This window comes from Macaca mulatta, chromosome 1 (assembly GCF_049350105.2).
Source record: "Macaca mulatta isolate MMU2019108-1 chromosome 1, T2T-MMU8v2.0, whole genome shotgun sequence".
NCBI lineage: Eukaryota > Metazoa > Chordata > Mammalia > Primates > Cercopithecidae > Macaca > Macaca mulatta.
This window is the reverse complement of record NC_133406.1, coordinates 42,247,577-42,503,329: the sequence shown is the minus strand read 5'-3', so window position 1 is coordinate 42,503,329 and position 255,753 is coordinate 42,247,577. Positions and strand designations below refer to the sequence as shown.

The 255,753-nt window shown below is 40.0% G+C and overlaps 1 protein-coding gene and 1 non-coding gene across 2 annotated transcripts; both read left to right on the top strand.

The window, feature by feature from the left end:
• Positions 1-63,453: 63,453 nt before the first annotated feature.
• On the top strand, positions 63,454-236,551 carry NIBAN1 (niban apoptosis regulator 1). Its single transcript, XM_015121955.3, has 14 exons — positions 63,454-64,015; positions 135,560-135,690; positions 140,998-141,129; positions 144,944-145,058; positions 150,346-150,513; positions 197,513-197,628; positions 205,767-205,871; positions 206,180-206,342; positions 210,695-210,882; positions 221,266-221,427; positions 223,447-223,557; positions 225,477-225,584; positions 229,267-229,378; positions 231,366-236,551. Exons 1-14 carry the CDS (start codon positions 63,961-63,963, stop codon positions 232,484-232,486), a joined length of 2,787 nt encoding a protein of 928 aa, XP_014977441.3. The 5' UTR covers positions 63,454-63,960; the 3' UTR covers positions 232,487-236,551.
• LOC114675003 (U7 small nuclear RNA) lies at positions 208,018-208,080 on the top strand. The gene has a single exon (XR_003726091.1). It is a non-coding gene; the product is annotated as a U7 small nuclear RNA (small nuclear RNA).
• Positions 236,552-255,753: the final 19,202 nt, after the last annotated feature.

Below are 255,753 nucleotides of genomic sequence, written 5' to 3'. Positions count from 1 at the left end.
ATCATTTGTAGAAAGCGCAGGAACTTTATGGATGAAAGTTAAATATAGTGCTTAAAAAAGACTCACAGGAGAATTAGTGGAAAAATGGAAAACTTATGGGATATCTGGATTAAATGTGATTAAAAAGCTAGACCGCAGGCTAACATCCTTAATATGAAAAACACTCCTGACAAATTAATGGAACTCATTTTATCTATTTTATCTCTTACTCAGAAACTTGGTACGGGATCTTCCCTGACTATATTAATCAGGAAAGGTTATGTTATGGTATAGTAACGAACATCTCCAAAATCTACATGCCTTAACACAATAAAAGTATATTGCTTAGTTATGCTTCATGCTTCATGTGGATCCAACTCACTGTGTTCCCGTCACTCCAGGAACTAGACTGATAGAGACGCCACCATCTTGTAGCTGTATCACCCTGGAACACAGAAACTTATTCTCTGCAGCAGAGGAAGAAAATGGCTAAAGAATCCCCGTGAATTTTTCATAGCCTTAGCTTGGAAAAGAGAGCAGTGATCACATTTCATTGCCCAGAACTAGTTGTACAGCCCCACACATCTGCAAGGGGACTGAGTCCTTGAACTGAGTTCAGAAAGGGAAGCGGGGACATTGGTGAACAATACTAACGTCAGCCACCCTGACCTCACCACTCGGTTCCTAGATGCCATGGGAAAACTCTAAGAGGTTTTATTCTGTAACATTGGTTCTCTTGAGTGACCCCAAGAAAGTTATGCTTTCAAAAGTAAACTCTCTTACTTATTAAGAGTTGACTGTCATGTAAATAGAGTGGACCTTCCATTTTCTTCCCTGTTGTTTTAATCGTATATTGTATCCATGTAAACTCCATAGTAAATGTATCAGTAGTGATTCACATATCCAGACCACATTCTTTTTGCTAATGTTTTGACCTGACATAACGGATATCGTTCTAAAAAGCATTTTCTAGTAACACTCTATCTGCATGTTAAATGTACTGATTGGAAGTGATATTTGTATTTTAAGTAGAAGAACATTAAATTAACACTACCTAATAGAAGTATATTATGGGTGATGACTAGATGAATTCTAGTTAAAAAACAATTGTCTTCCTTTAACACTTCAGAAGTAGTATCAGGATAATTACATGGTGAATTGGGTAGGTATCTCTAAGTGAACACAAAAATTACCTCTTGGCTGGGCACGGTGGCTCATGCCTGTAATCCCAGCACTTTGGGAGGCCGAGGCTGGTGGATCACCTGAGGTCAGGAGTTTGAGACCAGCCTGGCTAACATGGCGAAACCCTCTCTCTACTAAAAATATAAAAATTAGCCAGGCATGGTGGCACACGCCTGTAATCCCAGCTACTTGGGAGGCTAAGGCAGGAAAATTGCTTGAACCTGGGAGGCTGAGGTTGCGGTGAGCTGAGATCATGCCACTGCACTCTAGCCTGGGTGACACCACCAGACTCCTTATCAAAAAAAAAAAATTATATATATATATATGTGTGTGTGTGTGTGTGTATATATATAAAACCTCTTAACTGGCATTCTGCTATAGTCAGGCTACAAAATTAAAACTAATTCAGCTCAACCAGCTTTTATTGAGCATCTAGTATGTGCCAAGCACTTTGTTAAGTACTTGGAATAAAACCATTAATATAACTAGGATATGAGTTCCTTGAAAGCAAAATTCTTGTTCACCAGCAGATACCTAGAGACTAGCACAGTGCTGGCACTTAGTAGATGCTCAATAAATAGGTGTTAAGCGAAGGACAGAATGGGATTCTTTGGCTCCAGAGTGTATATGAAATAGAATAGCACATATGAGCTTGGTTTGCTTCACTTTCATTACTTAACAGAGGAAGTTTCTGTCAAGAGTTTGTTTAGTCTCTCCAGAGGCTTTCTCTACTTAGGCAGTGTGTCTTAAATGGAAATTCACACTTGCCTATTCTATGTCTACCATATAAATTTATTTTCAGCCATGCTCCAAGCATTTAATGGTTAATACTCATCTGAGATGAAGACTGCAGGCCACCAACAATCTGTTAATGCTAAGCTATGTAAGCATCACAGTTTATAAAGAACCTTTAGATCTGTTATTTCATGAATTTTCAGAACAGTTTTCCAAGATATTATTCCTACTTTATGGAGGAGGGAAATGTGACTTCTGCAGCTCAATAACTCTCCCAAACATTGAGTTAGTAACTGGAAGAGCTGAGGCTCAGATCTTGGTCATTTGACTCCAAGTGCTGGATATATTCCATTCTGCCACATCTGCCTTGCCACTCTGTGCTGCACACACAACTACAGTATCTTTCTTCTTTCTAGTAAGTGGTATATGAGTCAAACATCTCTGGAGTTTCCCCTCAACATTATTATTTATCCCAATCCTCTGATTCTCAGTGTAGTATCTTTCTTTCTTTTTTTTTTTTTTTTTTTTTTTGAGATGGAGTTTCACTCTTGTCCCCCAGGCTGGAGTGCAATGGCGCGATCTCGGCTCACTGCAACCTCTGCCTCCCTGGTTCAAGTAATTCTGCTTTCTCAGCCTCCCGAGTAGCTGAGATTACAGGCATGTGCCACCACACCCACGTAATTTTTATACTTTCAGTGGGGGTTTTGCCATGTTGGCCAGGTTGGTCTTGAATTCCTGACCTCAAGTGATCCGCCGGCCTCAGCCTCCCAAAGTGCTGGGATTAGAGGCATGAGCTACCATGCCCAGCCAATATGATTTTCAGGAAGCTGATCCAGTAATAGGAAACTAGCAGGTGTTGGTTTTATCTTCTTAGAAAACTTACTTTTAGAGAACAAAACAAAAATAAAAGTAAAAGGTAAGCTAAAAGACTGGAGGAGCTTGGGATTTAACCACTATGTATAGATACTATTGTTGAAATATATCCTCTACCAAAATCTTTATTTGCCATCTTTTAGATGTATTGTGCTTTCTTTGAAAGAGCCAAGTTAAGTGGGGACATTGTAGAAAGGCCTAGAGAGGCCTGTAATTCAAGGTGGCTCCAGGAAGCAGGCAACTCGAGATTTACAACCTTTTCAGCTGAAAAAATATAGCTCTAGCCACAAGCTCTAGTGAAGTTTTATTTGTATTTCAGCACAGTGCATTTCTGTTTGTGATACTTCCCTTGGCACTTTAATTCCTTTTTCTATTCCCCAAACAACGAAAATAATTGGTGCTACTTTTATTTGCTAACTGTTCAACTTAAAGGAGTTAAACAGGTTAAATGAGATGGGCTAGTTAGAAAGACTTTTGAGGAAAACTAAACAATATTGCTATTTCCCTCCCATGGAGATTTGGAATGGTATTTTATATGTCCCAGATGTGGCCACATTCTGCCTAACATCTGTTAGTGCATTTTATTAAAATAATGAACTAACATGTGTTTGAAAAGCCAAAAGAGTGAATTAAAGTTTTCATTGTGATGCAGCATAGATTGCTGTTTCTTTATAGTTCGTAATGGAAGTGTATACTATTGTGATATCCATTTTCAAATATAAAATAAAGTATGATTTAATAATTACCGGCTTTCAGTAATTACTGGCTTCTAGTACGAAGAAAATTCAATCCATTTGAACAAACCTTTGCAGATTTTTTTTTCTTTCAAAATGGTTACTGTGAGAGATGAGGTTTGTGCTTTGGCATTGATCTAGGAACATCAACAATCATCCTGGAAGCTAACAAGGAATAGATGATTCAGATTGAAACTCAGAACTAAAGTGGAAATTCCTCTAGTAAAGAAGGATAGAAGATCCCAATGGGAAAAATATTTCAATCAAATTACAGTTCGTTCAAACTGCCTTTGTGGGCATTTTAGTTTTTCCTGCTTAACAGAAGCATGGTGCCAGAATGATTTTTTTGTGAGGTGAGAGAATGGAGGGTAAAGACATCTCCTATCTAACACAGTTCATAGAAATATTTTTTAGTAAATAATTTAAAAGAACTGCCAAATCCCACCCATATAAGATAAGTTAATTTTATTTTAGACTATATCAAGATTTGGAAACTCTTGTAGTATCCATCTGCTGAGACATTAGCATTTCATACTCCACAAAAGCAAACCACTTAAATGTATATTGAAAAACATGCTAAAGTAGGTTATAATGTAGGTAAATTTGAAAAACCATTCTGGTCAACCTATAATACTAAGGGTTTTTTTTTTGTGTGTGTTATATTTCTAGTCTTTCCATAGAAAATTTTTGTTTTATCAGTTTTTTAAAAATAAACACATTTTATAGGTCATGCTTATAAGATCAGAATTGACTGTGGTTCTGTATGTATTATGAAGACTACCACATAAGGAGTAAGATGGCATAAAGCTAGCTGTAAGTGTCTCCTCTTGTCATAGTGTCCTGTTAGGGATATATGGGGGCCTAACGCACCACCTTATGTCCCTCTCTAATGCTTCTCCTCTGATGTAACTATAATTAATCCTTGTTCTGTAACAGCGTTATATTCAGTTAGTGGATTTCCAATTCCATGACTTCTTGGCAGGTACACATCCTTAGCTATCATTCTTCGTTCTTGGACTTTATCACATTAGCTGCCCTGGTTGGACCCTTTCCTAAAATTTGAAAGACTGCTGTGGGCCTGTTCTTAGTGCAGCTGTCTCTTCTTCCACATGGTCAGGTCTTAGCTAGTTGCCAACCCATTCGCTTCCTGACTTGGCCCTTTAATTTGATTTGGCTATATCTTCAACCCAGCCTTTAGCTTGGGGTTTGACACATAGTATATGTAAACTGCAGTACAAGCGTGTGTCATAAACATAATTCATGGTACTCCCATTCATGGCACAGAAAAAAACCCTTCTTCTCTATGCCATTCATAGCACAGAAAAAAACACCTTCTTCTCTATCAACAAATGCAGAAAGAAGTGGGAAAAAACTGAGAAGCAATGAGGTTGTCATCGTTGGTATTGAATACTAAAGGAGTGATTTTAGCTCAGGATTTTGGGTCACTATGTGATAATGTTGCAACTACCTAAAGAAAAATAATGACCAACAGGAAAGTTTATTCTTGGTGAACTATCAACATGTAGAACTGTATTTGGATGTTGATTTTAAAGAATCCTGTCAAAATACACTATCATTTAAAAGTACAAGTTTAAAATGCTATACATTAATCCTTATATTCCAATTGAAACTTGAAATTTGACCAGTTCTGTTCTTAAACCACATTTAGCATCTCTCTTTTTCCCCTGTTCATTCACTTGGATTAGTAGTAGGCAAATACATCCCTGCCCTACCACATACTACTAATCCAAGCAAACATATACTAGTAGTATATCACTAATCCTAGCATGAGGATACCATGTCATTATTCATCTTTCAACGCCAGTCATTATTCATCTTTATATGTGCCCCAGCAGTTGACACAATGCAATATATATTTACATAATATATGTATATATGTGCCTGTCTGTGTGTGTGCATATACGTGTGTATACACACACACACACACAAATATCTTGTTCCCAAGATACTTTTGGTATGGTTTTGAGTAATAATAACAACTACAATTTGTAAAAAGCAGTCACTAAAAATACCTGCTTTATATTAAACATTACAATAACATTTAGAAAATGCAAATTTAAATAGGAACAATTTTCTACTTAACCTTTTTTTTTTTTTTTTTTTTGGAAACGGAGTCTCACTCTGTCACCCAGGCTGGAGTGCAGTGGTGTGACCTCGGCTCACTGCAACCTCTGCCTCCCGGGTTCAAGTGATTCTCCTGCCTCAGCTTCCCTAGTAGCTGGGATTACAGGCGCCCACTACCATGCCCCTGTAATTTTTGTATTTTTAGTAGAGACGAGGTTTCACCATGTTGGTCAAGCTGGTCTTGAACTCCTGACCTCAGGTGATCTGCCCGGCTAGGCCTACCAAAGTGCTGGGATCACAGGCGTAAGCCACCACGCCCAGCCTTTACTTAACCATATTAAAGGAATCATAATACTCAATGTTTATAAACACAAATATTGCTTACATTACTGATGTTCACAAAAATGATACAACCTTTTAAGAGGACAATTTTGTGGTTATCTCTCAAAAATTTTTAAAAGCTTTAAATTCGTCTTTTAAAAATATTTTTAAAAAGAAGTATTTGTAGAGACAGGGTCTCACTATGTTGTCCAGTCTGGTCTTGAATTCCTGGGCTCGAGCAATCCTCTCACTTCAGCCTTCCAGAGTGCTGGGATTACAGGCATGAGCCACCATGCTTGTCCTCTCAAAATTTTAAATGTGTATATCTTCTAGCCTAAGAAATGTCCAATTCTAGAACTCTTTCCCATAGAAGTACCCACACAAGTGTGCAAAGAAATGTGTACATGGATGTTAATTTTTGTGTTGCTTGTATTTGTAAAACATTGAAAATAACCCACTTTTTTGGCTAAGTAAATTTTGGTATATCCATAAAGTACTACATCATATAGCTGTCAAAAAGAACAAGATGGAGCCACAAGCACTAACATAGAAAGATATTAAAGATATATTAATAAGTAAAAAATCAAGTTAGCAATATGTTCCATATAATCCTGTTTTTATAATACAAAAAAAGTCTAAAGAATGTGCACGAAACTATGAAAAGGGACTGCATTTGAGTAGAGGAGAATTTCTGAACACTTTCATTTTCTAAATTATTTCTTCATTTCTGCATTGGTTTGAATGCTTCCCAATGAAATAAAAAATTGTATTTTATTACAAAATTGGTAAAGATGCAATTATATATAAAAAGCAAACTGGTCTAATAAAAGTGAGTGAACATTTTAGCATATATCTACCTATTATTAACTGCGAGAGTGCGGTAAAGAAAACAGCTGTTCTAGATCAAGCATCATCAGCCAAAACAAACAGAAAAGGTAGAACTTCAAAAGTCCTTGTTTCTACAGGTCTAGTTGTGTAGTGTCCTTGAAAATCAGGCATTCAAATGGCTTATTATTAGACCTTAATCTCTACTCCCTTGAACATTCCTTACCCTATTTAGTAAGAATTTAGGCTAAACAGAGACCAACCAATGACTATAGATCCCTCAAATAGCAGCAAAGAGTTCTAGGACCTATATAATTATCTTGGGACTCAATTCTTCTCCTACTAATTTATATCTCACAATCTCTAGGGAAAATATCAGGTGTTTTTTGCTAATTAGTCTCCTTAGCACTCCCTCAAGAAATTCCTACTGATTTAACACATGATTGCTGGAAGCAACTACACATGGTAGGTTGAGAATTTACTATTTGAATTTCCCATCTTATACACCTCTATTTCAGGGGATTTTAATTTTTCAGATGTTTTGAGATCACCATATGGTGAAAAGTTTCAACGATGTATCAGGCTTGTTTCAGAAGACTTGACGTCCCTCCAAATCTGGTGCAAATGGCTCGAGCGGTCACAGCAAGAGCACTGGCCACTACAGTTAGGATAGAGTGGGGTAAGGGTCACACAGAAATAGAGGGACCCCAGGACTGGCTGAAAAGGACAGGAGATTTGTCCAAAGTGGCCAAATGCCCAGAGCTGGAGCAAGAACCGAATACACAGGCAAGCAGGAAGTACGGGAAAGTAGGGCTTAGTATAAGTTTAAGGGGGTGCAAGGGACTCACCTGAAAATTTAATTGGGGGTCTGAAGCCAAGAACATAAAGAACAGCTATACCTCCTCCTCCAGTGGAGAGGATAGCAAGTGTAGTGGGGAATAAGAGAGAGGTGCAATATGGCTGATGTGAGCGGAGGCTGGCAAAGGGATACCCCTGACCTAGACTCTAGGTCCTAAAGTTATAAGTGGGCCAAGTCTAAAGACACATGCAAAACCCAAAGTTATTGGTGAGGGTCATGAAAATAGAGGGTCAGTTAGGAAAATTAGAGATGCAGATGCAAACAGCTCATGAAAATTTGAAACAAAAGCTTTGAGATAGATGTGAGGAATCAATGAGTGAGATGAAAAGAGCCAGGGACAGTGAGATCTGGACATAAAATGACTGCACTTTATCTGGGTTCTCCTAATTTCTCTGACCCTCTGACCCACTCCAGCTCAGTCTCTTTTGTGGCATCTCATCATTCACCCCAAACCCTAAAGTTTTGGGATGTCCCAGGATTTAGTCTTAGGACCTTTTTTCCATCTTACTTTATACTCTCTTTCTGGGTAATCCTATTCAGTCACATGGTTCTAAGTACCGTCCATATGTTGACAACTTTCAATTTTCTCCAAACTTAAAGATCCCAGAAGTTTCTCCAGACTTACAGTCCTCTCCTCTACTTATTCGCCCCTCCTTTAGATGTCTGGTAGGTATCTCAAATATCAAATGCCCAAACCAGACTTCCTTTTCGAAATATAAACAAAGAGTAATATATGAAGTTAACTGTCCTTTTATTTGTAGCTATAATATCTATGTTGCTTTACTAGTCTCAGGGGAATTAAAAGAAATTATTCTTTATAATTACTTAAAACCACAAAATAATTCAAATGTAAAATTAATGTTTTAAGTGTATTTACATGCATTTCATTTATACATTATTCCCTTATTAAGAGTCTATAAATCATCAGACTAATTTTGAGAGATGTAAGATATAAACCCTATCCTCAAAGAACCCAGCATCTAATGGGGTGAAGAGGCACATACCAAATGTTATGAGGCCAATACAAGTAAAGGCAATAGGAATAACTCCCCCTTATAGCTCATTATTAATTACACACTATGGAATAGCATCTCTCATAGGACTCTAGTCACAGCAATATTAGTTTTAATCCTGGAAATTAGAAGAATTATAGGCAAATTCACAACTGTGCTAATAGCAAACAACCTCATAAACTCTGTGTCAGGTACAGTGCTAAATATTTTGTAAGTGTCATTTCCCTGAATCTTCACAACCCTGTGAGGAAATTACCATCAGTATTACCACATTATGCATTAGAAAATAAAGGTTTAAAGCATCTTAATACTTACCTGAGTCAACTCAAAATAACAGGGTGGGCAAATCCACACCCTTAACTACTATTCTTTTTTTTCTTTTCTTTTTTTTTTTGAGACAGAGTCTCGCTCTATCCCCCAAGCTGAAGTGCAGTGGTGTGATCTCAGCTCACTGCAACCTCCGCCTCCTGGGTTCAAGTGATTCTCCTGCCTCAGCTTCCCGAGTAGTTGGAACTACAGGCATCTGCCACCACACCTGGCTAATTTTTGTATTTTTAGTAGAGACGCAGTTTCACCATGTTGGCCAGGCTGATCTCAAACGCCTGGCCTCAGGTGATCCGCCAGCGTTGGCCTTCCAAAGTGCTGGGATTACAGGTGTGAGCCACCACGCCTGGCCCCATCCTTAACCACTATTCTAAACTGCCTTTTCATAATTGATGGGTCTGCTTTAACTAAAAAAATACTGCTTAAGTTTGGTTTTTTTTTTTTTTTGGAATATTTGTACTAAAATAAAAGAATAAATTTCTGAATAAACCAAATAGCTAATATTCCTATTATACTCCAGTAATCAACCTCTATTACTAAACATATTTGGGTAAAAAGGACTATAGGGCAAGGAGCCTAGCTCCATGAAATGGTGGGGTCAGTTTTCCAAAGGTCATAAAGACACAGTAGCAGAGATTGGTCTTTTCAAGTTTCCTGCTGATGAATTGCCTTTGAATATAAGCTTTTCATTCCAAAGGACATTCTGACATTTGGGGCCCTCTGTTAGTAGTTATCCATAGATAAATTAAGATGGAGAAATCATCAAATTTGCAGAGGCTAGGTGAATAGAAGCCAAAGCCTATAGGAATACAACCTTCCAAATTTATTATCTGTTTTGCATTGATTTACCACATATGGCAGAAACTTAAACCAGATGTATTTTAATGGAGGGGGCCATCTCATGACGAGAGCACAGGAATGTGGCCTCAACTTGAAAGTAGAGAATCAATACTTCTAGGTAGTTCAGAAGTTTCCTTTTATGCTGATTGTACACTAGAATAAAACTTTTCTAATCATCTTTTCAAATTAAGTGGGATTCCACTTCTTAATCTGGAAGTTGTTGAAACTTCTGGCTTTTGAAATTCAATTATTTTCATTTTCTGAAAGACCCATGATTTTCTGAGTAGTTTTTCCTTAATCTAAAACAAAACATTCTTGGAAAATGTAGCTTCAATATATAAATATTCACATCTACACATCCCATTTTGTTCCATTCTCGTCTGGAATTTAGACATCACATTTTCATAGCTAGAATTCAATAACACATCTTTGTCTGTCATCTGCTTTATTTTAATTAAACCAGTGTCTTAAAAATTCTATTATTTGAAGTCACATTTAAGTATTGAAAAAAATTTCATTTTAATGATGTATGTTTAAGGAAAAAAATTTTCCACATTAGCCCAAAATGAATTTTGGATGCACAGTTATAAAACCTTTTTAGTTTTCAAAAATTTCAAAAGTATTCGTGGCGAAAAAAATATTATAAATGCTTTAGTTTAGGAATAGTCTTGGAAATTAAAAATATACAATATGGGCCAGGCCAATGGCCTATAATCCTAGAACTTTGGTAGGTTAAGGCAAGAGGACTGCTTGAACCCAGGAGTTACAGTTAGTAAGACATTGTCACTACAATAATAATAGTAATAATAATAATAATAATATGCAACAGAGAATAAATGTGCAGTCCTTTCTCTCTGAGAGAAAATTATATTGAAAATCATTAACTGAGCCATGATATTACAAGTACCTGTGATTTAGTTTTCACTATGGTTTCACAATACATTTACATGGTAAAACACATTTTTAAAAATAATTAGGCAGAGCGTAGGTGGCTCATGCCTTTAGTCCTTTCGCTTTGGGAGGTCGACGCTGGCAGATCCCTTGAGTCCAGGAGTTCGAGACCAGCCTAGGCAACATGGCGAAACACCGTGTTTACAAAAATTACAAAATAGCCAGATGTGGTTGCATGTGCCCGGAGTCCCAGTCACTCAGGAGGCTGAGGTGGAAGGATGACTTAAGCACGGTATGCAGAAGTTTCAGTGAGCTGAGATCGTGCCACTGCACTCCAGCCTGGGTTAGGGAGGCCACACCCTGTCTAGAAAAAAAAAAAAAGAAGAAGAAGTCAATTTAGACAGTTTCTTCTATAGGTGAACAATCAAAGACCATCAGTCATACTGCTGATATGTACACATGTCCACACATACATGTGATTGAGTGCCAAAGAAAGTTAATTTACTCAAAACCAGAAGAAAAATCCCTCACTCTGTAAGGAGTTATCTGCAGGAAACTAAACACACACCTAATAGAAGCTATCTGAATACCTCATTGCATTGTCTATAAATTGCCAAAGCAATTGGTTCCTTTTTTATAACTTTATTTGATCGTGTGTTGAGCATTCATTGTATCCCGGACTCCCTTCTAGGCACGGGGGTGGGGGCACCAGAAAAGATGCATAAGTAATATATCTTGTTTGGCCAGTTTAGAGTAACCACAAGGTCATATTTCTTTCTTATGAAGGTAAAATTTACATATAGTAAAATGTGCATCTATTAAGTATACAAATGAAAGAATTTTAACAAATATATGTATCCATGTAATCAATACCCCAGCCAAGACATAGCACATTTCCGTTCCCCCTAGAAGGCTCTTTCATGCCCTCCTTCAATCAGTCTCCCTTTCCCCATACATGATCTCGTTCTGAATTCTTTTTATCACCATAGGTTAGTTTATCTGCTCTTGAAAGTCACATAAATGGAATTTTATAATATCTATTGTTTTTAATCTGTTTTTAATCCCATTTAATGTTTTAGAGATTCATGGTGTTGTATTAGTAGTTCATTCCATTTAATCACTGTATAATATTTCGTTGTACAAACATACCGCAATTATTTTTAATTCATAATCTTTTTGAGAGATATTTGAGTTTGCTTCAAGTTTTTGACTATTAGGAGTAAAGCTATTAACACCATTGGTCAAGTCTTTTTGTGTGTGTCTCAGGCTCTTGTTCTGTTGCCCAGGCTGAAGTGGTGCAGTGGTGCGATCACTGCTCAACACAGCTTCAACCTCCTGGACTCGATCCTCCCCTCAATCCTCCCGCCCTAGCCTCCTGAGTAGCTGGGACTACAGGCATACACCATCGTGCCCAGCTAACTTTTTTTTTTTTTTTTTTCCTAGAGATGGGCAGTCTCACCATGTTGCTTGAGATGGTCTCAAACTCCTGGACTCAAGCGATCCTCCTGCCTCAGCCTCCCAGAGTGCTGGGATTACAGAAATGAGCCACTGTGCCTGTCAAGTCTTTTTGAGAACACATGTTTTCACTATTTGGGTAAATACCTAGGAGTTGAACTGCTGGGTCATTAGGTAGGTGTATAATTTTGTAAGAAGCTCTCAGTTTTCCAAAGTGGCTGTATTATCTCATATTCCCACCAGCAGTGTATGAGAGTTTCATTTGTACCACACCCTTGTCAACATTTGATAATTGTCAATTTGTTTAGTTTTCACCATTTCTGTAGGTGTAAAGTTGAAGTTTGCTGGGGTTTTAATTAGCATTTCTTTGATGTCTCATGATATTGAACACCTTTTCATGTGTGTATTGACCATTTTTATGTCTTCTTTTGTGAAATGTCTTTTTGTCTTTTGCCTATTTTTTAATTGGATTGTCAATTTTTGATTTGTAGAAATCTTTTATATGGTACAAGTTCCTTATCAGATATATGTATTAAGAATATTTTCTCACAGTTTCTAGCTTGCATTTTTTAAGACTTTACTTTTTAGAGCAGTTTTAGGTTCACAGTAAAAAATACAAAGATTTTCCGTATACCGTCTGCCTCACAAATGCACATCTCCCACTTTCAACATCCTGCATGAGAGTTTTACATTTGTCACAGCTGAATGCTTCTACACTGACACATTACCAAAGCCCATACTTCACATTAAGCTTCACTCTTGGTATTGTACATTCTATGGGTTTTGACAAATATATAATGGCATATATATATATATACCATTATAGTATCATACAAAATAGTTTCCCTGCCATAAAAATCTTCAGTGCTCTGACTATGCATCCTCCCACTCAATAATCCCTATAAACCACTGATCCTTTTACTGTCTCTATAGTTTTACCCTTTCCAGAATGCCATATAGTTGTCATCATACAATATGTGGCCATTTCAGATAATTTTTTTCCTGCTATGTACCACCCATTTAAGGTTCATCCATACCATGTCTTTTCATAGCTTGACAGCTCATTTCTTTTTAATGCTGAATAAGATTTCATTGTCTGGATGTACTACAGTTTATTCATACATTTATCTACTGAAGGACATCTTTGTTGCTTCCAAGTTTTGGTTATTTTTAATAACTCTGCCATAAACATTTGTGTGCAGGTTTTTGTGTGGACATAAATTTTAAACTCATTTTTGTAAATACCAAGGAGAGCAATTGCTGGATCAGATGGTAAGAATATGTTTAGTTTTGTAAGAAATGGTCAAACTATCTTCCGAAGTGGCTACACCATTTTACATGAATGAGAGTTTCTTTTGCTCCATATGCTCACCACAGCATTTTATGATGTTAGTGTTTGGATTTTGGCTATTCTTTTTTCTTTTTTTTTTTTTTTTTTGAGATACAGTCTCGCCCTGTGACCCAGGCTGGAGTGCAGTGGTGTGAACTGGGCTCACTGCAACCTCCACCTCCCAGGTTCAAGCAATTCTCCTGCCTGAACCTCCTGATTAGCTAGAATTACAGGCTTATGCCACCACGTCCAGTTAATTTTTGTATTTTTAATAGAGTTAGGGTTTCACCATGTTGGCCAGACTGATCTCCAACTCCTGACCTCAAGTGATCTGCCCACCTAAGCCTCCCAAAGTGCTGGGATTACAGGCATGAACCACCCAGCCTGGCCTGAATTTTAGCTACTCTAACAGGTGTGCAAAGGTATTTCATTGTTGTTTTAATTTGCAATGCCCTAATGACATACAATATTGAGCATCTTTTCATATGCTTATTTGCCATCTATATATCTTCTTTTATGAGGTGTCTGTTCAGGTTTTTTGCCTATTTTTAATTGGGTTGTTTATTTTCTTATTGTTGAGTTTTAATGGTTCTTTATATATTTTAGATAATAGTCCTTTATCAGATATGTCTTTTGCAAAGAAGTCTTTTGCAAAGAAAACCCAGTCTCTGGCTTATCTTCTCATTCTCCTGATAATGTCTTTCACAGAACATGAGTTTTTAATTTTAATAAAGTTTAGCTTATCAATTCATGGATCATGCCCTTGGTGTTGTATCTAAAAAGTCATCACCATACCAAGGTCATTTAGGATTTCTCTTGTTATCTTCTAAGAGTTCTATTGTTTTGTGTTTTAAATGTAGGTTTGTGATCCATTTGGACTTATGTGTTGTGAAGGGTGTAAGATCTGTGTTTAGATTTCTTTTCTTTATGTGGATGTCCAGTGTTCCAGCAACATTTGTTAAACAGACTGTCTTTGCTCTGTTGTATTGCCTTTGCTCCTTTGTCAAAGATCAGCTGAATCTACTTATGGGGGTGAATTTCTGGGATCTCTATTCTGTTCCATTGATTGTCCATGAGATCTGTAGTGATGTCCCCTCTTTCATTTCTGATATTATTAATTTGTGTCCTCTCTTTTTTTTCTTAGTTACCTAGGCTAGAGGATTATTAATTTTATTGATATTTTCAAAGAACCAGCTTTTAGTTTTGTTAATTCTCTGTATTGATTTCCTGTTTTCAAGTTTATTGATTTCTGCTTTAATTTTTATGATTTATTTTCTTCTTCTTACTTTGGATTTAATTTGCTCTCCTTTCTCTAGTTTCCTAAAGTGAAAGCTTAGATTATTGACTTTGGATCTTTCTTTTCTCTTTCTTTTTTAAAACATATTTTCTTTTTTTCTTTTTATTTTTAGTAGAGATTGAATTTCATTAATAATATGGTTTGGCTCTGTGTCCCCACCCAAATCTCATGTTGAATTGTAATCCCCAGAGTTGGAGGTGGGGTCTAGTGAGAAGTGATTGGATCATGGGGGCAGATTTCCCCCTTGCCTTTCTCATGATAATGAGTGAGTTCTTATGAGATCAGGTTGTTTAAAAGTGCCTAGCACCCTCCCTGCTGCTCTCTCTTCCTCTTGCTCCAGACATGTAGGACATGCCTGCTTCCCCTTCGCCTTCTGCCATGATTGTAAGTTTCCCAAGGCTTCCCCAGCCATGCTTCCTGTGCAGCCTGTGGAACTGTGAGCCAATTAAACCTCTTTTCTTCATAAATTACCCAGTCTCATGTAGTTCTTTATAGCAGTGTGAGAACAGACTAATACAGAAAATTGGCACCAGGAGTGGAGAATTGCTTGAAAATGAAGAAGTAGCTTTGGAACTGGGTAACAGGCACAGGCTGAAACAGTTTGGAGGGATCAAAATAAGCCAAGAAGATGCGGGAAAGTTTGGAGCTTCCTAGAGACTTGTTAAATTGTTGTAACCAAAATGCGATAGTGATATAGACAATGAAGTCCAGGCTGAGGTGGTCTCAGATGGAGATAAGGAGCTTGTTAAAAACTGGAGTAAAAGCCATTCTTGCTATGCTTGAGAAAAGAGACTGGCAGCGTTGTGCCCCTGCCCTAGAGATCTGTGGAACTTTGAACTTGAGAGAGATGATTTGGGGTATCTGGCAGAAAAAATTTCTAAGAAGCAAAGCATTCAAGATGTGGCCTGGCTGCTTCTAACAGCATATACTTATATTGATGGGCAAAGAGATGATCTGAAACTGGAACTTATATTTAAAAGAGAAGCAGACCATAAAAGTTTGGAAAATTTGGCCTGGCCGTGTGGTAGGAAGGAAAAGACAATTTTTAGGGGAAGAATTCAAGCTGGCTGCAGAAATTTACAAGAGTGAAGAGGAGCCAAATGTTAATAGTCATGACAATGGGGAAAAATGCCTGGAAGGCATTTCAGAGAACTTCACAGCAGACCCTCCCATCACAGGCCCAGTGGCCTAGGAGGGAAGAATGGTTTTGTGAGCTTGGCCCAAGGCCCCACTACCCTGCACAACCTTGGAACACTGCTCCCTTTATCCCAGCCTCTCCAGCTCCAGCTGTGGCTAAAAGAGCCCCAGATACATCTCAGGACACTGCTCCAGAGGGTGCAAGCCCCAAGCTTTGGTGGCTTCCATGTGGCATTGGGTCTGCAGGTGGGCAGAAGGCAAGAGTTGAGGTTTGGGAGCCTCCACCTAGATTTCAGAGGATGTATGAAAATGCCTGAATGTCCAGGCATAAGTCTGCTGCAGGGGTAGAGCCCTCTTGGAGAACTTCTACTAGGGAAGTGCAAAGGGGTAATGTGGAATTGGAGCGTCCACACAGAGTCCCCATTGGGGCACAGCCTAGTGGAGCTATGAGGAGAAAGCCACTGTCCTACAGCCCCCAGAATGGTGGATCCACTGACAGCTTGCACTATGCACCTGGAAAAGCCACAGGCACTCAATGCCAGCCAGCCCATGAAAGCAGTCAAGGGGGTTATACCCTGCAGAGCCACAGTGGTGGAGATGTCCAAGGCCTTGGGAGCCCATTCCTTGCATCAGTGTGGTCTGAATGTGAGACATGGAGTCAAAGGAGATTATTTTAGAACTTCAAAACTTGGCTGGGCATGGTGGTTCATGCCTGTAATCCCGGCATTTTGGGAGGCTGAGGTGGGCGGATCACCTGAGGTCAGGAGTTTGAGACCTGCCTGGCCAACATGGCAGAACCCTGTTTCTACTAAAAAATACAAAAATTAACCAGGCCTGGTGGCACATGCCTGTAATCCCAGCTACTCAGGAGGCTGAAGAAGCAGAACCACTTGAACCCAGGAGGTGGAGGTTGCAGTGAGCCAAGATTGTGGCACTACACTCCAGCTTGGGTGACAGAGTAAGACTCTGTCTCAAAAAAAAAAAAAAAAAAAAAATTCAATGACTGCCCTGCTGGGTTTTGGACTTGCATGGGGCCTGTAGCCCCTTTGTTTTAGCCAATTTTTCCCTTTTGGAACAAGAGCATTTTCCTAATTCCTGTACCTCCATTGTGTCTCTGAAGTGACTTTTTAATTTTGCAGGCTCATAGACAGAAGGGACTTGCCTTGTCTAATATGGGACTTTGAACTTGGACTTTTAAGTTAATTCCGAAACGAGTTAAGACTTTGGGAGACTGTTGCAAAGGCATGATTGTGTTTTGGCATGTGAGAAAGACATGAGATTTGGAAGTGGTTGGGGCAGAATGATATGCTGTGGCTCTGTGTCCCTGCCCAAATCTCATGTTGAATTGTAATCCCCAGTGTTGGAGGTGGGACCTGCTGGGAGGTGATTAGATCATGGGGGCAGTTTCTAATGGTTTAGCACCATCCTCCAAGTGCTGTCTTGTGAGAGAGTTCTCACAAGATCTGGTTTGTTTAAAAGTGTGTGGCATCTCCCCCTGCTCTCTCTTTCTCCTGCTTGGCCATGTGAAGATGTGCCTTCTTCTTCTTTGCTTTCTGCCATGATTAGAAGTTTCCTGAGGCCTCCCCAGAAGCAGAAGCCCATAGAACCCACAGAACCCTGAGCCAACTAAACCTCTTTCTTTATAAATTACCCAGTCTTGCTGGGCATGGTGGCTCATGCCTGTAATCCCAACACTTTGGGAGGCCAAGGCAGGTGGATCACCTGAGGTCAGGAGTTCGAGACCAGCCTGGCCAACACGATGAAACCCTGTGTCTACTAAAAGTACAAAAATTAGCTGGGCGTGGTGGCATGTGCCTATAGTCTCAGCTACTCAGGAGGCTGAGGCAGGAGAATCGCTTGAACCTGGGAGGTGAAGGTTGCAGTAAGCAGAGATCACACCATTGCACTTCAGTCTGAGGGATACAGTGAGACTCTGTCTCAAAAAAAAAAAAAAAAAAAAAGCAAATAAAAATAAAAATAAATAAATTACCCAGTCTTAGGTATGTCTTTATAGGAGTGTGGGAACAGATTAATACAGCTATGTTGCCCAGGCTGGTCTCAAACTCCTAGCCTCAAGTAATCCTTCCACCTCAGCCTCCTAAAGTACTGGGATTAAAGCATGAGCCACCATGGCCAGACAGATATTTCTTCTTTTCTACCATATGCTATAAATTTCCCTCTAAGTACTGCTTTCTCTTCACTTTTCCCCCAAATTTTGATAAGTTGTATTTTCATTTTCATTTAGTTCAAAATATTTCGAAATTTCTATTGAGATTTCTTCTTTGACCCACGTGTTGTTTAGAAGTTTGTTGTTTAATCTCCAAGTATTTTTAAATTTTCCATATATTTTTTCTGTTTTCAATTTCTAGTTTACTTTCATTGTGGCCTAAAAGCAGACACTGTATGTGTTCTATTCTTTTAAATTTGTTTACATGGGTTTTATTAGGCCAGAATATGGCCTGTCTTGGTAAATGTTTCCAGTGAACTTGAGAACAATGTGTATTCTGCTGTTGTTGGATAAGCTATAGATGTCAATCATGTCCAGTTGATTGATGGTGTTGAGTTCAACTGTGTCCTTACTGATTTTCTGCCTGCTGCCATTATAAAGTACTTGTACTACCCGTGAAGTGGTATAGTGTTATTTGGAAGTAGACTTGGATTACTTGTAAATGTATTTGCAAACTCTAGGGCAACCACTTAAAAAAGCGATAAAAGGCCAGGTGCAATAGCTCACACCTGTAATCCCAGCACTTTGGGCAGCCAAGGTGGGAAGATCATGAGGTCAGGAGATCAAGATCATCCTGGCCAACGTGGTGAAACCCCGTCTCTACTAAAAATACAAAAATTAGCTAGGCGTGGCGGTGCATGCTTGTAGTTCCAGCTACTCAGGAGGCTGAGGCAGGAGAATGGCTTGAACCAGGGAGTTGGAGGTTGCAGTGAGCTGACATCGCACCACTGCACTCCAGCCTGGTGACAGGGCAAGACTCCGTATCAAAAAAAAAAAAAAAAAAATGATAAAAGAGGCCAGCCATGGTGACTCATGCCTGTAATCCCAGCACTTTGGGTGGCCAAGGCAAGTGAGTTACTTGAGGTCAGGAGTTCAAGACCAGCCTGGCCAACAGGGCGAAACCCTGTCTCTACTAAAAATACAAAAACATTAGCCAGGTGTGGTGGCACATGCCTGCAATCCCAGCTACTCTGGAGGCTGAGGCATGAGAATTGCTTGAACCTGAGAGGCAGAGGTTGCAGTTAGCCAAGATTGCACCACTGCACTCCAGTCTGGGTGACACAGTGAGACTCTGTCTCAAAAAATAAAAAAATTTTAAAAAAAGAAATATAACTAATATGCTAATATGCTAATAGAGTAGAGAAAATGGCATATAAACTGCTCAGTTAAAATCACAATAGGCAGAAAAAGGGTGGAAGACAAAAAAATAGGAAGAAAACAAGCAAAACAAATAGAAACCAGTAACAAATATCAAGATAGTAATCCAACTGTATAAAAAATCACTTTGAACATCAATGGTCCGAATAAACCAATTAAAAGACAGAAATTATCTGAGTGGATCAAAAAACAAGAGCCAACTATATGCTCTATACAAGAAACCCACTTAAAATATAAAGAAGAATATTGAATAAAAGAAAATGTAAGAAGAAAGATATACTATATTTTCTCTCATTCCTGTATCATGCTAGTCACTCATTTGACCTACACATAAGCATAAGTATATATATATATATATCCAAATAGATTATTGCTATTATTATTTTGAAAAAACTGTTATCTGTTAGATCATTTGAGAGTAAAAAAATAAGTTTTTGTTTCCCCTTCATGTATTCTTCCATGCTCTCCCTTTCCTGATTGTTCTATATCACTTTTCTTCTCTCTCGAGAACTTGTTTTAAAAAAAAATATTTCTTGCAAAGAAGGTTTACTGGTAACAAATTCCCTCAATTTTTCTTTGACAGAGTTTTTATTTCTCCTTAATTTTGAAAGATAATTTTACAGGGTACAGAATTCTAGGTGAAAGTTTTTTGTTTTTGTTTTGTTCTTTTTTTCAATACTTCAAATATTTCACTCCATCTGTTCTTGCTTGCTTGATTTCTGAAGATAAGTCAGATTAATTCTTATTTTTACTCCTGTGTAAGTAAGGCGTTTTATTCCTCTGACTTCCTTCAAGATTTTTTCTGTATCTTTGATTTTCTGCAGTTAGAATATGATATGCCTAGGTATAGCTTTTTTAGTATTTATGCTTTTTGGTGTTCTCTGAGCTTCCCAAATCTGTGGTTTGGTGCCTGACATTAATTTTGAAAAGCTCTCAGTCATTGGTTCAAATATTGCTTCTGTTCCTTTCTCTCTTTCTTTTCCTTCTGGTATTCCCGTTACACATATGTTATACCTTTTACAGTTGTCCCACAGTTCTTGGATATTCTGGGTTTTTGTTTTCAGACTTTTTCTTATTGTTTTCAGTTTTGGAAGTTTCTACTGAGATATGCCAAAGTTCAAAGATTCTTTCCTTAGCCATGTCCAGTATGCTAGTGAGCCCATCAAAGGCATTCTTCATTTCTGTTAGTGTTTTTGATCTCTAGCTTTTCTTTTTGATTCTTTCTGAGAATTTCCACCTCTCTGCTTACATTACCTACCTGTTCTTGCATGCTGTCAACTTTATTCACTAGAGCTCTGAGCACATTAATCATAGTTGTTTTGAATTCCTGGTCTGATAATTCCAACATCCTTCCGTATATGAGTTCTGTTCTGATGCTTGTTCTGTTTCTTCAAACTGTGTTTCTTGCCTTTTAGAATGTGCTATGGCTTGAATATGTTCCTGAAAAAACATGTGTTGGAAACTTGATCCCTGATGCAACAGTATTGGGAAGTGGGGCCTAATGAAATGTGATTAGGCCATGAGTCTCTGCCATCATGAATGGATTAATGCCATTATCACAGGAGTGGGTTCCTTATAAAGGGAGGAGTTCAGTCCCCCTTTTCATTCTGTCTCTCTTGACCTCTTGCCTTCTGCCAGGGGATGATGCAGCAAGTAAGCCCTAATTAGATGCTAGTCCCTCAATGTTGGACCTCCTACCCTCCAGAACCATAAATCAGTACATTTTTGTATACTATAAATTAGCCAGTTTCAGGTATTCTATTGTAGCAGCACAAAACAGACCAAGACACTGTGCCTTGTAGTTTTTTACTTTCTTTCTTTCTTTTTAGAGATGGGGTGTGGTTAGGTTGCCTAGGCTGGACTCAAACTCCTGGGCTCAAATGATTCTCTCACCTCAGCCTCCCAAGTAACTGGGACTGTAGGCATGCACCACTGGGCCCAGCTATTATCTTTTTCTTGGCAGATGGACTGGATATATTGGGTAAAAGGAACTGAGGTAAATAGGCCTTTAGGAATGTAGTGTCAAGTTGTGGGGGAAGGAGAAGCATCCAATAGTCCTGTGATTAGGTCTCAATCTTTTAATGAGCCTGTGCCTTGGACTGTGAATTGCACAGTAATAATTTTTTCTCTCCCTTTAGTGGGACAGAATTGTTAGAGTGGCTGGAGTTGAGTATTTTCCTTTCCCAGGTTGGCTAGCCTCTGAAAAAAGTCCTAATTGTTTAGGCTCTTTAAAATAGTTTCTCTTGAGGTCAGGCCTTGTTAAGAACAGAATGCTCTGGTATATTTCAAATTATACTTTCCTTATTCCCCTTCTAAAAGCAGGTGGGGATTTTTCTCCAATATGCATTGTGAAGATCTGGTAGAGCTCTTGGAGGTAAAACTCACAAAAGTATGGGGATCCCCTCCATGATTGGGTCCCCCTTGAATTTTTAACTCTCAGGATTGTCCACACTGGGCCTCCATTGATTTGTCAATTACAATTCAGATTTTCCTATCTCAGACTGGTTTCTGTGGCAATTTCTGCTTCTAGGTTTCTGTCCCAGGAACTTGTAATTCCCTATATTCATCTGTCCGTTTCTCTAAGCTTGGGCAAGCAGTTTGCCCCGTGACCTCACTTTTCTGATGGGTTTAAGAAGAGTTATTAATTTTTCAATTTGTTCAGCTTTTTACTTGTTAGAATGGAGCAATGACTTCAAAGGTGCTTATCTACAGGACTGAAAACTTAATTTGCCTTTTTAATTATCTTAATGGTGTCTTTTGATGATCAGAAGTCTTAAATTTTGATAAAGTCTAATTTATCCTTTTTTTTCTTTTATGGTTCTTTCAGTGTTCTAAGAAGTCTTTGCCTATCGCAAGGTTGCAAAGATATTCTCCTGTTTTCTTCTAGGATCTTTGTAGTTTTACATTTTATATTTCATCTATGATTCATGTCAAACCAATGTTTGTCTATGCTGTGAGGTAGGGTCAAGCTTTATTTTTTTCCATACATTTTTATAGCTATTTCAACCTCAACTGTTTAGAAGAGTTCCCTTTCCCACTGAATTGACTTGGTGCCTTTGTAAATATTCAACTGACTCTATATGTTTGGGTCTATTTTTGGACTCACTATTCTGCTCCATTAATCTGTTTGCCTATTTTTATGCCACAATCATGTTTCTCTTTAATATATAAATTAAATCATTATGATCTCAGTTTCACCTTTTCATAGATTACCCTTTAAAGTTTACCCTACCCTCTGCCTTAAAACTCAGGATACACCTCATTCTTGAGGTCAGTCTTGTTTTCATGTAACTAGTTCAGAGAGAAGCAGAGACTGTAATCAGCCCACCAACTAGTGTCTTTTGTTGCTGGCCTGGCTGTAGTCTGTTGTTGCTGGAAACACAAAGTCTCACACCCCCAGAGATCATCACTGTCCACTGCTGGAATGATCGCAGTCCCTGACCACTGCTTGTTGGAATTGCAGTTTTTCAGAGTATAAAGAGGAAAAAGCAGATATCGCCTTTACTATTATGATCACCATGCCACCGATGAGTCCTCCCCTTTAATATACACCCTTCTGCACAGCTGTTTTGACCAAGCATGCCCCCAGTGCTATGGTGACCGAATCAAGAGAGTCTCTGGCCTCAGGTTACTCCTCTGGAGCCTTATAATATGCCCAGGTGCTCCAGCTTCTTAGGGGGCTGGGTCTCCTTTCCTTCCAGGTGAATTCAAGTGATACTATATATCTATATCTCTCTAAGATGTTCTCATAACCTAGAGTCTCGAAAGAGAAGAGGTTGATATCTGTATCCATTTTTCTCCCAGGAGACTTCTAAGGTCTACATTGGAAAAAATGTCATCTCCTTCCCAGAACACAAAACAAGCTCCCCAAAGTATCATCATACTACAGCTAGTGAACTGATCACCACAGGCCACATCTAGCCTGCAGCTGTGATTTGTTTTCCTGTCAGTGTCTTCTGGATTTGAGCCAATATTCTAAAATGGAGAGATTTTTAGTTAACAACATAGATAACCTAGCTTCCACACGACTTGGTGAAACTGGATCTGCATGCTGCATGGCCTCTGTTCATTGGAACTGAGTTGGGTTTACTCACTTGAGATCTCACTTAGAGCCCTAGTCACTTATATCTAGCTTTCCTCAGTATCAGCCTGGCTCCTAAAGCATTGTGTTTGTGAATTCTCTATCAAACCTGAGAACAAGTGTTCACTCCGTCACACATGCACGTAACTAAAAAGAACAGGTCACATCATTGATCTCTGAACAAAGCTCACCACCACAATAGATTCTAAATAGCTACCGCTAGGCTTAGAAGTAGCTGACAACTTTAATAATATCTGTTTTTGTTAACAACAAAAAGTTTAGATTTCCACTTCATCCTCCTACATTTATTCATCCAACAAATACTTATTTAGCACCTACTTTGTGACAGACACTTTTTTTCTAGGCGCTTGACATACGTCAGAGCACAAAGTAACAAAAGTGCCTACCTTTGTGGCACTTGTAGTGGTTTTGGAAAGATAAAAATAAACAACTGTCATAGTAAATGTGTTAGCTATCTAAAATATTACAAAGTGTGGCAGAGTATACAGGGAATGCTTGCCAAATGATCCATGTACTTTCTTATATTTCTTAGCCAGGAAGAACTGAGCCCTGGAGTATTCCAACATTAGGATGCTGGGAAAGAGGTCAGCAAGGGAGCCTGTGAAGGCACAGGGAGTAAGGAAAGTGAAAAAGAGGAGAGTGGGGCATCCTGGAAATCAAGTGAAGAAAGGATGTTAGAAAGACAGAGTGGTCTATTATCAAATGTTGCTGACAGGCCAGATGATTAGACCATTAGATTTAACTATGTGGAGGTCATTGGTGACCTTGACAAAAGCTTTTGGTTGGGACAAATGCCTGATTGAAGTCAGTTTAAGACAGAATGGGTGAACAGAAATAGGAGTGAACCACAATCTAGACTGGCAAAAGGAAGCAGGTAAATCCTACCAGGGAAGGAGTCGTGAGATGGAAACATTGTTTTTTTGTTTCATTGGTGTTAGTGGGTGTTTATGTTTTTGTTTTTGGTTTTGGTTTTTTTGTTTTTTGGGTTTTTTTGAGATGGAGTCTCACTGTGTCGCACAGGCTGGAGTGCAATGGCACAATCTCCACTCACTGCACCTCTGCCTCCCAGGTTCAAGCAATTCTCCTGCCCCAGCCTCCCGAGTAGCTGGGATTACAGGTGGGTGCCACCATGCCCAGCTAATTTTTGTATTTTCCATGGAGATGAGGTTTCACCATGTTGGCCAGGCTGGTCTCAAACTCCTGACCTCAAGTGATCCATCTGCCTTGGCCTCCCAAAGTGCTGGGATTACAGGTGTGAGCCACCATGCCCGGCCAACTCACTGCCTCTTTATATGGGCCCCAGCAGTTGACACAATGCAATATACATTTACATAATATATGTATATATGTGCCTCTCTGTGTGTGTGCATATATGTGTGTATACACACACACACACACAAATATCTTGTTCCCAAGATACTTTTGGTATGGTTTTGAGTAATAATAATAACTACAATTTGTAAAAAGCAGTCACTAAAAATACCAGCTTTATATTAAACGTTACAATAGCATTTAGAAAATGCAAATTCAAATAGGAACAGTTTCCTACTTAACCATTTTTTTTTTTTTTTTTTTTTTTGGAAACGGAGTCTCACTCTGTCACCCAGGCTGGAGTGCAGTGGTGTGACCTCAGCTCACTGCAACCTCCGCCTCCCGGGTTCAAGTGATTCTCCTTCCTCAGCTTCCCTAGTAGCTGGGATTACAGGCACCCGCCACCATGCCCGGCTGATTTTTGTATTTTTAGTAGAGACGAGGTTTCACCATCTTGGTCAAGCTGGTCTTGAACTCCTGACCTCAGGTGATCTGCCCATCTCTGCCTCCCAAAGTGCTAGGATTATAGGCATAAGCCACCGCGCCTGGCCTGTTTTTTTTTTTTTTCTTGACATGGTGTCTTGCTCTGTCGCCCAGGCATGGTGATCATAATGGCAAAGGTGATATATTCTTTTTCATTCTTATTTATTTATTTTTTTTTGAGACAGAATCTTGCTCTGTCACCCAGGCTGGAGTGCAGTGGCGCGATGTTGGCTTATTGCAACGTCCAGCTCCTGGGTTCAAGCAATTCTTGTGCCTCAGCCTCCTGAATAGCTGGGATTACAGGCATGCACCACCACGACCGGCTAATTTTTATATTTTAAGTAGAGATGGGGTTTCACCATGTTGGCCAGGCTGGTCTTGAACTCCTGACCTCAAGTGATCCACCTGCCTTGGCCTCTCAAAGTGTTGGGGTTACAGGGGTGAGCCACCATGCCTGGCCAATGTTGGTGTTTTTTAAGAAGGCAGACCAATGAGCAAATTTGTATGCTGCTGGGAACAAGTCTAATAGAGGAAAAACCTGAGAGTGTTGAAAGAGAGAAGAGAGAATTACTGGAATGATACCCTTGAGTAGGTGGCAAGGGGTGAGCGCCAGTGTACAGATGAAAGAATAGCTTTAGATAAGAGTGTGGGTAATTCTGCTACAGAAACAGGAAGGCAGAGTGTGAGGACAGATGCTGGTAGGTGGATAATGATGGCAGCAATTGTCTCTGTGTGTTTCTCATTTCTACAACTTGACACTAAGACTCTGACATCTTAATGGAGATCTTGAGGAACTGTGGACCACTAAAGTAACAATATTCTATAAATTTAAAATAGAGAGCTTTATTCTTAAAGGTACCAAAACCTGTAGGTGGGAAGCGGAGCTTCCAGTGGACATGAAGAAACAGTGCTTCAAGGAAGGGGTAAAAGGAACAGGAATTTATGCTGGATGGGGTACCCAAATAGATATATTTAATAAGCTATAGGGGACATCATGAATATTTATGAAAGAGAAACATGCACATGCACAACTGAGCTTTAGGCCTCTTCGTGGATCGCAGGTTCAAAAAATAGCAGTGTTGCCACAAGCTGAGGGTGGAGTTTTTAGCCCTCTGATGTCAATGTGTGAAGCAGAGGACAGGAAACCCTCACTGTGCATCTTCCATAGATCAACCAGTACCACCCCATGGTTGAAGGTCTCTTATTAAGAAGGAATGCTGGTCAGTTGTGGTAGAGCAACTACGCAACATCCGGTCATGGCCTGCAATGACTGGCTAACAGCAATAAAGAAATGAGTCATTCATTTCTTGTTTTCCAGAGCTGGTTTCTGCTTACTCCTTAGGAAAGAATTCTGGTCAAAGGTTAATAAGGAAGGGGTATACTGAGGCGTAACCATCTTCCATTCTGCATGGCCAGTAACTCAGTGAACTTTTTCTTAGCTTTTAGGATCTCCGAGGACAAGGGGGACTGATTTAATCCAGTGAGGGAATGAGTGTTGGGATTATTTCTCAGAATCACAGCTGTAAAGGCTAATGTATTCTGTGTAGGAATAAAAAACTGATGCAGGTAAAGCTGCATTTCTGTAGACTGTGTTTCCTTTGGAAGAATGATCCTTGAGTAGTAATGGATTCAAACTATGCCCTGCCAATAAACAGCTGCTTGTCCTTGTGGAGATGTGCATATTCTGTCCAAGTAGTTACTTCAGGAAGCAGACCTTGAAAACAGGAGGAATGCTGGTGACATGATTTGGCTGTGTCTCCACCCAGATCTCATCTTGAATTGTAACTCCCACAGTTCCCACTTGTCGTGGGAGGAGCCCAGTGGGAGATGATTGAATCACAGATTTAGGTCTTTCCTGTGCTCTTCTCGTGATAGTGAATGAGTCTTACAAGATTCAACAGTTTTAAAAATGGGAGTTTCCCTGTGCAAGCTCTCTTTTTTTTTTTTTTTTTTTTTTGCCTGCCACCATCCATATAAGATGTGACTTGCCCCTCCTTGCCTTCCGCCATGATTTCTTCAGACTCATATCTCACCACAGAAAGGAATACAGGCATATGAGAGACATAGAAAGAAAAATCTGAGTTGGGATCAGACTGAATATGAGAAGTAAGAGTGAGAGAGAACTCAGATCACCGAGGTTTTGTTTGAGTGTACCAGAATCTCTACTCTGGGTAGCTACGGTCTCTCGGATGTTAGTGTTTCTGATAGGAAAAACACTTCAGATTTGTTTTATTAAAATGGCTTTTTTCTTCTTTAGAGACAGGATCTTGCTCCGTCGCCTAGGCTGGAGTGCAGTGGTGTGATCTCAGCTCACTGCAACCTCCACCTCTCGGGTTCAAGTGATTCTCCTGCCTCAGCCTCCTGAGTAGCTGGGATTACAGGCACACACCACCATGCCCAGCAAATTTTTGTATTTTAGTAGAAACTGGGTTTCACCATGTTGGCCAGGCTGGTCTCGAACTCCTGACCTTAGGTGATCCACCCACCTCGGCCTCCCAAAGGGAGGTCGCTTGGGATTATAGGTGTGTAATCCCACGCTTGGGATTACAGGCGTGAGCCACCAAGCTTGGCCTAAAATGTATATACATATTTTTAACTATTGGGAAGAGCTTCAGACACCAGGAAGCTGGTTGCTCCCTGACAGATAAAGTTACAGAGCTTTAATTTGGTCTGGGAAAACTTTGCTCCTTAGCAATTAAGCCACACATTGGGAATGTGTTGGGAGAAAAACTTTTTCTCCACCAACTTGCTGAGGGACTGTGAGTTAACAGTTAACTGACAATAGACAGATTAACAGAAGAAAAGACAAAATTTATTCGCATGCTTGCAGGAACACACAAGCAAGTGGCTATCTGAATAGCGGGAGCAATGGTTTTATATGGCTGAATAATGGTAATGGCTGAATAAAAAAAAGAGGGATGGGGCAGAAGATAGATTTTCTAGGGAAACAAATGAGACAGTTGGTAATAAAGTTTGTTCATACAATTTTCATCCCTGGAGGTAATGGTCAGTGTCCTTGCTGGCTGAAAGGTCTCTGAGACAGGAGATTTATGACAACTTCATTCTAAAAGCTCTGCCTTTATCAGATAAGGGAAGCTCAAAAAAGGCTTCTTTCTGCATCGCGTTGGCTGTGTTCCAAATGACTTTAATTTAAGTCGTCTTTATGCCATGTTGGTGGAACATGAGCCCTGTCAAATGCAACCTGTAAGCTCTAGTGTTTTGGAGCTTTTGTCGCGATGCATTAATTTAGTTCCATCATTCCAGCTACTCCTTTGACCCTAAAATTGTACTTATCTCTTTTTATAAGGCCAATGCTTTTCAAGTGTTGGGCCTCACAAAATGCTGGTATTCATAAGGGAGTTTATGAGGGGTTGCTAGTTTGTGGAAAAAATAAATAATTTTATTTTAGATGAATTGAGTTTCAATTAAAGGTAAGAACTCTAAGTGCAAATGTCCACTTCTGTAAGTAGAAAACAAAGACCTGAGCTTAGGAAAGAAACTGGAAATACAGATACGGATTGGAAGGTCATGGTCATAAGCTGAAAGGTGAAGGAGGTGAAGATCCCGAGAGAGGAGATGGAACTAGAAGGCTCTGCACTGAACCTTAGAGGAAGTTTACTTTTATACTGTGTGGGAAGGAAGAATCAGTGAGAGGATCAGAGAATGAAAGATGCAGTGAAGTCACATAAGAGGAAGCCTATGAGACTGTAGCCTCAAGAAAGCTGGGGAAATAGTTTTTAAATAGGAGAAGCCATGTTTACAGTCATACCAATCTGAATGTGGCCATCTCATCTGATCTCAGAAGCTAACCAGGGTCAGGCCTGGTTAGTACTGGATGGGAGACCACCTGGGATTACCTGGTGCTATAGGTCTTTTTTTTTTTTTAATTATTTTTTTAATTTAAAAAGGAGAGGATAGTCAATGATAGTCTAAGCTGTCTTAAACTGAAGGGGTCTGTCAATAAAAAGAAGGCCAAAGGGCCAGGTGTGCTGGCTCACACCCATAATCTCAGCACTTTGGGAGGCCAAGGTAGGCGGATCACCTGAGGTCAGGAGTTCAAGACCAGCCTGGCCAACATGGCAAACCCCCTCTCTACTAAAAATATAAAAAATTAGCCAGGTGTGGTGGCAGGCGCCTGTAATCCCAGTTACTTGGGAGGCTGAGGCAGGAGAATCGCTTGAACCCAGGAGGCAGAGGTTTCAGTGAGCCGAGATTGAACCATTGCACTCCAGCCTGGGTGACAGAGGAAAAAAAAAAAAGAGGCCAAAGAAAGACAAAGAAAATGGTACAGAACCTGGTCAGTTGAGCAGAAAGGAGCCAGAGTTACAATAGGCAATTAAGGTTGTAAAACAGGTTGCTTTTTTTTTTTTTTTTAATGGGTAAGAGGGCATTTGATATACCAGGTTGCAAGAAAATGGGCAAATAACAGAAGGCCCATTACTGTAAGAAGGGGCTCAGGAACTGGCCCCAGGTTCAGAATCCCTGACAGAACCCAAATCTGTGGCACTCCTGCAGCTCCAAATTTTAGCTGAATAAGATGGAAAGCCTGCTACTCTTGTTGAATAAGTGATTCTGAAACCATGGAAATGTATATAAGGTAATAGTGTGGCTCATGTTTATAGAATGTTTATTTTTCATCTGTTTGAGAGATATGTTTTGTAATTATTGTGAAAATCTGTGTGTGTGTTGGTTATTTAAATGTTTAGGTAGATTGTGTTTTTTAGGTTTGAAAATTTATTCTGTCATATATTTGAAATATTTGAATAAAATATGTAAAATGCAAAAACATAGTTTAAAATATTTTAGGGGAATTTAGTCTTTTATTACTAATAACAAATTGCATATTAACCTAAGAACAAATCAAATCGTTCTTTATTTTTTAAAATAATTGGATTTATAAATAGAAGAAGTTGAACTTAATAATGAAGTTTTATTTTAGAAGGGGCCATGCGCGGTGGCTTATGCCTGTAATCCCAGCACTTTGGGAGGCCGAGGCGGGCAGCTACTGGGGAGGCTGAGGCAAGAGAATTGCTTGAACCCAGGAGGCGGAGGTTTCAGTGAACCGAGATCACATCACTGCACTCCAGCCAGGGAGTGAGTTGAGACAGCAAGACTCTGTCTCAAAAAAAAGAAGAAAACATATGGGAAAAATTCTATGACATTGAATTTAACAAAGATTTCTTAAATATGACATCCAAAACACAAGCAACAAAAGAAAATAAATAGAACTTCATCAAAATTAAGAACTTCCGTGAATCAAAGAACATCATCAAGAGAATGAAAAGACAACCCATAGAATGGGAGAAAATATTTGCAAATCATATATCTGATAAGGGATTAATATCTAGAATATATAAAGGACTCCTACAACTCAACAACCAAAAAGCAAGCAACCCAATTAAAACATGTAAAAATGTTCAGAAATGAAACAGACTTGAATAGAGTTTTCTACAAAGAACTATACAATGGCCAACAAGCACATGAAAAGATGCTCAACATTACTAGTCATTAGGGAAATGCAAACCCAAACTACAGTGAAATACCACTTCACACCCATTAGGATGGCTATTATGAAGAAAGAAAAATAACAAGTGCTCATGAGGATGTGGAGAAATTAGAACCTTTGTGCATTGCTGGTGAGAATTTAACGTAGTACAGCTGCTTCGGGAAACAGTTTGGCTGCTCCTCCCAAACTCAGGCAATCCTCCTGCCTCAGCCTCCCAAAGTGCTGGGATTACAGGCATGAGGCACTGTGTCTGGCCTTATTCTGCTTTGTTTGTTTGTTTGTTTGTTTCTTTTTAGATGGAGTCTCTGTCGCCAGGCTGGAGAACAGTGGCATGATCTCAGCTCACTGCAATCTCAGCCTCCTGGGTTCAAGTGACTCTCCTGCCTCAGCCTCCAGAGTAGCTGGGACTACAGGTGAGCACCACCTCACCTGACTAATTTTTTGTATTTTAGCAGAGATGGGGTTTCACCATATTGGCCAGGCTGGTCTCGATCTTCTGACCTCATGATCCACCTTGGCCTCCCAAAGTGCTGGGATTACAGGCATGAGTCACCGTGCCAGGCCCTTATTCTGCTTTTATGAGGTACCTAGAATAGTCGAGTTCATAAAGACAGAAAGTAGAATAGTGATTACCAGGGGCGAGGGGGAAGGGTAGAATGGAGAGTTATTGTTTAATGAACACAGAGATTCTGTATGGAATTATAAAAAAGGCTAAGGAGAAGGTGTGTGATGAGGAAGTTGAAGGCTTTGATTTTGATTGGCAGAAGTAGGCTATAATTGCAAGAAACATTTAGGGTGAGTGGTAGTGTTTTAAATTTAACTTAATATCAAGGCCGGGCATGGTGCCTCACACCTGTAATCCCAGCCCTTTGGGAGGTTGAGGCAGGAGGATCACTTAAGGTCAATAGTTCAAGATCAGCCTGGCCAACATGGTGAGACCCCTTATCTCCACTAAAAATACAAAAAATAGCCAGATGTGGTGGCTCATGCCTGTAGTCCCACCTACTTGGGAGGTCAAGGCCGGAGAATCGCTTGAATCTGGGAGACAGAGGTTGTAGTGAACGGAGATCGTACAACTGCACTCCAATCTGGGTGATAGGAGTGAAACTGTCTCAAAAACAAAACAAAACAAAACAAAAACAAAAACAAAAACTTAGTATCTAAAGAGACAGAATGAGAAGAGATTGTAGATGGTGGAAAGGGGAGTGAGTGAGAGGAAGAAGTCCTAGGAGAAAGTAAGGGAAAACAGACGTTGGAATGAGGGATGCCTATTTCTCCAAGATGCCAAGGAGAAGAGAAAAAATATAAAGATATTTTAGAAGTAGAAAGGAGGAAAAACTGAAGGGATTACTTACAAATAACTTTGATCTCTATAAAGAAGGAAGTTGGATGTTAAATCGTCTTTGGATGAGGAGGAGTCCCTAGAACATAAGCGTGTGCATGGCCTGTTTCCTCTGTCTCAAATGCTTTGCCCCCAGTCACCCATGCAGCTCATCTCTCATTTCCTTCAAGTCCTCTTCTCAGTGAGGCCAACTCTAGCACCATATCTTAACCTGCTCTCTGCAGTCTGGAACCCCTTTAGCTTCTTCTTTTTCTCTTTTTCCATAGCTCTTATTACTGTCAAATATACTATATAATTTACCTACTGCATTTGTTTTCTGTCACCCCTCACCAGAATGTAAGGCCACAAGAACAGGGAGTTTTTGTCTTTTTTGTTTACTTAGAACGGTGCCTGCTGTTCAACAAATATTTGTTAACAAATAAAAAGAAAAGTAGATGTTGAATGGAGGCAAGAAAAAAAGGAAGGATCATTTTTGGAAAACTTGTAGTAAAGCTGATATTTACTTGTTTCAAATCATACAGCTGTACTAGTTGTTAAAATATTGACACACTTCTCTATCAGTTGGCAAGTATCTGCCGCTCAGGTAACCTCCGCTTCTCCCCCAGGCCTCAGTCAGCAATGAAAGAGTAAATGCAAAATGTACCTAGGTCCTCTCTCAGACCCTGCTCTAAAACCATATCAATTTAAGGTTGATGCCTCTGTCATACTAGTTGTTTAAAATTTTGAATATTATCCATGACATAGATGATTTTAAGGAATCAGTAAAAAATAAACAAATTACTGGGCATTACTGGGCAGATTATTGGGCAGCAGCATGGGCCCCATTGAAGTGAAAAGCGTGAATTTATGGAAAGCCATGTCAACCAAGTTCGCTGACTTCCTCCATCAAGTCATCAGCACGCAGAAAGTGACAATAAAGATGATTAAGATAGAGCAGAGATGGGCGTGAGAGTGGGGGTGGGAGATGGGCTAGAGATTTTAGTTGATAAGAAGAAGCTACTTTGAGTTGGCTGATAATGGGATCTGGCTGAGGGTTCAATGTCATTTTCCTGATGACATTTAACCAGACAAATGGATTAGATGACTTGGGAGGGCTTCAGTGATGACAGAATCCAGAGTGGTGGTCCCCTTACAACTGCCAGGGAGGACAAATTTTTCTTTACCCTCTTAGATTCAATTTTTGGAGGCTTTCAAGTGAAACTGACAACAGATTAGCAAGAAAATAGATTTAATCATTTATGTACAGGACACACATAAATTGGGACCTATATACCATTTCAACAGGGAAGGGGAGGAGAAGAGTATTTATGGGAAAACAAATGACTTTCTGGAAAGACTTACGGACTTTTAGGAGAATAGATGGGACACATAATAGTTTTGTGACAATGCCCATTTAAGAGTGGTGTGGAGACTTGTGGCTCACACCTGTAATCCCAGCAGTTTGGGAGGCTAAGGTGAATAGATTGCTTGAGCTGTGGAGTTCGAGACCAGCCTGGGCAACATGGTGAAACCCCGTCTCTACAAAAAATACAAAAATTAGCCAGCCATGGTAGCACATGGCTGTAGTCCTATCCTAGCTACTGGGGAGGCTGAGGTGGGAGGATCGCTTGAACCTGGAGAGGTCAGGCTGCAGTGGGCCGTGATCATGCCACTATACTCCAGCCTGGGAGACAGAGTGAGACCCTGTCTCACACACACATACACACACAATTCTAGAGTAGTGAATTTTGGAGCCCTTCACTACACAACTCATTTGAGCTTTGGGACAAAAAAACAAAAAGAGTCAACTTCAATTATTTTTGTTCCTGTTGTCATATGTCTGAGGACCTTATCATTTCAATATTGAATTGAGACAGTAACTCTTTATCATAGATTGTCCTGAGTGTTATAGAAAATAGCATAATGATACGAGACACACTGCCTGCCCTCAAGATGCTTATCATCTAGTGGGAGAGGCAACATTGATATTCTTCAAGCATGTCACTTGTAAGGTTGTGTATTATAGATTATAAATATGATTCGATTTTAAATTCTAGGAAACCAGTGTAAAATAGTGGGTCATGGGCAGAATCTGATAGACATCCACTGTTCTCTTGGATTTGATCACCTGTGTAATCCTGCAGTTTCAGCTCTCCTAGAGAATTCTGCTTGCCAGTGAAAGTGCTACTTTGAGACTGTGTTGTAAAATGTTCAAGTCCATTTCAAATTTAAAGTATCTTACCATTGTTGTGATGAGTCAAATTATACCAGCTCTTGGCCACACCATTCTAAGTATCCTCTTTGGAAAGAGAAGCTCTGGAAATATATATCTTTTGGCCAAGTGGCAATTTTTATACCTTCTCTTTTACTTTTAAAGAGGTTTTTGTTTATTTTTTTTTTTTTTTGGATGTTATTAGCAGTCTACACAGGATCTGTGTAACAAACAGATCCTATTTTGACTTCTACTCTAAATTATGTCTGTGTGATTTTAATTCAACCAGTGCCTACTTTTCAGTCTAGACACACATTTGCCTGACAGTAACAGGTGATATCATCTCTATATGGGAATATGCTCTTATTAAACACATTTGTGGTTGAAAGCACCATTTTTTATGTGAGATACCATGTAGAGAGAGCTCTGCTTGTATTATGGGGGGAAGTCGGGGAGGGATGATATATTTCTTCCTTAGCTTATCATAATTAGAGATATTTGTGTGAAAATAGAATCTCTGTTGCTTAAGTGTTGCTCAGCTCCTGCTGATCTGTTCTCACTCACTGGCATAGTCCTTTGTAATATAATAGTTAGTTGCTGTGGAGATGATTATCCTGTCATGGAGAAGAGACTTATGAATTTAAATGAAGAATGAGCAGCAGGAGCAAAAGAACTATGCCAAAAGCCAAGCACTTCATCCAATTTAATTTTATCTTGCCTTTTTAATATATGTTATGTCATAAAGTTGGATGTATCCACTTAAATAATATAGTTTCGGGGTTAATGATGAATAATGACAAAAGGCAAATTTGAAAGGAAAAGCAAAATATAATACTGACATCCTATATAGAGGCAAGAATGAGTTCAAGTTGTAGAAAATTCAACAAGAATAAACATATACTATTGGACCATGCCCTATGGTTTAAATAAACAACTAAGTATTTAGACACTTCTACTGCAGTCTTGATGAATTGTTCGGGTAATTTAGGCATCATTCAACAAGTAGGAAGCAGAATGTTGAGACAGAAAGAGAATGGTCTATGTATCAAACAGCTGATTTGAATTCCTACTCTGCCATTTACAAGTCATTGTCTTAGAATTCTGTTTCATCAATTATAAAACTGGGAAAAATTTGTAGAGTTGTTTTCATGGCTGTTCAACTGGTATGGACTCATATGGCCATGTCAGTCATTTACAGCCAATGACATTCATTCATTGGTCATTGCATTCATTCTAATGGGTTAGTGCCTGTTCTGTACTAGTTATTACATATTCCAAATATTATCTATGTTTGTCAGGACAAGATAGGCTATGCGGTTATAACAGACAAATTCTGAAATCTTAGTGGTTTAACACAATGAAATTATATTTTTCGCTCTTGTAGATTCCAGTGTGGATTTGTCAGCTCACCTTCCTCTTGTGGCTGGTGGCTTCCAAGCCAAGATCATTATTGCAGGAGAAAAGAGGGATGGAGGAGGCACGTCAGCTTTTAACTTCTTTGGCCCCAGACACATGCTATTTCTACTCATAGTTCTCTGTTGGGAACTAGTCCCGTGGTCCCAATCTATCTGCAAGTGAAGCTGGGAGATGTGGACATTTTGCAGTCATTAGTGAGCACTGTAACTATCTCTGCCATATCACCCTTTGTTTTTGTGAGTATTAGATAAAATAAGGTAGACGAAGGATTTACAATTGTCTCTGATGAGCAACATTAGATGGCAAAGCTTGATCCAGGTTTAAGGCTTGGCATGAATAATGACATGGTTGAGATTTTCATTTTTACCTGAAACAAGCAAATAAGCAGAAGAAAGAATATTCATGAAGTGATAAAAAATACAGGGTAATACATGTTGAATGCAGTGCCCCAGTGCCTCCACCTGCCTTGTTCCTTATGGAGGCACATCTCAGATCAGCAGCCTCAGCAGCCTGTGGAGGGGAGGAATATACCAGCTCTGAGGAGCCCAGATCAGAGGCTTGTTGCCTTTCAATTATTTTAGGGCTGGATGGTGGTAGTATGGTGAGTGAAAGGGATATGTCGACATGCAAGAGTGTGCCCTATTAACATAAAGAAATTTCTTTGCCTTGATACCTCAGTTAGGAAAAAAGAAAGAAAGAAAGAAAGAAATTTCTTGCTGAGTTATAGTTCTCCATTACACAATTTATTCCTCAGTGCATCTTTGAGACTGTATGAAAAAGAATGTCCTGAGTTTATACTTTGTGTCTATGGTAGAATTATGCTGGATATTGTAGGGTGTAACATAGGCTAAAGAAAAATAAAACCTAATCTCCTCTCCTAAATAGTTTATCATCTAATTAAGGAGATGGAAGTCTCTTTCAGTAAATACATCAATAAATAAATGGCAAAACTGTATGTATGAAATAAAGACAATTTTAAAATAGGGTAGGATAAAATAAGGTGTTGATTCTGAGGTACAAATGGCCAAAACAAAAGGAATGAAAGAAGAGGAGAAGTACTAGGAAAGTTAGTATCAGTCAGGCAGCATTAATTTCCCATGGACGGTTAAAGAATATTGTAGTTTAGGTTCCGGTACCACAGCCAAGAAATGCAGACATCACATTTAACAACAGGACTAGTGTTGGAGGCTGAGAAAATTTCAGCTCAGTTGCTGTGGACAAGGTAACACCAGCAGTAGCCTGGGTGCTGTGGAAATGAAATGTGGATGAGATATGACCCTGGGGCATCTCAGAAATGTCAGAGGAAAACTGGGAAGGCACATTAAAAAGTGGGCAAAGGACATGAACACACGCTTTTTAAAAGAAGGCATAAATGAGGCCAACAGTCATATAAAAAACCCCCTCAGCATCGCTGATCATTGGAGACATGCTAATCAAAACCACAATGAGATTTCATCTCACACCAGTCAGAACGGCCATTATTAAAAAGTCAAAACATAACAGTTGCTAGTGAGATTGTGGAGAAAAAGGAACGTGCATACACTGTTGGTGGCAGTGTAAATTCAACCATTTAGTTCAACTATTGTGGAAGACAGTGTGGCAATTCTTCAAAGACCTAAAAATAGAAATACCATTCGACCTAGCAATCCCATTACTGGGTATATACCCAAAGGAATATACATTGTTCTGTCATAAAGACACATGCATGCATATGTTCGTTGCAGCACCATTCACAATAGCAAAGACATAGATCAACCTAAATGCCCATCAGTGATAGACTGGATAAAGAAAATGTGGTACATATACACCATGGAATACTATGCAGCCATAAAAAAGAACAAGATCATGTTCTTTGCAGGAACATGAATGGAGCTGGAGGCCATTACCCTAAGTGAATTAACACAGGAACAGAAAACCAAATACCGCATGTTCTCACTTATAAGTGGGAGCTAAATGATGAGAACACATGGACACATACAGGGGAACCACACACAATGAGGTCTATTGGAGGGTGGAGCCTGGGAGGAGGGAGAGGATTGGGAAAAATAACTAATGAGTACTATGCTTATTACCCGGGTGATGAAATAATCTGTCTAACAATCCCCCAAGGTGCACATTTACCTATTTAACAAACCTGTACACGTCTCCCTGAACTTAAAATAAAAGTTAAATTAAAAAAGAAAAGAAAAACTGGGAAGACAGAGCTAAGGGCTTGCCATTAACCAGCAAGGGTAAAATGAGAAAGAAAAATTGTGCAATGTTGAATTCATACCAACAGGTTACAGAAATATTTAAATTATCTCTATAATTGTAATTGCTATCTGTATATAAAATAAGTCTTTATATTGTATATTATAAGCATTTTCCCATATTACGGAGTCATATTTAAAACATAATTCATAACAAACAGAAAATAATACCTCTCAAGTATTAGATTATATGCTAAATGTTTAGAAATATACATTTTTCATTTAATTTTTATAATATTTATATGAAGTAGGTAAATTATCACCACCTTACAGATAAAAACATATGAGGCTAGGAGATGTTAAAGTCATGCGGCCAGTATTTGACTGAGTCAGGTGAAACCTTAGAGTGTCTGATTGGAAAGCCTGTTCTCTGACCGTACTGCCTTTCATATTGTATATCATCATGTCAAGGTGCCACCACCTAATCAACTGCTTTCCCTACTGTTGAATATTTAAGTCGTTTTGAAGTTTTAAAAAAAATCATCAATAGTCTGTGAACACTTAAGTAGATCACTTAAGAACATTTAAGTAGATCTAAGGGTTTTCACCTTTTACATACATGAAAATGGTAACTGCCATTAACTGGTGTGGTAACCATTTCACAATGTAGATAAATATCTATATCAAATCACAGTGTATACATCACATATGTACAATTTTGATGTGTCAATTATTTCTCAATAAAGCTGGAGGGATATAATCTAAGGTGAACATTCTTGCACATGCATTTTGCCATATTGCATATATAAGATTTACATGTATACTTACACATGAATCTCTTTAACATTGATGCTTTATTAAAAAATAAAATTTTTAGGTTGAGGGGTACATGTACAGGTTTGTTATACAGGTAACTTGTGTGTCATGGGGGTCTGGTGTACTCATTATGTTGTTATCCAGTTAATAAACATAGTACTGGATAAGTAGTGTTTCTTTCTTTTCCTTCCTTCTTTCTTTCTTTCTTTCCTTCCTTCCTTCCTTCCTTCCTTCCTTCCTTGCTTCCTTCCTTCCTTCCTTCCTTGCTTCCTTCCTTCCTTCTTTCCTTCCTTCCTTCCTTCCTTTCTCTCTCTTTCTTTCTTCTTTCCTTTCTTTCTTTTTTTTTGAGACAGGGTCTTGCTCTGTTGCTCAGGCTGGGGTGTGGTGGCACTATCTCAGCTCACTGCAACCTTTGCCTCCTGGGCTCAAGTAATCCTCCCATCTCAGTTTCCCAAGTAGCTGGGACTACAGGTGCTCACCACTACACCCAGCTAATTTTTTGTATTTTTTGTAGATGTGGGGTTTCACCATGTTGCCCAGGCTGATCTTGAACCCCTGGATGCAAGCGATCCACCCGCCTTGGCCTCCCAAAGTGTTGGGATTACAGGTGTGAGCCACTGTACCTGGTCCGATAGATAGTTTTTCCATCCTCTCCCTCCTTGCACCCTCCACCCTCCGGTAGGCCCCAGTGTCTGTTGTTCCCCTCCATGTGTCCATGTGCTCTCAGTGTTTAGCTCCCACTTATAAATGAGAACATGTGGTATTTGGTTTCCTGTTCCTGTGTTAGTTCGCTAAGGGTGATAGCCTCCAGCTCCATCCATGTTGCTGCAAAGGGTGTCATCTCATTCTTTTTATGGCTGCATAGTACTTTATGGTATATATTTACCACATTTTCTTTATCCAGTCCACCGTTGATGGACATTTGGATTTATTCCATGTCTTTGCTAGTGTAAATAGCGCTGTGATGAGCATACATGTGCGTATGTCATTATGGTAGAATAATTCCTGGGAGTGAAAATACTGGACATCAAACAGTTTAAACATTTTAAAGTTTTTGATAACATTAAACTTGCCAACTGAAAAGTTGTATCAACTACACTACAACCAATAGTATATAAAAATGATGATTTCCCTGAAACCTCCAGCACAGTGGGTATGTAATTTTAAATTTTTTTGGTCCATCTAATGACAAAGCATCCCAAGCTCAGAACACCAATATTTGACTAGATTTGTGGCATTCTAGCAGCGCTTGGTGTTCCTCGCTTGGCATTAGTCTTTAATACAGTAACAAATGTCATATTAATTAACTGTAATTCATTTGCATACTTAACATTAGCCCCTCTTGAACCATGAATGCAAACCTATATTATAAAAATTAAGTCCCTGAAATTTATTTAATTCAGGTCAGCAACATTGCTCAGCCAAAGATGATTACTCTGTCTATTGGGAGACTTTTGACTAAACCATATTGGAAATTCCTTCTATAGAAGAGAGAGAAAAAAATCACTATCCTTTAATATCTTTGTAGACAGGAAGTCATCAGGTATTCTTGTGTTTTTGATCCTCGGGATGGGTTTATGTGTGGAAGGACAGGGTAGAAGACTGGAGTGCTATTGTATAGTATAAATGAGATTTCAGGAAATGAAGGAGTGTGATGAAAACTGAAATTTTTCTTAAAAATAATAATTGCTAAGAAATGAGTTTTAAAAATATTTTGTATACTGTTTTATGTTTTAGGAGAAATAAAAACCTTCCAGGACTCAGTAAATAATGTCCAGAAAATATGTATAGCTCACTATCTAACACATAAATAAGATTATTATCTGAAAAATAAGGATTTTCGTGAAAGTATTAAAATTACTAGTGGCATGTTCTTTATAAAAAGTCTAAAATGCTACCTAATTTGTGTCTGGTCAGCTGACTAAACCACATTGCCAACAAGGAGGCTGCCTTAATTTCCAGTTTCCGATAAAACATACCTGGAGTGTAAACACGTATAGTAAAATGGAAAGCAGTAGTGCATAACAAAATCTCAGTATTAAGAGGATAGGCTTTTGAGTCAGAAAAAAATAGAGTTTATATCAAGTTCTGTCACTTCCTAGCTGTTTAATTTGGGGGCAAGGGACAGTTGTTTAACCATTTCTGCATCGTTTCCCAAACTATAAAATAGGGATGCTTACACTCACTTTGTGCCCAAGTTGGAAGGGTGAAAGGAGAATATGTACTTGAAATGACATGTAGATGACTATTAAGTGTTACTTATTTCATTATTCAGCATGTTTCTTGGTAGATAGACTAGTGACCCAGATCTGTAATTATTTAGCTACTATGGACTCATACTAATTTCACCTTATAGTAATTTAATTTGCTTAGTTATAATAAGCTGTCATTCTCGCTGTGGGTACCATTAGGTGTGAAGTAAACAATCTGTAGCTCATTATTTTCAATTAACAGTAATCCAAGTCAGGCTCCAGGAGATGAATAAAAAAGATGAAGAGCAAAAGGTCCAAGGGCACCAGAATATAAAATAACTCTTGAAGAATCTTGAGAAAATAAATTGTTTCAAGGTCGACATTTATTTGAAAATGAGATATAGCATTAAACATGTGCAGGAAATTTTATGCTTTGAGTGGACATGGGTTAGTGCTAAAGTCTTTAATATAATTCATTTAACAGCCCCATAATCTGTTAAATAGCCAAGTGATTTTATTTTTGTGTATTTTAGGCAGCAAAATGAATAGCTCTTTAAGTGCTTTTTGATGTGTGAAGTAATACACTTTTTAATTGACACTAGTTAAGTATCCTTAATTTAGTAAAGTCTTCCCCGTCCGTTGATGGTATTTTTCTCTGACAAAGCAGAACATGTTTGTGAGTTGGTATCCATAGATATTATAATGACCTTTTATAAGTGTGATGACAAAGGATTTGATAATAATATGTGAACAGGTAAATATGAAGATTTACATGAAACGTAGCAAGGCAAAAAGTTATCTTTGTAAGTGGCACCAGAATGTATCTTAGAGAGGGAATTGTGTTACTTCAGAAAGGCATACTTTAATAGACTGCTTGGAGTGGAAGATGAGACTCTCAGTCGGGCCAGCAGGAGACGCGGGCAAAAAACTTAGCATAGATGAGAGGATTCTGAAAAGATGGTAGAGTAGGGAGCACCAGAAATCTGTCTCTCCATGTAGAGAACAATTGCATTGGCAGTCTGTCTGATGTAACTATTTTGGAAATCTGGAGTTTATTAAAGAACTGCAACATCTAGGGGAAGGCTCGATGGTAAATTGTGGTTAATTTGATTGGGTTTTTCGTTTGTTTGTTTTTGAGACGGAGTTTCGCTCTTTTGCCCAGGCCAGAGTAAAGTGGCGCGATCTCGGCTCACTGCAACCTCCGCCCCTCCGGGTTCAAGCAATTCTCCAGTCTCAGCCTCCTGAGTAGCTGGGATTACAGGCGTTCGCCACAATGCCTGGCTAATTTTTGTATTTTTAGTAGAGACGGGGTTTCGCCATGTTGGCCAGGTTCGTCTCAAACTCCTCACTTGGTGTGATCCACCCGCCTTGGCCTCCGGAAGTGTTAGGTTTACAGGCATGAGACACTGCGCCCAGCCAGTTAGGGTTAACATTAGCTCTTAGCATAGTAGCAGCTACCCATTCCCCACCCTTCAGCCCTGTGGCGGGCAACCGTGCTTGTGTATACAACCGTGCTTGTGTATACAACTTGTAGGAGCCAAAGTGAGCAAAACAGAACCTGACCTCCAAATATTTGGAATCTGTGCTCTGATCACTGATTGCTGCTTCTCAACACAGGGATGCTGACAAAGAAGTGGGGGCCGTTGTTTTGCACTTCTCCCTGTATTGCAAGCCCCTCCTGCTGTGGCTGAAGTGATTTCCAGGGAATTTAAAGAGATGACACCTTTTTACCCCCCTTCTTTTTTTTTTCTTTTTTTCTTTTTTTCTTTTTTTTTTTTTTTTTTTTTGTCCCTTTTGGGAGCCAGACATTGAAGAGTAGGACACTTGAAAGCAACTGCATATAAAAGGAGAAATTAGAAAGTCACCACAGATACCCAGGGGAAGGTGCAGGCTCAGAAAAGACCTGAGAAGACCTTAAGTTTACACCTTAGGCTGATTCTTGGCAAAGAAACCACCTACAATAATAAATACAAAAACAAAACCCAGCAAACTCTGGGAAGAAGAATCTAATTTCCAGAGTTCCCACATGAATAAATTCAAGCCTTCAATTTCCAACAAAAACAATACAAAGAAACAGGAAAGTATGGCACATAAAAGGAAAAAATAAGTAAATCAATAGAAACTATCCCTGGAAAAGACTTGATAATGGATCTACTAGACAAAGACTTTAAAAACAACTGTCTTAAAGGTACTGAAAGAACTAAAGGAAGATGTGGAGAAGGTGATGGAAATGATGTATGAACAAAGTAGAAATATCAGTAAATTGATAGAAAACTTAAAAAGAAACCAAAAAGAAATTCTGGAGCTAAAAAGTACAATGACTAAAATGAGAAATTTACTAGAGAGATTCAAAGGCAGATTTGAGCAGGCAGAAGGAAGAATGAGTGAGTTTGAAGACAGGACAATGGAAATTATCAAGTATGAAAAACAGAAAAGATTGAAGAAAAGTAGAACAGGGTCTAAGGAACATGTGGGACACCATTAGGCAGACCAACATATGCCTTGTAGAAAGAGTGAAGGGCAGAGAGGATATTTGAAGAAATAATGGCTGAAACTGTCCCAAATTTGATGAAAGACATGAATATAAACACGTAGCGAACTCAACAAACTTCAAGTAGGATGAACTCACAGACTCACATTGAAACACAGTTTGATCAAACTGTTGAAAGATAAAGACAGAGAATTTTGAAAGCAGCAAGAGGGAAGTGACTCATTACACTTGAGTGATCCTCAAAAAGATTATCAGCAGATTTCTCTTCAGAAATGTTAGAGGCTAGAAGGCCGTGGGCTGACACATTCAAAATGCTAAACAAACAAAAATAAAAAACCAAAACTGTTAATCAAGAATCCTATATTTCTGAGTCAAGCAGATGGTTTGAGCCCTCCTAGGAGTTTGAGACCAACCTGGCAACATGACAAAACCCCATTTCTACAAAAAATACAAAAAACTAGCCAGGAATGGTGGCACATGCCTGTAGTCTCAGCTACTCGGGAAGTTGAGGCAGGAGGATCTCTTAAGCCCAGGAGGTTAAGGCTGTAGTGAGCTGTGAGTATGCCACTGCATTCTAGCCTGGACAACAGAGCGAGACCCTGTCTCAAAAAAAAAAAAAAAATACTAGTTGGAGACTTCAGTACCCTACTCAGAATAGTGGATAGAAAAATCAGACAGAAGATTACGTTAGGAATTAGAGGACATAAAAAATAATAATAAAGCAACTAGAACTCACAGTCATGTGTAGAACCCAATGACAACAGAATACACATTCTTCTCAAGCACATGTGGGACATTTTCCAGGATAGACCATTTGTTAGGCCACAAATTAAGCCTCAGTAGAATTTTAAAAGATAGATGTCATATAAAATATCTTCTGTAGCCTTCTGTATTTTCTTTGGCTTTTATTTAGCAAAATTGATAAATTTATATTAAATTCAGAAGCTTACTGAGCACATTTCCTATAAGGCAAAATTACATTATTTAAGATAGATGCTGTATAATGAGACGCTTAACTTCTCCATCAACAATTGAATCATTTGGGTGAAGGGATATGCATACTGCTCATCCGTAAGAATTGAAAGCATTTGGAATACTTTTCTCCTTTAGAAGTTACACTAATATCTTCTAAACTTTTGGGGCAAAAATATTAACATAAGAGCAATCAGAAATAATAGGCAGGTGCCCTATCTGGCATAAATATTTGGGGACCTGAGTCCTGTACATCCTGGCTCCTTTTGCTCCAATTGCTTATTTCTCTTGGAGTCACTTCTGTCATCTCTCTGGTCCCAGTACCTCTCAATGGAACTGTCTTACTCACACAAAACTTGAGTTAATAGAATCTAGCTTTTTTTTTTTTTTTTTTTTTTTTGAGACGGAGTCTTGCTGTGTCGCCCAGGCTGGGGTGCAGTGGCGCAATCTCGGCTCACTGCAAGCTCCGCCTCCAGGGTTCACGCCATTCTCCTGCCTCAGCCTCCCGAGTAGCTGGGACTACAGGCGCCGGCCACCACGCCCGGCTAGTTTTTTGTATTTTTAGTAGAGACGGGGTTTCACCATGTTAGCCAGGGATGGTCTCGATCTCCTGACCTCGTGATCCACCCGCCTCGGCCTCCCAAAGTGCTGGGATTACAGGCTTGAGCCACCGCGCCCGGCCTAGAATCTAGCTTTTGACGTAGGTTTCTGAGTATTTCACTCATTCCCTCTGGATGTTCCTCTCTCTGTCATCTGAGTTGAGCTGCCTTTCAGCTCCTCTGTCCTCTTTAGCTTCATAATCTATTTTTGATGTGCTTCTCTGGCTCATGCTCTTTATTCTCCTTCAGGTAGTAACTGTGTGTACAGGTACACCTGCATCTGGATGCTAGAACCAAGGAACTGTTCATTCAGACCTGTTTCCCACCTGACCTTCCCACCCATCTTGTATTGAGTTCATTCATCAGTCTGAATTCAGTCTTCTATCTGGTTCTCAGAGGAAGATTTGTTCAGTGACCTCCAACTTCCCTATGCCTTTCTGCTCTACACAGAGATCTTGGCTAACTGATTATGGCTTCTGCGCTCAGCTTTCAGTTCTGGCCTTCCAACTGATGTTTCTCCTCCCCTCCTTACCCCCGGAACCTAATTAACTAGTCCTGATATATCCATGATTGCTATTCTCTCTGCTTTTGTTTCCTAACTGCAAAAGGCACAATACATAAAAAGGACTGAGGTTCTGACACATGTCCCAACATGTATGAACATTGAAGACATTATGCTAAGTGAAATAAGTTGGACATAGAAGGACAAATATCCGAGACTGGTGGATCACGAGGTCAGGAGATCGAGACTATCCTGGCTAACACGGTGAAACCCCGTCTCTACTAAAAATAAAAAAAATTAGCCGGGCGAGGTGGCGGGCGCCTGTAGTCCCAGCTACACGGGAGGCTGAGGCAGGAGAATGGCGTAAACCCGGGAGGCGGAGCTTGCAGTGAGCTGAGATCCGGCCACTGCACTCCAGCCCGGGCGACAGAGCGAGACTCCGTCTCAAAACAACAACAACAACAACAACAAAAACTAGCCGGGTGAGTTGGCGGGCGCCTGTAATCCCAGCTACTCGGGAGGCTGAGGCAGGAGAATGGCGTAAACCCGGGAGGCGGAGCTTGCAGTGAGCTGAGATCCGGCCACTGCACTCCAGCCCGGGCGACAGAGCGAGACTCCGTCTCAAAAAAAAAAAAAGAAGGACAACTATATGATTCTGCTTGTATGAGATACCTAGCGTAGACAAATTCATAAAGACAGAAAGTAGATGAGAAGTTAGTAGGTGCAGCCAGGTGCGATGGCTCATACCTGTAATCTCAGCACTTTGGGAGGCTGAGGTGGGCAGATCACTTGACGTCAGGAGTTCCACACTAGCCTGGCCAGCATGGTGAAATCCTGTCTCTATCTCTACTAGAACAAAACCAAAACCAAACCAAACCAAAACAAAACAAAACACAAAAATTAGCTGGGCATGGTGGCACATGCCTGTAATCCCAGCTACACGGGAGGCTTAGGCACGAGAGTTGCTTCAACCCAGGAGGTGGAGGTTGCTGTGAACCGAGATTACACTACTGGGCTCCAGCCTGGGTGACACAGCAAAACTGTCTCAGAAAAAGTTACCAGAAGCCCGGCAGGGCCCGGTGGCTCATGCCTGTAATCCCAGCACTTTGGGAGGCTGAGGAGGGCAGATCACTTGAGCTCAGGAGTTCGAGACCAGCCTGGGCAACGTAGTGACAGCCCTGTGTCTACAAAAAAAAAAAAAAAAAAAAATTAGCCAGGCATGATGGCCCATGCCTGTAGTCCCAGATACTCAGGAGGCTGAGGTGGGAGGATTGCTTTAACCCGGGGAGCTGAGATTGCACCTCTGCACTCCAGACTGGGTGACAGAGCGAGACTGTCTCAATGAAAAAGTTTACCAGGGACTGTGGGGAGAGAGGAATGAGGAACTATTGCTTAATGGTTGCAGAATTTCTGTTTGGGATAATGAAATGGTTTTGGAAATAGTGGTAATGGATGTACAACATGGTGAATGTAATTAATACCACTAAATTGTACACTTAAAAATGATTGAAATGGTAAGTTTTGTGTCATGTATATAATTAGCATAATAAAACAAAACAAACATATACAATAATAACTCCTTGACTTTTTTAGTTTTTTATGGGGCTTTTCTCTTTTCTCCTGCCTCTTAAACATTAGGGTCCAGCAATGTTTGCTCCTTGGTTATCTTCTTTCCTTGTCTTGCTTCTTCCTCTGGGCATTCTCATCCAGTTTGCTAATGACGACGAAATCTATATTTTTGACCTAAACTTCTCCTGGGGGGCAGACCCAGGTTATTAAGTGGTTACTTGACATCTCTACCTGGACGCTCCACTGGCTCTTCAGTCTCAACATCCCCCAACAGAACACATCCTCTTTCTCCCAAAGCAGTATTTTCTTCTGTAAATCTTTAACTTTCTGTTCTCTACCAGTCATCATTTCTCAGATCAAGCACTCAGGAGTGTTTCTCCCTCCTTTTCCCACATCCAGTCTCTCACTAAATCTTACCTTTCCCGCTGCATGTTGGCAAGCCCAGTTCGTATACCCAATAGCAAAGCCAAGTGGCTGGCCTGGTCCTAAATTTGCCTCTGTGCCTCTGAAAGTCTCCTCTGTCTGCCTGGACTGTTGGAGAATGACCCCTTGCTCTTGGTCTCTTTTCTTTTTACCTTCAGAGTCTTTGCTCCCTTAACTTCAAGAGCTGGCTAGAAGGTCACCTTCTCCATAAGGATATTTGTTACCTTCCCTCTGCAATTCCCTTCTCTCTAGCAGAGTAATGTTTCTGTCTTTCTTACCTAAGATGTCTTAATCCATTCAGGCTGCTATAACAAAGTAACACAGAATGGATGGCTTATAAACAACAGATATTTCTTTCTCTCAGTTTCTGGAGGCTGAGAGTCTGTGATCAGGGTGCCAGCATGGGCACGTTCTGGTGAGGGACTTCTTTCGGGTTGCAGACTGCTAACTTCTCATGATATTCTCACATGGTGGAAAAAGGGAAAGAAGACTCTCGGAGGCCTCTTTAAGAAGGACACTAATCCCATTCATGAGGGCTCCACCTTCATGACCTAATCACCTCCCAAAGGTCCCACCTCCTAATATCATCATCTTGGGAGTTAGATTTCAACATACGAGTTTTAGGCTGATGCAAACCTTCAGTTCATTGCAGGAGGTGTTCCTGTAAATCATTGTAAATCGAATCGTTTTATGAATCAGTTTAGTATGGCACTGAACATGTTACAAATTATTCTTACTGCTTGTTATCTTATCTGTTGGTCTCCATCATCAGACCCTCATCTTCTCAGGAGGGGAAAGCTATGTCCAGTTCCTGAAAAACACCCTGGGTCCATGGGAGGTGCTCCTTAAAGAACTGAAATGTTTACTTATATAATCTTTCAGAGAACTAGACATGTTTTCAACACTTGAGGTTCATATACTTTTCAGACACTTCAATTTATCTTATGTTTCATTCTCCTTTGCTGCCAGATATTGCTAAATGGCTGTCACCTGGCTACGCAGTGAACTGTAGTTGTACTTCCCTCCAGCTTTTTGTGGTGGATACAGATGCTTTTCTGATAGTTCCAATGTCATATTTTAGTGGTTGTAAACTTATTGTGGCACATCTAAAGAGAGATATTACAACACAATCTGGATATAAGTAAGGACTGAAAGAAAATCCTAGGGGGATCTCTGAAATTAGTGCTTCAGAGTGTTTAAAGATGCCACACTTTCTCAACGTCTGGCTTAATGATGACCTTAGCACTTTCTCAAAGCTAAAAATCACATGTATTTTAAAAATAAAAATGACAGACTATTTTATTTTTTAAAGTATTCTATCTGTAGTATAATTAGAGATGGCAGGATTCCAAAGCCTTTGGAACTTATGTTTCTGAATAAATGCTATCAAAGAGAGAAAGACTGCTAATTGCTTTTATCTTTTATCTTTTAATTTTTTATTTTTTGAGACTTAGTTTCACTCGTCGCCCAGGCTGGAGTGCAGTGGTGCAATCTCGGCTCACTGCAACGTCCGCCTCCTAGATTCTAGCGATTCTCCTGCCTCAGCCTCCTGAGTAGCTGAGATTACAGGTGCCCACCACCACACCTGGCTGATTTTTGTATTTTTAGTAGAGAAGGGGTTTCACCATGTTGGCCAGGTTGGTCTTGAACTCCTGACCTCAGGTGATCCACCTGCCTTGGTCTCCCAAAGTGCTGGGATTACAGGCATGAGCCACTGCGCCCGACCTGCTTTTATCTTCTTAATACTAGTTTATTTTTATCTGTTGCAAATAGTATAGCTGTTGTATCAGCAAATGTTCTCTAGAGAAACAGAACTAATAGTATATATACATAAATATATATATATACACGCACACAGTAATACCCACACACACAGTAATACACACACACACACACACACACACACACACACACACACATGTTTTGTGTGAGCAGGGCAACTTCATTTAGAAGTTCTGAGACTGGAGAGACAACAGGAGTGAATCCATAGAGATTAGTAATCGGAGCCAAAGGAATCAGGTTATATAGGACCAAGGTTCTAAATATTTATGCCAGATAGGGCACCTGCCTATTATTCCTGATTTCCCTCTTGCTAATATTTTTTAAAGGAACTGGCTCATGCAATTGTGGGGCTGGCAAGTTTGAGATGTGTAGGGCAAGCCTGCAGCCTGGGAAATCTGGCAGGATTTCGATGTTACAGTCTCGAGGCAGAATTCCTTCCTTTCCAGGAGTCCTCAGTTCTGCAATTATGTCTTTCACCTGACTGAACAAGGAAACCCCCCAAGGAGATTGGGGGCAATCTCCTTTACTTAAACTCGACTGATTGTAGATGTTGATCACATCTACAAAGTATCTTCACAGCAATAGCTGGACTAGTGTTTGAACAAACAGCGGGGCACCACAGCCTAGCCAAATTGGTACATAAAATTTAACCATCACAGACACTCTAGTGGATATATTCATTAGCCTAGGATAATGAAAAACAATAGAATAATTCATCCATTGTGTCTATAAATTTCCCTACAAAAGATTTGGATGGTAAACTAAAAAGAAGTCTAACAAGGTAAATCTTAGTGGAATTCCTATGTTGTTGCAAGTACATTTTGAGTAGCTACAATGGGAGTTTTTCAATGTATTTACTTAGGAAGAGATCAGAAATATGTATAAAACTACTGCTGTTATTTTTGCCTTGCTCTGCAACTTGACTTCCAAGTTAGAGCGCTTGCTTGAGGAAGATAATTAATTTTGAACTTAGATAGGCAGAGTTCAGCCTATTGAGCTATAGATTGAATGCTCTAGGATTTGCAAATTCTCCCAGTTGAATAGATTGTGTACCTCCCTTAGAAGACAACCCCTATCTTATTTATAAAATAAATAGAAATAGAGGATACAATAATGTATTAAAGTGTCTAGGACAGTGCCCAGCATCCAGTAGACAATAAATGTTTTCTTCACTCCTCCTACAATAGTTCTCAGAACTGCAACCAGGAAGAACCCTTGAGCAATGCTCCTGAGAGTTCATGAACTGGATAAGAAGATGAATCTTCTTTCTTTGTGAGCTTTCCATGAACCTTCAGCAACTTGTTCTCTTTCTTCTGACCATGCAAGTGAGCAGAAACAGGAAAAGTATCACCTTCCCTCCATTTTCTCACACACATGTGTGCATGCATTCATTCATCTGTCCACTTAACAAAACTTCACTGAATGCCTTCATGTTCCAGACATGGTGGTTGGTACTGGGGGTACAACACTACTGTCACTGTCTGTCATCTTTTTTCTCAAGGGCTCAACGAAGATGATAGAAGTGACTAGGATACTCACACATAGAACCAGATAGAAGGAAAAGAGGTAGACTTACGGTTCTCCTGATAGTTTCATGTTTAATTATGGAAAGGATATGATGTTATCTGCAAGCATCCAGTAAATAATATTTTATAGTTCAAGAAAAATACAACATACTAAAACGGGAAAAGAGAGCAATAAAGGATGAAAAGTGTCTTAATGACAAAATATTTGTCAGTTGTTGCTGGCATTTGTATTATTCACTATTATGTTCCATTTGTTACTATAGATAGCCCAATTTAAATGGCTTACATATCATTTAGAATAATTAAGTTAAAACATAAAAGAACAGCTTTTACTTTAAAGCTTCTGCTGCTTTTGTGCAAAATTAGGAATGGTGATAGTTAAACTTTAGTTTTTATTATATTTTGATCTGTCTGGAATGTATTTTTGTGTAAGGTTTGAGCTTTATTTTTTTCCAGATGGCTACCAGTTATTCTAGTAAAATACCATGCTTGTTAAACTGCTTTCAGCTATAAGTGGCAATAATCAACAAAAAATGGCTCAAACAATCAGTACATTTATTAACTCACATAACAAGAAATCTGGGATAAGGCCATTCCAGAGCTGCTTAATTCAGTAGTCCAATGATGATTTTAAGGACCTAGGTTTTTTCCACTTTCTTAGTTTGTTGACTTCATTCCTTTGAATAACTAAAAACTAAGGACGATGTCTCTTTTACATTGTATTGAAAATAAGCTTGGTGCTATAGTAATTTCATTTGATTAAGTAATGACACTTTTGCACCACTAAACTTAGATGATTACATTTGTAGAATAATTTCACACAGCAAGTTAGAAGTAGGAATTACATCTTTCAAAACTTTCAGCTATTGTGTCCAATACAACAAATATGACTTTATAATTCCAATGGTGGCTATGTGGTTACAATCTGAAGTAGGATTTGGAAAAATTGGGTTCAACTTTGATGGAATTAGTCAAGAATTCACCAAATCCTGCAGCCCACCTGCACCTGAGCCCCAGCAACTAACTGCTCTCAAGTCACAGTGGAAGAAGCATCCCTGCTGTATCCAAGGCCAAAGGCGAATCGTCCTACATTGCTTTGTACATCATCCTCTGTTGCCCTCTTCAGGACTTCCTAACTCCATGGAAACATTTCTGAAAGCCATGTTTAACTTGCTGCTGCTTTGTCCTCACTCCCCGTTCTTACCTCACTACATGTCAATTAGGCTTTCCTTCCTCCATTCTCCCATTTCCATATTAAGAACAGTCCTTATCAAGGTCACCCATGAGACATGCGGGAAGCCAGATTCTTCTGTGTTCTTTCTCAGCCCTTTTGTTCTGGCTCCTCATCCTCCAGAAGATCTCTCACAGTGCTCCAGACTGTCTCAGTCCTCCTTTCTTCTCTAACCACAGGGTTTCCCTAGAGCCATGGCTTTGAATATCATCTCTTTATTGATGATGTCCAAATCCATGTCACCTCTCCTGACCTCTGTTTTGAAGTCCAGACTTATCTATCCAACTATGTTTTAGCATTTCCATTTGAATGTTTAATAAAAATTTCAGGCTTACTAAACCTGAGAAAGTTGATTTAAAAAAATTTCAGACTTGACATGTCCAAAGCCAAACTAATCATTTCCCCATTCTCCCAAGTCATTCTTCCAGAGTCCTCTCTATCACTGTAAATGGCATCTTCATTTGCCCAAATGCATCTAGCAGTAAGTCCTATAGGTACTTACAAATGTCTTGAGTCCAGCTACTGCTCACCCTCTCTACTGTCAATCCTAGTCCAAGTGAACACCATGCAGCCTGGATTACTGGGGCAGTATTCTAATTAGTCTTACAGCATCATCTCTTGCCTTATCCCAGTCCATTCTCCACACGGTAGCCTGAGTGATTTTTCTGAAATGAAAATTAGATAATACGACTCCTTTCCTCAAAACCTTTTGAATGCTGTCTCATCAGACCCTGTAAAAACCCACAACTACTTTTCCTGATACACAGTGCTCTACAGGGTTTGGTGTTGGCTCAGCTAACCTTGTCTCTATTCATTTTCTCTCCTCCTCATTCTGGTTGAAACACTATGGCCGTTTTATTTTCATGAAACACATCAAGCTTGTTTCCATCTCAGACCCTTTGTACTTGCATTTCTAATACCCTTCCTCCATACTTTTGCTTGGCTGTCTCCTCGTCATTCAGGCCTCAGCCCCCATGAAAGTCTTCACAGCATCCAGTTCTGAGTAATCTAAGTCAACTGTGTTTCTCTCCACCCTCCATCATTCTCCATCCAAATGTTCTGTATCATTATTTTTGTAGCACCATTTTATCAAGGCCTGAAATTATCTTATTCATTTACATGTTCATCACTTTTCCCACTGGAATATAAACTCCTTGAAGGCAGAGACTTTAACTGCCTTATGCTCTGCTGTGTCTTCATTATCTGAAATAGTGTACACTACTTGATAAATGCTTGTTAATTGATTTACTACTCCTTTCTCTGTTTTGGGCAGTCACTTTACCTTTTCTGGTCTCAGTTCATTTACTATTAGGATGAGGAAGCTTGAAAAAGGGACACCTGAAAATTCCTTCTGGTTTAGTTCACAATGGGCATGTTTTATTACCTACAGCAATAACAGAAAAACTCATGTTGCACCAGATTTGCATCTATTACAGAACACTCATTCATTCAATAAACCTTAATTGAGCACTGACCGTAAGCCTGGTGCTGTTCCAGTCAGTGGATACCAAGCCATCACAATAAAGATCACAGTGCGTCTGTCTCAAAAAACCAAAACTAAATAAACACACAAACAAAAACTTCCTGACAAACAACAAAACCAAAAAAAAATCCCATTGAAAACCCAGAAGGTTGATGAGGCTATCCTTGTTCTCTAGCTGGTTTTCTACTGATACTTTCATGATAGCTGTCTCAATATTGCTTAATTTATCTGCACTGGGTTCTCTCTAAATTAAAGTTATTATAAATTAACAGTAGTTAATTTCCAAGAATTCTAAGATTAAATTATATAATTTATATGGCTGTAACTTCAATAACAGTATGTAAAACATGGCCATTAAGGTTGCAAAATTTCTGCCAATCTGATTTAGTTCTAACCCAAAGTCTGCCATGTTTCCCAATTTAATTTCAGCATAACTTGAGCTAGAAGTTAGAATTTTACGAATCTAATTTTTAAAAAAATGAATAAAATGGGAGTACGATCGGACTATATTTATATATATTCAGATCATGATGTGTGGAATCACTGCTAATTCTCTTGCCAAGATTTGAGCCAGCTGCTTTTAAATATAAATTGGAATTAGTGTATATGTATAGTCAATAATTAATGAAATGTCTAGGATGAAAATAAATCATTTTCGAAACTGACTATAGAGAATAACAAATGAATGAGAAAAGTAAATTTTTATATATTGTGGCAACTGCCATTTGTTGGCATGTGCTGCAAATCACTCATAGAAAATGATCTGCTTATATTTGCTTTAATCAATTATATAAAAGGATATAGTATAACTATAGAATATTTTAATCTTGCACACAAGCACTATATTTAAAGCCTTCTATTTGTCAAAATGCTTTTGTTGGAAGACAGAAATCCAGTTCAAACTTGCTTAACAAACGCAAATGAGAGGATTTGTTTCATGTAACTGGGCAAGCCAGGGCTCAACTAATGAGATGTCATCAAAGAATTCTTTTCTTTCAATCAGGGTCTGTCCTTCTGGTAGACAAATGTCCACTTGGTGGCTCGAGATTCCTATTTTACCAACTTATTGACCCCAGGGGAAAGAAAGAGTTTTCTTCAATAACTACAGTAGAAAAATCCTGGGCAAGATCCTGATTAACCTAGTTTGGATATAGACTCCCATGATGTGTTTTGAGGGCCCCATACTCCTAGATTACTCTTTCCTTCTTCTGCTTCAATACTGTTACTCTGGCAGTGAGCTGATTTTAGCTAAATTTTACAAGGCATGCAATCTGATTATATGAATTCACCTTAAGATATTTAATATGATAGCTTTATAATTTGTAACCTAAATGAGTTGATAATTGGCACAATGTCAAAATAGGAAAAAGATTTTAAGGCAGCATGGATGCAGATAGTTTTAATTAGGTACAATAAGTCATGCCAATGTAGAAGAGAGTATATTCCTTCCATACATAAGGCATATAAATCTGGGCATTTCTGCCTCACTCCCTACACCATTTGTGAGTGAAAATATTTAGAGGTCTATCAGAAGGAATGCTGTGGGAGTGGTCTGTCCTTGGTTTGGCAAAAAGGGGTACACTCTGTGTAGAGCATTGAAAAGCAATAATAAAACTAACTCAGCTTGCATTTTTAAAAATCACCATGTGCAGGAATTCTAAACAATGTTAGTGACATAATACCCTACCTACCCCACTTTAATGAATCAGTCCCACTGTTCCTACATGCCCTTGTGGTTCCACTACCAATACTTCTTCCTGGCTGGGCGTGATGGCTCACACCTGTAATCCCAGCATTTTGGGAGGCCAAGGCAGGTGAATCACTTAAGGTCAGGATTTCAAGACTGGCCTAGCCAACATAGTGAAACCCCATCTCTACTAAAAATACAAAAATTAGCTGGGTATGGTGGTGTGCATTTGTAGTCCCAGCTACTCGGGAGGCTGAGGCAGGAGAATTGCTTGAACCCAGGAGGAGGTTGTAATGAGCCGAGATCGTGCCACTGCACTCCAGCCTGGGTGACAGAGCGAGACCCTGTCTCAAAAAATAAATAAATAAAAACTTCTTCCCATCTCCCCATTCAAGCACAATAGAATAGAAATCAGAGCCCTGGCCTATTCTCAGCAACTACTGACACCTGACTAAGAGAATTACTGTGCTGGCATTTTGCACTGTAAAGAGAAGAGGGAACGATGACTCTAAGTCAAAAGAATGAAAAAAAACATGTGCTTTACAAAATATAATGTCAAAAATGTGTGTTATGTGCACATTTTGTGGGTACAAAGCTTACACATGTGTGCAAGTTTGCATGTTGAAATACTAGAATTGGCCCCTAAAATAAATTTAGCCGGAAAAGTTCTGTTCTCAGAGTCATTCATTTGTTAGCTGAGGAGAAAGAAGCTTGGATATTAATATTTGTAGGAAGTGGCTGAATAATTCCAAATGACTGTTAAACTAATCTAGGTGTAGCAAAATGAATTTGATTTGGACCAGAGTCAGTGTTCTTTCCCACCCTGCCCGGGTAGCTGTGGCCCCACGAGGAGTATCACCGGTGGCCCAGCAGGTGGCACTCTTCCCTTTGTGCACTAACACTAAACTAACTTCCCCAAATACAAGGTCCTTCAGAACCTTGACTTCAGAAGAACCCATATAATCTGTTTATCTTTGGCAGTAATATGGCTACAGTTTTCACAAGGGCAACTGTGCTGGTCTGGTATTTGTCAGATTTGAAGATTGGTGCCTACACATCTAAACGTTTCCTTGGTTCTAGAGTTGTCATCCTTAGTTCCAAACCTTTACTGGTTTCTGTTAAAATACTTGAACTTCTATTCTGTGTCTATGGTCTTATGCAAATACTAGAGGTCTATATATAATTGTGATGACTTACATTTGAAAAGCACATTGAGCAAGTGTTTCTCAACTTAAAGAATATCTTTTTCCAATAAAAATGCCACACAGTCCTGGAGTTCCCGCAACTTCAAGAGTCATTGATAAGCAGAAGTTGGATTTCATCTTCAACATGTTACCTCTAGAAAAGATTTTATTCAGCTTAGCTTTCTATAGTTTGTATTATGAAGACAGTTATTTTTTGTTGTTCACATATATAATTAAAATATAGTAATACACATTTTCTCTTTCAAAATTGGTATTAATACCTGCCCCTGGGGAGTTCGATATACTGGCCACAAAAGGATTATAACAAGCATATGAATAAAAAGGACTAGCATTGATAAAACAGTTAAAGTACTTTTTTGTTTATCACTAGTTATATACTAGCTTCATTTAGAGAATGCTAAATATGTAGGTATAGTTATATGTATTAAGTATATTATACATATGATCTCATCTAATTTTTGCAGATACCTATTTTGAAGATAAGGAATATGAAGCTTAGAAAATTTAAGTTATTTCCCAAGATCATGAGGCAAGCCAGTATCAGAATGAGGATTAAAGCCCAGTCTTTAAACTTTGAGCCCCTAAGACAGATTGTATTAGATTATTATAACCATCTTTTGAGGCAGCTAGTAAGTAAACAAACACATATGTTTTAAAAATTCATAAAATGACTTCCAAGTTAATCTATTTTGTGTAAAAACCCTAGGTACAACATATATTATTGATATAAGATATATTATTGATTAGGCTAGGCATTCTTTAGACATTATGTAAGGATAAGAGGGAATGAGGAAAGATGAGAAGGTGGCAGAGACAAATTTGATTTTTAAATTTGCCTGTGGTTAGGTCAATATTCAGAAAAGAAAATTCAATATAGAGCACAGAGAAGTATGTTTCAGTAATTTAATTTGCAATGTGTTTTACAGTAAAAGGGTTAATGTCTCTAATATAGATATAAAACTTTTCAATAACAATAAGGATAAGAAATCAATAGAAAAATGGAGAAGTACAAGCATAGGCAATTCACAAAGAAGGAACACATATGGCCAGAAAGTCCATGGAAAAAATATTCTTCCTCATTAAAAATTTCAAAATTGAACAACAGAATGTGACCCCTATTTAGACTCCCAAATTGACAAATATTAAAAGGAATAATAATTATTATAATAATGATAGGCTAATTTTAAAAGATATTAAAAAGTCCAGTGTAATCTAGGGGTAGGGAAATGGGAATTACACATTGTTAGTAGGTGGATGAATTAAGCTACATTACAGTGAAATACCATTGACTAGAAATAAATATTTAGTTAAGTGGAAATATTCCAAATGAAAAATTATGACACAGATTAAATAATATATAGAGCATAACGTCTCATTTTGGTGAATAAGTAATTCTAGTAAGTTTATATGTAATTATAAACTATAATTATGCATGTATTCATAATTACACGTGAATCTGTAGGAATTTACACCAAACTGGTAATTGGGGCTATCTAAAGATATCGATGTTGGGATTTGGACATTTTTATCCATTTTTCTTATTATTTATCTATATTTTCTAATTTTTTATAGTACAACTTGGATTACTTATGTAAATAAACAAAATCAAGATTTAAGATAAAAGCATTATTACAGTTAAGAGGATGAACTCTGGAGTCAGACAAGCCCATATCACAGGTGACCTTAGATAAATTCTTAAAACTTCTTAACCTGGGCTTCCTCATCTGTGAAGTGGTGATAATAATAGGGCTTGCCTTAGTGGGTTTTTGTGAAGATCAAATTAGTAATGATGTAAACTACCATATGCATTTATCAATTAATGAATTACAGAACTTCTACTCCCATATCACAAGGCAGTATAAGTTTCTTGGAGAAGTACAAAGAAGTTTGGAGTAATCTCTGCTCTGCAGGAGGTTAAGTAGATAGATTCTACTAACTCACATGAGACCATGGCAAATAAGGGCTTTGTAGTTCTATGATGTGCAAGGGAATCCACACACACACACACTTTAAAGATGTTAAATGACTACTGAACTAATTCGAGCCTTTGGAAAAAAGGGTGAATTTTATGGTATATGAATTATATCTCAATGAAGATGTTAAAAAAGTAATCATTTTAGTATGTGATGTTTACCTGAAAGAAATGGTCCTAAGAGTATTTTAATACAAAATACAGATACAGTACAGAAACTAACATTGCAAAGGAAATTTTCTAAAGTAGCTGATTTGAATCATGTGAAATTGAATCTGGTTCATAAAGTTATTGAATTGCTTGGAGACTCATTTTTAGTGTGTGATTAATAAAATGATGCCCACATAGGATTTGCAAATATTAAATACTATGACTAAAATAATGAATTCCTTAATTTTTCCTGTAAACCATTGGGGGAAAAAGAACTTTATTTGTTTGGGGGAAGAAAGGAAGCTGCAGCTCTTTCTTAATGTAACGTCCATAAGTTTCAAGGTCCAATTAAAATTTCACTTTCTCTAGAAAATTGCTTTCCTTCCTCACTCTTGCCCTTTCTAATAATATTAGTCCTAGCTTCCCTTTACTGAACACTTACTATGCTCTTGGGAATATGTCAAGTCATTCATAAACCTGATCAAACTTCATTTTGACAACAGTTCATGAGGTAAATGTAATTAGCTCCACTTAACAGATGAGACTGAGACAGGTAAGTTAGGCAACTTGACCAGATCACATGGCTATTAATTAAATCAAAGCTGGAACTGCCAGGTTACAAACCTGCTAACCTGTAATCCTCTACTATATGAATCCATCTTTAAAAATATTTTATTCTATTTTTTTGACTTTTATTTTAATTTCAGGGGTACACGCACAGGTTTATTCTATGGAGAAATTACCTGTTGTGGGGCTTTGGTGTACATATTATTTTGTCACCTAGGTAAATAGTATAGTGCTCAACTGGTAGTTTTTTTGTTTTGTTTGTTTGAGACAGGGTCTTGCTCTGTTGCCCAGGCTGGAATGCAGTGGCGCAATCTCAGCTCACTGCAACCTCTGCCTCCTGGGGTCAAGTGATTCTCCCACCTCAGCCTCCAGAGTAGCTGGGACAACAGACACATGCCACCTTGTCTGGCTATTTGTTTTTGGTATTTTTTGTAGAGATGTGGTTTTGTCTTTTTGCCCAGGCTGGTCTTGAACTCCCAGACTTAAGTGATCCATCTCCCTTGGCCTCCCAAAGTGCTAGGATTACAGACATGAGCCACTGTGCTCGGCTGACAGATAGTTTTTTGATCCTTGCCCTTTTTCCATCCTCCACCCTCAAATAGGCCCTGATGTCTATTGTTCCCTTCTTATGTCCATGTGTACTCAAAGTTTAGCTCCCATTTATAAGTGAGAACATGTGGCATTTGGTTTTCTGTTCCTGTGTTAATTCACTTAGGATAATGGCCTCCAGCTCCATCCACTTTGCTGCAAAGGACATGATCTCATTCTTTTTCATAGCTGTGTAGTATTCCATGGTGTATATGTACTGCATTTTCTTTATCTAGTCTACTGTTGATGGGCATTTGGGTTGATTCCATGGCTTTGGTATTATGAGTAGCACTGCAATGAACATATGTATGTATATGTCTTTATGGTATAGTGATTTACATTCCTTTGGGTAAATATCCAATAATGGGATTGTTGGGTTAAATGGTAGTTCTAAATTCTTTGAGAAATTGACAAACTGCTTTCCGCAGTGGCTAAACTAATTTACATTCCCACCAACAGTGGGAGCTTTTTAATAACAGCTCTCTGACTGATATGAGATGGTATCTTACTGTGGTTTTGATTCATATTTATCTAATGATTAGTAATGTTGAATATTTTTTCATATGCTTGTTGACTGTGCATATGTCTTCTTTAGAAAAGTGCTTATGTCCTTTGCCCACTTTTTAATGGAATTGTCTGTTTATTACTTGCTACTTTAAATTTCTTATGGATTCTGGATATTAGATCTTTGTTAGATGCATAGTTCACAAATATATTCTCCCATTCTGTGAGTTGTCTATTTACTCTGCTGATAGTTTCTTTTGCTGTGCAGAAGCTGTTTAGTCTAATCAGGTTCCATTTGTCAATTTTTGTTCTTGTTGCAACTGCTTTTCGTGTCTTTGTCATGAAATCTTTGCCAGGGCCTATGTCTAGAATGGTATTCCTAAGTTTCTTCAAGAGTTTTTGTGGTTTTGGGTTTTACACTTAAGTCTTTAATCCATCTTAAGTTGATTTTTGTGTATGGTATAATATAAAGTAGGGGTCCAGCTGGGCATGGTGGCTCACGCCTGTAACCCCAGCACTTTGAGAGGCTGAGGCAGGCGGATCATGAGGTCAGGAGATCAAGACCATCCTGGCCAAAATAGTGAAACCCTATCTCTATTAAAAATACAAAATTAGCTGGGTGTGGTGGCACATGCCTGTAGTCCCAGCTACTCAGGAGGCTGAGGCAGGAGAATTGCTTGAACCTGAGAGGTGGAGGTTGCAGTGAGCCGAGATCGCGCCACTGCACTCCAGCCTGGTGACAGAGCAAGACTCCGTCTCAAAAAAAAAAAAAAAAAGAAAAAGAAAAAAAGAAGGGGTTCAGTTTCAATCATCTGCATATGACTGGCCAGTTATCTCAGCACCATTTATTGAATAGGGAGAGTCCTTTCCCGTTGCTTTTGTCAACTTTGTTGAAGATCAGATGGTATGCAGCTTTATTTCTGGGTTTACTTCTCTATTCTGTTCCATTGGTCTAAGTATCTGTTTTTGTCCAGTATTTCTGGCATACTGTTTTTGTACCAGTATTATTCTGTTTTGGTTACTGTACCCTTCCAGTATAGTTTGAAGTCAGTTCATGCCATGCCAACAACTTTGTTCTTTTTGCTTAGGATTGCTTTGGCTATTCAGGCTCTTTTTTGATTTCATATGAATTTTAGAATAGTTTTTTTCTAATTCTGTGAGGCATGTCTTTGGTAGTTTGATAGGAATAGCTTTGAATCTGTACATTGTTCTAGGCAGTATGACTATTTTAACAATATTGATTCTTCTTATCCATGAGCATTTAATGTTTTTCCATTTGTTTGTGTGAGTCCATCTTTGCACTCTGTTTCATCTGTGAATGTTTACAAATGAGTAGATAATGATAGATGAGGATAATCAGTCCTTTCTCAGAATATTCCTGAACAAGAGGTGACAAGCTAAAACTACACTTCTGACAGGAGATCCAAGCTAGTTTTCTTCAATAACAACAACAACAATAACAGTATTCTGAGGCACAATTATAGCTATTTATATAGTCAAAGAAATTCCTTCTTCAAGGAGATACACTTAATTCTAGGAGCCAACTAGAGTATTGAGAGAAGAGTTCAACATTAAATAATTCAATCATTGAGTTGTTATCTGGAAATGCTTGAGATCATAGTTTTTGTTGAGTACAGATTTTTACATTTTATTTTTCATTCATTCACTTATTCAGTGGTTATCTACTTATCTAGTGGACACTTATCTAGTGGACACCTACTACATGCTAGGCACTCTTCCAGGCATTTGAAATATAGCAGAGGACATAGTAGACAAAAAAAATCCCTGCTCTAAGAGGGAAAATAATAATAAAAAAGAAAACAGAAATTTTGAGGGAAAAAGCCCCAAGAAACAACAATAAGAAAATCCCTGACCTTATAGAGTTTACAGTGCAGTGGAGGAAGATAGACAAATAAATATATGTTAGGCCGGGCATGGTGGCTCATGCCTGTAATCCTAGCACTCTGGGAGGCTGAGGCAGGTGGATCACGAGGTCAGGAGATTGAGACCATCCTGGCTAACACGGTGAAACCCTGTCTCTACCAAAAATACAAAAAATTAGGTGGATGTGGTGGTGGGTGCCTGTAGCCCCAGCTACTCGGGAGGCTGAGGCAGGAGAATGGCGTGAACCTGGGAGGCGGAGCTTGCAGTGAGCCGAGATAGTGCCACTGCATTCCAGCCTGGGCGACAGAGTGAGACTCCATCTCAAAGAAAAAAAAAAAAGAAATATATGCTAGATGATGCTAAGTGATATGAAATAGAAATAATGAAGGGCAAGTGGCAGAGAGAGGTGATGGTTTGTGTTCCTGGGTCAAGGAGAACCTCTCTGAGTTACTAGCATTAAAGTGGAGGCTTGAATGAATGACTGAGGGAGTAACCTATGTGACTATCTGAGGGAAGAGCATCCTACAGAAATGGAAAACAAGTGCAAAGGCCCTGAGCTTGATGTGTCTTAGAAAGAGTAAAAAAAAAAAAAAGGCTAGTAGGACTGGAGCAGAAAGAACAAGGAGTGGTGGTAGAGAAGGTCACAGAGGAAACTCCACCTACGCCCGATGGACTTCGTGGCTTTTCTCTGAAGAAGGTAGATCAGTTAGGCAGCTAGTATAATGACTGAGGTGAGGAATGATATGGGATGGCAGTAGAGGGGATGAGAATTGGTTGGCTATTGGACATATTTAAAAGCTGAATTGACAGGATTTACTGATAGATTGGAATGTAGAGTGTGAGAGATTGGGTGTGAGTATGATGAAATAGTTGTGTTAAAGTGCAAGTTAACTAATAGGGAAGGCGGGGGTGTGTGGGAAAGCCTTCAAAGTCCTCCTCAGGCCTGATTCTAGTGTATACAGACCATTTGACCTTGAGGTTACGTCAATAGGAGTCGCAAAATAACTGACTACTAAGAATAGGATGAAATCAGTGGTGACCCCTCTGCCCAGTGGGTCTTGTTCTGAGAGGTTGCCAAGCTAAATAGTGGTTGTGGGAAAAGAACAAATATCTGTTCTAATGATTGATTTCCAGTTAAGGAGAGGAATGGAAAGTAAAGGGGTAAGGACAGACGTTCATCAAGTCTTAGGGAGTTTCAGGGCTGGGAGTATATTGTAGGGCCAAGCCATAGTTTTTCCCTGGCTTTCCATTTTTTTCTGTCTTTCCTTTTTTCCTAATTTCCCCACTCCCTCCTTGGTCCAAGTTCTTGCCTGCAGAAAGGTACAGTTTACCTCTAGTTCTCAAACTTCAGCGGGCATCCGAATTCCCTGGAGGGTCTGTGAAAATACAGATTGCTAGGCCCCACTCCCAGAGATTCTAAGTGTGTGTGTGTGTGTGTGTGTGTGTGCGTGTGTGTGTGTAGAGGGATGGTGGACGAAGGCGCTGAGATTTTGTATTTCTAACAGGCTCCCAGGTAATGCTTGGGAAGAACTGTTTCTTCTTGGACAGGCACACTTACAAGGCAACGGGATCTTGAGCTCCACCTTGAAGGATGTGAGCTGGGAAAGTTTCAGCTCACAGAGATTTACAGTCACTTGAGAAATGGCCCACTTCCTCCAAGGTGTTTCTTGGATGCCCCAAACGGATGAAAACAAGAAGCGACCGTGGGCGAGGAGGAGGAGCTGGCCGTCCTCCTCGGTTGGGCAGCCCGTCGGAGCTCACCAGCGAGGCGAGGGCGGGAAGACAGCCCCCAGGCCGGCCCACGGATCCTCAGAAGGCGCGGACCTGGAGGAGGCGCCCCAGAAGGCGACGCCTCTTGCCTCTCGCCACTCGAAGGAAGTTTGCTCTTAATTTCAGAGCCGGGTTCGCCGTCGGCTCAACTCCAGGAGCAAGCAGCGGGCGCGGACCAGAGCGGCCAGTTCCCCGGGGGCGGGCCGGGCAGTTGCCGAGCTCAGCAGCGGCGGCTCGCGGCCATGGGCGGCTCAGCCTCCAGCCAGCTGGACGAGGGCAAGTGCGCTTACATCCGAGGTACGCCCTCCCCGCCCGGGGGCCTGGGGAGCCCCCTGACCCCTGCAACAGGCTGGCTGCCGCTGTCGGGGCCCCAAGGGGCGCGCCCGGGGCCCTCTCCCTGCAGCGCGCGGGGATCCCCGACCGCAGCCCGCCCGCGCGAGCGAGGTTTCCTGCCCCAGCCGGCGCGCTCCGGCGCAGGTGTGGACCCGGGACCCGGAGGGCTTGGGAGCGAGGCAGGTGCAGGATGCGGGTGGGGACGCCGGCGCCTCCGCCGCTCCCTCCGCCTCGGGGTCAGTGACGCCCCCGCCCGGCGCACTTCGCCCTCAGGTACCTGCTCTGGACCGAGTTCTGAGCGGTTTCTGAACTGGCCGCCAAGAGAGCAACGGGGATATCCCGCGTTTCTAGAGATACCCCTGGGGATTCCCGGCCGCTAAAGCAGAATTTCCCTCTTAGTAATGTTGGTCTGGCTTTGGAAAGCACGGCGTCTGCCGCAGCTTCGCTCGCGCTTCACCGTAGCACTAGCAGCCTGATTTCATCAGCGGCAGAAAGGACAATATCATGCCGTTCCCTTCCCGCCCCGGAGAGGGGGAAGCAAAAGAGGAACACTGGCGTGCTTTGTAACTGTCGCGAAAGTTACAGATGGGGAGAAACTCATTTAGGGAGACCCTCAGAGATGTGGGGACTCAATAGAGAGCGTGAGGCAGAAACAAAACAAAACAAAACCCAAACCGAACTGAAACTGCAGGAAGTCCTGACTGTTATCTCCTTTATTTCCTGGGTGTATTTGGCCTCCCCTCTTCTCACCCCCCACCCCAACATTGCCTTCAACCGCTACCTAACATTTGGTTATCTTACCAATTGACTGTTCTTCCCCCGCCCCGCCGCCCTATCCCCCACCCTCGGCTTCAGAAATATCTTCCAGACTAGGTATTAAACTCTAGGTCTGTTTGGCCCTTGAATCCTTTCCTAAGAGGAAATCATTTATTTGTTGTTCTTATTCCATATTTGTTTTCAGTCACCACATTTAAGACCATTTAAAAAGGATATCAAATCAGGGCACTTGAAGAGCAACGGAGTTGATTTTACAGATTCCTGCTCTGGTGCTTTTCGAGATAAAAGATAACAATGGGGATAACACTCTGTCAAGTATCTCTTTGCTTTTGTTTGTTAAAAGGGGAAAAGATGGATGATTTATTTATATTAGTAAAACAGCTGAACTAAGCTTAAAAGAAATAAATGAAGCCTGCCTTAGTCTTAAAAGTGTGGTTACATGCTTGTGTTACCAGTGCATAGGGACTGAAAGGGCAATCTAGCAGAACTTAGAAAGGGCTTGCATTTGGATGTTAGCAAAATTGTGTTTAAGGCATTTATATAAGACTTTATTTCACTGGAAAGCCTAGGCGCACCTAACCTGGAAGCATGGCCGTGTGTACACTAATCATTTGAAGTCAAGAAATGTGAAGGATTAACTTGCTTAAAGAAGACTTCCTGGCCATGCCATTTGTTGCTATTGATGCAAACATTGTACTCAGATAATAAGAAAATTTATTACCTTCTTTATTCTGAAAGCTATTAAATTATTACACATACAAAAGTGTGAGGGAGTTAGGGCAAGTGAAGAACTTGTAATGCATGTGTTTGAATGAGTAAACCTATAGCATATGGTGTGACAGTCATTACGTCCCCCAGTCTTGTTCAGCTTTCTCTCTTCATTCTATATTCAGGAGGGCACTTGCAAGGTATGTGTAGTGGGAGAGGGAAGAGAAGAGTTAAAGTTAGAATACCTCCAGAGAAGAAGACTCATCGCTTCATGTGAGAATGCTAGTCTTGCCAAAAGAGAAAAGAACCTTGGAAAAATGCATGGTGTTGTACATTGTTAGTGCGTGAGCAAATGAGGGTCACGGGGCTGTGATTTCCTGATGGTTTTGAAGCCCAGGTTCCTGAGTAAAATCATAGCCTTATCTTTACCTCTTTGCCCATTTTTTAACCTATAGATATTCTCAAGCTTTGATTCAATTGTAAGCAAAACGATTGAAAGTATGACAGTAAAGTTTAAATATACTTTTATGACCTGTTTCTCATAAAGTAGCCATCAGGGAAATACAGATTTGAAAGCTCCTGAAGCTGAGACAATAACTTTCTTTTAAGCTTGATAAACTTTGCTAACAAGGAGAGTAGCTAGTCAATATATTTTGAGTGACTTTTGTTAACTTTGGTTTGTATGCATTATAAGCAGCTGTATGCTGCTGACGCTGAATCAGCCTTTACCTCAAGACAAATCATTTAATAGCTGCCATTCCTTGGGTGCCTGAAAACACCTGCGTCATATGGATGTTTTGATAATACATTGTTTCTTAGGATTTAGTTAATCTCCAGGTAAAGATATATCAGCTATTCTAAGGAGTGACTTCATTTCCAAAGACGTTAGTTTTAGAACAATGCTCATGTTTCTTACAACAGAATAAATTTTTAGGATTGTTTCTAGAGGCCTTTCAGTAATGTCCCTTGATAAGATGTTTCTATTAATAAATAATACCGAGACCAACTTGTGATCACATGAGCCGTGTCATATGTTCGTCTTAAGTGATGCTTTTAGCACTGACCTAAAATGATCTGTTTTTTTTTTTTTTTTTTTTTTTTTTTTGAGACAGAGGCTCGCTCTGTTGCCAGGCTGGAGTGCAATGGCGCGATCTCGGATCACTGCAACCTCCGACTCCCTGGTTCAAGCGATTCTCCTGTCTCAGCCTCCCGAGTAGCTGGGATTACAGGAACGCGCCACCATGCCCAGCTAATTTTTGTGTTTTTAATAGAGATGGGGTTTCACCATGTGGGTCAGGATGGTCTCGATCTCCTGAACTCATGATCCGCCCACCTCGGCCTCCCAGAGTGCTGGGATTATAGGCGTGAACCACCGCGCCCAGCCTATCTTTTTTTTTTAAAAATGAGGAAGAAAGCTCATAGATTCCAGGCATCAGTGGTCAGTTTGGGTGCTCTTCTCTCTTTATGCCATGTTTTCTTTTCTTTTTTTAGTTTTCTGAGACAGGGTCTCACTCTGTTACCCAGGCTGAAGTGCAGTGGTGCAATCACTGTGAGCCTTGACCTCCCCTGGCTCAGGTGATCCTCCCACCTCAGCCTCCTGAGTAGCTGAACTACAAGTGTGTGCCACCATGCGCAGCTAATTGTTGTATTTTTTGTAGAGATGGGGTTTTTGCCATGTTGCCCAGGCTGGTCTCAAACTCCTGGGCTCAAGCAATCTTCCCACCTTGGCCTCCCAAAGTGCTGGGATTACAGGTGTGAGTCACCGTGCCTGGCCTCTTTTTCTTTAAAGCTTTTGGTAGGCCTGAAATTAAACTATCGTTTAAAAAATTTACCCAAACCAAACCAAAACCAAAAAAAAAAAAAAAAAAAAAAAAAAAAACCCAAAACCCAAAACCCCACAAAGTGTTTTCCTGTTTAAGCAATAATTTTATTTCCTTCTAAAAATTACCCTTGAATTTTTAATGAATCAAAAAGAAAACAAACTTGAAAGCTCTCCCATATAAGAAGTCCTGTGGAGGGTCGGAAAAGTACTGGACAGTCAGTGCTTCAGCTGAGAGCTATGGGATACAGAGATCCTGGTGGGCGCTTGCAGGCCTGCCAGCAGCGGATACCAGTTAGAAAAACGGTTTCTCCCCCACTGGATTTATTATTGCATAGTCAGTTACACAATATATAAAGGGCCCAGTGGCTTCCTCCGAATGCTCCTCAATGATCTGATGCTTATAAAGTAAGAAATGAGTTTCAGCTTTAAAATAGCACATATTTTACTCAGAGGAGTTCTCTCTTATTTATACAAGGGTTAACTTAGGTGGCTAGATATAAAGTTTAAAGTGATGTGTCTAGAATGAAGTCTCCATGGGCAAGGTGGAGGATGCGGAGAGCTGTACATATCTGCTGTCTACTTCGTGTAGATGTGTCGCACTAGTCTACGCATTTGCTGCTTCGGTTATAATTTGTTGGTGGGAGATGGGCATAAGAACTGGTCTGATTTAACCTGAATATTTTTCGTAGTGTAATCTTAGAGTCCAAGTTGGCTAGTAATGGCAATATACTGTGATGAGAAAGTTAGGAAATGCATTATGGTAGACACTGTTGTATGTCAACCCAACATCCTTTTCCCATTCCTCCATTTTTTAATTTAATTTTATTTTTTTGGGACAGGGTTTCACTCTGTCACCCAGACTACAGTGCAGTGGGGCAATGATGGCTCACTGCAACCTCGACCTCCGTGGGCTCGAGCGATCCTCCCACCTCGCTGTCCTAAGTAGCTGGGAGTACAGGCATGTGCCACCATGCCCAGGTAGTTTTTTTGTGTTTTTTTTGTAGAGACGGGGTTTTGCCATATTTCCCAGGCTAATCTCAAACTCCTGAGCTCAAGTGAGCCACCTGCCTTGGCCTCCCAAAGTGCTGGGATTACAGGTATGAGCCTCTGTGCCCAGCCCCCATTCCTTTTTCTAACAGAACTCCAGTTTTGTTCAGGTATTAAAACTCCTGGCCAGGTTTGGTGGCTCATGCCTGAAATCCCAGCACTTTGGGAGGCTGAGGCAGGAGGATGGCCCAAACCCAGAAGTTTGAGACCAACCTGGGCAACATGACAAGACCTCGTCTCTCTCTAAAAAAAAAAAAGCAACTCCCGATATTGCCCTCTGTTTCAGAGACGCTAGCCCCATTTAAGGCCCCTGAAAGGTGGCTATACCTGTCATGGTGGTGTGGTCTCCTTGCCAGTGATTATAGTAGGCATGGGATTATGTTGCCAACTGGTCAGTGATGCTTGAGGGGAAGTCTGCCAGCTGCTTCTAGGCGAGTTTTCTTCCCTTTTAAAAAGGAGGCAAAGTGAAGGGCACTTCCTCTCCTTCTTTTGACTTTGTTGCATCTGAATGTGATGCCTGCAACTGCTGTTTTTATCTTGATGAGCAGGAGGGGAGCTAGCTTAAAGATAAAGCCAATACTTGGAGCACTGCAAAGCTGAAGTGTCTTAGAGAAAAGAAGCTAGAGCCCTGACAAACTTTGCTGATAGCCACCATATACTAACCCTGCGTACTTCATATTATGACAGCCACTAAATCCGCTTTGAATTGGAATAGTGAAGATTGCTGGTTATCCCCAATAGCATTCTCCCCTGTTATGTTTAATGATAGAATCTCCAAATTTTAGCTGTCCACATGAACTCCCATAATAAAGATATTTCCCAAACCCCTTCGCAACTAAATGGGTTATGTAGCTGAGTTATGGCCAATGGGATGTAGACAGAAGTGCTGTTCTAGAAAGTGACATTAAAGGGGAAGGGTATGACCATCTTCATCCTAGTCTCCACACTGCTGGCTGGATTGTAACCATGGCTGGGGCAGCCATCATGGACCATGAGGTGTCCTTTCAAGAAGGAGCACATGTAGGACAGAGTAACTGGACAAAAGGAGGCTAAGTTCCCGTGGTTTCATAGAGAAGAACCTCCATACCAGCCCTGGATCGTTTACCTCTGGACCTTAACAAGAAGGAAAGAAACTTCCATCTCTTTAAGCCAGTGTTATTGTGGTTTTATTGTTATGCACAGACAAACCTTATTCTAACTAATATAATTATCTTCTTTTAACTTGTGGCCCAAAGCATCCTAACCAGTACACTAAATGCTGCCTTATTGGGTCCCCTTTAAGAAAAAGTAAGCCAAAGAAAGTAGAAAGTGTGTAAAGATTATAGTATTTGTCTCAGCTCTTAATTTGTAGACAGGAATAGGCTTTTGTAAGACGTGAGAAATTGCAGCTCCTCCAGAGTAGTGGGGATGGAGGAAACAGGAGAAAGTGGGCCCACTATGAATAACGCACAAGTGCGTATTGATCACTTTATATTTTAAGTGAAAAAATTGCCTTCAGGCATGCCAGATTACCAAGGAAGCCAGCAGGAGTTTCAAATAAGGAAAACTACTGCAAATTAGGAATTGCTAGTATCAATAATTACTTTCTATTTCCTTTGGTCTTTGTGAATTGAAAGCAATACTTTAGAAATGGGAAGCTCTTTAGGAAACCAAATCTCATGTTGCAAAACCATAAAGGATTTTGTGAGTTGTGAGTTTCATAGAGTCAACCACAAAGACAGAAAGACAGTAGACTGAGACAGATTAACATTTTCTCCTGTACTTGTGGAACAAAGAGTGACTTTCCCTCTTGTGGCTTCTAATACAAGCCTTGAACCCCATAGAGTTAGATGATGATTTCAAGCCCTCGTCTTGATGAAAAACTTCTTTTTGCTATGGACATCGGCTGTAAGAGGGCCACGTCATCAAAGGTGCTCTAGTAATAGTAACTACTAGGATGACAATAGTAATTTGTATTATCTTTTACTGTGAACTACTGAGCTCATTGTAGTTTTACTCTGTTGTAATCTCTGGGAAGGTCTGAACTGGGTTCACAGGTAGAAAGTGCAATAGCAGGAGCCCAATTTGTAAAGGTAGTTTCTAATTTCATTAAAATAAATGTACTGTGAACGTTTTACAAAATATGTAGTGTGAATCGTGGTAGTGAATTTTAATCTCTTAATCAGAAATTGTAATTTTTTTGTTAGTATGGCCGGGTAACATCACTCTAAGAAATAAGGTACATTTAACAATTTGCACTGTGAAATGGGAAATGAAGTCAGAAGTAAAGATAAAAGCATAATGGAAAGGAAGACAGGAGAATAAAAGCACAATTCATCTGCTATAGTCTATTTAAGGCACTTTACCAACAGTTCAAAACTAACACACATATGTACACACACACACACAAGGAGAGAGAGAGAGAGAGAGAGGGAGGAAAAGAGAGAGAGAGAGAAAGAGATTTAACAGAACCCTAAATGCAGTACAGATTTTCTCCTTTGAAACTGGAAAATTCATTTTAAAAACAAGACTAGCAAGTTGCTGCCAATGTGAAAATGCATGCCAGCTTTTAAAAAGTGCCCCCTGCTTTTGGTACTGTATGTTTTTTTATCACTTAGAGAAGAGAATAAACGCTTTAGAGATATGAAAGCAATTAATTCACTTGTGCAAATTGCAGGTTTTAGGACCTAAGGAAGTTTGTATCTCTATGCTTGATATTGTATGGAATGAGTCTATAGGATTAAAATAAATTAATAGTTTTTACTAGGAGCCCCAAAGTGACTTTTAAAAGGTCCACAGTCTCAAGGAATTTTGGAAGAAGGGTAAATGTCTCTATGCCAAACCATGTGGATTTTTTTTTCTTTTTCCTTTTTAAAAACGATTTTTATTTTAAAAGAAAACATAGGCCCAGACAGCCACACAGAACAAATGCATAGCTTAGTGAATCATTATAAGGCAAATACTTAGTAGCCACTACCCAGGTCAAGACATAGAAAGAACTTCACTAGCCATCAAAGAAGGCTTCTGTGTGCCCCGTCCCAGTTGACCTCTTTGTTTCTCCAAAAATGCCGACTATGTTCAGTTATCTATTTATAACTACCCCAAAGATCCTGGCTCTTAAAACAGGTATTTATTTGCTCACAATTCTGCTGAACTGGGCCCAGGCTGGGTGGTTCTACTTTTTATTTTTGCTGGTGGTCATTCCTGTGGATGCGTGCATCTGGTGGATCAGCTGGTGGCTGGACTTAGCTGACAAGGCTTTCTTGCACTCCAGGTGGCCTTTCTGCATGACCTCTCCAATAGGATACTGACCTGTTTAAATGGTGGGTCGGATCTTACATTGCTAGAGTGTAAAAGCATGTAGAAGCTTCTAGGACTTCTTGTGGCTTAGGCCTGGAATGGCGCCGCATTACTCTGCCACATTTTGTTGGTTAAAGCTGGTCTCAGAGCCAGCCCAGATTCAAGAGAGGACTACACACAGGCATTAACACCTGTGTAGGGGCCACCCGGGTAACAGAGTACCACCTCACTAATCCTAGCTTTTATAATAATGTCTCCCTCTATTTCCTTATGGTTTCATCACCCAACTATGTATTTTTAAACATTGTAGTCTTCCTCACTTAAAAAGATGCCTCTTTTAACCTATACGTTTTCTCTGCATCTTTTACTTGCAGCTGATCTGTTGAAAGACTTGAGCTGTTTGATATGTAGAGTTGTCCACAGTCTGGAGTTTTCTCATGGTGCAGTTCCATGCATTTCTCCTGTATTTTCTACAAATTGACAGAGATGGTGAGACTTGATCAGTCTCACAATCAATCCTTTTTTTTAAAACTTTTAAGTTCAGGGGAAGATGTGCAGTGTGTGCAGGTTTGTTACATAGGTAAACAAAGCACCATGGAGGCTTGTTGTATAGATTATTTCATCACCCAGGTATTAAGCCTAGTATTCATTAGTTATGTTTCCTGATCCTCTCCCTCCCCCCACCCCCTTCACCCTCTGATAGGGCTCAGTGTCTATTGTTTCCTTCTACGTGTCCATGTGTACTTAGCATTTAGCTCTCACTCATCAGTGAGAATAAATGGCACTTGGTTTTCTGTTCCTGTGTTACTTTGCTAAAAATAATGACCTCCAGCTCCAACCATGTTCCTGCACAGGACTGCATGCATGTGTTCATTGCAGTACTATTCACAATAGCAAAGATATGGAATCAACACAAATGCCCATCAGTAAAGAAAATGTGGTGCATATACACCTTGGAATACTATGCTGCCACAGAAAAGAATCAGTCCTTTTGTTAAGACTATAGGTGGTGGTGTGTATTCTTCATCTGGAGGCACATAATAGCTGGCTGCCTCTGTTTTTGTGATGTTAGTCGCTGTTCTGTTGATGCTTATTGCTGAGACCCATAATTTATTGGGGGTTGAAAAATGGTGATATTCTAATATGTCATTTTGTTTTCATTTATTAGCTGGGATAATTTTATAGAGCAATACTTCCCATATCTGTCATTTGGTTACCTAGTATGATAGTTCAAAAGCAGGAAAAAAAGTTATCTTTTCCTTTTATTTACCAGTGTTCAGTATAATCTACTGGTTTCTTGTCATCCCTTAAAGATGATCAATTGTCCTATAAAAATCATGAACTCACGAATCCCATTGTAATCCTTATTTTATTGAAGCTCCAATTTCCCATCATTGGCCAATGAAAAACTCTTCAAGTTGGCTCCTGAGTCTTTTGGAAATTACCCCGTAGTATTTGATAGCTTCCTTGCCATCTGGTATGTCAAGGTATTTTAGGTTCATCCTGTTTCTTTCCTGTCCCACACCAGGAGTAAGCAAAATCTATAAGAACCTCTGATTTCTTTTAGTGGGAAATAGTATTTCAATATTACAATTTGAGTCTAGCTGTATGTTCATTGCTACAACTGGGTTGGCCGTTATTTCTGGACATTTTTTAGTTTACAGAACTAGGGAAAATGTATCTTTTTAATATTATATTTATACATATCCTGTTTCGCCCTGAGAATCATGGTTCTCAAAGACACTAGGCAATGATAGAATTAAATATGCTCAAATTCTCATTTGCTTTATCATACTAAATACACACAACGCTCTCAGAATAATAATACAAATACTGCCATCATCAATTATGATTATGGAAAGCTGTTGAACAAACTGTTTTTAAAATCAGAGACAAAATTTGTATATGCTAATCTAATTCTTCCCCAACTTTATGATTTTACTATGTTAAAACATATAATCATTATATTCTATTCTCTTTCCTCATTCACTCTTTGTTTCACAATTAAGTGTTATTTAACACATCAGTCCTTATGTTGATGTCTCTCTGGTGTTTAGAGTTCATTATCTAGTAGATTCCTCAAGAAGAGCTCATGGGAACATAACAAAGAAGTATGAAGATAGGATTAATTAAGTGGTTCAGTGATATCACCAAAAGCCAGCTTATTTCTTTCTACTATCTGTGGCCCAGCTCTCTTATGGTTGAAAGGTGGCTGCAGCAGCAAATAGTATTAAATTCTTAGGCACAGCAATGTCCCAGAGGCTAAAAAGAGATCTGTTTATTCTTTGAGTCTCCTTATAAGAGCAAGGAAGCCTTTCCCAGATGCCTTACTAGCAGACTTTCCCTTACATCCCACTGATCAAAATTGGGTCACACATTCCTTCCTAAGCCATCACTGGCAAGAGTATGGAATTATCATGGTTTGGTTAGAACAATCAAGATTCACCCCTGAACTGGGGTTAGGGCCATTTCTCTGAAGCACATGGTTATAGGGAGGGTCATGGATACCCAAACAGAATCAGGTTCAGTTTAGCAAGAAGGAAGCATGATGGCTATTAAGTAGGTAACCAACATTACAGATTTTGATAAGTGTGATGAAGGGATTAAAAATAGTACTGAGATAGAAAACTGATGGTGGCAATTGGGCATGGAGATGAGATATACTTGGCTGTGGTATTCAGAAGGACAATAAGTTGCTATCTGTGTGAAGAACAAGGGGGAGTACATTCTGGTTAGAAAGAACAGCATATAGAAGGGGGAGGAGGGGGAAGTACTTGAAGAAACTGAAGAAAGGGTGTTATGTTGGGAGTGTGGTGAGCAAGAGGGAGGTTTGATGGGACGGGATGCCTATTAATATTTTGTTGCCTGGCCGGGCGTGGTGGCTCACGCCTGTAATCCCAGCACTTTGGGAGTCCCAGGCAGGTGGACCACCTGAGGTCAGGAGTTCAAGACCAGCCTGGTCAACATGGTGAAACCCTGTGTCTATTAGAAATACAAAATTAGCCAGGTGTGGTGGCACATGCCTATAGTCCCAGCTACTTGGGAGGCTGAGACAGGAGAATTGCTTGAACCCACGGGGCTGAGGCTGCAGTGAGCTGAGACTGCACCACTGCACTCCAGCCTGGGCAAGATAGAGTGAGACTCCGTCTCAAAAAAAAAAAAAATTTTTTTTTTCTTTGTTGCCTGTCTGTCACCACTAGAATGTAAGGTGTATGAAAGCAGGGTCTTTGTCTTGATTCATTGCTATGAAATTAATAGCACTCTCAGCAAATAGATCAGTGGCTGGTCCACAGTTCCTGACTGATAAATATTTGCTTAATGCATGAATGAAAGGAGAACAAAAAATTTTAAACTGTAGTGAATATCTTAGAAAGTAAGAGAAGTATTGCATTTGTAAAACAGGTTCAGGATATGATGAAGAAACAATAATAGAATAAGAAAGAGCTCTTGGAAATTAAAAATCTGATGATCAATATTTTAGAAAATCCAATTGTTGCTTTGGAAAATAAAGTTGAGGAGATCTTGCATCTAAATTCCGAAATCTAAAATTCTTATTTAAATTTAAACAGTATATTTCAATTATTGTTATAACTTAATTTTTCTCTTTAAAAATAATTTTAAGTATGTATATGTCAGATATTACACATTTGCCACAGTTGCTGATAAAACTTGTCTTTATTTTAACTTTAAGCATCTGTCTGCTTTGCTTAGACAGTAGAGCACAAACATTAAAAGATGGAAAATAGAAGAGGCAATGTAAAAAAAAATTAAAGGATCAATCCAAAAATTTCAATATCTGACTAACAGAAGTCCCAGAAAACAGAGAACAAAGAAAATGAAGGGGAGAAAATTATTAAACAAGTAAAAGCTTATTTTCTAGAACAGAAGATCATGTGTCTCTGGATTTATAGGGCCAAAGAATTCCCGGACTTCACTCTGAGCTGGAAATAGTTCATGCTCCCATCATCCAAATTAGAAAGGCCTTATAATATATAGGTATGGGTTAGAGTCTTCAGCAGTAGTGAGCAGAAATTAGCCCTAGACTAGAAGGCTGCTCTGGACCTGCTCTAATAAAAATTTAAGAGCAAACCTCAAACAGATCAAGCTGATCCCAAGTAACTTAACTGCCTGCTTGAATAAAGTGCAGATTCTTTATAGGAATACAACAAAATACCCATTCAACAATGTAAAATTCACGATATCTAATATCCAGCATCCAGTTAAAAACTATCATAGTAGACAGAAGAAGAAGCAGGAAAATATCCACAAGTATAAAGAAAATAAATCAATAGAAATAGACTCAGGAATTATAGACATGGTGAAATTAGCAGACAAAGATGGTAAAGCAGTCCGTATATGCTCCATGTGCTAACACAGAGGCAAACGTGAACATGATGAGAAAAATGGAAAATATAAAAAAATCTTTCTGGTCTCCAGTTCAGGAAAGAGCAATATGACTACTGTGTTTCTGTAGCCTCCTGGAGTATCTAGGCGGAATGTAGCCGTACTGACCTGCTACCAACATTCTCCATGGAGCTGGGAGAGGAACGAAGCAGCCTGCAGAGAACTGAATGTACACGGGGAGCTGCTGAGATGGGGCTGGTCTGGGGCCAGAGCAGCTGAGCAGGATCAATTCAGAAATGAAGGAAAATTGTGGATGTTCCTTTAAAAAGCACATCATTATTGGTGGCCTTGTGCCCTTAATTCTGGTTTGCACACAGAACAAGTGACAATTTCCATGATTAGCTAAAAAGAATTCAGAGATTTTCCAAATTTGGATTGAATGTGTTTGTTTAAAGGATTATTTCCTGTGTAACTCATTCAGCACGAGTTACACAGGAAAAAATGCCTAAGCAAAGCAGATGCAGGCTTAGAGCTAAAATAAAGTCAAATTTTATGAGCAACAATGGCAAATGTGTAATATCTGGAATATAAATATTTAAAATGGTTTTGTTAGAGAGGAGAGTTAAATTAGTAACAATAATTGAAAGATATGGTTTACATTTAAAGTAAGAATTTTAGAGCATGACTAACACCTGAGCGTGTCAAGTGATATGTAAGTTCCTAGCTAAAAATGCTAACTCCTAGTCTGAGAAATGATAATCATTGTAGTAAAAGCTAACATTTATTGAGTGCCTACTATGTGCCAGGCAAGTGAATATCTCAGACAAAAGGTAACAGGATATCAAATGCTCTTCCAGAAATTCTAAGTGTTTCTTCTAGAAATTCCAAGTATGCATAGCTTTTTCTTTAATGAAAAGGAGTATCAGCTTGATAGAATTTGAACACTCAGCTGCTTTAGCTACCTTAAATGAGCTAAATGGAAACATTTAGTAAACTTTTGATTCCAAATCTTAATTCTAAAGTATTTGGCTATGTGTGTGTGTGTGTGTGTGTGTGTGTGTGTGACTCCTCTGTCATACAAGCTGGAGTGCAGTGGTGTGATCTTGGCTCACTGCAACCTCTGCCTTCTAGGTTCAAGCGATTCTCCTGCCTTAGCCTCCTGAGTGGCTGGGACTACAGGCTCGTACCACCACAGTTGGCTATTTTTTCTTGTTTTGCATTTTTAGTAGAGACAGGGTTTCACCATGTTGGCCAGGCTAGTCTTGAACTCCTGACCTCAAGTGATCCACCTGCCTTGGCCTCCCAAAGTGCTGGGATTACAGGTGTGAGCCGCTGTGCCAGGCTTGGCTACTTTTTGAAGTGGATATTTTCAATGGGTGAGATGGTAGATTATAAATAGCTTAATCCAGAAATTAAAATTCATCTAAATGTTAGCAACATATAATATGGAATTTATGAATAGGCCAAAACAGCCATTGCAACCACGTTAAGCTAACTTTACATAAAATGATACTTTTATGCAACTTCTTCATTATCAAATAAAATATTTATATTTGGGAAGTAAGGCATACAATAAAAAAATAAAAATAAATGGAGCTTTCACCTTTGTAAAACAGGCACGACAATTTCCTGAGGACTCGCTGAATCTGAAGTTGGATTCTCTGGAGATTTTGGACTTGTCGACTGGCTGCCTTCAGTTTCTCCTATGAAAATGAGGACAGTAGTAATGCCCAGTGAGAAAAGGAGAGTCAGAAATGAATAATATGATGTAATAAATGTGATATAATTCTCACATAAACAAGTCCTACCATTATGTTAATCAATTTGTTTTACTATCAGTAATGGCATCAGGCCTTCGCGGAGTAAATAATTGGCTTTCACATACTGCTGAATAATACCTAGCTCACACATTTGTTCTGCAGACTAATTAATGTTTCACAGTGTTTAAACACAATGCCTCTACAGAAGCAATGGCATTATAATGTGTTGGGACACTCTAGTATTGTAATTAGTGCTAATTAGGTTCTTTTCAACAGCTTGTGGAATTTACAAATTACTGCCTGTAAGATATTCTGCTTTATTTATTCCTTATGAAAGAGTCAGATGCAAGGGTTTAAATAGGCAACTTTAAACAACTATTCTCAAGGTCCTACACATACTCCTCCCCTCAAACCAGGGAAGGGCAATAGGAAGACTCCCTTCTCGGGATGGTTGTGAGGGAGAGCAACCTCAGTGGTATGCTAGGAGTCAGCTCACACTGACTGGCAACAGCTGAATCCAGGCATCTTTTCCTAACTCAGAGCTCAGTGACATCACATTGGTAGCTTCAAGTCAGCCATGGTGGGAGTCTTTTTGTGTTGTTGTTGTTTTTTGAGACCCAGTTTAGCAGCACATCACTGCTGGTGTCCTTCTCTTCAATGTAGGGAAGCTTGTGGCAATGTTAACCAGTGGGCAGTGGCCTGAAGCCATGTTTCAGTTGTACATTAATTAGAAGGGACTAACTGCTGAAACAGATATCCCTCAAAGCTCAGTGGCTTATGATGGTTTGTATCTCACTCATCACACTATCCAAGGTGATTTGGTGGGGGGCTAATGAAGGGCAGTGGGCTTGTGTGTGGACCCAGACTCTTTTCATCTAGTGCATGGTACCATGGACACCTTTGGTGATTTGTTGAAGCCTATGGACCCCTTTTTAGAGTAACTTTTTTTTAATGAAAAAAAATATATAGAGGATGATAAAAGAAACCAATTTTATTGAACTGTAGTTATCAAAATATTTTAAAAATCTGTGATATGATAATATATGTGCTCTTTATTAATGCATTCAATGACAAGTTCTCATGGAGGGTTTAATAACTACTGTCGTTTTGAAGAAGTGCTATTCTAAGATATGCAGCACCTTAAATGTGCTAGGAAAACATCTGTGAGCTCCATTGGTGACAAAGTCACAAGTACTGCTGAATTCCATTGTGTTTTGTTGCCTACATTCAGAATTGGAGGAAGTGCTGAATTTGAGTTGAAGGTTAATGAAACACAGGTGTTCTTTTCCTCCATTCAATGTTTGGATGGCCTGAATCCTATCCACAGAGCCCATGAGGGGCTACAGGCCCCAGATTAATAATCCCTGACTTGGCTGGGCATATCCCAGCACCTTAGAAGGCCCAAGGCAAGAGGATCACTTGAGACCAGTAGTCTGAGGCCGGCCTGGGCAACATAGTGAGACCTCATCTCTACAAAAAACAAAAATGAGCCAAATGTAGTGGCGCATGCTTGTAGTCCCAGCTACTTAAGAGGCTGAGGTAGGAAGATTGCTGGAACCCAGGATCAAGTGATGCTGCGGTGAGCTGTGATTGCACGACTGCATTCCGGCCTGGGCAAGAGTGAGAATCTGACTCTTAAAAAAAAAGAAAAGAAAAGATAAAAAGAATCCCTGACCTAGTGACTAGTGGCTTCATGATCCTTAGGGCCGCAAAGACTCTAAGCAGACGCTGTGCATACATCTGCAGATAAGGACAGATAGACAGTGGAGGATTATGTGGGTAGATTTTGTGCTCCAGGCCTGGAGGTGGCTTACATTATTTCTGCCCAACTTTCTCATCTCCACATGACACACCTTACCTTTGTATCTTTCAATTGGCAATTCCTGTCAAAAGTCCTATCCCTTGTTTTTATTGTCACTTTTTCCTTTATATCACCTCAACATATTGAACCTAACATTTCAATGAATACATTTTCTACTTGAAGTGGATTCTAATTTTGAAGGTAGGGTATATGCTTCTTATTCTTTATGTAAGAAAAGTTGAGGCTGGGCTCGGTGGCTCATGCCTGTAATCCCAGCACTTTGGGAGGCTGAGGCAGGCAGATCACGAGGTCAGGAGATCGAGACCATCCTGGCCAACAGGGTGAAACCCTGTCTCTACTAAAATACAAAAAATTAGCCGGGCGTGGTGGTATGCACCTGTAGTCCCAGCTACTCAGGAGGCTGAGGCAGGGGAATGGCTTGATCCTGGGAGGTGGAGGTTGCACACTCCAGCCTGGTGACAGAGCAAGGCTCCATCTCAAAAACAAAACAAAAAAGAAAAGAAAAGAAAAGATTGAAACCTTCTAAACCTATTTGTCCAGTGCGGAAGCCATTAGGGACATATAACTAATGAGCACTTGAAATGTGGCTAGTCCCAGTTAAGGTATGATGCAAGTTTAAAATTCTACACACCAATTTTGAAGTTTTAGTAGAAAGAAAATAATGTAAAATATTTAATTAATATTATTTAATACAAAACTATTAATAGCAATTACACATTGAAGTAATACAATTTTGGCCCTATGATTGGCCTAAATAACATAAATTAAAACTAATGTAATCAGTTTTTTAAAAATTTTAATGTGGCTACTGGAAGACAAAATAATATTTGAAGCTTACATCTATGGTTCACATGGTATTTCTTTTAGACAGCTGCTCTTGAATAAAGATTCATAGAAGATTGGCCGGGCGCGGTGGCTCAAGCCTGTAATCCCAGTACTTTGGGAGGCCGAGGCGGGTGGATCACGAAGTCAGGAGATCGAGACCATCCTGGCTAACACGGTGAAACCCCGTCTCTACTAAAAATACAAAAAACTAGCCGGGCGTGGTGGCGGGCGCCTGTAGTCCCAGCTACTTGGAGGCTGAGCCAGGAGAATGGCGTAAACCCGGGAGGCGGAGCTTGCAGTGAGCCGAGATCAGGCCACTGCACTCCAGCCTGGGTGACACAGCGAGACTCCGTCTCAAAAAAAAAAAAAAAAAAAAAAAAAAGATTCATAGAAGATTCATAGAGCTACAAGGAAACTTAGAGATAAGCATCTAATCCAACTCTTTTGTTGTAATCTCAGAAGCTGAATGAGCTATTCCCATTTGCCTAGCTAGTAAAGCACACATAGGCTTGGAATTCAGGTCTCTATGCTCCTGGTGCAGAGCTCTTTTCATAGTCCATGGTATCCAACCAAACCAAACCAAACGAAACATTTCCAAGATTTAAGTTTCCAGTTCAAACCAGAATATACTCTGATTCTGAGTTACACATAAGCACCCTGAAAATGACAAGCCTTTTTTCCAATTTGATGTATTATTCAACCCTCAACTTAAAACTTAAGGATATTTTCCCCTGCCCCTGAAGAACTGCAGGCACAAGCAGCCAGCCAGACAGGCTGGTGCTTGACTCCCTCATTAACCCAGATATAAGAGGCCCTGAGGTCATTTGCCTTTGCCCTGGTCTTCTGCATTTCCCTTAGCTGAATGGTTAAACTCACAAAGAAATGCTAAAATATTCTTATCTCTTCTGAATTTTGTCTTAAAGGGATGGAAAGACGTGAAAACCTAGTATTTCACATGACTACCCCTTTTTCCTAGCCAGAAGGTGGCACCCTGGATAGCATTTAAGGGAAATAATGGATGAGTTTCATTTTCTTTTGTCTCATTTTCTGTTCTTGGCTTCCACTCTAGATCTATAGCCAAATTCCCAAGGTCTGGAATATTTTCTGACCTTTTCGTCCTAGAATATTCCGAGGTTTTCCCCACCCACTCACTCCCCCTCTGTAACTCACCGATTTCCATAAAATCACATTTGAGCCATTGTGTATGTAGATAATGTTTCAGATAAGGGCTTAGATTTTTAAACAGTTTCTTATCTTAAACAACGTAGTGCCAATACATAATCTTTCCCTCTTTGGAATTTTAAGTAATGAAGTGCTCCTTGAATCATATAATTTGTAGTTGAAATTGAAATAACATCATTACTTTATTCAGTGTTCTTTGGGAAACATCGTCACTAGGCTCTAAGGTTGTCTCATTTTCTCTGAACTTTCTCACCATTTTCAGTGGTTTCTGGAATGTTAAGTTCTGAGAAGCCATAAGATATGTCTCCTGATCCATGGCAACTTTAGTGACTAACCCACTTACTGACACATTTCATGTTTTAGCATTTCCTCCCTTCAGTATCATTATTTGGCACTTTCACAAGAAACTCCTGAGGTGTACTATAGCTAACTACTTTGTTTATTTCAAATCATCACTGCTATTGACATCAGTGGATGCCTGAGAAAGGGAGCACAAACCTTCATGTCTCCATATGTTTTTAATGAAAATATTTGAGGCCTTAAGGTGTGCTGATAACCAAACTCAGCGTTTTTCCAGGAATATGTTTAAATTTTTGCATTGTTCCTTCTAAGGAGAAATATATACATATGATGTATTTTGCAAAAGAGCATAAGTTTCACTAAGATATGTAAACGACGCTTTCAAAATGATATTTGTAATATGTCTCATTTTTAGAAGAGTGGACAAAATAAAATGAACTTACAGAGCAACTAAACCCTTAAAAAACATTTACCATAAAATGTTAACTGTGCAGCTTTCTTGATTCAGTAGGGCACTGGCTGTCGAGGTAGAGTACCCAAGTACAGATAATGGCCCCATCTCTTGCTAGCTGTGCTACCTTCTGCAAGTTACCTAACCTTCTCTAACCTTGGTTTCTTCCACTACAAAGTGGGGATAATAGTACCTCAGAAGGCTGTTGTAAAGACTCATTGCACTAATCCTCGTAAAGCACTTAACACTGTGATAGGGACATGGACTCTCAACAACTGGTAGATGTTTTATCATTTATAATAGTATACCTTCTGCAGTCTAAAGTCAAAGATTTTAAATAAACCGTAGATCAAATAAAATACTTTTCTTCAAAATCCTTAGTCAACCAGTCCTGGAGCCAGTTGGAATCAGAACTTAATTTCTATACATTTTCTATAATTTATGGAGTTGAGACTACAGCATGCTTCAGACTTAATAGACAGCATAAACTTGAGGGGCAAGTACATGAACTTGGTGCGGAAGAACTTGTTTGAATCCTGGTTCTGGCACATACCATGTGACTTTGGGCTTGTCTTTAGGCCTCGGTTTTCTCATTAGTGAAACAAGTTGTTTAATTGATTAACTCTTTTCAAAAAAACTTACTTAGGATGAACTTATAAACCTTAATTTGGAGCATTTAGTTCAAGCTTGTGCAACCCATGGCCCGTGGGCTGCATGTGGCCCGGAAAGGCTTTGAATGTGGCCCAACACAAATTCGTAAACTTTCCTAAAACATTATGAGATTTTTTTGTGCGTGATTTTCTTTTTTAGCTCATTAGCTATCCTTAGTGTTAGCGTATTTTATGTATGGCCCAATACAATTCTTCTTCTTCCAGTGTGGCCCGGGGAAGTCTAAAGACCGGACACCCCTGATTTAGTCCTTAAAACCTCAAACGTCATGGAACACATCTATTTCTTTTTTTTCTTTTTTTGAGACAGGGTCTTGCTCTGTCACCCAGGCTGGAGCATAGTGGCGCGATGGCTCACCGTAACCTCAGTCTGCTGGACTCAAGCTATCCTCTCACTTCAGCCTCCTGAGTAGCTGGGACTGTAGGCATGTGCCACCACACCTGGCTTATTTTTTCAATTTTATTTTGTAGATATGAGGTCTTGCTATGTTGCCCAGGCTGATCTTGAACTCCTGGACTCAAGCAATTGCCCACCTTGGCTCCCCAAAGTGCTGAGATTACAGGCATAAGCCATCACGCCTGGGCCTATCTATTTCTTATCATAATGAAGCATTCATTGTGTGTCTTTCCTTCTAGTCATCAAATAGAAATATGCCCTGTTCTGTGAAACAGGATGAACAAAACAGACTAAATCCCTGCTGTCATGGCACTTACATCATGGAGGTGGTGGTAGGGAGAAATAAAATTAAGAAATAATAAGATGGTATCGTTGCCAAGGATGATGAAGCAGGGAGGTCAGTGTGGTTACAGAGGAATGAGCAATGGGAACTGTGAGCAGAGACAGGGCAGCAAGGTAGGTGGGAATCACATCTTAGGGGGATTTATAGGCCATTGGAAGGACTTGGGTTTTTACTCTGTGTAAGAAGAGACACCATGGGGAGTTTCGAGGAGAGGAATGCTGTTGTCTAAATTACCTGACTGTTGTGTAGAGAATAGACTGTAGGGGAGACAAGGGAGGAAGCAAGTCAGACAGGAAGAAGCTAGAGCTGTGATCCAGGCCAGGGATTATGGTGGTGTGGACTAGGGGGTAGCTGGAGGTAATGAGACGTGGTTGAGTTATAAATACATTTTGGAGGTAGAACTGACAAGATTTGTTGATGAAGTATGTGGAATATGAGGGGAAAAAAGTGGCTTCAAGGATGACTCCATGATTTCTGACCTGAACAAAAGAAAGAATGGAGTTGCTGCTTACTGAAAGAGGGAAGACTGGGGGAACACATTTGAGGGAGATAATGAAGAGTTCTCTTTTGGACAGGCTAAGATTGAGATGCAAGTGGAGGTGTCAGCTAAGTTGATGGATGTCTCATCTGATAATCACTGTCATTTGTTAAGTGGCGTCTTTAATTACCTGCCAGGCACTAGGGTAAGAACATTATACATGTTACCTCATCTAAATTCTCATAATAACCCTCCAAGATAGGTACTGTTATCATTTGCAGATGGTGAGACTGAAGCCCAGGGAGACTGTGGCAAAGGCCACGTAGCTATTATTTAGTGCGCATGGTCCTTCTTGAAGCCAAAGCCCCACTCTTGCATACAATGTCACTCACTACACATCCACTAGAGGAGGCGGCTGGGTGTCAGAAAAATTGAGCTGAGTTCATGCTCCCATAAGGAGTTTGCTGTATGGCTTATATCCATTGCCTCAACCTGTTTCTGTATCCATTGCCTCAACCTCTTTCTGTCTTAATTCTCATGGATACCTTGAAGGTTATTGAATTCAGGTCAGAAATATCATTTACTATTTAAGAGCAGAAAGATGCTGATGATATATGCTTACAATATATTTTACTTCTGATGATTACAAGTAATTTTCAGCACCAAATACTATAATTCAAGGAAGCAGTACAAACTGTCATGTAATGAAATTATTGTTTCCCAAGGAAATAAGGTTGGATGCTGATCTATGTCGATTATTGTCTTCTTTTATAGCTGAATTAGGCATTTGGCCACGAATTTTCATTTCTAGCATAACCTAATCGAAAATCAGCTTCTTATTTGTGACGCTACTGAGCAAGTGAAGTTTTTCAATCTATATTTCACGATAGTCTTTAGATGAACAAGCAGAAGTATTATCATGATGTTCTCATTTGCATAAGCATCTTCTTGACAGGTCATCAGTTATCTTTATCGTTCTTGGGTACATTTCATGGGCTGCTGAAAGCATTTCATGATCTCTAGCAATTCATCTTTTTACCTAGTTTAATGGCCCTTGTTACATATCAGGAGAATGATGGAGTGAAAAGGCAATGTGTCCAGGGCCTGCCTGCCTAAGAATGTGGAGAAAATTACATTGGGGAATAAATTATATTAACTCCTTCTCATCATTCAGTTACCTTTTGTAAATTTCATCTCACTATGCTAAACAATCTTGGATGGCCTGGGAAAAATGTCGTGCACCTTCTCACCAACAGGTTCAGATTCCTTGTTCATCGTCAAGATAATAGAGACCAATTATATTATCTCATGAGATTATCTGCATCTAAATTAACAGACTACTCTGCACTAGTGAACAGGGTGAATGTATTCATTTAGGTTGGGGTTGGGTGGGGTTCTTACCTTTATAACTCTTGTTTTTTTAAAATGATTTTGGAGATAAAGCAAATAAAAAATCATTATCTTGATGGAGTAGTTTTAAATAAACATTTGATGGAATTATCTTTTTATTGTTTCATTCTTGGCCTCCATTCAACAATAATGATGGTGGTAGTGATGGTGATGACTGTTGACTGCCTGGGGGTGTAAGAGCCTTACCTGCGGCTGGTCTGTGACAGAGCAGGGACCCAAACCCAGTATTGCATAATTTTCTGTGGATATTGTCATACCCAATTTCCCGATTAGAAACTGAGACTTAAATTCTAGTCCGAGATTCTTCACTTGATTATGTGCCCCTTAGCATAATCCTAGTTCAATTTTAAGAGTTACTCTGAAGGAAAACTTTTTCACAGAACTAATGACTCCTCTGCTTTCAGAGGGAAGTGCAGTGTGCTATCTCTTACCCTTACTTAAACTTATAGTTGGTTGGACAAGCAGGAGAAAAACTTGGGTGGCTGTGTGACTATGGAAAGAGTGGAAGAAGGATTCAGGGCAGCCCATGTTTGGGTCCTCTTTGTGCAACTTATATAGCTGAGTTTCGGTTCCTTTGTATGTGAAATGGGATAATAACAATTAATTTACATTTTGTCGTGAGAATTAGGTTATGCATGTACTGTGTTCTATTCATAAGGGCTCAATAAGTGGTGGTTATTCTTTTTTTTTTTTTTTTTTGAGACGGAGTCTCGCTCTGTCGCCAAGGCTGGAGTGCAATGGCACATCTTGGCTCACTGCAAGCTCCGCCTCCCAGGTTCACACCATTCTCTTGCCTCAGCCTCCCGAGTAGCTGGGACTAGAGGTGCTCACCACCACACCCAGCTAATTTTTCATATATTTTTTTTTAGTAGAGACAGGGTTTCACTGTGTTAGCCAGGATGGTCTGGCTCTCCTGACCTCATGATCTGCTCACCTTGGCCTCCGAAAGTGCTGAATATTCCACTTTTAAAGAAAAGAAAATCTCTCACCAACTGTCAGAGTACAATAAATCCAAAAGATCCAAAATATTTTAGAACAAGAATTAGGGAAAAATATTAAAAGCCATTACTTTTATTTAAATATTTTAAGTAACAATTAGTTCTGACTCTAAATTACTACATAAAACACAAAGAAAAATAGAAAAAAAGTAAATTATCCATGATCCTTCAATTTGTTGTTAAGTAATATTAGTATCTATTTCCTTTCTCTTCTTTCTCTTTTCAATATTTCATATAAGCATATCCACACACATAAAAAACAAAATTTGGATCATATTTTGTACAAATCTTTATACTGCTGCTCCACATTATATTGCAAACATTTCCCTTATCATTAAATAGTCTCCAAACTCTTAAGTTTTACTGGCTGTGGAGGATACTAGCTGTCATATGTCCTGTAATTTATTTAACCATTCTCTTCTTGTTGGAAATTTAGGTCATTTTAAATTTTCATTACTATAAATAATATTTTAGTGAACATCCTAATGCATACATATTTATATGAATCTCTGATTACTTTCTTAGAATTACTTTTTAGGTGTCAAAATGTGAATAATTTTTAAAAATTATAGTTTTAAGAAGAAAGGCCATCATAGATGCATAATATATCAGCCACACTGAATTTCTCACCTCTTGGAACACAGGAACTGGTCTGGACTCTCGGTAGCAGAAGTTTTATCTTATTCATTTTCCTACCCCTTTTGTGTTCCATGATATCTGCCCTATTAAGGTCAACTTGTTTGTTGAATGAATGAATAAATGAATACATGTATGCTTTGAACAGAAGTTAATTGAGTCTAGACCTGTTTCAGATAGAAATGTGCTGGAATTAGCTCTTTCTAAGTACCATATATATCTAAAAACTCTTGAAAACAAATTCATAAGCTTATATAATGGACCATTATGATAGTTCTTATTCCTAAGGATTATTTTATTTTTATTTTCTATTTTTGAATATCCCAATATGCTTATCTGGGACTAGGTTGAATAAATAATTTGAGAGTTCTTTTTCTCCATTATTTTTCCACTTTGCTGGAAGTGGAACATTTGGGGGACATTTCTGTATATCTTATAGTTTAAGGAGATTACGGTAAAGGAATAAACATCACGTGCTTGCTCTTTTGGAAGGGAATTTAAAGGTCATTAAAGATAATTTCATGCTTGAATGCCCTTACCAAGGGGGTAAGCAGCTTTCAATACCTCCAGTAATAAGAAACTCACTATCTCCTGAAGCCAATCAATTCATATTTGGACAGTTATTTTGTTAGTGAGTTGTGCCAGGACTGAATTCTTCCTAGTTTCTGCACCGCCTCTTGGCTCACACTTAGCCCCTGCGCCAAGTCCTCTGCCATTTCCTCTTGCCTAGGCCCAGCCAGCTGTCTCTGGTCTTTGGCCTCTGGCCCTTGATCAGCACAAGGCTCCTGTCTATATAGGAAGGGGGTTCGATGTACAGGAATCTGGGATTCAAACCCAGGATTATTTGGTTAAAGCCAGGCCTTTTAAAAAATTATTGTTGGAAAATATACATATTTATGATGTTAAACATTGGTAAGTGTGCAGTTCATCAGCATTAAGTATATTCACAATATTGTATAACCATCACCACTATCTATTCCCAAAACATTTTCATCATTGCCAACATAAACTTTGTACTCATTAAATAATAACTCCCCATTCCTTCTCCCCCCAGACCCTGGTAACGTCTATTTCACTTTCCATCTATGAATTTGCCTGCTCTATGTACCTCATATAGTTAAATAACACAATATTTGTTCTTCTGTGTCTGAAGCCAAACTCTTTTTTACTACACCCTACCTTCATAGCATCGCTTTCTATCACTAATGCAATTTGTCTACTTAACCTTTTTAAAGTCATTTGAGTACAAGAACTGTCACACTTTTACAAAGATCTCAAAGACTTGGACTACATGTCATTTGATCCAACAGAAGGCAAGGTAGGAGAAACAATGCACTTTTTTTTGGACAAAGTTTTGCTCTTGTTGCCCAGGCTGGAGTACAATGGCACGATCTTGGCTCACTGCAGACTCTGCGATTCTCTTGCCTCAGCCTCCTAAGTAGCTGGGATTACAGGCATGCGCTGCCACACCCAACTAATTTTGTATTTTTAGTAGAGACAAGGTTTCTCCATGTTGGTCAGGCTGGCTCAAACTCCCGACCTCAGGTGATCCATCTGCCTTGGCCTCCCGAAACAATGCATTTCTTTGTTTTGAACTATATACTCCTTTTAAGGCAGCTTTTTCTTCCTGTTGTTCCAGATTTCTTTTTATGAAAATATGAAGAGTGGAGAATGTGGCCCTCCCCTCCCAATAGCAGTTATTCTAGTTTTTATTCTGCTTTTTAAAAGAAATATCTCTTATTTCTCCAACAAATTTGATAGAAACTTTTAGTTTAGAAACAGTTACTATTTGCGATCTATTTTTTTATCATGAAATTTCAAACCTTCCCACTAATATCAACTCCATAATCTTTCCTGGTGTTACAATTAAGCGCCAAGGCTTAAATAAATCTGCATACATTTCCATTCATCCTTCCTCTTTCCTCTTTTTGAAAATCAGATCTACATTTGTCCAACTCTTCCAGCACTCCCACAGGTTGACAACAGTTTAGCATTCTTATTTGTAAATTTTCTCAGCATGCTGGATTGTTATTTTATAGAATCTCACTGTTCACTTTAAATCTCTTTACTAATCTTCAGCTTCCTTTTTCTGTAACCATATTTAGTCTACTATTTTAAGTCTGAAAATCACTATTCTTGGAAAAGAAGTAATTATGAAAGTAATAGGGGAGCAGTTCTCCTTTCACTTTGTTATTCCAGCAACATGATGTCATTGGTGCCAAACATCTGGCTTACTTCTCCCTTGTATTCCTTTTGTTCGTAACATAACCATGAGAATGCTTCTTGTTGTTTTTATGAATTATAGGTCTTAATCTATCTGTCTCTATTTTTGGAGAGACCCAAAACTCTCTTGCATTTGTCCTTGAGGAGCCCTTCTTTCTTTTTTTTAATCCTAGCACTTTGAAATCAGCAGTCATAATAGAACTATGTAGGAAACTCCATCCTTTCTTCCTTGGTGGAATCACCATCTGTGACTATACAGACAAAATTGTCCATAGTCTGTGGACAGATGGATGCTATTTGACTCTCGTTCAGAAGGCTCTTCCCACAGAGTCATGATTCTGTTTCTGCTGAGGCTTTTGAAATCTGCCTTCTTGAAGTCCAGGCTTTCTTGTCATATTTTCAGTGACTCTCTATCTGGCTATAAGAAATGTCAGGGTAAATGTCTTTTATCTATTGCTGCGGGAATGGAGTTGGACAATTAACCAAAAGACAGTTAAAGTAGCAAATCATTAAAAGATACACATATCTTGAATCTTTTAACTTAAAATATATTAATGAAACAAATATATTCACTCACTACTCTTTGACATAGGGCTAAGGTCTTTTTTTAAAGATTGCTTGCAGTCCCACATTGTCATTTTTGCATCATCTGTAATTTTCAGTCTTAATTTCTTTTAAGTTGGGCAAGACCTTGTAAAGAAATCTGATGACAAATCCATCTAGATCTGTATTTATAGTTGTTTTACCTACGTGTAATTTAACAGTAATTATTTTTAGAAACTCTTTAAAAAAAATTTCTAAAGCATATTTTACAAAGAGAGTGAAAAGCTTGGATGAGTAGAGGGTGGTTAAGAGGGTTTCTGCCATGTTCTGTCATGACATCATTGATTTCAACCAAGGTTCGTTATTTCACTTCACTAGCTGGTATCTCTCCAAGTAGCAGTTCCCCTGGTTACTTCCTCTCTCTATAAAGAAAAATTCAGTACAGGCAGTAACTTGCCAGACTTTCTGCTTTTAGTTTAGAGTCTCCAATCAAATGTAGTGGAAGTTTCCCATCATAACTGTTTCATGCCTCTATGCCAGCATTGTAAACTAAATTAGGAACATATCTCTCATTTCTTCCATTTGGATAGACAGTTTGTTAATATCTATTTCATTAATATTATGATTTCTTTTCCTCTTATTTAATTCTTTTTCAAATGCCTCTGCATCCTCATTACCATCTAGGTGCATGGATTTTCACACAGGTGAGGGGTATTTGTTTACCTCCTTTCCTTACAGATATTTCTCTGGAATACTACTAAATCCTAGTAATTATTATGAGATTGTATTTACCACCTTATTCTCAAGTTCCCATGCTCTGGCCTGGACCTATAGAGCTATAAGACCCTTGAGAGTATTACTTTGGGAACGTTTTCCAGTTGTTTTCCTGCAGGAATCTCATGGCTCCTCTCCCACTATTCTTTTCCCCATGACATTACTGCAGGCCTTTATGGTAACTGATTTCATGGTTTTATGTAAGTATTGCTCTCTTTACTCTCCTATACTAAGTTTAGAGACAGCTTAATAGTCTCCAAGACGTTCTTGTCCTCATGCCATGTACTCCAACCCTACCCAAAGTCCATTCCTGCATTACCTAAAGGCCACCAAACAGAAAATATCCTAGTCACCACGTACCTCTTCATAGTTAGCTGTTCACTTTCCCAATATTCTCTCTTTTTCAAAGTCCTAACTATTGAGAGGAAGAAGCTATAACAACCCCACCTGTGTGCCTGGGTCTTCTAGTCTTCAGCTGTGACTTCTTAGATGCCAATGCTGTTTCTCTGTCTTCTAGCAGTGTGGTCATTCCCATAAAGACCCAAGTATGGAATTATGGATTAGTGGGCTTAGTATGTCTCAGCAGACTGTTATAATCTAGAACTAGTCACCAGAAAGATAGACAGCAAGCTTGACTGACCATATCTTATCTGCATAGAGCCTTTCATTATCACCAATAAGGAATAGTGACCATCATCCACCCTCTACCCTTCTACTAGTAAAAGGGTTTCCTTTTCCTCCATGTATACAAAGACAGCAATCAGCAACGTTCGTAGAGGTAACTGTAAAACTGTTGCTGTACAATGTGTCAGGGACAAATGTAGTGTATGATTTTTCCACGTTTTTTTGCAAGATCACCTTATCCATCTCACCCTGTTTTTGTGATAAGCTTAAAATCCTGAGCTTTATTTTTTCCCTTTGGGTTGTATTCTTCCATAGTGAACTATATACTCTGATATCACCTCAGTGTCTAGTGTAGTGTGTTAGAAAACTAAGAACTTAATAAAGATTTTTAAGTTAATTCACATAAGCTAAAATTCCACTTATATGAGCAAAGATTTTGGGAGTAATTTTTAAAAATATTATTTATTATTATTATTTGCTTCTCTTTGATAGCCTTGGTACTAAGATTTTTGGGGGTCATTTTTGAACAATAATTTGCAGTTGCTGAGTTATTAGTCTATGACTTGATACACTGCATTTCCTTAGCACGTTGCATATACTCAAGCAGCAAGATATGTGGTCAACTTCTAAATACTATGGTTGTTGTTGTTGTTGTTTTCTGTGTCATTCAGCATTAACATTATCCTCTGAACCCCAAATACAATCTCTTTGCCTCTATCAGGAAAATAGAAATTCTTCTCTAAGAAATGGCTTTGGTGCATTGGGAGACTAGAGTTGCAGTGATCGGGTGCCTATATTAATCCCAAAGAGTCATCATTTGAAAAATTGAATTTAAGTCTGAAATAAAACATCCATAAGATTGAAATGTAATCTCTTTTCTTTACTTTCTCAGCCTAAACCCCTGTTTTTCCATTTGTTGGTCAATGCAGGCTTCCCGTGGAACTCATTCTGATCAAATTTTGTAACTGAGAATATTAGCCTTGCTAGTTTCAGAAGGGTTCTTCACAGACATCTAAATCAAAGTGTCTTGACTCCAGGTCAGGGAATTGGAAGGAGCAGAATTTTATGTCTACTATGTTTTTCTTTCTGGTATCCAAAGCTTTCAGCAGATTGTTAAAGGGTTTTATGACCCAAACGTAATCATTTTTATAGACATCTTAGATTATAAGAAGAGATACCACTTTCCAAAACAGCAAAATGCTAAGCTCTCATTCCCCCACTGATGTTCTTCTGTTTTTCTCTTTGTCTATTACTTTTTCCTCTTCTTGGAAAGAATAATTGAGGATTTTTCTGAAACATCCTGATTTTCGAGTCGCATGGAGGTGCCTTTTCTCATATTCGATGTGAGAAACCACAGGGCTGGCTGCGTTGTCAGTGCAGACTTACAAGGTGAGTGTGAGAGTGCTCCTATCAGCCACTGCCTCAGAGCTGAATGTGGCCGGTTAGGTAGGCACATCAGCAGGCAGCGTCCAGGAGGAACCTGATTCTTTTTTTTTTTTTTTTTTTGAGACGGAGTCTCACTCTGTCGCCCAGGCTGGAGTGCAGTGGCGTGATCTGGGCTCACTGCAAGCTCCGCCTCCCGGGTTTACGCCATTCTCCTGTCTCAGCCTCCCGAGTAGCTGGGACTACAGGCGCCCGCCACCTCGCCCGGCTAGTTTTTTGTATTTTTTAGTAGAGACGGGGTTTCACCGTGTTAGCCAGGATGGTCTCCATCTCCTGACCTCGTGATCTGCCCACCTCGGCCTCCCAAAGTGCTGGGATTATAGGCATGCGCCACCGCGCCCAGCCGGCTTCTGTCAGTTTCGTCTGTGTTCTTCCTACTATACTAGAGATGTGGTCCAAAGCGGTTTTTGTATTTTATAACCCACAAATTGTATCTCTTTTAAATTGAAAACAACTAAATGGACTAAAAAAAGTATAACTTTAGTGCACACAGGAAGTGGAAAGATACAGTACTTACCAAGTTCTTTTTCTGATAGTTTATTATTGTGTTTCTTGGTCTGTATAACTTTCATTATGACCTATCAGCTCCCTGAGAAATTATTCTGCAGATCAATAATTTGTGTGTATTTGAGTAAATGATAACTCAAAGACTTCAGTAAACTTTAAATTGTCTACTCAATTTGTTTTTTAAAAAACTGTAGGCACAATTATGATACTATGCATTGTCTTAAGGTAGTTTCTGTTATTGGGCTATTAGCTATGGGAGGTTGAGTCAAGATTAGTCAGAGAGCCGCAGAATGAGTGGTTGAAAAACTTATTGCAAGTTAGGGCAAATATGGTCTCCTCTGTCTCTGAGCAGCTGATCTGTTACTGAACCCCGGCTGTAGCTGCATCTCTGAGAATATTGCCGAAACATGACCACAGACATCAATCTGTGTTATTACTTGGCATGGGACACAGGGAAACACTTCTCACTGGCATTTACTAAACAAAGTAAAACAACTGTCATTGTAAGATACATGTGTTATGCTCCTCCATCTCACGCCCCCAGGGATCTAAATTCAGGAGATCTAGGGGATCTTTCCCACTTTTTTTTTTTTTTTTTTTTTTTTGAGACAGGGTCTTGGTTTGTATAAGCCCAGGCTGGAGTGCAGTGGTGCGATCTCGGCTAACTGCAGCCTTGACTCCCCAGGCTCAAGTGACCTTCCCACCTGAGCCTCCTGAGCAGCTGGGACTATCGGCAGGTGCCACCATGCCCGGCTAGTTTTTGTATGTTTTGTAGAGACTGGGTTTTGCCATGTGACTCAGGCTGGTCTCAAATTCATGAGCTCGAGCGATCTACCTGCCTCTGCCTCCTAAAGTGCTGGGATGATAGGTATGAACCACTGCGCCCGGCTCTCTCACATTCTTTAAATGAAAGTGTTGACATTTTAGGTGTTTAACTTTCCTAATTTAGAATAGGACTTAGAGTTGAGAGGGAAAGGATTGCCAAATAGCTTCAATTGCTTTAGTTTACTTTCCTTAATTTCTTCTCTCTTCAAACTCTTCTCCTTTCTTTTTCCTCCTTCCATTTGTTAAAACTGGAAGTGCTTTGGGTACTGTCCTAAGTGATGTTCAGAGTCAATACAATGTATATCAAATTTTCCCATAATGTGAACTGGAAAATAATTGGACTATAAGAAAGGATAGACTGACGTGTGTCCGGATGCCTTCTCTGTTGTCCCTGTTTGTGGCACATTGCCCCCTTAACCCGCTGGGAGATGTAGGGAGTCAACCTGTTCAACACGTCTCAAGCAGATCGAGTGACGAAATGTTGATGATTTCACCATACCTTTCCCGCTAAGAAATAGAATGGTCCTCCTCATATTTTTGCAGCGGTTATCTATTTCATCTATTAACTGAGAATGCAGAGTGTGCCTGAGCATTTTTACTCACAGAACTAATGAGAAAAGTTAAAAAAAAATTTATTATGCAAGTGGTTTGCTTGACTTTCTTGTGAAATGCTCATAGGAAGTTAATAGGAATTGTATTATTATCAGAAGGCTTTAAGACAACACTAGTTTTCCCCCTAGCCCACTACCAAAATACATTGTGGTATACTAATTTACACAAATTAGGGTACTATATACTTGTTACTATGCTTTCATCAGAAAAAAATTTAAAATCAACACATCGTAGATTGTTTTCTTTCCTATATTTTAAAGCCACTCAAAGCTGAGTGGTATGGGAGAAGTCTGTGGTATTATACAATTTGAGGAATTAAAAAAGTTCCACATTACTGCCAGGCCTGCTAAAATAATTTGAAGGAATTTATTTACTATCATGCTTCCTTGCTACCATTTATAATCACTGATTTGTTAAAACTAGATGTTTTGAAGTGGAAGTGGAGATTGTATTTAGCCTCTGAGGTCCAGCCACGGTTCTGCTGGTGCCGGCAATCTAGAGGCTTTGGCTCCTGAGGTCTCTTGTCAATATGGTCTCTGGGAAGCTAGTTACCCACAGTGTCCTTTTTCAGGGCACAGGGTGTCTGGCCAGAATCCCCACTTAGCCCAGGACCTGACCCCTTCATCTATTCCCTCTTATTCTGTATCTGGAGACTTTGCCTCTTCACTGGTTTTGTCTCATCCCAGAAATAGTCTAAAGTCTTTCAAATTCAAAATCACCATCTGCTTATTGGATATTTTCTCCTGAAGATATTCTGAGACACACCCGGAACCAGATATTTGTCACTGAAAATTTTAATTTATTCCACATTTTCCAAATGCCATAATGGAGCGTGGAGATACAGAGATGAATAGGATTTATCCCTACCCACCAGAGGTATGCAATCTAGTATGGGACACAGAGCTCTAAGTATGGAATAATGATAGCAGCTAGCATCTATAGAGCCCTGACCTTGGTAGGTACAGTGGTAAGCCCTTGACATAACTTACTCATGTAATCCTAGCCAGTTCTTTAGGTATCAATATCTCCATTTCCTAAATGAGGAAAGCAAAGCACAGGAAAGTTCAATAACTTGCCTACAGTTTTTCTGGTGACAAGTGGCAAAGCAGAGACTTTAAACCAGGCAATCCAGGGGCTTTAAGTGATTCTTAAATATTATGTGATAAATGCATTTAAAATGTGTCCGGAATGGGCTTTGTGAATTCCAGAAAGGGAACTAAAATTCTATCTAAAAAGAGGATGCTTCTCAGAGGGAGTAATGTTTGACTTGAGACCTGCAGAAGGAAAAAGGAAGGAACTTGCAGAGGAACCTTGGTGACAAGGAGCATGCTGTATTGTGGGGACAGTAGGAATAGGGGAGAGCCTTGGCCTCGTCACTTTCTGCCTTTTTGGTTTATGCAGTTGTCTCTGCCTAAGATTTTTTTCTACCTTTGTTTCTGCCTCCAGTTACTCCCCCTGGAAGTGTCACTCTCTTAAACTCAGAGAGCCTTGTTTATGGCACTGATGTGGTGCCCAGTGCATTCTGCTTTGTACTAAATATGCTGTATCTCACCTTTGTGTCAGTACCAAACTGTGTTCTTTGTAATTCTGCAGCTTCTAGTACATTTGTGCGTAGTAGCAACTCAGTGCACATTTGTTGAATGTTGAATGAATGCTAATCAAGGCAAGACAAGCAAAATTCTCAAATAAGTCAAAATAATCCCTCATTCTTTCCAGATGGAATGGTAGTCAATTTGCTTCAGGAATAAATTAGCCAATGGATGTTTCATAACATAACCGACCCCAAGTAACTCAATTTAGCTGCTGAAGCCAGCTTTTAAAGATGTAGTTTATCCACTGGCCATGGGATATTGGCTATGATTACTGGAGCAAGCCCTAGTAATACAGTCTTTATATAATAAATACAATCTTACTAATGTCAATGAGAATTATCTTTATATAATAAATACAATCTTTAAAATTGTATTTATATTTGGCATTTATGCCTCTCAGCACTCTGTAGTTTCTTATTAGAAGTATACTTTAACTTGAGAATTCCACTAGAATCATTAAATTTTCTGAATAGAAAGCGTAACAGTGTTTAAAAATAAATTTTTAGTGGCTTCATGATGTCAAAACAACCACTTGAAAGCTGAAAAATATGGTAAACATACTTTTGTATTTATGTCCCAGTTTGCTTTTTTTGATTCACAGAAAAAGATTTGACTTGATTACAAAGAAGAAAACACAGAGAGACAAAGCGAAAAAGAAAAGAAAGACGAAAGGAAGGAAGAAAGGAAGACAAAAAAAGAAAGAAAAAGGAAAAAAGAGAAAGACTGAGAATCTTAGTTGTTTTGTGATTAGGTAGACATAACTCGAGAATCTTGGAGACATCCTTATCTCTTCCCTCTCCATTAGCTGCCACAAACAACCCACCACTAAATAGTAAATCTAACTCCAAAATGTCTTTGATATTCCTTCTTTCCTATTCATTTCCATGTCACTGCCTGACTTCAAGCTTCATATCAAATTGTAATTGATCTCTTAACTTTCATTTTGTGTGTGTTCCCCAAATCATTCTTGACATACCTGTGCAAATATGAGCATGTCACTTCCCCAGTAGTAGGTATCCATTGGCTCCCTGTTAATCTCCATGACCAGAGATTCTGTCCACCTCTCCAGCCTCATCTTGTGAGTTTCTTTCTAATCACCTCATCCTTTTAGCCTTTGTCTCGACTGGCCTGATAAACCTCTACCTGCCTGCTAAGTTTCAGTTCAAGCCTTAGCTCTCTGTCAAGCTCCCCCTCCCTCACCCGGACTCAGATGCTCCTTGCGCCTGCAGTGGGTCAGCTGCTTTGCATATATTGTACTCTTCAGTTCTCACATAACTGTTTAAGGTGGGTGGTCTTCATCTCCACTTTGCAGGTGAGAAGAGTGAAGCTCAGAGAGCTGAAGTAATTTACTGACAGTCACACAGTAAGAAAATCAGTGGCACGCTGGGATTTGAAACTGGTTCTTTGTATTTCAAGAACCTGAGCTCACTCCTCAATGTGTTGCTCCTTGGCTTTAGCTTTGCCCACACCTGCTTTCATTTTGTTATGATCTTCATCACATTTACTGTGTTTGCAATTCTCCATTTCTGCTACACTCGTTGAAAGCATCAGCCCCACCCTTCATCTTTATGTCTCCAAAGAGCTGCACAGTGTCTGGCTCATGAGAGGTAGTTAAGAAGTATTTATTAAGGTGATGAATGAACCAAGCAATATGCAAACAATATACATATTCTTTTCTTTGCGGTGGTGTGGAGAAGAAAGGGAGAAGTAATAAGTTCCACTTTCTGGAGTGGAAGGGTTCTAGTGGGACAATAGAAGGTTGTATGACTTCCAGAACCATCTGAAGAGTGTATTTAGGATTAGCTACTAAGGGCCAGGCACAATGGGACACACCTGTAGTGCCAGCTAGTCAGGGGCTGAGGCAGGAGCATTGCTTGAGCCCAGAAGTTAAAGGTTGTAGTACACTGTGATTGCATCTATGAATAGTCACTGCACTCCAGCCTGGGCAACATAGCAAGACCCCGTCTCTCAAAAAAAAAAAAAAAAAAAAGAATCCGGCTATTAACAGAGGTCAGCAATGAATACCAAGGTGTCATCAGTATTACCTAATATTTATTGCTTCCTTGGATGAACTTATTAATTTCTTATAAGGAAATGTGCCTGTATAAGAAAGAAAGGAGGAAAGGAGGAAAGGGATAGGATGGAGAAGAGTCTTGGAGTGTGACTTCATATAAGTCCCTCAGTTTCTTTACTTGAAAACACTTATATTAATCATGGGGATGAATTGTATTAATGTGGGGTAGTGGGCTGAAGAATGTTCCCCAAAGATGTCAGGTCCTAATCCATGGAACTTGTAATATATGCTTTTATTACTAGCCTTCTTCCAATAACTTTATACATTTTCTTAAACCAAGAAATGACCATTTGAAGTTGACATTGAATAACAACCCAAACATTAAATCTAACATTAAGCTTTAAACTAGATTACTTCTCCATAACACACTCTCTCTCTCTCTCTCTCTCTCTGAAGGAAATGGCCCTGCCAGAGGGCAGGTGGGCCTGCTAACACCTTGATTTCATCCCAGTAATACTGACTTAGACTTCTAGCCTCCAGGACTGCAGAGTAAGTTTCTGTTCTTTTAAGCAATGAAGTTTATGGTAATATGTTATAGCAGCTACAGAAAACTCACCAGGAGGCAACAATACAGGAACATGAGAAATATGAGGCCTGACAGAGAGCTCCTTTGGATGGCTCTTCCTCCCCACTTCCCTTGGAAAGCTCGCTCTTTCACTCTCCAGGGGATCAAAACCAGGGAGACTGTCTGCTGCTAATGCTACACTCCCGGAATCTGTGAGTTCTCCTGTTGTTCTTTTCTCCCTCAGGATCCTCCGATTCCAGAATCTATCATAGTCCAAGCAGAGCACATATGCACTCCTTTTGAGTACATATGGCTTTCATGGTCTGGTGATGGAATCTGGGAACACAGTTATATTTGGATGAGGTCAGTTCTGAGTGGCAAGCTCATGTTACTTAATTAGTTTAGCATAAGTGTAAACCTTTCAATAGACGCTAGTTTTCCCCTGTTTTTTGCATCTATCATAAGAAAAGGTTGGATTAGATAATAGCTGTGGTTCCTGTCAGCTCTGAAATCCTGCAACTCTCTCACTAGTCTTCATTTGCCTTCATCTGTGAGCCTGTCACCCGTTTGTCCTAGGGAAACTCTTCTAACATGAGATTCAAGTTGAGCTCTCTCAGCTATGTAAGTTCCTGGAAAAGGATTGTTTTTCTTTCTGGATTTTAGGCCAAGCTAAAAAAAAAGAAAAGAAAAAAAAAAAAAGAAAAAAGAAAAAAGAAAAAAACCCATGACTTTTGACTTAGTTGGTGTCCCTAGATTCAGTCCTTGAAATTTACCCAACTAGGCTTTCTTTTTCCCAGGTACCTAGGACTGTGAGCAAAGTTGATCAAGCCAGTCTGAATTTTTGCAGATTTTCATCCCTGTTTTCTTTTCACATGTTTTTTAATAAAAATATATTTCTATGTATTAAATATTGCTTGCTTTAGACCTTCCAAACTCAATGAGATCAACATTAGATTATTTCCCCTTCCTATTTTTTGCTGGATCTTATTATTATGTTTAAGACAGGGTCTCACTCTATCACCCTGGCTGGAGGACAGTGGCACAATCATGGCCCACCACAGCCTTGACTTCCTGGGCTCAAGTGATCTTCCCACCTCAGCCTTCTGAGTAGCTGGGACTAGGTGCATGCCACTGTACCCAGCTTTTTAATTTCTTTTTGTATAGACAGGGTCTCACTGTGTTGCCCAGGCTGGTCTCAAACTGCTGGACTCAAGTGATCCTCCCACCTCAGCCTCCCAAAGTGCTGGGATGACAGCCTCCCAAAGTGCTGGGTGAGCCACCATTCCCTGTCTCAGACCTTATTTTTTATTTCCCTCTGAAAATCTCTACCTCAAAGACAGAACCTTTGATTGTACGACAGCCATAGTATATGACATTTGCTAAAATTAAAAAAAAAAAATTTCTCTGCTATTAAATGATGGTCTAAAAATAAATTTCAACTTGATTTTCCTTTTTTTGAGACAGGTTCTTGCTCTGTTACCCAAGCTGGAGTGCAGTGGTATGACCACGGCTCACTGAAGCCTTGAGCTCCCAGGCTCAAGTCATCCTCCTGTCTCAGCCTCCTGGGTAGCTGGCACTGCAGGCACATGCCACCATGCCCGGCTATTTATTTACTTATTGAGATGAGTCTCACTATCTCCCAGGCTGGTGGTGATCTTGGCTCACTGCAACCCCGCCTCCCAGGTTCAAGCGATTCTCCTGCCTCAGCTTTCTGAGTAGCTGGGACTACAGGCATGTGCCACCACGTCCGGGTAATTTTTGTATTTTTAGTAGAGACAGGGTTTCACCATATTGGCCAGGCTGGTCTCAAACTCATGATCTCATGATCCACCTGCCTTAGCCTCCCAAAGTGCTGGGATTACAGGCGTAAGCCACTGCTCCTGGCCATTTATTTATTTTTGTAGAGATGGAGTCTCACTGTGTTGTCCAGGCTGGTCTTGAACTCCTGGCTTCAAGTGATCCTCCTACCTTGGCCTCCCAAAGTGCTGGGGTTACAGGTGTAAGCCACTGAACCAGGTCAATTTCAACTCTTATTTTGGATTCAAGGGGTAGATGTGCAGATTTGTTACATGGTATATTGCATAATACTGAGATTTGGGGTACAATTGATCCCATCACCCAGATAGCGAGCATAGTATCCAGTAGTTTTTTAACACTTGCCCCCTTCCCTCCCTTCTCTAGTAGTTTCCAATATCAATTGTTGTCATCTTTATGTCCATGAGTACTCAATGTTTACCTCCCACTTATAAGTAAGAATATGTGGTATTTGGTTTTCTGTTCCTGCATTAATTCGCTTAGGATAATGGCCTCTAGCTGCAACTATGTTGCTGCAAAGGACATAATTTTGTTATTTTTTATAGCTGTGTAGTATTCCATAGTGTATATGGACCACATTTTATCCAATCCAATGTTGATGGGCACCTAGGTTGATTCCATTCTTTTATTGCCTCTTTCTTGAACCCATGATTTCCCATATGCATTCTGAGATCCCTCACAGCTTTCGTCTTCCTCTTCCAACTTCCAGTAAAGGTTCGATATGTTCCTGCTTCACACAATGTCAGGGAGGTCAGTTGGTTCTCAGACCCCCATCATTGTGAACCAGCATTGGCATTCACCAGAATACTTGGAAAACAACTTTCTTATGAAACATTATTTGAGTACCTGCTACAAACCAGACGTTTCTACAGCAAGTGTTGAAACTGTATGTTAGACTGTGTAAGATTCAATTCTTGTTTTAAAATGTCATTGTAATAGAGAAAGTAAGATAACCACACAAATAATAATAAGATGAAGTGGGTGCTGCTGTGATATTGATGGAAATAGCCCCAGATGCAAAAGTTGATAGAACTACATTTCTTTTCCTAACAAGGCATTTGCCATGGATATGAATTTATGAGCATCAGTTTTCTTACATGCCCAGGGGTCTATGGAGGCCCTATTTGTGTATGAAGATGTGGTGTGGAGTAAATGATATAAATGTATGTGGAAGTGCCCAGCATTATCCCTGGTTCATAGCAGGGGATTGGTTGGAGATTCTTAAATACCAGAGAAGGGGTTTCAAGGGAAGGAGAGATCACAGGTGGTTTGGCGGATCCAAAAGGGCTTTGTGGAAAATGTAGCAATTAAGATAGGTCAGACTGGTGGCTTCTCAGGGCAGGGCCCTTTTGAATTACTTTTCCTGTCCTTAGTATTTTATAGACTGTGCTGGATAAGATCAGGGCTTCCACTAATTGTACATTATGGTGAGTTGTAAAATTACTTCATTATATAATACAATGTAATAATAATAGAAATAAAGTACACAATAAGTGTAATACACTTGAATCGTCCCAAAACCATCTGCCACCCCAACCCTGGTCCATGGAAAAATTGTCTTCCACGAAACCTGTTCCTGGTGCCAAGAGGTTGGGGACTGCTGTTCTAGATCATCTCAAGGAATAATGCAAAACATTTTTACGGCTTGAACCAGCCTTGTACATAACTTGTTTTATAATTAGATGCTATGTTTCAAATATTAGTAGCCCTGGGAGGAGTAACACTAATGTGCAGAAATAGCTGGGTCATATATGAGACATCTGGAGGAAGGGAGAACCATGGAGAGGGTCCTAAAGACAAACTTGACTCTAGTATTTGATGTGAACATGACCTCAATTGTAAGTACACCACTATTTTATGTACCTTTAAGAAAAAAGTGCTGTCAATTATGTTTAATGATTGTGCTGTGCTACACATGAGTTGATCATACTGGCTTCTTACTGCTTTGACATTTCCTGCATTTCTTCTGGGATATTTGGCACTTTTGCGTGCTTTCTTGTATGGCTTGGCATAAGGTAGACAATTCTTTGCACATGTCTGTGTAGCAAAATGCGATTCAACTTCATTTACCTTTTGTTATAGATCCTGTAAGACAACTGATTGCTGCTTTGCAATAAAATATGGAATTGTGGTCATTCTTCTAGAGAAAAATATGTATTTCACTAATATCAAATTTATCCTCCAACTTCATTTCTATGCTTTTCTACTTATACAATAATTTTTTGTTTCCATGGTGGGTTACATGTAAAGACATATAAAATGGAAATTAAATTTAAATGACCAAGATTGTATACATGCAACTACATCATGATAGCAACTAGTAGAAGGCAGTTATAAGACCCCAATGATTAAAGACATACTCACAATATAGAGAGGTTAAAATGAAGGCTTGGTGCGGTGGCTCACACCTGTAATCCCAGCACTTTGGGAGGCCGAGGTGGGTGGATCACCTGAGGTCAGGAGTTCAAGACCAGCCTGGCCAACATGGTGAAGCCCCGTCTCTACTAAAATTGTAAAAACTAGCTGGGTATGGTAATGGGTGCCTATAATCCTAGCTACTTGGGAGACTGAGACAGGAGAATTACTTGAACCCAGGAGACGGAAGTTGCAGTGAGCTGACACAGTACCACTGCATTCCAGCCTGGGTGACAGAGTGAGACTCGGTCTCCAAAAAAAAAAATAAAAAAGAAAAAGTGCACTTAGAAACAATGAAACATGCTCTCTTTAAAATGTGCCTGCAGACTCATCTGCCTCATGCTGAAGTATTTTATCTAGCACTTAAGACTAATTGGTTGAACTACATCCCTTTATGGCTCTGGTTTTACGATGTACACTAATATGTGTCATAAAACCATAATGTACATTTGGTGACCACAATCATCTTATCAAAGGGCTCTGCCAGAAGGGAGGCTGACGCAGGAGTATCCATGCCCTAAGCTCTGTTTTCCAAGTTGGTGGTTGTATGATTATATATAGAAGCGTCATGGTCATATTCGCCCTTGCTCCCTTCTACCCACTACATGTACCAGTTAGGAGTTCATTTAATGGGTGTCTTATGATTTTCTTGTCTGGTTTACCTCTCGATGGTCCACATTTCATAAATCATATCTCCTCGTATATACAGGAAAGCATATGTTGAAATCAATGAAATTACATAACTTGCCCCCTTTGAATCAGTTTCCTTCTTAACACTTTGAATATGCTCATTTCAGGCATCCCTGTGCTACAGAGTGTGCCCTACAAATAGAGACGTGGGAAACCTGCCAGGAGAAATTAAACTGTCAGTCTCCTCATCTTCCAGAAGAGGGTTGATAGATACATCTCTCTATGTTGTGGCAGCCTTCAATCTGAATTGAGCAGATTTCAAACATTTCTCACAGCTGTGTACCTAGAGTTTAATCTCTGAAGACTTATTTAATTGCTGATCATTTGCAAGATGGAGAGATTTGAGTCATACCTTATCTGTTTTTCTCCTGTCACTTATTGGTAAAAGAAACAATGAGCAGGAAGTTGTGAAAGAGGATAAAGGAAAGTTTGGCAAACTGGATGGTCCTGAAAAGTCTGGGAGAGACACATGGAAGGTAAACATGACGGTTGCTTTTGTTTCTGCCAGTGAGGTCATTGGAGCATGAACAGGGCAACTTCAACTCGGAGCTGATGTGCTGATCCTTTGGAAGCTCTCTTAGGATGGAAGGGTTCTCCATTCCTGTTGTTGGTCTTACTGTTGTTACTAAGAGGGTTGTCTCTGTTCTAATCTGCTAGTTGCAGGCTTACAGTTGGTTAGATGATGAAATGTGATGTTTACAGCATCAAGCACACTGTTCAGTAGAAGTTTTAACAAATCCTCCTACTAACACTTCATGATAATTTAATCTATCAGATACACTTTAACAACACTTTTGACCACACGTTAGTGGAGCTGATATAATTAGCTGGTTCTTGTTTTATTGTTACATTAAGAAAAAAACCCCAAAATTTGAATACAACTCATGTGGTGGAGGAAAAAAAGACATACTTTCAGAGGAAAAATCTTACAAGTGAGTTTTATGGCTTAAAAACTGAATACCTTAAAATTTATATATCTTCTTTTTTTTTGAGGTGAAAAGAATCTTCTAGGAAGTTGCTATTTATATAAAAAAAAAAAGTGGCATAGACCTTACTTTCAAACTTTAGAAAAAACTAGACTTACTAAATCTCACATAGTCATAGGACAACACTGTTTAGAAGCATTTAAAACATTATGATTTTGGGGTACTTGAATATTTGAATATGAATGAAAGCAATTTTTTTTAGATGGCCTGAATTGTTTTTTTAAGATTGGGTGTTTGGTGTGATGAAAATATTTTATTTCATGATTGTGTGGTAGTTGTACAGTTATAAATATGTGTCAAACTCATTGAATTTTACTCTTAAACTTGGTGAAATTTTTGTATGCAAATTATACTTTAATAACACTGACAAGAAAAAGTATTTTGGGATTTAGAAAAGGACTGGCTGGAATTTCAAGGAAGGGATTTTCTGTGGACATGCAATATGACACCAAAATCATGGATAGGAACAGAAATTATTTTAGTCAAAAGCCAAATGTAATGAAACTGTTAAGAAAAATGATTTAGTGACTGTATTTTACATGTTTATTATACTTCTCATTACATTTGGGTTATTTCCCCACTTACATTCCCCACTTACATTCATTTGTATGTGTGCAGGTAGAATAGGGTGGGGACAAGGGGATGGGAGGGTGGGTGTGCATCATGTGAAAATGAAGAGGACTTAGGGCAGAGCAAGATCGCCTCATAGAAGCCTCCAGCGATTGTCCTCCCTGCAGGAACACCAAATTGTACAACTATTCACACAGAAAATCACGTTTATAAGAACCAAAAATCAGGTGATTACAGTACCTGTTTTTAACTTCCTATCACTGAAAGAGGCAACAAAAAGGGTAGGAGAGGCAGTCTTGAATTGCCTATACCACCTGGTCTTCCATCCCCTGGCAGTGGTCGCATGGCACAGAGACAGATCTGGACGCTTGGGGGAGGGAGAGCACAGGAACTTTGCATTGGAACTCAGTGCTGCCCTGTTACAGTGGAAAGCAATGTCAGGAAGAACTCAGCTGACACCCATGGAGGGAGCATTTAAACAAGCCCTAGCCAGGGGAGAATCACCCACCCAGTGGTCAGAACCTGAGTGCTGGCAAGCTAAAGTACTTTAGGGTCCTAAATAAACTTGAAAGGCAGTCTAGACCACAAGGACTGCAATTCCTAGGCAAGTCCTGGTGCTGTGCTGGCCTTGGAGCCAGTGGACTTGGGGGACATGTGACCCAATAACACACCAGCTGGGGTGGCCAAGGGAGTGCTTGCATCACCACTCCCCTAACCCCAGGCAGCACAGCTTGCATCTCCTGGAAAGACTCCTTCCTTCTGCTTCAGAAGAGGGAAGAGTAAAGAGGACTTTGTCTTGCAACTTGGAAACCAGCTCAGCCACAGTAGAATAGGGGACCAGGCAAAGTCCTGAGGCCCCTATTCCAGCCTCTAGTTCCCAAAGGATATTTCTAAAGACATCCTGGGCCAGAAGGGAACTTGCTACCTTGAAGGGAAGGCCCCAGTCCTGGCAGGATTCATCACCTGCTGGCTAAAGAGCCCTTGGGCCTTGAATAAACATCAACAGTGCCCAGGCAGTACTTGCCATGGGCATTGAGTGAGACTCAGAGCTGTGCTGGATTCAGGTATGATCCAGCACATTCCCAACTGTGGCGGCCACAGAGAGAGACTCTTCTGCTTGCGTAAAGGAGAGGGAAGAGTGTAAAAGATTTTGTCTTGTGGCTTGGGTGCCAGCTCAGCTGCAGTAGAATAGAGCACCAGGTAGATTCCTAAGGTTTCTGACTCTAGGTCCTGGCTCCAGGATGGCATCTCTAGACCTGCTCAGAGCCTGGGGGAACTCACCACTCTGAAAATAAGGACACAAGCCAAGCTCATCTTGCTATCTGCGAATTGTAGGGCCCTAAGGCCTTGAGCAAACATAGGTTGTAGGCAGGCAGTGGTTATCACAGGCCTTGGGTGAGTCCTAGTGCTGTGCCTGGCTTCAGGTCTGACCAAGTATAGTCCCAGTGGTGATGGCCACTGGGTGCTTGTGTCACCCCTCCTCCAGCTCCAGGCAGCTCAGCACAGAGAAAGAGACTCCATTTGTTTTTGAGAAAGCAAGGGACGAGAACAAGACTCTACTCGGTAATCCAGGAATTTTTTCTGGATCTTATCCAAGACCACCAAGGTGGTATCTCTATGAATCCATAAGAGCCACAGCATTACTTAATGCAGATATGGCAGAAGTGACCAAAAACTTAGATGATAACACCTAAGTCCCTTTGAATACCTGGAAAGCCTTCCTAAGAAGGAGGAGTACAAACAAGCCCAGACTGAGAACACTACAATAAATACCTAACTCTTCAATGCCCAGACACTGATGAACATCCACAAGCATCAAGACCATCCAGGAAAACATGACCTCACCAGAACTAAATAAGGCACCAGGGACCAATCTTGGAGAGACAGAGATATTTGACCTTTCAGGCAGAGAATTCAAAATAGCTGTTGTGAGGAAATTCACCAAAATTCAAGATAACAGAGAGGAGGAATTCAAAATCCTATCAGATAAATTTAACAAACATATTTAAATAAGTAAAAAGAATTAAGCAGAAATTCTGGAGTTGAAAAATGTAATTGACATACTGAAGAATGCATCAAAGTCCCTTAATAACAGAACTGATCAAGCAGGAGAAAGAATTAGTGAGCTTGAAGACAGGCTGTTTGAAAATACACAATCAGAGGAGATTAAAGAAAAAAGAATGAAGCATGCCTAGAAGATCTAGAAAATAGTCTCAAAAGGGCGAGTCTGAGTTACTGGCCTTAAAGAGGAGGTAGACAGACAGATAGGGGTAGAAAGTTCATTCAAAGGAATAATAAAAAGGCTTTCCAAACCTCAATAAATATATAAATATTCAAGTACAAGAAGGTTATAGAACACCTTACTTGGGTTATAGGTTTAACCCAAATAAGACTATCTTAAGACATCCAGTAATTAAACTCTGATGGTCAAGGATAAAGAAAGTATCCTAAAAGAAGCAAGAGAAAAGAAATAAATAACATACTACTGAGGCTGGGTGTGGTGGCTCATGTCTGTAATTCCAGCACTTTTGGAGGCCAAGGTGGACAGATTACTTGAGGTCAGGAGTTCGAGACCAGCCTGGCCAACATGGTGAAACTTTGTCTTTACAAAACACACAAAAATTAGCTGGGCATGGTAGTGCATGCCTGTAATCCCAGCTACTCAGGAGTCTGAGACAGGAGAATCACTTGAACCCAGGAGGTGGAGGTTGCAGTAAGCAGAGATTGCACCACTGCACTCCAGCCTGTGCGATACAGTAACTGAGACTCGTCTTAAAAACAAAAACAAACAGACAAATAAAAAACATACAATGAAGCTCCAATATGTCTGGCAGCAGACTTCTTAGTGGAAACCTTGCAGGCCAGAAGAAAGTAGCATGACATATTTCAAGTACCGAAGGGAAAAAAAATACCTCGTATCCTAGAATAGTATATCCGGCAAAAATACCCTTCAAACATGAAAGATAAATAGGGACTTTCTTAGACAAGCTAAGGGATTTCATCAATGCCAGACCTGTCCTACAAGAAATGCTACAGGGAGTCCTTCAGTCTGAAAGTAAAGGACAATAATGAGCAATAGGAAAGCATTTGAAGGTTCAAACTCACTAGTAACAGTAAGTACACAGAAAAAGCCAGAATATTATAAAACACTGTAATTGTGGTGTGTAAACTACTCACATCTTGAGTAGAAAGACTAAAAGATGGACTGATCAAAAATAATAACTATAAGTTTTCAAGGCATAGACAATACAATAAGCTATAAATATAACAACAGAAAATTTAAAAGTAGATTAACAGAAAGTTAAAAGGATGAAGTTAACGTATAGAGTTTTTATTAGTTTTCTCTTTGCTTGTTTGTTTATGCAATCAGTGTTAAGTTGTCATCAGTTTAAGGGGTTATAAGAGACTATTTGCAAGCCTCATGGTAGCCTCAAAAAATCATATAACAAACAAAAAATAAAAATCAAGAAATTAAAAACACCACCAGAGAAAGATCCTCTTCACCAATAAAATGACAGAAAGGAAGAAAAGAAGGAAGAGAAGACCAAAAAGCAATCAGAAAACTAATAACAAAATAGCAGGAGTAAGCCCTTACTTATCAATAATAACATTGAATGTAAGTGAACTAAACTCTCCAATCAAAATACATAGAATGGCTGAATGGATAAAACACAAGACTCAATGATTAGTTGCCTATATGAAATACACTTCACCTATAATGACTCACATAGACTGAAAATAAAGGGATGGAAAAAGATGTTCCATACAAATGAAAACCAAAAAAGAGCAGGAGTAACTGTACTTAGATAAAATAGATTTCAAAATAAAAACTATAAAAAGAGACAAAGAGAGTCATTTTAGAATGATAAAGGGGTCAATTCAGTAAGAGGTTGTAACAATTGTAAATATACATGCACCCAACACTAGAGTACCCAGATATTATAATAAGCAGCCAATAACAAGCAAATTAATAATAAAGATTAGAGCAGAAATAAGTGAAATGGAAATGAAAAAACAACACAAAAGATCAATGAAACAAAAAGTTGGGTTTTTGAAAAGATGAGTAAAATTGACAAACCTTTAGTCAGACTAAGAAAAAAAGAGAAGACACAAATAAAATTAGACCTGAAAACTGAAACATTACAACCAATGCTGCAGAAATTCAAAGGATCATTAGCAGCTACTATGGGCAACTATATGTCAATAAATTTGAAAACCTAGAAGAAATGGATAATTCCTGGATACCTACAACCTACCAATATTGAACCATGAAGTAATTCAAAACTTGAACAGACTGATAACAAGTAATGAGATCAAAGCTGTAATAAATATATAGCAAAGAAAAGCCCAGGGCCTGATAGCTTCACTGCTGGATTTTACCAAACATTTAAAGAACTAATACCAATCCTACCCAAACTATTCTGAAAAACAGAAGAGAAGCAAATACTTCCAAATTCATTCCATGAGGCCAGTATTACCTGATACTAAACCCAGACAAAGACACATCAAAAAAAGAAAACTACAGGCCAATATTGTTGATGGATATTGATGCAAAAATCCTCAACAAAATACTAGTAAATGGAATTCAACAAAACATTAAAAAGATCATTTATCATGATGAAGTGGGATTTATCCCAGAGATGCAAGGATGATTCTATATATGCAAATCAATCAATGTTATACATCATATCAACAGAATTAAGGACAAAAACCATATGATCATTTCAATTGATACTGAAAAGCATTTGATAAAATTCAACATCCCTTTGTGATAAAAGCCCGCAAAACTGCGTATAGAAGAGACATACCTCAACACAATAAAAGCCATATATGACAGGTCCACGGCTAGTATCATACTGAATAGGGAAAAACCGAAATCCTTTCCTCTAAGATCTGAAACACAACAGGGACACCCGCTTCATCACTGTTATTCAGCATAGTACTGGACATCCCAGCTAGAGCAACCAGACAAGAGAAAGAAATAAAAGGCATCTAAATTGGACAGGAAGACATCAAATTATTCTTGTTTGCAGATGATATGATCTTATCTTAGGAAAAATATGAAGACTCTACCAAAAAAAAAAAAAAAAAACTATTAGAACTGATAAACAAATTCAGTAAAGTTGCAGGATACAAAATCAATATACAAAAATCAGTAGCATTTCTATATGCCAGCAGTGAACAATCTGAAAATGAAATCAAGAAAGTAATCCCACTTACAGTAGATGCTAATAAAATTAAATACCTAGAAATTAACCAAAGAAGTGAAAGATCTCTACAATGATAACTATAAAACATTGATGAAAGAAATTGCAGATGGCACACACAAAAAGGAAAGATATTCCATGTTCATGGGTTGGAATTATCAATATTGTTAAAATGTCCATTCCACCCAACCCAAAGCAATCTACCAATGCAATCCTTATCAAAATACCAATGACATTGTTCACAGAAATAGAAAAGACAATCCTAAAATTTATATGGAACCACAAAAGACCCAGGAGAGCCAAAGTTATCATGAGCAAAAAGAACAAAACTGGAGGAATCAGATTACCTGACTTCAAATTGTAGTACAGAGTTATAGTAACCAAAACAGCATGGTATTGGCATAAAACCAAACACATGGAACACCAGTGGAACAGAATAGAGAACCCAGAAATAAATCCATATATCTACAGTGCACTTATATCCCACAAAGGTACCAAGAGCATACTTTGGAGAAGGGACAGTCTCTTCAGTAAATGGTGCTAGGAAAACTGGAGGTCCATATGCAGAAGAATGAAACTAGACCCCCATCTCTTGCCATATACAAAAACCAAATCAAAATAGATTAAAGACTTAAATCTAAGATGTCAAAGTATGAAACTACTAAAATAAAACATTAGGGAAACTCACTAGGACATTGGACTGAGCAAAGGTTTCTTGAGTAATGTCCCATAAGCATGGGCAACCAAAGCAAAAATGGACAAATGGGATTCCATCAAGTTAAAAGGCTTCTGCACAGCAAATGAAACAATCACAAAGTGAAGAGATAACTGACAGAATGGGAGAAAATATTTGCAAACTATCCATCTGACAGGGGCTAATAACCAGAATGTATAAGAAGCTTAAACAACTCTGTAAGAAACAATCTAATAATCTGATTTAACTCACGCTTGTAATCCCAGCACTTTGGGAGGCCGAAACACGTGGATCACCTGAAGTCAGGAGTTCGAGACCAGCCAGACCCACATGGTGAAATGCCGTCTCTACTAAAAATACAAAAATCAGCTGGGTGTGGTGGCAGGCGCCTGTAATCCCAGCTACTCATGAGACTGAGGCAGGAGAATCACGTGAACCTAGGAGGCGGATGTTGCAGTGAACCAAGACTGCACCATTGCACTTCAGCCTGGGTGAAAGAGTGAGATTCCATCTCAAAACAACAAAACAAACAAACAACAACAACAACAACAAAAAACAAACAAAAGGGACAAAAGATCTGAATAGATATTTCTCAAAAGAAGACAAACAAATGGCAGACAGCTACATGAAAAGGTGCCCAAAGTGAGAACTTGGCATGTTCTCACTTGTTTGTGGGAGCTAAAAATTAAAACAATTGAGCTCATGGAGATCGGGAGTAGAACAGTAGTTACCAGAGGCTGGAAAGAGTAGTGGGTGAGGTGAAGGGGGTTGGTTAATAGGTAAAAACATGTAGTTAGATAGAATGAATAAGATCTAGTATTTGATAGTATAACAGGGTGACTAGAGTCAACAATAATTTATTGTACATTTAATAATAACTAAAAGTATAATTGGATTGTTTGTAACACAAAGAAAGGATAAATGCTTGATGTGATGGCTGCCCCATTTATACTGATGTGATTATTACACATTATATGCCTTATCAAAATATGTCATGTATCCCATAAATATGTATACCTACTATGGACCCACAAACATTAAAAATTAAAAAAAAATGAAGGAGATGTGAAAGGTAATTGGTGAGGGTATAGTTGTGGGGAGAGTAATTCCTTCTACTCTCAATTATGTGCGTATAATTAACATTTGTATTTCAGAGGACTTGTGTGTTATAATACAAAAAGCATTTGCTTTTATAGGGAAACAGATAAGCCCCAATTGGCATTATTGGTGTTATTGTACAATTATTGCTTCTTTAAAATTGAGCCTACATGCTGAAAATAACCAAAGCACAGAATCATAGTTTAGCTAAATTGCCTTATTATAACCATTTGAATGTTCCTGAAAATAATGGCAGAATTGATGCTAATTTGGAGATTGCTATTGATTGACTACTCCTCTTGAAATTATTGAATTGATAATGCTGTGCTTTGGCAGCTGATGGCCACCCATTTGCCTTGATTTTTACACACTGACTTAATGATATGTACTAGTTTTAGTTGGGCAAATATTGTATGCTTTCTAAGCAGGCTATTACTTTGTACTGTTTCTTTGGAGAAAATTTCTTTCTTTTCCACTCAAAAATGAAATATGTCTTGAAAGCACAGCCCTTTGTAAAGACAGAAGGAAAAATTTTTATCTATGGGCCTATTACCCAATGATAATCACTTATCATTTTGGTATATTTTCTTCCAGTCTTTCTTCTCTGCTCAGCTGGTTCTTTCTTTTACTTTTATGTGATTGCTCTCTCTATAAAAGTCTGTATTCACTTTTTTGTTGTTTTTGCTTACCTTATGATGCTTTTTTATGTGTTAGATATGTTTTGCAAATTTTTTTTTTGAGACAGAGTTTCACCCTTGTTGCCCAGGCTGGAGTGCAATGGCGCAATCTCAGCTCACTGCAACCTCCGCCTCCCAGGTTCAAGTGATTCTCCTGCCTCAGCCTCTCAAGTAGTTGGGATTACAGGCATGTGCCACCATGCCAGGCTAATTTATTTTATTTTATTTGTTTATTTATTTTTTGAGACAGAGCCTTGCTCTGTCACCCAGGCTGGAGTGCTGTAGTGCAATATTGGCTCACTGCAACCTCTGCCTCCTGAATTCAAGCGATTCTCCTACCTCAGCCTCCTGAGTAGCTGGGACTACAGGTGCCCGCCACCACACCCGGCTAATTTTGTATTTTTAGTAGAGACGGGGTTTCACCATGCTGGTCAGGCTGGTCTTGAACTCCTGACCTCAGGTGATCCACCTGCCTTGGCCTCCCAAAGTGCTGGGATTACAGGCGTGAGCCACCACGCCTGCCTACAAATATATTTTTAATAGTTGCATTCATTTTAAAATATAGAATGCCTTACTTCCCTGAGGTTACCACTCTCTTATATTTTATTATACATAATTAGATCAGAAAATGCATTTCTTTTTGGTGGGAGAAAATTATTGTTTGCTTTGACTTTTATAATTTTAAAGTAGTTGATAAACTACCAAATTTAATAATAATTAAGATATCTAATAAATACTGCACGTTCTTACTCATGTGGAAGCTAAAAAAAGTTCATCTCATAGAAGTGGAGAGTAGAGTAGTGGTTACTAATAGTGGTTAGAAGCTGGGAAGGGTGGCGGGAATATGGAGAGGATGGTTAAAGGATGTAAAATTATAACTAGAAAGAATAAATTCTGGTGTTCTATAGCACTGTAGAGTGAGTATAGTTAACAATAATTTGTTATTTATTTTCAAATAGCTAGAAGAGAGGATTTTTTGATGTTCCCAACACAAAGAAATGATAAATGTTTGAGGTGATGAGTATGCTAATTACCCTGATTTGATCATTACACATTGCAAGTATCAAAATATCACACTCTGTATCCCATAAATCTGTACAATCATTATGTGTCAATTATTATGTCTTATGGTGTCTTCAAATAGCCATAAAATGTTAATTGGTTGTATTTCATATCTTTCTGATAATTTAGTCATGGGCTCTGAGTTTCTTAAGATGAGAGCCTTGATTTTCCATTTTTACACATTTTGTAGGTTTCCTCCTCTCAATGTCCTCCAGTTGAAGGCTCGAACCCACTTCCTCTTTAAAGTTTGCTGCATTTCCTGTCCATTCATTTCCCTGACTTTGGTGACAGGTCTTATTTATTTAAAATTGCAACAACTATAAATTTTTTCTTTCTATTCCTAGGTAAAGAATTGAGACAAGACTTTTCATCCCCAACACCTTCCCCTCCCCCAGCCCCCCACAAAAGGAAATTTCTTTTGCTTGAAGGTACTTTTGAGTGCCTGTGATTAAAAACAATTTTTTTTTTGTTATCTGGAGATTATTAAAGAGCCAATGACTCATAGAAGGCATTGTATATTTACATATATATTATACTCATTACCTAGGATGTTTACAGAATTTCCCCCTTGGGAGTTAATATGCAGCTGCGTTTTATTCCTCACCTGTTACCATTACCCTAATAGAGACAAGTCCAAAGTACCGTGGAAACCCTTCCGGAGAAACAGCAAAACAGATGACAAAGCAGCTCATTTCTTTTCTTCTTAATGGTCTCTCTTTTAAAATTATTTCCAAAGCAGATTTGAATGTGTTTTGGTTTTCCAGGAAGTAAATAACTTCTGATATTCAGACTGTTTTAAATGTGGTTATTGTCCTCTTTGCACTGAATCGGATTAAGTCAACCAAGTATTTTGTGCCCCATAAACATGGTCTTAATCTAAATATTCACCTCAAAACTTTCTTTGTTAACATGTAGTTTTGATGCCTTGCTTCCAACAGAACAGTAAGCTTCACGTAGGATTTGGAGAAAAGGAATCAAACACTCCAGTGCTACCTTTGGGAACTCTTTCCCTGGAATCCAAGGCTGCTGCTTCAAGCAGGTCACCTTGATTCACCTATAGGTCAGGACAGACCAGTTTGTACCAGCTATTTAAATGCTGAACTTACTGGTCTTTTTTTGTTTGTTTGTTTTCAATATGTCTCACACTAAATCACTGCATAGCTAAACATATTACTTTAGGATGAGTCTTTCTGACAACTTAATATTTATTTGTAGTCTTTCTGGTTCTCTAATGAAGGAATAATAAACTCACAGTATGTAAGAAAAAGAATAGTTTTGAAATGGAGTTTTCTAAAGAATTTTAGAGGTTTTTTTTTAAAAAAAGTTTAAATGTTGGTATAAATGTTCCAGTTGTGTGGCAAATTAATTTTCCATGTGCATTCCCTTTATTCTGATGGTGGAGGATGTTGGGAGGGTGGACAGGGAAAATGCACTCACTATACAGCTAATATCAATTCTGTGCCTGCTACTGACCACTCTAGGCTCTCAGGAACAAAGATGAGCAATGCACTTTCAATACACTGCTATACTGGAGAGAGAGGGCATGTAAACAAATCACTATATTACATTATGGTGTAGACATTGGAAAAATGGGGGTTCAGGTAAAGGACTCCATAAACATAGAAAAGGGAATTAATTCTGACCAAGGCATTAGATAAGGAGCATTCAGGAGAAGCTTCAAGGTAGACTTGCAATTTGACTTTGCAGAGGAATAGGAATTTATCTGGATCTATAGGTTCCAGGAAGGGTGAACAGTACAGGCAGGTATGATGTGCTATGCTTAACCACTGTGGGGAATGTGCCATAGCCAGCACATAAGAGGCTCTGTGGATAGAGGAGAAGCTGGACAGGTGGGTTGGGACCAACTTGAGAAGAGCCTGGAAGAACCCAACGTGGCTTTTACCGGGGGAAGGACCTGATCAGTCATGTGTTTTCCAATGTTACCTTTGCCATGATGTGAAGAGTAGGTTTGAAAGGGGAGCAGTTAGAGGCAAAGTTAGGATCTCATTGCAGTCATTATATTTGTAAGAGGCAAGGGCCTGAACCAGTCATTGGTGGCAAGGTTGCTTTTGAGAGAGATCCCCAAGGCCCAAAGGGCAGGGTTTGCTGACTGTGGCACCTAAAGGAGGAGATCCAAAAGGAAGATTCTGAGGTTTCTATGGCAGGCACCCCGGTGATGGTGAATCTGTTAACTGAGACAGGGGAGCAAGTTCGAAGTGCCTGTCAGGACTTTCACAAGGAGTTATTCAGCAGGAGACGTTTGGAAATATATGGCAGGGATCCAGGAGAGGTTGGGACAGCAAACACACGTGTAGGAGTCATTGGGTTGTACAGGCAGTTCAGTGGGGTTGCGTTTTTAAGGGAGAGAGTGACTGATTAAGAAGTGGATAGAGGTGATGAATCTGAGAACAATGGATTCAGGATATTGTTTCAAGAGGTTTGATGGTGAAGGGTAAAAAAGAGGGCAGTTGCCTGAGAGGTAGATGAGTAATTTTCTTTTCCCGGACTTGAATGCATGTGCGGGTGAAAACTAGTGGTGAGGAAGACAATGGCAATCCGAGAAAAAGGAGATAATTGTTGTAGTGAGAGTTTGGAAGAAAAATATTGGGGAGGTCTTCCTTTTGAGGTAGGCAGAAGGAGGAAACTATAGTAGATGATGAGATGAACTTAGAGGTGGATAGAAAAGAAATGAAACTTATTATACCTCCATTTTCTTAAAAGAGGAAGTCTGAGTAAAAGGAGGGTGGAGAAGGGAGTTTAAGGGTACGTTTGAAGATGTGAGAGCTGCTTTGAAAAGTGGAAGAGACAGGCCGCATGCGGTGGCTCACGCTTTTAATCCCAGCACTTTGGGAGGCCGGGCGGGCGGATCACGAGGTCAGGAGATCGAGACCATCCTGGCTAACATGGTGAAACCCCGTCTCCACTAAAAATACAAAAAAATTAGCCAGGCATGGTGGCAGGTGCCTGTAATCCCAGCTGCTTGGGAGGCTGAGACAGAATGGAACCTGGGAGGCAGAGCTTGCAGTAGGCTAAGATCGCGCCACTGCACTCTAGCCTGGGCGACAGAGGGAGACTCCATCTCAAAACAAAACAAAACAAAACAAAACAAACAAAAAAAAAACACAAAACAAAACAGTGGAAGAGATAGTCATGGGGATAAGAAAAAGTTTGCTGAACAGCAATGGGTCCAGCCCAGGCTGGGGCTCATTTGTCTGCAGTGGAGCCAAGCGCACAGCTTTGCAGTGTTTTCTGTACTGCTGGGAAGCCTGCCATAAGCAGCCAGGAAAATGGGCAGGTGGGTTGATCCGTGGCTAGATATTGGCTGGGCAGATTTTGAAGAAAGATTTTCTTAGGGATAAGAAAATCAGATATTCTTGACTGGTGTTAGTGAATCAACTATGAGTCCTGGAGATCAAGGATAACTAGTGAAGGAAGTAAAACTTGGAGGGGTTATAGGGGCTAGGGAAATCGGGAGGGGCAAGAGCTTGGAAGGCTGAAAGAGATGAATAGTAGAATAAGCAGGTTTAAAAGAGAAAAGAAAAAGGAAATAATGTTATGGACCAGGCATAGTATTTTCATGCATATCTAGTTTATCAATTCATAAGTCATTCCATTAATAATAAAAATATTTATTTTATCATATTATACATATAAAATATTTTTATTTTGTTAAATGGAACAAACACTTTTCAGTCTTTATCCTGGAAATTGAAAATTTTACTTAAAAAAACCCGCTCATTTTAAAACTTTGGCCAAGTTGTATACAGTTTATTTGGAGACACACACGCACACACAAACACACAGACACACACACACATAATTATTCAAGGGGAATAAAGGGAAGTTAATGAATTGAATTTTTTTGCTTGTAGCTAATTTACTCCCCATCTACTGTGGTAGTAAAATAAAAATTAAATATTTACAGTTAGCCTAAAATTATCATGTACCTGTTGCAATTAAATAAAATGAAAATTTAAAATGTAAGCTCAAGTGAAGTTTCCAACCTAAGCTTCTTTTAGCATTACATGTAAATAATGTATTTACCTGTTGCAACTTTCTCCTTCCCCTCATTACCATTTTTTCGTTTCCCTACATCGATATCTCTGTTACAAAGCAATAGTATCTATTTATACTATGCAGATCAGCTTCAATGATGTGAAGAGCTCACAGAAATCATAATAGACACATTTATTTGCATATTATCTTTCTGCTTCTGCAAGTAATATTCTTTCTTATAAGGCTCGTATCTTTTATTTGGAGAGCTTCAAGTGATCTGGAAGAATCCCATTGTATTCCATAAAGGAGAGTAGATAAGCAGATGGTTTCCACATCTGCAAAATGGGAATGTTCATGGATTTCTGAAACTATATTGAAATTTCAAAATTCTCTGTGGCGGTTATATAATATGCTCCTTGAAACAACAGCATAGTCAGGAATGGACTAGAATCCAGGCCTTTTGCCAACAAGCCATTCTTTAATGCTATTGAGGTCATTATTTTCTCTATTTCATAAAGTCAACAACCTGACATTAAGGAAGCCTTTGCTATGCAGGTTTCTTTCAACCTGTGTCTGTCTGTCTGTCTCTTTCTCTCTCCCTTCTACATCTTTTATTCAAATTACGTTTATATGTAGTTACACATTAGTTGTTCTCTCTTACCTCCATTCTAAGTTCCTTCACTAGATTTTAAAAACCTCTTACCATATCAAATAGAGCCAAGGCCATCCATCCTTCAAGCTACCCATCATCAGAGCCATACCTTATATATTATTCTATTCCTCTCCATAACAACAAAACAAAGGAAGACTGATCGAGTGCCCTCAGCATTCTGGAATACAGTCTCCCCCATCACCCCAGAAGTACTACAGCATCTTACTATTCTTTAGAGAGCTTTGAAGTGGGTACTTTGATACTAGTGAGCACGTATGTTGGCGCAATTAACTTCTCCAGAACAAGAGCCTTCTCCCTCTGTGATTGTATGGATCCACGCATCCTGCTAATGCTTACAAATGTCAGATTTATTCTTCGCTACAATCCTATTGAATATAACAAACTGGCCTCACCATAAGCATCTCCTGGAGGAACGTATTGAAAACACAGTTTCTCTGGCTTCCCTCATGTGGATTCTGAGTCAGTAGGTCTGAGGTAGGGAATGGAATTTTCTACTTTTTATCAGGCAACTCAGGAGAATCTTATGACCACTAAGACAAAGGAAACACTGAGATTGGTATTTTTACCCCTATTTTAAGATGAAGACATGAAAGGTTTTCTGGAGACATACTGCTCAATATGATAACCATTAGCCATATGTGGCTATTAAAATGAAAGTTAACAGGCTGGGCGTGGTGGCTCACGCCTGTAATCCCAGCGCTTGGGGAGGCCGAGGCAGGTGGATCACAAGGTCAGGAGATCGAGACCATCCTGGCTAACACGGTGAAACCTCATCTCTACTAAAAATACAAAAAATTAGCTGGGCATGGTGGCGGGTGCCTGTAGTCCCAACTACTCGAGAGGCTGAGGCAGGAGAATGGCGTGAACCTGGGAGGTGGAGGTTGCAGTGAGCTGAGATTGCGCCACTGCACTCCAGCCTGGGTGACAGAGTGAGATTCCGTCTCAAAACAAAACAAAAAAAAAACAAAAAAAAAAAAGAAAAGAAAAGAAAAGAAAGAAAAAGAAAAGAAAAAAAAAAGAAAGCTAACTAAATTATTAATTTTGTAAAAGTATGTGAGATGAGAAATATGTTAATCTTCTTCACTACAGTAACCATTTTGCTACCCATATGTATCTCATAGCATCATGTTGTAATCGTCAATTATATATAATAAAATTTATTTTAAAAACTAGAGAGAAAAGAAAAATAAGTATTACGTTTTTCAGTCACACTAGCCACATTTCAAGTGTTCAGTAGCCCTATGTTACCAGTGACTGTTGTACTGACAGAACAGATATAGAACATATCTGTCATCCCCAAAATTTCTATTAGACAACACTTCTAGTAGAGACCACATTTGTTAGCATGTGATGTTTCTGCTTCTGTGAGTAATAACCTTTCTTGGAATGTTTATCTTTTATTTGGAGAGCTTCGTGTACTCTGAAGGAATCCCGTTATATTCCCTTAAGGAAAGCAGACGAGCAGATGGCTTCCACATCTGCAAAATGTGTTCTAGAGACAAAGTGACTTGCCTAAAGTCATCTAATTTATACATAGTGGAACCAACTTAATGAGGATTTAGACCTGCACCTTTCTGAAGTAGAACTTTGTGCCACTCTAAGTCCAGCTTTGCTCAGTGGAGACTGAGTTAGCTTGAGGGAAAGGATTGAAAGTTTCCTCTATGCTGAGATTGAAGCAGCTCTCTTCAGATGTTTCTGAAAGCCTAGATGTCTTCCTTTTTGGGTGGTAGGACTGAAACAGAATGGGCCCTTTGAGAATGGCTTAGTATAAACCACTAATGGTACCATATTTGGGGGAATGCAGACAGATGACAGCCATTAATCTGACTGCACAATAAGCCAGATTTTCATCCATGGCAGCAATCCACCTCTTACCTACATCCAATCAACAGGAAGTTCACCTGGTTCAAGAGAGCATCTACTTTTAAAATGTTTCCTTTTCGAAATGTGGAAATAACATTTGCTCTTACATCTAGGCAGTCCTTCAGGTACTCGCAATGTTTCAGATTTAAATCAGTGGTTTGGATGCTGGAGTACTTGTATCTTGCAGAACCAATATTGTTGAATGTTGGTTTGGTTTTCACCTATAAAAATCTGCAATGTACATAAAAGAAATAATATACCTGAATTATAATACAGAACTATAAGTACAATATCAATTATATGTAACTGCCATTTACAGCTTGTCTTTTATGAGACTATACAATAAACATTCCAACTGTATGCTGGGAATAATTCTTCCCATTCTGTTAACCCGTAATAGTTTTAATAGAGTGCATGAGCTCAGGTATGTGGGCTGATATGTCTTGGGCTCTTACTAGCTTTCTACACCCATATAAATGATGCATCTCTCACTGGCAAAGACACAAAAGTTTGAGAACATGCTGATGAACCTGTGTGTAAATGACAATCTCCTGTGATAAAGGTGGCAGTGCAAAACGGTGTAATTCCTGTGGAGGTCAATGTGTCCATTTTTATTAAAATTACAAATGCATTTCCTCTTTGACTTAGCATTTTCATGTCTGCAAATTTTTCATATATATATGTGTGTATGTGTGTGTGTGTGTGTGTATATGTACCTGCACTGTGTGAAAGGCATATATGAAACAATTCATTAGAGTATTGTGTATACTAGACAAAGGAAACTGCCCAAGTATCCATCGATAGGGGACTGATTAATCCAGTGGTTCTAAACTTCAGTGTGGGTCATAATCACTTGGAGGGCTTGCTAAAACACAGATTGCTGGATTGTACCTCCAGAATTTGTGATTCAGTAGGCCTGAAGCCAATGGGCAAGCAGAGCTAAAATCCAGCCCATGTTGCATTCTCCATTCATGTGGGGCTGGCTGCATCTGCCCTGAAGACGTGGCACCTTTCCATAGTTTGCACGTAAATGCTATACAGCTAGCCGTAGTCTGAGACTCTATGAAAAAGCTGTCAATCTCATAAAAATCATAAATTTATTGTTATTCTGATAAAAATGCCAGCATTGTTTTTCCATAGGACTTGACATAATTCACCCTAAATTTATAAACAATTCCTATGTGTCAGTAAGAAGAAGATATACGGGGAGAGGATATGGAGTCACAGAATAAGAAATCTCAATGGCCAGTAAATATATGAAAGGTTGCTTACCCTCACTAGTAAGTGCAAATGAAGGCACCATTTTTCACCTGTTGAAACAGGCAAAAATGTGGAAGTGGGACAGTACCAAGAATTCCTGAGGATGTGGGAGGAGGTAACTCTTATACCCTCCTAGTGGGATGTGAATTGTGCAGCCACTTTGGAGGGCAATTTGGCTATATGAAGTGCACGTGAAGATACTCACACTTTGCCCTAATATTCTTAACACACACTGTAGAGAAACTTGTATATATGCACCAGGAGATTCATGCACCAATGTTCACATCAGCATTGATTGTAAGAGCAAAAAGATAGGAAATACGTGAGAGGTCCATCAACAAGGAAACAAATTGTAGTATATGTTAGAATTATAAATAACAGTTAAAATAAGTCAACTAGAATTAAATAGGCCATGTACATGTGTGTGTATATATATTTACATATATATGAGATATATATCATAATGCGAGTAAAAAAAAGCTACAGAATGATAGGTGGAGTTAAGCTTGAACACATGGATAATAATATTGTATGGATACATACATATGTTGTAAGAGTCTAAAATGATTGACAGGAGTAAACACCAGTTTTAGCATAGTGGTGCCTGGTGATGTTGTGGGGCAGGGTCGAGGGGATTGCAAATGTAGCTGTAGTATTTTGTTTAAAACTTTTTGAGGCAAATGTGGCATAATATTACCATTTTATTTAGCTGGGTAGTAGGTATATATATTATTCACTTTATTATTCTGTCTGAAATGTTTCATGATTAAAGAAAACATGCACATACACCAAACTCTTGTTATAGTGGTCTATAACTCAGTGTATTTCATCTCTTGGCCCATATAAAGTTGGATACAGAGCAGAGACCAGAGAAGCTTTGTTATAGACTTTTTAAATACCATGCAGATGATGGGACTGGTTCATAGCAGTACCTTTTAACCTTGATTTTGTGCAAAACAGATTCTTAATCAGTAGATAAGAAAGTCTACCTAATTAGTGCATTTTCCCAGGGAGCCTTATGGTATTAGCCAGCAAAGACTGCAGCTTTAATTGAGACAGTGATGCAACTTAATTGGAACACCTGAATGAGATTAAAGGGGGGTGAGTACTCACATAAGGTCAGCTGGTTTCCCTGGTGCCTAGAGCTCTGCTGGGTCTATGCCTTTTTGCTGACAACCTCTGCCAACTGGGATGAAGCTGAGCCAAATGTTTTTACTGTCTTTCTTAGATCACTTAATGAAATGTTTTAAATACAGATTCCATGTATTTCAGCACATATTGTGAAACACTTTGGCATGCTGATTCTACTGGTAAACTTTAGAACTTATTACATAGAAGCACTAGATATTTACATTGCTTTTAACTTGTTATTGATGCAGGAGTTTAATATATATTAAGTGAAATAAATTGATAATTGTATTGAGATTCAATAATGTATTTTAATTGATTACATCTTTATTTGGGTTCTCCAGAGAAACATAACTAATGGGATGTGTGTGTGTGTGTGTGTGTGTATGTGTATGTGTATATGTATTATATATATTTATTATAAAGAATTAGCCCACACAATTATGGAGGCTGACAAGTCCAAGGTCTGCAGCTGGTAAGCTGGAGGCCCAGGAAAGCTGATGATGCAGTTCTAGTCTGAAAGCTAGCAGGTTGGAGACCCAGGAAGAACTCATGCTCCAGTCCATGTCCAAAGACTGGAAAAGACCAATGTCCAAACTCAAGGGATTCAGGCAGGAGAAAATTTCTTCTTACTCAGGCTTTTTGTTCTATTCAGGCCTTCAACTGATTGGATGAGGGCCACCCACATTGCCCAATCGGCTTTACTCAGTCCACCCATTCAAAAGTTAATCTCATCCTGAAACACCCTCACCAACACACTCAGAATAATGTCTAGGCATCCCGTGGCTCAAACTGACATATAAAATTAATCATCAAAACATCTTTTTACCCAAGCCTTTCACAAGGCTTCTGAACAAAGAGTACTTATGTTCCTTTATTAATTTAAAAAAGTGCTTGAATTCCTCCATAAAAATTAGTGTAGTACTAACAGAGAAGAAAACTCTTTAAAAATTGTCACTAATCTTTAACAAAGTTTTTTTTCGTAAATGTTCTATTACTAGTTTTGTGACCTTGGATCAATTAATTTCTTCATCTGAAAATAGGGGAACATTGGAAAGGACCACTGTGATCCCATCCAGCTCTAGAGGTCTGTAATCTTTGATCTTTTCATCAGTACATGGATGTTGGAATGTGATTGGCATTGGTATGTCTATGCTACCTGCTACCATCCAGATGAACTCAAGTTGCTTTCTTAGGTGGATTGTGGACTATAGTGGAATGTAGTCTCAGTTATTTACAGTTCTACTTCATACTTCATCTCCTTGGTGCATATAATGACTGGTTAGAAGTAAGTGAATTTCACCTATGAGGCTTAGATCCAAGCAGAGCTGATGTCATGAGATTCCAGCACATTTATTAAGTGCTAGGTGAACTCACTTTATGGAAGAGCAATTTCCATAGGAAAAAGCAGTGACTTTAAAGAACGTACTATCTACATAGTCAATACTATTGGATTTTCAGGTGGAGTTTTTTGCCTCTATTTTTAAGAGCATCATGTACCATAGCTTTGGGGTAAATTTTCACTAACATACATTACTTAGGCATGTTAAATTTAGTGATTAACTGATCCAGTGACTGGCAATCATTAGATTGCCAAACACATAAAATTTGACTTTGTGATGAGCTATATTTTCAACTGTTCTAGGTCAGATTTTATTGTTGGAGATGTTTGAGTTTTTCTCAGAAAAACTATATCCAGAGACATAGTGCTTGACCAAATCATGTGGACAGTGGGTCAAAACCATTTTGGCATTTCACAAAATCTTGTAAGGATAAGTTAGAACATGCTAAAGTAATTTTCATTAATGAGTATTCTGTCAACCTTGTGAATAGTTTCAGAAAATGTTAGCTGGCTACAGAAATGTTGAATGGTTTATAGACTTTTTCCTGGACCCTCCCAAGCCTAGCAATACCACCTTCCATTTTCTAGCCAAGTTCACTCCTTACTGTTACACATATCCCCAGACTCACAAAATGCAAGCATATCTGGGCCCCAAACACAGTTATCTAGAAAAGCATTTTTTTTTCACATTAATGGCATAGATTCTTGAGAAAGAAAAAATGTAAAATATAAAGCAAGCATTTCAAACAAATGTATGTCTGTGTGGAGAGCAGAAAAATGAAATGAAATAAGAAAAAGGAAAAAACATAGGAAAATAAGAGAGAAACCTAGAGGAGACACCACAGAACCTGATGTGTTGGAAGGGGAAATCATTGAAATTCCCAGGCTCATTGCCTGGCTTATTTTATGTCTGGCCTGATTTCTTTTAATGTGCATGTTGTGTTCATTTGCATGGTTGCAATCTTTAAGCGAAGAATATTTTCAGGATTTTGGAATAATCTGAGAACCTCTGATAAAATGTGTGCAGAAAAAATTTAATGACTATGATTAGTCACGAAAAGAGCAAAGGGAATCTCATTATTTCAGTTTCTGAATTTCAGTTGTATGTTTTCCTTAAAACCAAGAAACGTTGTCTAATGGGCAAAAACATTGTTCTTCTTCATAAATTCATAGTTCCTGTGATGCTGTCTGAAAAAGCAGCTGTATCAGATTAATTTTCTTTTTCACACTCTGCCTTCTCATTTTTGTAAAGAAAAAGACAGTTGATCTGTAGCTTCCTTGGGGGACATTAGACAGCTTAGAAAAATGGCAAAATAAACAAGATTTATTCTCATCAGATGTGTCATGAGAAAATTGGAGGCGTGCTGTGAGGTAATGACAAAATAATCTTGAAAATTTCCAAGCACTTCTTCCAAGTGGAATGGAAGGAAATTTAAAGTCAGCTTTCATCTATTTACAGCTGAAGCAAGATGTGGGCATATATATTTTTCTAACAATACAATTGGTTTCCTCCCCTAAAAAAGAGGAAACCGGACTTAAGGTCTCAGAGTTCTAGAAAGGTGTCCTCTGGAAAAATTGACCACAGTGGGATTTTAGTTTTTCTGTGGAATAAGGTACTGGGAATTGTAACATGAAATGGTAGTGTGGTTTTCCTCTCTGTCCATCTTCTCCCATTTCTCTTACTTACATTAACCTGTGAAGGTATTGTTCTAGTAAATGCATAGTGCTGATGGGACCTTAATTTATTTCCGTGGTCATTTGCAGAAAACATTGTTTTTGCCTCTGCTTACCCACTGGAGCTGGTGTATACTCTCTTATGTAGCATCTGTAAGTATATGAAGATTCATTGAATGCCTTTGATAGGCTAAGCTTTCTGTGGCCATATTAGAGATACTGGGCTTGCTTTTAGAACAGGACTTGGGAAGAACTTAGGGTCTCTCACAGTTCACTGCAGGTTTTGCTCACAGAATTTGGGACCTCTATGAGGGTAAGTGCTGGAAAGCAGGAAACAATGCTTTATTGTTTGTTCTTAAGCATGCCTCCTTTCCATCCAGTTGCCGGCTGAGCCCTAGGAGGGTCCTGACTTGGCTTTGGTATATTTCATATAAGCTCTTGGGAGCATAAGTGTTTGTTTGTTTCTTTTTGCGGATTAATATCCAAAGTAAATCACAGAGAACTTAAGTTGGTTTTTATGTCTTTTATTGTTAACTCAAGGTGGGATTTCTACAGGGTAGGCTGCAGAATCAGGCTCCCTGTGAATCATTTTGCCTTTTCCTAGGAGAGACTGTTCAAAAACCTGACTCTCAGGCACCAATAATAAATGTGCTTTAAAAACACACATGCACCCCCTTCAGTTCAATTATGGAGAATCCAATTTATCCCCATTCTCTAAGGCATTTACCAGAAGAAAAAGAGAGTCCTTGGGCATTATTCTGTGTAATTAGATTTTTACACCCCTGTATTGTGAATTGGGATTTCCAATTTCTCCATCCTAAGGTGTGAAGTGGTGGTGCTTAGCAACCTAAGACCGTAGCTGATGCTATAATTCATCAGGACTTTTAAACTGTTATCATTTGAGAAACACTGGTGAAAATAAACAATAGTGGATATTGTAATTTATTTTATAAATATTAAATCTATTTTATTTTTTAGAACCATTTGTCTTGTTTCTCAAAATTAATCTTCACCTGAAACCTCAACAGTTTTTAAGAAACTGTGCCAGTGGCCTGAACAATCTTCTCATATGTGGATTTTCCTCAGTTGCCAGGAACTAACCACCTTGTTAAAACAAACTTATTTTTATTTGTTTCTGTATGTTTCTCCTTCATAGTAACAATAAAAATGTAATATCTGAAAATTATGATTTTTCTTTTTTTTTTTTTGAGACAGAGTTTCACTCTTGTTGCCCAGGCTGGAGTGCAATGGCAGGATCTCAGCTCACCACAGCCTCCGCCTCCCAGGTTCAAGCAATTCTCCTGCCTCAGCCTCCTGAGTAGCTGGGATTGCAGGCATGCACCACCACGCCCGGCTAATTTTGTATTTTTAGTAGAGACAGGGTTTCTCCATGTTGAGGCCGGTCTCGAGCTCCTGACCTCAGGTGATCCGCCCGCCTCAGCCTCCCAAAGTGCTGGGATTACAGGAGTGAGACACCGCACCCGGCCTAAATCATGATTTTTCTGGCAATGTTATAGGAAAAACCAAAGCTAAAATGTGAATATAAAACATAACAGTCTCAACTATTTTTAAAAAGAATTGAAAAAAGATTAGCAGAATATGTAGTAAAAACAGTGTTTGGATTTTTGTATCTTTTTACACTTAATGAGTACATGTTTGTGCTTTTCTAAAAGTAATTGAAATAGGAAGCTGCATATTTCAGAGAAGATTGTAGAATGTATCATTGTTGTGATGACACTGAGAATGTTGGGGAAACGAGGCATAATCTGCCATAAATGGTATCTTCCAAGAAAGACTACTGGTAAAGAGTAGATTTGAGTTGATCTGCTTCAGGACTGGGAACTGGTTTTAAAAGAACCTTCTAGAATGAGAAAATATATGAATTTGTCAGGTTCTTCGGACTTCATAAAAGTTTTACCCAGAGCCTTATATTTGCTGTAGTTTCAGACTGGTTAAGGAAAACAGACAAGCCAAGAAAGGATTTTGTTTGTAAATTATTTCCCACAAATAATTTCGCGGACAAAACTCATTTAAAAGCTCGAAAGGAATTAACTTGTAAGAGTCTGATTTATTAATATTATTATTGTTATTATTTTCTTTTTTGAGATGGACTTTCACTCTTGCTGCCCAGGCTAGAGTGCAATGGCACAATCTCAACTTACTGCAACCTCCACCTCCCTGATTCAAGCAATTCTCTGTCCTCAGCCTCCCGAGTAGCTGGGATTACATGCATGCGCCACCATGTCCGGCTAATTTTGTATTTTTAGTAGGGATGGGGTTTCTGCATGTTGATCAGGCTAGTCTAGAACTTCTGACCTCGGGTGATCCGCCTGCCTCGACCTCCCAAAGTGCTAGGATTACAGGTGTGAGCCACCGCGCCCAGCCAAGAGTCTGATTTTTTTATAAACAGATATGAATTGAATTTCAAATGTGTGTGTGCGTGTATATGTGTGTGTGTGTGTGTGTGTGTATATATATTTATTTATTTGAGACAGGGTTCTTGTTCTGTCACCCAAGATGGAGTGCAGTGGTGTGATCATAGCTCACTACAGCCTCAAATTCCTGGGCTCAAACAATCCTCTGCTTCACCCTCACCCCATCCCCACCACTGCCGAGCAACTGCAACTACAGGTGTGTATCACCACACCTGGCTAATTTTTATTTTTATTTTTTTGTAGAGTCAGGGTCTTGCTATGTTGTCCAGGCTAGTTTCAAACTCCTACACTCAAGTGATCCTCCCGCCTTGGCCTCCCCAAGTGCTGGGATTACAGGCATGAGCCACCATGTCTGGCCAAGAGTGTGTATTTTTGGTAATTAATATTCAAGCTGAAAACTGTACCTTTCTCGTTTCCTGGGGCATTGGCATGGGTTTTGTTGATAGAATGCATTGTAACTTGTTCTTGAATATTTACGCAGCCATTCTTTCATTCATTCAACAAATAATTGCTGAGTATATAAACACAATATACCCTTGGAGGAGAGAGAAGCTATATTTGAACAGCTGTAGTAGAAGTGGTACACAATTTTGGGAGAATGCCAAAGAAGGTGTGATTGCTTCCAGCTGGGGAGATCCAAAGAGGCTTCTACTCGGGTTGGGACTGTCATGTGGGCTTGAAGGGTCTGAAAGTGGCTAGCAGGGAACTTAGGGGGAGAAAGGAAGAGAGGAAGCACAGGTATGCACGGGGCAAGAAGGCTTAAGTTGAGAGAAAGAAGTGGAAAATAAAGACAGTTGAGGCGAGATCCCAGGCCTTTGGTACTACGATGAGGGGTTACTACCCTAGGCAATAGGGAAACACTGAAGATTTTTTTTTTTACAAAGAGAGTGATATGATCTTGCAGCAGCATGTTAAATGAAAGCTGCCAGTCCAGGACAACTGAGAAGGTTGTGCCTCTATGACTAATGAGGTGTGCCCCTTCTGACTTTCAAAAGAGTGTCTTAGTAGCATCAGTGCCAAGATTTGGTTCTGAAATACAGTTCCCCATTGTAACATCTGGACCTTTGTGTAACTCATGCTACCTTTGAGTGGGACCAAGGTGGCCAGCTTTGATTTAGCCTTTCCTGTTCTGCCCCATCAGCCCTGGACTCCGGCCACTTCTCAAAACCCGCCTCTGCCACACACACCTAGCTTTGGCTCATTCCCCATAATCCTCCAGGAACAGCTGTGGTACTCCCCCTCCCACTCTGGTTTTCACTTTTTTGTTCCTGTTTAAGAGCTGAGAGTTGCTGTTTTTGTTTTTCTCCTCTGTCTCCGCTGTGATGCTGAAATAGGGTAGATTCAGAGACTTTTTTTTTTTTTTGAGATGGAGTCTCGCTCTGTCACCTAGGGTGCAGTAGCACGATCCCTGCTCGCTGCAACTTCCGCCTCCCAGGCTCAAGCAATTCTCCTGCCTCAGCCTCCCAAGTAGCTGGGATTACAGGTGTGCACCACCATGCCCGGCTAATTTTTGTATTTTTGGTAGAGACAGGGTTTCACCATGTTGGTCAGGCTGGTCTTGAACTCCTGACCTCAAGTGATCCATCCACCTCAGCCTCCCAAAATGCTGGGATTGCGTGAGCTACTGCGCCCAGCCCAAGAGACTTCTATAATGTCGCTGAGAGACAGTAGAGGCTTCATTGAACGTGTGGTGGTTGGGATGGGGAAAAGGAAATGGGCTCAAGAAATTTCTGGAAATAAAAGTGGCAAAATCTGATGATTGGATCTGAGAATGGGGGAGAAGGAGTCAAATGAATGCTGAGTTTTTGAGTCTGCATAGAGTTAATGGCTTCAAAGGGGCCAGCAGAGATTTTTCTTAATTTTGCAAAGGTGAACTGAAGCTAAGTTATATGGACAGAGTAGTCAAAGAGGTGTGTTAGTTTGCTTCCATTGCTATAAAGAAATATCTGAGGCTGGGTAATTTATGAAGGAAAAAAGTGTAGGGTGAGCGTGATGGCTCATGCCTGTAATCCCAGCACTATGGGAGTCAAGGCGGGTAAGTCATTTGAATCCAGGGATTTGAAACCAGCCTGGGCAACATGGTGAAACCCTGTCTCTACAAAAAATACAAAAATTGGCTGGGTGCAGTGATTCACACCTGCAATCCCAGCACTTTGGGAGGCCGAGGCGGGTGGATCACTTGAGGTCAGGAGTTCAAGACCCCCGACTAACATGGTGAAACCCTGTCTCTACTAAAAATACAAAATTAGCCAGGTGTGGTGGCGCATGCCTGTAATCTCAGCTACTTGGGAGGCTGAGGCAGGAGAATCACTAGAACCCGGGAGGTGGAGGTTACAGTGAGCTGAGATGGCGCCACTGCACTCCAGCCTGGGGGATAAGAGTGAAACTCTGTCTGGAAAAAAAAAAAAAAAATTAGCCAGGTGTGGCAGCACGCTCCTATGGTCCCAACTACTCAGGAGGCTGAGATGGGAGGATTGCTTAAGCCTGGGAGGTCAAGCCTGCAGTGAGCTGTGATTGTACCACTGCACTCCAAGCCTGGGTGACAGATTGAGACTATCCCAAAAAAAAAAAAAAAAAAAAAAAAAAAAGAGAGAAAAGAGGTTTTATCGGCTCATGGTTCTTGGTTCTACATCCTGTAGGAAGCATAGTGCTGACATCTGCTTCTGGTGAGGGCCTCAGGAAGCTTACAATCATAGCGGAAGGCAAAGGGGGAGCAGGTGCATCACATGGCAAGAGCTGAGCAAGAGAGAGGAGAAGGTGCCAGGCTCCCTTCAAACAACCAGCTCTCAAGTGAACTAAGGGAACAAGAACTCACCTCTCCCCAAGCGGATGGCACTAAGCCATTAATGAGGGATCTGCCCCCATGACCCAAACACCTCCCACCAGGCCCCGCCTCCGACACTGGGGATTACATTTCAACATGAGATTTGCAGGGGACAAAAGATCCAAACTATGTCAAGTGGCTTCTTTCAGTGTCAGTGATGATTACCTTGAAGGGTGTTATGAGCAGCTTAGGGTCAAGTGAATTGTACTAACGCAATGCCTAGCTCAAGCTGAAACAAACAAGTAGGATTAGAAATATGTGCCTGTGCCAAAAATACTGGTATATCAAAATGTGGAAGAATCCCTTCCATTGCTTTTAGTCCTTCCATTATTGAGTAATCTCCTTTCAGTATAAGACCTGGCACTGTGTTTTATAAACAATTTAGGAAAGAGAATGTGATACTAAATTTGGTGGCAGGGATATGAAAGGAATTCAGTGCTCAAGAATCTGAAAACTGTGATGAACAATGTCGTTTCAGCTGAGGTTATTTTTTGTAGCCCCTGTGGGCTGATCATTTGTTTGAATGTTTTCATTGTGGAATATTAAATAGTAGTCAACATTGATTGATCAACTAATATGTGTCAGGCACTGTCCTAGACAGTTTTCAATATACAGAATATTTTGTTTGCTCCTCGTGAAACCCTGTGATATGGGCATCTTATTATCCTCATTTTGGAGGTGAGAAAATTGAGGTCAGAGAGAGCTCAATGAAACACAGCCCCTAACTTACGCTTTTTGCTTCAGTTCATGAATGTTGTTGTTTTATGTAGTTAGTTTTAATTCAGGAATGCACGGAGGGTCTTCTATGCCAAACCTTTGTGAAAATGTAGGTTGAATTTGTTTGGAGCCTGTGATGGGTGGGATAGCTCTTCTGTATATAGCAGGGCAGGATGGCCCTAGTGCAAGTCACAGTAAGCAACCTGCTTTTTTTTTCTCCTTAATCCCTTAGTTCAGCTTGAGGACTTTATCCTGGTGCTTGCCTAAGGGACACCCTCGTCACCATTTTAATTATGATCAATTATGGAACATTTTCTATGTGCCAGCTATCATGCTGAGCACTTTACAGAATTAGTTCATGGAATCATTAGAATAACCTTATGAGGCTGCTACTCTTGTTTTCTTCATTTAACATGTGAGCAGAAAGAAATAACTCACATGAGATCTCACAGCTGGCAAGTAGTTGAGAAGGGATTTGAACCTGTCTGACTCCAGAGTCCATCTTCCTAACCACAGTGGTATTTTGCTCCAACATCAGACTGTTTGTTTTTTTTTTAAAATTAGAGATAGGGTCTTGCTCTTTTTCCCAGGCTGGAGTACAGTGGTGCAATCATAGCTCATCACAACCTCAAACTCCCAATGCTCCTGCCTCAGCTTCCCAAAGTGCTGGCTTACAAGCATGAGCCACCAAGCCAGACTGTCCCCTGCCTCAACACCAGACTTTGCTCTCAGTCTTAGGATCCCTACATTGGGTACTAATTTATTTGGATGTAGATAGGTTTAATCTAAAATCCAGATACACTTGCCAAATAACTTTAGGTTTCCCCCCAGAACATATGGTATTGTTAGCTATATCATACGTAGTTTGAACTAGTTTTTAGATTAATTACCTAAAGAAGCTGCAATTGCTTCTTTGTAAACGCTACCTGGTGGATGATGTGTTACTGGGACAGTATGCAGATATTCAAATCACAGAAGCATTTTTCTCATATATCAGAAGAGAGCATTATGACACCTCACCAGAAGCAGGGCATCCCTGGGGGAGGCTTGGTGATGTGGCAGAAAATCAACTTTCAAAGCTTTATAGAGTTTATCATAAAGTGACATCCACCTCCTTTCATTTCAATCCAAGTGCTTTCAAGAGTACAAAAATAAACATTAGAAATTAACAGGCTGCTTTTCTGATAGACCAAACAGTAGCTACTTGGACCTAAAGGGCAAATTTTATTCATCATGTATATGTTTTAGTAAAGTGAGATTTGTTCTCATTGTGGGAATTCCCACACTGCCCCACTCCTATGTAAGAAAATTATAGACAAGCATAGAGAATGATGCTGCATAAAAGCTGATAGCATAATAACCAATTAGAGGATTATAAAGCCTGAGTATATTAAAGTGTTATGCAAATACTGATTAATAGTAATACCATAAACTCACACAGCAAGCAAAAGCATGCCTGATTCAAATTATAGGAGCTTTTATTTGCATTTCTACAGAATCTATTATTAGTGGGTCTCAAAGCACCTTACAAGTAATAATTATTAAAGCGCATAAACCTGACCAGTAAATTTCATGTTATGAAGTAAATATGAAAGAATTCCTCTTTACCTCACATATATTATAAGACCTAAATTCCCAAACAAAAATAGGATTCTCTGCATATGGAGAATATTCATACACTATGGTGTCTTTGGCTATGGTTCTATAGGCTTAGAAATGGGTTGCTATGGATTCAAGGCTTTCCTATTGAGTACCTCAATTTATGTAGTTAGAACTCTTCACTTATTTTTGAAATTTTGCCTACGTGATAGCTCTAAACAAATCTTGCTAGTATATTTTAATATCTCTCAATTGACTATAATATCAAATTTTAAAAGCAAAAATGATGTCAAGTTCACGTGCAAGTACTTTAAAATATTTTGGAATATTACATGGAGTTTATTTTTCCTCAAGCTGTACCCTGTTCTGCGGACTCATCGCTTATGAAAATCAGTGAAGCCTGTGTTTCTTTCTATACCCTGCAGCAAGCAGTTGAAATGTTGTAAGGGTTTCTAATCTGCGTGAGAATGCTCCTACACCCTTTCTCCTCTACTCCTCCTCCTCTCTTCCCTCCTTTGCAATTCCCGTACTCTCTAAAGCTAGCACAGATTGGAAAGGCAAGAATGTTTCAGGTGTCTGACTCTCCCTGTCCCTCCATCTCAAGTCCTCAAGCTTCCCCCACATTCATACTCAGTTTGATTTACTTCTGGTGCTGAGAGTCTGTTTAATATATTGCAGTTTCTAGTCACTGTTGTGAGGCAGCTGGACTTTCGTACTGTACTTATACTTCAATGGCACGCAGATCCAAAGAAATGTGTGGACTAGTGAGCACCTTCCTTTATAATTAGGATGCTGGAGCCTCGAGAGTCGAATGACTTGACTGAGGTTGTGCAGCTGGTTTCTGCCTCACAGAATCAGGGCCAGAGCTCAGGTCTCTAGGCTCTTAAACCAAAGTTTCCCCTTCTGTCTCGTGGTAGTTATATACTGCTTTGAATCACACACACAAATTTTGAACCAGAGACATTGGAGCAGAGTGAGAGGAAATACTTTGCTGATTTTATCCAGGACCGTGAGTCACAAGGCTAGAGGTGGAGCCTCAGGGATCTGAAGAAAAAGGCAGTGATGCCCAGATGTGGTGGCTCACGCCTGTAATCCCAGCAGTTTGGGAGGCCGAGGTGGGCAGATTACCTGAGGTTGGGAGTTCTAGACCAGCCTGACCAACATGGATAAACCCCTCTACTAAAAACACAAAATTAGCCGAGCATGGTGGCACATACCTGTAATTCCAGCTACTCGGGAGGCTGAGGCAGGAGAATCGGTTGAACCCAGGAGGTGCACGTTGTGGTGAGCCGAGATTGCGCCACTGCACTCTAGCCTGGGCAACGAGAGGGAAACTCCGTCTCAAAAAAAAAGGGAGGAAGTGATGTTCTTGCAGAATTGAAGGGGTAGACCTGGGATTATCATTTGGAGGAAGGAGCTGAATGACTGCACGTCAAGGGGAATAAAGAGCGAGTTGAAGTGGAGACAGGGCAAGGTAGAAGAGCAGTCTTAGGAGGATTAGAAGGATGGTTGAGTTTATGGCCATGGCGATAGGTTATTGATGGAAAATAAAGCAAAACTCAATAGGTTATGGGATGGATGGTCCTTAGGGTCTGTGAAGTCTCTCAGGATGATGCCGGAAGGAGAGGGAGAGATGGGGCATGTGCAGCAGGTAGCATAGTTCTCCAGGAACACAGACTACTGGCAAATCCCTGGGAGACAGGGGTGACTGGAGGGATGGAAACAGAGAGACTGGAGGGATAGATTTTGGAACTCTGTAGCTAAGTGTAAATTCCGTGCTATACTTCAGAATTCTAATTTTCATATTTTTCTAGGGAAAACCGAGGCTGCCATCAAAAACTTCAGTCCCTACTACAGTCGTCAGTACTCTGTGGCTTTCTGTAATCATGTGCGCAGTGAAGTAGAACAGCAAAGAGATTTAACGTCACAGTTTTTGAAGACCAAGGTAAGCCATGGATATTTGGTTTACATGGTTTTCCCCTTGAAGAAGGCTATATAGCGCACAATATTTCTGAAATAAACAATAATTTGAATGGCAGTTTTAAAAACTCTGCTCTAAAGTCGTTTCATACTCAAAAAACTCTATTTGCCTGGAAGTTGGAATGTATGATTTCTTTTTGCTGATAACAATCCATATAAAAAGGAAATTAGCATGAATCCAATATTGTTATGTATTTTTCCCACATGGATGCTTTGTTTATATCAGAAAATTTGACTTGCTGTCATGAAGTTTTGGTCATTGATCAAATATGAGTTTCTCTTTGAACCCCCTAATTTATTCTTACTCCTTTGCTCCGTTATAATAAGTAACACCACCTCAACAAATGTTTGTTAGCACCTACTATGTGCTAGGCTATAGTCCAAGAACTGGGGAATTAAGACAAGTTTTCTGCCTTCCTGGAGTTTATATTCACATGCAGGAAACAGACAACAAACAAGCTAATATCAGATGACATCAGATAATAATAAATGCTAAAAAGAAAAATAAAGCAAGAGACTTATTTTATTTTTGGGATGGAGTCTCGCTCTGTGGTTCAGGCTGGAGTGCAGTGGTGCAGTCGCAGCTCACTGCAACCTCTGCTTCCCGGGTTCGAGTGATTCTCCTGCCTCAGCCACTCGACTAGCTGGGATTACAAGTGTGTACCACCACACCCAGCTAATTTTTGTATTTTTAATAGAGACAGGATATTCACCATATTGGCCAGGCTGGTCTTGAACTCCTGACCTCAAGTGATTCATCTGCCTCGGCCTCTGAAAGTGCTGGGATTACAGGTGTGAGCCACCGCGCCCAGCCTAGAGCCGTGTTTTAGAGAAGGTGGTTAGGGGAACCCTCTGTGGAGATAACATTTAAGCAGAAACTGGAGTATAATGAGAGTAGACTCTGTGAATATTCATGGGAAGAGTATTCCAGGCCTATGGAACAGCAAGTGTGAAGACCTTGCCACACAGAGGGAAGGTTGGTCTGCTGGGAGTACTGTGAGTGAGGGAGGAGGGGCGAACAATGACAGCATAGAGATAGGTCAGGACCACATCATGTCAACCTGTGGATCACAATAGGGTTTTGATTTTGTTTTGTGTTGGGAAGTCCCACTGGAGGGTTTTGAATACAGAGTGACATATAATTTTAGGTGATCTGTCTGGCTTCTCTGTAGAGAATAGACTATGGGGCAAGAGGGGAGAATGGAAACTGGCAAGCAGGATACTGTAGCACCCAAGGGAAGAATGATGCCAAATTGGACTGGGGTGATGATGGCCATGGTTGTGAGGAGAGGTGTTTATGATCGAGCTGACAGAACATACTGTTGGGTTGGGTGTGAGATAATAGAAGAAGAGAGAAATCAGTGATGACTTTTTGGTTTTTAACCAGAGCAAATAAGTGGATGGAGTTGCCTTTTACTTAGAAGGAAGAGTCGGAGTGAATGGGATCACAAGTTCCCTTTTGACCATGTTAAGTTTGAGATGCTAGTTTGACATATGCCTGTGGAAATGTTGAATAGGCCATTGGATGTTTTCATTTGGAGCTCAGCAGAGTGATTGAGGCTGGAAAATAGAAATGTGGAAGTTGTTAGCTTATAACTGGTATTAAGGCCATGGGCCATAAAAGAGGGAAAGAATATAGACAGAGAAAAGAAACAGTACACTGGCCCCTTCAGCATTATGAAATCAGAAAAAGGAAAAGGATCCAGCAAAATGGACTAAGAAGAAACAGTCTATGGAGTAGGAGAAAAATCAGAAAAGTATAATGTCCCAGAAGGCAAATAAAAAAGGGATTTCAGAATTAAGAACTCAATCCCATTTATAATAGCCACCCCCACCCAACACACACACCCACACCCACACCCACACACACACACACCCACACACACACACCTCTAGGAGTACATTTAACCAAGGAGATGAAAGATCTCTACAAGGACTACAAAACCTGGATGAAAGAAATTGTAGACAACACAAACTAATGGAAACACATCCCATGCTGACAGATTGGAAGAATCACTATCATTAAAATGACCATATTCACCAGAGCAATATACAGCTCCAATTCAATTGACAATTACCAATGTCATTTTTCACAAAATTAGAAAAATTAATCCTAAAGTTCATATGGAACAAATAAAAGCCCGAATAGCCAAAGCACGCCCAAGCAAGGGAACAAATCTGGAGGCATCACATTGCCTGACTTCAAATTATACTACGAGGCTATACTAACTTAATCAACAGGCACTGAGACAAAAATAGACACGTAAACCAATGGAACAGAATAGAGAACCCAGAAATAAAGCCACATACCTACAACCAACTGATCTTTGATAAAATCAACAAAAATAAATAATGAAGAAAGGATACCCCATTCAATAAAAGGTGCTGGAAAAACTGACTAGCCATATGTAGAAGAAGGAAACTGGACCCCTATCTCTCACCATGTACAAAAGTTAACTTGAGACGGATTAAAAACCTAAATGTAAGACGTGAAACTATAGAAATCTTAAAATAAATCTTAGGAAAAACTCTTCTGGACATTTTAGGCAAAGAATTTGTGGTGAAGACCCCAAAAACAAATGCAACAAAAATAGACAAATGAGACTTAGTTATACTAAAAAGCCTATATACAAAAAAAGAAATAGTCAATGAAATCAACAGGTAACCTACAAAATGGGAGAAATATTTGCAAATTATGCCTCTAACAAAGGACTAATGTCCAGAATCTACAAGAAACTCAACAAGAAAAAATAGCCCCATTAAAAACTGGGCAAAGGACATGAACAGACATTTCTCAAAAGAAGACATACAAGTGGACAACAAACACATGAAAACATACTCAGCATCACTAATCATCAGATAAGTGTGTATTAAAATCACACCGGCCGGGCGCGGTGGCTCATGCCTGTAATCCCAGCACTTTGGGAGGCCGAGGTGGGTGGATCACCTGAGGTCAGGAGTTCAAGACCAGCCTGGCCAACATGGCGAAACCTTGTCTCTACTAAAAATACAAAAATTAGCCAGGCGTGGTGTCACATGCTTGTAATCCCAGCTACTCAGGAGGCTGAGGCAGGAGAATCACTTGAACCCGGGAGGTTGCAGTGAGCTGAGATCACGCCACTGCACTCCAGCCTGGATGACAGAGTGAGACTCTGTCTCAAAACAAAAGAAAACAAACATAAAGCAACAACAAACCACACCAAGATATCATCTTACACCAGTAAGAATTGCTGTCATTAAAAAGTCAAAAAATAACGAATGATGTGGATGTGGAGAAAAGGAAATGCTCATACACTGTTAGTAGGAATGTAAATTAGTTCAACCCCTAGGGAAAACAGTATGGAGATACCACAAATAACTAAAAAAGAACTATCATTCGACTCAGCAATCCTACTACTGGGTATCTACCCAAAGGAAAAGAAATCATTATATAAAAAAGACTCCTGTACGTGTATGTTTATCACAGCACTGTTTTTAATAGCAAAGTCATGGAACCAACCTAAGTATGCACCAGTGGTTGACTGGATAAAGAAAATGTGGTATATATTCACCACAGGATGCTACACAGTCATAGAAAAGAACAAAATCATATCCTTTGCAACAACATGGATGGAGCTGGAGGCAATTATCCTAAGTGAACTAACTCAGAAACAGAAAATCAAATACCACATGTTTTCACTTATAAGCAGGAGCTAAGTAATGGGTACACATGGACATAAAGATGGAGAGAATAGACTCTGGAGACTCCAAAAGTGGAGAAGGTGGGAGGGGAATGAGGATTGAAAAATTACCTGTTGGGTACAATGTTCAAGATTTGGGTGATGGGTACACTAGGAGCCCAATCCCCACCCTTACACTTAATTCCCATGTAAGAAACACACGTACCCCTTGAATATAAAATTTAAAAAACTAAAAATGAAAAAGAAGGGGTTTCAAGAGAGAATAAGTGATAAGTGAGTCACATAATGCTGAGAAGTTAACTAATATATTTAGCAGCATGAGTACATAGGGATAAGTGATTGCTTTCCCTCATAAAACAGTGATCTCAAAATGTGGGGAGCTTGTTAAAATGCATATTCTGGCCCACAGCCCCAGAGATTCTGATGTAGTAAGTCTATGGTGAGGCCCCATTTTTAACAAGCTTATCAGTTGATTGAGTGGCCCAGATTTTAAGAAAAGTTGCACATAAGAACTACGAAGTTCATCTTATACCATGGTTTCAGTTTCATTTAAAGAGAAGAGATTCTCTCTTACCTTTTAATGAGGCAAGATAGGAGACTGCCGCATCATCTGTCAGGTTAGAATATTAAGCGCTGGAATTTGGAAGGGAATTTGTTTCATCCCTTAGATGATTCTTAAAAGAGATTGGCATATCTATTTTTTTTTCTGTATAGTTCATTTAAAATTTTACTTGAAAGTAGAGGGGTAAGTTTCTGAAGGCACTATGATTTTTTAGTAAAGGGAAAATAGATGTAAATTCAGTGACACGTAAAAGACAAGAGGCCCATTTGTATATTTTGAAATAATTTGAGAATTACACAATGAAGCAGGATGGGAATTATCCTTACACAGTTAACCCAATGGAAGACCTAACTAGGAATCTAATGGAAATGCCTGTACAGTACATATATCACCATGGTTAATGAAAAATCCTCAAACTTTTAAGTAGAAGAGGTAGAACTGAGGTGTTCTGACTTGATACCTGCTTATTCTTTAACCAAATAGCAAACACAATCTCCTTGAGTAGCACGGAGAGGGGTCCCCATGGCTTTGGGTTTAAGAAAACCATTGAGCATTAGAGGCTGCATCGGCAGGTGTATTGAATAGGAGAACGGTCTGTTAATTCTCCTGCTTTGCGGGGATCAACCCTGAGACATGTTCAGACATGTCCTTGTGGATATCCACACTTACACTTTCCTGCCTCACTCCCTCTCTCCCATAGAGTTTATCAAGCATTTATTGAGTGCCACATGTATGCAAGGCATAATAACCTTAAGTAATAACTATAATTCCTTCTACCATATGCTTCTGTTCCTACAGCATAATAGAGGGAAATGAAAATCATAAAAATACCAATAAGACAAATATTTACGTTGGGTCAAGCAGAGCAGGAAAGGGAAATTGTGGAGGGAGAGGAGGAAGCAACAGTTTCCCCAGGATCTCAGTGGAAGATAGTTTCCTCAACTATTCCTTGAAATACCATGGATAACTTAGTGGTAACAAGGAGTGTTATCATTTGTTGTGATAGTTAATTGTGTTCATCTTCTTTAAGCCACCATTGATGCCTGGAACTATTTTGTATGAAGCAGAGCTATCACAATTTTCTGAAGACATAAAGAAGTGGAAGGAGAGATACGTTGTAGTTAAAAATGATTATGCCGTGGAGAGCTATGAGAATAAAGAGGTAAGACACTTCTTTGTTACTACTGGTTCTTGCACTATTCTTAAAAGTTTAGCTGGGTTCATTGGTGTGCCCTCTCCTTGGAGACTGATTTATTCAGTAAGCACTCATTCATGTCAGTACCAGTTTCAGCTAACAGATACTGATTGAATGCCTACTGCATATCAAGTGTTATACAAGGTTCTGGGTATACAGCAGTTGGTAAGACAGATGCTTGCTGTCTCGTGGCAAGGTAGACTTTGAACAGGTGATTACAAGTGAGTATGAAGATAGAAGGACCAGTATTTGGCATAGGAGCCTTTCCTATGATCATTCAGCCTCGAGATCTTTCTCAGCCACTGTCCTGATGTCTCTGCTCTATGTCCCTGTCTTCCCACTCTGAAGCCCTGTGCGTGACAGGTGGCTGAGGAGTTATTTCATAGGTTGTTATTGAATTTGAATCTGCCTGGGTTTGCCTGGGTTCCTAGGAATTCAGAATGCCTCACATACTTTATTCCCATGGAGGTATTTTTTTTTTCATTTAACTTTTTTTCTGGTTATTTCATTATTTTCCTTATCTGTAAAATGTGAAGATGAGATAATGGGTGTAAAGCATTCAGCACTTGGGAGGACTTCAGTTTTTATTGGTTCCCATTTCTTTCCTTATGTAGGGAGGTAGTGTGGTACAGGGGAAAAAATATCAGGCAGTGAATTTGGCAAACTAAAGGTTAGGTCGAGTTGTGCCATTAACTAGAAGTGAACTCATTGACAAGTGACTTCCTGTCTTCAGGCCTCAACTAAGCTAAACAGTTACGTCAAATGATCCCACTGTCCTCCCAGATCTCATACTGTGCACATTTTTTAGTCTACATAGACCCTCAAGCTCCCTTTGAAATGAACAGGTACTATTTATCAGTGAAGGATAGTGACAGATTTAAAACTCTGCTCTCTGGCCTCTGAGCTCAAGAATAGTCAAGACGGCTGGGTGCAGTGGCTCATGCCTGTAATCTCAGCACTTTGGGAGGCCGAGACAGGCAGGTCAACTGAGGTCAGGAGTTCGTGATCAGCCTGGCCAACATTTTGAAACCCCATCTCTACTAAAAATACAAAAATTAACTGGGCGTGCTAGCACATACCTGTAGTCCCAGATACTCAGGTGGGTGAGGCAGGAGAATCACTTGAACTCGGGAAGTGGAGGTTGCAGTGAGCCGAGATCACCCTACTGTACTCCAGTCTGGGTGACGGAGCGAGGCTCCATCTCAAAAAAAAAAAGAGTAGTCAAGATAGTCTTCATAGAGAACTGTGAGGAGTACTCCTGATGCTAGACCATTAGGAAGAGGCTTCAGACTGACAGACCAATCTGTTTCCTTCCCGTTTCTCATGGAAAATAGAAATAAAATATACTACAAATTTATTTCACAAGATACCAGGCAAAGCTCAAGTGCTCTCGGGTAGACTTACTCTTTTCAACATTTATTAAGCTAATATTTTCTCTGCTTATCAATATTAGGATTTTATTCAACACTTGATGTGTACTCAGCAACAAAGTATCAATACGCTACAAATAATAATAACAAGTCACCTTATGTTTTGTATGACCCATTACAATGTCCTTTCAGAAGAGCTTGAGGAGGGACAGTGTAGCGTAATATGGCCCATATTTAGGGCTTTGACTCATACCTTTACCTCTTACTTACTAGATACAGCGCCCTTGCCTAAGTTAGAAATCTTGAGTCTCAGTTTTCTCATCTATGAAATGAGATCCGCGTGATTTCTTTGCCATGGTGTTGAGCACAGTAAGTGAATGAATGTACTGAAGCATTTAGCATACGGCTGGGCCTGTGGTCAAGCTAGAGCTGGGTGTGGAGCAGTTGTTGGTATGATTACTACTAACCCATTGGGAGGAAACAGCCCTAGATCTTGTTCTTGGATTTATTAAAGTTTTTCACTGCATTTAACACTAACTGAAGTTTCATTTTGAATCAAATGTTGGTGTTTTTCCTCTTTTCACTTATTTCAGCTTGCTCTCTCAGCTTGCAGTTTGTACATTGCACTGCTTTTTCTTTGTTCATCATTTTTAACTGAACCTGTTCACATTGTTAAGATATGGTGACTGAAGTTGGTAATAACCAAGTATTTTTTAAAACTTGGAATTTTTTAAAGTTCATGCAGTTTGTCATAATTTCTCAAAGTTTTAATAATATATATTTTTTTAGTTTATGGAAGTATCTTATAAAATTATGTCTAAGAATTACACATTAAGTACCTGTAAATTGTCTACTATTTTATTTAGAGTCCAATTTTGGCTGGCAATTAAACAGGAAAAGTAAAACATTCTCACTTGATAATCAGTATCTATTTTGTGTGCACTGGGCCTGGACAGACATGAATATGAATCCTGGATGTGTCATCTACTCACTGCTGGGCCATGGGCAAGTTATTCAGTTTCTTTGCGCTTCACATTTCCCGTTTGAAAAATGGAGATAACATCTAATGCATAGTACCGTTTTGAGGATTAAATGGTATAATGCTTATAAAAGCCAATATTGGAGCCTGTTATAACTAATAATACAATTCACTTTTGAGTCCAGTCTAAATAAAATTGCTTCTAAATCGTCTTAATATCATATAAGTTTAGATTCTTCTCTCAATATTATTGTTTCACTATAATGTAGCTCTGTGAGAGTGCTTAGAGTTTTTTAAGGTATTATTTCATGAGGAACCCTCAATTATGTAGAGATCCTCCTTCCTGGGTTAATCATTCATTCAGAAGAGTCCTCCAGTCTTCCTTATTAAGATGAATAGGTCAGACTGCCAGAATTCTGTGATAGTGAGTATATTCTGCTCCCTGACATGCTTAAGCAGTTGATTAATGGTTGTTACAAGTATGAAGACAAGCCTTTTAGATATCTGAGAGTTTGTTTTATTTGGATCTCTTCACTATCTTATTGCTGCAGAATATGTTACCGTTACTCTGATTATGTTGGTCAGATCAACATTATTTAGTTATTTCCAAGAGTACATTCTAGATTTTGGGTTTCAAAGTTTCTTAGTTTCAATTCTCAATGTGCCTTTAGATTACTAGTTGCAGAATTTTGCCTTGACTTTAGCCCTCCCGTCAGATGCGCATACTTAAATTTTATCTTACCTGTATGTCCTTGTGGGCATATGTGCTTACCAAACTGCTTTAGCAATGCCCTGTGCCTCTTTTCTGTGTCTCAAATAGCAGAGCTTCTTGTCTGCTGGCCAGAATTTTTTCTGATGTCACAATGCTGTACTTTCATCTCAACCATTTTGCTGCAAAACAGTTTCACATCTGAGGGCAAAGTAGTGGCATATTTTATGCCAACATTTTAATGTTTTGATGAAAATCCATGGTAACTATCATTGCCGCTACGTGTTCCACAGTCTCATGAGTCATCATATGTGGCCCACGTCAGTCACCAAGCATTCTGTGCAGTATTTCTGTGATCGTCACCTTTGTGGTTATTATCAGAATGATTTAGGTGTTAGCATCTGAAATGACAAATGTGGTAGGGACTTTCTGAGTTACTGAGATTATGTTTTCCACGTTCGAGAACATACTTAGGGTGAATCTCCCTGAGATTAGGGACTCTTATTTACCATGTTGTGACCGTCACATGAAAGTATTAAAATATTACCTTGCCATTAGCAGGTATTCAAAACATATTTTTTGAATAAATGACTGTAACTCAATCACATAGTATGGGGATTGCTATCTCTGAAAGTCTGAATCTGTCTATTTGTTTTATTCCTGGTATTTTCCAAAAATCAAATGGGGAAAAAAATATCATTCCTATATGCTTTCCTCCCCCAGGCCTATCAGAGAGGAGCTGCTCCTAAAAGCCGAATTCTTCCAGCTGGTGGCAAGGTGTTAACCTCAGAAGATGAATATAATCTGTTGTCTGATAGGCATTTCCCAGACCCTCTTGGTGAGTTGCTGATCATTCTTTTCCAAGGCAAAATGACTAAGCTTCTTTATTTAGCAGAGCAGTGTTTCTCAGTGAAGGAGAGGGATTTCCCTCCAGGGACATTTGGCAGCATCTGGAGACATTTTTGTTTGTCACAACTGGAAGGAGGGTGCTATGGCATTTATTGAATAGAGGCCAGGGATGCTACAAAACATCCTACCACGCACAGGACAGACCCTAACAACGAAGAGTTATCTGGCATAAAGTATCAGTAATGCCAAGGTTGAGAAACCCTGGGCTAGACACTCATGCTTATAGACAAGTGGAAGATGTGATTTCTATAGTTTAGGAAAACATTTTACCACTTCCGTTATTTCTAATCCCATTCAATAATACACAGTCAGCCTCTGTGTTTCTAGCACATGGAAGATGTGCCATCAGCCAGGTACCTTGAAGCTTTTGGAATATATTGCAGGCTTTGATAGCACTCCACAAGGCAGCAGAAATAAACAGGTAGGGCCCACTCCATGACATGTACAATCCCATCTTTTAGTAAGCAAGCCTGGACCTGTCAGGGAATACTATTTTTCTAATTATAGGATGATATACAAGTAAATACCCTAAATAGACAAAAAACCTTTTAATCAGTGTTACCGTAACTCATAGCTACTGTGAAAAAAAAAAAAAAAAAAAAAGCATTGCATTAATTTGCATATCTATAAATAAAGCTGGGATGCTGCTATGGAAAGAGAATTGGGAGACTGGATTTTTATCTAGTTCTGGCTGTGCCACTTACCAAATGCTTTAGCTTAGCCGGCTGCTGAACAGTTCTGGTTTCTATTTCTTCAACTCAAAAACAGGGCTTTGAACTTAAAAACCTAGAAATGTCTTTCTAGCTCTAACTTTCTTTAATTCTCATTCATTCCACTTTTTACATATGGAGAAATGATGGCTAATATATAGACCAAATAGGGCATTTCATAGAGATTCATGAAGTGTGGATAATGTAATAACTCCATTTGGCTTTGCGTAAATCATACTACCCAGTAATTACTTGGTTCCTGAAGAGAGCCCTGGTTCTTATTAATGGACATAATAATTTAATTAGAATTTATGGAGAAAAACGTAATCATTTTATCAATTGTTATTTCAGTGCTGACTGCTTAGCATAGTGTTTTTAATAACACAATTACGGGATTGGTACATGGACCATAAACCAAGATTAACAAATTATTACTAAGTAATTCATGCTAAAACAACATTTTATTGCACTATGCATATTATTATATTTTCTTTTACATCTACTTATATGCCCTTGGAGGTGGAGCTGCAGCTAGAAATGGGAATACCAACATGTTGACTCATCCAAATCTCTCTCAAACTTTCCAATGAAATCAGTCAGAAGAGACAATATGTTTATTGATTTATTGCTGAAATCATATTGGAAGGAATGAAAAGGACTAAAAAACACAAGTCCTGTGTGATTAATCCCAGTTGGCCCAAGGCTTCAGATTGGGGCATTTCAATGACTTTTTAAAATTGTGTGGTGTGACCTTCTGACTTTTAAAATAGAATATTCTACAGTAGATCAGTTGTGATATTCTTGTAACTCAGAAAAAATTCACTGATGCCATCTGGAAAATTGTTGTAAAAGGTTGAGAGATAACTAGAGGCTAATAGGAATGAATTTTATGGGCTTGTTGAGGCTTTTTAAATGCAAAGGGTCAATGTTGCTTTTAGTTGCTTGTACAAAATTGTGGCATTCTTGGAGAGGGCAAGGAGGATTGATAGAACCATGTCAATGAAGAAGACTGACTCTGTGATATTATTTCTACTGGAAAGAATAAAGGCATAATAAAGATGGGAGGCTTATGAATAAGTGCATTTCTTTTTCTTTTCTTTTCTTTTTTTTTTTTTTTTTTTTTGAGACAGAGTCTCGCTCTGTTGCCCAGGCTGGAATGCAGTGACGTGTGATCATGGCTCACTGTAGCCTCAACCTCCTGGGCTCAAGTAATCCTCCCACCTCAGCCTCTCGAGTAGCTGGGACCACAGCTACATGCCACTATGCCCAGAAAAACAAAATGAAACAAAAAAACAAAAAAGGAATTGCAGAAACAATGGTCTTACTCTGTTGCCCAAGCTGGTCTTTAACTCCTGAGCTCAAGTGACCATCCTGCCTTGGCCTCCCAAAGTGCTGGGATTATAGGCATAAGCCACCATGCCTGGCCAATAAGTGTATTCTTTACAGAGTGTTCAGCTAAGTTGATAACAGAAAAAAATGGCCCCATGTTTTGTTAAAGTAATTCACTTGTTTGGCATTTTACTGGTTAGCATCTGGTTCACTGCATACAACAAAAAACTCAAAGTTTTATTATTTCACTAAAGATATTTGGATATTCGTCCAGGGCTGATGTGGACTAAATTTGTCAGAAGCTCAGGCTCTTTCTTGCTTTCTCCCCCTTTGTTTCTAGGTTGTGGTCCCTACTGGCAGAGTCCAGGGTGGCTGCTGAGCTCCTACCATAGCGTTCTCATTCCAGATAATAGGGAGGAGAAAAGGAAAGGAGGGGGGTACAGTCACTTTCTTTAGAGATACCTCCAGGAAGTTTCATATGCCACTTCAGTTTATATCTTACTGGACAGATCGTGGTAGCTGTGGGCTCACCAAGCTGCAAGGGAGGCTGGAAATGTAGTCTTAGTTTATGTAGTCACTTGCCCATCTAAAAATCAGGGGCCTTATTCTCACCAGAAAGTGAAATAGATATCATTTTACAACTATAGGTGTCCCTATAGCATTCAATCATTCATTCATTTGCTCATTTTCATGTTGATTCATTCCCAGCATTGTGCTAGGTCCTGGTAGGCCACGGCTTGTGCTCGCGGTGCATTCTGCTCTGTTACCTTCAGATTCCGGGACACTGGAACCGAGCTCCCATACATCCCCAGGAATTTATTCTTCGTTTAAACCAATCCTGATTGATTGATTGATTGATTTCGAGATGGAGTCTCGCTCTGTCACCCAGGCTGGAGTGCAGTGGCGTGATCTCGGCTCACTGCAACCTCTGCCTCTCGGGTTCAAGCATATTTCCTGCCTCAGCTTCCTGAATAGCTGGGATTACAGGTGCGCACCACCATGCCCGGCTAATTTTTTTATTTTTAGTACAAACGGGGTTTCACCATGTTGGCCAGGCTGGTCTCGAACTCCTGACCTCATGATCCACCCTCCTCGGCCTCCCAAAGTGCTGGGATTACAGGCGTGAGCAATTCTGATTTATTAATTTGCCAGAATTGACACGGTTCTGTAGCCTCCCATGTGGTTATGATTCATTTCCCTGTATTCCCAGTGCTTTCAATGGTCTCTTAGAGAGACCCTCTTCCTTACCTTTCCCTGAGATTGGCGCCTAATACATATGCAGGAAGTACAGAACTAACATTTTCTTCTGCTTGTTCTCTGTGACTCTGGAAAAAGTTGGGACTCTTTTAACCAAGTGCAATATCATGTAATAGGAATGCATGGAAAGGAGTAAAGTTTAGGTAGGGGTTCTGAATAGTAGTGGGTTTAAAATGAGTTTCTTGGAATTGATTTTGAGGGAAGAGGTAAAAGTCCCATTGTCTAGGGCTTTAAAAAATATCCTAGGCCAACACAGCATATTTTTCACTCAACAAACTGAAGTTGAACATCTGCTGTGTTCCATGACTGTGCTATGGGCTAAGGATGCAAAGCTCTGGAAGATGCAGTCTGCGTCTCTCGGCACTCACAGTGGGTAGCAGTGGTTCTCTCTGGGGAGGAGAACAGCCCGGGAATCCATCTCACTCCCTTTCCCCACCTCCCCACCTTGAGTATGGGCGCTGGGCATGAAAACAGGTCATTGCAGTATTTGGGGAGAACAGGGTAGGGAGCACCTAACTCTGTCTCTGGTGGCAGTGGGATGTGCCAGCAAAGGTATCCCAGAGGAGTGGCTTTTGAACTGACTTTTGAAGGATGAATGAGAATTTTTTATGGGAAAGCATGATGGAAAGGAAGGAAGAGAGGGTTCTTTGGACTGTAGGAACGATATAACAAGTCATGGAATGGGTGAACACACCCTGGGAGGGTACAGGCAGAGCGGAGGGGAGGCCAGCACAGAACAGGGCAGGCACCAATGCTTAGCGAGGAGATGGAGAGAGTCAGCAGAGGAACCAATAAAGGTGATAAAGAAGAAACAAAATTCTACAAAGCATGTAGGAAACCAGGAGAGAGGCACTCCTGGAAGTCATGGGGAGAGAATGTTTTCAAAGAAGGGGTAATTAGCAGCAGCAAATATTCCAAGTCAGATGAAAAGAAGCAGCCATAGGCTGGCAGTCAGGATGACATAAGTGGCTTCAGCAGTTGGGTTTTAGGAGTTGGTAGGGACAGGAATCAGAGTGAGGTGAGAATAAGGTTGATGGCATAAAAACAGCAAGTGGTGTTTGGCAGTGACGGGGAGGAGGGAGAGAGTGCAGGGCAGAGAGCAGCCCTGTTGGAGCTGGAGCCTGCAGGGCCAGTAGAGTGAGGGGCTGCACAGGTGGTCAGTGGCCTGCAGAGGGCCAGGAGGGCAGACGGAGCTCTGTTTGTGGGTCTTTAGACATAAGGAAGTTGAGAAAGATTGTGCCCAGGCTGGGCGTGGTGGCTCATGCCTGTAATCCCAGCACTTTGGGAGGGCAAGTCAGGTGGCTCGCTTGAGCTCAGGAGTTTGAGATTAGCCTGGGCATCATGGCAAAACCCTGTCTCTACAAATAATACAAAAAAACTAGCCGGGTGCGGTGGCTCATGCCTATCATCCCAGCTACTCGGGAGGCCGAGGCGGGCAGATCACTTGAGGTCAGGAGCCTGGCCAACAAGGTGAAACCCTGTCTCTACTACAAAGACAAAAATTAGCTGAAGGTGGTGGTATGTGCCTGTAATCCCAGCTACTTGGGAGGCTGAGGCAGGAGAATCGTTTGAATCTGGGAGGTGGAGGTTGCAATGAGCAAAGATTGTGCCACTGCACTACAGCCTGGGCAACAGAGCGAGACTCTGTCTCAGAAAAAAGAAAACATTGTGTTCCTGGTATCCTCACTGTCCCTGTGGTGTTGGGTAGGAGGCCAGGCAGCCAGCGGCAGTGGAACAGGACAAGCTGGTGGAGGGATGCCAGAGGAGCTGGTGCTCCCAGTTTCCCTACCCTGTGAAAATATCTTACCGACTTTCCATCCCATGCCCTGCCCCAGATAGTTACCCTCACAACCTGAAACACATATTTGAAGTAAAAGATACACGTTTGAAAAGGTATTTGTGTTTTCAATATTTCTTTAGCCTCCGGTGAGAAGGAAAACGCTCAGCCCTTCGTGGTCCTGCCCAAGGAATTCCCAGTGTACCTGTGGCAACCCTTCCTCAGACACGGCTACTTCTGCTTCCACGAGGCTGCTGACCAGAAGAGGTTTAGTGCCCTCCTGAGTGACTGCATCAGGCATCTCAATCATGGTATGGCGCGGCTACCCTCTCGTCCCCGGGGCGGGAAGTGGGGCAGCCCTCTCTGAGTTGTCCTGGTCCATCATCTGTTGCAGTGATTCTTAGAAAGAACCGCAGATTGGCCAAGTGCAGTAGCTCATGCCTGTAATCCCAGCACTTTGGGAAGCCAAGGCCAACAAATCACGAGGTCAGAAGTTCGAGACCAGCATGGCCAGTATGGTGAAATCCCATCTCTACTAAAAATACAAAAAAAATTTAGCTGGACGTGGTGGTGGGCACCTGTAATCCCAGCTATGTGGGAGGCTGAGGCAGGAGAATTGCTTGAACCTGGGAGGCAGAGGCTGTGGTGAGATGAGATTGTGCCACTGCACTCCAGCCCAGATGACAGCGTGAGCCTCCGTCTCAAAAAAAAAAAAGAGCCACAAATGGTGCTGCCCCAGGGAAGAAGGGGGAAACAGGTAAAGGGAGAGTTCTATGCACAAGGAACCTAGCCTGCTTGCTGGTTTTCAGGCGGGTCCGGGAGGCCCCGGTGAAGCATAACATGGGGCAGTTATCTGGCCACAAGTTGGTGGGGGCATTCTGACTGCCCTGAGTTTATCCATGTAGACCATTTGGCATATACTTCACTCTCCTTCTTCCTGATTTAAAAAAATCTAAATGCCAGCAAGAACGTGCCAGTTTTCCCTGGCAAATGCTAGTCTTTATGACATTTCCTTCTTATTTTCACCTTTATTTCTGAATAACAGTTACTCAGTTAAGATCAGTGGCACAGTCTGTGGTAATCTAGTATTTGTTTCTGAATCGGTGGTTCTCAAAACTTTAGGGCTCATAAGAATCACCAGGAGAACTTAAATAAAACTCATATTCTTAGGCTTCACCCCCAGACATTCTGACTTACTGGGTACACCGTGGGGCCTGGACTTGGCTTTTCTAGCACAAGGCCGAGTGGCGCTAATGTTGCTGGTTCGAGAACCACCCTTGGGGTGGTGTTGCTTCAGACCATGTTGCCTCCAGGCACGGACTTAACCAATATGACGTCAATAGTAAAAGAGACTTCTCGTTCCAATATGTGATGTATATACTGAGGTGAATGCTGGTTTTTCTGGACTCCACAAAGTCTTCAGTTACAGACAACTGCACTCTTTGTTCTTGGCACTTGGAAAGGCAGCCAGTCTAAGAACACTGGGGGCTTACTCTGTGCCAGCCTCTGTGTAGGTGTTAGGAACAGGGTAATGAAGCATGCACAGTTCCTGTCTCTGGGAGTTCAAATTCAAACAAGGAGGTTGGATAAACACTCACCAATTATCTTTTGAAAGTTATCACAGTTAATGTGTTAAAGAGCGACGAGAGGTTACTAACTAGTGAAGAAAGGAGTGCCGAACTTTCAGCTCTCCAGGGGAGTCCTCTATGAGCAGGTGACATTTGAGCTGAGTCACCTCACCCATGTGCCTTTTTTTCCTAATATGGTTAATTTCACTGTATACTTCTTTTAAAATTCAGAGGTTTCCCTGAGTGTGTCAGTCCCACAGAGCGAGAGTCACTAGTGATGCATCTCAACTAATTCTTGGCTTTAGCTGTGTTATCAATGGGGACTCGTGGAAAAAGATAAGGTCAGTCTGTTTTGCCATGGCAACTCTGAGTCACATTCGTCATCATACTGGCTCATAACTAGTTAGGAACTTTATGAAAAAAAGATACTTTTATTAAAATCTTGCCTTGTGGTTTTGATGTTCTAGAGACAAAGAATTGCCCAGCACTGACTGCTCCATTTAGTTCATTTTCCACTGCACTTGCCCGTCTGTGTTTAGGGCCTTGGTCTAGTAGGAACATGCAGTTGGCACTCAGCACAGGAACCGCGAAGTTTCACTGAGTGCAGAATGCTCCCTGCCCAGCCAAATGGGACTTACTGCATTCCCCCTTTCATGTACATAATAGGAATTTCTCTGAGGAGTTTTTGGATGTTATGTAGCCTGCATTTAGACTCCATTTATGGAAGATTTCAGCCCATTCAAAACCCCACTCTGCTCTCCAGTATGTTATCAAAGGCACCAAGATAATGAGGTCTAGTCATATTTCCCTGGTTCTGTGTCACATTCCTCTGCCCAGAAACTGTTTTATCCTCGCTGAGGCTTTATGCAGACTTAATTTGGCATAACTTCCAGTAGCTCCAGTCAGAACCAGAAGCTGTGATGACATTGTAGGGAACAGTCCTTGACTATCATGGGCCAAAGAGCCGACCTTTCTTTTCTCGCCTCTTTTTCTGTTTTTGACAGCACTATGTACCACTCATCTTTATTGTGTCACATTTTCTGTTCTAGCCTGTTACTCATTGCATTATTTTGAGTAAACCAGAAACAGGCTTTCACAAGCTGCCACTTAACCACTTTTTCCCATAATTACCCAAAAACTTAAGAAATAGATTTAAAATTAGAGCTGGGATAAAGGCTAGAAACCCTGAGGTGGCTGCTGGGAGCCTGCTATCCTCTACCTGCATGTAGGTGAGGAAGGGCTGTCAGCCTGCTGTGGCCATTGCTTCATTGGCTCTCAGGCCACCATACTTCTCTGTTGAGAACTGGGTCCTAGGCATTCTAGTATCAGAGGCGTGTAAACCAGAGCAACTCCATCTTAAACAGGAGCTGGGTAAAATGAGGCTGAAACCTCCTGGGCTGCATTCCCAGACGGTTAAGGCATTCTAAGTCACAGGATGAGATAGGAGGTCAGCACAAAATGCAGGTCATGAAGAACTTGCTGATAAAACAGGTTGCAGTAAAGGAGCCAGCCCAAACCCACCAAAACTAAAATGGCGACAAGAATGACCTCTGGTCATCCTCACTGCTATACTCCCACCAGTGCCATGACAGTTTACAAAACCATGGCAACGTCAGGAAGTTACCCTACATTGTCTAAAAAGGGGAGGCATAAATAATCCACCCCTTGTTTAGCATATCGTCAAGAAATAACCATAAAAATGGGCAACCGGCAGCCCTCGGGGCTGCTCTGTCTATGGAATAGCCATTCTTTTGTTCCTTTCCTTTCTTAATAAACTTGCTTTCCCTTTGCACTGTGAACTCATCCTGAATTCTTTCTTGTGCGAGATCCAAGAACCCTCTCTTGGGGTCCGGATCAGAGCCCCTTTCTTGTAACACTAACAGCTGATGCTAGGCATGTTGATCTCGCTTGGGGTTCCAGGACATGTTGCCAAGTACTCAGATTCCACCACAACCCAGCCCACTTGCCCCAGAAATATTGGGTCCGAATGTGGCTACATGTTAATGTTGATTCATTCTGAATCTAGAACCCCCTTGTCCTACTCTTCCTTATAGGGTGGGCGTTTCCTGTTTAACCCTGATGAAGGGCCTGATTGTGCCCTGTTCTCCAACAGTAAGGCTAGCTTCTAAGGTAGGTAAGGGCCAGTAGAGAGCTCTGTGTTTCTCCCTTCTTCAAAGGGGAGAACAGCCTTTAGGAGCCTCAAAGATTATTTTGTATCCTAAGGAGAACAAAGGGACAAAGGGGTGTGTGGGGGGGAGGGTGCATGTGTGTCTGTGTGTGCATGCTCACATGTGTGCTTTCACATGTGTTTTGTTTTTATTTAGTTTTGGCACCTCTTCATTGGGCAGGCATAAGAAAATCACATAAGATTAATCCTTAGTAAAACATCCCACTCCACGTCACTGGACTAAATGTCAAGCCCACTGTATAGCATGATCCTACAGCAGCAGCTGCTGTCCTCTGTCCCTTTTGGAGTCACACTTTAATCCCTTGTCCCTTGATCAGGGAAAGCCATAGTTCTGAATGTCTGCTGCCACAGAATGAGACTTATATAAAGCCAAGATGTTCTGAGACAGTCCTGTTGTCCAAAATGCAATCCTATTCTTCAGAACTTTAGTTTGCAAAATATGATCATTGTAGTTATGGGGTATAGTTAAAGCTCCTGACAATACAGAGGACTGAACACATGCGATATGGAATAATGATCATTATTGATGCAAGTCTGTTCTTCCAGCTCAGGATAATCATTTCTTGGCATGTAAATGTGCAGGAAGCGGAAAAAGTGTTCCTGGCAGGAGGAATAGGATACAGGAGGGCCAGGAAGTAAGATAGAGCATGGACCATTACAGGAGCAGAAAGAATTTTGTGTGACTGGTACTTAGAGAGGAGAGAGGAAGATGGGCAGACTCCATACTATAAAGGGCTTTGTTATGCATATTAGGAACCTGGACTTGATTATAACAGCAATAGGAAGCCATTAGGATTTTAAGCAAATGAGCAACTTCATCAGATATTCACTTCAGAAAGTTCACAATGGCTGCAGTGTAGGCAGTGGATGAGAGGGTAGCATGGTGGGTGGCCAGGAGGCCACTTAAAAAACTTTGACTGGCAAGAGATGACAGTAGCTTGCACCAGAGTGAGGGAAGGCATTTGTCAATATCAAGCCACGGTACTCAGCCTAAAGGATTTGGGGGAACAGAAGAACTGGATGTTAGAAGACAGCCATCACTGGATGAATGCTGATTCTGGAAAGGAGGTGGAATGCTGGCAAAGTTTTGCTCAACAGTGCTGTGCTAGCTTGAAGGACACCCAGGACTGCCATTAAACAGATGCCAGTGTTCACATGGTCATAAAAACTAAGAAAGAGAGGATGGTAGAATATCTGGGAAGCATGAGTGCACACAGGTTGAAAAAAAGATAGTATCAAAGAAAAGCCCTTAGAATTTTGGTGAAAAAACCACAGCAATGTAAAGACACTTTGCAAACCATTGCTTCAAGTAAGACTAGTTCAATCACTTATGACAGTGGTAACATCCAATGTTGTTTGTATGCAGTGAGTCAGGTGGAATGTGGAGCTATAGCAGTGATTATGTGTTGGAATTGGTTACTCTGTCAGTATTACAGGCCTTGAGCGCTTACCCCAGAAATCCCATGTCTTTATCACATTTGATTTTGATACTTGCAAATTTTAGGTGTTCAATAAATGTTGCAGAATTAAATTGAAATTTAGAACAACAAAGGACGTTACAATTCAAATCAGACAGAGCAAATCCATTTTGGTGTGTTTATTTGAACATGATTTTTTGCCGTCCAACACTCAGCAGCAAATCTCAGCTCTATTTTCCCCAGCTTATTTCTTCTTGGTCACCTACGAAGCAAGTTCATTACTTGAGAGACTATGCATCTAGTGTGGAGATCAATGAATTATAACAGAAAATATACGATGAATTTTAGTTTGTAATGTGTGAAAACATACTTTTGAATTTTATGGCACATGCTTGTTTATGGACATACACATATCTATGAGTTGGAAAATTCTAACTTTTACTTAGGCTCCTTTGGGCACTTTAGTAAAAACTAATAATGTTTAGAGATAGATAAGTAAGAATACAATTCTCGTGAATGTATCTTTGAATGCTTTTACTTATAAAAATATTCTATGGTATACACGTGTTGAAATTGATACATAAAACCCTCTATGCACTGCAAGCAAAATGCTTGCTAGTTACTGTTAATAAATAAGTCGCTAATAATTTCCAGTTTTCCTAGTTGTCTCCCAAGCAGAATTCTTTAAAAGTGTTCTCTCTGCTTGAGCTACGTTCTCCTCTGGAGTATAGCCTGTGCTCTTTGCCTCACATAGTTAATACTCCACAGTTATCAATATTTCTCTTTGTCTCCTTGCGAGTATGTGGTTTTTACTTAGGAAGTAGTCACTCCCTTCCCTCCCCCACTTCCCCTCACCCCTGGTCCACGAAACTCTAAATTTGGGAGGGACTTTCATGGTCACCTATTACAATCCCTCGGGGTTTAATTATGATAAGGCTCAAATAGGTCACAGCTAGTTAGTGGCTGAGAACCAGTTGTCCCAACACCTGGCCTTTGACATCTGTTTCAGTTGTACATATCATGTTGTCTTCTCAGTGTTACTTTCTAAAAGACTTATCTCTTGGGCATTTTAAACGCGCTGCTATTAAATCAATCTACTCTTTGCATGATATGTTTGCATGATCCAGAGTGAAGCAAATCCACTTAAGATCACCTGAGACCTGGGGTATATGTGACTTCTCCATAAATTGTATGATCTGAGTTTAACTTGGTATTTTGTCCATGGGCTAACCATGACTATATCTTTTAGTTTAGAAGTGCTCTGAAGATAAAATATTTGATAGCATAGCTTCTCTCCTAGTTCATTTAGTGTACTTTAAAATGCAAACCATGTATGATTTCATGCAATTTAAGTAAAAACTCTAATTTGTAAAGGAAGATTACACTGCTTATGAGGACATGGGTTGGAATACTTTAAAAATAATAGATCTAAAATATGCCTCTGTGTTATTTATACTTATGGATTTACTTAAATTACTTGAAGCTCTCAAAGCAGTTAAAGAGTTGGAACTAGAAGAACAGGTTTCCATCAGAGACTAGAATAAACAGAACTGCTCTCTCTTAGCCATTCAGTGTTTCTCCCCAGCAGTCTATGGGTTATACAGTCCTAGATTCACTGTTGTCTAAAGCTGTGTTGCCAGGAATTACATTTGAATACTTCTTTTGGCCCATCAAACATGGTGCCCTTTCAGTGCAGCCGCAGACTTCCACCCCATCTCCCTCAGTTCCAATGAACCAAATAGTTATTTGGTATGAAGGCCTAAAAATTGTGTGGTTATGATAGTTCAGGATGACAAATTGGAACAATAATTTAAAAAAATTACACAAGCAGAGTTAAAGTTCATTTAAGCAAAAAAAATTTTTTTTTTGTACGTGCTATTTAGACTGGGTAGATTCCAAAATCACTGGACAGTTTTTGATATTATTATAGTTGACTGTGGCAAAGCCTGAATAGCTTTCAAGTTTTGGGTTTGTTTTTCTTCTTTTACTTATAGACAGGATATATTACAATTGAAACATACTTATTAAAATGACATAGTAAATGCAATGGCTGTTTTAATATGTGGTTTGATAATCAACATTATGAAAGGACTCTATTTGGCATATAGCCCAGAATTTCTTTTAAATATAAATATCCGGGAGAGTTTGGTTAAAATTCTCATCTGTTGTTATTGAACAGTGAGCCACATTCATTCTTCCCATACCATGAACAAGCTTAGAGAACGTGATATGGAAGGGAATCATGCTTGGAGCTATCATTTACTCTATTAGTTGTTTTGAGTTTTTAAAATTAAATATTGAGTAGATATAGAAGAATGTTTGTAAAGTATGTATAAACTATGAAGAACGTTATCGTTACCTCTGAAATTTCTTCTGTGTCATTCCCTGATCCTATCGCCTTCTTTTCCCTTTGAGAAAGCTCCATACGAGATTTTGTGTTTTGCTTTTCTTTATGGCTTTATCACATATTCTTAATCATTTTGTGTGTTTTTAACTTTATCCATATGGAATTTTATCATGTTTCCTCCCATGACTTTTTTTTATTCAGTATTATATTCCAGTGCTTTATCCATGTTATTGCTTGTAACTGCAATTTATTGACTTTCAAAGCTAAACATATTCTATTATATTAATATACCGTAATTTCTAATATCTGTTTTACTCTAGATAGACATTTGGGTTGTTTCCACTATTTATTATTAACAGTGCTGCTGTGAACATTTTCTGTTTGTTGCTGGTTTATAGGTATTTAGTCTTGACTGGGTTTGCTAATATCTAAAGTAATGTTTACATCTGTGTTAATGAGTGTATTTGGCATGTAATTTTCCTATTTTTCAGTGGCATTTTCAGATTTTTGCATCAAGGTTATTTTTGCTTCATAAAATGATACATCTTTTTTTCTCCTTTGCTATAATCTGAAATAGTTTGTGTAAAACTGGAATTATTTGCATGTTTTAATATTTGCTAGAGTGTGCCTGTAAAATCATCTTAGGTGTTCTTTTTGTGAGAAGATCTTAAACTACTAAGTTAAATTTTAAAAATGTCATAGGAGTATTCAGTTTTTCTATTTCTTTTTTTTGAGACAGAGTCTCAGCTGGATTGCAGTGGCCCTATCTGGGCACACTGCAACCTCCTCCTCCTTGGCTCAAGCAGTTTTCCTGCCTCAGCCTCCTGAGTAGCTGGGATTACAGGCATGCACCACCATGTCCGGCTAATTTTGTATTTTTAGTAGAGACGAGGTTTCTCCATGTTGGCCAGGCTGGTCTCAAACTCCCGACCTCAGGTGATCCACCTGCCTCGGCCTCCCAAAGTGCTGGGATTACAGGTATGAGCCACTATGCCCGGCCTTATCAACTTCTTAAAAAAAACGCAGATTTGGACTGGGGAGATTATTGTATATTTGTTTTCTATTATGTTAATTTCTGATGTTTTAAAATTGTCTTTCTTCTATTTTCTTGGGCTTTATTTTGCTGGCTTTGTTTTCTCATCTCTCCAGGTAGATGCTTAGCTCATTGTGATGATTTTAAAGCACTTGCAAATTCTTTAACATTCTTTCCTTGAAAAAATGGAGTCAAATTTTCCTCCACTTGAATGTTGGCCAGACATAGTGACTTCTTATGAACAGCATGTGGCAGAAGTGATGGTATATGACTTTCAAGAATAGATCATCAGGCCAGGCGCGGTGGCTCACTCCTGTAATCCCAGCACTTTGGGAGGCCGAGGAGGGCAGATCACGAGGTCGGGAGATCGAGACTATCCTGGCTAACACAATGAAACCCTGTCCCTACTAAAAAAAATAATAATAAAAAATTAGCTGGGCATGGCAGCGGGCGTCTGTAGTCCCAGCTACTCGGGAGGCTGAGGCAGGAGAATGGCGTGAACCCAGGAGGCAGAGCTTGCAGTGAGCCGAGATCGCGCCACTGCACTCCAGCCTGGGCGACAGTGTGAGACTCCATCTCAAAGAAAAAAAAAAAAAGAGTAGGTCATCAAAAAGAATCATTTCTGCCTGACTTTCTCTCGGATCACTTACTTGGGAGAACCTAGTTGTCGTGGGAGAATACATGAGCATCCCTCTGGAGAGGCCCATGTAGAGAAGACAACCATGTGAGTAAACTTCCTTGGAAGTGGATGCTTCTATTCTGTCAAACCTTCAAACGGTTACAGCTTTGGCTAACATGTGACTGCAACTTCATGAGAGACCTCAAGCCAGAACTATCCAGCCAAGCTACTTTTGAATTCCTGACCCATAAAAACTATGAGAGATAATAAATATTTGTTGTTTCAAGCTACTAATTTTAGGGGTAATTTGTTTTACAGCACTAGAAAACTAATATACTCATTAATCATCAGCCATTTTTCTGCTCTAATACAAGCATTTAAATGCTATAAATTTCTCTCTACATTAGCTGAATCTTACAAGTTTGGATATGCAGGATCATTTGGATTTAAATATTTTCTGATTTCTATTATTATTAATTTTAACTTACGAGTTACTTAGAATTGTGTTTCTTAATTTCCAAATATATATTATATGTCAATTATTGATTTCTAGCTTCATTGCACTGTGGACAGAAAATACGATTTGTATGATATCATCCTTTGAAATTTGCTGCACCTTGCTTTATGTCCCTGTATATGGTCGATTTTTATAAAAGCTCATGGGCCCTTGAAAACAATATATAATTCTATAGCCTTATATGTCCATTAGCTTAAGTGTGTCAATTGTGTCATTCAAATCTATATCCTTACTTTTGTTTTTATTTATTTATTTATTTTCTGTAGACCTCTGTGGATTTTTTGCTATGCTAAATTTATCAGTTATTGACAGAAGTACATTCAAATCTGCCACTGTGATGATTCATTGATTTTATTGTTTGCATTTCTATTGTTGAATTATATGTTTTGAGTTATGTATGTATATATAAACATATACACCCATATATGTGTATATATATAAACACACATACACATACACATATATATGTAATGTCACTAGATAGATTCATGCTTAGAATTATATCTTCCTAGTGAACTAAATTCTTATCTTTATGAAATGGCATGTTTTATTGCTATTAATGCTATTCGCCTTGAAGTTTATTTTGTCTGATATTTATATACCTATACCAACCATCTTTTAAGGCTTGCATGAAATAGCTATTTAATAAAAACATCTGACAGTCTTTAAATGATGTGTATCATTTAAGAGATGTTTATCACTTAAATGATACATACATATCATTTAAAGGATATATCATCATCGTTAAATGAGCAGTTTATTTACATGTATCATAATTACTCATATTTTTGTTTGTAAATTTACTGTCTTATTTTGTGTTTTCTACATATCTCAGCTTTTCTGTTTCCTTTCTTCTACTTTCTTGACTTCTGGATTGATTATTATTAAACTTTATTATTAGCAATAATAATAAACACAATATATTTTATATTGTATTTTTTTTATATTCTATTTTTATTTTGTGTATTCTATTTTTATTTTGTTAGTGGGTATCCTAAAAATTTTAACTTGCAAAACTATCAAAGCCAAAGATTAATCAACATCCTTAACTTTCTCTCAAAAAATACCGATAACTTAGAATGTTTTAGCTCCTTTGATACCCCTCTCCACTTATAGGCTGTTGTGGACTTAAATTTTAATTATATTTTTCAATTTTTAACCCATCGATATATTATTATTGCTGTTTTATACAGTTTTAGTATTTACTGCATTTTTACCACTGTATGGGAGGGAAAACTTTTACCATACTCTCTTAGGTTCTGCTGGAATCAGTGAATTAAGCTGATAAAAGACAGATTAACAGGAGGAAAGCATACACATTTTATTTAATGTCATTTTTTACATGACAAAAGGGACTTCACAGAAAGAGAAAAAAAGAAAATTCCCAAAGAAGCAATTAGACTTGGGGGCTTATATAACATTTTAACAAAAGTAATAAATTGTGGAGAAGTGGCTCAACAAAGGGAAGGGATTTGAGTTCCTAAGAGTGCAAAATTGTGGGAAAATGACTGGGAACTCTGGGCAGTCTAGTGGAAGATAAGGTTTATTTTAGTAAGGTATATTTGTGCAGGTTCATCTTGGCATTGACTCCTTAACTCTGGTGATAAGAACATTCTCTTCTTCCTAGTGCCACAAGGGCACCTTTCTCATGGAAAATGTATGCCTTGCTTTTAAGCAAAAAGGACAAGGGTGGGGAGCTCTTCTTGCATCTGTTGTTTCTCAATTGCCTTTGGCTCAAAATAATCAATATGCCAATGCAGTATATTCTGAGATGCCATGTTCTGTTCTCCCTCACTGCTTTCTCTGCTCATCATTTTTTCTTGCATCTCAGATTGTCGTTCTGGAAACATTTTCCTTTTGCCTGAAGTACATCTTGTAGCATTGTCTTTAAGTTTGTTCAAAAATGTTTCTACTCTTTTTCTCAGTTTTCATTTATCTGAAAATGTCTTTATCTCATTCATATTCTTAAAAGATATTTTCACTGCATATGAAATTTTGGAGCAGTAGGTATTTTCCTATCACCACATTGAATATTTTGTTTCATGATCTTCTGGCTTCCATTACTGAAGTTGAGAAATATGCTATCAGCTTAACTCTTGTTCCTTTGAAGGTAATTTGATTTCTTTCTTTCCTCTTTTTTTCTAAAAACATCTTTTTTTTGTCTTTGGCATTCTGCAGTTTCACAAGAATGTGTCTTAGCTACAGATTTCCTATTTATTTATACCGCTTGAAATTTGTTGGTCTTCCTGAATCTGTGGGTTATTGTTGAATCAACTTAGGAAAATTCTCAGCCATTATTTCTTCCTCTATTCTCTGTCTCTTTTCGAAATTCTGAGTACATGTACATTAGATATTCTATCTTCCTCACCTCTTAACCTTTTTAAAAATTTATTTATTTGATACAGAGTTTCACTTTTGTTGCCCAAGCTGTAGTGTAATAGCATAATCTCAACTCACTGCAACCTCCACCTCCTGGGTTCAAGCTGTTTCAGCCTCCCGAGTGGCTCGGATTACAGGTGTGCACCACCACGCCCAGCTAATTTTTTGTATTTTTAGTAGAGATGGAGTTTCACCATGGTGGTCAGGCTTGTCTCGAACTCCTAACCTCAAGTGATCTACCTGCCTCAGCCTCCCGAAATGCTGGCATTGCAGGCATGAGTCATCATGCCCGGCCTATTTCTTAACTTTTAATTTTGTATTTTCTATGTTTTTTCTCTCTCTCTTTTTGTTTTTCCTGAACAGTTTCTATGCTCTGTCATTCAGTTCTCTACTTCTCTCTTCATCTCTATTTAATCCCATTATTAAACTTATCTACTGAGTTTAAAACTTAATTTTTTAATTTTTCATTTCTATTAATTATTTTCATTCTTTTTCTAATCTGGTCATTTAAAATAAGCTCTTACTTTTTACTTGTGTTTCCAATTTTTAAAAATATTTTTAAACATGTCAAACAATACATTTTATATTCTGTGTTTGCTAATTTCAATATCCAAGATCTCTGTGCGTTGTATTCTGCTATCTGTTATTGTGCTGGCTCTTACTCACGGTACCTTACTAACTTGCTTGTTTTGTGATTTCTGATGATGAGCTCATATTTCACTGAAGCCAGTTGAAGGTGAGTTCCTCTGAGAGGATTTGTGTTTCCTCTTACTAGATGCTTGAGGGCACTACCAGATATTTGGACCATGTAGCTAATGTGCATTTAGACCATAAATATTGTGGGGACATGCTTCTGATTATGATTTCTCAAGAGAAATATTTATCTCTTTCACTGAATGCCTAGGTTTGAGACAGATAATTTTCCTTAGAATGGGCTCAGACCGTGTGTATGTGGGTGGTTTCTGCAATTTAATTTGGCACATTATATGCATTGGTTCTTTGATTTTGGTATTCAGCATCCTGGGAGGCTAGAAAAAGGTGGCTTAAGGTCTCTAGGTTCTATCAGTGTCTTCAAAGTGAAACTAGCTTCAAGACTTGCCTTATGTTTTTGGGTTTGGTATTAATTTGCTAAGACTGTTGTAACAAAACACCTCAAACTTAGTGACTTAAACACCAGAAATGTATTGTCTCAAAGTTCAAAATCAAGATGATGGCAGGGTTGGTTCCTTCTGAGGGCAATGAGAAAAGGATCTGTTCCACGCTTCTCTCCTTGGCTTATAGAAGCACCACTCTGATCCATGCCTTCATCTTCACATGGCATTTTCCCTATGTGTGTGTCTGTGTCCACATTTTCCTTTTTTTTTTTTTTTTTTTTTTGAGATAGAGTTTTGATCTTGTCACCCAGGCTGGAGTGTAATGACGTGATCTCAGCTCACTGCAACCTCCGCCTCCCAGGTTCAAGTGATTCTCCTGCCTCAGCCTCCCGAGCAGCTGGGATTATAGGCACACACCACCATGCTCGGCTAATTTTTGTATTTGTAGTAGAGATGGGGTTTCACCATGTTGGCCAGGCTAGTCTTGAACTCCTGACCTCAGGTGATTTGCCTGCCTTGGCCTCCCAAAGTACTGGGATTACAGGCATGAGCCACTGCACCTGGCCAGCACATTTTCCTCTTTTATAAGGACACCAGTCATATTGGATTGGGGGCTTATCCTATTCTAGAATGATCTCATCTAAACTAATTACGTATGCAATGACCATATTTCCAAACAAGGACACTTTCCAAGATTTGGGGAAATCAAGGTTTCAACATATGAATTTGGGGGGTATACAATTCAATCTATAACTGGTTCCTTACATTGTTGCCAGTTCATTGAGGTATTCAAAAGAACTTTTGAAAGTGCAATTTCTCCACTATATCTTTCCTTCAGTAAGAGGGTTGATTACGGTATAAAGTGTGCTATTCTGCTGAACGCCATTTTGCATGGTGTTGACAAAAATTGTATGATGTTGACAAGTTAACTGCCACTAAAGCAGTTTTACAAAGGCTGCTTCCATCTTTGGAGCAATCATTCATTTTGCAGTTCCGTTGCATTATCCTTGAGGTTCTGAGGCTGCACATTGGCCACCTTGACCTTGTGGGAAATGACTCAAAAGCCACCTTCTTGGGCTGTATATTTGCCACGTTGACCGTGGGGGAAATGACTCAAAAGCTAAACCTGACATTCAGAATGTTTTAGAGTTGCAGAGCCATTTTAGGGATCTGGTTTCTGCCAACTCTGTGTTGAATGCCCTCTGCAACTATAGCACATATCAGTCGTAACAATAATAAAGAAACCTCAGTCATCAAGAGTAAACTACATCCTACATGTTTTGTGTTAGATGATAGAGAAATGTGGAATACATTTTAGGAAGCTTTCTATCAAAAACACTTTAAACCTTTCCTATGTCTAAAGGATTAACTCTCAGCTCTGAAAACTTTGCTTAATCAGAAGATCTTACTCATTTAAGGTTATTTAAAGACAAAGACTTTTAGCATATTGTAATCTATCAACCACTGCTTCTGAATGACTTGGGGTGGGATCAGAGTAGAAAAGAAAAGACTTTTAAAATTTTAGATTCCCTAGCATTATTCCAGACCTACGAATTAGAATCTCTGAGGAAAGGAGCCCAGAAATGTACATTTTAAACAGCATCCCTTCAGAGTTAGAGAATGGTTGTTGCCTAGGGTCTTCCTCTTAAACATAAGGTATTTTGCTTCAGCAACTTAATTTTTATTTTTCTTAAATTGTATTACTGGTAAAGATTCATGATTTTTATAATATGAATTTAATGTTTGTAGTGATATTCAACAGTACAATTAAAAGTGGTGAATGGTGGGCCGGGCATGGTAGCTCACGCCTGTAACTCTAGCACTTTGGGAGGCCGAGGCAGGTGGGTCATTTGAGGTCAGGAGTTTGAGACTAGCCTGGCCAATATGGTGAAAACCCATCTCTACTAAAAATACAAAATAGCCTGGTGTGGGGGCGCACACCTGTAATCCCAGCTACTCAGGAGGCTGAGGCAGGAGAATTGCTTGAACCTGGGAGGCGGAGGTTGCTGTGAGCCGAGATGGAGCCAGAGTGAAACTCTGTCTCAAAAAAAAAAAAAAAAAAAAGGAGTGAATGCAAATAAAGGTAGTGAATGGCCACAATGTGCTTAGCAATTGTAAGATAAAATTAAACTCTTTATAATATTTTGGTGAAAGGACCACAACTGGACTCTTCGTAGGATTTCCTTTTGAAAATAATCCTGAATCTAATAGCAAGCACAACTGAGATACATTTTCTTTACTGAGTTTTGCATTTCCAGTGTGACCCTTTCACTTTTTATACTGTATGATCTAATTTTATGTGAGAGCTCACTCTGGTAAGCTGTACCATGTGTAGGTGTGCGTGGATGATCTCCACTAGTAAGATAAAATACCTCTGTTCTCTCCTACTTCTGTCCCCTTCCTCTGTCCAAGTGAGAGGCAATCTACCACATCTCCCTTAGAGATGACCATAAAATCCCAGAGGAAAGCAATATGCCTAAAAGTTGTTTAGTCTGTTCCCCTTGCTTGAGTATGCATTGGACTTCCCTGGCCTGGAGTGGGTCCTAAGAATTTGCGTTTCTGACATGTTCTCAGGTAGTGTTGATGCTGATACTACTGGCCTGGGGACCCTACTTAGAAAGTCGCTGTATTAACTCATTTAATCCTCACAGCAGTCCTGTGAGGTAGGCACTATTATTTTCATTATCATCATGCCCCTTTTATAGATGAGGGTTCTGGGGCAGCTGGTAAGACAGCTGGTGATCAGGACAAAATTTTAAAGCCAGGCAGGCTGACTTCAAGCCCATGCTGTAACCTACTGTACCATGTGTCTTCTCAGTCAGCAGGTACTTATTAAACGCATACTGTGTGCCCTGTGTTTGACTAGCTGTTATTTTTTTAAAAATCTAATCTCATTCCTTATTCAGGAAGAGATGATTTGAGGATACTCACTTCCTACTGAACTTGACGTGGATAATTTCTTGATATCTACTTGAGAGGGACATGAGCTGCTACATCAATTAAAACTCAGGTGACAATTGAGATGCAGAAGTTAAGTCTTTTCTCTGCTTTTAAACATGACGTTGTGCCTTAACCCAAAAGGGTGTTCCTGCGGTAAACTGTGTACTCTATAAATGCTCTCCAAAGCTAGAATTTTCTTGGTTTATGCAAATGTACAGCTGAGAATAATTTTGTGGGATATGTTGCAGGGGTGGGGTTGAAAAATGCATGGTACTTATCTATTACCAGTTCTTTGTGTTTTAAGTACTTAGCCTTTATTTTTTCTCCTTTCAGCATTTTCTTATATTAACTGGATTCCCATATTGGCTGTTGCTGAGGGGGTGGGGGGAGTCCTGATCTGACCTAAAAAAAATTTTTTCTAGCATTTTCTTTCAGAGACCACAAATCATACTGCAAGTCAACAACATCTGAGTGTTAGTGGGACATTTCTATTTTAAGAGGCTTAGAAAAGGAGGTAAAAAAGAAGGAAGTTGGAAGTTAGGAAGGAGCAATGAAAGCAAAGCACCCACTTTCACATCTCACCAGACAGAACTCCTCCCTGCCAAGTTCCTTTCTGGTGGGAGATCAGGGCATGGCTCATGCAATCACCAGCTAAGAAAGGAACTGGGACTTCTCTTCGTTTGCTCTTTTTTCCTTCCCCACCTTTCGCTAGAAACTATTAGACTGCCACACTGTCCCGTTGTGTGACATGGGACACTTTAAGTGACAGGGTAGACAAAAGCTGGAACAAAAGAGCCTCTATTAAGGTAAGGGTCTACTGTGTCCAGAACATTGTCTTAGATGCTGGGGGCAGAACAAACCAAAAACATAGTCATTGCTTATAAACAAAATTCAGTTTGTAAGGTTATCACACTCAATTAATAGAGTAGAGTTTGGGGAATGATTTCCTTCTGACTTTCCAGGATAAGTGGAATTAAAAAAATGGAAAGTAGATCAGGAACATCATTTTGCTTCATTCCGTCTCACTTTAAGTGAACTCGGGCCCAAGCCCAAGTGGTTCTGTTCCAGGAAACACAGTGGGTCAAGCAGGATGTGACCTTATCACACATCTTAGCCATTGTCCTTTCCTTCTTAAATCCCTAGTTAGGAGGATAATAGTTGAAGATATCCTTCTTTTTTTCTTCTCCAGGCTTTAGGATATCAGACTAGGTATTTTCAAGTTGAGAACAAAAAGCCTTTCCACAAAGTTGTAGTCTCCTTATGCCAATAGTAATGAGTCATTCTTGCTAAGAACATACGTGATTTGTATCTTTCTAGTGCTTCTTGTCAGAAGAAGCTTAACAGGCACAGATGGAGATATTTTTCCTGGCACAGTAGACCCTAGTCACAAACCACAAAGTTTCACAATAAGGCTATTTGTTAAGTGAATGCAATATTATAGCTGAGACACTTTTGGGGTGTGTGTGTGTGTGTGTGTGTGTGAGAGAGAGAGAGAGAGTCTGTGTGTGATGGGGGCTATACCTCAGCTTCCTGTTTGGCCTTGCTGATGTCACCACATTAGTACAGGTGCTGCACTTCATATTTTTTGTACAGATGTAAGTCATCATATTTAGTATTTGACTTTAAAATGAATTGGTTTATGCACATGTGTGCTGATAAATGAATAACAACAGAAGGGGGAGGAAATTTTGGATTTTGATTAGGTGAAAGAGGTGCAAAACTTCCACTATTTCTTTCATAGATACCTTGCAAGCCTCCAAAGCTTTCTAGAATTGCTAGGTGAAGTTCTAAGTATCACTAATTTTGAGATAGGCTGATTGACATTTGTGATTGGGTTTGGTCATGATAAAGGGTAGTGAAATCCCCAGCATAGATGAGTGAGTTGCCATTGGTCTAAAATTTTGCCATCTCTGGTTTTCTTCTGATTTCTAGTTCCATATTTGGTGGCTTTAAATGAACACAGTACTGTTCTCTTCATACCATATATATTTTTACCAGGCCAGGAATCTAAGAAACTTATGATCTAATTTAGATGTCTCTGGAAATGTGAATTTCATAACTGAAGAGAAGGGAACAGATTTGAAATTGAAATATTTTGATAGGGAGCTGACAGTTGGGTTAAGTGGATTGTTACACATTATCATCTTAAAACTACGTTTCGTGTCTTCTTAACTTTCCTCCAAAGAACACATCCTAGAATTATAACACTATTTTCAATTCCCTTTGCATCTTTCAGCCCTTAGAACTAAATCCTAAGCCAGTAGCTCACTTTTGGCCTCCTGAATTTGGTTTTCTGAAGGCCTTAGGTTAAATGTCATTTCCACTAGAACACCTTTCTTGATCTTTCAGGATAAATGAAAGCCCCAGTGATTTTCTTCTTTCTATCTGTCCATTCATCCGTCCTTCCTTCTCTCGTACCTGTCCTTACTTACATCACAGTTCTAGTCACATCATATCATCATTGACTGTTTATTTATCTGACTCCTAAAACTAGAAGTTCCTAGAAGCCAGGCCTATGCCCATCTACTATTGCATCTCAGCCGTTAGCACTGAGTGTAGGGGTGTAGTAAGCACATACTCATTTTTTTTTAACTGAATGAAGGAGCATGGGAAGTAGGTCATTATTTGAAAAAGCATCTGGAAATGATAAGAATAGTTGATAAAGCATTCCAGATTGCTTAGGAGAAAGGTCTATTTTCCTTGTTAACAGCAAAGGCAATTTCTTTGGAAGATTCTGCTTTCTTTTTTGACTATCTGTGCAGTTACTTGTTTATTTTTCATTTTCCATCAGCTTTACAACTTTTTCTCATGCTCCTCATTGCCTACTCTCATTTGTGTTTAAGCCTTCCTTTACATAAAACAGTATTTTTGGCTTAGTATTTGGATGATTAATGACAATCAATCTTAGCAGTTAGATTTCTGACTGAGACTGACCAGGCAAAGTGAAATATGTTGCATGATGTCATTATTTAAGTTATTGTTTTGCTGGCTGTGACCCATTAAGCATCCCTTCTTTTTGTTTAAAAATTATTTTTTTCCAACTTGTTTTAGATTTGGGGGTATATGTGCAGATTTTTTAATTGGTATATTGTGTGATGCTGAGGTTTGGGGTATGAATGAGCTCATTATACAACTACTGAGCATAGTATACCATAGTTAGGTTTTGCAACTCTGTCCCCTTCCCCCACCTCTATAGTCCCGTGTATTGTTGCCATCTATATGTCCATCGGTACTCAATGTGTGACTCCCACTTATAAGTGAGAACATGAGGTATTTGGTTTTCTGCTCCTGTGTTAATTTGCTCATAATGGCCTTCAGCTTCCTCCATGTTGCTACAAAGGACATGATTTTGTTCTTTTTTTAATAGATGTGTAGTATTCCGTTGTGTTTATATACCACATTTTCTTTGTCCAGCCTACTGTTGATGGGCATGAAGATTGATTCCAGACTGCTTTCCACAGTGGCTGAACTAACTTACATTCCTATCTACAGTGTATAAGCATTCCTTTTTCTCTGTACCTCACCAGCATCTGTTGTTTTTTGACTTTTTAATAATAGCCATTCTGACTGGTGTGAGATGGTATCTCATTGTGATTTTGATTTGCATTTCTCTGATGATTAGTGATGCTGAGCATTTTAAAAATATGTTTTTTGGCCGCTTGTATGTTTCTTTTGAGAGTTGTCTATTCATGTCTTTTGCCCATTTTTAATGGGATTATTTGTTCTTTGCTTGTTCAATTAAGTTCCTTGTAGGTTCTGGATATTAGACCTTTGTTGGATGTATAGTTTATGAATAAAATATTACTTTTTAAATGTATCTATTTTCATTTTACATATTTTTTTTACAGTCACCTTGGTGACTGTACCACTTACCATCATTTTTGAAGAAGTGACTTAACAAAATAACCCAAACAACATTTCTTCACTTCTGCAGACTCTTCCTCTCACAATGAAGTGGCTTCCATTACTGGAATAATGTCAGAGAAGATAATAGCTTCCTCTAAATTCACCCTATTGAAATGTGTAATTCACATTTGTTCACAGACTAGAATAATGCACCTATAAAATGTTTATTGGCTGTTATATAGCTCCTAGAGGAAGAAAATAAAAATGAAATGATTTGTATATTATAGTTTGTCAGAAGTATGATTGCCAATTATAATGATAAAATACTGGTTCACATTGCTAATATTTATTGGGCACTTACCATGTGCCAAGCACTGTACAAAGACTGACAACAATCCTTTTGGTTAAATAGCATTATTGTCCTTAGGAAACCAAGGTTTAGACAGCTAAAGGAAATTGCCTAGAGGTAGGCAGTTACCGAGTGGTAGACTCGGAATTCAATCCTGAATGTTTAACTCCAAAGCTCAAACTCCTAATTGCTGTGTGTTAAAGAGCCTGGCAACTAAAGGATTACATATTCAGTTTCTCCTGCTACATTTGAAGAGGGATTTTAGAAAGTAACAATACTAGCAACCAATTATTGAATGCCAGATAATACACTGGGTGTTTAATGTATGCTCTTTCGATCCCTATGACAATACAACGGAGGAACAATTTTTATCTCCACTTTTCAGATGACACTGAGGTTCATGGAAATTAAGAAATATATTTCAGGCCACAAAGCTATTTAAGGTCATAATAGCTACTTAAGCTATTAAGCCAAGTAACACCTAGATCTCTGCTCTTACTGCTTACTGCTAGATGTACTAGAGTATGTCCAGTGTTTGAATAGTAAGAGGTCTGGCAACCAGGTCATATGACTGAGAAAACTGGGTTATGTTTAACCTGACAGTGATTGAAGGGAGGAAAAAAATCTTCCAATATCTTGTGTCATATAGAGGAAGGATCAGACATATTTTGTTTTGCTCCAGAAGGTGAAAGTGTCCGTTGTAAATGTAGGCAATCTCGAGTCTGAAGTTGCAGTGGCAGTTGCTTGCTTCTATGAATTTTATTTAATTAAAAATAGAAATTGAATCTATAACTCAAAAATATGTTAAAAAAAAAAAACTAGTTTGAACTCAGTTAAAGTCCCAAAGTGGCATCTATTACATGCATCTTCTGAAGACACCATTGCATTTTTATTGTATTAGAAGAAACAACATTTCCAAAATGCCAGAGGTGAAGCCTCAAGTCAGGTCTGTGTCTGCCAGAAATAAACTTATCTTTCTTCTTGTTGTCCTTCTAAGAATAAGGTGTCAGTAGTTCCAGAGGAAGATAAGGTGAACTGAGAGTATGGGAAAAGAGAATCACTTTAGTGTTCAAAGCTTCATGGAGCAGAGAACATTGGACAGGTCAACTAGTAATGCCTACCACATCATGTGGTAATAAGGAGGGAGAGAAAGAACTGCTACACGTGAGGTTCTCAGAGCTCTTTTGAGGAGGATGTCATGTTAAACTAATAAAACCTGGTGAGAAACAACACACACGGGGGCCTCCGGAGGCTGGAGGGTGGGAAGAGGGAGAGGATCAGGAAACATAACTACCGGATACTGGGCTTAATACCTGAGTGATGAAATAATCTGTACAACAAACCCCCATGACACAAGTTTACCTATGTAACAAATCTGCACGTGTACCCCTGAACTTAAAATAAAAGTTATTAAAAAAGAAAGGGCAAACTGTGGGATAGCTTGGCTATGGAATTATCAATATTCTGATATTTTCCAATTAATGCTGCTGTTTCTCATATGACCATAAAAGGGAGATTTGTTTCTTTTCTGTGTTTGAGATGGGGATATGGGATTTTCAGAAAAACAAAAGGGAAAATACCAAGAAATAAAATCAGGCAACTGAAGGTATGCCTTCTACCATGGAAGCTCAAAATTTTAGGATCTTTCGAGACCTTCATTTGCACCTGGGACTTCAGATGCTTGCTATTGCTAAAAAATGTGTTCATTTTCTATTTCAAATAAATACAGAGATAATTACTTTAACAAAATGAAACAAACACCTGGTGAGAGGGCCAGGCATGGTGGCACACCACTGTAGTCCCAGCTGCTTTCGAAGCTGAGGCAGGAGGATCGCCTTAGCCCGGGAGTTCAACGCTGTACTGCACAATGATTGCACCTGTGAATAGCCACTGCACTTCAGCCTGGGCAACACAGTGAGATCTCATCTTAAAAAAAAAAAAAACTATGAAAACCCTGGTGAGAAATGGAGCATTGACTAGGAAGCTGACCTGAGGAGGATCAAGAGACCCAGTGTTAGCTAGCCACTTCCATCATGGTACAGCGGCTGCTGTTGACCGGGCAGGGGGAGCGTTCGGAGATAAACAAGTGAAGGTCTGCAGATGCCAGGGAAGGTCTGTAGGCAATTTTTCTACTATGTACTTTGGCATGGTCTAATGTTGACTTTTTGCAAGGAAAAGGCCAGGTCAATCTTATTGTTCTTTCCTCTCTTTGGATTGTAGAATAATTGTGAGTGCCCTTGAACCTGTGGAGAAAAGGATAGAAAATTTGTTTTCCTTTCACATGAAAGGACATTGGGACATGCCTGTAGTCCCTAGCTGACAGCGCTAGTCACTATACAGGGGAAGATGGCTTTCGGGAGCACACTAATTCCACTTCAGAACACAGAGCAAGATTAATTATGAAGAACTGATAACTCCTCCCTACCTCCCTCCTTCCCTCCCTTCTTCCTTCCTTCTTTCCTCCCTCCCTCCTTTCTTCTTTCCTCCCTTCCTCCCTCTCTCTCCCTTCTTTCCTCCCTTCTTCCCTCTCTTTCCCTTCTTTCTTCCTTCCTTCCCTTCTCCTTCTCTCCTTTTCTCCCTTCCTTCCTTCCTTCCTTCCCTCCTTTCCTCCCTCCCTCCTTCTCTCCCTCCTTCCCTCCCTCCCTTGCTCCTTCCTTCTTTCTTTTCCTTCTCTTTTTTTCTTTCCTTCCTTCATTCTCCTTTCCTTCCTTCTCCTTTCCTTCCTTCCTCCGTTCCTTCTCTCCTTCTTTCCTTCCCTTCCTCCCTCCCTTTCTTCCTTCCTTTCTTTCCCCTTCCTCCCTCCTTTCCTCTCTTCCTTCCTCCCTTCCTCCGTCCTCTTCCCGCCTTCCTGTCTTCTTTCCTCTCTGTCCCTTTCTTCTGCCAACAAATACTTATTAGCACCTTTTGTATGCTGAGCCCTTGCTAGGTGCTGACAGTCCAGTGCTATAGAAAACAATATGATCCCTGCCTTCTTAGAAGTTACAAACTAGTAATAATAAAGACAAAATATTTAATTACAAATTGAGATATGTGTGTAAAGGATGCACCAAGAAATTATAAGAGAGGGACTTGGTTTAGATTGGTTCAAGGAAAGGAATCTGTGAACATGGCAAATGAGCCCTGAAGAACATATGGTGTGGAAGAAGAGCTGGCGAGTCTGGCTGCCACCTGTTTGTGTGTGGAACACAGCCACAGCATTTGCCTGGGTATTTTGAGCTGCTTCTGCAATAGAATGGCAGAGTTGACCAGTGACAACAGAGACTGAATGACTCACAAAGCTTGCAACGTTTACTATTTTGCCTTTTACAGAAGAAGTTTGCTGACCCCTGGTCTAGAAAATACTTGAAAATGAGAGCTACAATATTTCATTTGGTCCATGCCTTTTCAGGTAGGGTGGGTTGTGGACTTTGTATGACTGAAACATGTGTGGGCACAGATTACTTGGGTATGATAGTATGTGTCTCGTCATGAAGTAGACTCTAAGCAGGCAAGAAGCTTTCTCCAAAACTTGAGATTGCATATTTCACATGAATTTCCTGTTTGTGGAGGGAGGTATTATGGTGTGGTGTTTGTAAGCTTAGCGTTTGGAATTTTATTTGGAAAGACTATTTTGGATTCAGATCTTGGCTCTACCACTTAGGAGCTGTGTTACTCACTCTCATTACTCTTCAGTTTTCTCATCAGTAGAACAGAGGTACTGTCAGTGCCCACTGAGTGTAGTTATTGTGAAAATTACCTGAGATAACACAAAGACAGTACTTAGTACAATGACTTGCATATAGTCAATACTTAATATATATACACTGTTAGTATTTTTAAGATACAAAATATTTTCATAAAATAACACATCAATTTTCATGATGCTATTCCATAAATAATATTCAGTTTTTGTTTTTTTATACTAATGGAACAGTTTTTTTCCACAACGTCTGAGGATGAACAAAAGCAATGACTTCTAAGTCTCAATTATACAATTTTAGGAAGCTAATTTTATAATATTTTGAATTTTTTGCATGTTTACAAAATTAATTTTTGTTTTACCCTGAAAGTTTGAGGTAGATCTGCCCCCCTTTCCCTCCTCCGCCCACAGTGCTATATTTAGCGTGCTTCCTCCCACCTGCCTACAGCTTTGCATACCCTAAAATGCATACCCTCCTTTTCATTCCTTCTGTCTACAATCTAGGCCAATTATTAGTCCTATGGCTTTGATTCCAACCCCACTCACACCATAGTTCTCTAGTTCATTTTCAGCTAGTTCATGAGAGGGTCTATTCTTCCAGCCTTTTCTTACTTTCCCTTTGTGGTCTACGGTCCTTGCATGGACATGACTACTTCCCCACTGCCTCCCCACAGTCCTTCTTTCCCTAAAGTTCTGGCTTTGGTTCCACTTTCCCATGGCTCTGACTTGCAGGAGTGCTTGGGTGTAAGCTCACTGCCTTCCACACCCCCTCATCAGCGGTCCGCTTTCCTGATGCAGACCTCAGCTCCTTGCTGAGCAATGGCATCCTCACCATGCTGCCCATGAAACCGGCACCCAGCCCTTCCCTTAAAATGTCTATTGGGTAGCCACCAGTCACTCACAGTAATCTGGTGAGCATGGCAGAGCGAACCAGCAAGACACAGTAGATGGGATTGCTTACATACCATAATGATGACTTCATAGCACCATGAAAATAAGCACTGGCCTAGTTACCTGGTGAAGAAAAAAAAAAACTAGAACTCTTACAACAGAAATCAGGTAGTGGGATATATTCTGCTTCTGCTTTCAGATCCTTCTCGGTTTTTTTCCATTGGCTACACAGTTACTGGGGAAATACAAAATCAAACTTGTGTTCTCTGAACCCAGTGACACAGAAAGCGAGGTATCAATGATGCCAGAGCTGGAAAGTACCTTCGAGATCCTATGTCCCACTGCCATCACGTGGTAGATAAGGACAACAGGGAGGTTGAGCACTTTACCCAGGATCACATGGAAGAAATGTGGTACTGATTAATGTGGATAGGCTGGGGATGTATTTGCTGGGCAGATGTATTCCACTGCCCAGCAAATGATTGAGCCAAATAATAAAAGAACAAATGGGCCAAATAATTCCTTGGGTCAAATATTCTTCCCTTTGTTTTATTTTATTTTAAACCCTCATATATGTATATGTGTGTATATATATAACCACACATATATACACATACACACAATTTTATATAAATGCATAAATTGGATCATATCATAAATGTTAGGGTTTTTTTTTTTTTTTTTTTTTGCTTCTCTTTTCATTCTTTTAATTCCTCCATAGAGCAATTAGAACTCCTGTAGGAATTAAAATTCCTATATGTATCTTTCCATATTTTTCTTAATATATCTACATATATTATAGGGGTTTTTGGTCACTGTTGTTGTTTTTTTAAAGGTGACCATGTGATACGCTTTTCTTTATATATTTCTTCACTCAACAGGGTCTCATGGAAATCCCTCCAAGTCAACTGATATTGTTTTAACTCATTTCTTAGCAGCTACATAATATTCTGTGGTTTGCACCCTACATGATTCAAGCATTCTCTTTCTGATGGCCTTTTACTCTGTTCCCAGGTTTACCACTATCACCCATGATTAAATACGTGTCCTTGTACATATATCCTCATGTTCTTATTTCTATGAGGCAGTGTCCATGAAGAGAGATTGCTGGGTAAATGTATTTTTAACTTGATAGATGTTGCCAGATTAATTTTCTGATGGACTATAAAATTTCACATTTCTAAGTGTATGAGAGTGCTCTTTTTCCAGCATCCCTGCCATATTTTCACTCTTGCTTTGTTTTGTTTTGACAAGCTGATAGATAAGAAGTGAATTTGCTTTGTATTTTGAGTGGCCTTTCCCTGATTGGCCATGAGTCTGAGCATCTTATCTCATGTTTATCAGCCATTTAGATGCGGTTTCATGTGTATTGTCCATTGACGTTCTTTGCCATTTTCATTCATTTATTCATTCTTTTTCTTCTTCTTCCTTTTGTTTTGTAATATTCTTGTAAGAACTCTGAACATTTAGATATTAACCCTTTTTATATCTTTTCATTGTTATTCATTCCTTCTTTTTCTTGTTCTCTTGTTTTGTAATTTTCTTATAAGAACTCTGAACATTTAGATATTAACTCTTTTTTATATCTCCATTAAAACTGTTTTTCTCAAATTCATTGCTCATCTGTTATTATAAACTAATTATGTTATTAACCTTTAATTAACCTTTAACCTATATTTTGCCATGCAAGGGTGTCTGTTTTTATACAGTCAAATATATTAATCTTTATTCTTATGGCTTTTGGATTTCCTGCCTGTGTTTAGAAGATTCCCCTTAACCCAAGATTATATTTCTAATTTCCTCAATTTTTCTTGAAGTTTTTATATTGCTATTTTTTTTTAACATTTGAGTTTCCAGTCTGTGTGGAAATCATGTTTATATATGATGTATACGAGTGGTCTAACATTTTCTCTTTAAATGGAAAATTAGTTGTGCCAGCACCATTTATTAAATAATCTAAACTTTGACTGAATTAAGCTACAATTTTTGCCATATATTAAAATTATATATATACACACATACATATGAAAAGAGAAAAGAATACCTCGATAACCTCAAAACATATACATATACATATACATATACGTATACATATACATATACATATGTGTCTTGAGGTTATCTAGGTATTCTTTTCTCTTTTCCATTGATCCATTTGTTTATTTTCATGTTAATGCAATTTTGATTTGATTGCAGATTTTTGTTGCATATTCTTTAATAAGAAAATTTTCCACTTATGATTCATTCATATAATACTTTTCTTGATCATTTTAGGCATATATTCTCATTGTGAATTTACATTCATTGTAGCTAATTATTCCCTAGTGCCTGCTGGGTTTCTAATTACCATCGATTTATAAACTATTTTAGAAAATATTATTAAATATTTACATGTCATATTCAATGGGGGATCTGAAACATTCATTTTGGATGCCACACTCACACTCATGGGGATAGATTAAATGTTGTAGTGTGCTTTTCCCGTCTGTACTAAGCTCAAGGCTGCCATTAGGACATAGCAAAGGAGAAGAAGGAAGGTCACTGGAAGCTAGAGAACTCACGAAGTGCAGGCTCTGTCCTTAGGCCTTTGTTCATGGTGTCTCACCTCACACAATAGCATCTTGATCACAGTTAGGAAGCCCCTAAGGCTTGCAGACTCCAGAACCCATCACTTTGCACTCTATCTGTTAGAAGTCTTTATAACCACATTGGTTTATGTCTGCACCTAATATAAATTAAGAACTCTTTCTAGGATAGGTTTGAAGATTTCATAGCTTGGGTGTTTAAAACAGGAAATGCTGTGTGATGAGGACACTGTGCTCTGTGGCTTGCCTCTGTGCTTTGGGTCACGCTCTTCCTTTGCCTTGAAAACCTGCCATCTGCCACAGTTCAGCCCACCCATGTCTACTTAGCTCCCTGTTCCATGAAAACATCCATATTCCAAACCAGACTCCCATGGCCCATTGCTTTCACTAATAGCACTTATCACACTCGCTGTTGTGTGACAGATCATTGTGCCTTCTTTTACCAAACACTGACCAGGCACCTGCCTTGTGGTATCCAATGGGGAACAGGTGGTGGATTTATTATTCTTTCCCACTCAAACTTCATGCCCATGAACCAAATCTTTTTCCCTTGTATTCAGAGAATCCCTCACAGTGACTCATACATAGAATATGTTCACAGTGTTAGGGGAGTGAGTGAATATATAATAATGATTAGGTGACAGGAAGAACAATTTGGTTGAATTATGATTTTCTCATTTCTGCATCAATTTGTTATCACCTGTTTTCCAGCTTAAAATTTTTTCCCATGTTTTGAATGTGCCACCTTTGTTGCTTTCTTCCTAGATATCCATGGTCAAATTTTCAAAGTTCGCCAGAAGGAATTTTTCATTAAATAAATAAAGATTTTTAGAGCCATTACTATACGTTAGGTACTACAATAAGCATTAGGGAGAAAATACCAATCAAAAATAGACCCATATGAATAAGACTGCCATTTTAAAAAATGAAAGCTGGGTCATTTTTCTCCAGATAGCATGTAGGCACAATATTTCAAAAATCTAAGACCACAAAATCTAACTTATAAAACAAATAATGATGTCAATCAGGAGCCTAAAATAAATTTGATATTTAATACTTATATTTAAATTGAGAAGTGAGTGAACATAACTGAACATTCTAGACTTGTGGATTCAGCATTTATAACTAGAAAAATATGGGAATAAGTCAGAAGTAATCAGTATCCCCAATCTTTGATACTGAAGAATAACACTTTTCAAAGAGTAGTATTACCACATAACCCATTTGCTTTCATTTATATTGTAACACAATAAAAGTTTATTTTTAATTTAGACATTTAATTTTGTCTTGCCCAAAGTCCTTACCAATCAGCTAGAAACAGGGGTCTAGATGAATACTTATACATTAATTTAAGCTTAATTAGAAACTGGTAATCTACACTGATCAGATCTGCATTCATTGATTCAACAAATATATATTGAGTATATAGTGTGTGCCAAGTTCTGTTCGGGGTTCTCAGGATACAGCAATGAGCAAAACGAAGATGCCTGTTCTTGTGACACTTATGTTCTAGTTAGGGGCCAATGGTGGAAACAGAAAATAAACCATAAACACAATAAAGAAATTATGTAGCATGATAGAATGTAGTAAATGGGGTGGAAAAATAGTAGAGTGGATTAAGGGGAGCCAGGAGTGCTGGGGTTGAAGGGGGAGAGGTCAGGCAACATATAAACTAAATTGTATTAAAGAAGCACAGAATTAGAGAGAACTGTGCCCAGCCTAAAACTAAAGAGAAATGTGGAGATAGAGAGTGCTATCAGAGAAGATAAAAAAAATTAAGTATGGGATTAAAAAACAAAACCTATAAGGTATACTAGCAATAATTGTGTTATTCAGCTTGAAAGAAAAGCTCTGGGAAGACACGATAGTGACTTTTCAATGTTATTCTATTCAATGTTATGCCCTGCTACTAAGGATGCTACCTGTAGAAATGTTCTTGATTGTGATGTAAACCCACACTATTTAATACACATTAGCTTTTTAGTTATTAATAATGATAATTGGTCTGGAATATTTTATATACTGTTACAACTATTTAATAACTAGTAACTAGTTACAATTATTTAATAACCAGTAACTAGTTACAACTATTTAATAAATAAATATTGCCGTATTAGTAGGGAAATAGATTGGACATTAAAAGTCCATTCTAGTTCTATGATTCCATCATGCCTTCCACAATCACAAAACGCAATTAGGATCTGTGAATGCCCAAGAGGGATTTACTTACCTATCATTAACACACCAACATAGGAAATGTGCACTCACACACACACACTCATTCCTGCAAAAGCTTGGACATTTCTAACACAAGAATTGAGGTTTTGTTTTTATTTCCTCTTTTTTCTATTTTACTATAAGGGAATTAGATCATTGGACCTATTCTTTCGAATAGTTCCATGGATTGAGTTAATTACAATATGTGATCCAAGTCTGTACCCACTATTGAGATTGTCTACAATAGAAACAGGGGGCATCTAAATCCATCATCCATCAAGCATTTTAGCTGTTGGTTCTTTGTGGTGGAAGGTAGAGGCAGGGTGAACAATCTGTTACTATAAATATAGTGGATTGTTGTAAGGCTGTATCCTGTTTGGAAATGATCTCATCTGTCTGTTGCTGGTTAGCAGTTTTCTACCAAACTGAGCAGGAATATTACCATATGGCATTGTTGTTAGAGAGCCCTCAAAGTTAAAGCCACAAGGATTCCTCACTTGCCCACGAGGTAGGGTTTATGAGTGAGATATAATTGTCAAGGGTCTTGAATTTGAACTAACCTTAATCCACATAGGGACTTGTTACAAGTTATTTTATTGCTTAATTTTGTGCATTATTCCGATCCTGGGATTGTTCTATTGGATAAGTTGTGCTATGTATGTATGATATAAAACAGATCCCTTTGTAATGAGGCTGTTTGAACATGGACAGGTGTGCAGTGGCATGTTGTCTTTCATTGCCTCCTCTTCTGCCCCCACTCAAATAAACTACATACTCTTAAACCACAAGCATCTAGAGTGTGCTGTCCAATATGGCAGCCATAGCCCCATGTGGTTAATAATCACTTACAATGTCCTGAATCCAAACTCAAATGTGCTGTAGGTATAAAAAAGGCACATCAGATTTCAAAGACTTAGTACTAAAAAAAAAAAATGTAAAATATCTCATTAATAATTTTTATATTGATTACATATTTCAGATATTTGCAGTTAAATAAAATATTATCATTAATCTTGTGTCTTTTTATTTTCTTGATGTGGCTACTATAAAATTTAAAATTGCATACATGGCTTTCATCATATCTCATTATATGAAATATATTTCATTATATTTCTCTTGGATAGCACCGGTCTACAGTCTTAATGGGAAAGCAAAGAGACTTTCCATTTCCCCTTCTCTTACCCTGGGAGAGGCCTTTAAGACAAAGTATTGGCCGGGCGTGGTGGCTCAAGCCTGTAATCCCAGCACTTTGGGAGGCCGAGGCGGGTGGATCACGAGGTCAGGAGATCGAGACTATCCTGGCTAACATGGTGAAACCCCGTCTCTACTAAAAATACAAAAAACTAGCCGGGCGTGGTGGCGGGCGCCTGTAGTCTCAGCTACTTGGGAGGCTGAGGCGGGAGAATGGCGTGAACCCGGGAGGCGGAGCTTGCAGTGAGCCGAGATCACGCCACTGCACTCCAGCCTGGGAGACACAGCGAGACTCCGTCTCAAAAAAAAAAAAAAAAAAAGACAAAGTATTGATTACTTTCTACAGCCCAGAGAAAGATGTGTGTGTTTGTGTGTATGCACATGTGTATATGTGCGTTTGTGTGTGTGTGCACAGGTATGTGTGTGTGTGTATGTGTGTGTGTTGAGGGTGGGAGAAGATTCAGTGGGAAGGATAAGGAGCATGGGAAGGGAAGAAAAGTGAGCATGTTCAACCAGTTGGTCTGAGATGCCATCTACTCTGACTGGAAGTAAGGAACAAAGAGTAGCTGAGCACAAGTTAGTTCTCAAAAGGCAAATTTGCTTTTTGTTTAAAAATAGGATGAATCAGCGGAACATCAGACTCATTTGAATTCAAATGTAAATGCAAATTAAGCTTCCTTAACATTAGGACAGAAGCAAATATGAAGTTTTAAGAATTATTGTCATCATTTTATCCGTAATTAGCAAGGCTAGTCAAGAACTGACCTGTATTCCAATGTATAGTCTTGATTTATACAAAGGGTATGATTTATTTTGTTCTGAAGCATTTTATGAAATGAAAATTTCTGCTTGAGATAGAATCACTTAATGACCTTACAGTTTATACTCAAATAAACACCTGAACTAGTAAGGTAGCTTTTCTGGATAACTGGATGATTTTGTATATCACAATGCTTTTGTTAAACGGTAAATTAAGGGGTTTAGGAAGAACCTACTTTTTCAAAGAAAAAGAAAGGTGTAAGTTAATGATGTAATATTTCATAGTTTTGCTATAATCTTGTCATTGACCATGCAATGGCAAATTTGAATATTTTTCATTTGAATATTTTCACTATTTTATTAGGTTAATTAGATATTCCATGTGATAAGCCCAGTGGAAATAACCATGAAATGAACTGTTATTCAGGGGAGTAGAAGGGAAATGAGGATGTCAAAGAGACCCTAGGCAAGCGCTGTCCAATAGAAATATAATGAAAGACACATGCCATTTAATATCTTCCAGTAGCTACATTGATGACTTTCTGCAGCCCAGAGAAAAATGAGTGAGAGAGAGAGAGAGAGAGACAGAGAGAGAGAGAAAGAATGTTTGGTGGGAAGAAAAGGAGAAGGTAGCCTTGAAGATGGAACTTTATGTCCCTAAGTTGAAGTACTATCATGGAAAGCACCAACCAAATGTCAGTTCAACTAACTGTACTTTTAGTTGATCATAGAATTACATTGTTTCATAGCTGAGAAAGCAGCCTTCCACTTGAAAAGAGAGATTAGGCCCAGAGAAGCAAAGTAACTCACCTCGAGTCACACAGGAGACGAGGCAAAAGTGGAAATAGTGGCCAGTTTTGATTCTCACTAGACACTGTGCTATGGCCTGAGGATACAGTGATAAATATGACAGTCCTTGTCCATAAGGGCATTCTAGTACAATGGGACACAAGTCCATCTGGATGTGGCACAGACGACATCACCTATGACACAGGCACACTTGTGTTGTCCCCGATCATGCCCAGTTTTGGTGGCAAGCAGAGGATAGTAATATTACTTTCTTTTTTTTTTTTTTTTTTTTGAGACGGAGTCTTGCTCTGTCGCCCAGGCTGGAGTGCAGTGGCCCGATCTCAGCTCACTGCAAGCTCCGCCTCCTGGGTTCACGCCATTCTCCCGCCTCAGCCTCCCGAGTAGCTGGGACCACAGGCGCCCGCCACCTCGCCCGGCTAATTTTTTGTATTTTTTAGTAGAGACGGGGTTTCACCGTGTTAGCCAGCATGGTCTCGATCTCCTGACCTCGTGATCCGCCCATCTCGGCCTCCCAAAGTGCTGGGATTACAGGCTTGAGCCACCGCGCCCGGCAGTAATATTACTTTCAAGGACATTTGTGACAAGCCTCAAAAGTGTTCCAGGCTGTAAGGATTTTCATTCCATTCCTGAAAAGCAGACCATTTGAAGGAGGCAGTGGAGACCTCTTCTGAGTAAACCACACCAAACAATATCTTTCAGGAGAAGAAAAAAAAACGACCTCTTCAGTTGACATCACACTGGAAACTGCTTGGTGGACTGAGTCCGAAGTTGGGCTTGTGCTCTCCCCGTCCTGAGTAGAGAGAGAGGCTCGCTGTGGTGTGAGTCTCCGCTCACTGAAGTTCTTTACAAACACCTTGGATTGGACCCTGCGTGGCGGGACTGTGGCGCGTGCTGGGACTGTGGCGCGTGCTGGGCTTTGGAAGCTGCCGGTGCTCACGGAAGCTCTCTGAGAGTCTAAGAGGCAAACTGCCCAGGACCGTTTTGACTCTGGAAGGCAAATTTCAACCATGGTCGTAAGAGGACTAGTTAAAAAAAAAAAAAAGTCGTTAGATCAGCCTGTATCTTAAACTTTGAGCCACAAGTACAAAATCCCCCATAACTCACCTTTCATTTCTTATGCATTTCCTTTTCATCCTTCCTCATATTTTGCATTACTTAATCAGGATATATATGTAATTTATAATCTGGTTATTTTAAAAATTTTTGTAGAGATAGGGCCTCACTATGTTGCCCAGGCTAGTCTTGAACTCCTGGCTCAAGCAATCCTCCTCGGCCTCCCAAAATATTAAAATTACAGGCCTGAGCCATCATACTTGGCCTATAATCTGCTTTTGGCAATTAAAGTTATCCCCAAATGACTTCTCCATAATATCATCATAATTATTATTTTAATTTGTGGAAAAGAAAAAAATATGTTAGTGACTGCATAATATTCCATTCAGTAATCCCATCTTATCTTGTTTAAGCTTGTTTCTAGCTGCGTTATTAAACAAGATGCTCCTTGAACTTTACTGAAAATAGTTGTAAATGCTTAGAGTTTTCACAGTGAAATCACCTATTTACCCTAAGTGTAAAGCTGTGTTAAATGGATCCGTTAGTGAGACAACTCATGCTGATGATGCACAGGGTCCCAGGCCTTTGGCCACCCCAGTGGGAAAATGCTTTCCTAGTGTCTTTTGGCTTAAAGCAATTATTCAAAATTGGTACACACTGTGGGCTCAGATAACCCAGAAATTAAAGAGAACTCTGTTGGCGGTACTGCTGCTTCTTGTAATAGGTCAGGAATGTAGACATTATCTTTATTGGTACATGACTACTGAAGTTCTATTTTTTTTAAAAAAAAATGATCTGGTCTGTAAAAGGACTAAATTATATACCACCCCTCCAAATCTAAGGAGAGGGCCATGAAATTAGCCAATGTTCTCACCTTTCTGATCAGGGCGGGGTGGTGGGTTTGCAGGAGTCTGTGGCTGCCATCCCTCCTTCTTAGGAAGAAAATGGATCATGGGTCAGTTTAATTTCTTAGGTGTTTGGAAAAAGGTTACAAATAATGAAACTGAGATGTATTGTCCTAGATGAGGGTAAAATGTAGTAGTTAAAAGTTTTAGGTAAGGTTAGCTCCTTTTTGGAGCTGAATCTGCATGGGACTAGAAATTTATATTGTGCTTATTATTTTTATTCTTATTTTCCAACCTGATAAAATGAGTTATTTATTCATATGATCTTGGGCGATGACATAAACTTCTTCAATTTCAGTTTTTTCCATTTTCTATCAGAAATGATTACATCTGGCTTACCTGTCTCATGAGATTGCAGTGAGAATCAAATGAAATGTTGTAAACTGTAAAAGCCTCTGACAAGTTCAAGGTTGATGCTGTTATTAATCATTGGTAATGATGATGAGTAGAATATTCCCAGATAGCATCATCAGCCAGTGCTACACTCTGTAGGTGTGTTAGGCCAGGATATGATGAGTGATGCCAATTAATGCCAGTGATTTGTTCTCTCATGTAAAGCTAGTCAAGTTATTTTACTGTCTGCCTTTACTTGTAGAAGGCGTGCTCTCACAGATGTTGGTAAGGCTAAGGCGTTCTGATTTCACAAGATGAAGGTAATCCATAGAATCAGTCAGACAGAATGTCCCTGGTATTTTTATGCGCTACAGTGACAAATTATACCAAGACCCATTTGCCAACAGCCATTTCCAGAAATAAGAGAGCGTGTCATCAAAAATGAAGGACAAGTTGTGACTCAAGAAGCATCTTCCCTATTTGTTTGAACACTCAAGCTTGCTTTAAATCATATCTAAGTTGTGTGGTAAACTTGCCAGCAGAGAATAAGCCACACAGATGCCCACAACGTCACGGAGAGGCACATGACCCAGTTTCTGTGGTCTGAGCTGAAAGATAACCCGGGTGTGTAATGGCCACAGCTGCCTGTAAAACATTATATGGTGGGCACTTTTTCAAATTCACATTTTTAAAGAGGGAATTAGATGGTTTTCATTTGTTTTGCTTAGGTTTTGGGGTGTAATTTTTTTCTCCGGAGATCATCTCAGCAGCATCTCCACAAATAATTATCAAGGGATTGGGAGATAGTTTTGCACTCACTGTCTCAGGATACAAATCTTCCCATACAAAGCCATATAGATTTGTCCAGGGAAGATAGGAAATAATTGATTGTGTCATGGTTCTCTTGGCCTGACTTTGCTCTGGTGGCTATGGCACATGGGGTGATAGATTAACTCTTTCAGGCGTATGGAAAGCATGTTCAATGAATCACAACTTCAGGGCACAGAGTATTTTGATGGTATTTGGAAAGATGCAAATATTCTCTTCTTTTTTTTGAGGGGGTGGTGTCTGATGACACCATCCATACTTTTTAGAAGAGACTGGAGTGTGGGTCATTTTCATATCTAAGCCTTTGAAAAAAAACTTACGGTAAAGAAACAGATCATTCATGCTAGGGAAAGAAAGCTATCACAGACAAGCTATAATCCACATATCCACTGAGTGCCAGAAAAGAGAATATGAGATCAATTAGGGTTACACCTGGGGATTTACATCCAGGCAGTGATGACTGCTTCCGAAGGAGGAGGAGGGGTTCCACCATGGGTAGAGTTCTAGTTGTTTGGAATGGCGTCCTCATGAACACACCTGAAGTGTTGATTCCTCATCCACATATTTTTTGATAAAGCTTCATTGTGGTACTATTTTTAACCATCACTTTGACTAAGTACAAGGGTTCATTTGTGTTAAGTGGGTGAACAGTTGACAGAGTAGACCTTTTGTAACCTGCTAAAGAGGGAACAAGGTCATCAAGACGCTAAGCATTCAAGAGCCATAGTCTTCTACTATCACCTTCGCTTCTGTGTAATTTTATTTTTTTCTCAAATGTGGTTTGTAAATCACTTGCAACAGAATTACCTGAAGAGCTTGTTTAAATACAGATTCCTGGATCCAATTCTAGGCCTGCTGAATCAGAATGCCTATGGCAAAACCAAGAATGGATTTTTTTTTTTTTTTTTTTTTTTTTTGAGACAGAGTTTTGCTCTTGTCACCCAGCTGCAATGGCGTGATCGTGCAATGGCACCATCTCGGCTCACTGCAACCTCTGCCTCCCGGGTTCAAGTGATTCTCCTGCCTCAGCTTCCAGAGTAGCTAGGATTACAGGCGCCCGCCACCACACATGGCTAGTTTTGTATTTTTAGTAGAGACAGGGTTTCACCATGTTGACCAGGCTGGTCTCAAACTCCTGACCTCAGGTAATCCGCCTGCCTCGGCCTCCCAAAGTGCTGGGATTACAGGTGTGAGATACCAGGCCTGGCCTTACCACAAGTAATTCTGATGTTTGAGAACCACTCTCCTAATGCTGGGTAGAGGAGTGGTTTTCAAAGTGTGTTCCTGGACCTGTAGCATCAGCATCACCTCAGGAGCTTCTTAGAAATGCAAATTCTTGGGCCCTGCCACTGACCTATTGAATCAGAAACTCTGGGAGTGGGACCCAGTTATCTGTTTTAGCAAGACTGCTAGGCGATGTTGATGCTCACCAAAATCTGAGAAGCATTGGGGTAGAGTACATCAGTTCCCTTCAGTATCTCTTTACAACAGTAGGGAAGGCAGTCCTTGAGACAATATGAATCATTTACAACCTGGGTTTGTTTGTAACCATGAAATTTCAAATTCAAAGGAACTTTATAGGAGATTAACACACTAGAGACAGGAGATTAAAACACTAGAGAACCCACTCTAGTGTTTTAATCTCTTTCTTTTCCTCCCACGTTCCCTCCTTTCTTCCCTTCTTTGAACACTTAATAAGTACTATGTACTAGGGAGTAGGGATGCAGGGGTGAATACGAATGGCAGCACCCTATCCTCTTGGAGTTTACAGTCTCAGGGAAAGACATATCTCACATGATTACACTAATAACTGTAATATTATAACTGCTGTAAGTACGGTGGTGGGGAGGCACATGGTGCCATGAGACTATATAATAGAGATTTGAGCAAATCTGTGCACCTATTACAAGGTAACTCAGCCCAGATGGAGTACTTCCTCTCTAGGGGAACTTTTGACATCCTGTTGGAGCCTATTTGACTTTAAGATAAGCCCATATGTTAGAAATTTGCTCCTTATATTGAGTCAAAATCTGCCACACTGTAGATGACACAATCCTGGCTTTAGTATCTGAATCTCCATGAAATGAATCCAGTCCTCTGTTCCACTGAAGATCTTCATATAGATAAAGATCTCTTCCTTCTAGGTTTTTTCTTTCCAAGGCTGTGAGATTCCTCATTCACTCGGTCTTCTTCAGAAGTACTCTACTTTTTTCTTTATTTTAAAAAATGTTTGTAAAATATTCTGGTGTCCAGCATGAGCTGGAGCCATGGAATGATGAGCTCAGAGGAGCATATCTCAGAATACATATGTGACCATTCTTGTCCCTGTTATAGTTAACATTTCTGAGGCTCAACCTTACATGCTTTGTGGACAATTGTATCACACCCCTGACTGACTTGCACCGAGCTTGCAACGAAATGAAACCTCAGGGTTTGGGGTTTTTTCTTCAAACTTGGTACCTTTATTCATTCAATTGATTCACCAATTTTTTATTTCATGCCTACTCTGTACCAGGCACATATTGTTTACTTCTGTGGATGTGTTTTTGGACTTAAGTGCAAGATCCATTTATCCATATTGTACTTCATTTTGGATGTACAATCCTGATTCTGTCATCCATTAAACTGTGAAGAACTTGAAGTTAAAAGCCATATTTTTTCAGCTTTGTATCCTCAGAGCCTAACTCAGTGCCTCATATGTAGTTGGTAAATAAAATTTCATAACTATAACACACACACACACACACACACACACACACTCATACTCTTTTCTGAGTGATTGAACATGTTTTAAGGCAATGCCCTGGAGATTTCCCTCTAGGATGTCAATAACCTCAGCCCTTTACCCAGCACCCATCGTTTGGGTGGTTTTAACTATTTGATTGTGTCTATTTGCATCATCAGCCAATCTAAATTTCTTTACTGTGCAAATCAAAATCATGCAAGATGTTATAGTTGCCTAGTTACAAGATGTCTCCAACAGCCTTCTAATCTACCAATCTAGTATGTCTATCTGAAGGAAATGAGGTTAGTCTGTCTTCACTCGTTCTAGTAGTCACCACTTCCTTTTCACTGTTGACAAATAGTCTTTTAATATTTATTGACAAGTCAATAATTCAAGAGATGGACTGCCTTTAGCGGGACAAGGCAGGCAGTATTTTTCTTTGTGGCCAAAACTTTATCTCAGAACAATGTCTTTACTAGAAATACCTTTCTTCCATTTGTTTGAGAAGTGTTTTATATTCTCAGGGTGAGTTCTTGTATTTTTATACTTTCAACTAGAGCAACACCACTGTAACTCATGCTTGGGTCCCTGGATCTCCATGGGGTATACATTTTTTCTTGACATATTCCTCCTCTCCTGATAGGGCTGTGTCCACTAACACAGATATGGTTTGGTTAGTAGATTAATATTTTAGTATTATAGTTTATAAAATATAATTGAGAGAGCTCTAATAATTTACCAATTTCTTCTAAGTAATGGGGCTGGTTCCCATAAGAATTATCATTTATAATATGGTGATAAGCATTTGCTTAGGCTGGTCATGTATAAATGCGTTTTTAAATAAAAATTTAAACTTTTATTACCATTTCATTAGAATGAGCACCATTCGTTGTTAATTCCAGGGAAGTTTTGTCTTGTTTTATTTTTAGTAATGCCATATCACACTCCATGTGGCCCTCAGTCTGTTCATTTGTAAAATGAAAGATTTGGACTCAGTGATCTCTAATCTATGATCAAACTCTAGAATTATATTATTCTAAACTTTGATAAGGAAAGTCTCTTTTAAAATAACTTTAAAATTAAATAGGACAGGCCAGGCGTGGTGGCTTATGTCTGTAATCCCAGAACTTTAGGAGGCCAAGGTGGGTGGATCACCTAAGGTCAGGAGATCGAGATCAGCCTGGCCAACATGGCAAAACCTCGTCTATACTAAAAAATACAAAAATTAGCCAGACGTGGTGGTGGGCACCTGTAGTCCCAGCTACTCAGGAGGCTGAGGCAGGATAATCACTTGAACCCAGGAGGCAGAGGTTGCAGTGAACCAAGATTGTGCCATTGCACTCCAGCCTGAGCAACAGGAGTGAAACTATGTCTCAAAAAAAAAAAAAAATTAAATGGAACAACACACACACACACACACACACACACACACACACAGGAGTGCATGTAAAACTGGTGAAATCTGAATAAAAATGTTGGACTGCAACAATGTCAATTTCATGGTTGTGGTATATTGTACTATAGGGTTGCAAGATGCTCCCTTTTGGGAAACCCGAGTGAAGGGTGTATATAGGATATCTCTATATTATTTCTTATAACAGCATGTGAAAAATAAGAACTAATAATTTGAGATAATCTCAAATTTGAGATCTTATTTGAGGTAATCTAAAATTATCTCAAAATAAAAAGTTTTTTAAAAATTACATGATAAAATGTTATAACAGGACTTCAGAGGTAAGTGGCCATTGCTTAACCACATGCTAGCTTAAAGAAACTATTTAGCCTTCCCAAAACTCCATTTTCTTGTCTTCTGTAAAGTGAGGATATTAATTCCTGCCTGATGGGACTGTTGGAAGGATTATATGAGACTGTGTGTGTGTAAGCATCTCACATGGTCCATGCTTCATGGTAGGGACTCAATAAATGTTGATTACCTTCCCCTGTTCCCGTTCTTTGTTCTAGAAAGAAACTGGGGCACACAGCCTCACTGCATCTCCCATAGGAAAGATGACATCTGACCTGAAGTGAAAGACAGTTCAGAAGTGTAACTTAGTGAGATGAGCCCCATAGCAGCATAGTGAGTAATGCTGTTACATAACTTTCACAAATCACCCAGCAAATCAGCTAACAGGGCTTGGCACAGTTTACTGATGAAATAAAATAACAAAGCAGCTTCCAAACCCAGCCTGAGTCCGGGACTCCCAACACCGCAGCCAGAGTCAGAATCTAGAATGACTCCACAGGCCCTGGAGCTTTGGTGTTTCAGTTGATTCAGATGTGTTATAAATCTGTTTAACTGGAAAAAAAACAAAAGCAGCTCCTCTCTGGCTGGCCCCATGAATAACTGTCCCCAAGAGGCCTAGAGAAGTTTTCCTTTCCTTGCAGAATCCTTAATCATGTCTACCAAATATGAGTTTTCCATGCAGCTGCATGAATGAGGAAGTAGGGAGAGACTAAAGAGAATAGTGCGTTCCTAGACAGTTCTTGGTCATGAAGATGTGATTGTTGAATGCATGGCCAAAATGTGTCTCCCCTGTATCTCCCCAAATGCTTATCGTTTCCCAGGGCTCTTTCCTCACTCCTGATCTGGTGAATGTTTTCTATCTGGTGAATGTTGTTTTATCAATGAGTTGGCCAGAAACATAGAAGGCAAACTTACCAGGTTTTCAAATGATACTGTGGTATAAGAGAGTCAGGGGACAGAATCACAGTTTTTAAATGATTTCAGCAGGTTCGGGGCTTTGGGCTGATCACAGTAAGTTGTAATGTAATAGGGATAATGTTAAAAATCTGTCCTTCAAAGTCAAAAGCAGAAATACAGGCTAGGAGAGGTTTATATTGGCAAGAGTTTTATATGAAAAACTCAAGAAAGACAGGAGTCAACAGTGTGATATGGTTGTATTAAAAAAGAGGTTAGAGATAAGAAAAAAAAAGTATCCTTTGACTTTGTATAATTTGCACCAGTCAGACAATACGCTGTCTATTGTATTCAGTTGTAGGGGCCAACTTTAAGGAAGATATAGATATATTCGAACGGATCACTGAGGGAAAGAAGGAAAAGGGAAGGTCAAATTAAAAAGATTCAAAAGATATGCTGTTTAAAGAACAGTTGAAGAGAAATAAGGATATTCAGCTGATTACTGTTTTTTTCTCGGGTTACCATATGAAAGAAGAGTAAACTTGTCTATTTTGCTCTGAAAGGGAGAAATGAGATTAATGGGAGAGAGAGTCCGTGGAAACAGACTTTGGCTCAATAGAAGGAAATTTTGGAGCAGTTCAGTGATGGAAAGAACTATTTTCATTAAATTGTGAGCTTCCTGTCACTGGAAATAATCAAGCTGGAGCCAAACGAGTGTATGTCTGGGATTCTGAAGGATCCCAACATGGAATGAGAGCTTGGGGTAGGTGACCTTGAAGATTACTTCCAACTCTCATAGTCTGTTATTTAAATTAGCATGAATGCCAGGGCCACTTACAACATGCCAGAGCCAGTTTTTCAACTTTTGGCTCTGCTTCTGACCAGCTGTGTGACCTTCAGCTAGGAAATTAACCATTTCTTTTTCCAGTTTCCTCATCCATTAAATGAGAGAGCTGAATGTAGTGATGTCTAAGTTACTCCCCAGCACTTCTATCTCCTCAGGCTTTCTCATAATTATAGCATGCTGGAAGAGTAGAGTTTGGGCTGATAGCTGCCATTTGTTTCTAAGTTGGCTTGCCAGGAGACTGCTTAAAAGACAAAAACCATTGTTGATTCTGAGCACCACGGAACAAAATTCTCAATTTGCTTATTGGCAGGAGAGTAGGTGATGGTGAACCTGGAATTTGTTCACATGAGATCTGTGGCAGGAAGTTCATCAAATAACTGCTAATCTGGTTTCTCTTGAACACCTGTACATTCTGACTGAGTTCAGCAATGCCTTTGCAAACAACTTAGAAAAAATGAAGTTTATATTACCATTGCAGTACAGTGTTATCTTTTACAAAGCAAACCTTTGTCGTTTATTTGCTTAATGATCTTTTAGTTGCTATTGACCTGTGCTTATAATCTTAAGAACAAATGTATATAAAGCAACTTACTATGTGGCAGATTTGTTCTAAAAGTTTTACATATATTAATTTAACAGTTTACTAGCTGAAAATACAATGATGAATCAGTAGGTTAGATCTTTCTTCCTTTATGGAAAGGAAGTATTTAAAATCTAATTTAAGTCTGCCTGAATGGTAGAGTCCAGAATTCAGATCCAGGCCCTCATTCTCTGAGGCTTCCTTGTTAGATGACTATAATTTCTCTTGTGGCTCATTTGATTATTAATACTTTTCTTCTCTTCTGTATTAAGGTATCTCACTTCCACCACTATTACATTCGAGCTCTCCTTCTGGTTCCTTCTTTGACTTCTGTCGACATCCACATCTCCAAATTCCATTTCTTCAGTTACTTTTTCCAAAGATCTTTGAAAATGCAACCATCAGTGGGAGTGTCATTGTTTGCATTGATATAGATACAGAAGGTGATGGACAAGATTTCAAGTGCCTTCTGCAGTTACTGAGGTCAGTAGAGGAGGAAATATGTAAATTTATGCTTCTTATAAGGACGTGAAGAATTTAAAAGTTCATTCCCTGGCTTGTGGATCTGGCCATACTCACTTCGTCCAGACACAGTACCATATTTTCTTCCATCTCTTTGTTTTCTTAGGTTGGAAATGAAAACAGCTGTTAAAAATAAGAGCACATGAGTCAGTCTTGAATCCCAATGTAGTAATTACAGTTTCCATCTCAGTTGGTAAAGTCCCTCCCAGTGTACTAAGCCCCATATCACAATCCCCTTGTGGGGAGAACGCTGCCAATGGTATTGTCAATTTTATAGCAAGACTTTAATTTTTGTTTTGCAAACCTCTAAGATTAAACATTAAATCACTTGCCAAGTCAAGAAAAATAACAAGGAAAAAATACTTCGATTTAAAAACTTGATTCTTCATATCTCAAAATAATTAGAGATATTTATGACAAACCCACAGCCAATATCATACTGAATGGGCAAAAACTGGAAGCCTTCCCTTTGAAAACTGACACAAGACAGGGATGCCCTCTCTCACCACTCCTATTCAACATAGTGTTGGAAGTTCTGGCCAGGGCAATCAGGCAAGAGAAAGAAATAAAGGGTATTCAATTAGGAAAAGAGGAAGTCAAATTGTCCCTGTTTGCAGATGACATGATTGTATATTTAGAAAACCCCATCGTCTCAGCCCAAAATCTCCTTAAGCTGATAAGCAACTTCAGCAAAGTCTCAGGATACAAAATCAATGTGCAAAAATCACAAGCATTCCTATACACTAATAACAGACAAACAGAGAGCCAAATCATGAGTGAACTCCCATTCACAATTGCTACAAAGAAAATAAAATACCTAGGAATCCAACTTACAAGGGATGTGAAGGACCTCTTTAAGGAGAACTACAAACCACTGCTCAATGAAATAAAGGAGGACACAAACAAATGGAAGAACATCCCATGCTCATGGATAGGAAGAATCAATATCATGAAAATGGCCATACTGCCCAAGGTAATTTATAGATTCAATGCCTTCTCCATCATGCTACCAATAACTTTCTTCACAGAATTGGAAAAGAAACTACTTTAAAGTTCATATGAACCAAAAACGAGCCCGCATTGCCAAAACAATCCTAAGCAAAAAGAACAAAGCTGGAGGCATCATGCTACCTGACTTGAAACTATACTACAAGGCTACAGTAACCAAAACAGCATGGTACTGGTACCAAAACAGAGATATAGACCAATGGAACATAACAGATGCCTCAGGAAATAACACCACACATCTATAACCGTCTTAGCTTTGGCAAACCTGACAAAAACAAGAAATGGGGAAAAGATTCCCTATTTAATAAATGGTGCTGGGAAAACTGACTAGCCATATGTAGAAAACTGAAACTGGATCCCTTCCTTACACCTTATACAAAAATTAATTCAATATGGATTAAAGACTTTAATGTTAGACCTAAAATCATAAAAACCCTAGAAGAAAACATAGGCAATACTATTCAGGACAAAAACTTCATGACTAAAACACCAAAAGCAATGGCAACAAAAGTCAAAATAGACAAATGGTTTAGTTCTAATTAAACTAAAGAGTTTCTGCACAGCAAAAGAAACCACCATCAGAGGGAACAGGCAACCTACAGAATGGGAGAAAATTTTTGCAATCTACCCATCTGACAAAGGGCTAATATCCAGAATCTACAAAGAACTTAAACTAATTTACGAGAAAAAAACAACCCCATCAAAAAGTAGGCAAAGGATATGAACAGACACTTCTCAAAAGAAGACATTTATACAGCCAACAGACACATGAAAAAATGCTCATCACCGGTCATCAGAGAAATGCAATCACAATCACAATGAGATACCATCTCATACCAGTTAGAATGGCGATCACTAAAAGTTAGGAAACAACAGGTGCTGGAGAGGATGTGGAGAAATAGGAATGCTCTTACACGGTTGTTGGGAGTGTAAACTAGTCAACCATTGTGAAAGACAGTGTGGTGATTCCTCAAGGATCTAGCACTAGAAATACCATTTTACGCAGTGATCCCATTACTGGGTATATACCCAAAAGATTATAAATCATGTTACTATAAAGACACATGCACAGATATGTTTATTGTGGCACTATTCACAATAGCAAAGACTTGGAACCAACCCAAATGTCCATCAATGATAGACTGGATTAAGAAAATGTGGCACATCTACACCATGGAATACTATGCAGCCATAAGAAAGGATGAGTTCATGTCCTTTGCAGGGACATGGATGAAGCTGGAAACCATCATTCTGAGCAAACACAAGGACAGAAAACCAAACACTGCATGTTCTCACTCATAGATGGGAATTGAACAATGAGAACACTTGGACACAGGGTGGGGAATGTCACACATGGGGACCTGTCATTGGGTGAGGGGCAGGGGGAGGGATAGCATTAGGAGAAATACCTAATGTAAATGATGAATTAATGGGTGCAGCAAACCAGCATGGCACATGTATACCTATGTAACAAACATGCATGTTGTGCACATGTACCCTAGTACTTAAAGTATAATTTTAAAAAAAAGAAAAAGAAAAAAGAAAAGAAAAGCACATGGGATGGGGAAAAAATTAAAAAAAAAAAAAAAAAAAAGATTCTTGCAACATGCTTTTTTTTCAAAACTTAATTTAGATTTTGACCAAATCTCTATGTTACTATTAGAAATGTCAGTTACTGTTCCACATTCTTTTCTTCTCTTTTTTTTTTTTTTTTTGAGACAGGGTCTCTATTGCCCTGGGTAGGGTGCAATTGTGCAATCATAGCTCACTGCAGCCTCAAACTCCTGGGTTCAAGTGATCCTCCTGCCTCAGCCTCCTGAGTGGCTGGGACTATGGGCATGTGCCACCGTGATCAGCTAATTTTTTTTGTAGACATGTGGTCTCACTATGTTGCGCAGGCTTGTCTTGAAATCCTGGCATCAAGTGATCATCTGTCCTTGGCCTCCTAAAGTGTTGGAATTACAGGTGTGAGCCACCACCATGCCTGGCCACTGTTTCACATTTTTTAAAATGGAACTTCAGATGGACTTCATGGTATCCTCACTGTGAATAATTTTCTTGAGCTCTTGTAGAGGTTAAGCTTTGAATTGTTTTCTCTTTTCTCAGTTCCTGAGGTTTGTGATCTAGTAAGCCAATCTCAAATGAGTCATCTACCACCTATTAATTGATTGTTACCTTTGAGAGCAGATTGATCCTCTTTTAGTTCTGCTTAGTTCCCCATATCAACAATTTAGTCTTTTACTGAATAATCCCACTGTCTAAAACTGTGATGGTTCCTCCTCACCTCCCAAGTCAGCCGCCTCCAAATCACTAATCTAATGTTGCTCTATAAATGTGCTACTGGCAGGAGAGCTTTGTGCCTTATAGGAGGAGAGTCAGGGAACTTGGCCTTTTCACTCACTTCACTTTGCCCATTTTATTTCCCCTTTCTAAGGCTCGATTATTTGTTTTCGATTAGATTATTTCTGAAGTTCATTTCCCCACGAAGATTTCTATAATTTTGTTATCATTGTGTCCCCCAAGAGCCAATCTTATGTGCTGGAAATGAAGACACTGCATGCCTAGCATGACTTATGGAACTCTGAGAAGGCTGTTCAGCCCCAGCTCCCTCTACCACACCTTAAGTTCCACCATTAGATATTCATTCATTGTGGTAGGACAGTACCTCTCAGATAGGACACCATTTAAAATCCAGTATGTTTAGAAGGGCAAACCCATAAAACTAGTATGTGAGACAATATAGTATCATGGTTAGAGGCAAGCTCTGAGGTCAGACCACCTTTCACACCTGGGCTGTGCCACTCACTAGCTATATGATCTAGGCAATTAATTCATCTTTCTGTGCCTCAGTCTCCTCATCTGTAAAATGAGGATAATAGTACTCTCCTGGAGGGTTTTTGTGAGGTCTCAATGAAATCTGTAAAGTGCTTAGATGAACATTATCCTGCTTTGTATGTGTTAGCAATTACTATTTTCATTTGCATACATTTCCATGTTGTGTTGATGCATATTGTATTGAAAGCTGATACCGAGTCACAGAGAAATTGTTTTGTTGGGAAACTGGAAGGAGATACTTTGAACACAAGAGGCACTGTTAAGGGGCAGCCTGTGTCACAGCTGGTAGCGTAAAGTCGCTGGGTGCCTGCGGGTGGATAGGGAAGCATATATAAGAGACAGTAAGGGAGATGGGCCTCCTTCTAGTCCTAACCAGTATACTCAGTAACTGATAGAATGTATCAGCTAGGACTATGAACAAGTAATGTGATGTACACCTGCAAATTAACTTTGAATTCAGTACTTGCTTAACTTTCTCTGTGTCTCATAATTCCATGCCTTGTCATTTTCAGATAATGCTAGGTCTCTGAGCCATCACACTTGAGGAGCTATGGGGAAATGTAGAGTGTTTTTACCTTGCTGAATGTCCTTCCTTCTTTTCTTTAGATTACATGAAGCAGATGACATTTGAAGCCCAAGCCTTTTTAGAAGCTGTGCAATTCTTCCGACAGGAGAAAGGTCACTATGGTTCCTGGGAAATGATCACTGGGGATGAAATCCAGGTAACATGGGGCTCAAAATTTTGGATTCTCTCTATGTTTGAGTATTTGGTTGATAGGAAGTCAGGGTCATTTTGGTAAACAATCAAACAAAAAAGTTGCAAGTATGGAAGATGTGGTTCCACAGGCCATCTCTCTCATGTCTGGAAGCATTGGTCAGGAAACTACCAGGCACCCACTGCAAAGACCACCAGACTGGGCATGAAATGGGGCAGCCAGAAACATGGCCACTACAGTGGAAAGAGCTTCCCTCACTGTTTTCTATGAAAATAATTACTCTTTCAGATGACCTCGTGCTTCCAGACTAGAATCAAGTGTGAGTAGCGAGCAGTAGTGCAAAGTGCATGGCAGGGCTTTAGCTAGGGTCAGCATACTTGGACTTAAGTCATGCCAACTTATTTAACCTCTTTTAGTCTCAGATTACTCCTCTGGAAAAAATAAGAATAGTAATGTTTACCTTGCCTTGTGAAGTGCAGTTGGAGAAGTATTTGGCAAGCAGCTGTCTTTATTGAATTATATGTAAATGAAGTAATGAAAAAAATTCAAAAAGCATTAGACAGTTTTCCATATATTGCATTTATCTTTTCTAGTTTTCTGTGCCTTGCAGTACATTGTAATTTCTCATGATCCTGACTAGATGCCAGTCATGGCCTAAGCACTTCAGTGGGTTTGGTACCAGGGACAGTGTTATAAATCTCCAAAGGAAACTGCTTTGTGATGTGACCCCCGCCTCCATGGTGACACCAGTCACATGGCTGCTTCAGCCAAGAACAGGAGGCTGGGTATGGGCATATTTACATAAAGTAACATGGTATTTCAGAATGCTATTTTTTTTTTTGAGAGGAGTCTCGCTCTGTCGCCTAGGCTGGAGTACAGTGGCGCAATCTCGGCTTATTGCAACATCCGCCTCCTGAGTTCAAGCAATTCTTCTGCCTCAGCCTCTTGAGTAGCTGGGACTATAGATGCATGCCACCACTCCAGCTAATTTCTGTATTTTTAGTAGAGACGGGGTTTTACCATATTGGTCAGGTTGGTCTCGAACTCCTGACCTCATGATTCACCTGCCTCAGGCTCCCAAAGTGCTGGGATTATAGGCGTGAGCCACCGCGCCCAGCCCCACTAATTTTTTTTTCCCCACATCTCCTAGGGTACCTCTTTTGGGAGCTAGTGAAATTCATTATTAGAGAACAATATTTGGAGGATGCCGAGTGGTGCCTTGACTCTGTGTGGTCATTAAACATCTAATGCTAAAAACTCATGAGGGAGCTCTTCTTTGTTGTTTCACCATATAAGAACATGTGTTTACCATTAGAATCTTCTCTTTCTCCCTCTTTTTTTTTTCTTTCTGGTAGATTCTAAACTCATCTATTTCCCAACCTGAGACTTGCGTCTTCCAGAATTTTAAACAAGTCTTGAGTTTTGATATTTTGGGGAAGCACAGCCATTCATAAGTCTGAGAGAACCAAATAGTTGTGTACTTATGCCATAAAGAAAAACAAAAGTGTCGGAAGGGGAAGCTGAAGCATTTGACACTGGCTGGCCTGCCATGTAAGCCAACGTAGTTAATAGATAGATGAGTAGTCAAATGCATTTGTGTGATACTTGATAATGTTCGAAACCTAATGGTGTTTGTCTTGCCAATCTTATGAGATGGGTAGGGCAGTTATTATTATTATTTCAATTTTGTAAATGTGAAAACTGAGGGAAGCATATAACAGCGAAGTGACTTACTTGTCTCATTCATTCAACTACTATTTACTGAGCGCTGACTCTATGCCAGGCAATGTGCTGGGGGCTAGTGACCCAAAGATAGACAAGACAGAATGGTCCTGGCCCTGTGGAGCTGATAGTTTCAGGGATATACGCTAAGTGGACAAATGGTAAAGGCAATGATGGCTTCTGCTCCTGGCCCAGTGAAAGACCAACACCAACCATGGGAATATACAAAGTTACACATTTATTTTTCAATAGCTCCTTGAGTTCAGCTATGCCACTTGCTTCATTTTTTTCTTTCACTTGAAAATGTATGTGAACTTACATTCCTCCATGATGCCATTGAAAATAGGTATTTAGGCCAGGTGCAATGAATGGCTCACGCCTGTAATCCCAGCACTTTGGGAGGCCGAGGCAGGCAGATCACAAGGCCAGGAGTTCAAGACCAGCCTGGCTGACACAGTGAAACCCTGTCTCTATTAAAAATACAAAAAAATTAGCTAGGTGTGGTGGCAGATGCCTGTAATCCCAGTTACTTGGGAGGCTGAGGCAAGGAGAATTGCTTAAACCTGGGAGGCAGAGGTTGCAGTGAGCTGAGATCGTGCCACTGCACTCCAGCCTGGGTGACAGTGTAAGACTCCATCTCAAAAAAAAAAAAAAAAAAAAAAGGGAAAAAAAAGAATATAGGTATTTAATAAATCCTTTCTGGGAGTTGAGCTTGAGTTTGTTTTGGCTTTCGGCTGATTATGTGCTAAGTGGTATAAGTTGGAAGAGACAGAAATGACTCATCCCTTGCCATCATGGTGAGGCAAGACACACATAGAAAGCATGCAGAAGACAAGGCACATATGTGTGTGGGTATATGTATATGAGTCTCTATATAGATGGAGATTGTAAAGCATTTGTGCAAGTGGTCATAGTAAGCTCCTAGTTTTGCAGGATAAAAAACATTTTAAATGGGAAAGTGAAACAAAACAAAACAAAAAAGCAGAAAAGAGATCAGAAATCACTGGAGTTATCAAGTGTCCCAGTAAGAAGTTTCACAGGGGCTGGGTGTGGTGGCTCATACCTGTAATCTCAGCACTTTGGAAGGCCAAGGTGGGAAGACTGCTTGAATCCGGGAGTTCAAGATTAGCCTGGGCAACATAGCAAGACCCTATCTCTTCAAAAAGTTTTCTAAAAGTTAGCTGGGAGCGGTGGTATGTGCAGGTAGTCCCAGCTACTTGGGAAACCAAAACAGTAGGATCATTTGAGCCCATGAGTTCAAGGATGCAGTGAGCTGTCATTTGTGCCACTGCACTGGGCAACAGAGTGAGACCCTGTCTCAAAAAAAAAAAAAAAAAAAAAAAAAAAGTGGTTTTGCTCCTCCCAGAATTTAAGTGTTTTGGTAAAATGACAGACTCATAACATGTGAATGCTGGAGGAGCATTTCAGGATTATTTGTCCAGCAACCTCCAGGTGAGAGAAAGAACATTCACAACAGTTGGCTGAAGTCAGAAAGCTAGTCTGCTACAGAAATGCATTTTAAACCAGCTTGGAGAAGCTGGTAAAAGGAAATGGCCTCTAAAGCTTACTGTGTGGGGCCAGGTAAGGATTACGGTTCACCACAGACTCTAAGACTTGGTGCATAACAGTAAAGCAGTGTCTACCCTAAGACTCATAGAAAAAAAGAAGCCAGGGGGCCAGAGAAGCTAGCAAGTGGTTAAAGAAAATGGCATAGCATAAGTGAGTTTGAGAAAATGACATCTTTTGTTTAAAGCGCTGGGTTTATATGCATTTTTTCTTCCTGACTGCTAAGACCTTAATCATAACCCTGTCCTGAACCCCTCTACCCTAGGGGCCTGCATTCAGACTCTCAGCCTTGTTCCATTACCTTCGTAGTAATGACTCACACAGCAAGTATGGAAGGCCCTCATGGCGATAGTTGTTTTAGGCAAGTGTCCAGGCAGAGCAACTATCTCAGAATAACTTGCCTGGCAGACTGTTAAGGTGAAAATATTTGTATGCCAGTAAAAACATCAACATATTTTCTACTTGTCAATATAAATATATCAAATGAGATCATGAGGGAAAGGGCTTTGCAACTGTAAAGTATCTCTAGCTATGTTATATATTTATTATTTGCTTTTAAAATACCAAGATAGGCTAGAGAACAGCTCATAATTCCCACAGAACAGTTTCAAGACAAAAAAAAAAAAAAAACTACCCACATTTTTTAGGCCTTATCCATATGCTCCAGAGTTGTCTTTTGCTGAAAGATCTTAAGTGTGACTCCTTTTGAGTGGATTCTTTCACCCACGGCCACTCAGTAACACAAGGGGCCTGAGCCAGCAGCCTGATGAGACTGCGGGGCCTGCTTCAGGAAGGAGGGTGGCCTCTCCGGACCTCACACCTCCCTGACAGCTCAGCATCTGAAAGGAGGCACTGTGGTGGGACCTTCAAGGGGTGATCCCAGGTTTGTTAGTTTTGATCAACCTAGTGACATGCTTAGTTTCTTATAGGAGTGATAGAAGTTTTAAATCTCCAAGTCCTAGCAGTTAAGTATACAAAACACTCCCCTTGCCACCACCCCCCATTTAAAAAAAAAAAAAATTAAAGTGGTATTTTTAGGTCACTTATGTTAAAATTCAGTGGATACTGTTCTGAGGGGAGGAGCTAGGGAATTCCTTCATGACTACAATTTATTTATTAGACTAGCTACTTTCTCTAGAAAAGCCCAGGGGCTTAGGACTCTGCTCGTGGAAGGCAGACCATGGTAGGGAATGCCAGAGTGGGCTCTGGGGAGGTGACAGGCAGCACTCAATCAGGGCAGGGTGGGGCTGAAGGTTGGAGGATGAGGATGGTTGTTGGGATGAGATGCACTTGAACTTCAGCACCCACAGGCTCTGCTGCCCTGTGGCCATTTCCTGAGCCCCACTCCCCCACTGTATTAGTCCGTTTTCATGCTGGTGATAAAGACATACCCAAGACAGGGTAATTTATAAAGAAAAAGAGGTTTAATGGACTCTGAGTTCCACATTGCTGGTGAGGCCTCACAGTCATGGCAGAAGGTGAAAAGCACATCTTACATGGCAGCAGACAAGAGAGAATGAGAGCCAAATGAAAGGGGAAACCCCTTGTAAAATCACCAGATCTTGTGAGACTTATTCACTACCACTAGAACATTACGGGGAAACTGCCCCTAGGATTCAATTATCTCCCACCAAGTCCCCCCCAACACATGGGAATTATAGGAGCTACAATCCAAGATGAGATTTAGGTGGGGACACAGCCAAACCATATCATCCCTCCCCCCCCGACTTGTAACCCACTTCCACCCCCTCTTTTTCCTCCCAGACATATTTCCTTTAATTCCTTAAGTTGTAAAATAAAACCAAATTTCTTGGAACATTGTGTGGGAAAGACAAGAAAACTATAAGCCCACCCAAATGGAACATTATTTTTCTTTGGCCTTTATATATAACATTTTCATATTTTCAAATCCGTTTCACACTTATGCTAAAATTCTAACCAATCTCTGCAAAAGGATGAATTAGGACAATTCTTATGACCCTTGAGTTTCATAATGTCAACCCAGTGATTTTAAATTCTGGCATTGGTCTCCCTTCCTCTTGGCTCACTTTTCGCATACCACACTTTGGGGAGATGTGTTCCAAACGAGAACTTATCCCATTGAGCAGGGTGGGCTGGTGGATCTATTAGGTTGGTGCAAAAGTAATTGTGGTTCTTGCCATTACTTTCAATAATTGTTGGACCTGCTAATTTCCATGGAGTTTTGTGCATTTTAGGTGCCTCTTAAATGCCACAGAAAATGGTGATTCATCTTTCGACTGCCCCCAGAGAATGGCGAAGAAAGGTCAAAAACATCCCCACCAGTGAATTACCAGGGCTAGTGGAAACTCTGTCCCCACCATAACCTTCGTCACCCCAGGCAGATCCACTTGGCAGATGACAGGAGCCCCACTTGCTGCCCTGAGCTGAGCACCTCTCCCAGCAACCCACAAGCACAGTGGGACTGGACAGCTCGTCCACCTCCACCCTGAGAGTGTTTCTATTTGGTTCATTGAAAGCGTTACACCCTGCCGCGACGGAGCCCTGATTAAAGGCAAGATCAAATGAGCTCATGGGCATTTCCACTAGCATGAGGCTGACCAGTGACCTCAGAGCAAATCTTCCTTAATTCCCAAAGCATAATTTGAATTTTTATGAGAAGTGAAAGGAGGAGGTCAGTTATTTGGACAAACATTATTTCAAACTCAGAACAGATGCTCCAAGTGATTCCCTACTTTTCTGCCTCCTGCCTCCCTTCCTAAAGCTATGCTTCCCCTTTTGTAAATCTTAGTGTGCAGCCTGTGAATGCAAGCTGAGCTGTGGGCCTCGAAAGACTCACCGTGAAAGTGAATGTGAACAGCAAAGCTGCTGCAATTCAGGGGCAGGGGTAAAGAAGGAAGGGCCAGTAGCATGAGTGGTTGTGTAGAATACTGCTCAGATTCACCGGAAATAGTTTAATTGAGCCAAGAAAAATTTTAGGAGCGATGTGGGAACACGCTTTTTAAAAACACTTGAAAAATTTAGACACTCCTTCCCATATTCTTCTTTCATTTTTTCCTTTTTTTTTGTTTCAGTCCCCATTATCTCACACTCCTCCTATAAATGTTCCAAATATTTGATTGTTCCAAAATATTGGTTATTCCCTTCTTTTTCCTGTTTCAAACTGTATCCAGCCTTATTAAAGATGCTTTTTGTAAGCAATCATAGTATATTAGGCAAGCCATGAGCAGATAATTGCTAATAGTATACAACAACTTCCAAACTCTCTTCTTCAATCAGAAGAAAACAGCTTCTCTGATCAGAAATCAGGGTATAAAACCCAGCGAAATCTTCATTTGCTTAGATTCTCGTTTGCAGTAAGGGTTGACATTTCACCTGTAGCATGTTTTTTAACAACTTTTCACGAGCCAGTCTAGACTTTCAGGAGATGAAATGAAAATGGCAAAATCATCAGTCTGGAGATCCATACTCTAAAAAGGGAACTGCTGTTCTTTTGAGAGATGCCCTCTCAATAGGGGTCACTGGAAGGTCCAGATGGCCCCCTGACTGCTAACTAATTTTACGCATCAGGTCCCAATAGGTCTCTGGGTTTAAGGAAGTTGAGACCATACTAAAGGCAGAGAGGGCGAAGAGGAAATAATGAATTTTAGTTTTCCCACACCATAAGGTGTTTGTGCCAAGGTAGCTATGTGTGTCAACACCAGGAATCCCCCACCTGGGAGCCAAGAGGAAGTTTCTCAAAACTGGAAGAAAAGGTGTTTCCCCACATCAATCCAGCTTTGGAGACATTCTATTAGTGACATATGCCCCTTTCCCCCCAAAAATGAAATGTTCTGTGTGATAATAACATAGCTTTAAGAAAAGTAAGACAACGTTCTACATTTTTATAAAGCTCCATTTAAAAAAATAGTATTTCCAATTGGACGGTCACCAGAAGTACACAGTTACCAAAAATGCACACTTCCCCTGGCATCTCCAGCATTGTCAGCTTTTTGTGCGTGGTCTGTTCTGGCATCTCCATTTTCTGCAGGATTATTTCCCTCCTTGCCAGTGCCAGCCTTTCCCTTTTTCCCTTTTGCATACCTTCTCTTCCTTCTTAGTAGGGGCCTTTTGGAGCTTGGGTTCTGGCTGTGGAGAAGCAGGTCTAACAGACAACCTTGCCAATCTTCTCTGTGGCTTATCCTTCAATGTGGCTGTATCTCCTGGAGCATCCCCTCAGCCTTTCTCCAGTGCTGGACGAAGACACTGCATGGTGGGATGCAGTGATACCTGGGCTCTGGTCGGTCCAGGCGTCATTCTCGCTTCTTCAAACTGCTCTTCCCTTCTTTTACTAAACATTAAAGAGGATGACAATGGGGCTCAGGGGACAGTGGGGACAAAGAGGATGAAGATACTTTGATACTTTGATCATGAAGAGGCTAAGGAGGAATGATAGTCCCAGGGGACACAGACTAAGACTCAAGCCACCAAAGCCAAGCCTAGCATTTCCTTCACGATTTTGCTGAAGATGTCCTTATCCATTATTGAAATCTTTCATTTTACTGTATGCCCTAAGTTCTTCTAGTTTGAAGATGTGAAGTTTGAATTTGGGGAATTTGTTATTTACGTTGGGAAAACAAGGTGAGAATATCAGCAGACGTTACTATTCCTTGCAGATGTTTAAGAATGTTCAGCCTCTAAGATTGTCTTAGTTGAGATTTCTGTGGCCTCTGTAGTAGGTTAAGCTATTAACCTATTATAGTATTATTAAACTATTAACCTGCTACAGAGTTATCTGGTCCAGGCAGGGACAGCCAATCAGGACATCTTTAGTTGGCCTGCTGCTCAGATGTAGCCATCACCGACTGACCAACTCTGGGCTGTCTTCTGCCGTGCAGATCCTGAGTAACCTGGTGATGGAGGAGCTCCTGCCCACTCTTCAGACAGACCTGCTGCCTAAGATGAAGGGGAAGAAGAATGACAGAAAGAGGACGTGGCTTGGTGTAAGCAATGGTTTTGCTCCACAACTGAGCTACTCAAAATGGGAACATTCCCTTCACTTTTCTCTTAGGGCATTTGTTGTTGTTTGATATTTCCTTCCCTGGGTGTAGAAACGCCTACCTGCAACCTGCTCAGTCTCACTTACACGAAGACTAATCCAAACAGACTCCAACTCTGAAAGAATAATGACAATGTGTGTGCAGTTCTGTTTATGTTATGATGGTCTGTGATGAAGGCTCCTCCCTCCGCTTGACTCCATCAGCACTTACACATGACAGAGCCCTGATTTATGTGTTATTCCCTGTTGCAGCTCCTCGAGGAGGCCTACACCCTGGTTCAGAATCAAGTTTCGGAAGGATTAAGTGCCTTGAAGGAGGAATGCAGAGCTCTGACAAAGGGCCTGGAAGGAACGATCCGTTCCGACATGGATCAGATTGTGAACTCAAAGAACTATTTAATTGGAAAGATCAAAGGTCAGTGGAGATAATCCATGGTCTTACTAATTAAATAAACTGTACACACAGGGATCCACCACATAGCAGGAATGCATGGTTTCAGAGGACAATTAAACTTAAGAAATCGGGTGGTGGTGATCACAGCTGCAACAGGAGCATGCTGGAGGTACTACTGGGGGCCTCGGCCTCCCTGTGGCAGCTTCATGGACACAAGGCAGAGGAAAGTTTGTTTCTTGCCTTTGGCAGTGCCTGTGTATTCTGATACTGCCTGCACCCCCAACCCCCATTGTAGCACCCCTGGCACTGAGTTAGACTGGCTTCTGCTCCACCTCCTCTCTGCTGTAAGCTCTCAAAGAGCAGAGCCATGTCACCCTGGTTTACTCAAGTACACCCAGGGCCTGGTGTCATGCCTGGCATATACAGACTCAGCAAATATTCAAATCAATTAATACATGGATTTTCCTCTAACATGAAAGCCTAAAATTTTGGCTTAGAGTCAAACCCACTCACCCTACAAACCCAGTAAATGTGGGTTTGTAGCCCCAACTCCAATATTAGCCAGTCCATGCATACTTGGGGAGGTCACTCAACTTCTCTTTAGCTCAGTGTCCTCCTCTGAAATTAGGAGGACCCACAGGAGTGGTGTTGGCAAACTGAAGCCCTTGAGCCATATTGCGCCACCACCTGTTTTTGTAAATAATGTTTTCTTGGCACACAGCCAGGCACATTCACTTATATATTGTCTGTGGCTGCTTTTGTGCTACAACAGCAGAAGTGAAGAGTTGGAACTGAGACCTTACGGACCACAAAGGCACAAATATTTACTATTTGGTCCTTTACAGAAAACAGTTTGCCTATTGCCATACAAGAGGCCTTAGACGGCCTCTAAGGAATCCTACAGAATGAAATTCTATGGTTCTCCATTCTATCTGGGGCCTCTATAACCCAACAAACACGCCATACCTAGTGACCTAGTGTCACTTCAGAGGAGAAGCTTGCAGGCTCATCTGTGATTGTTTATCAACAGTCTTGCTAGAGAGTTCTCAGATTATTCACTCACTCACTCATTCATTCATTAGAAACTATTCACTATGTGCTTTCCAAGCGAGACAATGGAGTTTTAGCGTGACTGAGGAACACGCTATTCCTGTGCTCAAGAGGCTCAGAGTCTCAGGGCTGTCTGCTTTGTGGATTATCCTCTGCGGTTCAGGCCCCCTTTCCACTGCAGCCCAGCTTACTTCAGGGTTCTTAGCACAGGTCCTGCTGAGAGGAGGTTTGAGGAGGCACAGCTCCAGCACAGGTGTGTGTCTGTGTATCTCTGTGTGTCTATTTACGCCATCCTTTCCAAAGCCAGCTCTACATTAACTTCAGAGTATTTGATGTTTTCTACTATCTGTGTCTCTTATTCCTCCATTAGCACAACTAATCTAGAGTTGACTATATATTGAAATACTTTGTACTACTTAAAACTACCAATGCTCAACTTCTGTGCCAAAATTTCTGCTATCTGATGCTAAGCTGGGCTTAACCATGGCCATTCTCATGGCTGAAACTAAATCATCGTCCTTTGCCTAAATCTCTGTGGCTCCAGTGTATCTACTTATGATGGAAAAAGATTTTGCCCTGAATTAGTATATTTCCTAAAAGAAGCCATAAAAGGAAGTAATGATCAAGTCTTTTTAAAATGGAATATCAGTGTTACAGCTCCTTTAGAATTTGTCTAGCAGGCTTTCCAGTTTTTTTCCAGAAAGCCTCAAAAATAAAAAATAAATGAATAAAATGAAATATCAGAAACACATTTTAACCAGGCATCCAGTGCTCCACCTTTAAAACAAGGAAGTGCGCTTTAGGCTGCATTAATAAAGGGCTTTGTATTTCTAAAAAAAAACCTGGGGAGTATTAAATGGTAATCTCTCTATTTCCTCCCATATGACTCTTGGGAGTAAAGCCCCAGAGCTTTAGTTCTGCTGCACAATTATTTATGCATTCAATAAGCATTTATTCTACTTCTGCTGACTACAATGGCTGGAATGATTCAAAGAAGACAACGTGATTTTACAAGGAGAGGAGGATACAAAGCATGTCATAGATGCTGAGACAGAAGGAAAAACATGTTCCCACCAGAGGCAGAACAAAGAGCACAGTGGTTCCCAATACGAGCATAGATCCCATTTCAACCTCAAGAAGCTACGTGGGCACCTCATAATGAGAGCACAGGTCTAGTGTCGGGGGACTGGAAAAAACGGTAATGCCAACAGGTACAATGAGAGTTAACAGTTTCTGAGTCCTTCCAAGGGGCCACTTCCAGAGCTGTAAGCACTCATAATATAGTAAACTCATTTAATCCTCACCATAATTACTTTTATGATCTCCATTTTACAGATGATACTAGTGAGGTAGAAATTCGGTAATTTGCTGAGATTCCAGAGCTAGTTGTAGTAGAGGCGGGCTCCAAATCCAGGCCCTCTGGCCCTCACCTTTCAGGCATCATCTCTCTGTTCAGCTCATTCCTTCACTTCAGTAAGGCTTATGAATTAATGTATCAAACACATATGCATCACAGCAGCATCTCTGCATGCTTGAAAAATAGCAGCGCATACACAAATGGGACATGGAACTTCTCCAGCCCGTGAGGAAACACCTGCAGACCCCAGCTCAGGAAGCTGTGTGGGAGTTCCAGGACGTTCCGGTGAAATTTGAACTGGGCCTTGAAGAGAGGAGTAGGATGTTTACGAACAGAGGTAAAGGAAGGAAGCCAAGGTAAAGGACATTGAATAAAAGTGCAGAGAGGGGGTGGGAGCACACTGTGGTAAGTAGGCATAGAGGGAGAGTGGGCAGAGAGGAATGTTCCCTCCCACAGCCCTCCTGTGCCTATCTTGGCCCCACCCAGCAGGTGAAATCTGCCATCTGCTGCCAGATCTTTATTGCATATTACCCATGTTCAGCATTGTTCTGAAATTTCAATTAGATGCTTTTCAAATACTTCCTCTCTTTAAAGTTAATTAACTAATAATTAATTTATTCTCCTGACAAACAGTTTTATACTTCAGTGTCAAGCAAGTCATTTTTAGAAGACTCATAGATTGTGTTATATTTGGATCGTACAATTGAAAGCATTTTTTCTTAATAATTCTATGACCTGTGTAATATTTTACATCCCAAATATTTATGAGTGATTTGTAATATTAATAGTATTAGTCATTTTGGATTCTCAGAATAAGAGGCCGTGATCTGGTCCTGCACCACTCTGTGAAATGTTTCTGCCAGTTGAAATAAGAATGAAGCCATTCATCTCACTGCAAGCAAATTCCCAAGAAGAACTTAAGAAAGACACTTGAATGTTAGCCCTGCTCCTGCAAATTAGGGCGTGATGTTTGTCCAGTCATCGAACATCTCCAGGCCTCATTTTTTTCATCTGTAAAGTGGAGAGATTGGATACCAGCTCCACTTGTGCTTCTGTTTTCAGTTCTGTGATTCTATGACAAGGCTCTGTGACCTGCCTCGATCCACAGAGCTAGCCTTCCGGTCCACGGAGCGAGCTCAGGCTTCTTCCAGCTCTGGCCTCCTTCACTCCATTGCGGCTTCCTAGCTGATCCTGAGAATTACCTCTGCTCTGAAAACAATGCAGGTTTCCATGTCCTACCCAGACTGGACCAGGAGCTTCACTGTGCTCTCCCTCTTCTAAATCAAAAAGCAGTACTTTCCTCTGGAGAGTGGAATTATAGTGACATTTTTTCATTCCTCTTCATGATCAGAATGTACTCTACATTTTTGTCACTAAACAAGTCATCTTGGTCAGAAAAACCTATTGTGATTTTGTTTTGTCTTGTTTTAATCAGGGATAGGGACAGGAGGTAGGGTGGCAAACTGAATGGAATTTGGTTCCATTGGCCCAAGAAAAGAATGTACTGGAGTTCTTAAAAAGTATTTTGGTGGGGAGAGGGGGATGGAATTATATTGAGTGATTAACTCCTAGAGAAATGAATTAAAGCAATAAATTATGTTTTTAGAAGACAAACTGTGCATATTTAATGATGGTGATTGACAGTAGATAGGTGGATCACCAGCCTTTTCTTCTTTATATGAAGAGTTGCATGTTCAGAGGGATCAAGCAGAAAATGCATTTTGTCCCAGGGCAGAGGGAAGCTTGGGGAGTGGATAGGTTTGTTCCAGTTCTCAAATGGTCCAGTGATTTTCCTTTCTTGTGACCACGAGCACCAGGCTCATTGTGTTAGTCTATCATGGCCACTTGAGCTTGCCTTGCCTGTTAAATGGCTCCGTGGGGCACCATTCAGCTCTGGTCTGGCTCCAGTGCCCACAAACCCAGTTTTGCCATATGTCACAGTTTTTTTGGCTATTTCCTACCTCAGCGATGGTGGCCCAGCCGGCGGAGAAAAGCTGTGTGGAGAGTGTGCAGCCATTCCTGGCGTCCATCCTGGAGGAGCTCATGGGACCAGTGAGCTCGGGATTCAGTGAAGTACGTGCACTCTTTGAGAAAGAGGTGGATGAACTCAGCCAGAACTTCCAGAACACCAAAGACAGTGTCCAGCTGAAGGAGGTAGGATACAGAGCTGAGGAGCTGGGTGTGAATGGTCTGCCTGGCTGCGTTTTCCATGGGGCTTTATCTGCCATTTCTCCCTCCCTTCCTCCCTTCTTTCCTTCCTTCCATTCTTCTGCCCTTCCCTCCATTCATCCAGCCTTTCTTCCGTTCATTCAGACCCCCCATTCGTCCATCTATTCATCCATCCATCTGATAGTTTTATTGATGGTTTTCAAGTTAGAAAAATAATAACCTGTTTGTACAAGTGAAACAACATACTCAAATATATATAAAGGCAAACTTAATCACCATCACTGATACCCACTAATCCTAGTCCACCCCAGTCTCCTAGGCCACCCCCATTCCCAACTCCCTGAATTAACTAATAGAAACAGCTTGGTATATATTTTTGCTATAGTTTTTCTTTATTCATACAAGTATATATCCTCATTTGTAGAACATTGTTGGTTTGTTTTAAAAAATATACACTCATGATATGAAACTTGATTTAAAAAAAAAACTTCAGCCAAATTAAATCTAAAGGAGTTTAATTGAGCAACAAACCATTTGCAAATCATTAGCCTCTAGAATCCCAACAGATTCACAGAGACACTCGAGGGGTGCCTCATGGTCAGAACAGATTTATAGACAAAAAAGGTCAAGTGACATACAGGAATTGGAAGGGAGGTACAGAAACAGTGAGATTGGTTACAGCATGGCCTTATTTGAATGCAGTTTGAACATTCAGCAGTCTATGAGTGGTTGAAGTATGGCCCCTGGGATTGGCCAACACTCAGCTATTGTTACTACTGAGTTAGGTTTTCAATTTTGTCTGACTAATAAGCTAGGTTACAGTTCATCCACAGGGATTCAAATATATAAGTAAGGAGTCCTTCTTAGGCCATAGTTAGTTTGCATTAATAATTCCCCCCTTTTGCAAAGGATATGAACAGACACTTCTCAAAAGAAAACATTTATGTAGCCAACAGACACATGAAATAATTCTCATCATCACTGTTCATCAGAGAAATGCAAATCAAAACCACAGTGAGATACCATCCCATGCCAGTTAGAATGGTAATCATTAAAAAGTTAGGAAACAACAGCTACTGGAGGGGATGTGGAGAAATAGGAATGCTTTTACACTCTTGGTGGGAGTGTACATTAGTTCAACCATTGTGGAAGACAGTGTGGTGATTCCTCAAGGATCTACAACTAGAAATACCATTTGACCCAGTGATACCATTACTGGGTATACACCCAAAGGATTATAAATCATGCTACTATAAAGACACATGCACACATATGTTAATTGTGGCACTATTCACAATAGCAAAGACTTGGAACCAACCCAAATGTCCATCAATGATAGACTGGATTAAGAAAATGTGGCACATATATACTATGGAATACTATGCAGCCATAAGAAAGGATGAGTTCATGTTCTTTGTAGGGACATGGATGAAGCTGGAAACCATCACTCTGAGCAAACTATCACAAGGACAGAAAATCAAACACAGCATGTTTTCACTCATAGGTGGGAATGGAACAATGAGAACACTTGGACACAGGGTAGAGAACATCACACACTGGGGCCTATTGTGGGATAGGGGTCTGGGGGAGGGATAGCATTAGGAGAAATACCTAATGTAAATGACGAGTTAATGGGTGCAGCAAACCAACATGGCACATGTATACCTATGTAACAAACCTGCACGTTGGCACAGGTACCCTAGAACTTAAAGTATAATAAAAAAAATTAAAAACAATAATAATTATTCCACCCTTTTGGTCACTTTCTCAATTTTGAGAGATTGACCAAAGCCTTAGTCATTGATGTTATTAGCACTATCATAAATGTACTTACATGGTTTTGAAACCCACTGGGAAACAGCTGAACAGTGGGTTTTGCAAGGAGGGAATAAGGACTGAGTAGAGGGCACCTCCTTATGCTGGAACATCCTATTTACAGGAGAAAAACAAAGCCTGGTCTGTTCTAGGATCTATGTGTTTTCTTAAAGTCCTAGCTTGATTATGTCACATTTAGCAGAAGTGGCTCTATTTTAGTTTGGTTTGGTTTGTTGGGGCCTAGTGCATGAGCTTAGTCCCAAATAATGGCCTCCCATTTAAAATTTTGTTTAAAAATAATTCCCCCTTTTGAGCCAGGTTCTCACTTAGGGGAGAGTGTGACCAAAACTTAGGGCCTTAGCACCACTCTCAGTTACCATCATTTTGGGTTTCTGGTCTCGGCATGTCATTCATATAGGTTATGGAGTCCTCATGGTCGCATGTTTCTTTCAGCTTTTGTCATTTCAGTTGAAGAGGGACCATTTGACGTCCTAGAGATGGCTGCATGCAAACATTTAAAACCTTTGAGAGAATACGGCACACCAGGAAGACTATTATTATGACTACTGGGAGGATAATATCAAGAGTGTGGAGTATGCTCCTTACCCAGGGTCCCCATAAACCAAATCACCTACAATTAAATAGATTAAAGAATGAGCTAGATGAAGAGTCTACTCACTTGACTAGGTGGTCTTTTCATTAATCCCCTACAGCTGAATTTTTATAATCTACATATGATGTATTTCTGCATAGGCCACAAGTGTCAGCAGCTGCATAGGTACATTTCTGTTTAGCGAATTTTATTATTTAGCAAAACTTTCACAAGAGAATTTAAAGTCTGTTGTGTAACAGCCTATAAAGTAGAATTTGCTGTAGGGCCTATTATGAGAGAGACATTTCTAATTCTTGTCTTTTAGTCTAAACCATGGAGAAAAGACCTAACAAATGATGTCCTTCTAGAAGAGTGAAGGCCTCCTGGCAGTGTTCTCATTAATCCATGATGCAGGTTAAGAGGAGTTTTGACTGATTATGAGGCAATGTATGTACCACTAAAGTTTCTCACTCACATTGGGCCTTAATCTGTTTTCTATTAAAGTATAAGGTTATTACTATATAAGGTTGGCTGCAAAATCCTTCACAGATAAAATTATACCCTATAAGTGCACATAATAGACTCCCTTTTCATTTATATTGTTCATAGAGGCATACACAAGGAAAAAATATTCAAAGGTCAGAGTCTTGTGATAGCAGAAGTCTTGATCCATGATCTTGGGAAAAGCTATTCATATCAAGGATGTCATCTTCTTCTGGGGAGAAACTGTCCTGGTTAGTTTAACTTAAGGGGTCCAGTGGATGTACAGTTCCAGGACTGTGAAGCGACCCTTCTCAGTTGTGAGATTATGAACCCAAGGTTCAAGTCTCCAAAGTTTTGCTGTAGTATGGAGGGCAATGACAGTCTTTCTCTGATGTTTTCAGAAGATCTAATCTTCAGGTTCTAGATTATGAAGGGATTATCCTCAGTGAACCATAAAAAGCTTTCTTTACCTGGTGAAAATACATTGTAGCATAATAATCTACTGTTATAACATCGGCCCTCTTGCATTGGAAAGCTTTTATACAATTAGAAAAGATGCACTGAAAATGACAGTTGAATGAAATCCCTTTATAAATGTTTAAATGGCTCATCAGATAGCCAAATGTACCTGAAGCTTTAATTTTTTTCCCAGGAATATGGAAGCAAATATTGGTTCTAAACTATTTCCATAATTTATAAGTTACCACATCAGTAGATTCAATTTGGATTGTTTTATCTTTTCCATGACAAGTCATGGAATGCAGAACCTTTAATAACAAAAGCTTAAGGACTCAGGAAGGACAAGGTGGCCATCCTAGTTCTTCATGAGTCCATGCTTAACAGTGGGCTTATGTCCTCTTGAATACCAGTTGTTTCTCCAATTTAGGTGCACAGCACTGATAACTAATGGGTTATCATAGGTAATTTGACTTAGACCGTGGGGTTCATTCAAATTGTGTATTTAAACAATTTTAGTATTGGCTGATTTAGCATGATAACCTAGAGCTTGGTTTTGAAAGGTTTGTCAAATACCACAGGTTTTAAGCATTGGATATTACAAAATAGAATCTTAGGTTACCTTCAGTCATTCATTTAGCCAAAATGATGATACAAAAATTTTTTAAAGGATGAAACATTACTCTGAGAGGAGACCAGCTTTCCAAATAAGACCCAATGAAGATAGCATGAGGCCAACTGTCTGTCTCCTTTCCTTCCCTTCCCCCTCATCTTTTTCTTTTGTAGTTTACTTAAAAGGTAAACAAAAACCTTTCATTATCTTTTAATATTATATAAAAATCCTTTTTAAAAGAGAAAGCCAAATTTTATGTTTCCATTAGTGTATTTTTAATGTTAAAGCTAGTTTTTAATAACATTTTATAAATATATTCAATTTTAATTACTTTGACCATAAGGTAAGACTTTTATAAACCTTTTATAACCAATTAGAATTTTTTTTCTCAGAACAGAACAATGTTCCAAGAAAACTCTGTTGTGCTTTTATTCCAGTGTCCAATTTAGGGAAAAAATAATAATGCCATTTTATTTAGCCAATATATTCACACATAGAATCTCTTACAGTTAATTTTTTATAAACCTTGCACAATGTGTTCAAACCTTTAGCTTTATTTAATTTAAAACAATCCTTTAACCCTCTAACCTAGGCAAAAATTTACATTTCCATACCTTCTTATAATCTCTTACAAAAAATGTATTTCATTCTCCTTACATACCTTGCATGTAAACGTATTTTTTTCAGTAGGCTCAATTACATATTACAGTGTTAACTCTCAGCAACTTTTACTTTCGGTAAAAATCTTGGTAAGTAAGGGATTTAATTATGTACTAGGTGTGGAGCCTAGGACCCAGACAGATAAGGTCTGACTTATTCCAGCATCTAACTCCATGTATCTCAGGCCTTACCTAGCTGTAAAGCAGGCAAACTGTACAGTTAAAAGTCATAGTGGCAGTTTATGAAGCACCTTTAAATTGTACAACATTTCTGGCACAAAATCTTTTTAATAAATTATTTCACAACTGACACAGACCATGTATGACATGTTTAGACTTTCTGACTTGCCTAAACATCTCTCTTTTTAAACAACCAGTCATTTTACTTTAGGACAAGAATTTACCATACAACATCCTCTCTTATATAAAATCTCTTTTCTTTATAACCTTCTTTGCATGGCTAGGGGGCATGGTTAATTCCATGTATCCCCAGGCCTTATTTAGAATTTAATGTCTCTAAAATAAATTGAACAATTTTCAAAAAAGTCAAAGTTGTTTATGACCTTAAAGCATTTAGCAAACCTGTTATCTGACCTGCATAATTTAGACAAAACGTCTTTATCAATAATCTTTAAAGCTGTTTTTGTCTCCCAAAAATTCCTGAAATTACATGAACTAAAAGGTATTACAGTTTTTATTTTGCTTTCAAAATATTTGATGTAAGTGCTGATTTTTGTTTAAGCCAATTAATTAGAGTTCTTTTATATAAACATTATACACAACACATATATAATTACACAGACAGACAGAAGAACATTATACAGTAGTTGTAAGATTTCTTGTTTGCTAGTTTTTTAGTTTCTTAATTGGTTATTGACTTTATGGTGGAGTCCTTGGAAGAACAGGGCCAGGAAAGGGGTCTCTGGTGCCTCCAGGCTGTTAGAGCTTGAATACCCACTTTTAATTAAGCTGACTTTTAACCATAGCACTCTTTAATAAAGTCTTTTTAAAATTTCTTTTTAACCAATTTTAGCCAGGCCAAATGGCTGATATTTCTGGCTTTTGAAATTTACCATAGTAGGTAATCTCACAGATGCTCAGAGAAAGGAAAATTTAAGATAGTCCATGGAGGATAAGAGACTAGACAAGGTTATGCAGATATTCAACCAGAAAGAGTTTGCTTCCTAAGCAGGGACTTGCACCCGGACCACCAGTGTGAAAGGGCAAAACCTTAGCTACTGAACTACAGCATGGGGCAATCTCTACTGCCCTTCCCAGAAGGAATCTAGAGTAGTTAACAGTGAGTTTGCAAAGGCTTTTAACTACTCAGGATAATTTTTAGAGCTAACTATGACATAAACCCTAAAATTCCTGTTCCCTGGAAGGCAGAGACCAAGAGAAAGTACTGCTATGTGATTACAAAGTCAAGCTCCCAAGAACATAAAACAAGATGGAGATAAGCAGTGATTTTTACCATTCATTCAACTGTTTTTACAGAGAGAGAAGCCAGAAATCTGATTGGTAAGAAATTCTTACCTTTTGGCCAGCATGCCAGGCTCTGGGCTCCCTTGCCCTGAGTGGCTCTAGTGACCCAGCTTGCTGCACCATCACGCTGGGGGCCAAGCCGCATCATAAAGGAAAAAATTTTTTTTTCACTCTGGCCAGAGCAAAATAATAAAACATAGACATTAGCCACTCTGCTTAGCACCCAATATCAAACTGGCAAGGCTTAAATTTGCCCTCAGATGGCCCTCCTCATCTTTAATCAAACCTCCGACTAGGAGTTTCAAGGCGCTGTCTCTGGGCAAGATGGTTGCCCTGAGTAACGAAAGAGATACGAAAGGAAAATAAGATGAAGGAAAGTATTGCCTGTGGCATTGTGCAGAAAGTGAAGAGCTCAGGGAGGCCAGAGCAAGACCCATTCATTTCAGCGACACTGAAAAGTTCTGATGGCCACTAGCTAGTAGCGAAAGGATCTTTTCCAGCAGTCTCATCAGCTCTCAGGTTTCCCTCTTTTTGGGGAGGAAGGAAAAAGTTCCCCATGTCCCACCATCCTGTACATGCCTAATCCTGTCACCCACAGCTATCAGCAAAGAGTGTAAGGCAGATTATTCCAAAGAGAATAGCAGTTGACATCCCATAGAGCCAAAACCGTTCCTAGCCAAAAGATACTTTACTAAGAGCCCTCATTTTAAAAATGTACTTCAGTGCAGCTGGGCACGGTAGCTCACGCCTGTTATCCTGGCACTCTGGAAGGCCAAGGCGGGTGGATCACGAGGTCAGGAGATCGAGACCATCCTGGCTAACACGTCGAAACCCCATCTCTACTAAAAATACAAAAAATTAGCCAGGTGTGGTGGCGGGCGCCTGTAGTCCCAGCTACTCGGGAGGCTGAGGCAGGAGAATGGTGTAAACCCAGGAGGCAGAGCTTGCAGTGAGCTGAGATCTCGCCACTGCACTCCAGCCTGGGCAACAGAGAGAGACTCCATCTCAAAAAAAAAAAAAAAGAAAAAGAAAGAAAGAACTTCAATGCATTGTTGTTCATTTGGAACATTCCACTGTAAGTTATCTTTAGTAAGATTTTGCTGTTTCTGTAAGACTTCGCTGCCTCCCAGGCCTAATGTGTAAGCCAGAAGGAACTCAGTTTTCCAGAAATTAAGGAGCCCATTTTTACCTAAAATATTGGCTTTACTCCCAGGTTCTCTTGGTTAACTTAGCCAATGATTTTTCCTACCTAAGCACACAAGAAAAATGAAAAAAGGGGTAGAACACAGAAATCCCTATGAATTTTCAAAAGCCAAATGTTATAACCCCTGCAATATTACGGCTTACTACCAGTTCCTTTCTGACCCAGTCAGATATAAGAGGCCTCTAACTGGATCCAAGCCAGTTAATTCCCGGATCAAATCTGTTCCTGGACCCAGTCCAGTTTCTGTCATATCTACAAACCCGGTTTGGATTAGAAACTTGCTCAAAGAAACTCAGAGAGCTCAAAACACAAATCCATGGAGCTCCAAAACTCTAGAGGGAGCTCACCCGCGATCCCCAGCCGCTCTGAGAGATCAATGGACACAGGTGGGACCTGCAGGTACCTTGTATGTTCACTCAGCTCTCCTGGGGGTCACTAGAAGGTCCACTTCAGATCCTGCTTCTGACACCATCTGACAAAAGAAAAACTTCAGCCAAATTAAATTTAAAGGAGTTTAGCTGAGCAATGAGTGATTCGCAAATCGGGCAGCCCCTAGAATCACAGCAGATTCACAAAGTCTCCAGGGGTGCCTCACGGTCAGAATAAATTTACAAGCAAAGAAGGTAAGGTAATGTACAGGAATCAGAAGTGAGGAGCAGAAATAGTGAGATTGGTTACAACTCGGCATTTGCCTTGTCTGAACGCAGTTTGAACATTCAGCAGTCTATGAGTGGTTGAAGTATGGCTGCTGGGACTGGCCAACACTCAGTTATTGTTACAGGTGCATAGTCCTAAGTTAGGTTTTCAATTTTGTCTGACTCTTACAGTTTATCCACAAGGACTCAAATATAGAAGTATGGAATCCTTCTCAGGCTATATTTAGTTTGCTTTAACAGATCAATATTTCTCAAAGTATGGTCCCCAGACCAGCAGTGTCATCATCACCTGGTTGTTTAAAATGCAAATTCTCAGGCCCCACTGATGATCTGCTAAATCAGAAACTCTAGGGGTAGTGCCAGGAGTTTGTTTTAACAAGACCGCCAGAGGTTCTGGTGTATCCTACAGTTTAAGAATCACTGACAAAGATATAAATTGGCGGTTTGGTTTTATACTTGACATATCATGATGAACATCCTTATAAGTCAGTAGATAAAACCAGATGCCTCTATTTATTTTCCTTTATTCTTTATGCATATATACACATATATAATTGTACATTAACAGACTCACTTTACAGATGTTTTAGGGTTTCTTATTGCAGTCTGTTTTGTTTTACTTGTCTTTATTCTCCCCCTTCCCCAATGCCATCACCTCCCCTCAAGCAACTCGTATTAACAACTTAGCATATGCCATTCTGTATTTTCCCCATTCTCATCTAACACATAAAACACATACTTAGACGTTAGACTTTAGATTGCCTGCTTTAAGAAAAATGGGATCATATTTTATACATTACTCTGCTTATCAGTTTCTCATCCAAAAATACCTCATGAAACTGTTTCCAAGGTAACTGTTTTCGCTCTAAATCTTTCTTTGTAATGGCTGCATGATATTTCATGTATGGATACACCACGATTTATTCATTCACCTCAATATTGCTGGCATTATGAATAAAGCTGTAATATATATATATTTATATACATATATATTTATATACATACATATATATACACACACACATACCACACATACACGCACATATACCCTGATGTGTTTATTTCTGTAGTATACATTCCTAGGACAGGATTGCCAGGTTGAAAGTACATTTCTCATGTTAAAAAATATTTCCATTGCATTTCAGAAAAAGGATTTAAATTGTACATTTCCACTAATTGTGTATGATAGGGGCTTTCTCCCCCATATTGCCATCAGCAATAGGTGTTGTCATTTGATTAAACTTTTGCCAATCTGATAGGAGCAAAGTGGGAACCCTTTTTCCCTCTCCTGTCTGCTTAATTGATATTTTTAAAAAATAGACACATTCCATTTTGTGAGGAGCTGCAAGTTCCCCAGCATGCTTTTAATCCTTAATTCCACTTCAGTGGACCTCTCCATAACTCACTTCATAAAGGGAGCAGTATTTTCCCTTTAAAGCATAATGAGACTGGGCCCTTTTAAAATTCCTGTTTAGAGAAACCTAGAAATCTAGATTATCTCTTCTGCGTAAGCTGAAAGTCAGACAGTGCATCCTATATTATTCATATGTACCCTGCCTCATTCCCCCGTTCCGTCTAGACCCTCCATTTTCGGAACCTTTCTTTCTGCCTTCTTCTGCTCCACCCATTCCCCTGTTTATTTTAAACCTCCAGTATCCCCTTTAAAAAATGATTTTAAAATAAGCTTGGAAAACAGAATGCATTCTGTTGCAACAACATTTGTTGATAACACTTTAGGGCTTTAGCAGGTGAGGTCTGATGCTGGAAGCCCAATGACCTCATTGATTGAGCGCAAACTAGAGTAGGAGGGACGCCAGTTCTTCAAACTGGATACCTCTCCCAGTTCAGGGCTCTGCCTCTCCACTTCCCATCCCTTAGCACCTGAAGCAACCTATAGCAGAGGGAAGCCCTGGGGGCCCTGGCAGAGCCTCATAGAATTGCGAGAAACTCTGGCTTCCCTTCCAAAGTCCGGGAGTCCAGGGAGCATCCCGACCTCCCTGGGGTTTTTTTGAGAGGAGTGTCACTCACTAAAGAAGATTTTGGAAGCCTGGGGGCCTAGCAGCAACCATTTGTCAGAGCCTACCTGCCTGGTTCTTGGGCTCTGGAAGTGGGAGCTTGGAATCCATCAACAGCTTACAAAGACTGGAGTCCCCCTGGGTGCACCCCTGGGTCTTCCTGTCATCCAGTTGGTGTTTCTGCTGGTTTCTGTCCTACCATTACAGCTACCCTAGGAACCCACTGAAGGAGGAAAATAAGACAGTTGAAGGTGTCACAGATGTAGGGATCTGAGTAGTGATTCACTTTAACATGCATTTGATTGTTTAGAATGTATGTAATATGCAATATGTATGCAAGACCACTCCTCAATCTGAGGGTGTTTAATGTTTCACTTCACCAAAATGCAGCATCTAGACCGGCTTATGAATCTTCCGCTGCATTCCGTGAAGATGGAACCTTGTTATACTAAAGTCAACCTGCTTCACGAGCGCCTGCAGGATCTCAAGAGCCGCTTCAGATTCCCCCACGTCGATCTGGTGGTTCAGAGGACACAGAACTACATGCAGGAGGTGGGTGTGGCAGGGGCATCCCTGGTAGAGGAGGGTGAAGAGAGAGCAGAGAAATGGGTGCTGACCAGTGAGACTGGCTGCTGGTGTAGCTGAGGGAAATGCGTCGCATCTCTTTAACCATCATGTTGGGGGAGGACATGTTCAGTCCCTCCACTGGCTTCATCTTCCTTCCATGTGGGTGAACATCATAGACAAGATATAGCTCAGAAAAATAAAGTAGCATTAATTGATAACTACTCGATTTGTCAAATCAGTGCTTTAACCTTGGCTACACATTGGAATCACCTGGGGGAAATACTGATGTCCAGGCTGGAGTGCAGTGGCACAATCTTGGCTCACTGCATGCAACCTTTGCCTCCCAGGTTCAAGTGATTGTCTTGCTTCAGCTTCCTGAGTAGCTGGGACTACAGGCATGTGCCAACATGCCTGGCTAATTTTTGTATTTTTAGTAGAGATGGGGTTTTACTGTGTTGGCCAGGCTGGTCTCAAAACTCTTGACTTCAAGTGATCTGCCCACCTCAGCCTCCTGAAGTGCTGGGATTACAGGCATGAGCCACCACACCCAGCCTATATGGCTACTTTTTGATAGAACGTCCCTACCCTGATTCCAGCTGCTTCTAATATGCAGCCAGGATTGAGAACCACTGGCTTAAATTAATTCCGTAATGTAATTAAGAGCAAACCAATCAATCAATCAATCATAGCTTCATATTTGAATTTCTTGAGTCTGCTTGACAGGTTTCTTTTTTTTTTTTCATAAGGAACCTTTTCCCCAGTAACAGGAATGAATAGCACAAACTCCTTCCATATTATGGTGTTTCTTGAATGAACAAGGGGTGTGGTCATCAACACTCTAAAGGACACCATGCCATTTCACAAAGATATTCTGAGGAGAGATTACTGTGGGCCAGACACTGTACCAGATCCCACTTCAGGGAGCTTGAGTGAGACAAATTCTTAGATAAATTCACTACAGCATTGAAGGTATGATAAAGGTGTATATTATGGCCAGGCACGGTGGCTCACGCCTGTAATCTCAGCATTTTGGGAGGCCAAGGCGGTGGATCACTTGAAGTCAGGAGTTTAAGACCAGCCTGGCCAACATGGCGAAATCCTGTCTTTACTAAAAATACAAAAAAATTAGCTGGGCATGGTGGTGCACACCTGTAGTCCCAGCTATGTGGACACTGAAGCATGAGACTCGCTTGAACCCTGGAGGCAGATGTTGCAGTGAACCAAGAGTGTGCCACTGTACTCCAGCCTGTGTGACAAAACGAAACTGTGTCTCAAAAAAAAAAAAAAAAAAAAAAGTATATATTGGATGCTTTGGGATCACGGGCTTGGGGAAGAAAGGAGCATTTTTTTTTTTTTTCATAAAAGTTATGGACAGGATTAAGTGATACATTTTAGCTAACCCTTGAGTTGTGAGGGATGAAAGAGGAAGAAGGAACAAAATTGGGCAACAGTTTAGCAGAAGTCTCTTTCGTAATATTGGACCCTGGTGACGGGAACACAGGCAAAGGTGCAGAGAATAAGATACCTGAACTACTTCTGCTTTCTGAGCCATGAGCATGTCAGCCACTGTCCCCACCCATCCCTGACCCTTCCTGCCTTCCCAGCACTGCAGAGAGAGGGAGAGATATGCTGCGGAGTGCTTTACATCCACTTAAAAGTGGAGGTGCAGCCAAAAACTAGTTGAAGAAGGCTCCAGCCTCATCCCTTAATCAGTGGCTGCAGGTATCAAAGAATAGAAGAGGAGTACCCACAGGAGATGACAGAACGCTTGCTCAGTCCCATGGCCTTGGGTTTTCCAACTTCTTCCTGCTCCCACTGTGGCCACGTGACCATTTGTTTCACAGCCTTGGTGATGGGGTGATGTTGCTGTGGGTCACCCCCAGAGTAACAGCCGAGGGGACTCATCTCTGATGGCCCCTACTCTCCAAGCCCACTTAGCCAGCCTGTGGTTGGTGACCCCAGCCTCTGACTGTTGTCTGTTTCTGTGTCACTTCTGCTTTCTAGCTAATGGAGAATGCAGTGTTCACTTTTGAGCAGTTGCTTTCCCCACATCTCCAAGGAGAGGCCTCCAAAACTGCAGTTGCTATTGAGAAGGTTAAGCTCCGAGTCTTAAAGGTAAGACCGTTCTCTTGTTTGTGGGAAGCATAAAATGAGAACGTGACCCCTGTTTCTTTTGTGAAGTGGAAAATACCATGTTCTCTCCTTCGCTCTAATCTTTCCCCACTCCTTCCTCTCCGAAGTCCAGTGACTTGTCAATCTGCTGCGGTTTCTCCAGTGTGACTTCCATGCCTCTTCTGCCATCTAGTGACCACTGCTAGTCCTCAGTACCATTACCCACAGCCAGAGGCCCTGTGTCCCAGCTTTCATAGAGATAGAACTCGACAAACATTTATTGGCTGTCCACCATAAGTATTGTGTGGGATGTAAAAATAGGCAAGGCCCAGCCTCTTTCTTCAAAGAGGTTACAAATATGGTAACATCCATTAAACTGGCAAATATTTTATTGAAAAATCAAAACCTCATGGCAAAGGAAATACTCCAAGGAAAAGAAACCTACCATATGAAATTGTTTTAAATGTACTTCAGTGTAAGTGTATATTAAAATAGCTTTAATAATAGGAGCTTGCGCATATGTTATATTTTAAAGGCTTTTACTTGATCCCTACAAGAACTTGTGCATTAACTGGAATATGCCCCCATTGTACAGATGAGGAACTGATTCTGTAAAAGCTAATGTGACTTAATTAAGCTCAACAAGCTGGTCAATGGTGAGTTTAAGGATAAACGATCATACACTGATTTTTTTTTAAATGATTTTTTTTTACTGCCTTCTAGTTATCCTAAACAGTGCCTTGGAACAGAAGATCAAAGTCCCACAGAGCCTAAGGGTGGTCTCTGAATTTCGGACTTGATCTTGATGCTTCATAGGCAAGAGGAAACTCTAGCAACCAATTCACTGATATTAAAAATGATACTGATCATGGTAACATACATAATAATGAAATTGCAATGGAAGTAAAAAAAAAGATAGTGTCAGTGTCAAATGCTTTAGCATACAGAAAGAAAGGAAGAAAAAATGTAGAAAGGTGTTCAAATAATAGGACCTCAAGTTTGAAAGAGATTTTGAGTGCCTTTAGTTCAACTTCATGTTCAGTGTTCAGCAGGTTCCCTCAAGGGGCGATCCCACTCATGCTCCGACACCTGCACTGGCAGGATGCTTTTTGCCTCTCAGGATAGCCCATTTGAGTTCTTGACAGCAAGAACATGCTTTCTTATGTTAGACCAAAGTTCTCACCACTGGTCATTCCAGTTCTACCCACTTCATTCATAACCTTCTTCCATGTGGCAGCCTTTGGTTGTTTGAATAAGTTATAACTTGCCCTAAGTTGTTATCTCCAGTATAAACACCTTGGTCTCTTTAACTGTTCTTCACTTGGCCTGACCATTCTTCTCACTGCCTATGACTGTACTCTGATTTATCTGTGATCCCCTTGAAGTGAGATCTAAGATTAAATCCTGGTCTCCATGTTGGGATGTCCAATGCAGAACAGAGAGAATCATCATCTTTCTTGTGCTGGATACTGAACTTCTTTGGTTAACACGTCACAGTGTTTATGGAGCCACTAGCCAGGCCTTCTCTTCCCTTGTGGAAATCATTACAACCCACTGACCCTGCTTTGAGGATGTGGAGTAATAGATGATCAAGGACCTACCTGGGACAGGAGTAATAAAGTACAAACTCACCCCCCAATTCTATCCCCAACTTCTTTATAATGCAGAAGTCACCACTCTGTTTTGATCTTGCCTCAGTTTCCATATCTGTAAAAGGTAAGAGTGAGATGGATCATTATCAGTTATAAACTGTGCCTGCAGTGTGAGGAGATTACATGGAAAGATCTCTGAGGCCTTGGAAATCCAAGAGTTCTCAGACATTAGGGGGAAAAGAGAGGTGAAGTGGGTGGCTGAGTTTTTTGCGCAAGCATAAGTCAACAGATTGTACTGTTACTATTTAACATATGTTTCTTTATTGACAGCAATATGATTATGACAGCAGCACCATCCGAAAGAAGATATTTCAAGAGGCACTAGTTCAAATCACACTTCCCACCGTGCAGAAGGCACTGGCGTCCACATGCAAACCAGTAAGGGGATGAGTTACCCTAAAGAGCTTGCTCTTCTTACCTCTGAAGTTCAAACAAGTTCTTTTGTGATGTGTACTGGCAAACAGCAGACTAGACCAGGGAGGGATTGGCAGACATTTTTGTAAATGGTCAGATAGTAAATCTTTTAAGCTTCGTGGACTGCACTATTTCTGTTGCAACTATTCAGCTCTGCTGTTGTAGCACACAAACAGCCATTGACTATATATAAACAGACTTTATTTGCAAAAACAAGATGCTAGCCAGATATGCTGACCCCTGGGCTAGACAAAATCTCAAAGGGCAGTGATCTGAATTTGAGCCAAACTAGGGGTTGACATAGAATACCTAAGGATACCGGGTGTTCCTCATTATAGTATGACTCATAGGTCCAACATGTCCTCTGAAACTTGACCATTGCATCCAAAAAAGAGCTTAGCTCACATGATTACAGGATATTTGTTCTGTTAAACCCAGCAATGTTGTTTAGTGAAATCAGTGGAACCACTTAAAACCTCTACAAACATTGAGCATCCAGTGACAGCCATGATTACCAGGGTGTGACTTCATCTGTAGAGCAGAGCAATGGGCCAGCAGAGACTGAAAACAGCTCTGCGAGGAGGTATTATTTATATCCTCGTGGTACAAATGAGGAAACCTGAGTGGTTAAGCCACTGAGCCAGGGCCACAGACATGGTGACCACCAGAGTGTGAACCCGGTTCACACTTCCCTGTAACATGATAGGCACTCAGGAAATTGTATCAAGTACTGCTACCACTATTATTATTACTACTTCTGCATTTCAAAAATGATCTATTAACCTGGAACAAGGCCTACTCCCTCTTGGAGCAAATGATAAAGAGGTTTTTGGCAGCTCAAAGAGTCTCCAAGCACTGGAACATTAAAATCCTTTGCATGAGTTATTTTACTGCAGACATTTCTTTGGTCATTTTTATAGTCTGTAAGTGTTGTTTTTCTTCAGATCATCATCAGCATATTAGATGTATTTGGCATTTATTTCTGGGGCATGGTTCTTTAATAGGAAAGGATTTGATTAAGCCAAGGGATTGACCCTTGACCTTACATGGCAGAACAGTTCAGCAGCCAAATGATGATGGTGTCCACTGCTAGGTGGGTTTGCACACAGATGTTCTGCTTAGATTTTTTTTTTTTTTCAATCGCAAAGGCAGTTTGGGGGCCTCAAATCCGCCTTATTTCAGGAGAAAGGTAAGGAGGTTCTCCTTCTCATCCCTCTTTCTAAGCATCAACAGAGTGTGCTGTGCCCAATCTGTAAGAGGCTCTTGTAATTTTTTAATCAGGAGGCATTGATTTCAAAAGAGCCCGTGACCCAGAGTTTTTGGTAATGGAGGATATTATATCAGCTTTAAGAGCTTTTTAAAAATCTGGATTTGCAGAATAGATGAATGAGGGGATTATCTGCTTCCTAGAAGGAGTCTTTATTTTGCTAAAGTGCATTTCCCTTGGCTCTATAAGTAGCAGCTTCCTAGATCTGTGGTACTCAACCTCAGCCAGAGCTATGTATTAGAATTGTCTGAGGAACTGTGAAAAAATGATTCTGACTCCCCAACACCTACCTTCAGGGATATTAAATTAATTGGCCGAGGGAAGTAAACCTATGGCCCAGTTCAACCAATTCAATATAGAAGACCTGTTTTGTAAAGTTGGTCACTTCATGACAGTGTACATGTCCATAGAAAGTTCTCCTTCCCACAGAATTATTTAGCTGGTTGAAAATTTAAAGGTCTACTGTTTATTGAGTCAGCAAATAGGTATTAGATGTGTATCACATATGATCTAGGCATTATGCCAGGCCAGCATCCCTGCAGTTCTGGAGTTCATGGTAGAGAGTGGGAGACAGGCAAACAGGACGCCATGTGAGGAACACAGCAGTTGCCTCATGGGGAAGAGTTCCAATGAAAGTGCCAAACTCTGCTTCTGCAGCCAGGAAGGACTTCCAGAGTCATGCTTTCACCCAGTCCTGAGGGATGAATGACAATCAGGGGAATAGGAATGGGAGACCACATGGGAAGGATGAAAGGGTACTGCAGGCATGAGTCTGTTCCTCTCGTTTAGCAGAGGAAGAGACAGAGGCACAGAGCAGTGATGTGGCTCACCAAGGTCCCATGTCTAGTCCAGGGCAGTCTCCAGTCTCCTGGGCAATGCTTTTCTCAAATCTGTGCAACAGTCCTGCCTCTAGACCCTCTAGGGGTCATTGAAGCTCATGTCTCTTCAATCCTTTGCCTTTCTTCTTGGTTTGGTGTAAAGGAACCCATTATTACCCACTGTGATCTGGGCTACAGTGCCCCAAAGTCCTAGCACTGAGAGTTGTCTGAGGTGGTGCTTCTGATCACCTGCTGTAAATACTGTCCTTCCAGGCAAGAGACCACAAATCCCATGATAAGTCCCTGATTTTCTAAGAGCCACATGTGGGAAGCCGTCCCCCAGCACCACCAGGTGCAAGGATTACCGAGTTAATCACTGGGATATAATTTGGTACATTTTGATCCCTGCCCTGTCCTCATGCTGATAAAGGGCAAGCCATTTGGAAACCCTTGGAAAAGAGGGAGAGTTAAGGGTGGCACCATGCCTGGGCTATCCTAGAAGGAATCAATGAATGTCAGGGCCAGTTGAAGAGAAAGAAATGTTTCTGAAGAGCCCTTGACTAGAGATTCTCCCAACCCCCAAAGTGGCCCCATTCTAATAAAGTTAAGCGTACATCTACCCTATGACCCAACAACTTCACTTTTAGGCATATGCCCAACATGAACAAGCCCTTAAATCCACAAAAAAAATATATGTACAAGAATGTTCACAGCAATTATATTTATAGTTGAAAATTGAAAAACAATCTCAATTTTCATCAATGTGAGTGCAGATAAACAATTTTTGTTTATCCATATAATTAATACTACTTAATAAAAAGGAATGAGCTACTGATAGATGTAGCAACATAGATGAATCTCAAAAACAAACGCAAAATAATTATGATTTCATTTCTATAAAGTTCAAGAACAAGCAAAAGCCAATCTATCACGATAGGTATAAAATCAGTGCTCATATCTTGAGGGGTACAGACTGGAAAGGGGAGTGGGGGAACTTTGGGGATGATGGAAACATTCTCCTTCTTGATCTGGGTTATGGTTACGTAGGTAATATTTACATATTTAAAATCATTGAGCTGTACTTATCTGTACATTTTATTATATATAACGTACCTTGGTAAAGTGCTGTTGTAATTTGTTTAAAAAAGGAAGAAGGAAACATCTTAGTGATGAGGGAAAAAAAGGAGGCTCCAAACCTACTAATGAGGCCTTGAGACGATTTAAAAAAAAATCACTGCTGTCTTCCCCCATGAAGTGCATAAAATGCATGGCCAGTACAAGGAAAGGGAAAGGAATCACCAATGGCTGAGTGAGTTCTGCACCTTATCATGGACAGTAATAGATGTGTTGAGGTCAGGCATGGTGCCTAGACAATGAATTGAATTGAAGGGAACCCAGTAAAATATTGTTGAATTGAGTAATTTGCCCCTGGGCCAACATTGTCCTTCTCTCATGCCCTCCAAGAAAGGAATCATGAGTGGGAATCGTCCTTTCTGTATCTCCTCTAAGAACAGGCATCTCATGCCTTTTCATCTTTATCTTCTTATCTCTTGCTCTCCAGGAGCTTCAGAAATATGAGCAGTTCATCTTTGCAGATCATACCAATATGATTCACGTTGAAAATGTCTATGAGGAGATTTTACATCAGATCCTGCTTGATGAAACTCTGAAAGGTAAGGAAGGTTACCTGGTGCTGCAGGGACTCTCCGTAGAGGGAAGCGTCCCTGAAACAGGATTCTGTAAGGCCAGTCTGGAGGAAAAGAGAAGAGGAAATGGACATTGGTGAGGTGGGGAGACAGTGAGGAGAGGGAAGGAAAGAAGGAAGGATACTAACCTTCATTGAGCGTTATGATTAAGCACACACTAAGCTGGCACTTTATTATTTTCCCTTTTTAATACAAAAATATGAATACTGTGAGATGAGAATTTTAAGTTTCATTTTACAGATGAGAAAGTTGAGCCTTAGTGAGATTAAATCTCGGGTCTCTCATGAAGAGCTGTCTTCCTCTTGCTATTCCAGACAGAACAAAGGGAAAAGGGCTTTTCTTAGGCACAGGCTTATGACTGCCCCTGCCCCCCACTCACCAAAGCTGAGAACAGGCAATTGCAGCAGCAAGGCTTGTTAATGGCTCTCTCAACACATGCCCAGCCTACACTCAGCCGGACAGAAAAAGGTGCAGGGTGATGACGCAGTGTCATGCGAGTCTCGGTAGGACCCTGGCACACGGTATCCTCAGGAATCCCTTGCCTGGGATTGGATTGTGGATAGGAAAACTTGTTAAAAATATGCTGGAGGGCCAGGCATGGTGGCTCACGCCTGTAATCCCAGCACTTTGGGAGGCTGGGGCAGGCAGATCCCTTGAGGTCAGGAGTTTGAGACCAGCCTGGCCAACACGGTGAAACCCCATCTCTACTAAAAATATTTAAAATTTGGCTGAGCGTGATGGTGCATGCCTGTAATCCCAGCTACTCCAGAGGTGAGGTAGGAGAATCGATTGAACCCAGGAGGCAGAGGTTGCGGTGAGCCGAGATTGTGTCACTGCACTCCAGCCTGGGTGACAGAGTGAGACTAGGTCTCAAAAAAAAGGCTGGAGAGGGCCACCATCAAACCGTGGGCCTGAAACATATCTGATCTCCTTTGGGAACGTCTTAAGTATCACAAAAGACCTTCCTCAATGAAAACTGGCCAAGCACAAGCCCAGGTCCCGGTAGCTAATTCTAGGGAATCCAATGAGGTCAGGAATATGAAGATGTCAGCACAGTGTGTACACAAAGGAAGGGCTCGGCCAAGGCCACTGCCAGCCCACCATGGGCACCTTTGGGTGATTGAGAAAAAGACTCCTTTCCTCCAGACACTTTATTGTTCTCTGTTAGAAAATTGTCACCATATATTGATTTTGTTAGAGAAGGAAACTCTGCAGCTAGCTGCTGAAAAGTTATGCTGAATACACAAATATATACTGTCTTTGATATGAATGGCAGCCCTGGGATGTGATATTTTTGGGCACTAGAGCCCCTGCACTGCCATAAGTAGGAGGCCCGTGGTCAAAAATGTCACCTGCTGTTGTTGTTCTTATTATATTTGCCCCTCTGGTGGCCTTTGAAACTGAGCTAGATGCACACGGATCTTCATTTCGGCCCTCTCCTCTGCATGTGCAGTACCGAGTACCTATTACACATTTAGGACTGTACTGCAAGGTAAAGCAGAGAAGTGTAAGGCCTGCCCCTGCCCTAGAGGATTTCAGTCCAGGTGGACAAACTGAAGCCAGCCATCTTAGCAGCTAATAAAATGTGCTGGGGCCTCCCTGAAGGATACAGGTGATGCTCTTGCAGACCCTGAGTGTCTTGAAAACAAAGGCTATAGTTTATTCATCTCTGCATTCCCAGGGCTTGTCCCATGTTAAATGCCCTGCAAATGTTTGCTGTTTGAATAAGTGAATGAATGAATGAATGAATGCTATGGAGGCTCAGAGTTTGGAAAGAGTTTATGGTCTTTGGTCATCAGGGAAGGCTCCCTGGATGTAAACTGGCTCTTGAAATAGAGAAATTTGGATAGCCAGAGAGACTGAGAGAGGACTTTGGCTTCTCAATAAAATCAGAAAATCCAGGCTGACCAGGGCAGACTGTTAATATCATGTTTTGTTTTCTGATACCTCTCAGTGATAAAGGAAGCCGCTATCCTGAAGAAACACAACTTATTTGAAGATAACATGGCCTTGCCCAGTGAAAGTGTGTCCAGCTTAACAGATCTAAAGCCCCTCATAGGGTCAAACCAGGCCAGCCCTGCCAGGAGAGCTTCTGCCATTCTGCCAGGAGTTCCGGGTAGTGAGACCCTCAGTAACGAAGTATTCCAGGAGTCGGAGGAAGAGAAGCAGCCTGAGGTCCCTAGCTCATTGGCCAAAGGAGAAAGCCTTTCTCTCCCTGGGCCAAGCCTACCCCCGGGTGGGACTGAGCAAGTGATTATTTCAAGAGTGGATGACCTCGTGGTGAGTCCTGTGGCGGCAGAGGACACGGCAGGACTCCCGGGCACACGTTCATCAGAGCTGGAGCTTGGAGGGCCCCTTGAGGGTGAAGAACCCGCCCAGGAAGAGCCAGAACCCATCACTGCCTCAGGTTCTTTGAAGGAGCTCAGAAAGTTGCTGACAGCGTCTGTGGAAGTATCAGTGGACTCTGCTCCAGCGATAGAAGAAGATACAAACGGGGAGAGTCACATTCCCCAAGAAAATGAAGAAGAAGAGGAAAAAGAGCCCAGTCAGGCAGCTGCCACCCATCTGGACAACTGTGAAGGAAGTAAAGTCAGTGAGAGGGAGGCCCAGCCTCCCTGTCCCGAGGCCCGTGGGGAGGAGTTGGGGGGATTTCCAGAGGTAGGCAGCCCAGCCTCTCCACAAGCCAGTGGAGGCCTCACCGAGGAGCCCCTGGGGCCCATGGAGGGGGAGCTCCCAGGAGAGGCCTGCACACTCGCTGCCCATGAAGGAAGAGGAGGCAAGGGCACCGAGGACGGGGAGGCCTCACAGCAAGAGGGCTGCCCTTTAGGTTCTGACCCCGTCTGCCTCAGTGAGAGCCAGGTTTCTGAGGAACAGGAAGAGATGGGAGGGCAAAGCAGCGTGGCCCAGGTCACAGCCAGTGTGAATGCAGAGGAGATCAAGGTAGCCCATGTTCATGAGTGTCAGTGGGTGGTGGAGGATGCTCCAAACACGGATGTCCTGCTGTCACACAAAGATGATGTGAAGGAAGGAGAAGGTGCTCAGGAGAGTTCCCCAGAGCTGCCCTCAGAGGAGTGAAAGGGACAATTTGGCTAAAGTCTTTCTCTGAACAAAGCCAAAGGGTTTTAGGGGTACACTTAGGGGTTGCATGTAAGCTGTTACCAAAAAATGTTTAAGTATTTTCTGAATTTGAATAATAAAACCAGAGGAAATGCACACAGGGCATGAGCAACTGAGGCAAACCTTTGTGGAAATGAATTGTTCTACCATGAATTTTTGCTTTAGTATTTTAATAAGAATTACAAAGGCAATGGCGTACTTGGGGTGAGAGGGAGCTGAGGATGTCTGAGGAGGGAATAGTATTGCAGGGAAGACGGAGAAAACAGTAGAATGACAGTTTTGAATATACTCTTTACTTTTCAGTGATACAATCTTCTTATGCACTTTAAGGCTTTTTAATTTTGTTTGAGAATGTAAATGTATACTGTAAGTCTAGCTTTACTATCTACTATGCCTACTTCACCATCTCTTAAGGACTCAGCATTTGTTCACAGTCAGGCTGCAAGAGAGGGTAGATCATGAACAGTCACCCCTGCTGGCTGTAGCCCCACAGAGGCAATCACGCCCAATAGGTTCAGGAGAAGCTAAGCGGAAATGGAGGGCGGAAGGTGTGATCTGTGGGACTGTCTGGGCCTGTTACCCATCCTGCTATCGATTTCTTATTAATTAATCTTGATTATTCTTATTAATTAATCACATTTTCAGGAAATTCAGATGAGGCAAGAAAATTTTATCAGCCTGGGTAAGCCTGAAAGCATTCCAAATTAGGCTTAGACTGTGCAAAGGGCTTAGCTAAGTTATCGAGCTTAAAGCCCATCAATTAAACAAATATTATTTGAACAGTTACTGCATGCCATGCACTGTGTTGGACTTAGTAATAAAAAAAAAAAAAAAAGAAAAGATAAGGTGCTCGTTCTAGCATAAATTAAAAGGTCCAAGGGAATTTAATCTGGAAGAAAACATATGCCAATTTTCAAACTATGACAGCATTTTTTTTTCTCTTTCCATTGAAACAGTCCTAGTTCATTCCCAGAAAAAATATGCCAATTTTCAAACTATGACAGCATTTTTTCTTCTCTTTCCATTGAAACAGTCCTAGTTCATTCCCAGAAGGGCACAAAATGAATGAATAAATAAAGACAAAAGCCAAGATGTATGCCCTCAAGTTCCAAAGATGTTACCAAAAGCTGAAATCATTAGTTTGGTCATTCAGCAAGCTAACTGAGTCTCTGTTATATACCAAGCACTGGAGATACCATGTTGAAAAATAACTTTGTTCCTTCCTCTTAGAACTTACATTTTAATGGAAATAGACAAAACACATCTTCTTATCGGATGGTGACCTATAACCATTAATGTTGAAAGTGGAAGAGACTTACTTCCAAAAGATTAAAAGGAGTTGTTCTTTTCTCCTTCAGAAAAATACCAGATCATTTCTTAAAATCTCCAGTCCCAGGTATTACATCTTGGTTTCCCTCCCCCACTTTTTATTTTATTTTATTTTATTTTATTTTATTTTATTTTATTTTATTTTATTTGAGATGGAGTGTTACTCTGTCGCTGAGGCTGCAGTGCGGTGGTGTGATCTCGGCTCACTGCAACCTCTGCCTTCTGGATTCAGGAGATTCTCCTCTCTCAGCCTCCCAAATAGCTGGAATTACAGCCGTGTGGCACCACTCCCGGCTAATTTTTGTATTTTTGGTAGAGATGGGTTTTCACCATGTTGGCCAGGCTGGTCTCAAACTCCTGACTCCAAGTGATCCACGCATCTCGACCTTCCAAAGTGCTGAGATTACAGGTGTGAGCTACCTGGCCCCTCCCCAAATTTTAATATCAGATCTCAACATATTTGTTGAGAACTTGTTTAGATCATCACTATTAAGTAAATTTATATCAGTTCTTTAGAGCATTTGCTTCACACACAGTTCAACCATTTAACCAGAAATTAAAATATCACCCTCTTCAGCCCTCCCATGAAGAATTTCTAGGTCATAAACATGAATAATAATCAGTATCTGTATAATATCATATTTAATTGTTGCAACTTTTCTTGGAGTGTTTACATCCTCATGTCTTTGAGGGATCCCACCATAGGTGAAGAAAGTAAAGGCCACTTCTCCCCCAGTCTCTGCTTTCCTCGGTGCTCACTCATATCCTGGCATTTAGCATGGTGTGTTGAAATTAGGTTTACTTCCTGTCTCTCCAAGAGGCTCCTCTCTTAAAGGACAGAAACTAGGATTTAGTCATCATCTGTGCTTCCTGCTGGAAACCCACAGCCTTGAATAATGGCTTCCTGCCTCCTTGAGTCACTTTAATATCCCTGGTGCAGAGGACCTGGCAAGCATCAGGCTGCTCGGGAAATGTGGGAACTGGACACCCAGAACACTGCTGTGCTGGGGCTATTGGGGCCTGCTGTTAGGCAGAGAGACGTTTTGAACTGGGCTTTCTGCCCTTGTTGAGTTTTCTCTTAAGTAAAGTCCAAAGTCCAAGGGGCAGATGGCCAGATGCACTGCCCAGTAAGGCAGGAAGCCAAAGAGGCAGTGCCCAGCCCCACAAAGACTGCCCGACTCCCTGAGACGGTAGTGTGGAGTCCCAGCCCAGGCGGACCTCACACCGGAGCTTCCTGGCTTCCTTTCTTTGCTGCATGCAGGGCTTCTTGCACCCCCTGGAAAGCTAAGAGATTTTTTTCAACCCTAAAAGAGAGTACATTTCACTGCATTGGATGGATGAACATTAATGCCCTAAATTATTCATCATGTAGGTTAGGGAGGACTGGGCACTATTTGGCAGGATGTACTCCAGAATATAATCAAAGAATTTTCTGTACATATTTCACTAAAGACAAGTTATTGGGCTGGATGCGGTAGCTTACACCTATAATCCCAGCACTTTGGGAGGCTGAGGTGGGGGCGTCACTTGAGCCCAGGAGTTCTAGACAAGCCTGGGCAACATAGCAAGATCTCATCCTTACAGAAAATAATAATGGTGTGTGCCTGCAGTTCTAGCTACTTGGGTGGTTGAGGCAGGATTGTTCGAGTGAGGGAAGTTGAGGCTGCAGTGACTATGATTGTACCACTGCACTCCAGCTTGGGCAACAAAATGAGACCCTGTCTCAAAAAAAAAAAAAAAAAAAAAAGTTTTCTAGAATAAGTAGGATAATTGTTAAATTTGAAGATGGAACAGGAAACTAGAGTGCATTTAAAATACTCTGTCTTCATTTTAACAAGATGAATGGAATAACTTCATATCACTATGAGTTTGTTTTGCTTTTCATACAGACTTGTATGTGTCATTTCAGTGGTTTCCAGATTGGAGCAAGGTTATTCTGATCTAAATGAACAGCATGAAAAGCCTCTGTGTGCCACTCTGGGGATCTCTCCTATGGGCAAAGCCATTAGAAATGCATAAAACCTCGAGACATGGTTTTTGGCAAAAACTCCATGACTTTAAACTAGTTCTTTTACTACTGACCTTTCACAAAGAAAAAATATTTTCCTTGAAAAAAATTGGGTTTGTCATTTTTTCCCTTGTAGCTTTGAGCAGAGACACAAGTGCCTTGCATTACACATAGTAAACTTTTTTTTTTTGCATTACACATAGTAATCTTTTCCAAAAAGATTTTGCAGACTACCAGGGTAAGATTCCAACTTGTACAAAAGCTTTCTGGCTTTACATTTTTTATTATAAAAATTCTCAACTCTGGTTTTGTAGTCTTCTATATCGGAGCTAGTGATTTCAAAAGGTTTCACAATTCCCCAAGACAAAAGTGATTTTTGTTCATTATAATAAGGTTAAGTGATATGTGATTCATAGCAATTTTGATGTGGAGAAGGGAAGGGCATCACTGACTTAATAATAATAGTTTCACTCGGTGCAACAGTTGGCAACATGTGCCTTCACACTTTACCATAAAGAGATGGGTTTGAGGGTTTGCCTTCTAAAGTCTGCAACTTCAAGAAAAAAAATCGACACCGTGGATTGACTTTTCTGGTCACTATATAAAGCAAATAAACTTAAAACACTTTGTAACCATGTATTTACTCTGCCAAGTGCCTATATTCCAATAAAATGTTCATCCTTGAAGAGCCGACCAGATGTCATTTCTTTGGAAGGAGGCTGGTTTCATCTTTTAAGCAGATGTCACACTTGAGTTGGGAGGTACAGCCCTCTGAAATGAAAAGGTGGGTCACTCTTGCTGTATCATGGAACTTTTACTTTTCTGTTGTCAGAAGGAATCTGCAGGGAAGCCATGTAATGTCAGGTGTAATTATGCTTTGATAATTCATATGCTTATGTCTCCAGGAATTGGATCACATTCATAATACAGCAGTGGGCAATTACTCTTGATGTAACTGAACTGCTGTTCAAACTTAAATTTATTTTCAGTGGGTAACATTGAGCAAAACATTCATTCTTTCTGTAATTATATGTAAGACAGTATGTATTTGCCATGTCCACAGTTGCTCATTTATCCGTGGATTCATTCATCAAAAAAATAATGACTGGTCACCTCTTATAAGCAGGCACTGCAGTGGGTGGTGGAGAAACAAGTGAACATAGTAGACATGATCCCTGACATCAACAAACTCAAATTCTCAGTGTGGACCTGGCCAGGGAGAATCCCAAATGAGTATTCACTTCCTCACCTGGCCTACATCTTGTCTATAATCTCACCTTTAACTCTAGTCACACCAACAGCTTCAGGCGAGAGAGGAAGAAACATTGGAGAAATCAAGTCCACCAGTGAGGGGGGCACTTGGTGTGGCAATCATTCCTTCTCCCTCTTCCATACCAAACTTTCAGGATGCAAGAATTACTTTCATTGTGGCCCCCTCAGACCTTCTTCCACTTAGAGCCAAAATTCAGATTGGAATTAAGGGACAGGGAGTTGATTTGAAACTGTTTGCAGAGTTTTTTCTGAGGTCATATGTTTATTGGGTATGGCTTGGACAGGATCCATGAGTCTTGGGAGGGTCAACTAAAGCTATTCTCTCCTCAGCCACACTTGGAGCCGCCCCTGCTTGAACACTGCTGAATCTTTGCCACATTCTTCCTTTTGCTAAAAACATCTGGCTCTCTCATCTCCATCTGGCCAATTCCCACTTTTCCTGTAAGCATCAGGGTAAGTCGGGCTAAATCCACCCTGCCCCCACAGCCAGTAACACTTCTCTGAACTCTCACCCTAATTTTCTTGCCCACTTCTGGTCATCCTCTCTCACTCTACTGCAGCATTTACCTTGCCTGTGCCTTTGGGACAGGTACCCTGTCTGTAATCTTTGTAATCATAGCGAAGGAATACAAAGCTCAATAGCAAATGTTTAATGCATGTTGAAGGAGTCGGGTGCGGTGGTTCACACCTGTAATCCCAACACTTTGGGAGGCCGAGATGGACAGATCACTTGAGGTCAGGTGTTCGAGACCAACCTGACCAACATGGCAAAACCCCATCTCTACTAAAAATACAAAAATTAGCTGGGTGTGGTGGCAGGCCCCTGTAATCCAGCTACTCAGGAGGCTGAGACAGGAGAATCACTTGAACCTGGGAGGCGGAGGTTGTAGTGAGCCGAGATCATGCCACTGCACTCCAGCCAGGGTGACAGAGTGAGACTCTATATCAAAAAAAAAAGTTGAAGGAATAGATAAATAGCATCCACTCCAGATGTAGGAGACAAGTGGAGATATAGCTAATGACCCCTCAGTATGCCATAAGTGGCTGTGAAGTTGGTAACTTTATTTACCCTCAGCCTACTGGGAGAGTTTCATTTCAGTGATGAAAACTGACCATATGCTTATGCACACCCACACCTCTGGGAGGAGCTTCAGAGCCAAGTTACCCCCAAGTCAAGCTAGCTATCAAAACTATGAGCTGCTTCCTAGTTCTCAGGGCAGTGGCTGCCACTGGATTTTCTTAAGGTCTCTATGATGTAATCAATGCAAAAAGTTAAGAAGGTCACCCTTGAATTGCACCCAAGTCTGCAAAACACAAGCAGATGCCCAAGAGTTCATGGACAGCATCTACCTCTGGCAAGCTCTTCTCTTGTGCATGGGCAGGGAACAGAGAAACAGATATGGTCCCCGCTTTTTAGGGAGCTCAGTCCATTGGGGAAGATTGAGAAGCAAATCATGGTTCTGCAAGAAGCGGAGGAAGGGTTCTGGCAGCACAAACGTAGGGCTGCTCCTGAGTCTACTCAAGAAATGTCAAGTTTGGTTGTTGAACTTTTTTTTTTTTTTAAGTTCTAGGGTACATGTGCACAACGTGCAGGTTTGTTACATATGTATACATGTGCCATGTTGGTTTGCTGCACCCATCAACTCGTCATTTACATTAGGCATTTCTCCTAATGCTATCCCTCCCCCAGCTCCCCACCACCCAAAAGAACACATGGACACAGGACAGTTGTTGAACTTCTTAAGCCTGCTCTTTATTTCTTGCCTCCTTTATCACTTCTCTATCATAAACCAACATCCAAAATCCAGCTGCCTACCCTGAAGATGACTTTTACCAAGACCCCTTTATAGCAGCCCCACACACTCTCCAGGAATCAGGGTCCTCTAGGAATGCTGCTCCAGACCTCCTGCAGATTCCGTTGTGTTTTTCCACTCCTAGACTCCACACAAAGCAGTATACATGTATAGTAGCAAGAACTCCCTTTGTGTTAGCAATTCCAAATTGGGATGAGGGAGTAACAAGACACAGTTGGGGTGGCGAAATGAAGGAATTCCTACAAGACGCAGAGGTGATTTTCAAGCTAAGAGGTGGCTTTTCCTGGTGAGACTTCAACTTTCCCCTCCTTGCTCTCTCTATTCTGTGCTATTGCCTGGACCACGTGGGGAACAGCTTTTGTGTACACTGGTTTGAGAAAGATCATATGAAGGAAAGAAGGAAGGTGTTTCTATTTCCATCTATTGGAGGCTTCACTTTTTTTTTTTTTTTTTTTTTTTTTTACTTGTGTGACTGGTTTATTGAATAATATTGATTCCATGGGATAGCAGTCATGAAAGAGTTTTATCTTTCTGCAATTACTAATCTCACATGTGCCCTGCTGAATCTCTTTGCACTCGTAGCAGACCCCTTTATAATATCTTGGACAGGTATCATAATTTCCTGGTCCCCCTTTCTTTTTAAAAACTTAAAAAATAAACCAAAAGCAACTCGGCATATTCTAGTTGGAAATTTCCATCTCATTTCCATGTCAAGGCCAAGCTTTCATCTAAGAACTTGCGGTTGGGAGGTAGACTTTAGTTCTTTCATCCCCATTTCCTCTGCCCATTTATCACAGGGAGGGGCTTAAGGGTGTGATCTGTCCATCGCTGCCCTTTCTTAAGTTTTGAATCACTAAATCTTTTATTCAGTTGTTAGAATAGATGGTGTTCTCCATGTACCATTTGTCAGTCAGGATTCATTCATGGATTCATCAGTAGACATCAATAAATATTTTTAATTAACATCGAATAATATTTATTGATCTCTACTAATGTGCTGCAGACTCTGCTAGGCCCTGGGAATACAGTGGCAAACAAAACAATCAGCTCTTGCCTTCACTACATTCAGACTTCTGAGTAATCTTTTCTGTACTAAAATTTTCAATTATTCAACTTAAGGGAGATACTCTTAATGTAAATGAGCCTCTCTCCCTTCTCAAATTGCATTTTGGAATTCTTCACTAAGTCACCTACAAACTTGGTTTACTTTCCTTGAGATTCTTTATGAGAAAGTTATATGGCTGTCGACTCACTGTGTTACCTCGTAACCTTTACAAGAATTCTTTTCTTTGTAGAACAAGAATAATGGCACCCACATCACAGAATTATTATGAGTATTAAAAGAGATAATGTGTAATAGACATTTAAGCACAGATGAATAAAGTGAGCGCCAGAGAAGTCAAGCCACTTCCTGAAGGTGACATAGCTAGTAACTAGTGGAACCAGGCGTGTCATATTGCAATTGATACAAAACGAAACCACTCCAAAACTCAGTACCTCCAAACAGTAAGCTCAAAAGACTACAGGTCAAGCACCAGGTGCCTGGCTTGCTCTCTCAACATGTTTGGGAATTGGCTGGCTGTATGTTGGTCTAGCCTTGCCACAACTGGGACAACTGGGCTCTACTCCATGTGGTCTCCCAGATTTCAGCAGGCTAGTCCAGGCTCCTTTTGGTAGAAGCAAGGTTGAGAGAGAGAGAGAGACAGAGAGAGAGAGAGAGAGAGAGAGAGAGATTGACAGAGAAAGAGGAAGTAAAAGAGTTTTTGAGAGCTGGGCTCAGAACTAGGGCACTGTCACTTCCTCCATGTTCTATTGGCCAAAGCAAGTCACAAGGCTGACCGAGGTTCAAGGGATGCGAAGAGGTGCAAAGTCATATTGCATTGGACATGAGTCCAGGGAAGCCATCCACTGGGGCCATCAGTGCAATCTGTCTACCTCTCCAGGATTCAAAGGACTCCCGTTTGCCTCTAAAACCCATACTCTTGTTTCCATACTGTACTAACTATAAACACTCACGTAAAACCTTGGTCACTCTCACACACTTCCCCAGTGCCTATTCGCTGCTCTAGTCAGACTCACCATGAGGTGAACAAAACATAATTGTTTCTAACTCCAAGCCTTTGACCTATTAAAGAATCTTAATTTTTGTACTAGTTTTGAAATTAAATTTTCTATTGAAAATAACTTTAAAAACTGATAAACATTGTAAGAAGAAAGATCTAAAGAGTTTTTTCCTTCCTAACTTAGCAACAGAATTCACATCACTTATATACTGCTTCAGTTCATTATAACGAGATCAGTGGTCATGGTCAAAATGTTAATTATCTCAGGTCAGTGAGAAAATTTGACCTGTGACAAACATAGTTTATAATTTCAAGTAAAGAAGCACAATTTTCTCCAAGAAACATGCTAATAACAGATGCAGTGTTCTATAGCAAACAATTGTAATGTTCAGAAAAGTTTACAGTCCTTGGGTGATAACTATAAACATAAACCCAATTTTGAAGGAAAACTCTTGTCTCCAAAGTAAAGCAAAACAAAAGAAAACAAAAACTAGCTAGAAACTCGGTCCCTGCCACCAAACAAATAACGATCTTACATACAACCTTTATCCTGTCTGGTTAATAATCTTTATTTTTTTGTAATCCTAATAACTGATTTGTAAATATCCCTCACTCCTCTCCTTCACCTGTTAAAATATAACTCCTAGGATATAATATTCTTAAAAGCACTTTACCAGATTTTTCCCTTCTAGTTTTCTCACTAGAATATTGTTGTCCTAGTGATCTACTTCTTTTAAAATTTTACTTAAGGCTCAATACAAGATTTTGAGGCTTAATACCAATTTTATTTTTTATAACAATTTTATTCCCCCTCTTGTAATATGCCATCTTACCAGGAATGCTTTTTCCTTTTCCTGTCTGCCCAACACGTAGACCACATCAGGACTCATATTCTGTTCCGGGCATCATTTCAAGCCTCCTTTCTATGAATCCCATTGGCTATTATATCTGACAACATTGATTTTGGCATTTATGTACCACCAAGAAATTTGTAATAATTTCTCATGTGTTTTTTGACTCCTGACCAGATGGTAAGCTTTTGGAGGAGAGGAAGTTTTCCCTGCATGTCTTGACACTCAATGTATTCACAGAATCATAAACTCTTAGAGTTGAGAGATATTCTAAATTTCATTCAATGCAAATGCATTCATTATTCTTACATTTCTCCTTCAAAATTTTCCTGCTAAGCGGTCATTGCCAAGAATGGGGAATTTACTATCCCCCTAAGGAGGAGCACATCCCATTTTCAGACAAATTTAATAGAGAGCAAAACTATTGCCCTCCCATTCTCTGCTCTTCCTCCACCACCATTTCCGACCATAATTTTTATTCCTTAGATCCAATTCTGTCCAACAGGGTTGTATACAACATTCTAATGAGAGCTTTCAAACATCTCCAAACAACTGAGACCCCTTCTTCAGGATCAATATTCCAAAGACCTTCCCTTTTTTTATGTGGCATGGCTTTGAGTCCCTATGTTGAGTGTTTTTACAAACAAATTCCATGTTTATTCTTTTCTTCCTTGAAGCAGTTCCCTCAAATTACCCCTCCTCTCCCTCAATAACTTCTATGTCATAGTCTAACACATTTTCTCTTGAGGATCATCTCTCCCCAGACCCAACCCAGAGAAAGGCACATTTTTCATTTCCTTCCTTGCTGTCTTCAAAGGAATGCAAAGAGCAACTTTTTTTTTTTTTTTTTTTTTTTTTTTGGCAAAGCTTTTGCTTCCAAAAACTATAGGAAAATAAATGAGATAAAATAATAAAAACTCTACAAGTTACAGAAAATGAAAAGTTCTTATATTTCAGTTTCCAGGTCTACCATATTTTACTCCTTCTGAGGAGGTAAAAGGAAGACTTGGTTGTCAGTTTGCTACTTATCTGTAAAGGTAGGGCTCACCAACATTCCCCCTACTTCTGACCCCAGCCTGTCAGGCCGTATGAACCCATTCCGTCAAGAAAACACCTCCCCTCCAGAATACAGTTCAGGAAAAACAAGTACTTCAATGGTTCAATGGTTAAATGTTATAGATATGGGCTTCCAGGCTGCAATCTCCACTGGATTATCTTACCTAGGAACAAGCTTAACATTTTATTCTTCCTCTTAGAAAGCTTTTTGTTGTCTTCTGGGCATTTATTAATCAAATTTTCACCAAAACCAAAATGGATATATAAAACAAGAGCTCAAAAAACGAAAAGGATAGAGATAAGGATTTGGAAGTCAATGGCATGTATATTGGTAGTTAAAGCGGTGGGGGTGGATACACTATCTCCCTTGGCTGGGCATGGAGCTCACACCTGTAATCCCAGCACATGGGGAGGCTGAGGCAGGGGGACTGCTTGAGCCCAGGAGTTCAAGACCAGCCAGGGCAACATCTCTACAAAAAAAAAAAAAAAAAAAAATAGAAAAATTAGCCAAGTGTGATGGTGTGCAACTGTAGTCCCAGCTACTTGGGAGCTTGAGGTGGGAGGATCAACTGAACCAGGGGAGGTCAAAGGTACAGTGAGCCATGATTGCACCACTGCACTCCAGCTTGGGCAGCAGAGTGAGACCCTGTGTGGAAAAAAGAATATCTCCCTAGGAGAATCTGTAGAAAAGTGAGCTAGCAAACTTAGGGAACATCTATGCTTGTGGAGCAGGAGGAGAAAAAGTCAAGGGTAGAAAAGTAGGTTTTTAAAAAATTAAGAGTATAAATGATGAGAGAGAAACCAAAGAAGACAACTTGAAGAAAGGAATGGCCAATGTGTCAAATGTGGGCAGAGGTCAGGTAAAAGGCATGAAATGGGTCCCTTGGCTTACGAAAAAGTCATCACTACCTTGGTAAGACAAACTACATTGCAATGAGATGTGAAGGTAAACACACTCCAGTTTGTCTGCTGTAGAGTGTGTTACCCCAAACTGAATCTGATGTTCTAAGTGTGGTCTGACTGATGGAGTAAAGTGGGATCCTCTTCACTTTGGTCAATCTACTCTGTGTCTACTAATATAACTTCAGACCAAATTAAGGTTGTGGGGTTTGTTTTATTTTTTGGCAATCCCACTTACCGCACCACTTCAGTGACTCATATGAAATGCAATCTGCCTAAACCTTATGTCATTTCCACATGAAGCAGAGGTAACTCATGACTTCCAACTCTGTGCTTGTACAGTTGAGTTTTAAAACCGATTCAGAATTCCATTCAGCTACAATTTACGTTGTTAGCTTCAGTTCTTTGTTCCAGCCTAAGGAAATCTCTATTCTAACTCTGCCAACATTAGTTGTCCTCCTGGCTTTATGTCATCCATAAATTTTATTTACTCATCATCAGTGTTTCCATCTAAGTTATGAATAATGTCAAGTCTTATGCATTCAGGCAAGAGTTGGGTGAAAATTGGAAGATATGGCTGAGTCTGAAGCCAACAACAATTGTCAAAATGCTGACACTAGTAGGTCTGAAGCCAAGGGAATTAGTGAGTTTGGTATTAAGAGTTGTCCAAGGACGGATAGGCAGTAGATAAGGGATGATGCAGAATCCAGGAACTCAGCCAAATCACAACCCAGAGGAGCAGATTCAATACAATGGACAAATCTGGAAGCTAAAGAAACTGAAGGAACAGTTGAAGTCATAACACTCTCAATGAAGGAAATGAATATATGGATACTTTTTTTTCCTCCCCTCCATATGCAAGTGTATCTTTCCTTCAAAATTTCAAAGACTTTCATAAATAAAAACATGATAAAGGTAGGTCTTCTAGCTCTTTCCTTAGGACCTTCTTCTATGTGGAACTTTACTGGATTGGCCAGGTGACCAACTACTAATTCGCCTAACAACTATCTTCTACTTCATTCGTATTTCCTTCCTGTCTCCAAGGAGATGAGATTTTATGAGTATTGGGGGATGTCTTAGTCCATTTTCTGTTTCTATAACAGAATATCAAAGACTGAGTAATTTAAAAAGAAAGGAAATTTATTTAGCTCATGGTTCTGCAGGCTGGGAAGTCCAAGATGGGTAACCGTACCTGGTGAGGGCCTCATGCTGTTTCACAGCCAGATAGAAAAGTGGAAGGGGAAGCCCACATGTATGAGAAAGGAGACCAAACATAAGAGGCAGCCTCACTTTGTAACAACTCGTGGTAACTGATCCAGTCCCGCAAGAGTGAGAACTCACTCACTCTCAGGAGAGGGTGTTCATTCATTCCTGAGGTACGTGCCTCCCTGACCCAAACACTTCCCACTAGGCCTCACTCCCAACACTGCCTCATTGAGGACCAGGCCTCCAACACATAAACTTTTGGAGGATACACTCAAACCACAGCAGGGAGAACAGGAAAAGAGCATGGCTTTCACTGAGATGCCCATGTTTTATTCCACAATTTGATTTTCTGTCCTGGAATTTCATCAAGGATTAGCATCAATATTATCATTATTTTTTTTTTGAGACGAAGTCTTGCTGTCTCCCAAGCTGGAGTGCTGTAGCACAATCTTGGCTCACAGCAACCTCTGCCTCCAAGGTTCAAGTGATTCTCGTGCCTCAACCTCCTAAGTAGCTGGGATTACAGGTGCCCGCCATTACACCCAGCTAATTTTTATATCTTTAGTAGAGACAAGGTTTCACCAAGTTGGCCAGGCTGGTCTTCAGCTCCTGACCTCAAATGATCCATCTGCCTTGGCCTCCCAAAGTGCTGGGATTACAAGCGTGAGCCACCACACCCAGCCAGCATCAATATTATTTTTAACACATATTAGCATAGCTGAAATGAAAACAAAATTGATTGCTGGTGAAAATGCAACTGGAACTTTCATACATTGCTGGTGGAGATGCCAAATGGTATGGTCACTTTGGAAAACAATTTGGCAGTTTCTGATAAAGTTAAACACTCCTTTACCATATGACCCAGTAATAATTACTTCTAGGTGTTTACTGAAGAGAAATGAAGACTTCTGTTCACACAAAATACTCTGCAGATGTCTATAGTTGTTGTTTTTATAATTGTCAAAAACTAGAAACAACCCAAATGTCCTTCTGATGAATGGATAACAAACTGTGTTACATCCATATAATGGAATACTATTCAACAATGAAAAGAAATGCTCTGCTGATATGTACAATAACATGGGTGAATCTCAAAACAATTAGGCAGAGTGAAAAAAGCAAGACAAAAAAAGGCGACATAATATATTATTCCTTTTATATGACATTCTGAAAAAGGAAAAAACTATAGGGACAAAAAATAGACCATTGGTTGCTAGTAGCTAGGGATGGGGGAGGGATTGACTATGGAGGAGCATGTTAGAGAATTTTGGGGGATGATGGGCCTGTTCTGTATCTTGACTCTGATGGTTACGCCATGATTGTATATGTCAGTGCTCATATTATGTTGTTGCAAAAGTAATTGTGGTTTTTGCCATTAAAGGTAATGGCCCTTTGTCTTTAATGGCAAAAACCGCAATTACTTTTGCAACAACCTAATAAAACCATATACTGGAGTGACTAAACCATATAAAAGTGAAAGTTTTACTTACTTGTAAATTATACTTGATAACCTGACTGAAAGAATATTTTTTAAATGGCCCAATTTTCAATAATAAAGGAATCATTAAATATATTATGAAACATTTATACAATAAAGCATTACATAGTTGCATTGGACTGTGTTATACTTTCTGTCTGCCTGGCAGCTTACAAATAGCCTTCCTATATGTGGGAAATTTCTCCCCTTACAAGTCTACCTGTTCCTAAATTAGAAGTCATCAGCTAGGCCGGGCGCGGTGGCTCAAGCCTGTAATCCCAGCACTTTGGGAGGCCGAGACGGGTGGATCACAAGGTCAGGAGATCGAGACCATCCTGGCTAACACAGTGAAACCCCGTCTCTACTAAAAAATACAAAAAACTAGCCGGGCGAGCTGGCGGGCGCCTGTGGTCCCAGCTACTCGGGAGGCTGAGGCAGGAGAATGGCATGAACCCGGGAGGCGGAGCTTGCAGTGAGCTGAGATCAGGCCACTGCACTCCAGCCTGGGCGACAGAGCGAGACTCCGTCTCAAAAAAAAAAAAAAAAAAAAAAAAAAAAAAAAAAGAAGTCATCAGCTTCCTTTTCCACTCTCCCTGCAGGTAGGGCATGGATAGTCAGACTCACTCTTACAAAATTTCAGTTCAACAGTCTGATAAGAAGAAGGAGGTGTCTATGAAAAATTTATTCTGCTGAGGGTGGTAGATCGTGATAAATAGATATCCAGCTATCAATGGGGCAGTAACAAAGATTCTAGCAGCAGTAGGACCCTCCAGAGTCAGTGGTGCATTCTTCAAGCCTGGTTCTTGGGCCCTCCATGAGATGAGCACATTTGCATTAATTTAAATTTTTTAATTAATTATTTAAATTATCAAGAATGTTGTCTGCAACCAAAAACTGGAACTGATAGAACAGTCATTGAAAATTATGCTTATGACCAGAATCTTACCAATGTGGGCTACGACTGCATGATGAATTCAATGGTTTAGACCATCATTGAAAAACGTGACTTGTGCCTGTCCATGATTTCTACAACTCTAGTGCAGGTAGGAGGTGAATGCCATCATCCCCAGCAAGATACAGCCTGTGTCAGTCATCTAATGAAGTAGATTCTGAGTCTCTTAAACTGCAGGAAGAAAGAAAGGAAAGATAACTGTTTTCTCCAACTACAGGTCTCCAAACTCACAGCTGCAACTGTGATGAATTTCAAAACACCAACAAGAGTCATTTGAATCTTTCTGCTGTGCAATTTATTTTCAATATATAGCAATATGTAGCAACCTTGAAAATAATTGTTTACAAATTATAATAGGAAAGTCCCGTAGGAAAGTCTTAGCTACGGTTTTTAGTTTTAAAAAATAGTCACAAGAAGATTAAATATATATACATAGGCAAGAAAGCCTGGAAGAAAATTCGCTGGAATGGTAAGAGTTGCTTGGGATGGTGAGATTGTAAACAGTTATGATTGTCATCTGTTTCTCCTCCCTGCCCTCATGTTCCACAATGAAGATGTATTACTATCAAAATCAGAAGAACATGTTCTTGGATCAGGTGCGGTGGCTCACGCCTGTAATCCCAGCACTTTGGGAGTCCAAGGCAGGCGGATCACAAGGTCAAGAGTTCAAGACCAGCCTGGCCAACATGGTGAAACCCCATCTCTACTACAAATACAAAAATTAGCCAGGCATGATGGCGCATGTCTGTAGTCCCAGCTACTTGGGAGGCTGAGGCAGGAAAATTGTTTGAACCCAGGAGGCGGAGGTAGCAGTAAGCTAAGACCATGTTACTGCGCTCCAGCCTGGCTGGTGACAGAGCGAGACTCCGTCTCAAAAAAAAAAAAAAAAAGAAGAACATGTTCTTAAAAATATTTTTAATTTGCTTTAATTTGCATTTAAACTTGGTAAAAGGGTCCTCTGTGTTCTCAGAATCCCATAGGCTAAGGGATTCTCTGGGTGCACTTATTCTGATCCTTAGGCTCTTAAGCAGTGACGTATACCTGGGAGTGATATATAAATGGAAAGGAAGAAATCACCAGAATTTTTTGCCAAGTTAAAATTGGCTCCCTAAAATAACCATTCGATGAGTACTGTTCTGAAGGACTCTGCTACTCTCTGCTGTTCTGACCTTGACTCAGATCTTCACCAGAATTCCTATGGTGATGCCCTGGCTGTTTTTTTGTTTTGTTTTGTTTTGTTTTGTTTTTGGCAGGGCGGGACAGGCGGGGGGGACTTTCTTCCCACCACTGGAGCCTGGGCACCTGGGCATGGTGAGATGTGACGGACTGCCCAGTTGGAAGTTAGCAACACACAGGTTATACTTTCAGCTGTGTATTATTGAGGAATCCCCAAGAGGCCTACCATGAAAGGCAACTTAATTTAAGCCCATTTCTACTTGCTTGATATGCCTGAAGAAATTACAAATACAAAGGAGACCACACTTAATAAAGCCCAACATGACATGCTGTGAAAAACACAACATATGGTTATTTGAAGTCTGAAAAGCCTACTGAGTTTTAAATTTTTCATTAGAATATCCTTTGATGTATAAACATATCCTTTTTGATTTTCTTTCACAATAGTGGTTTCTAGATCAAAACCACATATAGAAACTTTCTCTTGGTAGGGAAAAATTACCTGAGATAAAATTGCAAGACTCTCTTAAAGAGTTGAGATTAAACACATGAGCACAAAGCATTTTAAACACATCATGAACAAGACCACCTCATGATTACCCTTTAAAGTTTAGTAAACCCATAGAAATTGGAGAGACACTTCTTTAAATATTTTTTCTTTGTAGTTATATATTACAGTTATCATAGAAGTAGCTACTTTGTTCCACTTAATTAAAACTGATGACCCATCTGGGCCTGGTGGCTCGCACCTGTAGTTCCAACATCTTGGGCGGCCAAGGCGGGCAGATTGCTTGAGCCCATGAGTTAGAGACCAGGCTGGGCAGCATGGTGAAACCCCATCTCTACAAAAAGTACAAAAATTAGTCAGGCATGGTGGCACGCACCTGTAGTCCTCACTACATGAGAGGTTGAGGCAGGAGGATCACCTGGAGGTCGAGGCTGCAGTGAGCTGTGATCTCACCACTGCACTCCAGCCTGGGCGACAAAGCCGAGACTCTGTCACAAACAAACACAACAACCAAAAAAACCTGATGACCTTTTATAAATTATACACAGCTACTATCAAGAACTATCTATTTTAAAAAGGAGAGGCTGGGTGTGGTGGCTCATGCCTGCAATCCCAGCACTTTTGGAGACAGAGGTGGGTGGATCACTCGAGGTCAGAAGTTCAAGACCAGCCCGGCCAAAGTGGTGAAAACTCAACTGTACTAAAAAAAAAAAAAAAAAAAAAAAATGCAAAAATTAGCTAGGCATGGTGGCACATGTCTGTAGTCCCAGCTTCTTGGGAGGCTGAGGCAGGAGAATCACCTGACCCAGGAAGCAGAGGTTGCAGTAAGCTGAGATCGCACCACTGCACTCCAGCCTGGGCGACATAGTGAGACTCCAACTCAAAAAATAAAAATTAAAATAAAAAACATTTGAAAAAAATTTGTTTGTAGTTAAATCCTTGAGAATAGGGATTATGCACTAAATTTTATTTCCCGCTATCAAACTAGCGTTAAGATGTGAATGATGAAGGTCTTGTGAAGTATGTAAAGTTTGCTTTCTCCTTTTCTACTACCTGCTTGGTCCTTTAACTCTCATCCCTAGGACTTCAGCTAGAGCTTGTTTCCCAGTTCTTTTCTCTGTTATATTTCAGAGACACCAACAAGATGTTAACTATCAAGGGCTAATCTTTCTGTCTCAGTTAATGCTATTTTGGATGCAAGTAACAAAGCTTTACTCAAACTAGCTTAGGCAAAAAGAAGAAAGTTCATTTTATGGTTATAAAATTATCTCACGAAGACTGAAGAACCCCAAATCCATCTGGCATAATTCCCCCATCTTTCACTGTGTCTGTGGCTGTCTCGTCTCCTATTTGTTTCTCTCCGCATATCTCTCCATTCTCACCTGACTGCAGTGTAGCTTTTCTGTGCATAGCCCCTGAGTTTATTTATCCTTATTTCTAGGAACTAGGAAAGACTAAGTATAATTTCTGAATCTCAATTCAAAATTCCTGAGAGAGAGACTCTTTGAAATCTAATTTCAGTCAGGTATCTACATCTGGTCCAAATCAGCTGTAGTCAGGGGATGAGGTGACAGTATATATCTGGCCCAGCATTTCCCAAAGTTACCTGAACACAGAACTTTATCCACCCTCATCCCTGGCTCTGGTGGTTGTGGTCAGGGGCATGTTATAGGGCACACCCATTCATATCCTTCAAAACAGAATTTCTCAAGATGTCATTTTGGGATCTTCTAATTTACCACTTTAATATTAAGAATGACCAAACTTAGACCCAAAGAGGCAGAATAGTTTGCTTAAATTACCAGGATTGTGGCAGAGTAGAGATTTTGATTTTGAGCTGAGGAACCTGACATATTATACCTTCAATTGAACCTGGATATCAAGAAATATAATGGCTACCCGGTCCCAAAAAAAAAGTCCAAAATCAAGGTGTCAGCAGGGCCGCGCACCCCCTGAATGCTTTAGGGGCAAATCCTTCCTTATCTCTTCCAGATCCTGGTGGCTCTAGGCATTCCTTGCAGGTAGCTGCATACATCCAATCTCTGCCTTAGTCTTCCTGTGGCCTACTCTTCTATGCCTGTCTTCTCCTCTTTCACTTCCTTTAAAAAAAAATTTGTCATTATCTTTCAGCCTCACCCAGATAATCCAGGATGATCTCATCCTGAGTGCTTTAACTTAATTACTCTACAAAGAGCTTTCATCAAGGTAAGATCACATTTATAGGCTGCCGGGGTGAGGACATGGGCATAACTTTTGGGGGGCCATTATTCAAACCACTGCAAAGGCCTTACGAGGTATCACAAGGTACTTAAAAGGACTTTTTTTTTTTTTTTTTTTTTTTTGAGACGGAGTCTCACTCTGTTGCCCGGGCTGGAGTGCAGTGGTGTGATGTCGGCTCACTGCAAGCTCTGCCTCCCGGGTTCATGCCATTCTCCTGCCTCAGCCTCCCCAGTAGCTGGGACTACAGGTGCCCACCACCACTGGCGAATTTTTTTGTATTTTTTTAGTAGAGACGGGGTTTCACCGTATTAGCCAGGATGATCTCAATCTCCTGACCTCGTGATCCGCCCGCCTTGGCCTCCCAAAGTGCTGGGATTATAGGCATGAGCCACCGCACCCAGCCTTAAAAGGATTAAGGGTGGTAAGAGGGAGGGGATGGAAGAATAATGAGTTGGAATTTTTCTTCTTAAAAATAAAGGATGCAGGATTGATAAAGAAAATGTAGTAGTAACCAAGCAAATGAAGTATCTTGGTTTCCAAGATGTAAAATTTGCACTCCTATCTATTCCTTGTTCATCGATTCCAATGATTCCATTGACTCCTTGATTCATTCATCTAACATTTTCTAACAAATATTTATTGAATTAATTAAAGAAAAGTAATCAGGGGGCCAAACTTGGAAAGATTAATATCGTCAACAAAAAGAGTCAAACTCTGTAAAATATTTGAAGAGATTTATTCTGAGCCAAATATGAGTGACCATGGCCCATGACACAACCCTCAGGAGGTCTTCAGAACATGTGCCCAAGGTGGCTGGGGTGCAGCTTGGTTTTATACATTTTAGGGAGGCATGAGACATCAACCAAATACATTTAAGAAATACATTGGTTTGGTCTACAAAGGCGGGACAACTCAAAGTAGGGGGTCAGGGGGCTTCCAGACTATAGGTAAATTTAAACATTTTCTGGTTGACAATTGGTTGAGTTTGTCTATAAGACCCCAGATCGAACAGAAAGGAATATCTGAGTTAAGATAAGAGGTTGTGGAGACCAAAGTTTTATCATGCAGATGAAGCTTTTAGCTAGCAGGCTTCAGAGAGAATAGGTTTCAAAATGTTTACTATCAGACTTGGCGTCTGTGTTAAGTTAATGCCAGAGAGTATAATGAGGCATGTTTGACCCCCCACCTTTATCATGGCCTGAAACAGACTCTCAGGTTAAATTTTAAGAGTCCTGGCTGCCCATTCAGATGGTTGGGAGGCCTTAGAATTTTATTTTTTGTTTACAATATCAAAGTTTGAGAGATAAACGCATAGGTTAATAATGTCCTAGTGGGGTCAAGTCTCCTGCAGAGGTAATGACTTTGTAGGAGGTGAGGAAATTAGCAAAGTGAATATCCTAGGTAAGAACATTCTAGGCAGAGGGAAAAACTAGAATAAAGTCCCGAAGGCAGGACTGACCTTGACATGTTTAAGGCACAGAAAGGAGGCCATGTGGTTAGAGTGTCTAAGAGGGTGACACAGGACAGAGGTCATAGAGACAACAGCAGAAGGAAGTTGATTATGCAAAAATGAAAATGTTGGCTTTCATTTCACTTGTGCACTAATCTTAGAATGAACAAAGAGCTGAATCCAGTTCTCAAAGTTATCTACTGCTACATACCCAACTATCCCAAAACGTAATGGTGCAAAATAACAACTTTTTCATTTCTCATAATTGGGGGTCAACCATGTGACTGCAACCAACTGGCAGCTTAACGGGTTGGAGAGTCTCAGGTGGCCTCACTCACAGGTCTAGGATGTTGGTGCTATTTTTCAGCTGGACCATTCTTTCCATGTAGTCGCCCACCATCCAATAGAATAGCTTAGGCTTCCTTGAATGCAGGAGCATTCCAAGAGCCCAAAAGGGAAAGCTGCAAGGCATCTTGAGGCCAGAACTCTGGACTTATACATTGTCATTTTCATCACATTCTATCGGCCAAAACGAATCATAAGACCAGACCAGATTCAAAGGGTGACCAAGAGACTCCAATTTTTTTTTTTTTTTTTGAGACAGAGTATCTCTCTGTTGCCCAGGCTGGAGTGCAGTGGTGAGATCTCAGCTCATTGCAACCTCTGCCTCCTGGGTTCAAGAGATTCTCCTGCCTCAGCCTCCCGAGCAGCTGGATTACAGGCGTGCACCACCATGCTCAGCTAATTTTTGTATTTTTGGTAGAGATGGTTTTCACCATGTTGCCCAGCCTGGTCTCAAACTCCTGACTTCAAGTGATCCACCTGCCTCAGCCTCCCAAAGTGTTGGGATTACGGGCATGAGCCACTGTGCCTGGCCAAGACTCCAACTTTTGATGGAGGCCATGTTTTTCAGCCTATCACACAAACGTTCTGCCGTTTTGTTTGCCAAAACCTTTCCTGACAAAATTTTTGAAAGTATGATGAGATAATTCACGTCATTTCAATTTTGCTATGCTATCATAAAAATCATTTTTTAAAGGGCTTCATCAATTTTCCCATGGCGCTTCTCAATCCTTTGATATTTAAATCACTCTTGAGAGGATCTATTATGTCCTAGACACTGGTGTTGAATTGAAAGTAATGTTTGAGCGCAGACTAACTTTTTAGAGGTCAGTTCCTTACTGAATATTTTCATCTTATCATGACTCTTGCTTTCTTCCACAAACTTGTATCTGCAGAATTTTGGGAAATGAATATTCTGATTTAAAAAAACAAAAACCAAAAAAACCCTCTAATGACAAGTGAGGATGTCTCAAATAAAAGAGAAGAGGGATTATTTGTTTGCCCTGGGGAGGAGGAGGTTTGAGCTGGTGAAGATGGAAGAGGCTGATAGTCGTTCATAGATCCTTACATATTACCTTGCACTTTTTAAATGGAATTAAACAGAAAGACATATGGCAAGGATTAGATATTTTAATTACGCTAGAGGAAAAAATCTTAGAAGTCGAAATTACAAAGAGCCAAATTTTTTCCCAGTATGACAGGAAGGGCTTTCTGAGTTGGAATTATCCAGAAATGAAAGGATCATCATGCAAAGTAGCAAGACATCCATCATTAGAAATTGTTCAGCCCAAGGCTGACGACCCTGGGATACAGTATCAGTGATCCTGCATTGACTTGGTTTGTGTGGGAACTTCAGGTAGAGAGGCTGTTGGTTTAAAACTCACATCTGTAATCCTAGCACTTTGGAAGGCAGAGGTGGGAGGATAGCTTTAGGCCAGGAGTTCAAGACCAACCTAGGCAACAAAGCAAGACTTCATCTCTACAAAAAAAAAAAAAAATGACAAAACAAATTAGTCAGGCATGGTAGCATGCTTCTGTAGTCTCAGCTACTCGGGAGGCTGAAGTGGGAGGATCACTTGAGTCCAGGAGGCTAAGGTTGCAGTGGGCTATGATCTTGCCACTGCACAACAGCCTGGGTGACAGAGTGCAACCCTGTCTCAAAAACAACAAAACCCACAATAAACAAAAACAACAAGCAAAAACAAAAAAAACCCTCTATATCCTTTGTTCTTAGAATAGGTCAAAAGATGGGAAAAGAGATCACCTGTTCATTCTCTTACTTAACTTTTAAGTCAGCACTGTCCAAGAGAAATTAGTCACAATGTAATATAAAATTTTCCAGTAGCCACATTAAAAGAAGTGAAAAGAAACAGGCTAAATTAGTGTTTGTCATATATTTTATTTAACTCAATACATCTAAAATAGTATCATTTAAACATGTAATCAATGTTAAAACTCATTACATTACATTATTTTTTCATAACAAGTCTTTGAAATCCAGTACCTTGAAGAAAATCTAAAAGCCTATTTACACTTAGGAATTAACTACATTTCAAGCGCTCAACTGCCACATGTGGCTAGTGGCTACTGTATTGGACAGCACATTTCTAGAACATACTGAAGTGGCATCGTTGTCTGGGGTAAATATCCCTGGTTTATTGTCTCACACCAAGATTAAGGACACGGACGCACAAAGAATGTGTTTAGGAGCAGATGCTTAATAGGCAAAAGAAAGAAACAGGAGAGCAGCTCTCTCTCTCTAGCGAGAGAAAGGGGCATCCAAAAGGGAAAAGCTGTCCTGCTGCAGACTGCAGCAGACTTTATAGGCAGGCTTGAAGATGCGGTGTCTGATTTATGTAGGGCCCACAGATTGGTTCGACCAGGTGTGGTGTTTACACAGGATGGCAGGGAAAGCTGGTCGCCCCACCCTAATCTTATTATGCAAATGAACTTTCCACTTGGCCAGTGCCATCTCATTTGCTCCTTACTGTACACGTGTCTGGCATAGAGAAGGGAAGATGGAACCGCCATTTTGAACATGCCTAGTCCCAGATAGCCTTTTCCTATTGGCGCAGCTGCCGGCATTCACCTGTACAAGCG

Coding starts and splice junctions, on each gene's coding strand:
- NIBAN1 (XM_015121955.3), top strand. CDS start 63,961: ATGGGCGGCTCAGCCTCCAGCCAGCTGGACGAGGGCAAGTGCGCTTAC. Junction 141,130..144,943: donor AGAGCTATGAGAATAAAGAG/GTAAGACACTTC, acceptor TTCCTCCCCCAG/GCCTATCAGAGAGGAGCTGC. Junction 223,558..225,476: donor TTAAGCTCCGAGTCTTAAAG/GTAAGACCGTTC, acceptor CTTTATTGACAG/CAATATGATTATGACAGCAG.